The sequence below is a fragment of the Cyanistes caeruleus genome, chromosome 3 (genome assembly GCF_971803275.1).
Source record: "Cyanistes caeruleus chromosome 3, bCyaCae1.hap1.1, whole genome shotgun sequence".
NCBI classification, from domain to species: domain Eukaryota; kingdom Metazoa; phylum Chordata; class Aves; order Passeriformes; family Paridae; genus Cyanistes; species Cyanistes caeruleus.
In genome coordinates this window covers 20,279,136-20,567,493 of record NC_141703.1, presented here as the reverse complement: position 1 = coordinate 20,567,493, position 288,358 = coordinate 20,279,136, and the positions used below count along the sequence as shown (strand labels likewise).

Sequence of the window (288,358 nt, the reverse complement as noted above, 5' to 3'; positions counted from 1 at the left end):
TCAGAGGGCAACAAGCTACAGTCCTTGCCATGACCTGGTGAGGAAAGTATGGAAACTCAACTTGTCCAAATTCTTTTACACTCCCACTGCCTAAAATCCCCAAAATTATCCAGGAAAAACTGTCCTGTGAGGGATCTTCCCTAGTAGTGCAAAACTGCAGTCCCTATGCACTGGTTGCTGTCTGGTCTAGAGCAGTGTTTGTGACTTAAGACCTTCCACACCCTAAACCAAGACTTCTAGAGCACCTGCCCCTTCCTGCAACCCCTTATTCTGCACGAAGGTAATGTGACCCATTGAATGCATAGCTTTCTTTGCTCCAGAACATACAATGTGGATGATTAGTTCCTGGGGAGGAGAAAATGCTGCAAGATACAGAAACACACAGTTCTCTGGCTTGCGTTTGAACCAAAGTAGATTTCCAACAGGACAAGAGGACAGAGTCTTAAACTGCACCGGGGAGGTTTAGGTTAGACATTAAGAATTTCTTCACAAGAAGGGTGACTGGGCATTTGAATGGACTGTCTAGGGAGGTAGATGTCACCACCTCTAGAGGTGTTTGAAGAAAAACTGGATGTGGCACTCAGTGCCATGATCTGGTTGACAGGGTGGTGTTCTGTCCCAAGATCTCAGAGGTCTTTTCCAATCTAATGGATTGTGATTTACAAGGATACAGTAGGGACCCTTTACAGCCTGGAGAAGCATCTGGGCTGTGAGGAAGCCCCTGAGCGAACAGCCCTTTTGTTCCCGACAGGTCTAAAGCCCACAGGGGACACGTTTCCTCCTTTACTGCTGTAAATCCAGCCCGGCCGCCCACCAGCCCGGCGGTGCGGGGCTCGCCGGGGCACGGGGCTCTGGCCAGCAGTTCCTGGGGTGCTGGAGGTGCGGGAGGTGCCCCGGCCCAGGAGCGGGGGCGGACAGGGCCGGATCGGGCCCTGGCCCGGGCCATGGCGGCGGCCGCCCCTGCACCCCCGCGGTCACGTGGCCCGGCCGGGGAACCCGCGCTTTGCGGCGGGGTCAGCTCCGGCCCCGCGCCGCTACCGCCAAGCCTGGAAGAGAGGGGCACTCCGGCCCGGCGCCGCTCCCTCACCTCCGCCAAGGTGCGGGCCGGGCCCCGCGGCCGCCCGTGGGCAGCCTCAGGGGCTCGGCCTCACCCCTGCGAGGGCTTGGGGCGAGGAGTGTCACGGCTGCTCAGCAAAACGCCTTGGCGCAGGCAGGGACAGCCGCCCCCCGCCCCTGAGGGCATTGCCCCCTTCGCCTTCTTTCTCCTCCTCCTCCCCCTCCTTCTCTGCAGCCCCTCGAGAGCTAAAACTGAGGGAGCTTCGAAGTGTAAGCGGAGCGCAGGATAATTTTGTGGCTCCTGTAGGGGAAGGCGGATACGATGAATTCCCCTGTCAGGGGCTTCTCCCTCCCCATCTCCCCGGAGAGCAGCGCCAGTCAAATGGAATCTCTCAAGGCACTGCCAAGACTTAACCCACTGGAACCAGCGGACAAAAAATGCTGTTATATCGATACACAAAGTGCCCTAATCCCGACTGCTTTCTTTGCCTGCAGGAAAACTTTCTTCGATTTTTCTCTCCTTCCCAGGCTTAATGATCAATTAAATAAATACCAGCTGCAAGTCACCTTTCCTACACCTCCTTTCCCCTGCCCTGGCGCTGCAGACATCTGCTCGTGGCTGCCCGGGCTAAACCCTTCCCTTCCCTCGCTGTGCTCAGGGGCCGGGCAGGGAGGGGCGGGGGGAGAGCAGGGTTCTTGTCCTTTGACCTCTGCTGGGATAAGAAAAGCAGGTTAAAAGGTCAAGGAAAACAATTGCAAGGCTCCTATTGCTTGAATAGCATGCCAAATAAACTTATCCTGGGGATTTGGAATGATCCTTTTATGGGAATTTCTACCTCCCTCGGGATTGTACAGGCTGATTTTATGGGGCATGCTCAATTATTTTGGGGGAGGGGGCGGCAGTGCTGGAGCTCTTCTCAGCACCCTTGTTTAAGGACGAAGAAGTAGAAGGGAGGAGGAGGAGGGCACGGCTGCTTGGTTTAACTCTTCTTGAGCTGCCCCGGAATTTGTCAGCCGATACATTGACTTCTTCCCGTCCGAATTACTTCTGATCTATAAGGTCAGCATATAAAATCAAGGAGAAAATACAGGCCTGCTGTGCTTTTTACACAAAGTGTGTTACTGTGACTCCATTTACTAATGAAGTTGCTGCTGTATATGGGAGCAGACTTTTCCCTAACTCTGAATAAAAGAATACTTTGTTATCAATAGCTGCCTGCTAGCTGTGTGGGGGCTAGAACCTTGTTTGAATGGCTTTCTATAGGGACATTTGATTGGTTCTACACTGTAAAAATTTTAGCTGAGTAAACTGGCAAGCCAGCACCTTCCTTTGAGAAATCAGTTTCTTGGAATAAACTCTTTCGCATGCCCAGAAATTCTTCAGAACTTTTAAAATGAAAAATAAAGAAAAAATGTATTTAAGAAAAGTTAAACTAAATATTTCCCATGTTTAATTTTGTAGAATTTTCTGACAAAGGACATTTTTCAAAAACTTACCGTTTCTGAGGGTAGAAAGACATCATTTTTTTTTTTCCCCAATCAGTTTTTCAGTTGTTCACCTGAATCTTTATTCTTTTTTCCGTGTTGGTAAGAAATTGTGGACAAATCCCCAAAACCCTAAGGAAACCACTCATCACGGTGAGGCGCTTCCAAGAGACACCAGCAGCCTTTGGTGTCCAACAACAGGGGGAGTGCTGGTGAAAGGGAAGCCCCAGAGCACCGGCTCTCTCCCTGCTGTGCCATCCCCTTTGCACTTGGATCAGGGCTTGATCTACCAGTTGTACCGGTTAGTGGTGGAAAAATCCCAGCCCATGTGGGCAAGGCTTTGTGCAGGCACAGTTATAGCCCCAAGTCAAAGTAGGCAAGTATACACCAGTCTGGCACATGGAATGTGCCGCTCACATCCCAGCGCCAGGGATTTCCTGCATTTGCATGCCTAAGGAGTCATCCTGGGGTTGTGGGCAATTCTGAGGAGCTGGTAACCCCAACAAAGAAAGTCCTTTTGATGTAGGGAATTGCTAGGAAGTCTTGGATGAGAAAAGAACTTGAAAAATTGATACATTAAGAAGAAACTGTGCTTAGTTAAGCAAAAGCAATGATCTTTTTGGGTAACAGGGAGAATGAAACAGAAGTATTTCACTGTGTTAGAATGCTGAAGACATCTCTATAGGTGCAGTATAGAAGCAGAGCATAGAGGTTATGTAAATTGTAATGGGTACATAGGTATTTTTTAGTAAATTTTCCTCTTAAGAAGTTAATAGTTTGTTTGCAAGTACTAGGAGCTTCTGAAATATGAATGAACAGTGTTCTGAAACACTTTATTGAAGAATGGATCCATGAATTGCTGGTTCTCTGGTTTCTGTTCTTAAAACATTTCTGTTTTATAAAATGTTGCTGCACTCATCCATCAAAGCCTGTTTTAAGTAAAACTTTCATGCTAGCCAGAGATGTGCTCACCTCAGGGCTGTGCTGATGACTTTTGAAGGTCTGTGATTAGCCATCACATTCCTGAAGGCAAATAGGAAAGATTGGATAGACCAGGTATGTCCAAGTGGGCCTCTTCACCTCTAGCCTGGCCCATTATCTCTGTTTCTGTATAAAAGAGTTATATTTCCCTGGCAAGTCCCCAGGGAAGCTGCACACTGCTGGCCACAGCAGCAACAGCAGGGCTGTGGGGTACCCCTGCAGAGACGTGAAACTCCCTGGGAATATTCCAGTGTCTGGGGCTCGTGGGCACGGATTTGGGGGAGTTTCTATGGGGAGGTGGTCATCATGCCTCATTGCTGGCCTTGTTTGCAATCTAGGATGTACATGCATTCAGGCTGTTGTTTCATCATTCTTGTCCCTGAGGGTAAATAGATGCTCTGTGTCCTCCTAGGAGTGAAAATCATCTAACAATTGTAACAGAAAAGTCAGTTATCTCTTTTGGTGGGGGGGGAAGGGGGGGGGGCACAATAAAAATATTTCACTTCTGTGAGAAGTTAAAAAAGAGAGTAGGTTTGCTCAGCACAGGAACAGCCCAGCTACCACAATTGTGTTTCATTGCTGTTCACCTAGGCTGGGAAAAAAATAGTCCCATCTCCTTGCTGTTGCTATGGGAACTTTGTCGGAGTTCTCACAACTCTTCTTTCAAAGCTGTTGGAACAATGAGGAATATTGAGCAAAGAAGTATCAGCCATCATCTAAAGCACTTTAAGAAATACCAAGTTTTGTTTGAAACTGCACCATCATCAGCTCTTGCCAGCTCTTACCTAACTACTGTTGCAGCAGATACAGTGGCCTTCCAAGAACTCTGCTGCAGCTCCCCACAGCTCTGTTGCTCATCCATTTGGGACACCTACCAAGTCACACTTTGCCTTGCAGTGAAACAAATTCTGTGTGCGTTTCCTTGTGATGGTGCGATTAATTTATTTATTCAAGCAGTGCTCTGAAACATTAGAATAGAAAGGCATATGGCATGGCCTACTTGCACAAGTCAGAGTCACAATTACAATAAATAACAAATACAATTTGTTGTTTTCAGCACTGGTAACTTACTACGTTTGATACATCTCGCTTGATTCACTTTTGTGCCCAACTCTGATCTTTAATGCATTAACTTTAGGACACCTGGATTTTAAGCATGTGCAGATATTTTGAAACACCACAATTGGTTTCTTGATACAGCTATTCCTTTACCTTAGTTCTTTATACTGTGTGGGCCACATTCTGAACAGCCTACGTCCAGGAAACTGTTGCAGTGCAAAAGTCATGATGTCCCTGTGGACAAAAGATCTTAACTTCCAAATATGAACCAGTCACATGTTTAAGTCAGGGCATTTCTTGATTTTCACTCAAGAGGAAATGGAAACATTTTAAAATTGTTTTTCCAGGATCTACCCTGTATGATAGGTGTGTAACTTTTTTTTTTTTCAATAACTGTTTCTTCTTAAGATTAGAATTAGAAATTACCTCTAATTTTATGCAACATCATGAACATGCCTAGTGACGTCAGCACAGTAGTGACCTATTGCACTGAAATAGAATAAATTTTCTCTATTAGAATTTGAGAGTAGAAAAAAAGAAGTGTTTTTTTTAAAATTAATTTTAATCTCTCCTTAAGAATGCTTTCTTCACTTTAAAAATGGTGGGAAAAGAACTAATTAATGATACAAATCATAAAAGGAAACAATAAGAGAGAAGTATTGAAATCACGGTGTTGCTAACCACAGTTTCAGGTGTGCAGGTGAGAAAAAGTTATCAGAATAAAAATGTGTGTGATTCTCCTTTCAAAAATTAGTAAAAATGGAAAACTGTATTAGAACCATTTCTGTAAGTTTGATCTTAAATATTGTATGTGTGGATTTAAGTCATTGAGTAGCTGAGAAAACTGGCAACCGAGCTGCTGGGCTATGCTGTCTAGGCTCATGTGAAGGGCTGCTGTGAAGATTAGAAAATTACATCCCTTGGCTGTATCTTGCATAGGTGCACACACCGTTGACTATTCCTTGGCTTTCTGCCATTCTTATTTCCAGGCAGGGAGTGAAAAACATGAGACTCTTCCCTGCCATTGGTTAAGAAGAATAAAGCCCTTAACCCTCATGACATCTGTCTGCTCTGGAGCTGGGAGCTGAATGCCTGCCTGCAGCATGGTGACATAATCCTGTTTGGAGGCAAATTAAAGTTGAAGTTCATGAGGAGATCTTCTAGAGCGGAATGAACCAAGGGCTGCTGTAAAGTGGAGATGTGTAGTAAGACTGGATGGTGTTTGGCTTCAGAGAGTTCGCACAGTGAGGGAAATAGTCTGTTTATGGCCACAATGAGTTAAGGTATTCAGGTTGCTCTCCTGCCACCCCGTGCAGCTGATGCATGTTTCAATCAAACCTTTCTACAGCGTGCAGTGACATAATCAAGGATTTCACTCAGTGCTTCTGCTTCTCATGAGTCCTTGTCTCTGGCACCCCTAGTTCTTTTTCCACTCTGAGGGGTGTGCTGGGTGATAACAACACACACTCCTAATTGCACTTGTGGATGGAGTGAGGCAAACAGCCTGGTTGCTTTTGGTTTGGGACGGGAAGGCTTTGTGGGAAGGTCAAATTCCCGACAGTTCCCATTCCTGCCAAAAAGAAAAAATTATATGGTTGTAACCATGACCACAGCTCTGCAAACATGGCTCCCTCGACAGCCCACCTCTCCTCCCTTCTAGTGGGATACCAGATGTCTCAAGTGGGAAGCAGCTGGCTTTGCCAATGGAACCACCTCATGGCCAAGGAGAGGAGAGAAAGCAGGGACTGCCTGGCACCTTGAGGGGATTGGGTCAGGTAAGAATTAGCTTAGGGGTGCCAAGCAAAGAGAAAATGAGACTTGATTCACAGTTTCAGCTCAGCTGCATGCATTTTGTGTTGTCAAAGGTGAACAAGTGTTCGGTCCGGAGTCTCAACCTGATGGGCTCTGCTCACAGGGTTTAGCTGAAACCAAGTTAAATGTGTCTGCTGAGGGACAGAGGGGGAATGACCTGTGAAGCTGAGTTCTAAAAAAACCCCAGTCTTGTATCAGCACAATTGCTGCTGCAAGGTCACACAGCAAAGAAACATTTTCCATCCTGAAGTTTTTATTGTAGAGATGATGTGGATATTTTCCAGGATCGAGGAGCAGGAGAGGTAAGGGTGATTTCAGGGCGCTGTTTTCAGAAGTATGGCTTCAGCTAACCTCACCAGCAGAAGTCCCATCCACTGCAGCAGAAATAAATTAAACCAGTGCCAAGTACCCTTGTAAATCCCACTTAGGATGGCATTAATTACTATCAGTATTGATAGTAGCTGCCTGCATATTGATTTTTTATTACAAAATCATCCTTTGGTCTCTGCCTACTGCTTTTTATACCAGTAGTCAGGTGCTGCCCACCTCATCTAATCCTGTTCCTCATCATTTATGATTTTTGTAGCAATGAATTGTACTTATACAAGCTCAGGGTATTTTTCAGAGTTCATCTATATTTATTGTCACTAGAATTTTTCATCTCTGTTAAAAAGAATGCTTTGAAATATATTCAAAATTCAATTGGAAAACATATTGGGAAGTGTAGGCACACTCTCAGAGTGACATTTTAAAATGCAGTAACCTATAAAAATATTCCTGTAAATTCCATAAAAATGAAAAATACTATTTTTTCCATTAATTGTTCACTAACCTCATTGTGACATCCAGTTCTTGAGTATGTTACATCCCCGCAGGGCATTATTTTTTATAATGTAGCTCTGTTTCTAGCAGTAGTGGACAACAATTTCAAAGTTCACATTTTTTCCAAGGTGAAGAAATTTCTTGCTTTGAGGCTCTGGAGCTCCAGAATAGCTCGAATTACTTGTATTTCTTTTTCCACTCTCTGTTAGTACTTTGAGTCAGCAAAACAGGAAATGTCAAGGGATTGCTGAGGTATGCTCCAGGTATAATAAATGGGTAGAAACATATTGTCATCTGTTCTGTGTATTAGGAAATCTCTGCTGGAGTCAGGATACTGCTAAAACTGAAGGACATTTCAGGTGTGCTGCAGATAAAAGGGGGGTTATGTTGGTCAGAGAGAAAACAAACTCAAGGGCAGACACATGTGTTCTAAAAGTAAAATACACAGAGGAACATCTTACCTCGACTGCCAGACTATGCTTTAGCTGGGCTTGAGTTTGCAAAGAGCAGTTTTTTAGGATGATCTTAGTGCACAAGAAATCACCAGGCAAAGCAGCTTTTCCAGATCTGTGCTTTGCAGTTGCAGGCCATGGTAGATCTCACAGAAAAGAGTTAAGTTTCTGGTTTTGGCTCAGATTCCCTCATGCAGTTATCTCAAAATTAACATGATGTCTGTCTACCAGAGGCAAACAAAGCAGACTTACATTGGACTGAGATCATAATTTGGCTTGTAGTCTCCTATTTAGACTAGTCTGAGGTTTGCTTTAAATAACAAGAACTGAGGAATTATTCAAGAGAACAAAAACATGATCAACAATAACCACAATAAAAAATACGGTTTTCAGGAAACAGAAAAGTTTGCAGCATTCACAGTCCTGGAGTTTAATTAAAGAAGTTATATATCTACATGTGATTAAGATTTTACCAAAATAAAAACTAGTATCCAATCTGCACTATCAGTCATCTGGGCTATAGGTCAGCCATCCACTGTCTGTATCTGATACCATTTCTTAAACAGCTTCATATTTGAGGGAAAAGCCATATCTCAGCTGGGCAGGTCTCTAAAGATTTGAAATTTTAGTGGTTATTAAGAATTCATATAAACTAAAGTTAGATTTAATTTTCTTATTTTCAAGTAAATGTTTACTTAAAATTTGCTGGTCGCTTCAAGTGCAGATGAAAATCCAGTTTCACTAAAGTCCCTCAACTTTTGTTACACAAATTTGCTAGTATAATGGTGTTTGTTCTGGACAGCAAGCACTGCAAAAGATTTCTTCTCTTTTTCAGATTTTCTCTTGGTGCCATAATATTGGATATTGACCATTTTGAAGTTGCTACAGGAAAAATGTTCTACTGCCTTTTTCCCCTTTTCTGTTTAGGAGCCTTCAGGAACAGAAGGCAACACATGGCAGCCAGTCCTACACTACAGAATAGTTGCTCTCTATTCCTCTAATTCATCCTCAATTAGTGAAGGCAAAGTGTCTACATATTAGTTAAGATGCTTCCCTGTATTCACAGGAACTTCCTCTGCCACTTATTCCCTATGAGACTCGTGAAGGATTTAACCTCAGCTTCCAGACCTCGTTAGGCATCTACATTTCATTTCTTTCAGGGCATGTGTTAAAACAGAAGTACAGAATAGAAATTCCTTTCCAAAGGGACATTTAGACACCAAAGCACAGGCTGTGAATGCTAATGCTAACCTAACACCTAAATCAGGCCTATACAGAGAGGTTTAAATTCAGGGAGAGGCAGAAAAGACTTCTCTATGTCCTACTGGACACATACCATGTTGTCTGAGTGACTCTTACTCCCAGGCCCAAAGCCATTCAGAAAGACTGTGAAATTCTCACTTTTTATTTACATTCTGAGTCACCTAAGAATGGTCATCACTAGGTTCTTTTGAGAGCTGAGTTGAAGCATCTCTAGGTTGCATCTAAACTCTTGAGCAGATTCATGCCATGTGACATGACCCGAAGTCATGCCTTGCAAAGCTTCCAGACCCATGGATTTGTTGGATTGATTATCCATGATTATCTCTCCAGCTAAGCATTCAGGGTTCTTTCCAGTAGGTTATTGGATTAGGGGAAGGGAGAATAATGTGCATTCAGGTCTCACAGCAATGTTTTGGGAAGCATCTGAATGTGGAACTGAGAAACTATTCTCGGTTCTTAGTTATACATCCTACCTCTATCCTCAGTTGCTGAAATGAAGAAAATACCAATTTGAGTGTATTCAAACAGAAATTTATCTTATTTATTACATGAACATAATTCCAATGAATACTTCAAAGAAGTCACATGCTGTGAAGTTGGCATCTATGACTTAGCCTTGAGTGCCATATCAAACTTCGTCAGCTTAAATGTGAAACATAAGGTCTCTTGTCCTGCTTTTCTTCCACCTGTCTGATCTAAGCTGAAGCTATCACAGGACCGTGGAGATAACTGTATGGAAAGGCAAAGGAAAGACCTATAAATCCAGTTATTTCTTTCAGTCCTTTTATCTGATTATCTGGGAATTACTTTATCTAATAAGTGGAATTTGTTTATACTTTCCAAGTGTAACATTCAGCACAGGAGTAGGATAGATATCCTCACATTGGTGGGATTATGTCTTTGTTCAAAATTATAGCTTTTGATTCAGATTTACTGTCAAGATATTTGTCAGCTCAGGAGTCTGCATACCAGTTTAGGTCCATGGGATCCCAAGAACCAAGTCAGTCTGCAAATATACACCTAAACTGAACCAAGGGTACTTTCTGTTTTGTACCTGCAGTCCCATATCATGCCATCTGCAGCAGTTGTTGGAGCATGCCCAGAAGGAGAGAACATGGAAGCAGATCGGGGTGCTGAGCGTGCTGGTCCCCTCCAGTGTGCACACGGGATGCAGCCGCAGCATGCTCACATACCTGAGCAGTTGGGATGTTCTTAAGAGTTCCATAGTTCAGTTGTAGCCTAAGTGTCTCAACACAGGAGGGTTTCTTGTTGAGGTCTTCAGTCTGATGTTCACAGTCCTCTCCCTTACGGATGCTAACTATGAAGCAGGGAGCACAGTGCCTGTGGAATAGCAAGCTGCATAACTTTCTCAGTCTTGCCTGAGAAAGTGGCCTGGGAAATCATAAGGAGGAATCAAAACAATCCTGAGATAGAAAACAGCCTTGCAGATGCTGTTTATCAGTTTCTTGTTTTCTTGCAAGAGAAGGTGGAGGGGTGGTGAACCCCACTGACCAATGATGGTGATGTGTTAGTTCACTGACCAATAAGAGTTTTACTTTTCTGTACTTTCCCATATCGGTCTATAAAAAAGATCTGAGGTAATAAACCAGGGAGAAACTCTCTGTTCAACTCCCAGGAGAGTCTGTGTGGTTCTTCTCTCTGTTCCCAATAGAGCGACACTCCCGTATGTAAATGTATCCTATCAAAGGCCAGGAAAACCTCAGAAGAGATGTAAATGAGGCAAACAAGAACAACACATCACTACAAGTGCTCGCTGCCCCTTCGTACCTCTTGTCTTCTCCTTCCATTCTTGTAAGAGAGGGTTGCTCGCTGCCATTGTCACTGTCCTGCTGTGTGAGCATCTAACACAGATGTGTCTGCCCCTGCATGATAATACTGTTCTGAATCTTCCTGGAGATCTCCAGCCCAAGTGTGGGGTTAAGATTTCCTAGCACATGCAATAGAGAAATACAGCTGAAGTGATGAAATTCACTCACCTGTGGCAATTTAGCTCAAATTGAAAATTTCAAAGGCGCTTATAGAAAAGACTGTCACTTGAAGACCTAGTAAGTTAAAAGCTCACTTGCTTTTTCTAAAAGATCTGTATTTGCAGTGGTTTTCTGCGAACAGCTCAGATCAGGCTGATTTTCTTTACTTCATCTCAACAAAATGCCACAGGTCGATTACAACATTTCTTTAGGAAAGGAAGGGCAGTTGTTCCACAGAGTATCTACCTTAATTACACGGTTTCTGAGCTGCAACACTATGGCTTATAGTTCAGTGGTTGCATAAACTCCTCAGTGGGGAATCTGAACAATATTTAATTAGCCAGGTCCTGATGTGGGGTACTCCAAACAGCCTGTTTACCCAATTAAGACAAAGGTTGTGTGATCTTACAGCTAGTAAGAGTCTCTATATAATTGCAGCTGGAAACTGAAAATGTAGAACATCTCTCTTTGTAACCTTAATTGTGCCGTGTCTAAATAACACAAAGCAGACAGAGAATAAGAGAGTAGGGAATCCTTTCCAAAACATCTGGTTTAAACATCTGCATGATGCAAAGGAGGCTCAGCTAGCAATAGGATTCTGGTTCATGGCATGTTCTGTTGTAATAAAATAAGACAGAGGACATTTGAGATGACAGTCTCTAGGAATAGGCCTAAGAAAGGAATCTTCAAAATCAATACACTCTGTACAAAAATGCACATGAGAACTACTGTATATTAAATGTACTGAGAAGCACATGGTGCTAGGTGCAGAAAGGAAGGAACACACTTAGTGTTCATGTGACTCTTCTCAGCTTGTTCCAATAAAAGGTTTCTTCCAGAATTGAATGAGAACATAGAGAATAATCAAATAATAGGATGCAGCTTTGGCGAGAACTTTGATTTTATTAATGGTGAAATAATTGCCTTATCCACAAAATAATCTTGAAAAAGTCTCTCACCCTGGGGATCTTCCTATCCAGAAGGGAGACTGCAGAATGTTGCATTGGCAGACTGCAGACCTGCTCTTCTGGCTCTGGTAGACTCTACTACTGTCTAGTTCCCTTTTGCCAAGGGAGAGTTTTGACTTCAGCCTCCATCTTGATATTAATTTTCCAACTGTGGGCTCCTGATAGCCTCACAAAAATCCAACAGTAGTCTTCTCTAGCAGTTGATTTAAAGTATGATATTTTTAAGGCCTATTTCAGTGTTTAACGCTATAATAAAGTACAGTCTTCATTTTCTTACGTTGCTCCTAAAACAATCTGAAAGTGGAAAACCTGGGTCCATTTGGTTTTCCAATGAAAAATCAAATTTGAAAAACCATCAAAGTGTAAAATTGCACTTTCCATCAAAAACATATTTCAAATCAACTCTGGTTCTAATACACATATTAGAAATCAAAAATGTGGGCTTTTCTTTAGATCACAGTGAATCGTGCTGCATCAACATTTACATGGAAAAAAATCTTAAAGGAAAATCCTTTTCCTTTCAGTTAAATCCAAGAGATTTTATGCCTTCAAATATAATGGGGAAATAGGTAGAAAGTTTTCAAAATAAAGTTACAAGTAAAGAATATTTCAAAAACTGTATCCTTTACCTTTTATTTATTAATGCCAGAAGATATCTCTGATATTAGTCTTTACTTGCCAAGAGGTTTCTCAGTGTAGATATCTGTTGTTAGTTGTGTTTCATCCCAGAAGTCACTCTTTTCCAGTGATGGAGAACAGATAACATCGTGTGTGTATGTGCATGTGTACATGAGTGGGAATTGTAGTCATCGTTGTCTGGTCACACTAGTTGAAGTCATTTGTAGGAGGTGGCAAGACAGCTAAAACCTGGGAGTTGCCATGGCCACAAGCAACACACATATATTGCTCCAGTCCTTCCTGTGTTGTAATTTCCTTTGATCATACTGATGTTTGTCTCTAGAATTAATTTTACATGAAGCCAGAAGCACTCTAGAAGCATTGTTGAGGTTGGGAGTAACAGCTGAGGCAAGGAGGGGGCTCATTGTCACCAGCACTTGTAGTCTTCAAAAACTGTTTGGCTGGTATTTACAGTTTTTATAAGAGAAACTTAAAACTGTCCCTGCTAAGTGGGTGTAACACTAGTGATGTGTGTAAGGATTGATGACTAAACTAGGAGGATGCAGTAATCCCTAATTTTCATCAAGTAGCCTGAAGTGAAGAAGAGCTAATCAGATTATAAAATCTTGATCCTTTTATGAATCCAAATGTAAGTACTTTTTAAAGATTTCATTATGCTTTGCATTCTGTAATTGGATATCTAGCACTTACCTGTAAAATTGATAAGGAAAACTATACTTAAAAGATGATTGAAAATTGGTCATTAATCTGTAGTGGTGAAGTGATCAGTAAACTCAAATAGTAGGAGTCAAACCAAAATCATGCTGGCAATAACTTTTACAACCTCACAGAAAATCTATCCAAAGAACTTGTAGGAAATCTATTTATTACTCAGCCTTTTGGAGTTGAATTTGAGATGTGCTGTTTAAGACACCTAAGGCTGATATTTAGGCAAAGCCAGCAGTGACAAACTTCAGGCTCAGCTGCTGTCTAAAGCATACAGCCACATCCGTACCAATAACTTTAATTGTCCCAGGGAAAGATTCCAGGCACTGGAACTCAAATCTTTTATTCCTTATATAATCAGCAGTCTTTGGCTTCTTCCAGGTTTGGCACCACCATCACCATCCTGAACATTTCTGGCCATCTCAAAGAACTGACTGTTGATTGAAGGGATGTCAGGCCTCAGACTAGCTGGCTTTGTGCTTATTATCACAGCACAAAGGCTGGAAGTGAAAAGTAAGATTGGAATATGTTTTCAATTAGATTTCACTTTCCTGACTCAAAATTTATATTAATTGATACTTGAAAATTATTTTTTCTCTGTTAATATCTTGGTATGTATAGTCAAGACAAAGGAAATATGTCCTACAGAGCTCAGAGCATACAAAGCATTTACATTCTTTTTAAAAAACGGTCTTTTGTCTGCTCTTTGGCTTCTGAGGGCACATTTAGTTGCAAAAATAAATTGTCTCCCTTCCAAAAATGTTGACTGCTCTTGAATCCTACGCAATCATGTTCCCATCTATTAAAAAATGCTAGGCTGGAAGAATTTCTAAGCACTGTTTAGTAGACAAAAGCCTAAAGGTTTTGTTTACAGACTCTTTCACAAAAGAATAATCAAACTCTGTAGAGAGCTGCTACTCCACTTACTTGCTAGCCTTATTTTGACAGCTTTTGCTATTCTGCACTACTTTGTAAAGGGTGGGTTCATGTGGAAACCAAAAAGTCAAATCATATTTACTGTCAAAAAAAATGCATGTGTTTTAATCTTTCATCTGCCACTAGAAAGCAATCAGAGATGGCAGTGGTAGCGGCCCTTGTAGTTAACCCAGTGCATGTTCATTAAACAGCAGGGGGTACCCAGAGTGTTTATTTCAGTAAAAACAATTAAGCATATATACATTTATTTTTCAGTGTTAATGATTCCCTGTTGGCAGAGCTGAAAGGCAAGTGCTTCTTGAGTCTCCAAAAGTGATTATTAAAGAGAAATGACTGTCAGTCTTCTAATTTGGGTGAATGCCAAGTAGACCAAAGGTGACAAAAAGGGGGAAAAGAAAAGAAAGAATATTCAAGGCTCATTATCAACATGCTCTGTCTTTTTTATTTTTTCACATTGTCACAAATGAGCTTCACAGCTTTCCCTTCATTATCAAATTACTGACCATAATACAGTCACATTTTCAATTGCGTCATGATGTATTTCCATATACACCTGAGCTGATCTCTGCTTCCTAATTTCTTTCATTCATAATTTTCTTTAGAAAATATTACCTCTCCTACTGCTGTTTGTCAAGCTTGTGCCCCATCTGTGGAGGATTTTGCTTACACTCAAGTGAGCCATTTCAAGGAAAAAAAAAAGAAAAAAGGGAATTTTCAGGCTTTCCAAAGCTGTAGAGAAAAAAAAAAAACAAAACCCTGTCATGTTGCCAGCAAAATATATTCTCTGGAAAACATGGTTGTTAGGACCCAGGCTAGGAACTGGGTACACAAAAGCCAAGAAGAAAGAGGTCATGCTCTTAGTGTTGTTTTATAAAGCAAAATTATGGAATGAATAAGTTCAGGGCCCTATAAAAAGGTGTGGTGTTCCTAACAGGTTGGCTCATCCTGTTATTGAGAGTGAGCAAATGTTCATACTCCATGTCTTTCATATTGCTGCAGACCAAGTTCTGCTGGCTCATCACGATTGTTATCTCTACTGGAAAGCAAGCAAACCTCTCATCTGTGTGAGATCTGATGTGACATTCTGCGTTTTAGTCAATTCCAGCTGGCTGCTCCAAAAAAGCAGGCAATGTTTCATAGGTACCACAGCTATTTCTTTCTTCAATCCCCTGAAGCAGTAGCTGTGGGGCTGTACTTACAGTGAGGTAAGGAACTGTAAATTCATATTCTATTATATATAGATTTTTTATCACCTCTTTCACCATCTTTGTAGTAATCCAGCTGCATTAGGTGATGTGACTAAATGACTCCTTCTTTTATCTGTTTTGACAGTCTCCCATTTTTGATACATCTCTGACTGCATTGTATGTATATCTCTGGACTTCATAATCTGTTTTGGAGCCTAAATTACACACTCCAGCCATACAAACAACATTCCTCACTGTCTTATTGATTTTTAACTGAATGACAAGTTAAGAAAAGTTTTCATGTGATAATTTTAGACAGAAATGGGAAGGCAATGCAGAGTAAAAATCCTCTGCTAGCATAAATTCCAACTGCAGTCTATTTCAGTAGAATTATGGCTGAGAATTGTATCTTCCTGGTAGATTATGTTCATTTAGCCTTTCAAGCAGAGCTGTAAGACATATATCTTCCATGATCACCCTGCCATGGAGTGACTATATAACCTTTATAAGAAGCCAAAATAGGCTCAGGAATATACCCTCCATTGACTCCTGTCCAAGGGAAAAGGGTGTAAATTTGAGGACAAATGGACATAAGCAGATATCCTGAGAAGGAACAGATCAAAAGTGAACATTCATTTAGTTTGGTTACATGCAGTCACTGAGTAAAAGCTACAAGATTTAGGGTTAAAATGAGTAACTAAGCTCTTCAATGGTGAATGAAAACTTTGGACTGACGTGTAACATGGATTGTTTGTAAATTAAAAAGGTGGTTTATTTAATTTGTACAGTATAAAGAGTATTTTATGATGTAAAAATTTATAACTTCTGCATTAAATTACTTCTTTGCTCATAGAATTTATTCCAGTTACCATTGCCACACGCTCACTCTGTTGGCAAATTAGTTCAAAGGATGTATTTTGGTCGTAGCAGAAAATGTGAGATCCCATGGAAACAGACTGCCCTCTCCTTCAAAACACACAGTTTCATAAAATGCTTAGCAGCTGGGCATCTGTCTGTTACCTGAGTCACCAAGAGCTTAAAAGGCTCAGTTTGACATTGTTTGGACCAGAACAGACACACAGCTGTTACACAGCAATTCTTCACCAAGGATCATCACAGCAATAAATAATTCTGCCTCTGCAGCCTCCTGAAGAGCAAGGAGGCCCCTGCAAGGTTGCTGCAGCAATCTGTTGGAGCAGTGCAAACAGGTAAGCCAGGTGTCTGGGGATGTTTCTTCATTTCCTGGCATTCCCCTCCTTACCTGGCATGCCTCCTCCTAAGCAAAAGCTGTGTTACCATATGGCTTTGTTTTGCTGAAAGGAAATCCGTCAAACCTACCCACCTTAAGATAACGATTTCCTCACTGCCAGTCATCACCTCGAGGCTGGCACCACTGAGATGTGGAAAGCCATCACCCTGCTGGTGAAAACAGCCTCATTGTGTGCAAATCCCCAGCCCAGCTGCAATTGAGCCATAAAAAAGGTGAAGGTTGTTCTGTGACTTGGCTGAGAAAAGAACCTGCTACTGCCTGGAACATGTTAATAAGGGGTTTAGTGTCCTAATATGGTTATAATTCTTTCCAGTCTTTTCAGTCTGGAAAGTGGAATCTGAGCTTTTACTATGTATCAATTCCTTGAATGCTTGCATTATAGAATGAAGCTGCACACACCTACACATTGGGCCAAATCTCAATGCCACAATGACATTATTTCATAGTGAATCCATTTATGTCAGTAGTGACTTCAGAGTTTATCAGCTTTGTAATAGCTCTGAATTTTCTAATATTTTCTTTTATTTATTATTTTTTTTATTTAAAAAAAAAATCTTTCTGATGTTTTGGCATGGGCAGATAGTGATAAGACAAGGGGGAAGAATTTTAAACTGAAAGGGGAAAGGTTCCAATTATATACCAGGAAGGAATTTTTTACTCAGAGGGTGGTGAGTATTGGAACAGTTTGCCAGTGGATGCCCCATCCCTGGAAGTGTTCAAAGCCAGGCTGGATGGGGGGTTGAGAAACGTGGTGTAGTGGAAAGTGCCCCTGCCCATGTCAGGGAGGCTGGAAGTAGATCTTAAAGGTCTCTTCCAAACCAAACAATTCTATGGTTCTACAAAAAGGTCAGAAATGTATAGTTACAGTAAAAATAGAATAGAACTGATCTAAATAAAATGTAATACCTATTTTATTAAACTCTAAAATATTCTGGCTACAATAGAAACAATGATACTTATATTCAAAAAGCAAAACCAAACAGAACTGACCCTCGCTTTTCCTTTTCATTTTTGGTTTAACATTCTACAGGCTCTGAAAAACCTCAGAAGTACTTACTTCAAAGTGTTACCTTGAAAAGCATTAGTTACAGATTAACAGATTCCATCCCTTTGTATTTTATCAACTGTGCTGCTTTTTACTATAGTTTAGAATTGAATGAACTAAATTTAGTGAGTAATGCACTAATAAAAAAAATAATTACTGATGAAGAATGACCTTTAGCTGAAGCTGGAATTCTTTGTATTAGTGAAACAAGATATGCTGTAGATGAGGTAGGCTTACTTTTTATTATTATTGTTATTTGCTTAGGGCTTGGAAAAAATTTGATATGCTCTGAAGACAGTGCCAAGTTTCCTCTTTTTGATAATGTTGCTATTGGTTGTTTGATTTCCAATTTAGTGTATGAGACATTACTCATACATCATGATTCAGCCTGTTGCTTAATGAATAAAATTTTGTCTTCCATACTTTACATTTTCCTGAGCTGTCCTGCTCTGCTATCCAAAGCAGGTTTCAGATGATACATCTTTGGACCAGTCTGCACCATGGCAAAGTAGTACCTATTTTGGTTATTCATATATTCTTCCCTAGGCACCTGCTGTAGGCTGCTGTCACTGGACACAGTGAAGTTTCTGTCTGATCTTGTCTGCTTATTCCTACCTTCTCTTGTATCCTCTGTTTTTAAACAAGAGACTTCCTGAAAATCCACCTATGAGCGAGCACTGCAATGCCTCTGCAGGGAGACAGTGCTCTTCTAGGATCCTTATTCCTTCTGCTCACAAGGGGTAGATTGCTTTTGTAAGGAAATACTCTTTACTTAGTCCAGGTTTGCCTAAGAATTTGTTCACAAGTTGTCAGAACTACGTGCAGCTCAAAATGCTAATAAAAGGAGTCCCTGATACCAAAAAATGAAGATGATTTTGAATTTTAGCAGCTTTTCACAGCCCCCTCAAAGAGTCACAATAGAGAGAGAGGCATTTGCAGTGATACATCTACATAAATTAAATTTTCAGAACAATAGTTTATACTGAGTGCACAATTTTTACTTCTAGCTCTATTCTTCATCTTTTATGGAAAGTAATGTTTTCTCACATTGCACAGACCCTGCAACTAGGATTGATTTTAGTCATAGAATCATAGAATGGACTGGGTTGGAAGGGAGTTAAAGATCCTCCAGTTTCAATTCCATGGGCAGGGACACCTTCCACCAGACCAAGTTTCTCAAAGCCCCATCCAACCTGGCCTTCAGATCGTTAATGAGATCATTTCTTAGCTCTCACCTGAGCCAGGACATTTGTTTTATTAGAACTATCTCCAGATGGTGCTTTTCTTGTCTAAGAGAAAATTTTGCCCCAGTCCTTAGAACACCTTGGTTGCTCTACTTCTTTGACAGTTTAATTTACAAAGTCTCATACTTTCCTACTTTTTTTTCTTTTCTCTTGCCTTGTTTGATCCTTTATTCTTTTATATTGTGTTTGTGAAAGCACAGAGCCAAAACCTGACCTGAAGATTAAACAGAGAAACTTCCAAACATGTTGAGTCTGACTGTGGAAAGTCTCCTAAATAGGACTATACTGTAGCAAGGAAATTCTTCAAAGCGTATTCTGTTTTCACTCTCCTCCAGTGCTGAGTGTTAAACACTTATTTTTTCTCTTTTATTTTTTTTCCTTTCACTGTGCTGTGTCATTTGTGTCGTCTCTGTTTGATCCATGACGAGAGCAAATTTCCAGCTTCTGCCTACAATGCACTTGAGAACCTTTTCACTAGAGCCAGTAAGAATGCTCTTGCAGTAAGCAGGACAAAGAGAAGCCAGAATAAGAATGTGATTTGTTTCTTCTCAGCACTTTGACATATAAAATGCAGCAAGCCAAAGCTGTACACATACCAAGAGGTGTCACAGCAAACTCCTCTCACTGTGTTTCCCCAGCGGTCACAGCTCGGAGTTGAGAGCTGTGCAGAACTAAGTGCTAAAATTCTGCTGCTGCCCTGTGTGAGTTGGTCTCGCAAGTTGGTCCCTCTGAAGCTGGTCCATCTGTTGTGGTGATGTAAAGGAGTTTGTATTTTCTCTCTGCTGAGACCTATTGTTGATTTCCTGCAAAAAAGAAGGGACATTGGAATTGCAGATGTGCTCTTTAATTTCAGGGTGTAAGTCTTTGTTGTTCTGCAGCATTTTGGGGGCTCCTATGAAGTGTGCCTATGATATCTGAATGCTCAAATAGTGCAGCTGACTTCTACTGCATGGTGTTCCCTGAGCACAGTTTCATGATTCCTGTGTGTTTGCAGAGAATGTAAGTCATCTTCTAGTTTGAACTACTACATTGTGGATGGAAGGTGTGGGTCTACCTCTTTTCACTTTAGGTGTCTACACTTGAGCTAGTCACTGTGACCTTCCTTTAAAGTCAATTTCAAAATATAAGCAGGTCTAGACTGATGCTGATATCTACAGTTGGGTGAGTCACACTGTAGAAATGATAATAGAAAGGAAATCATAAAGGAAATCCGTACAGCAGCTCAGTCATAAATACATGCACTTGGTCACATAAAGCTCACCTGCAGTGTCCTGCTGCTATACTGCATAATGTTCACACAGGAACAATTTATAGTTGAACAAAAGCTTTTTGGTTTAGAGGACCCATAACAAAGCAAGGAGTTTAAGTCCAGGCAGTTCTGCTTCTGCCACCAAAACCTAGCCTGACCTGTCTAAGCTGACCTCTGTAGCGCTGCACTGGGCAGCACCAGCATCTCTTTTATTGCAGGACATGCGCAGAAGTAATGCAACATTTCATGTCTTAAGATTTTATTTTCTTCTGCTAACATTTTTTCAAAAGCACTTAGTTGAACTTTATTTCAGTGAAATTTTCTTGGAAAGTTTCACCTAGCCCTATTTCTTCATTCCCAAGAACAAAATATGAAGCAAACTCATTGTTGGTTTTTTTTTAATATTAAATACATTTTGATCTCTGCTTCATTGAAAACTCTTGCACTTCTATGCTGTGAAGTGACTTAAAAATGTTTCATGGAAATAGATGCCTGTGGCATCTCTGATCATTCCAATAAAAATGCTGATCTAGCTTGGCTCCATGAAAATTCCCAAACCTTCACTGTAGAATATGTGTGTTACAGAAGAGTGTACTGTAAGTACCTTCCCAGAAACTGTTTTTTTTTTTTAGCTGTCAACAGCTAATACCACTACTGTGATGCCTAAAGTTGAAACTAAGAGTAAGAGCTGTCTGTTGTGCTTATCAGACCTCTCTGCTTCCGGCAAGTGACTCAGTGGAGAGAGGTGGTGACTTGATTAAATGCAGAGGGTGAGAAACACAGCGAGTTAAGAACAAAGAAAAAGAATTATGTGGGGTAATAAGAAAAAAAAATCTGAAGTTGCATCAGGAACAGAAATAGGCAGATAACAAGAGGAGAATTAATAGAAGGGTTGGTTGTTGGATGCACAAACCAGATCAAAATAGGGGGAAAAAAGTGAAAAATGAAGGGCAGGTCTATGGTAGGCTAAGGCAGGAGGCAGAAAAGAAAGCAGGAGTGGCAGGTCCTAAGGAGAAGAGAGAGGGAAGCATCTCAGATTTCTAGAGCCACAGAACCTCAGCACGTGCTGACCACCAAGCGTTTAGGCACGACCCTACTATTTTTCTAAGGGTTGATTCAGGTTCTTAATAAGATGTCATCAATTACTATTCACTTAAACCTGGTTATCTAGGCTAACATTGCAATCTCAAGTTATTTATGAATAAGTACTTCACATACAAATCTCTCAGATTTCATTTTCCTGGAGTGTTATTTGATACAGGAGAAGGTAGCCAACAAAAACCTCATCAGCACACAGAATAAGAGCAAACAGGTTTTGTGTGCATGTAAAAGCAGAGAAGTGAGACAAAATCACATATATTAGATGGGAAAGAGGTATAGAAACCTGTGAATGGAAACAGAGATTACACTGAAAGTGTGAAACCATGGGTTATTTTATATCTTACGAAGAAATAGAGGAGCTACGAAAGTTTTATCTTTCATTCTCTTTGTAAAGTTCTAGTGCTGCCCTTCACAAGTCTCACTTGAATATTTCATTCAAGTGAAAGTAAATTCAGCTTTACTTCTCCAGACTATGATGTCTTTGAAAACTGTCTCAATCTTTCCACACCAAGAGTACATCACCAACAGAGCCAACTTCTAAATAATATATTGCGTGACTCCAGACAAAGCACCTATCTTTGATCCAAAAAAAAAAGTATAATGGCACTCACTAGCTGAGCTCTACGCAAAAAATAGAAAATAGCATTTTCTTCTTGTGCAGTTTCATACGATCCTGAATGTTTTCTTGTTCCAATACAGTTTCTGTCTTCTGTTTACTGGAATAAAATCTGGGGGGAAAAAAATAGCAACCTGCCCTTCTACCTTTATCCAGCATTCAAACAAAAACACTGCAAAGCTCTCCCCTCTCTCAGATGAAAACTTAGCCTGTATTTCCATTTCCTTCTCCCACCACAAAAGATACCCCTCTTGCCTTCTTCCTTTACACACCTTGCAGCTGAGCTGTAAACAAGCTCCAGATGCTTGAGTTCAGTAACCTGTTTTTCCTAACCTAAAGGCTTGCTAGGAGAAATGGATTATGTTTCCTAACTGAGCATCACTGTAGTATTGTCTGGAGAGATCTCTAGCACTAGAATAACTGCTACAGAACTGCCCTGAATTTACAGAAAGCTCCTCATAGGAAAACAGTGCATCCATGGCTTGCATGCCATGGTCAGGAGTACAGACTCTCCTAAGGGGCTTGAGCTGTTCAGGGTATATTTTGCAGAAGGCCAGAATACATGACATATCTGGAATCTTGGCAAGGTCCAAAGAAACTGTTTGGAGTCTGAATACAGATTGGCCTTTCCTAATTTAAGAGCAGCCACATGACTGCATGCCCTAGTTAGTGGGGTTGATGTTGAGCAGTCCACAGTAGTATCTCAATAGTATTTTGAAATGTGTTGCTAGAGAGATGCCAGGAGTATAATTTAGTAGGTCATTTTTCCACTTAAGTTACTATCCATCTTCAGTTCAGTTCTTGTGTGGGTTGGCATGCAGGGACTGTTAAGTGTGTCCAAATTTTGGAGTTAAGGATATCAGGCCTTAAAATTAGTGCCTTTCCTCTTGAAAGTGCCCAGTGTGGAAATGCCCCCAGCAGCAGTAAGGTCATGGCAGAACTAGAGCTCAGGCTGGGGTGGGACATGGCCTTTGGTGCCCCGTGGGGGGGTGGGATGCCTTGGGGTGCTCACCAGTGAAGCTGAGACACGGCTTCTTTAAGTGGAGATGGAGCTTGGGGGTGTCACCTCTTGGACACTCAGCCTCCTGCCTGCCAGGGCCACCAGCTGACACATCTGTGATGGCTCTGGGGTGTCCAGGCTGCCTGGGAGTCCCAGAGCCTGCAGTGCTGGTCCATGGAAAGTGTCCAGGAAGCTGAACACAGGAAGAGATTTATACCCTGGCATCTGCAAGGGAAACACCCATAAAGAGGGCATTGGGAAAGAGGGTTGGAGAGGCGGGGAATATTTTTATTTTGAAAAAGTTTAGTATTTGTTTTCCTTTGTTTTGTTCCTCCTCAATTGTTTGAGCTTTCTACTTTTTAAAGGGAATTTCTTGCACGAGCGTGTGTTTTAGTCACGATAATTTTCAGGTTGCCAGGACAGAGGAGACAAACATTACAAGTTCTCCTTGTTAGTCATGGGATAACTCTTAACTAAAACTTCACATCTGTCATGGATATTTGTAGATGGGATCAATGCATGTTCAGCAGGAAAAATGAAAGCATGCCCACTTTGGTCTAAGTGAGTCCATTTTCAGGAATAAAAGAGGACTATGTCAGATAAAAGAGTAGTATGCAAATCAACTGGTATAATAATCCGCTAATAAATTAAGTTTAAAGGGCTGAGGAGGTGGATGTAGGGGAAGCCTCTGTCCGTCAGCAGGACTTAGAGGTGACCTCTCAGCCGATGAGCTGAGGAAAACCAATGTATAACCACACAGACATATATTTGTGCTTTTTTCCTTGCAAGTTTTCTCTATATCTTAATGTCACCCTGAAAACTCAGCTTCTGAGCTTGCTAACATAGTTTTCTAAGGACTTTCCCAGGACGGTAACTGTAAACATAGATATGTGTACATTCTTTCTGTTACATGTCTTGTGACGGGCATCTCTCATGGCCAGTGCAGGGGGAAAGTGTTACCCTGACCATCCAATCCCTGGCCGTGGTCAGAAACCTATAAATCCTGGGGGGAAAAATAAACTCTCTCTTCCTTTCCCCACACCTCGAGCTGTGTCCGTGTCATCTATTCAGCACCAGCGGCAACATCTTAATAATCACAGAAGTGACAAAAGCTCTGCTTAATACCACCTTTGACTGATATATATTAAAGGAAATATATTCAGTCACAGTTCACCTCTGGTCTACTGCGTGTCTTTATTTATTACTGTGCTGTTTCAAAGCTAATAAGTCTTATAAACTAAATCTCAGTTTTAAAAATAACCTATGAATCTTAAGATTCAATCAGAAGCTTTTGAAACTTTGCAGCATATAACTGTAATTGATCTCTTATTCTTTATTCTTCAACCTTGCAGGTCAAGCAATTATTACTCTCTGTCTCTTACTCTAATTTTGTGCCAGTCTATTTTAACTTGCCAGCTGCCATGTTGGTGTATTCAGCATTTCCATAGTTCTACATAATACATTTCCAGCTCAAAGATTAAAGAATTTTTAAATTAAAATGCGTGATTTTCTAAGAAAACTGTTAATATAAATATCAGTATTTCCAACTAAATTTAATAAAGCTGTAGTCCTGTGCAATGTTTGTTTCTACTAGTCCAGCTAGACCTAAAATTAAAGAAAATTTTCTGTTGGCTTTAAATCAAAGATCCAGAAATTAAATTCATTTTCTCTGTAAACATGTTCCTAACATTTTTTTCAAGACCAGAATGAATAATTATCTTTTCGTGATTAAATTACATGATGGCTGTAAATGTGGTCACTTGCATGAAGATGGGTGATTTAATATGTCTTGCATAGAAATAGGTTTCCACACTTAAGCTGTATGGTCTTTAAGTACTTTAAGTACTTTCAGTAGAGGAAGGACTGGTAAGAGGTAAATTATGTTTATTGGTTTGTAATCTGCTTTTGTTGCCTGATTTTTTGGACAACATCTAGGTAATAAGGTGTTAAGAAGTAACTGGTGAAGGTTGTCTAACCTGCTCTTTTTATGTTATGGCTCCCACCTTTTACACAGCAAGTGCTTTGTTGTGCTGAGTAGATGCCATGGACTGAAACAGAGGTGAGGGTTATGTCTCTTTGTCAAGTGCCTGACAGGCACCAACCCTTCTGTTTTGCACCTTCCATTCTTCTTTTGTGCATGGTTGTGTGAGCACACACATCTGTCCTCACCCACATATACACATAAAACATGCTTATGTACTGACTAGTGATGTGTGTAGGGCTCTGAAAGCAGCATTTCAAATTTCCAGAACAGAACACAGATATTTTGTGACCAGTATTAGTTAAAAAAGTAGCCTCACAGCACAAGAGCCTCTGCTATGCAAAGGAGAGAGGAAAGATTAGCAAAAATTAATGGGCTACTGGTGACAAAAAAAGGAAGATGATCTTATCACTAGGTGGGAATAGAAGGCAACATGGCATTACTTTTCAGCTTGCTCTCATTTAAACTGATCTGTAAATTACACAGTGCCTGAAGCTATGTCAGGACTCTGTAAACACTTTCTGCAAAGAGTATCCAAAACATAAAGACATTGCATAACCAATAGGATTTGCACTGAAGAAATGGTGAAGTAAAAATAATAACAGCAAGAGACTCAAGCATGGCTCAAGATTTTTGCTTGAAGCAAAATCTCTTCAATGTAGTGCATGTAATAAAACACTGAAGAGCCAAACGCCTGTAAAAGAGGAAGCAGGGTAGGAGTAAGGATAAACACAAGTGTCCACAGCATAGAAATGGAGATAATGGGTAGACAGACAACAGGAATTACATGAAAACACATTCAACAAATTGTGGTGAAATCCAAACTGACAATGGTTTGCAACCAGCCTAGTGGCAAAGACAGAATGGTGCTGGGGTGGACCATGGGGCAGAGGACCTTTTTCACAGTGTGGCTCTGTTGTTTCCCACATGAGTTGCTACACTGAATTAAAGCACTCCCTGGCTTTAGCTAGTCAGTTTGGCTAAGCCAATTCATGAAGCTTCACTTATTTTTAAGGTCAAGGAGACCTGGAGGTGGCTGTTGAGTACAAGGTATGTCAGAGAACTGAACAAAAGGCAGGAATGAAGTTGCTAAAATTAGGAGAGAAGTGGGAAATAATTTTAAGTGGTGAAATAGGCAGCGTATGGTCTAAATGGAAATATAGGGAGAAGGTTTAAAAATAAATTAATGACTTCACTGATGAGGTTTTTATGTGTACTGTAATGCATGCAGTGGGGCAAAGAAAATAGGAGAAATAAAAATACATGAACCCAGTAAGAAACTGAATATCACATCACAACTGATCGGATCTGACCAAATCGTACTTAGCTGCTAAATGTAAAGGCTGACACTTTCAAACACACATAGGTAGATGGAAAGGGGGAGGGAGAAATACACTTGCCCTATAAAGGGGATTCTGTGAATCTCTATGGTACAAGCTGTATATTCCTCAGACTTTTAAAATATATTAGCCAGATGCACATGTAATTTCACACTCTTACCATCATCCCTGCTAAATAAAAGGATGAGAAGGCAGACAGATCTCCCTAACAAAAGATTTCCCATCCTAATGAGGCTACTCCATTTGCCCAGAGCTAGTTATCCCATCTTCACTAGCCTGTTGGACACAAAGATGCTCATTAATAAGTACAGCCAAAGCACATGGTACTTGATCTACCCTCAGCCACCAGATTTTCTCCCATGGACAATTTCAGCCCAGGTGCAAATTAGAGCTTCCAGAAGAGCAGGTGGGCTTTATGTGTCTAGAAGGGTAAAAAAAGCTGTTATAATAACACATCTGTGTTTCTGTCAAGGAGAAGACAATGAGGAAAGCCTTAATCTGTCTTTCAAAGGCAATCAGGATCAAGCCTTGGAAAAAGATCTAAGAAACTCCAGATATTCATGTGCAGAAAATAAACAGAGAAAGATAATATTTATCTGATAATTTGGAGGAAATGAAACTCAAGATACTGATGAGGTGTTTTTAGTTTTCAGCAAATTTTACTTCCACTTGAATTACTGGGAAGGTTTTATTGCTTTAAAGGGGATTTAGAATATTGAAAACCGAAAGTTAGATCATGAAGACATAAAAGTCAGAAATAAAACTTTTCAAACATAACATAAAATATTAATCCTGGGAATACAGGAGAACTTTCTCTGACTTGGGCTTCAAAAAGCTACTGGAGAGCCCATTCCAAAGTTGTATTTATCCAAATATCTTATTTTCTAATTTTTCTGTAGTTATCAGTCTCCTCTGAACTGAGGTAAAAGTCTTTTGCTAGAGCTTCCAGGACTGTTCTTATCTCTTTGCATCTGTCAGATCTGAACTGTGCTTTCTAAAACCACATAGCAAGTTTTTCTGGCCTTTTTTTGGCATGCAAGCTCTTGTCAGTACCAGTTCAACAGAAACATGATCTAAATGCTGTTTCCAATACCATAGTGCAAAAATCATCAGCTCAAGTAAGAGCAAGTTTTCTGTAAGAGAAGATAAAATTTGAATAAATTTAAAGCACATTTGAAAATATTGCAGCCTTGGATTTTGCCATTGCACCACTTCTTGAGTTTAAGCAAGGACAACCAGACTCATTTTTTTACCTAATCTTCTCTGAGTACTGCATAACTTATAGCTACATATTATTATAAAGTCCTTGAAAAAAGGTGAACGCTAAGTATTGTTAGAGGAAACAAATAGCTGTTGTATTTAGTTTTGGCAGAAACACAAATGTATTTTTAATATCTTTTTGTTTCATCTAAATCCATTAAGGGAGCTTTTCCTTTTCTGCCTACATAAAGTGCAGTCTGCATTTTGTGTTATGATAGCACAAATTCTAAAGAAACTTTACAATTAGTGTACTTTTGCATTGCTCTAAAATCCTACAGGAGCTGATGATTCCCTTGCTTTGTGGTGATGGGTGGCTAAGCAACTCAAAACAGAATGGCTCTTAAATCTAAAACTTAAACCTTCAATCAACATAAAACGAAGTTAGTGCCTTAAGATAAAATGTACCCAAACCTTTAACATTTTCCCAATATTTTTTCTTGGTTCTGTGATGTAGCAAGGGGCTGCCACCTGGCAAAAGCAGGCTGCAGCAGAGTTGCCATTCTCACTTCACATTCCAGGTGCACTGACTGCAGAAAGCTCCCTTTGTTCCTTCCTCAAATGTGAATAAACAGTAGCAGCTATTATAGACCTGACACAGAGTGTGAGCCATAACAAGAGAAAACATGAAATGCCAGTGTACTATGAGGCAAAATGTTGCCTTGCAAGGAGATATACATTTTAAAAATATACATGTAATTTTAAAATTAAGCACAAGGTTTTAAATTTAAAAAAAAAATCAAAGTTCCGCTGTAAAGCTCAAACTTGCTAGATAAAAGAAAAGAAGTTTACAGATTGGAAAAGAAGTAGCACAAGATGAGATTAAAAAATAAATCAATCCTCTTGTTTAAAAAAATTGTACAGATACACTTCCTGCATTCCTTCACCCTTTAGGATGTTTAGCTTCTCAATTCATGTAGTCAGCAGCTCCTACCTTGTAGTCTAAACCAATTATCCACATTAAAAATGCAAGGCCAAATCCCATGCTCCATGTGCTGGCACCGCTCTCCTGGCTCTGGTGGCACGGGGCCAGTGACAACATTTGAAGATCCAGCTGAGAGGCAGAGTCCAAGTGCATCAGCTCGAGGTTGGCAGCTGCACAGCTTCTCTTCCTTGCAGAGCCAGTGCCCAGGAACAGCACCTTGTTCTGCGAAGGAGGGTGTAAATCACAGGAGGGGAAGCAGTAGCCTCAGATTTCTTGTACTCTTTGTCCATTACCATGTGTTTTTGGGTGGGTACTGTTGTTGTGCACACTGGATAATGTTAAGTATGTATGTGTGGCGTGCCGAGGTCTATTCATCTCTTACCAAATCATTTCCCCACATCTGCCAACCTGCTCTAAAGGAGAGGACCAAATTATACATCTGCTTTCCCCAATCATTACAAAGTTTTTAAAAATTGTATCATAATGCTGAATACTCTAGAAAGGCAAATATAAAAAAAAAAAGCATCACGAGCCAAAGACTTCACAACTGAGCTTTCCTTTCAGACTGCTGAGTGCTGCAGGTGTGCATATCAATTGGGAAAGGCAACAGAACTTCTGAGGCAAAGTAAAATGAGTGTCACAGGCCTCTTTAAAAATTACTGAGGTCAGTAGGAATGCCAAGTAGACCGAAGGTATCCATGTGGCTGACAGAGCTAAGGACCAGCCAGGACTGTTGGTTCTCCTCCCTCACCAGGAGCCACAACCACTGCAGGCTTTGCAGTCACAATCAGAGCTCAGGAATCTCAAGAGTTCCAGAAATGTTTCACCACAAACTTCATCATGAACCCATCTAAAACTAGAAGCTAGAGACATCATCCATGGCATGTTTTTTCAGAATGGTTCCAATGATTAGGGTTTTTTGCACCAAATGACACCCACTGAGTCCTTCCTGAGGAGTTGAGAATCATGTACAGGAGTGGCACATCTCTGCTGGCTTTCCATAGCAGTGAGCCCTGATGTGAGTCTAACACAGTACTAGTCATGTACTTGTCCAGAGACTAAGGCAATCACACCAAGAATTCCTTTCTTATACATTTCAGCTTTTTAAAGAGGCACGTGTATGCTTCTGATTTCTCTTTCTGAACCTCAAAGTTTTTGCATTCTTCCCTTCCCATCCTTTTTCTTCCCTTCCCATCCCTTGCCTCACCTTGGCTTGCTTTGCCTTCCCTTCTGATTCCATATACTGCCCTGAAAATCACTTTGCAGTTACAGAATCAACTCGAGCAGATTGTATTTCATTATTGAGATTTTTAAAGAAATATTTACTGATTTTTCATTTATAGATTCTACTTTTCATTTGAAGTGTAAGTGCTAGTAGATTTCTTCAATCTTGTTTTTATCAAAAGCCAAAAAACAAGGGGCAATGAGGAGCTCCTACAATGAGAGAAGGGAGGGTTAGTGAGAGGGAGAAATGATGAAGAAAGGAAAATTAGGAAAAAAAAATATTCTCCAGAGCTTGAAACTGACAAATAGTTTGTTGCAATTTTAATTTCAGCCCAATCTGATTCAAATTATATGCTTCTTCATTACATGACTGCTTTGCAATCAAGTGTTTGTCTCTGTACCCCTATGTTTTGTATACGTGCAGAAGATGAAACTTCGTTCCAATCTTAGCCATCATTGGATTAAGAGATGTGGGGAGGGTGAAGATGCTTAGTCCGTGTGTTTTGATGACTCATTTTACACTGAAAAGCTGCCAGATAGGCATCATTTCCACTCACTGAGAAATGCTGTTTCAGTCAACTGAAATAGTTTTTGATCTAGGCTGGGGGGGTCTTCAACCTACAAGCAAATGGAGACCACAGGGTAATTATCCTCATGATGATGCCAATGCCAAAAACACCACTGTTTTTAAAAAGCAGTACCAAAAGAAGAGAGGCTGTGCAGTTAGAATCTACTTACATCTGAAGTATAATGAAAGAGACAGGAAAGACCACAAAGTAGATGGGATTAAACAAGAAAAATTGACATGAAGCTTCTTTAAGTGATCAAAACCAAAGTCAAATGTGCTTCAGCACCTGAATATCAGTACTACTGTCTTAAGTACAGTAATACTAAGTAGAGCTTTGCAAAGGTAACATGGGTAGCTGGGAAAGTGCAGAGCTTTCTGTTTTGGAAGGAACACATGGGTTTTACATAACCTCATTCTTCCTACTGTATTAGAGAGGAAGATTAGATAGCTGTCAGAGATCTGATTACAAAGAATTTCTGAGGTATTTTTATCACACTACTATTTAAAGAGGTAGAATTCCTAGTGGTTTTATAATGGAAACATTTGCTATTTACAGGCTTTAATTCAGTTGCTTAATTGCTGATTCAGAATGCAAAGGACTGGAACTTGAGCCAAGAGTAATTTTTCGCAAAGAAAATATTTATTAAAAATAAAAGCAAACTTCACCCATATCATGCAAGCTCTAAATTGAAGCAGAGGTGGTAGGAAGAAATCTCAACCATTTTCTACCTCTTCAGGAATGTCCATTAAAACAGACTTTAAGTTCCTTAGGGAAAACATACTTTCTCCTCATGATTAAGAACAGATCAGGGTAAAGACTTACAGTGTTGCCCAAGGTACATACATCATTAGAGAAATTCAGAAAGAAAGCTAAATGGCTGCTGTGCCTAACTTCTTTTGACGTGGTGCCTTGACTATAAAAAATACATACCCAAATACACATGTAATTTCAGCATGTGATTGCAGTATTCTGACGGTCATCAGCTAACAAAAATCCTCATACAATTCAGGTTCTCAATGCCAGATAATAAATTCTAAGGCACAAATATCATTGCCTAAAAAAATCTCCTCTGTTCAGATTCCTAGTTTGACAGCTTACATCTGCCCCTACATATTAGAGATAACAGGAGGAAAAAATAGATGTATGGAAATCAGACACGTTGTAGAGTTAAAGCTATAATATTTCACAGGGCTACCTTGCTAGATGATCCTTTCTTGGCTCACATCTTGTGTGCCATGCATCCAGCCATAAAGGACTTGATTTTGAATTCCTGGCATCCTCAGCTGGCAATGAGCTGAAGAATACAGGTGATTCCAAATAGGTCATTCACTGCTTCTCTTCTTTGGAGAGCCTGATTTTCAAAGACTTACGGAAGGTTAATCTTCAATCATGGGGAGCAGAGGCAGCGTGTTCACTTAATATTGAAGAAGTATTTAACACACAAAGTGTTCTGATAATGTATTAAGGACTACCCTGGACATCTTTGCTATAATAGATTCTAGGAAAGAACAAATTGATATCTGAAGAGCCTAGTGGGTCATCTAACCCTTCCATGGAATATGCAGAATTAATAACTATGAGCCCTTGGATATCATCCTGAAAATAAGCTCAGGAACAATAAATAATTTATAGTCCATTTGTAGTTGCAAGTCTTTCATTCTTACAGATACATTTGGAACTGGAGCAGAATTTAATAGTACAAGAAGCACAATAAGAACAGTGGCAAAAAGCTCCTCCTCAGTGTTATCTTTGGACACAATTGTCTGTTCCTAGCTCTGCACAACTCAGCCAATTCTCCCTCTTGCACATTCAGGCATGAAGTTTAAATTCTCAGTAGACCATTATAAACTCTCACTCAAGCTGGTGTAAATCCAGACTAGCTCCTATGATGTCAGTGAATAAAGTTACTCTGAATTTACTGCTGTGTAACTGGGAGTGGATACTGATCTCATCCACTTTATTTTTCTGTAAATTACGATGCCAGATCCTAATGGCCTCACATAGGCAAGAACTCCTGTTTGTCATCTGCACAAATTCTAAATGAGTAAACAGCGCTAGGCTGCCCTTTAATCTCTTCTTGGTTTCAGAACTTAGCCATGCACTCCTGACAACTCCCTGTATTGGCTGGTCACTCTTTTTGGAGACTGTGGCAACAACAGCTGAGGATGTAGACATTATTAAAGTAATTTTCTAGCTGTGTTTCCACCAAAACAACAGGGGTGCTTGATAGATCAGTGTCTGCTATGTCACTATTCCGCACCTCCCCTAAAGAGCTGGGAAATTTTCTGTTTGATATCAGATCTGTCTCCACCTCAAGAGAAAAATCACCCTTCTTTAGCAACCTAAAACTCAATTTTTCCAACAGAGCTTATCTGTGGCAAGCTGACAGACTGCTGAGCTCCAGCAAGCAGCCTGGCCCCTGGCATCAGTAACATGTCCCCTAGCTGCATCCCTCTAAAGCCTTTTTCTTTGGGAAGCAAGCTCTAAATTGCAGTACATCTAAATGAAATAATAGAGTCTTTGGGCTTATACTCCAAAGTGCTATTACAAGTGTAGGTAATGCAAAATACTTGATTGATATATTGAAATAGTTCTTTTCATGAGAGGTTATGTTGATTTCTTCCACTTCATCACAATATACAGAAGGATCTCTTTCCATTAGTTTTATAACAATAGCTTTATTACTCCACATTTTTATTAGCTGTAAAATTGGCATAAAATGAAAGATGTTTACAACACATAGAAAATGGAAAGAAAATCTTGAAATTAACACAAAGAAATATTATTAAATATAGCTAGCTACTCTCTGTAAAACATGTAGGTTTGCAACAAGAAAGTAGCACAGGAAAACAGTGATCTTGAAGGTGAAGCACAGCTAGATATAATGCATGCAGCATTATAATTATCTGAAAAACAGTCAGACCAAAGACACTAACAATTAGACACAATAATTTGTCTTTCAGAAGCACTGAAACCACAATTTAACTTAAAGAACAAAAAATAAAGCTTCCTAAAGACAGGCCTGGAACTCTTGGTCAGATTTTCACAGCATGCTTAAATTAATCAGCTGGCCATAACCCAAACCACTGTGACTGGAGATTTACGGAAATATGGCATAGTTGCTCTTTTTCCTTGCTTAAGTTGTGATAATTTGGTGTTGAAAAACTGCCTCTCACTGTGTCTTGAAGTCCATTGCTGTAATGATTGATGATTGCAAAATTGTTGATTGCAACATCTTGAATGTTTTATGTTTAAACGTCTCTGAACTAAAGGGCAAAAGAAAGTTTTCTATGATCTCATGCACTCATGCCTTAGATCTGTGACAAGATGGTCCCAGACTCTTACACAAACAAGCTTGCTCAATGCTGGACAGGGGAGCCTGGAGAGGCAATCCCACGTGTCAGGGTGCAGCCAGGCTATCAGCAGCAGCACAAGGCCTTTGTCCATGGCACCATCACCAGAACCTGTGGGGCTATGGCATTTCTGTACACACATCTGTGATTGCATGAGGATCAAGTGGTGCTCACAGTGCTGCACACAGGGGTTGGTTGATTACAGCCTGGCTCTGGCCACCCCTGTGCTTTTCCAGCTGTGCCTGGGGGTGTAGATCCCAATGCTGGCTGAATTCTGAGGGAGCAAAGCGGCCGCAGTCAGAGCTGCCTGCAAGGACCCCAAGGCACCGTGGTCTGTCACAAGGACAAATGCACCCTCTGGAATCCCTCTGGTGCTGATTGGGCATTGCTTAATCAAAAAGAAACTATTGCTAATTTTAAAGAAACTTTTGCCGTTTTTTCTTTGCTCTTGAAGCTTCAGATGGAGATGATTTTGTTCAGCTATCTTCACCAATTATGCAGTGAGACAGAGGGAAAATAAGTCTAGAAGGGACTTGCTGAATTATTTCTTTGTCTTCCTAGCAAGGAAAAACACTTTCCCACGCACTACACAGAGGATTGCTCTCCTAGTTGAAATTCTTTTGCAATGTCAGGCCTAGGCTGGTGTCAAGAGCAGATGACAACAGCTATCCCAAAAACCCCTCGTGTTTCCTTTACAAACTCCTCACTTCTGGAAGAAGATTTAAGATTTGCGATTTAACTAGTATGTTACTTAACCTATCTAAGTGACTAATGTGAAGTCAGTGGTGCTCCGTTTACAATTGCAGCTTCAAAACAATTGAATTTTGCAAAGCAGAGATAAAGAAATTGTTGCTTGTCTGAAAGTTCTGGGTGTTTTTTATTATTTTACTTATGAATCTAATAAGTTTTTATAAAGTCTGGATGACAGAAAAGACATAGCTGGCTTTTTAATACCAACACTGAAAGAATACACTGCAGGATTATGGTCTAAATTTATTTCTTGACATCCATTTTATTTAGGGAATGATATATATCTAGCCCACTCAGCACCTGCTGTCTTCAGGCGCACTGGCCATTTATGTCACATATTTAGGGTTCCCCCTTAGGCTCTGGAGAGTAGTTCTTCCTCTTCAGAATCCCTTCTGCCATCATTCAGTTTTTATCAGATTCTCACCTCAAAGTCCAGCACAGCCAGTTGTGCTGGAGAGGTCAGGAAATAAGGAACAGGCTGCTTTCTGTGCTGGTGAGATACCCCAGGGAGCTCTAGCTCTGCAATTCAGGCTCTGGAAATGCATCATTCCTTTCATTTCATCGCCTTGCTGTTTGTTTGGTGAAGCATTCAAAATTCAGCGGCACCAGCACACCAACAGGCTTTACTATATTATAATCTTTGTGAAGGTCTTAATGAATTTGCACACAAAGCCTTTGGGAGTCAAGTTCAAAACAAAGCAAGGACCATATCCTTTTTCTTTATGGAATGTTAGGGGGAAAGTCTTCCAATTTTAAACAGAAAAGCATTTCACAGAAAATGTTTTAATTAACAAAGCAGTAGCCATTCCTATCTACTACAGCAATTTAATAAGAATACTTTTTGCAAAGGACTTGGGTGATGCTGGTCCATTCATTAAGAGCCACAGGAACTGAGAATGTTTCCTGCTCCTCTGCCATGATGCTGCCAGCTCCCAGCTCCCAACTTTACAAACTATCTACAGGCACAGCCACAGGTGTGGGTCATAAACCCTTCCAGTGGGCTTGTGCTGCAGACCTGCAGCTTCGGGGATGAGAGCACCTGGCAGCCTCAGTTCCTGGTTCTGCTCTAGAGGGGCATTTGTACCTGGAAAATGCCTGAGGCCAGGGGACAGCAGCAGCACACACAAACACCTCAGGGCAAAGATTGCTATCCTGAAATGTGGTCATGACAAAAAGCAGCGCTGCTGTGACTACAGGTAACTTAAGAATGTAATTTCTGATTTTTTACCAAGTTGCAAATTGCGTTAATTGCTTTAAAAATTTTTCCTAAAAGAGATATTTTTCTGAAAATGGTATCTTATTGACTGTGACTCTACTTGTAGAAAAAATGGCTGTGATCTGCCTCAGCTTCCTGTGACTCTTGTGCTCAGCAGGCATGTACAGCTGCTGGTCCTCAACCGGCTCAGGGTTTCTCTAGCATATTTTTAGATAAGCAGGATGCATAACTTTAAAAATAAAACATTTGCCAGACCACACATCATTTAATTTTTGCAGCCCTTATTTTTAATAAACTATTACTTCTTCCACAACACTGTAATATTTTCCACAACACCACTTTTCCAAAGCATTGTCCAAGCCTTCTCTGGGCTCCGCAGCAGCCAGTACTGAAATTCTTGCATGATTTATTTTCCCAGGCACCTTTAGTTCTCTTGTGGATATTAAAAGAGCAAGAATTTTAAATATAGCTATACATAAAAGAAAGTATTTTTTGACAATTACAGGAAAGTCCTATTTGTATTTCTTACATGTGATAAATCATCTCTATGATGATATGAATTATGAAGACAGCGTAATATATTCTGTGTTTCCTCACACAAGAGTATGTCTGGTTTGCCTTTGATTTCCTACCGAATCCATTGAACAGTGGGTTTTCAAACACTGATGATGCAAAAATCCGAATTTGATTTGGTTTCTGGGAAGATCTTCCCATCAAAGAATGACCACGTTATGTGGTTCTTTTTCTTGTACTCCGTGGGTAGGACACACAAAGCAAAAATAGAAATACAGATTCTGAAAGTGTTATCCTGGTCAGCTATTTGAACTGCAAACTTTAATTTTATATATTTTTAAATCTGTATTTGGAGGCCAGAAAACCTAGCTCTTGTTTTTAATAAAGCATTAAAAATAACTTTAATATTAAAAACTTGAAAAGAGTGTCAAGTATGACACTTTAAAATAGTTTTTTATATGCTTAATGTCCAGAATTAGACTTTTTTGTTATTTTGTTTTGTTTTTTTTTCTTTAAATCTTAATTTGCAGAGTTTATAAAAACCTATATGCATCATTCATTCCAGGTATGTACAAAAGTTTTGAGCACTGTGCAAGGAAGCACCACATAAATTTGGAGGAAGCTGCCAACCTTTTTTGTCACCGAAGTTCAGATTATTTTACTTGGGAATGTCATGTAAAGTTCTGATTATTTAAGACTAACTTCTATTTGTGGAGGTTATGGGTAACAAAAAGCAGTTCAGTGACTGTACTTGGGTTTGGTGACTGAGGAGGTAAACATTGTAATACTTTTAAGTATTACTTAAGTACATTTTAAGTAACAGAGATGCATAAAAATGTTGATCAGAAGGAACCTCTGGGTGTTGAGTGCTCCCTGCCACTCAGAGCCAGCAAGTTGATTCCTTACCCATGACTGTGTTTGATGAAGACAATCCAGCACCTCCTCTTAGAAAAGACAAGAACGTCTGAAGTTTTGGCCGGGGTGCTTCTCCCTGTCATGGGCTGAGATCAGCTTCCCGGTGTGAATCCAGCCGGGCACCACAAACCAGGACAGGAGATGGTTCCACCAGACTGGACTGGGGGGATGGACTGACTGCAGTGCTCAGAGTCCATACGTGTGTCAGTTTTATTTCAAATATTTGCACATTTTTAAGGCCAAGAGATCAACCTGAAGAAAGATCAGACTCTTGGCATAGATTCTTACTGTAAGCTCATAGTCTGGGGCAAGATGGATATTTTAGAGAACACTCCAAATTCTGAAGACTCAACTGCACTTTATTAAGTAGTTTCAGTGGTTAATTCACCTCATTACACAAACTGTGCCTCCAATTTTTATCCTAAATTCTTCTGGCTTTTGCTCTTCGACATTGCATTTTGCTAAAAATGTGTTTTCTGGAGCAATTCACCTGAAGAATTTCATGTTTATGCCCTGATTGTACCAGATAGCAGGGTAGCATTTTGTGTGCCTTATCTTATGTCAGAGTCATATCATAGTCATATGTCATAGTCCTATTTAGAGATCTGCCTGACTGTGGTTTGTTAGATAAATGTCCCTTTATCAGAAATGTTGCCACATAGAACCCCTGCAATCACATGAGCACACATGTGCATGTGCATACAGTCACAAACACATAAGTATTTGTTTTCTTGGAATAATTTATAACTTTCAAAGACAGGTTTTTATCATTTTGCAAGGTCAAATTTCATATTTTATTGTTCACAAAAATACAGGCCCAAACCACAATAATGGAACAACCAGCATTTAGACAGGAGCACTTTTTTTAAAAATAAATTGTTACCTTTTCTGGCCCAATGCACAATTGTAGATCAGTTTTCATGGTGTTGACTCAAGTAATTTTCATCTTAGAAGTCAGGTTAATAGCCAAATAATTTAAACTAGTATTTTGCTGAAGGATCAACCAACTTGTCTAAAGGAGCTCAATGGAGATGTTGATTTCAAACCCATGAATTTTGGGTCTACCTGTATCTTACACTTCCCATCAGGAGTAGTGATAGTGTGGACACAGGAGAGCTGGGTAACAAATGGGAATGTAATCCACATGCTGCATCACCAGCAAAGCCTATTCTCTATGTCATTACTGCTAAATCTACTTCCTTCAACAGTTCCTTGCTTGTATCAAGAGTTGTACAGCCAGCAGGGCAGTGATTGTCCCCTGTACTCAGGGTGCTGTACAGGGTACCCTGTACTCAGCACTGCTGATGCCACACCTCGAGTCTTGTGTCTGTGCCTGGGCCCCTCAGGACAAGGAGGACATTGAGGCACTGGAGAACATCCAGGAAAGAACAATGGAGCTGGTGAAGGGTCTGAAACACAGGTGCTGTGAGGGCAGCTGAGGGAGCTGGGGGTGTTTAGCCTGCAGAAGAGGAGTCTCATGGGAGACCTTATCATTCTAAAACCACCCAAAAGGAGGTTAGAGCAAGATGGGGGTCAGCCTCTACTCCTAGACAGCCAATGACAGGATGAGAGGAAATGGACACAATACTGCTCCAGGGGAGATTCAGGCTGGACATCAGGAGTAATTTCTTCACTGAAAGGGTGGTTAAACATTGGAACAAGCTGTCCAGGGTGTTGTGGAGCCACCACCTCTGGAGGTGTTTGAGAAATGACTGAATGTGGCACTGAGAGCAGTGACCTGGTGATTGGTCAAAGGTTGGATTCCATGACCTTGGAGGTCTTTTCCAGCCTTAACAATACTATGACTTGATGATTCTGTTCAATGTTGTTTCCCAGACACAAATGAAATATCACATTGGCTTCATACCTTTTATTTAGATGCATACAAATGCTAAGGAATAAGCTGGATGGTGTAACATGAATCTTAACAACATAATAACGGGTATCTCCCTTATTGGCTCAACATTTTGTAATGATTTCTCTGCTAAAAGGGTAGGTGACATTCTACCTGGATCGTACTTAATAAAAAATTCTTGCACACTTCTATGAAAGTTATATTACAAAGGTTGATCCATCCTCAGTATATTCCTAAGGAGGATTTTTTTTAGGAATCTTAACTAAGTTAAAGGTGTGACTCCAAGCTTTATTTTAACAGAAGGAAACAAAGACTCTTAACAGTGTGGAAAATTTCATCTTCAGTAGTGAATATAGTGTTTTTGAAACTCTCTGTATTTCCTCAAAATGTAAATGACCAACAGATCTTATAGAATGGTAAAAAATTAGAGGATATTATAAGGCTGGTGTTCTGAAGCAGTTGATGGATTGAGCTGAGGTGTGAAATATGTTCTAACACAAAGAAAGCCAAAAGGTTTCCAAACAGTTCTCGTGGTTAGGTATTCCTGTAAATGAATGTTTTCGTTTGGGTGAGTAATGGATTTGTAGTAAGGTATTATTTAGTCTTCATTTACGTTTAGTTTTAGGCTTTTTTATGGCATAAAGAATAATGCTTTGATCCTTGCAATTGTGTGAACCTTTGAATTAGCTGTTTGGCATGATCATTAGCATAAAATCAACAAGTGGATAAGGACCAAGACAGTTTAAATAATGCAGAGGTGGTTCTTAGCTTATTCTTAGCTTAGTCTTATTTGCTTCTTTGTCTTTTTTTAATCAGCACATGCAGATTTTCTTACATAAATTAAAATCAAATCTGAAATTATGGCTGGACATAAATTTCTCATCATTTTTTGAGATGCAAAACCATGATGGCAGAATAGGGCACCCAGTAGAAAGATGATACCAGGAGTTAATCATCTTAATTACATTTTATTCTGATGTTCCATTTCTCAAACTCCACTTCCCAGTGATTAGATTTTATTATGCCTTTATGGAAAGGTCAAAAACTCACAGCCGCAAATAGCTGTTCAGTGTTTAAATTTCTATCCATGGTAATCTTCTCTTCTAAATTTGTAACTAATTCCTTACATGTAATGGAACTTGCCTTGTAGTTTTTGCTCCATTTTATTGTATTTTTATCTTTTTCTCAAAATTCCAATTTCCTTCTGAAAAGTAACTTTCTCACTTGGACATGATGTTTTACACTCAGCATGATACATATAGGTGCAGCCACTTCTCTGCCACGGCTCTTATCTCCAAGATGTTTGCAAATGCCTGTGGGAGATTTGCTTTCTTGTCTTTGGAGCTCCTCTGAGCATTCACCTCGAGGCAGTTACCGCAGATTACTAAATATGCCTCTGTGTGACTGCCTGCCAAGACAGTCTCCCACCCTCAAAGGAGAAGTTGCAATTTTGTTCCATGTGCATTCTTTTCTATTTACTTCTACTAAACTAGATTGTGCTTGTCATGACAACCTAATTAAGCCATTCAGCTTGCATAGCACAGGCAACTTTTCTACCTTATTCACTACCCTGGCCAATTTCTCTATCATCTGCACACATGATTAGCACAGATGCAATGTCAGTGTCTAGAATGATCTTTCATCGGATGGAACCACTCCATAATGAGCAGACTAAAATAGGCCAACTTTTTTTTTGCATGTTCCTAATTATAACTACATTTTGTATCTATGAGTGACCCAGGCTTCAATCCTTTCCTTACTAATTCCCTGTAGTGCAAGCTTTTTAAATAAATCATGATGTGGTTCTAAGTTAATATTGCAATTTCAGATAAAACCCAGCCTTCTGGGAAATGAACTTTCCTTAACGGTTGCATAGATGGGAACAAAAGGGGATTGATATTGCCTTATCCAGCTTCCTCCTTCACTTCCTACTATAAAGGTCCAAGAGGAGTATCCAGGCTCAACAGTGGGGCAAGTGTTTGCCATATTAATTTCTTCATGCCGAAGCATGTGTCCTCTCCGCAGTGACCAACCTCAGAATTAATGAGTTCGGAGGGTTGTCTGTACCTCCTTCCTCAATTGTTCTGCTCTGGCAGTGTTCAAAAACACGTATAGTTCCAGTCATTTACTAGAATTTAGTTTTACATCCTAGTTAGATATTGCTTTAAAATGTGGCAAGAAGTATTAGATGTGCATGTGTTGCCGCTGAGGATCAATAGATCACGCGGACACAGGTTGAGGTGTGGTGAAGAAAAGAGCAGAGTTTATTTTTCCTCCCAGGATTTATAGGCTTGTGACTATGGCCAGGGATTGGATAGTTAGGATAACACTTTCCCACTGCACTGGCCATGAGAGATGCCCATCACAAGACATGTAACAGAAAGAATGTACACATATCTATGTTTACAGTTACTGTCCTGGGAAAGTCTTTAGAAAACTATGTTAGCAAGCTCAGAAGCTGAGTTTTCAGGGCGACATGCATATGTGTTGTATTATATTATCTGAGTAGTGAAAACTGATAAATATTGCAGCTGCAGAGCCAGGCCTGAGCACGCTAGGTGTTAAAAAAATGAAAATAGAAGTAGTAATCTTTGTCCAAAGGGATTTATATAGCCCCAAAACATAGGTATCTGCCCTTTTGTTCCACATATGCTTTGTAGTACTCTCAGCTATTCATAATATTTCTCATTAGTAATCTCACACTTTAATGCATCTGGGTCATTATATGTGAAACTATCCAACAAAATGCAAGACATTGACTTCACTGAAGACAAAGGATCTGGTCTTCTGTAGTGCAAAACATGCTCTGGCCAGTTCTGAAAGCCTCTGAGGTACATTGTTTCCAGTATCTACTCAGGACTTTTCAGCATCTCTGAAGAAGTCCTTGAACCCTGCCAGGTGGGGTTCAATAAATAGCTAGCAGTATATAAATTAAAGCACCCTGAGAGTGAGAAGGTCTTGGCACAACATGAACAAAAAAGAGCCAGGTACTCACCTACGGTAAATGGCTGTGTTCCCATTAAATACAATTATATCAATTTATACCATTTCAAGATTTGTCTATAACTGTTCCTATACCCATACAGATGTAGAGATGTACCCACCCTGAGTGGTGCAGTCAGACACAGACATCCAGGCAGTTTGACTGCAGCAGTCGCCGCAGGGAGCGTCCCCCCTGCAGCAGCTGCTGTCTCCAGCTCTGTGACGGAATCTGCAGGACACGTGGACAAGCTCACACCTCTACTGCTTTCAGGTACATCACTGTGATTTCCAGGTTTTCAGGTAGGCTTGGGAAACAGAGAAATAGAATTTAAATGGCCACTTATAATATTTTTTTCTATACAATGTAACTGATATATATATACACTGATATATATATATACTAATGGAGCAGAGTTATGCTGCCAATTAAAACAGTCAGAAGGTTTGCCAACCTTACAAAAACCATTCAGCTGAAATATCTCAGTGCTGCCTTCTTTTTGGCCCAGTACAGCTATAAATACTTAATATTCATGGCGTGAGAAAGATCTTAATAAAAATATTTGGCTTGAAGTCTTCAGCGTCGGTAGCTTCTCCTGAGGTCCTTACTTCCTTAAATGCAGTCAAACCTCATAGATTAATTGGGAAAAAATGCAGTGGAACAGGTAGGGTTATCTTAAAGCAACATCAGAGCAGGGAAATTAGAGATTTATGCTAGCTATTACCTTCGACTTGGAGAACAAATTAGGTGACCTGAGCTACTAGAACATTTTTCAAAGGTAACTGTCAAGTGATCTTTTAAACTACACAGCTGTCCTGTTAAATACAGAAATCTTTCATGTTGTGGGTAATATGGCTCAGCAATGTAGCTAACAAAGGGACACTGACATGCTTAAAATTGTGCTGCTCTCTGGCTCTTTTAATGTATTTTTACACTGACTGCTCTGGCAGTAGAGGAGGTGTGGGTATGGACCTCAACGTCAGCAGAGTCTGCTCCAAGGGCTAATGAGGCTGGTGGGGAATCCAGGCTTTGGGCTGATGATCTAGAAATAAATGTAGCACAATGGCACATATTAGGTAATGTAAGGGCTTCAGTGGGTTGGGAAACTATGATCCATGTGTAGTCTGCCCTTCATTCCCCTTGCTGAATCGAGCTTCTCCTTCAGCATGGGCTATAAGCAGCCCTTTTGCCTGTGGCTCTTTGCTAACCCCACCTTGTTTGTGTTGAGTTAGCTGTGAAAAGGGACTGAGAGAATCGTTTCTCCAGTGCAAAGTGTTAATGTCAGTCTCCCACACACATCCACTTTGAGGCAGAACCAAATTTCCTTTTAAAGGCTCTTCAGCTTAAAGGTGAACAATGTGAATCACTGTTTCACCCAGAGTAGGTGTAATTTCTTTTCACTTGACTTACGTGACAGCAACCAAACTCAGGTATACAAATATCTTCTTGATCTTCTTTTTATTCAAGTTTAAAAGTTTTATGAAGGCTTTGCCATAAGTTTGAAGCAAGAAGATGATCTATGAAAGCATTTTGTTATCTTCTCTTCAGCTGCTACAGCTAACAAAACCCGAATATAGATGGAGTTGCTCAAGTAAAACATGTCTTTCATCAACATGTCTTGGTATGGGGAGATTAAGTCCACTGGAAAGAGAACCCTTGCTGTGGCACAAGGAAAAAACTCCAGCAGCAAGGTTTGTGATTTTAATTTCAAAGGCATGTCCCTTCAGGTACAGACTAAGTTCTACAAGCCATTAAGGTTTAATGATAAAATTAATACACCCTAAAAGTTTAATAAATCCTATATATGAATACATCTGTGCTCAAGGTTTATTAGAGGCTGTCAGTGTAAGCAGTAATTTAAGTGCTGTTAAAAAATTAATGTTATTATGTTTCAATAGACAGTTAAAAAGGGAAAAACACTCATGTAGACAGACAAAGGTAAGAGTTGAAAAGGTCAAGATTTCAACTGCTATAAGTACCACTGTTCCATGTACTACAGGGGAGTGATAGCAATACACACTTGTTGAAATTCTGGCCTTATAACAAAATTACAGAATCCATTCAATGGATACACCATTAGGTTGGACATCAGGAAGAATTCCTCTACTGAAAGGGCTGTTAAACATTTAAACAGACTGTCCAGAGAGGTGGCCCAGCCACCATCCCTTGAAGTGTTCCAGAAACAACTGGATGTGGCAGTTGGAGCTGTGCTTGAGTTGACAAGGTGGAGATGAGTCAAAGGTTGGACTCGATGATCTTGGAGGTCCTCTCCAGCCTAAGTGATTCTGTGATTCTGTGATCATAAGACTCAAGAAGCAGTGGTGTACAGGGTGAGGCAAGTGACAGATCTTTCTTCTTCCCTCTACTTCTAATCTACCTTAGATCTCACCTCTATCAACAATAATTCTTTAGTTTTTCCTACAGTAAAAGAAGGGTTTTTTTCTTCTCTTCCCTTCACGCTGGTAAAACTCTCAATAAACAAATCTTTATTGGTTTTATCCTAAAATGCTTGGGTGAAGTCACCTCTTTCTGTAAAGTTCAGTGCTAGCCTTGAGGTACAGGATAGTAAAAATTTCATTTGACATTATATTTTAGAGCAGGACAATAATGCATCCTGGTTCCCTTGCTTTTAAGCAGACATCTTTTGGGTAGTAGAGACATACCACAGTCTGTGTCTCTGCTGAAAGCAAATCCTACAGCAAATGGACCTTTTGTTATGGCTTGTAAGAATGTATAGCACTTCCTAATTTGGGGAAGAAAATAATAAAAAAATGGATGAATGCCCATCCAGTTCTCTGTTTGTTTGAAAAATCTAGATAAGAATGTTTTAAGAGATAAACTCTTAACTGGCATGTTTCTCAGTAATTTAAGAGGAAGATTAAATGCATGATAAAATGTATAAGTGGATGGGATTTTCTTCTGGTTGTTTTTTGTTTTTTTTTACCTTTAAGCTACCAGGAAAGCTAATTTTCTTATAACTTTGCTCGAGGAGCCATTGGAGACCTCACATGTTCACTTTGAACCTTTTCTGCCCTGAAGAAAGACAGATAAATTTTCTCCTGAGTATTTTTCAGTAATCAAGTTAAAAGTCAAAATCAAACACTGTGAAACTCACCTTCCCTCTCATTACTGAGGATTTATTTGCATAGATTTTTCTGCTGTCATAATTTCCTCCTCTTCTTTGCCCAGAAGTTTAGAGACTCTGAGGAGTCACTAGAAAAGGCTGATAAGAGTTGAATTGTCACTATGACACAAATGTACAGATCCAGAGGTAAATATGCCATCTGATATTCATTTACACTTAAAGACAAGGAAAAAGAACATAAACCAAACTTTCACCTCTTCCTTTCATAATGCATTATTAATAATGGCACCTTTTTTTTCTGTAGGGTTCTCACATGTGCCTCTCATTATTCTGAAAGAATAGCACAAGATTAGCTTGATTTATCATTGGTTTTGTTCCCTGGCCTTAAAAAAATGTTGCCTTTTAATCCACCCCCCTGAAAAAAAATGCTGAATGAATTTCTAAAAGATGGGTGAAATAGTTGCCATAGCCTGAAGGCAGCAACAATGTAAATGCTAACAAGTTATTCTGGTTTTACGTGTCTGTTCACCTTTATACAGATTCTACCACCTCTGCGTCTCATACTGCATGTGTTAATGCTTGGGAAGTTCTTTTGGGCCCTATAAACAATCCCATAATACTCTTGAATGTAAACTGAAATACTTTCCTCTAATCCTCTGATGCCTATTTAATAAGCATATTCTAGCTCTGCTCATTTATGTAGCACCCAGTTTTGCCACCCATACACAGTCTCCCATTTTATGGCCTTTTTTCTCTCTTAATTCAGCACAATAGCTTGGATTGTGACAATTGCTTATTCAGTTTTAGAGAAAGTAAAAACACAATATCCTTCTGTAAGACCAGCCCACATCTTGAATCCATATGTTTGAGTGTGTTAGAAAATTGGATCTGATGCCCCCACCATGAAGAAATTAAGCAAGAAAGGGTGACAGTGGTGATAAGAATAACAAGGAGCAATCCAGTGTATAACTGTGCCCTTTAGAGTGGCTTAACACAAAATTCAAAGAAAAGATGCTCTGTTTCATTATGACTGGATGTACAGCACATTTCCCTCTTGTCCAGTTCAAGTCAGAATATTCTTACTTGGGGCTGACAAATAAATTTACAATCCAGGCCATTTAGTTCAAAACCTGTTGGAATAAAAAACCTTCCAGGAGAAAGAAAAGCTTTCTGTGAGCTGAAGTACATTTTCATCATCTTCTCTGGATCCTGACTGTTCTTACTGAAGTAAAAGCCACAACATCTGCTGCTGTCAGCACCCAGAGGTTTCTCCCAGAAGTGAGAAGCCCAGTACCAGCTGCTTGCCACAGCCAAACCCCTTGGTGCTCAACACCAGGGCACCCTGAGGGCTTCCCCCAGAGCCACCCAGCTCCAGACAGCTTCCTGCTGTCCAGAGCAGCCGTGGCAGTGCTACCAAAATATTTTCAATTTTTTCAGAGGCTAATCAAGTAAGAAGCAGACTACAAATTATTCTGGTGTGAAGGGTTGCAGAGAACAGCAACATCAGGGTCTTCCTGTTAGTCATGGTAGCTGCCTGCAAGCTACCAGGGGATCTGAGCTGTTGCAGTTTGCACACAGGTGAGGACAGGCTGGAAAAAGGACACTTAAAAGTTTAATCAAATGGCATATTCATCCAGGCAGTTGTGGTCATGCTGGACCCAAAAGTTTCCACAGGAACCACTTGTTAATGATCTTGCACTAGATTTTAGCATGGGAAGGGACAGACAGCAATTAGAAACATTGAACCTGTTCTTATCTCTCTCCTGCAAACCAAGAGAGCAGCTCTAGTGCTGCAATGGCTGGAGAGGGGGGAGCTGGCACTGGGAGAGGTGGCTGGTCCCATCCAAGGTTTCATAGGCTCAGGAATGAAAAATAACAAGGGAAAGAACAGGTTTCATATTAACAGAGCAACTGGAATTTGAGCCTGAACAATTTCAGGGGTTATTTTTCTTTCTATTTATACAAAATTTATAATGCAAACACAACTGTGTTTTTGTATGCTGTGCCTTTCAGCTCTATTTATAATTTGGCCGTAATTTTCAATCCTGGCTGATTAATATTAGGCCATTAAAATCATGCTTAGATTTCTAAAGAAACATTCTCCTTTTTTATTGTTGTTGGAAGTGGTGAACTCTTACCTTCCCCTATGGCATGTGTAGGATGGTTTTGCCTTTTGGCAGACTCTTAAGGCAAAGTAAAACACTTTCCCATCACATAAGAGTCACAGAAATTAGGCTCTTGAGGATATCCTGTTGGAATCGAGCTGCTGTTCTTGCCCTGTCTCAGTGCTCCAGCAGAGTCAGCCTGTGAACTTGGAATCACAGACTCCCACCAGTTTGGGTGGAAAGGGGATCATCTGTCCCAACCCTTGCACAGAACGGGGCCAAGTGCAAAGCTGGGACAATGTTTTCTCCTCTCTCCCACCAGGCATTGCAGGGAGCCAGCTGGACCAATACTGTGCCCCCATCCTCTCCTCCAACAGGATGGGCTCCTGGGATGTGCCTGTAGACCTGCTCCATCCCATCCAACTCTCTCCTGTCCATCTGGCTTCTGCTGCAAGGGCTTCCTCCAGCCCTGGGACGACAGCTGCCTACTGGCACATGGGCCATCACTCTGTTCCTATCCACTATCCCATAGCAACTCAATGTTCCTTATGCAAGGAGATCATAAGTGCCACTAAAATCCAAATCATCTTTGCTGAGGACTAAAAGATCCCATCCACATGAGTGAGCTGAGTCTGTGCTTCTATAAATTGTTCCCAAATGTTTGCTCATGCCATCCACTTCCACAGTGACTGCCTAGGGACTCACACCCTGCTTTCATCTGAGTGATTCACCATCAGAATGTCCTGACCAAGACCATGTTCTAACCACGGTCAGAAAAACATTGTTTTATGCATTTGTCACTTTCTCTGTAAGATAATACCCTCACCTTAGTTCAGCTGGATCAGAAGGATGAATGAATTATTAATCAGATATAATAATTCAGATCTGGGGGAGGGGAGAAGCACCAACATTTATGAATTATCTTATGAATACAATATAAATTATTCAGCAGCTATACATCCTTCTCACAAAGGAAATCAAATATTTTTTGGCTGTAGTAGGCTTGCAGACTCCTAAACAGAGAAAGAAAGAAAGATAAATCCTAAAACATAAATGCAAACAAAAAATGTAAGTAACCGTGGTTTTGAAAGACCTCAGTGGGGAAGTTTTCCCATGTCACATTCACCTGTGACTTTGCCCAGCATTTTAGGGGAAAAAAACCTGTTTTTTTTCTTAAGACAAACATTTGTGAAGCTCTTGTTTTACTTGGGTAAGTTCATTTCATTGTATTTGTTTATTGCCTATTTGTGTGCGTGTGTAATGAAATCTCATCCATTCTATAATATGCTAACTTTCATAAATTAGAACAAAACACCTTTAAGATTAAAATTGTATTCCTGCATGTAGTGATTTTACCATTAATTTAACAAAGCCAGAACTCAACCCTAAAATTTCAGAAATTGGGGGAATGACTATACGCAGAATTTTGAACCCAATGGACTTATTATTTTCCTTTTTAAGCTCACACTCTTTCACAGCTGTAAAGGCTTGTGGTTTAAAACAGAATGGCAGCTTGTGTGAGTTAGGCAAGTGAGGTCTTTCTGACCAAATTGAAGATTTTTTTTTCTTTCTTTACAAACCCTAGGGGAAAACAAACATTCCTTTCTACTTTACTTTGTTAGCTGCAGTATCTCCCACTCATTGGTGTACTTCAGCAAAGAAATCGTTCTGCCAAATGCAAGTAAAGTGTACTGAAAGAACTTAACTGATCTGTTGATGGATCGTGTAAATACTCTGTTTAAAGGGGTACTGATTGTAGAGAAAATTATAAGCATTTTAAGAGACTCTTTTTTCATTGACAGCAATATTCAATATTAGCAACCCATTTTATGAGCAATACAATCATGCAAAAGAAATGCTTACATTCACTGCAAAATAAAAAAGTGCAAAATTTAGTTTAGAGGGTGGAAAAATCAAATTAGGTGTCACCTACAAGATGCCCTTTTCTCTCCCAGTCATTTTTTCATACTCTGGGAAAATATAATACATCTCCAGGCAGAACATCAAGCCTGAAACCTGTCCACTGCTTCATAATAAAGATCTGAAATTTGCTTTGCATATTCTTCTGCAGAAAGAAAACAAGGACAAGCCCCTTGGCTGCTGTAAATGGAAATAGCTCCATTGGCTGTAACAGTGCTCTGCTGCACTGCACTTCTGGACATGTTTCCTACAATTTGAAGCATTTATGATGCAGAGGAAAAGGGAGGGGAGAGCCTGGCTTACCATTTCTCTTTGCTGTCTCTCAGAAGCCACTTCAGATTGCTACACCTTAGAAAAAACACATTGCTTTAATTACATTCATTAGAAACATGATATTTTAACCTATTTTATACTGTCATAAATTCTTGTACCTTACCCAAACTCAGTTTATTTTATCCCTTGTTTAAGGGAAGGCATACTGCTGCAACTACCTCTACACCACGAAAATTTTATTTAAAATTATACTTAATAAGAAAAGTAAACCTGTAACCATTTTACTTCCCCATTTTAGTTAGTTGTAGGCAAGCCCCTTGTTCACCTTTGCTTGGACATACCTTTGAGGGATGAGTAGCACAGCACTGTATCTGAGAGGGGTTGTGTTGTTGCATGAGCCCAGGCCCTTGATGGCTGGTCACAAACACCATGGTTGACCTCGTGGTAACCTGCAGAGCAGGGTTTTAGTTTCAGAACCATAGAACCATTAGAATTCAGAGGTGGGAAAAGACCTTCAAAGTCATGGAATCCAACCTTTGACTGATCACCACTTTGTCAACCAGACCATGGCACTGACTACCATGTCCAGTCATTTCTTTGAATACCTCCACAGATGGTGACTCCACCACTTCCCTGGGTAGCCCATTCCAATGATTAACAACCCTTTCTGTGAAGAAATTCTTCCTGATGTCCAGCCTGAAAGTCCCCTGGCATGCCTTAAGGCTATTTCCTTTTGTCCTGTTGCTAGTTGCCTTTATTTTAGAAATAAGTAGGGGAAATTGCTTCTCTCAGTTCTGTCACTACAATGTCTTCCAAGAAAAATACAGAAACCTCAAGATAAAACTCATTTGCTACTCTCAAAAAGAAGGAAAAGCATTGAGAAAACATTGTTGCTCTGCTCCTAGGTTTGGGTAGATCAGGGACTGAACACAGATTAATCCCAAGCTTTGAGTTCTGATTACTGCTGAGAAGAGCACATGGCCAAAACTGGATAGGTGTTAATAAGGATCCTATTACAGCACCAAACAAAGACATCTTGCAATGCATCTGGAACAACACAGCCATTCTCTTTGAACTGACAGGATGCAGCAAAGGACTGCTGGCACCTTGGTCCTGATGAACACAGTGGGGTCTTTGTGAGGGTAAAGGCTGACGTGTGAGGTCCAAGGCATGTGGCTTTAAATGAAGCATGTTTGTGTCTTGTGTCTGTGTGTTTCTTGTGCAAATACATACAGATAAAAATGCACTGATGGCTGTGAGCCCTCACACACTACTGAAAAAAAAATGTAATTTCATGGGTTTGTTTTGGCTGATAAATCTGATGATTGCTTTGTTGGTTTACAGCAATTTGTAGACTTAGTAAGAGAAGATAACACCAAAGTTAACAATCACCCCTCCAAAAAGACTCAGGCAATTGGTGCCTTTGCAAGCCATCAGGAAGCCCATCCTTATGGAACACAAGCTGGTTAGCTTCTCCTGGCACTGGGCAAATGGAAGAAGTAAAAATAATTGTATTCTTTTCAGTGAGCACACTCCAGTTGCAAATGCTCACATGACTCTGGCTTGCAGATAAACCTTTCTATCTGGACTACTCATTACTCTTAAAAAAGTAAACATAAACACTGATGAGTGCAAACATAGACTGTTACAGAAATTCTGTGATATCTGAAAATCTTGCAGCTGATCTTACTCCCAAACAAATCCAAGTTCATCTGGAGGGACTAGAATTTGTAGAAGTCAGAGTCCAAAAGACTGAAAAAACCCCCAAGCCAGTGTATTCTCTATCTGGAAATTTACAGAGCAATAAGCTTGAAAAATTGCAGGCTCTCTCACCTAATCTTGAAGCTGATTCTGTAAACAGTGCTGAAATTAGACACCATTTTAGGTGGTATGGTTTTAACCCGAAGGGATCCCTGTGTTGCAAAAATTTTTTGCATATTGGTTTGAATATTTTTGCCTCAGGATAATTTCAGTATTTTGCCCCTTTGGGTTCCAGCAGGGAAGCAAGTGAACAATATGTGAAATGTACAAATATGCTATGGTAAATATGTAAAGGTAGTGCTTCTACTCTTACCACAGCGGAATTAATCTAAATTCATTAACATACAGACATGGAAAACTTGACTGAAAAACTAATTGAAAAAGAAATTGCAAATAGCATTATATAAGATAAGCATATTAGAAGTCTTGTAAAAATGTTGGTTTTCCACATCACCTTTCTTTCAAAAACATTTATTTTTTTTGTAATGTATTAATGTTTATATTCAATTCAAAGTTTTTCTTAAAAAAAGAAGAAACATAGTAAATTTAATAACTATAAATTAACTAAAATTATATAACTATACCCAAGTGTACTTTCAGACCCACTTTTTTTATATTTATGAAAATTTTGGGCTCACCTTACATATCTCAGTTGTTTTGTCCAGCCATTCATGGTTGACAGAGTTAGAGATTTATTTTAGATAAGTTTGATAGCACTAGATGGTTAGCAGCCTTAATTAAAAAACAAATTAAAAAACCCACCTGAAAACAAGTAAAAGCTTAGGCCACACATGCTAATTCTGTTCTAAGGGCGAGTAAAGAAATATTTTAGAACGAGGAATGTTATGTAAATGATTCAAAATATTTGAAGTTGGCTCACAGTTTTTCATCCTTCATTGCAAAGTTTTAATTTAATGAAAATGAAATATTTAGAGTCTTGAAAATAAAAGAACAAAAAGATCCTAGTACAGAAAATATTAAACAATGTAATCAGTTATGTTCTTTTAATATTTCCCCTCTTAATCAAGAAAAAAAAAAAGAAAAGAAAAAAAGACAGCAGCCTACACAAAGCCAATTACACAGAAAAATCACAAGCAACTGCAGCTTGTGAAATATTGTCAGTCACAAATTTACCATGACATAATGCAGAGGAAGCTATACTTTGAAGCCCAAGCTGTCAAATCTGAATTTGGAAGTCTCAAAATGCGTAGTTAAACTTAGTGACATAGGAAAATATCCAAGGGAGATGGGCAAGAGGCACCCAGAAACTGCCTCATTCCTATTATCTCCCCTAACTTATGTTTCTAATACAAACATTAAAGGAAATGCTGAAATCAGTGAGGAAAAAAAAGGCAGGCAGGAAGGAAGGAAGGCAGGAAGGAAGGCAGGAAGGAAGGCAGGAAGGCAGGAAGGCAGGAAGGCAGGAAGGCAGGAAGGCAGGAAGGCAGGAAGGCAGGAAGGAAGGCAGGAAGGAAGGAAGGAAGGAAGGAAGGAAGGAAGGAAGGAAGGAAGGAAGGAAGGAAGGAAGGAAGGAAGGAAGGAAGGAAGGAAGGAAGGAAGGAAGGAAGGAAGGAAGGAAGGAAGTGGCGGAAGGAAGGAAGGAAGGAAGGAAGGAAGTTGAATGAAAGAATAGTAGTTTGGTTGTAAAGAAGGTTTGTACTGATTTATTGAACCTGTTTCTCCCTCACTACTTAGCCCTTCAAATCACTTTGTGTTACTTAGGAACTGCAACAGTTCAAACAAACAAACAAACCAACCAACCAAAAAACAAAAAACAAATCACCACACACACACACATGCACATAAAAGAACATTAGTCATTAGGGGTGCATTCATCCCTACTGCATACAGTGTTTTTCCAGTAGTTACAAGGTATTGAAAATTAAGGGTCTTACTGTATTCCCAAGGAAGTAGTGGCAAACCTACTTTTGGTTTCCAGAGGAACTAGACAGAAACTAAAAATTGATTTCACACCTGAATGTCTTAGATTAAAAACACAGTTTTTAAACATAGCTGGACAGAGGATGGAATTAAGAAGTATATTTTCAATAATTAAATATTATTTTTTATTTCATTTTGCGTATCATATGTCTTTTAAACATTTCCTAGTACTATATTTTTTATTTAATAATCAAAAATGAACCAAGTCTCTTCTCCCCGAGTGCATTTTCATTTATGCCCATGCAGAGCACTGGACCCCATGAAGAGAGGCTCTAAACTGTACTAGGTCAACTACAGCCATATAGAAATTAAGACTGGAAGGTAGGCTTGTTTGGTTTCTTGCTAGAGCAAAGAGTTTGGGGATTATCCTTGGTTTCCTCTCTTCTTGAATAAGGCTGTAAGAAAAACTTTTGGAATATAAAAAAAAAAACCCTAAGCCAAAAACTTCAGAGAAAGTGTTTTGTTTTATACAAAGCTATTTCTGTTAAAAATAGAAACACAGTCTACTTCTCACACACCTGCAGAAGTAACACAGGTGCAAATTGCGAATCAAAGTAAAACTTCTTTGTTGTCAGGGTATTGACAACATGAAAATTTGTATCAAATAACCAATACGTAAATATTTAGCCAATGACACTTTGGTTTCTCAGGGGTCTGCGCTTGAAGGTTTGCTAGAAAGCACCATTGTGATAGTTTGCTCTAAGTATATCATGTCATGATGTGGGCCTTAGGACTTCTTGCTGCCTTTTGAGGCTCAGTAGTCATGCCTGGTTTAAGACTCCAGTCAAAGGACATCCCCACCAGCTGCTTCACTTGTTAATTTCCTTAAAAACCTGTTACTTGCCCTGTAACTTTAAGCTGTAGGTCTCCCTGTGTTTGTGGGATAGACTGAGAAGTCCTCTGATAGCTTTTTTCCCTCATGGTCATTCTTCTAGAGGGTTACTTCATTGATAAGTTAAATAAACTTTTTCCCAATCCTTTTGTCATTATCAGGACTCTTCTCTGTACCTCCTCCATCATCCTTCTTGAAGTGCACATAATTGAATGGGACTACTTTAGCAGACATCACACCACCAATGCCAGGCAGAGATTGTTCAGCCTCTGTTCTCCTCCCTGACACATCCATTTCTGTGTACCCAGTATTACAGCAGCTTTTTGGGCCACGACACCACACAAGGCTAATTTTCTTCCAGTATTAGCATCACATATATGAGTTTCTTCAGAATACTTCTCCCCTCTATTTACTGTTCCCCAAAAATGGCAGCTTGCATCTAGAAATGATACAGCATACCTTGTGTGCTTCAGTAGCCATAGAGATTGTGTAAAGAATAACTATTTTAGAATCCTTGAACCAAAAATTCTGCATTTGGCAAGGGAAGCAATCCATATGTCTTACATTTTACAACAGTGAATCATGCTTTAAATCCTGAGTAATCCCAATGAATTGAGACCTTTTAAAGTGTAAAACATTATACAATGCAATGTCACTATAAACAGGGAACTGTTGCAGACTGCATCTACACCACTCTCAGTCTATAACAGGAGTGCACTTCTGAAACTAATCTCCCAACTCTCTTCCCACACTGAGCTTTGGGACACAGATCAGAGCGGTTTCTGAACATGAGAACTGGTTTCTCTTTGGGTGAAATTAACCCAACCAGTGCACCTCGACAGCATGTCCAAGGTGCTCCTGTCAGGCACCCTGCAGGACCAGCCTCTGGCTGGACACCCCCAGCCCCAGGAGGCACTTGGATGCTGCTGTTGGTGCAATGCAGACACTTGGTCCTTCCATCCCTGTTTCATCCTGCCCACCTGCCCACAGTCATGTCTGTGTCTTGTTTGTTTGCTCCTTTGCATGCACACTCCTCATGAGAGGGATTTGGCTCTCCCTCTCCCCTGGGGCTTGTCCTGACAAAGTCCCCACTGGAGACCACAGGCCAGTATTAACAAGGATTCTTCAGGAAGATTAGGCCTTCCCAAGGGTAGACTCCTGGTTCCCAACTGACTTTAGCCACTTTGAGAAATGCGTGAGCAGGGCTGCTCCTGCTGCTGTGGCCTCAGAGGGTAAAATAATTCTCACAGGACTAGGGGAGACATCTGACGGCACTCTCACAACACTCAGGATTCATACACTTCCAGAAAACCTGAGCAACTGGGGTGATGATGCATAGTTAGCATCTCTCATGTCCATAGCACAACCTCCTGCTAAGTCTGGCTTCTCTGCAGGAGAACTGATCCTGTTCACTCTCTTTCACAGGTGTTTCACTCTCCTGCAGCCAGCTCCTAGGTAGAACTACTTTCTCTTCTAAAATCTTTCATGGGAGGAAAAAAAAGGTTTGAAATGATAAACTGGCCCAGACATTAATTCAGCACAGCTGGGGCCATGCAACACTGCATGGATGAGGAAAGACAAGAAAAGAGATGATCACCCCTCTCTTTTTTCTATTCCAGACTGGCAGGAGGCCAAACTGTCTCTAAGAGTAAATTAGAGCAACATAAAAAAATCTCTGTTCCATCTTAGGATCCTAAGGGACCCATACTGCTAGCTCAGCCCTTCGTGTTAGCCCACTAAATAGATCAGAAGAGTGGAGATTACATACATCAAAGTTTCTGATTTATTTTACCTTAAGTAATAACAGTACGTGTTCAACATACTAAAGAATATCTTCCATACAGTAGATAGGAGTGTTGCCCTGACTTATGTAGATTTTTGGAAGAATCACCAATCCATGATCTTATAGAAAAAAGCAAAAACACATTTGGTGTGATGTCTACCTAATACACAGTGTCCCTGAGCAGCAGATGTGCATTGGTTGTATAATGGCATGGGGAAAGAAGTATGAATAGTGCATCTCTCTTTGCAACCTCTGCAACAGAGTAATAGGATCAAAATTCTTATCAGAGGTTATTAGACTAGATTGAATTCCTGTTAAAGCCCAAGGAAGCTAAATCTTCACATCTCAAAATGGTGGAAAATGATCGCTAGAAAGTGCAGGTATTACAGGCCACGAGTCAAACTATAGAGAGAAAAAAGGACCAGATCATGTTTCCCTTGCAAAATCAAAAAAAAATTTGGCACTTTTGTCTTCCAGAAACTTTGAAACAAGGTCTTCCACTTTACCTGTTTATTTCTGCTAATATAATTTTACTCAAGAGGTCTACTTGCACAGGTGGTCATGAATTAAGCAAAATCTTTCAGTCTAATCCAAAGATATCAATAAAGTAATATGTGAAGAAAAAAAAAAACATTGATGGTCTCAATTCCTGCAAACATCTTAGTCAATCAGAATTTCCTTCTAAAACTGAAACTCTTGGTATTAACAAGCAGTTAAATGAGAAAATGGTTTTGATTCTGCAAAGCAGTTGCTCATGAGTGACTCCATCAGAACATTTACCTGAAGAATATCAAATATTGTAAAGATGATCACAAAATAGAAGTCAAAGCTTGCTGTTACAGAAGTGCTAAATAGTAATAATAACACACTAAAAGTCTGTACTTTCCCACCATGAATAGTTTGGCAGGACACCTCATAAAAGGAAAGCTAGGGATTTAACTTACTTGTAAGTGTGACAGCAAGGGCCTACTATGTCACATTTCCATGTATAGAATATCTACATACAGCAATGTGAGAATGGCATAGTGCCCTCCCAGCAGTGTGAGGATATCTATTCAAGCTCAGTTTTCACAATTGTATCAAAAGTTTGCATATGAATTTGTCTTAAAAACTTAATTAGCAGATACTCCTTTCAGTCCACAAAACAAATAAATAATCTGCATTACAGGCACTTTTTTTTTGTGGGAAGAATTATTTAACCAAAGTAATGTAAAAGAAGAAGCAATTATTTATTTTTTAATTATTCACTTTTTCAAGGGAACTTATTTTTTTTTAGAGAATGGAAAACATGGGGTGAGGGGAAAACATAGAAACAGTTACCAACACAAGATGATGAAGCACTAGAAAAATAACAAGGAGTTTAATCTCGTAAAACACAAAATATTTTGCCTTATGATCACATTATCTCCCTAGTAAGCCAACCCTGCTGGCCCTTGAGTTTGATTGCTTCAGTTAGGGTTTCCATTTTAATGAGGGTAAGAAACCTCAGCTCTGGCTCCGTCATTTGGAGCTGCAGGGCTGTGGCACTGCTGCTGATCACCATCGCAGTGTCACACGATGAAACTGAAAAAATAAGGCTCCTAAAAAAATGGTGATTTCTTTTATATATGGTCACTTTGGGGTCTTCTCTTACACAAAGGCCAAAATTATTGCAATGGCTATAGTAGTGATTCACTCTTCTACTTTTCACTCTACTGCCACTATATAGTTGGGGATCTTTTAATTATTTTTTTTTATTTATTTATTTTAACTGGAAAAAAACCAAGTCTTTATCTCGGGTCTCTGCAGCTCCTCTTAGCCAAGCACAGCCTAAAAAAAGTGCCTTCTTTGATAACCTTCATTTGAAGTTGTGGGCAAGGATTACGTCAATATTTAACCCCATCTCCCCGGGGGTGGCTGCCGGCTGCCCGGCGTGGCCAGGACACAGCTGTACAAAACCAGGGATCCGGACTGGCCACAGCACCAGCTCCCGAAGTGAGGGGCAGGCGGATGCAGCCCTCCGGCCCTGCCCTCCCTCTCCTGCTTGTCCCGCTCCCTGCAGGACTGCCTTCAACTCCAACAGAAATAGGCGGCGGCGGCCGTGCCCAGTTAGGAAAGAGGAAAAGTCACTTCCTTGTATCCGCATGCCGTTGCAATTTAATTTCCTTGCCATCACAATGCCTTCGGTTGTCCACCAAGCTTTCCTTGCCCCCTGTGTCTCCCTGCGCGCTCAGCAGAGCCTGTGGCCAGGCCTGCCGGGCCCAGCTGTCCGAGTGCCCGGCGGGGACGCGGCGGCTCTGTGGGCTGGAGGCCGCAGCACTGCGGTAGGTCCAGGGCCCGGCAGCGCAGGATGAGCGTGTGCAGCTCCTCGGCAGTGAAAAGCCCAACACACGGCTGGGAAGGCTGCCAGGCCGGACCTGCAGTGCTGCCGCTCACCGAAGCCTGCGGCTCCGGGCATCCCGGTGTGCTCTGCCCCCTCACCAGGCAGCCTCCCGGCCGTGCTGAGCCACCACCTCAGCGTGAGGGACGAGGGTGGCCCAGACACAGCGGTGACAGCTCCGTCCCTCTCCCCACAGCGCACCAGGAGTGAGTCTCAGCTCCCTTGCTGGCTGTCCGCGCCTTGGAAGCTCTGCTAGTCTTGACTTAGGACCATTTTCTCATGAGTTTACCTCATTTGTAAGCCCATAGCACTTTAAAAGCAAGCAAGCGAACAAAAAAGCACAGGAGCTAAAAATTCTGGCCCATCTCTCTAAGAATCTGGAGGGTGTTTTTAGTTTGTTTACATCGCCGAGTAATAAAAACGTAATGTAGGTTTTGCATTTGGAGAAAAATAAGGCGAAGGGGAGCTTACTTAGAAAGGGAGACACGTGTCTGCCTGTCTGTCTGAGCGCAGATGGCCTTGCACTGCAGTCTCGAGGCTCTGAATATGAAAATGAATCACATCAGCCCGCAACATTTCCCAGTGTTTCGAGAGTTCTGCTTTCAACACATATATGAATGTATGTTGCAATGATCTTTGTTGTCCTGACTTGGGTGATGTCATAGTTTTCCATCAGGATACTGGGTGACAACACATTTGTAGACTTTGGGCTAAATGTATAACGAGCATGAAATTCCCTTTAATGTCAAAGTAAGACCAAAGGAGAATAAAAGAGTGGAAAGGTCATATGGAAAAAAACCCCCTCCAATAATAAATATGACTTTCGGGGCCCCGCGAGTCTGGCTGTCACAGGGATGTGCCCACCGAGGCAGACACCCCGGCAACATCCCGATAATCTTATTATTTGCATGACATTAGCCATGAGGCCGGGGGGTGGGGAGGGGTGGGGGAGGGGAAGGGTAAAAAAGGCTTCCGAAAGCATCCTGGCGGCCCCGGGCGAGCGGCCGGGCCCCTCCCGGTGTTGCGGTGGCAGGCGGGCGGGGCCGGGTGGGCAGCGGCCCCGGCGGGCCGGGGGCTGGGCGCGGCGCGGATTGGCGTGCGCAGCTACTCGCGGCGGTGCGGTAGCGGCGCGCGGGGCCCTGCGGAGCGCGGTAATGATGTCAACTTGTTATTTACTTTGCAGCGCCGGGTGACGGCGCAGCGCGAAGGGAGAATCAATCAGCCGCCGGGTGACCCGCCAAGCGCAAAAAAACGGGAGCCGGGCGGGGGAGGGGAAGCACATGGAGCCGCGTTGCATCATCCGCCCGGGGGTGGGGGGGACACGGACGCGACACGGGGACACGCGTGGGACGGGCGCGCTGCGGGCTAGAGAGTCGCAGCGTTGCTGCCCGCGGGTGTGGCGCCCCAGCGAGATGCAATAAAGCCCGTTCGTGTCGATTCCCAGCCCGCCCGGTCCCGCGCCCCGGGGTGCGAACTGGGCACCGCCGCCCGCCCCGGAACGGGGCAGCGGTGGCGGCGCGGGGAGCGCTCCCCGCAGCGCCGCCCGGGCCGCTCGTCCGCGCCGCTGCGCGGGACGAGCGGCCGCGTCCCGGGCGCCGGAGCGCGCCCCGCGGTTCCCTGCGCGGGCAGCACCGGCCACAGCCGCCCGAGCGGGCCCGGGCCGGCCGCGGGCCCGAGCGTGCGGGGCACGGAGGGCGGCCCCGGGCACCGCGCGCCGGCCGGCAGCAGGGAACGCGGCGCTGCCCGGCGGGCGGGGGAGGGGACGGCCGGGCTGCCCTCCGTGTGTGTGCCCGGTTTGTCACACCGGGTTTCAGTTGTGGGGGGGTGCCAAAGCACAACATAACCACAGGCGGGGCGAGGGCCGGCGGCACCCCGGGGCATCCCCGGGGGCGTTGGCGGCGGCGCCTCCTCGAGTTGCGCGTCCCGGCGTGTGGGACCGACGCAGGTGGGGGAGGGCGCGGCCGGTTCGCCCCTCACCCGCCCCGGCCCTCCCGGTGCGCCCCCTCCCCCGCCGTCCCCTCCCTCGCTCCCGCCCGGTGGCGGCGGCCCCGGGCGCGGCTGTGGCTCCCCCTCGGCGCTGCTCCCGCCGCCGCCGCTCGTCCGCACCGGCCCCGCCAGCCCCCCCTCACCGCCATTCCGCCCCAAAACTTTCCGTTTCCCCCATCCCACTCTCCGGGACTTCCTTGTGCCGCCCGTGCGCGCGGAGGGGGGGGAGGAGGCGTGTGCGGCGGCGGCGAGGGGGGATTCGCAGCCTCCTGGCAGGCTGGCCGGGACCCCGGGGGAAGAGGAGTTGCACCATGCGCGGCAAGTGAGGGAAAGTCTCCGCCAGCAGCAGCGCCGCCGCCCCCCGCAGAAGTTGGGGCTCTCCCCGCCCGCGGGAGCGGGAGCTGTGCCTTTAACGCCCGCTGCGCCGCGAGGTGAGTTCCCGAGGCGGATTATTCATCCCGGGGACCCTGTTGTGGTTTCTTTCCCCCCCCGTCTTTTTTGGTTTTTGTGTGTGTTTTTTTTTTATTTTTTGTTGGTTTTTTTTTTAATTCCCCCTTTTCTTACGCTTGTCCTTCCCGGCGCAGCCCCCCGAGCCCAGCCCAGCTCGGGGCCCGCTGCCCCCGGCGTCCCCTCTGCAGCCTGACCCGCCCGGGGGGGAGGGGGTCGCTTAACCGCCGCTTGCTATGACGAAGTTTTTTGAACCCGGGCGTTTTGGGGTCTGTTTGGGGATTCTGGGGGTGCTTTCTTTGGGCCGAGGTGATGTGTGTGTATGTGGGGCTGGCGTGCCCGTGGCGGGTGTTTTGCAGCTGCCCCCGGGCAGAGCGACCCCGAGGCGTGGGGGAGGGGAGGGGGGGCAGTTTCTCTCTAGTTCTGAGACGGTATTTTAATGTATGGGAGGGTTTATTAAGAAATATATAAATGCTCGGGGAGGTGGGGGAGAGAAATGCGAGGTATTCACGCTCCAGTGTGGAGTTTGCAGAGCCTGGGTGGGGGAGGGGATCCCATTCATCGCCAGGGCTTGAATCAGCAGCGGGCGGAGGGGCCGGTCGCTCCCCTACATCGAAGTTTACTTCCAAGTAGGTAAACAAGTTCGCTCCTCGCCCCCCGCCCCGTGCCCAGCCCCCCGGAGCCGCGCTGCCCCCGGCCCCGCTCGCAGCGCCGCGGCCGCCGGCGGGGCGGGGTGCGGGGAGCCCGGCGGGGCCGGAGCTGCGGGGCCGCCGACCTGTTGCGCGTCCCGGGCCGGCGAGCCCAGCCCCGGGGCGGGCGGGCGCCCTGGCCCCGGTACTGTCACCGCGCCGGGCAGGGTCCCCATTTTGTGGTGCGCGTTCAGTCTCGGCGGCGGGGGCTGATAGGTGGGTTCGGTGCGCGGCTGAATATTGGTGTGGTGTGATGTAAGGCGAATGACCCTTGACCTATTTAATGATATGTTGTCGGGTTCTCGGGCAGGCATCCTGCACAGCGCAACAAGGGGCAAAAACACCAAGCCACACCCTAAAAGTTCGGCTCGCATATTAATTCCTCAAAGTCGGCGTTCAGGCGGAATAAAGGCTCCCCTTTATGTGTTGCCTTAACATGCCTCTTTGCTGCTCTCCACGAGGGTTCGTACGGCGTTTCTCCCTTCCTGACGCACGAGCCTTGGAGTGTGGATGTGGATGTGTGCCGTGGGGGAGGGGAGGCGGGCTGTTCGGCGGGGCTCGCCCACCGCCTCCTTCAAAAAAATGAAAATATTGCAGCATAATGTTGCAGAAACCTAAAATATTCCATTGCAAAGACTGATGATTTGAAATAAAATGGAGTGTAAAATTAAAATTTCGGGACTAGTGTTCTAGGCTAATAGTATGAAAATAAACATATTATGCCAGAGGGAGATCTGATTGTAGGTAATAAATACAAGGTCTTTACTCTTGACAAATATAATGTCATATCTTACTTCCTTGTCCCGTTTATTAGTGGTCTTTTAACCAAGACTACTTGTGTGGATGTATAAGGTTTAACATCATATACCCTGTGTACCGTGTGGCTGCACATGCTGGGTTTAGGCCTCTCCCTGTCCTGCAGTCAGTGTTCTGTCATCTACAGAGACATTGGGCATTGTTAAATTAAACATATCCATTTTGTGATAGCAGATGTTGTTGGCATAGAGAGCCAGATTTGTCCTAGTGTGTGTTTTGGCGTTGTTGGTTTTTTTGTTTGGCTTTTTTTTTCACAATTACAGATAATAATTGCAACATCTCAACAACAGCAATAGTAAAACAGGGAAGCTTTCCCACAGAAGATTTGTAGAGGGGGTGGGAGGAAAAAGGAAAGCAAGAGGGGGAGTATGCTATCACATTAAAAATGTGTTGAACCTCTCTTGTGCTATATGTAATAATGGTAAAAACAGTGGAGATTTGAGCAGAGCTGCTGTGGTTGTCTCAGTGTTTAACACCTTCAGTGAGCTATGCAATAACCAGGGGCAGGGCAACCCTGGATGTACACTCTGGGGAAGGAGAGGCTGGAAAGCAGTGCCAGGAAAGAGACCTGGGGATCCTGGTCGATGGCAAGTTGAACATGAGGCAGCAGGAGGCTGCCCTGACAGCCAGGAGGGCCAACCCTGTCCTGGGAGGCATCAGGCACCGCATGGCCAGTGGGCAAGGGAAGGGATTGTCCTGCTCTGAGCTGGAATGGCCTCACCCTGAGTGCTGTGGGCAGGTTTGGGTGCCACAGTATACAAAAGACATTCAGCTGTTAAGAGTCTCCAAAGGAGGACCATGAAGGACCTTGAGAGCAAGCTGTATGAGGAGTGGCTGAAGTCCCTTGGCTTGTTCAGATTAAAGAAGACTAGGGGGAGACTTTATTGCAGTCTATATAGCTTCCTGACAAGGAGAAGCAGAGGGGCTGGCACTGGTCTGGTCTCTGTGGTGACCAGTGACAGGACCTGAGGAAGTGGCCTGGAGCTGTGCTTGGGCAGCTTTAGGTTGGATGTTAAGAAAAGACTCTCCACTTGTAGGATGATTGGGCACTGGAACAGGCTCCCCAGAGAAGAGATCACAGCACCAAGCCTGATCGGGTTTAAGAAGAATCTAGACAATGCGCTCAGGCACATGGTGCAATTCTTGGGATGTCCTGTGCAGGGACAGGAGTTGGACTTGATGATCCTTGTGGATCCCTTCCAACTTGGTATATTCTATGATTTTAAAGTTGTTTTTTTTTTTTTTTCCCCTAAGATGAAAAAGTCTGTCTCAGAAGCAAAGAGGATTAAAAATTACACATACATGTAAACACTGGCAACTGCAGAACTGTCCAGGTCTCTTAGGACATAAAAAAGCCCTCTGCAGATAAGCTGTGATCTGAATACATCCTCTGCCCTTCCCCCACCCAACTGAGTAAGATGACTCCACTGTTCTCTGCTATGTCACTGCTGTGAGTTATGCTACTGTTTATTTTTTTTTAATGATTGCAGATTTCTCCACAATAAGTATCGAAAGAGCAAAAGTAAGTTAAATCATTGCTAGGGAAGGGGCACCTGGAATTGTCAGATTTCTGCTCCACCAGTTTGCCCAGGTTTCACCAAATCAGCAAATATGCTGAGTTAGAAGGGACCTACCCGGACTGAGTCCAGCTCCTGGCCCTGTGCAGGACAGCCCCGAGAATCCCATCACATTTTGAACTCTCTCAGGCTTGGTGCTGTCATCTCTTTACTGGGGAGCCTGTTCCAGCGCCCAGTCACTCTTGGGGTGGAAAACCTTTGCCTGGGTCCTAACTTGAACCTCCCCTGATTCAGTTTCATGCTGTTTTGGTCCTGTCATTGATTGTTGGATGGGCTTTTCTCATTTTTGTTAGGACAGGGACCAGAAGTAGACGTGCTGTCCACTTGATACATCTAATATGCCATGGCTTCCTGAATGGAGAGTCCCCTTCTGTCAGCAGCAGCTGTTAAAGGCCTGTCATCCTTTTGCTTGAAAGGAGTAGAGAAGAATGTCTCTGTGTGGATGGGATCTTATTTCTCAGTAGCTGAAAGAAGTAAGCAGTGTGATACGCTTAAGATTTAGCGATGTGCTTGGTTTGGTTCATTGTGGAGATGAGGCTGGAAAAGCCATCCCAGGTTTTAGGTTTAGGCTGCTGGGTGATTGCCACAGGTAGTGGGGTCGGTGCATACATCAGTGCTACTCACCCTTGCTCTTTGCTGCTGCTAGTCCAGAGTTGGATTTTGTGTTGTATTAAAATGATGCTGTTTGTATTTAATAGTGCCAGGGGGCCCCCATGCAAATCAGGGCCATTTGGGGAATGTTGTAGACTGTGGTTCTCACCCTAAACAGGTTTTAATGTAGGTGAGGGGGACAAAAATCCAGGAGGGTAAATGCTGGAAAAAACTGACTCGGTAACAGCAGCTGATTGTAGTGCCTTATCTGCAGGACCACGGTGTGATCTCAGCTGGTAGGAGAGAGGGGAGTTGTTAACACCTGGTGGCACTGCTGCTGGTAAATCTGTCTGCCCGAAGAGGGGTGGGCATCATAACGTGATCCATATCCTGGATTCGATTTACTATTGCTCTTTCAATTCCTAGTATTTTAGATTATGTATACCAGCCTGCCTATAAAGTTATCCAGGTTTTGGAACTCTTGGGACAGCTTCTTTTTTCCATACTCTTCATTATGAGGCAAGATGGAAGTAATTTTGTAAACTCTTTTTTCAGCTCCTAAATTAAAACTCCACTCCCTCTTCCCCTCCCTCATCTTGCCTATTTTTAGTTAGGAGGAAATAGCTGACCTCTTTACAACAAGAACCCAGACCCCCTGGGTGCCATTTATAGGTTTCTACCAAATGGCCTACTTGGACAAGTTGGTTGAAATTAAACAAAAACATTGGAACTATGGCTGTACACAGGAATAGCAGCCTTCCTGTCAGTACAAAATCTGTCATTTTAATGATACTGAAACAAGCATACAAAGGTGAAAAACAGGGTTTAGGTTATTTTTCTTCACTATACAAAGGAATATTTTAAAGGTTTGTTTTGTTGGGTTTTTTTTTGTTGTTCGAGTGTTGTTGTTGTTGCACTCTGATCATTAATATAATGGAATTTAGTTTGAGGATGACCAATAGTGTTTTGTTTCACAGTCACAGGAAGTCCCCCGAAGTTAGGGCTGTGTAAAAGTTAGTAGCAGTCAAAGAAGGGTGTTCATTAAGAAAACATCAGTTTCTTACCAGCTGTCCTCATGTGTAGAGATTTTGTCCTAGACAGAGATTTATAAACTATAGTTACTCATGTTCAGGTTCTGTAGAAATGTAAGTTTGCTTCTGCTAGCTTGACTGAAAGCAAGTTTAACTCCGCAATGGGTATGTGACAGTTTTTGAAGGTAAAGGTGCACAAGCCTTTTACGCTGATTTTCTTGATCCGCTTTTCCTATGCATATTTGTATTTATTATAACTGCTACTAAAAATACTGGCCTGTAGTAATAGTTATTGCATTTCTTCATTTGTTGTCTGAAAAGAGAAGAATATATTGCTCCTGTAATCTTCTGTTGGGGTCTCAGCCACCAGTTCCTTGCTGTACTTCAGGTTATGATCATGACTGCATCTTGACGTTGGGTGAATCTGATGATGAGGCTTCCATCTTTATAATCCTATCCACTTTATGCAGTTAAACGGGCATTGTGATGTTTAACCCATTTCTTGATGGCCTCTGTTGTTAGTGTGAACAATTAATATGTGTCCTGTTTAAACTGGAGGAGTGCTTATAAAAAGTCATAATTTTGTGTGAAGCAACAATGGAAATTTCTGCCAAGAACCATGTTGTGGTCATGCGGTACAAAATCATGATGATAGTTCTGTAGTATGAAGAAACAATTATTTTAATATTTTAGCTTAGTGCATTGCATAACTACATTTTGGCTTGGGTGTTGAACCATAGTCATTTGCTAGGCGAAGTTACACAGCACACTGAATGTGTGGATGAACAGTGCCTTGATGCTTAGATGACATGACTTATGGCCTGTTTCTGAGCAGATGAGTAGTACTAATAATTCTCTATTTATGCTCATGAAAATACTCTCATCTAATTAAGTAGTGAGTTTTATTGACCCTTTGCTTTTGGAAGGTGAAACTAAGCTTTTTAAAGACCAATGTTCTCCATTAGTATGTAACAGTTGCTCTGTTTATCACTCCAGTGCCATTCGAAGTGTGATTGCATTTAGTGACCTACGTTTCATTTAAGCTGCTAATTCTTAGTTACAGTTTAACCTCTTACCACTGTGTAGAGGCGTTAGCATGCATTCTGATATATGAAATCACAATTTTTTTAAATGAAAAAATGTAGTAACGTTAATTATGGTTTTATGGCGTTTTTTCCTATTGAAACACAACTTTCCCATACCTCCAAAAAATTACCAATAGAGCAAAAAGCAACGTTTTTCCCTTAGACATTTAAATTACTTGGAAAATATGCTTTGACATTGTCTTCAAGAAAACAAAGAGGATTTTACTTTGGTGGATAGATTCCTTTTGTCATTCTGCAGCATAATGCATTTGCTGTACTCCTTTTTGAAAGCAACAAACTGCACTAGATGTACAGTGAGAAACTTTGGCTTCTGCTATATTTTGCTGTGTAGCACCATCAACTCTTCATTAATCCTCTGCCATTGAATGGAGACTCTGCAGAATATTCTCTTGTTCAAGAGTGAAGCTAACTATTTATGATTTATATTTCCAAATCAAATAGTCATATTACAGAGGCCCTGCTGAAAGGGAGCAGTTCCATTGTTGTTATTAACATGTATACAGTGTTGTTGTGTTTCATGCTTAGAAGTATCCACTGCTGAGTTTGTGCTAATTTGAACACAACCCATAGCCTACAGCAAAATAATTAGAAAGATGTTCTTCCAAAAGAATTGACCTTCACAGTGTGCAGCTAATAAATACATGAGAATTTTATGAAGTAAAAATATGGATTTTTTTTTTTTTGTAAACTCATGTGTGTCGGTAACAGAATGAGGAATTGTTATAACAACACGATAGTTTCAGTGTCATTTAGCAGCTACAAGTTGCTTGTTCACTGTCCCAATGAGTTTAGTCTGGCTGCTGCTGGCAGAGGATATGCGTATGTCCAGAGACCCATTAGTATTAAGACTTGTATTAGCCCGCAGTCTCAGCTGGGATTGTAGAACAGGAATCAGTTTCACAAATACTAATTGTTTAAAATAACCTACACTAAATGTTGTGTGTGAGTGCATGCATATGCATGTATATATGCGTACATGGATAGCCTTAGGGTAGTCCAAAAAGTAGTTTAGCAGAAAAAAACAGTGTAACCCTGACGCTGGAGAGCAGTGCCAGTGGCTTGACTCTCACACCCTGAACTAGGATGTGCTCAGGTCAGCAGCACCTGAGGTGTTGCAGAGCCAGTGAAATTACTATGGGCTGGGCAGGGCTGGATGTCAGGTTTTGGGGAGAAGACCGAGGTGCAGCACCCTTTAATTACGTGCCTGAGATGTGGCAAGGTCAGGAATGCATACTGTGCTTGTACATCTGACTGACCCTGGTGAGACCAGGAGGCAACAGCTGGGCTGGGACATGCATTCAAACATCAGAATTATGTTATCTTCATTTTTTTTAAAATTTTTTTTTCTCTTCTTTTTTGTTTTTGGTTGCTCTTAGAAGTAAAATTTAAATCCTGATCTTGACGGAGAGATTGAGGTAAAATTCCCCTCCACCATAGTGTTCTCCACAGATAGGGTCGAGCTTTACAGATGAGTTAGGACTGGGAATCCAAGCACAGACAGTGTGGGTTCATATCGGGGGGGGATTAGTTTCCAAGGATATTTATCTGTTGCTTTTTACAGTTACAAAACAAACTTAACTCTTTTCATGCCTATTTTACATGCACACATGAGTTTCACCTCTAAGAATTTGGATATAGAATTGGTTGAAACATATGAAATATTTTCTATATATTACAGAAGGTACTGGTAATGCTGCTAAATATGTGGACTCAAGTATCTCTCCTTGCATCTGAACTTTCTGCTTTGGTTTTGTTTCTACTTTTTGGTTTGTTTTGGTTTTTTTCTTTTACTTTTTGGCTTTAGTTTTGCCTTTTTTTTAATGTAAGAGCATCTGTACTTTTTATAGTTTCCTTTTTCAGTTGTTGATTTTTAAACTAAAATACTGTAAACTGGGAGGCACAGATAAAAGGCATGCCTAAGGATTATTCTAATGAGGAAAACATCTTCCTTCCTATGCCAGTTCTCAAAAAATGAATATAAGGAGCAGAAGCAAGTACATTTTTAGTAACATTACATGGTGTTCACAAGACAGATTTTGTGTCATTCTGTGAAAACAATTCAAGGTTCCTTTATTTTCATTTTGACTGCTACTGGGTTTGTTTGGGTTGCCGGTGTTGCAACTCCATAACAATGCTAATTTGTATTTGGAGGAATCTGGTTTTGTACTAAAAAAACCCAAACACTCAGCTCTGATACTCCTGCTAGTATCAGTAAAGGTCTTACATAATAAGTTAATTTAAATGAGCCAATTAGTTTAAAATTAGTGCGTGACAGTATATCATAAAATTTGTCCAGCTTCGTTCTCACAGGATTTGATGTGCTTGGAAGAAAAAAAACTCTGAAGCTGAAAGGGTGGCCCAAGATGCAATATTTGAGTGGAAGGAAAGAACCTATTTATTACATACAGCTTAAATTTACTAAAGTATTAACATAATGGTTTTCCTCACTGCTGATGAATGAGAATTACTTTCCTGGGAGCCTACCATCCTGTCTTTGCTACCTAGTCTGATAGTGCTGGATAGAGGTTAGGTAAAAAGTGAATGTAGCTTAAGCCCTTATGGGAACTTTACAAGGAAGAGGAAGACAAGTGGGAGTAGGCTACCTTGAAAGCTAGGATTCACTGGTTTTAACCTGCTGACCATCAAGTGGACAACTGTTTTTCTGTTTGGGTTTTTTTGTTTTTTTGTTTTTTGTTTTTATTTTGATTTTTGTGTTTTTGTTTTTTTTTTTTTTGTTTGGATAAGATTACACGTCTTCAAAACACTTATTCCTACGCATTTCTTCAGTGTTATGATGGTAGTATGTATTGTATGTGGGTACTTTCTAATATGTTATTTTGTGGTTACAGAATAGCTTTTTGTGTGTGTCTAATTTTTCTAATGTTACAAATTTGTATGCTCACTGTGGCTTAAATCTTCTATTTTAAATTTTGCTTAGGCTAAGCAATAAATTCTTCATGGTATCTATTATGTTACCAGCAGCATATATTTTCAGTTTAAAAACCATTTGAAACACGGAAGGGTTCTGTGTTCTCTAATGACATGTTAAATGCAGTTATACACTGTCAGTTTGATCATGTGCACTGAATGGTGGCTTCGTAGATAAGATTTGTTGTGCACAGCAAATGTTTGTGTACGTGGAGTCCAGTGTGAAAGAAATTTAATTTCCTCTTACTAAAAATAATACAGTGACCTGCATCTTCTAGCTGTTTAAAAAGTGCTCAGATAATTGCAGTGAATGATTTTGCAGTTCTTTGCTCCTGTATTCATTTTGCCATGAGCTTTTAAGTACAACATTTTTCCTTTTTTTTTAATGTAAATTTGAATATATATATCTAAGGAAAGAAAAAATCTGTTCCTTTGACAGTCTCACAAGGTAATTGATAAGGGCACACCTTTTCACAGCTGGGTAAATCATTTACATTCAAGTTATAGTGGAATGTTATCTGCCTACCATACTACAGAACTACTGTGAAGAATTTATGAATTACTGCTTTTGAAGAATTTTAAACAGCAAAACATATTGTCAGTTTATTTTGTTGCTAGTTTATTAAAACATGTGAATGTAAAACTCTACTTACTAGAGTATAATCCCATTTTTCCATCAGCTTATCCATTAGGATAGCTAAGTATCAAAAGAAAATTATGGAACAAAACGTTTTTTCTCCCTTTCAGTGTTCAGAGTTAGAAGTAATGATTGCTTTAATTTTTTAATCTTCTATTAATCTGTAAGTTAGTTTCCTGGCTAACAGAGTTTGGTTTAGGGTATTAGTTTGCCTCAGAACAAGCCTTTGTTGTTTTTTTTCAAACTTTTTGTAATTGCCTTTAAACCTTTCTTTTAATTACGTCCTTCCACAGCAAAAAATCTGTTGGGGTTTGCAGTGGCGTTTAAGAGGTCTTATTTTAATGCCTATTTTCTATTCTCCACAGTCTTTCTCTTCTGACAGTTCTACGATACCTAGGAACTCCAGCAAGGACAGTTGATGATACGTTTGAGTTCTGAACATTCAACAAATCCTGTTAAAGCTATGATAGCCTGATGTTGCAAAAATGTGTTTGGCTTGTGCAGGAGACTTCTAGGATCAGGCCTTATATGATGGCAGCACAGATTCTTGACTGATTAAGTAAACATTTCTGAGCCTTTTTTTATAGCAACAGATGATGTACATGATTTTAGTGTTAGTCACAGCAGGCAGTGTTCCTGTAATGAACTGGAGATTGTGGTGTCCCTCTCCTTTCCCCTAGCCCACATAAGCTGTTTTTTTTTGTGTGGCATAACTTTCAGGGTCTGTTTGGAATATAATTCTTATCTGAATCTTTTCCATGTATTTGGAAGTTTCTGTGGCTGACAGACGTGAAGTTGAGATTTAGAGCCTGGTTTCTTCAAAATGTGCAGGAGCTGTGTTGGCTCTGTCAAAATTTACTGGGCTTAATATTTTGCAGTATAAAGTGTAAGAATTGGTTGCAGACACATACATTGAAAAGTGACATATATTTGAAAGTAGATGGTTGGAACCTATGACCTTTTACAGTGAAGTGCCCTTAGTTTTTCAGGCAAGGTCACATCAAGAGGTTTAAAAAACTAGCAGTGCCTGGCAGGCAGTGGCAGGATGGTTTCATTGTCTGGATCATGGGTGGTAGCCTCAAAACTTCTACCAAATGTGACCTGTTACATACAAAGCCCAGCACCTTGGGACTGGCATTGGATGCTTGTCTTGTGCAAGGGTTGCACCGTAGCCTCTGTGGAGAGTCTATAACACCTTTTTTTTTATTCTAATTTACTGTTTTTCTCTGAGGTGGCTGCTCTGTGTTTGACTGTAGTAGATAAGGAAAAAGACACAGTAGGATCATGACATGTATTTACTTCACCTTAACCATAAATTTTCTAACTTCTTCTTGTTTGATGACTCAAACATCCTACAAATAGTTGTCTTAAAGAAATGTTTAGTTACTTATGCTATTAGCATTTTCTTGTTATTTTTGTCCTTGGAAGTACATATGGTACATTCTGGTATTTTAAGTGGTGCCGGTGTCTTGCCAGCCTATTTGAAGTGCTAACGTATGTGAGAAAGTGTGCCCTGTGGCCTGAAACATCATTCCTGTATTTGCCACTTGCCTCAGTCTTTTAATTTCTGTTTGTATGTGTTGCATTTGGTTAGGTTGAATTTATTATTGATTTCAGCTGTTTGCAAATAGTCTACTGACAGAGCATTTGCTCGTGTCTCCATTGAGCCAGCATTTTACTCTCATTAGTCTATGGATGTGTTCTTTTGAATGTTCGCCAAATGTGTTCATAAAGCCAGTGAAATTAATAGGAAAAGTGGGAGAGCTGTGTCACCTGTTATTTGCAAACAACATTATGAGACTGCCTTTCAGTGTTTGATCATAGTATACTACATTTATTTTTTTCCCCCCATGTTTTCCCTTTTTATTCATTCAGGTTTTACGAACTTGCCATCATATACAGCCATTTCCTCAGCAATGTCAATTAACTTTTTGTTTGGTATATTTTGGTTTGATTTGGTTTTGAATACTAAAGCTACTAGGTAAATAACAACAGTAACATCTATCAGTTCTGTAATTCTGTAGTTTCAAATCGTGGCTTGCAAGCTACTAGGGTAGACAGGATTGTTTTTTGTAGAGAGCTATGGGGTTAAAAAAAAGAAGAAAGTCTGTTGTCATTGTTCAGTTTTACTGTGCAAGGTATCTTTATAGCTCTACAAATTTAAAGAGTTTTAAAAAATTGTCTAATTATATTGTAAACTTCTTTAGGATGTGATGATACCTATTTTTATGACTTACTGCTTTGGGGTTGCATGTATCATTATGCAAGTAATAATCCTTGTTTTCACAGAAGGTAATTTATACCAACATTACATTTTGGCATCAGTGTGGTTACATTGTGTAGATATTTATGAAAATATCCCTTCTCTTATGGAGGAGCTGTGAACTGTATTTTCTCTGATAGAATACAGATCTGGCTGATCCTTAATTGCACAAAGAATAATCTGTAGAGAAGCATTTGGATTCCCTTAGTTTGTGTTTACAGGTCTATCATATAGGAAGCCTGCTCAACTGATCCTTCTTTTCTTTTTTTTTTCAGGGTCTTACACAGTACTGGTTTTGTTTTTAGACTACAGCTATTTATATGGCAACATCTTATTTCAGTAAATCCAGATTCTTGTATCTTAAAACGTCAAGAATTTTGTTGCTTGATGTTACTACATTTGTGTTCTCTCCTTTGCTTGAAAGCAGTGTTCCTTGCTAATGTTAGGAGGGGTGAGGTAGAGGAGGTGTATATGATGAGAGTGGGGGTGGGAAGTAAAACAGGCTCTGGCTGTTTTCACATTCCAGACAACCATAGATCTGCTCTCTTTGAGGCCTGAAATATTTTCCTTTTCACTATCAGTCTTGCAGATCTGGGGTATTTGGGCACACTGCCAATAAAAGTAAGTAGCAATGTGTTAATTTCATAGATTGAAGTGTAATAAATTCTTTTACCTTTTTTTGTGTGTGCATAAGAAGAAAATATTAACTGCACTTTATAATTAATATATGACATTTCTAGAAATACTGGAAGTTAGGACTATTACTCTAACTTCTTCAAGAGTTGCCTATAAAAGGACAAAGTAAATTTGACTCCTTTCTTCTTGCTAGTTTATTCCAAAGGGAAAGTTGCCTAATCAAAATACTTTTGCTAACTAGATTTTCTATTTTCAGCATGATAACCATTGGGTCAAGGAGCTGAGGATGACTCCTTCTTTCTCATTTCCATGTAATGCGTGCATGTACATGCCTATTTTTCATTTATTTTGTGGTAGGCTTAATCTGTTTTGCAGTCTTTCGTTTGATCATTCTGGTTTCCAGCACTTACATTTCAGAGTTCTGGTGAAATCAAATACAGAAAGCTATCCACCTGCATGTCTTTTTTTTTTTTTTTCCAGTATTGGAAATTATTTCCTGCAGCCTGCACTAAAATAGACAGAGCAGGCAAGCAGATGAATAATGATTTCTTCCAGGTTCTGCATAATGTAATGAACAGACCTTCTGTTTATTATTATTTATTATCAATATTTGTATACATGCCATTTCCTTCCCTGAAGCTTGCTTTCTTGGGTTTCTTAAAGCTGTATGCTACGTGTGAAATTATTGCTTTATTCCAAATGATGCTGTAATGCCACTTTGTCGCTCCAGCAACTTGCTTTGTCACTAGGACTTGACATGGCTCCACTTGTTGTTGTAAACATCTTCTGAGCAAAATATGTTGCCCTCCAGAAATATTACCATATCATTATGACAAACTCAAGAAAGACGGTCCCACTGAGGTAACAGCTGTTACCTTCGGTCTTAAGACCATTCTAGCACATACAGGGCAAAAGGTAATTGAGACTATATTGGGTTTTTTCCAGAGGCAGCCAATTGCTTAAAACTCTCTTGCATAGCTGTGACTGCCATCTAATCTGCATTTAGGGGCATTAAACTGCTTTTGGAAAAGCTATGGGCTTCTTCAGCTAGACCACAAGCAATTTGGATAAACTGGTAATATTTCTCTTGACTATGTTTTTAGGAAAAAAATGCTGTTCTCATCCTGTAGTGACCTGGATCTAAAGCCAGAGGTTTTATGGAGTTGCTGTCAGGCGAGATCAGACTGTTGAGTTTAACCTAAATGGAAGTAAACATGAACATTACCTGCACCTCATTATTTCTGTGCTTTTATGACAGACACTCGAGACTGTTTGTATAGTGACTATGGCTTGTGCTGATTATGTTGTTAGTAACTGGTGTCTGTAGCATGTGTACTGGCTGGGTGATTTAGAAGCCAACATTTTTGAATATAGATAGCTGAGTAAGTGGCTTGTTTATCAGAAGTCTTGAGTAGGTAGATACAGCTCCAGTTGAAGTCAGAGGAATTGGTGCTACTTAGTATCTGGATAAATAATTTGTCTTAGTACAGGGATGCATCATAACATTCTGACAACAAAAGATCACCTCCATCTTTTTACCCTAAGTTAAATAAAGCTTATGTTAAATATTTTGAAGAAAAAGATCCTACAAGTGACTACTGTCAGTCTGTATGCAGATGGGTGGATTTTTTCCCATGTACATAAATATCTTGAAAGGGGAAAATTTGACACTGATTCTCAGCAGCAGATTCTCACATTTAATATATGGGTGACTGTGCCTGTGGTATATGGTTTGTGTAGAGGTTAGAGGGTCTGTGTTGTAAATTGATACCAAGTTTGTTTACCATATGTGTTTAGTTTCATTTAACATTTGATGCAGTGAGAAGATGTACTATTACTGTAGTAGTGATTCTGTTTACTATTTGTTGCAAGTATTTCTGAACTAAAAAAACATGAGAACTTGTTTTTTGGTTGAAATAGTAGGACCTGGGAATCTTGTTCTTCTTTAAACAAACAAATGCTAAAGAAACAACATGAGGTATAGTGAACTCATGAAAAAAAACAACCCAAATGCTTCTTAAAATTAGACAGATTTACTTATTATGTATATAAATATATAGAAATTAGCAGTATCAAATGATGAACTGTACTATTTAAGAATTGCATGCAAGTTACACTGGCTTGGAGGTTTCTTCTTTTTTCTCTGTAGCTTAGAAGTGTTGTCAAGCTGGTTGACAACTTAGTGTAAGGTATTTATTGGAAGTAATTTGATGTGAAGAACAAAATGTGTTGTACTGTTCCAGTCCACAGAGGAGTTTAGGACCTGTAAGATGGTAGTTTAGACTTACGTTTTTTTTGTTTAGGTTGAGAATATTGGCCTGTATGAAGCATACTGTAGGCTGTTTAAATATTGACCAATAATTTCAAGCCACAGAAACTATGAAATAAAAATTTAGACATGCATTTAAAGTTATGATTTTCATCCTTTTTTGCTAGTAGCAAGTCTTTGACAGCCAAAATCAATATAACAAATTTACATTGTTGACCTAGCAAAACAGTTGGGTTAATTGTTCAAATTGTACAACCTGATAGCTTTCTCTACAATTACTATTTAGTACTTTTTTTTTTTTTTTTTTAAATTCACAATATTTCTTAGAAATCTTAGTTATGAATCTGGCTGATGCAGTAAAAAAGTCTGTCGCAGGGGCAATTAGCTTGTAATGGAAAGAGGCTGTTATAGTACTTAATTTGTTTCTTCAGCTCTAGTGATGGAAACATAAGAACACTTCTAGTACATCAGCAAGCTACTGTTTCAAGAGACCTTTCATAGGGAAATGATAAGAAGTAAAGCATAATAATTTAGAGAAAAGGAACACAATCTGGGCCTTGCAGGAGGAACCCTTACCGATCTGGCAGATTTTTGTTGATCTTATGCAATTGTTGTTTCCAGAAGGCTTCTCTCACCCTTGGTTTCACAGTTTTTGAACCTGATAGTTTCAAAGCCTATTCTCGGCTAGGCTGCTTCCTGTGAAAAGTGATGTTTGGTGAGGTGTAGAAGTGTGCCACATCACGCTGCTAAGAAATAAATTGTTTTGATCCTGCAATTCTTGCTTCGCTTATTACATTTAATGTTCCTTTTGGGGGAGAGGAAGCGAGAGAGAGAGTGAAGCAAACAACAGTGCTGACATGGTGTGGTTTTATTGGAAAGAGAGGCATGCATGCCAGCTTTCCCCAGGTTTGATCTTCTCCCTGATTCTATTATGGTAGGTCTGGTTGAAGCTGGTAGCAAAACAGTAGCTTAAAGAGACTGATCCCCTGAAGGCAAGAATTTACACAGCACCAGTTTCAACCTTTAATTGAGAATTGGCCTTTCTGAAGGAGAAAATTGGTTCTGTAAGTGTTAATACATTGCTACAAATTGTTCTGTTGATGAGTCTTTAAAATGACTCCACAAAAATACACTGGAACAAACAAAATTAAAAGAAAAAAAGCCCCACAACAACAACAAAAACCCTATCCACAGAAGCAACCAACCCACCTGAAAGAAAACCCTCCAAAAACCCCAGACAAAAAACCCAAGCCCCAACATCCCCTGCTAAAACCAAGTTAAGCATATGACATACTTGTTAATTGAGCACTGGTAGGTTGCCTTAGGACACAGGTGCTTACATTTTGAATTGATTCGTAATTGTCAACTTGATGTGTGTGGGAAGTGAACTTTTCAAGAAAAACATTCTCATAAGAACTATTGCTATTCATGGTTCTTCTGGTACACTTAGGTGTATGTTCAGGGAGAAGGGAAATGACATTTTAGTGTTTTCACACCTTTTAAATCAATGAGTTGCCTCACTTATCTTAAGCAATGTAGTCTTTAGATTCATATCAAGTTGTTTGTCTGCTGGACAGATAACTTTTTTCCCCCCTGGAAAATTAAGTATTTCTTATTTTAAAAAAAAATTAATTTTGTCATTATAGTTGTAGTCATGTTAATTACAATGCTGATGATAAGAAGAGTATTTATGTAGAGGAGCTGATGGTACAAGATCAGAATTAGGTAAAAATTCTGACACTGTCCATCATGCTTCCTTGCATAGACATACATGCCTTTATTCCAGTTCTTTCTGCGATGGTTTGCAGACTATTTTGGCTGCTGTATGATTGCCAGTACTGTGCAAGTTGACAGTGATCTAAAAAGGAGCTGTGTTTATAGCTGAGAACTGATCTTTTTGCCAGTTACAAATATGTCTTTTTCCTCTTTGAGCTTAGTTCAGTGTAGAAGTTAACTTAATAAAGCCATTTCCCCCTTAATATCTAGACTTGCAGTTCTTAAATATTAAAATTCAAGTGCTGTTAGCTGTATTTTGATAAATAGAAGTGTTCAGGCCTGGGTTGAATAAGTCTCTGAGAAACCAGGTCTAGAGGGAGGTATGTCTCTGGCCATGGCAGGGGTGTTGGAATGAGGTGATCTTTAAGATCCCTTGCAACCCAAACCATTCTATGATTCTGTGAATATGTTGAAGTTGAATTTTAAATAGTTCAACCTAAAAAAACCAAAACAAAACAGGAAGGGAGACCTCTTAAAATGTATTTATGTACTTAGTATTTCTATGAAATACATGTCTTTATTGTAGACCAGACATTTCCTTCATATAGGATGTGGCTGTAGGTGTTCAATATTTATGTCTGTGCTTAACTGCATACATAATGTCTTCACAGGAATAAACAGCAGCAGTTGTGTGCAGAAAGCTTTGTGTGTGTGTATGTGTAGGACCTGACCTTCTTTGCTAGTTTATAATTCCTAAGAATTTCCTGTCTGGTGTTGAAATGTTTAAAATTCATCTTACTTCTGCTTTGTAGATTTTAAAAACAGCAGCAGGTAACTGAAAGCTTTCAACAGGCAGTGAACACCTACTTGTTGGGCCTTCTGGTTTGTCTTTGTGGTTGATGTTTAGTCTTTGGGTACCCCCAGCCCCTTCTCAGTGAAGGCTGGGAGGAGGAATGTTTGACTGCTGCCCACAATGCTCCTATGGATGAAAAAGCCCGTAAGGCTTCTCTGTAAATAACATAGCATTTAGTAATAGGAAAGTTAGAAACTCTCTTAGTTGCTCATGAGACATGCCTGTGTAGAATAGTGCTTTGAAATTTTCTTTCAAGTTATGTCTGTATCTCTGGTCTGAATTTTATATCCATCAGCAATGCAGACTTATTCTGCAACTAAACGAAAAAAGCGTACATTTCAAACATTGTCTAGTCACGGTTAGTTCCTCATGTTACAATCCTTAGAGAACTTAATGCTCTCTTCTGAGGTGAAGGAGGCCTGTCTCCAAAGGAACTGAATAAATTATAGTGGTATTCAAAGGGCAGAATGAAAAGACAGGTGTTGGGATCGCAGATGAAGATTTAGTCAGATGAAGGAAACCACTGTAAATATGCAGTCTGGTTCATAATGTAGGAAAAAGGGAACTCATGGAGTTCCCAGACAGTGTATATGCAGAGTTTGGGTAATTTATAAATGTTAGAGGTGCTTTTTAGCTCTTGCATGAAACAGGATTTTTCAAAGGCTTTCTGCCTAAGGCAGGCACTAGGCTTCATTTACCCAGCCATTTTGAGAAACAATGTGAAGGTCTTTCGTGTTGTTAAAGGACGTGGTTTGCAGTATTTTCCAGAGCTGCTGTGAGGTCAGCCTGTGGGGCTGTGTCTGCTGTGTCCCCAGTGCCGGGGAGCAGCATCCTGCCCTGGCAGCGCCCGCGCTCAGGCTGTCAGGCATTGCAGGCACTGCTCTGTGCCCTGCCTGGCTCCTCGGGCACAGTGCTGCTCACAGCTCTCCCCTGGCCTGGGTAAGGCATCTTCTGGGACAGTGTAACGTGTCTGATGGAGCCTCTGTGCCTCTCCCCCGGGAATATGAGAAAGACAACTCTGCCACGTGTGTTTATTGTGGCAGAACGCACCAGCCAGCAGCCGTTCTGGAAAGCCAGGGAGGAGATTAACAGCAGCAGTGTGAGCAGCAAGGCCGAGCTTGCCTGGCATTGCCATATGGCTGTTGAAATATTACTGTCAAATCGCTTCTTACTGGTGGGCAAGAGGGCTGGGCTTGGAGGAGATGTGAGCTGGGGAAGAGGGATGGATGACAGCCTTTCCTCGGTGCTAGGGGCTGTAGGCTGTGCTCTCCTCCTCTCCTGCCCACTGGCAAGAGCTGTCCATCATCTGTGGCTATTGTTTGATGCAATTGCTTTTTATTGACCAAGACGACCTTAATAGGTTTAATTTATGTATCTTGGTTTTATTGCAGTTTAGCCCTCTAAATACCCATGAGGCTTCTAAAATAGCAAGGATACTATTAATTAGAAGCTAAGGATTGTAAGCTTAAAACCATACATACGTTCTTAATTTTTAACCACCTGTATGTATTTAAAACTAGACTTTAACTAAAAAATGTTTTGATAAGTGATAGCTGATTTATTATAAGAAAGAAATCTATGTAATTTCCCTTTTTTTTCTTCCCTTTTTGTCTCTTGCCTTTTTGAGACACTGTTGTCACATTCAATGTCCTTGTAGTCCTCCAAGGTCACTGTTTTTCCCATCTAGTCTGTTGAATGTTTTACCCCATGGTGAAGGTATTTTTAAAATATTAAAAATAACATGAAATCCTTTTCAAATCCATAAATGCAAACATAAGAATTACAACTGATTTGACCTGTGAAACTGCTCTATCCCGCTTGTTTGAAATTGAGCAGATTTCACACAGACGGTGTCTCTTAAAATGGAGGGAAAGGGAGAGAAAAGAACTAGCAATAGCTAAATGAAAGGCCTTAGAGCTAAAAGCCTAATGTGTAATAGAGTATTTTATGCCATTTTGCAGTCAGCATCAAAATAAAGTAAGTGCATTGGACTAGAAGCTGAAGTCTTCTACTGTGAAATGGAAATTTATCTGGTATATTGTACTTTTAAAAATATATTGTTTGTTTTTCTGCTGATGAGTGCATGCTGGATTATTGTTTACTAGTTACCATTCTAGTCCAAATCAGAACTGAAGTTGGCAGAACATAAAGGAAATTTCAAGACAGCTAAATATCATCATCCGGAGCTTCATTTACTGTATGTTTTTGTAACTTCAAAAATACAATACATTGAGGAATAGGCATATTAGTCACCAGCACAGTTCAGTTCAAATAACTCTTGCTTTTTATTTTTTATGCATTTGTCCTATTTTAAAATTGATTAAAATACCAGTATTACTGCCTTTAAAATTAAAAAGCCAGTTGTCTGTTAAGAATAGAGCTGCTTAGACTGGAATACCAGACTGGAATACAGTACTTCTCTGTAACTGGGAAGTGCATGTAAAGCACCATGCTTCTCCCTTGTGAAGTGGCTTGCTTGGCTCTGGTGCTGTGCTGTGTTGGGTGTTTTGCTGTGCTGACAAGCAGAGCCATTTCACCGGATCTTAACTCACATTGCCTGAATGTAAGAGTATGAAAAGGTTGAGAGGAAAAAGAAACTGAAATAATCAGTTTGTGTACCGTAGGCACATTAACAGCTACAGCTAGAGTGACTTCTGTCTGATTTCAGCACTTGCCAGCTGAAGCCAGAGTTTACATGGGAAAACCTAAAAGGTGAGTCAGCCCACAAACTTTGCTTGGGTAGCATGCCCAACATGGGAGCTCAGGCATCTTGAGTAGCTGTATGTCAACTGCCTAAACATTATCAAGGTTTTCCTAAGAAACAAAATCTGTAATTTGGATTCATAAAATCATAGGATATGTCAAGTGTAAAGGGGCCCAGAAGGGTCATCAAGTCAAACTCCCTGCTCCTCACAGGAGTGCCTAAAGCTAAAGCATGGGATTAAGAGCCTCATCCAAGATGCCTTCTCCAGCAGGCTTGGTGCTGTGACTATTTCCCTGGGGAGTCTGTTCCAGTGCCCAGCTACCCTCCAGGCAAAGAACCTTTTTCTAGTGTGCAATTTGGCATTGTCTGTTGCTCCATTCCTCCCAGAATAGAGCACTTGGTTCTGTTAAACATCAGCCACATTCCACAGTGTTAATGTGCTCAAAGATAAGGAATTCCTCCAGGTGTTGCAAGGATTAGTGGCTCAGGGGATAAAGGAGACCAAAGTCATGCCTTCCCTGACTAAATGGGAAGAGCTCTTGGCTAGTTTGTGGGTCATTCCGTGGGGCAGCACTGACTGGCTAGGCAGCACATGGCATAATCGTCCGGATAATGGCAGGAGTTTGTGAGGCTCTTCAGCAGGCCTGGTGTATGAAAGTGTAAAACCCCAGATTCTTTTATTTCTGCTGCTTATAGAACAACATATTTATAAGTTATGTGAGCTGCAGTCTGGTATGAAATTAATTCAAAGCCTGTTGCAAATGCCTATTTGCGGAAGGGGCATGAACTTACTCTTTTTAAAATACATTTTTGAGTGTAATTTTGAAATGCAGATAAAGTTATAAATCTATCAGCAAACTGACTATTTTAAGGCCATCTAGTCATGTTTCCAGAGATTAGATTTTTACAAATGTGATATTTTTAGATGGATGAAAATGAGCATATACCACATGCTGGAGGTATGAAGCAGCTTTGTAAGCTGTAAGTTTAAAACCTTCTGTTTACAATATGATGTTTTTAAGTCTAGTGGTGTACAGTATTTGTCAAATGGGATATCATTATAGTGTAGCACAATTCTAAATGTCTGCAGAATTGTATAAATTTATTATTTATCATGCAACTAGAGAATTTATGCTGATAATTAAGACCTACGTAGTTAATTTCTGTAACATTTGCGCAAGGACTTTTTGTTACTATGCTGTGTTTTGTTACTAAGCATGTATAAATTTCTTTTGCGATATTGGGCTATGATGTGCAATATATAAAAGCTAATTTATTTTTAGACCACGTTTTCACCCTAACATACAATAGCATTGTGGATTTTCATTACATTTTAATTGGTTATTTTTTATTATGGCCCAGCTGACATTTCAAAATACAGCTTATATGTAACAAAATGCCTACCTCTGTCAGTATGTACATTTCTTGAAATTAGTTGTGGTGTGGTTCTTATGCAGACTGATCCTAGGAGGGCAAGCTGCACCTAGGAATGCATCAAACAGCATCGCCAGCCACTCAGAAGAGGTGATTTGCCCTCTGTATTCAGCATTGGTTCAGCTTTACCTTGAGCACTGTGTGCTCTTCTGGGCCCAAAGTTTAACAAGCCTGTGAAGGTCCTTGAATGTGTCTAGAAGAAGTCAACAGATGTGGTGAAAAGGGCATGTCCTGAGAGGAGAGCTGAGGACTTGGGGCTTGTGACCTTGGAGAGGAGCCTGGGAAGCAACCTCATTGCTCTCGAGGGCTTCCTAAGGAGGGAAAGCAGAGAGGGAGGTGCTGATCTCTTCTCCCTGGAAGGCAGTAAAAGGATGTGTGGGAATGTCTCAGAGCTGCACCAGGCTAAGTTTAGACTCGACATTAGGATGCATTATGTTACCAAGAGGGTGGTCAAAGCTTGAGCAAAACTCTTCCTAGAGTGCTAGTCTCAGTGCCCCAAGGCTGACAGTGCTTGGACAGTACTCTTAAAATATGTTTTAACTTTCGGCCAGTCCTGAACTGGTCAAGTTGGTACTAGTGAGAGTTGTAGGTCCCTTCCAGCTGAAATCTGTTCTGTTCTGTCCTCTAGCTGTGAAGCTCCTTTATTTTTGTTACATGTAGAGTTTAGTGTCTTACAGATCAGGCTGAACATACATCCTGTAAACATGCAAAATGTGCAGGGAAAAATAGTACCCAGGCATTACTTTACATTGGGACTTCATGAAAAGCCTGCTCTGAGTGTGGGGTCAGCTATTTTGGGATGTCCACTCTGGAGAGTCTAAAGCATTTGTTACAGTGTGTTCTGGATACTGTTTTCCAGGCATAGGAAGCTCTTTTGCCAGTAATGATGTCAGTGTAAAAACCAGTGCAATAGTCCAGTACCACCCGTGAAGGTGGAGCTATTCTGCTAAAAGTGCTGCCATGTTTATTTATTTTTTTTTTTATAATTCTGTTGTAACCTGTCTAAACCTTAGTCCATTTATCTATCCCCTTGCTGTAACCCAGAAAGTATCAAGTGGTTTGAACCACATTGTATTAGATTATAAAACCCTTCTCTAAGAATGAGGTTTTTATTCTCAGCAGTGGTTACAGAAAATGTAATAGATTCAAATATGACTATGGAAAACAGGGAGAAAGGACTTGTGAAATGGCAGTAGAGAGGATGACTGAGTCGCTATGTATGTTCCATTTTGGTGTAATAAGTAGAGCATTCTGAAAGCATGCAGATTTTCCATGAGAAAATTTGCCAATTCTTTATCCTGGAGGAAACAGATTATATTGATAATGACAAGACAGCTCAAGAGAAATCTTGGTTGTTCACAGTTAAGCTCACAGTGTCTGATGATGATTGTTCCTGGATTGACACATCCAGGGTGTGATCAGTGCTTGCTTTTGTTTTCTCATTATGCTGAGATTTAATTGCCTGTATTTAGAATGAAATCTCCTGAAACTGGAAACCATTTACTTTGCACCGTTCTTGAAATGTTACACCCACAAAAATGAATCTCCCTCTTTCTAGTTATAGCTTGAAAGAAGTGGTGCTTTAAGAGAGAGACCTCACCATCTGCTTGGATGGGATGAGGTACATGGATGGAATGGTTAAAACTTGAAAGCCTCCCTTCACTTGCTTTTGCTCTATACATTCTACTGAGAAATTATTAACAGGTGCTGAAGGCATGAGTGCTGCCTGCCCTGAATTCTCAATGCACAAAGAAAAGATCAAACATTGTCTTCTTTTTTTTCTTTTTTTTTTTTTAAATAAAAGGAAACCACTAGAGTTGGAATTTGTTGTGAGTGACGACTAACTTGACAATACTTATTGAATTTTCAGTGACAGTGAAATATAACTATTAATAACCACATCAACTGTTGTTTTGAAATCTGTTTTTCATGTCCTGCCATAGGGAGGACACTAGCAGAATCAGGAGGGATAAAGAAACTGTTTTAATCAAACGTTAAAATACTATTGAGAGAGGTATGGCTAGGGGTGCTACACTCAGAAAGAGATAAAGACACCCTTCTAAAATAAGTAAGATTATTTTCCCCTCCTTTGCTTTGTATCAGTGCTCACCCCATCCTCCACATCGTGTTTGTTAGCCTGTAGATTTTGAAAAGATAACATTTGCTTTCTCTCCATATCAAGATCTCAATCCCATTTGCGTTGACATTTTAGCTTTATGAGGGAGAATGCATTATGTAAAGTTTCCATTAGCCTGCAAAATATTAAATTAAGTGTTGAAAACATGAGTTGTTTGTGGTGAGTGAAGCAGAGCAAGCCATGGAGATGATTTGTACTTGTCAAAATTAGATAGAGCTATTGGTTTGGTTTTTTTTAGGTTAGACAGAGAATATAGCCTACCACTCACTTTCCTTCCCGTTTTTTTACCTTTGTTTAGAAAATTAAATAGATGGAACAAAGGCCAAGTTCTTAATAACACAAGTGAAAGCATAACTATAATTTGTAGTTGGAAATACTGTGAGTAGCATTTGTGGCTATACGTTCCTTTGGCAAGATGTTACATTCTCCTTGAACATATAATTATGTATCATTGCTTAATAAGGAGAGAACTTCTTTGTCAAACATCCTCTGTACTGTTAAGCTTACAAACTGCATGTTGTAGTAGAATGTTTTGGAAAGTATCAGAAGATTCAACTGCTGCATTTTTTTTTTTCCTGGTGGGAGATAACACTGCCATAGCATTAACTGTAGTCTAAAATGGGTAAAAGTGCATAAAAATACAGTGGTGCATTTGTGCATAAGTAGCACAGGAATATAAATGAAATCTGTCTCAACATGCACTCATGATAACATTCTTCCAGTTTGTTTACAAAATGAAAGAATATGTCTCTGGTAGAAAATTCTGAGTTTAAAGCAGTGTCTCCCTAGCCTTTGAAGTGTTAAATCCTCCTTGGTTTCATTTTTTTTGGCACAAGAGTAGTGGATGTTTAAGAAGCCAACAACATTAGCTTGCACAGGAGCATTCCTGTCTTATTTTTGTTTCTAGGTCTGTTTCCTGTGTTGGGGGAAGGGCAGTGAGAGCACAGCTGCTCCCGAAGTTCAAGATGAAGCTGCTTCTTGAGTATGTTTTAAGCCTTGGTCACAGTTTCTTACTGGAAGTCTTTAAATGAGCTTTAGTCTGATCTTCAATTGCGCTTTTATAGGCATGAAATCTCCCTCCTTCCCTCCCTCTCTTCCCTGACCCTCCATCCCAGTCCCCAGCCACAAAACACACTCACTAATGAAACAAAACTGATTATCTGCAACATAAATATCAAAGAGTACCCTCAAAAACAGGGCATTTTGATGTTTCTGAGTTCAGCATCAGCTTTACAGAACAACTGATTAATATTTGTTCTGAGATTTCTTTTTCCTTCATTTTTAAAATGTCGATGCAAGCTAGCACAAAAGATTGGCTACTTTGGATACTAAAGCTGCTCCATTTGAACCTTTATTTCTCAGATAAGCTGAAACATCACAGAGAATAGGAGGTGAATTTCCTGCCTGTTTTTTTATGGTCCCCCCAGTAATTCAAATGGAAAAGTAACAACCTATTCTTCTCTTACATTGCCTTATACATATTTTAAACAAAGTCTTCTATCTGAATTTTGACATATATTCCTTGAGCAGAAACATTTGTAGCTTTTCGTAGTTCTACAAACATTAAAGCACCTCTTTCTTCCATTTGTCCAAGTTAACATTTTTATTGTGTTATGTTGCAATCATATGTATATAGAAGGAATAAACTAAGCCTGCAGTGGGAAGAATGTCATTGTTGCAGTTATTTTCTTTTCATGCAGTGGTAGGGCTTTCTTTTGAGGTGCCTTTGCTTATATGGACTGCTTAGGTGAGAAAGAAAATCACTAATTGTTGATTGTATTTGAGTTCCCTGCTTGAGAGCAGATTGATCGTTGTATAGGAAGGGTGCATTTTATTTAAAATGCAGAATAACATGGAAAAAAATATGTTGCCTCCCAAATGCACACAGTCTGGGACAGCAAGTATTTAGATGGAAGTCCAGTTTTCAGCGTGGCTGTTTCAAAGTCATCAGATAGTTTAATCCAAACAGAGCTGAGAAAGAAATTAATATTGGACTCTCACTGTTGATTTTTCCAAAGTGTTGGCAGATCAGGAGGACAGAAGAAACTTGGCTGAACACCAGCATAGGAGACCAGATAGCTGAGGTAGTTATAAATCCAGATTATGATCCAGGTAAAATGATGAAGTAACTGATGTAGGGCTTGGTAAATAAAGGACAGAGGATAATCACAGGATATTGCTAATGTTTGTCAGCACAAGTTTGTTAAAAATAGGCCCTGTAACACTAGTACTCTTGTAGTAATGGTTTTTTTGAGCTGCTTGTATACATTGGGCTGTTGACAAGGAAGAAGTGTAAAAATACATATTGTCCATAAGTTTACTCCCTTGGTGCTCTTTGGCATTTTCATGAAGAGTCAAAAATGATGCACAGTGAGAAGGACACATTGTAGGTGAATTAGACCTAAGGGAAGATTTTGGTGCTCCTTGAGTATCTGTGTGTACCAGTGGGTTGCCAGTCGTCCACACTTGAACATTTTTATTGGCCTGCGTAAAAGTAATCATTTAAGAAGTTTATAGAATACTCAAAGATCGAGAAAATAATAATGAATAGAGCAAATGGGTGAGTGATTGTGCTTGTCAGACTGGGCAAAACAAGATCTTTGCTTTAGCATAGTGAATGTACATAAAGGAGCAAGGACATAGAGCTTGTTTTAGTGCAATAGACTCCATGCTGTGTAAAACATCTGTGGCTGAAGGGCTGACAGGAGCTCTGGGTGTGTAAGCTAAAATACACGGGAATAGGATGGGAGATGGTACCCTGGCTCTGGGAGGTCTAAGGCTCAGTTGTTTTCTCTAGTTCTAGTGACTACAAATAAAGGAGAGACTAGATGAAAGTTGAAAGAAGAGTTGCAAGATTAAAGAGTAGAAAGAAGACTTAAGTAAAAAGGTTCTTTGAGTTTAAGGTATTGAGCTTAACAAAAAGCTAAAATGTATTATCTTCTAGCCTTCTTAATGTGTTAATCTCTGAACTTCTGTGTTTATTTCTTACTGGGAGAGTAATGGACCCCCTCCATTCTGATTCCAGTTCTGTCATGTCTTGACAGTTTTGAAAGCTTCACTAATTTTATATATAATAAGGGCTTAAGAGTATTCAGTGAAGTAGTTAAATATAATTACCTGATTTTATAGATGGAGAAACTGGAATAAAGTCACGTTTTAGTTCTGCCTCTAGATTTTTTATAGTGTACATTTAAAGAAATCTTAAGGCAGGGCTATTTTGTAATTGTATTGTCCATTGCAGTGGGGCTGTGAACGTTCCAAATTCAGGATAATGAAATCTTTTAAAAGAATTTATATATCTTACCTGAACTCTGATCTTGGGGTAATTAGGTTAGTACCTGCAATCCTAAAACTGAAATTCAGTGGAAACTAAGATGGAAAGTTAGGGGATTTGGTAATTATCTTATAACTGCAAAAAGGGAACAGTAGCATAATGAAAAAATGTATTAAATACTTTATTTAATAATCTAATGAAACACAAGCATATTCATTTATGGGCTACTCAGAAAAATCAAATAGGTGAGACTGGTATGAACTGTAGCATATTCTGGAGAAAGACTGAAGTCAAGAAATGTGTGATAGAGTGAAACATACTGGAGGTAGACTTTAGGAAGAGCAAGTAGTCTTGCTCTTCACTTTTAAAAATGCCTTACTTGTGGAATCAGTATAATACCCTATGTATGTATATAGAAATACATATGTGTGTATATATATATATATAAATGTTATTTCTGTGGAAATTAAATTTTTTTTTGTATTAAGGAGTGCCATATGCCGATGCTGGAGGAAAGTTTTGGTGCCATTTCTTACCATTAAAATATATATTAAAGAAGTAATACAACCTCTAAATTATTACTGTATATTTTGCATAAATGTTCATCATGCACTGTGTTTTCCTATATTAGTAGCAGGAGGCAAATAGTGAGCTAAATAATGAATACACTATGCAATAGAGTGTTTTCAAGCAAAGTACTTATAGTTACACAAAGCAGGAAAAACATAAAAGCAATACAAAAACGTGGAGGAGATTAAAAAAACCCAATGAAACAGGGCATGGAAATAGGATCAGAAAGTTCACATATAAGCAGTTTTCATATTAATATATAAATAAATATACATATGCATCTAAACAGAGTTTGACTAATACTTCTCAATTTGAATTTTCTCAAGGATAGCTGCATGCTTGCTGTCCTATATCAAATGAATTATTTTTCAGGTATAAACTTGTCAGCAGATGTTCCAAGGTTCTAGTCTGCTTCCACCCTCATGATATGATGGGGTGTGGTGCTTTAAAACTTGGCTGCTCTATAGCTGGGAAGAGTGATTCAACTTTAATTAGGTCGGTCTTTTAATGTCAAAACCCTCAAGCCTTCCACTGTCCCAACAGATGCATGACAAAATATTGAACCCACAAATCTCAGTGCTGTGTGTGTATACATGAACTCTTGGAACTTCAGTGCTGAGGGCTGTGAAACCAAAATTGTTTATGCTACCAGCAAACAAATAACACCAGGTCCTGCCTTCAGCCTGTTCTCAACTCTTAATAACCAAGCAGAAAAGTTCCAAGTGGATTATAAAAGGTGGTAGTCTGGCAAATTATAAGAATATTGAGATGGTGTGTTTATAGAAATTGTTCGGCAGATGTTGGGAGTCAGTGCTGAAGGGCTCAGCCGCATAGGCGGACGCAGAAATTGTGATTAAACCTGAACTGACTCAGCTACCATGTCAAAATCGTGTCATTGCTCAGAGTCCTTTTAGCTTGTCCCAGGTGAAACAAGGCTCCACTTTTCTTCTCTAGCTGTTGTTACTTTAGAGAGCAAACCCAAACTATGAACTGCACATTCATGTTGTCTGATGTGATCAACAGGGAAGATCTTCCTCACATGTGTACTCATGTGTACATGGTGGATGATCGTGTGTGTGTGCTTTTAGGACTACATGGCTGAATTTTTCTCTAAATATTGTGTATATTGTACATTTGTCACAACAGTCAGTGTTCATTAGTGTTAGTTAATAGAGGTGGAGCATGTAAATACATCTGTGCTTGCACAAGTCTGTTCTAAAATGCCATATTCTTTTGTATAGTACTTCTGACATAATATGATTTCTTTTTTTCCACTCAGAAGTACTTTTTTTTTTTTACACCTGAACAATATAAGAAAAAACTATAAGAAAAAACCCACAAATTTTTAAATTGAATGTTACCAGAAAGGTTCCTTAAAGTCTGTATCAATATTTGAAGGGGAGGGAAAGAAAAAATAAAAAAAAAAAAAATCAGCTTTTTCTTCATCGTCTTTTTGTATTCTCAGACCACAGCAGAGTTTTTTGTGTTAGTAATACATTTGGTGCTGTGTTTATTTTGAAACAAAATTTCTCACATGCAGGTATATTTTAATGTTGGCAGCTGTGCTTCTTTCCCACCTTAGTTCAGCACTAACCTGTCTCTTTCAGTCTGCATCCTTCTGGGAAAAATGTGTGCCTGGGTGAAGGGAGGGTGATGTTCTCAACTGTCCTGTGATTTATAGCAGAATGTGAAGAAAATGGCAAGGTCCAATGATACTGCATCATATGTAATTATTGTTGTCCTTCCTCTTGGCATACTTTTCCTTTCATTTTTCGTCTTGATGTTTTCTGGTTCACAATTCAAGTGTTAGTCTAATTCTGCCTCTGTAATCTGGCTGTTCTCACAGATAAAATGAATCCCATCTTTAACCATGCTGTTTTCTTGAAGACTCTATCCTAAATTTAAATGTGATTGAATTAAATTATTTTTACAAGAGTATGTAGTGACAGAACAAGGGGAAACAGGTTCAAATAAGAAGAGAGTAGGTTTAAATTAGATACTAGGTTAAAATTCCTTGCTGTGAGGGTGATGAGAGGCATGGGAACAAGTAGCCCAGGGGCGTGGTGGATTTCCCATCCCTGGAGGTGTTCAAGGCCAGGCTGGATTGGGCTCTGAGCAACCTGCTCTATTGGAAGGTGTCTGAGCCCATGGCTGGGGTTTGGAACAAGATGAACTTCAGGGTACCTTTCCAACCCACACCATCCTATGAGCTGGGATGGGGCCAAGGATTGTAATGCCCTGTCCCCAGCCTGTATTTTGAAATGCAAGTGTTTCAATTGGACACCAGCAATGTGGAATGCTAACCTTATAGGCTGTGGGTTTTTTCTTTTATTAATATGAACTGAAATTTAAAGATGATATTTTAAAATTCAATTCTAAAAAGGAGACAACAAAAATGCTTCATTTTTAATCAAGTTAGCAGTCTCAGTTGTTGTTTTGATTACCTTGTTTGGACCGTTTCTGCGAAATTAAGCATGCATCGCACTAATTCAAAGGAAATTATTAAAAATACGTTTTTAACATAAATTTCAACTTGACTTCCATTGTACATCTTTGTAATTGTTTCTGTATTTCTTCCATCACACTTCTGCAGGATATGTTCCAAAATCTATTTAGCCTGTGTATTTATGGAAAATGTTCTTCCATCAAATTTTCTGATCAGATATACTTACATTTCTTTAAAAAGCAAAATGATTTATCATTTTATGGGCATTTGCATAACTACTTTGCATTGATACAAGGAATAATAATAATAATAATAATAAAAATATTCCTTACAGCAAAAGTTACCACACACTATCCATCTTTATACCTTTTATTAAAACCTATCTGTTTCCATTATGGAGATGCCATGGAACCTCTTGGTATGTTTATGAGTGGTATAGATAAGTGTTCACAAAAAATATAAAGCTGCTCTGCAATTTCCATGTGTTCTGCATGTTCGAGTGCATTACAGAGAAAAAGTTGGTTTTGTGTTATATAATTGAGTTTCACAGAGCTGTCGATCTTACTGCTGTGGGCAGCTCTTTATGAAGTCTGACTTCTGACTTTGTCTCATCTTATGCCCTCTGTTCTCCGTGCCCAGTGGATTGAGCAGTGAACCGTATGAATTTTGGAAGTGGTTTTGGGCTATTCATCCTTGCTGGTTTTATAGGTGTTTTTCAGTTATCAGGAATCACTTGGAAAGTTATTCCTGCTTTTCTACAAATTTGTCAGCTCCTTCCGGCAGGTGCTTCTGTTAAAGAATAGAGAGCTAATGTAACAGAACTTGCTAAAAAATAGTACAGTGTGGCAATGGTAAAGCATTTTAAGCTTCTGATTGCTAATTTTGTGTTTCTTAAGTCCAAGATAAAACCTCTCTTGGATACACCAGTAATTTACAACTGAATATGAAGTCATATCCTGTAATGTACTGTCTGATTCCTCAAAAAGTCATTTGACTTAATAGCATAAAAATCTATATGATCATACCAATATGGAAAAATTTCATAATTACGACATGCAAAGCTCATTTTTGAATTTGGAGGTATTAGAAAGTGTTGCATAACACAGGCCCACCAGAGCCTGGCTATTACAGAAACCTAAAGCTTCTTGTACTCAAGATCTATTCATCACATAATGTGGAATAGCATGCCTTACTTCCAAGTTCACTCCTTGTGAGAGTGAAGAGCATCTCTGAGTGCTGAAGAAAACTGTCGCTGGCAGAACAGGTTTAAGTGCTCATGAAGAACTTGCTCTTACCAGTCTTTGGATTTGCCTGTAAAAAGACTACTTACTGTATGTGGTCATGTGCTCATATGTGGGAGATCCTTTTGCCATTTTTTTGCAGTCCTTTCACAAATGGAATTTTGAATGAAGTTGTACTGCCACACAAAAAAAGACATGTGCTTATATCAAATTGTTTCCCATCTATGAATACAGAAATGAGTTGAGTAGAATGTTTAACTCACTAAAACATGCATGGACATTAGTATTACCGTCTTGGTGAACTATTAGGTGATGCTTCTTTGCAAAAGCTGCTGGCAGTATTGCTATAATTCCAGATTCTTCAGGTTTCCTGTTAATTTTGGCCATTCCTAGAGATGGAGGAAGAACAGTGAAGGTGCCTCTCTGATTTAGCTATGTCCACGTGTGTTTGCTATCCAAAAGGAGAACTGCTGATCTAAGCTATTTCAGAAGATCATGCTTGAAGTAATCTTCACTTTGCCCCCCGAAGTAATTCAGGCTACCTCTGTCGAGGCGGGGGTCAGGGAGATTCTTCACGACCAAGAAAAAGACCAAAAAGGGCTGCTTCTCCCTCCGGGGTAACGGAGGATGTTTATTCTGGTTTCCAGGGGGGAGAAGAGACCGAGGATCTCTTTCCTGGACTCTTTCAAACCTCGGGAGAGGGGCGGGGAGACATTTCAGGGACAGGGAGGGGAGGGGAAAAACACGTCACAGCTGCAGGGAGGGTTTACACAGAACTAAGTAACTCCCAGAAATATGCACTACCACACATGCTCTTAGTCTTTCCATCACAGAAAAATTAAGTATCTTCATTTCTGCTCCATTCTTCTCTCCCCGTGTGATCCTTGGTTCTTCAGGCCTGATTGCAGGTGTAGGAGGGTAAATAAAGCTTTGGACCCGCGTTATGAAACCTCACCTCCGTCTTCCAGGTCTGGAAAGGAGAAGTTGACCTTACTTGGTCTGTCCTTGGTTGGAAGAACGAGAGCTTGGGTAGACTTCGCATGAGGACCAGAAATGGTCTGAGGGGCAGGAGGTGTATGTGGGTGCAGTTAGCCAACAGTCTGAGCTACAAGCTGGCAAAAGAGATACCTAGTGAGCAATTGGAGGGGTACAGGGAGCTCTGCTGCACTTGTGGGTAGCCAGAGCACAGCTGCAGCAGGAAGCAGGGTTACTGCACTCTGTAGAATGGCAGCCCTGCAGCTGCTCTGTGTGTTACAGATGTGGAGGAAGAGTTCAGAAGTCAAAGAGGGCTAGAAGAAAACTGAATGCATTCCTACCAAAAAAAAGACTAATTTTTAAGTAAGTTATTTCTGGTCTTTGAATGGAGTTAGCACTACAAGGGAAAGATTGTGTACATGCTTAATGGTGAGTAAATGGTTCAGTGTTTTAACAAACATGATTTTTTAAGTATGGTTGGTTTTCTCACTGCTGATGAGAATTGTGTTTATCTTTGATTAAGGTAGAAAAGATACTAGGCTTGCTTAGGTGACATTGTGGTGGTGTGATCTGCTCTTTCTGCCTTTGGCATGGTCACTCACATTTTTTGGTTAAAATGGGAACACATCACAGAGTGGGGTTTTCAGTTCTGGGCAAACCTAGATAAAAACAGGTGATTATGCAGGAAAGCCTGGGAAAAGTATTACCAGTGCTATTTGTGTCATGGTCTTTGAATGTCTTTGAAAGTTTTTTTGGTTTTTTTTGAAGAAAAGCCTTTTAGCAGCAGGATACTCAGAATGTCTATTGTAAATTTTATGCATGCTTTCCAAAATAAATACTCTATAACAGTGCTACCTAAATTTTTAGGCATTGGTTTGACTATTTTAGCCAAATACATTTAAATTCATACAAGCTGTTGAAATTTAGAAAATTTGTCAGTTTAACAGAAGTCCCTCATTGATGAAAAATAAGAACATATGATAAAACAAATCTTGTCTGTAGTCCACCCTGATCTTACAAAATTTGAGGGCCCTTCCAGCTTCTCTGAATTAGTTTTTCATTGCCAAGGGTATAGTTTCATGAGAGACCATATATGCAAAAGTCTGTGTAAAAGTGAATATTTAGGGCCTGAGTGATAACAATGAAAACCTTTGTAGTGAGGGAAACGATTTTTTGCAGCAGCAAAATTGCAGCAGTGCTAATATCCTAGTACATGGATAATGTTCACGAACCACTTAGAAATATTTTCATGAGAATATGTTTTACAACCGCCAGTGCTATTCTGTAATCTTAACAGTTATGCAAATACTAGTGTGAAAAATAAAGCCAGAAGTTACCCTGGTTTTATTTCCCTGTGTGGAACGAGCAGGACTGGTGTGCTCAGTGGCCCAAGCCCCACAGCCGTGCAGCACCTTATTCGTTAGAATATTCTGCAGCATTTTGTAAATTGTGCTCAAATGTCTGCTGAAGTGAGTCTACAAACTGGTATGGCACAATATGACCACAACTGAGTGATAAATAACTACCTTAAAAAACAAAACTAACTTAGGCTCTCTCAGCTGAATATGGAATTGTGTTTTGCTGGGGAGCCAATATTGAACTTCCTAGTCCCAGTTAAATTGGAGGCTGTAAACCTTCCTCTTGTCTCTAGAAAAGATATAAATCACATTTTAATAAAAAAATAAAAAAACCCAGCAGGATGATTCACAGAAACTATTTTCCTCCTCTTTTAGAGGGCATTTACAATTGCTAAGTTCTATCTATATGCTAGTTATATCAGCTATTTAACTCCATTTTCCCCTTTTCTGGTGAATAATTTAGCAACAAGATACCCTAGTGAAAATAGGACCAAAAATATAATTGAAAATAACAATGGAGACATTTCACAGTTATTACTGTGATCTTGATTATTGCTAAGACCACAAAGGGTTTGATTTTTCTAACACTCGACTTCAATAGGAAGGGCTCTATGAGGTCAGGCAGTTTTGGTAATGCAGTTTGTTTCAGAGCTCTGCTCATTCTATAGTTCTTCTCATGCTGTTGTTGATAGAACACGTTTGCAGGTATGGACAAACATATGAACAAATACAATTTTATTCCCTTGCTACTCCAGAACATAATGCCTCCCACTTCCATAGCTAGAAACTTTTTATTCAGAAAACATGCTCTGTCAACTTCCCAGAAGATAAAAACGCGTATAGGCCCAGTTGCAGTTCTCTGCTTTGAATAGAATCCAAGAGGGTTTCTCATACAAATCACTAGTATTCAACATCTTAGATGAATTTAGGAATAATACTTTTGTTGACCAGTTTGGGTTTGGGCTGCGATCTGGAAACACTCCCCAGTGTATTTCCCCATGTTTTGACTTGGGTGAGTCATTTTACATTGGACAGTCTTCCTCTGCTGCTCCTCAGCTTTTATCTCCATCCTACCCTGTGGATTTCCCCTGGGAATTGTAGAGTGGTGCTGTAGGTGTCTGCCCACAGCTCTCTGGGTGACCTCACCTGCAGCTCCTTGGCTCCGATGGTAGATGGTGTTCCTCTGCAAAAAGCCACAAGAGGAAATGGTGAAAAGGGCCAGGCAGCCTTCCCCCAAGATCCCAAGGCAAAAGGCTGGGCTGTGTGTCTTCATACCTCTCACTAACAATGCTTCAGATCTATTACTTATTTTTCTAGAATTTTTTAAGTCCAATGTGAATATTTGTTGTACTGTGTTAGTCTGAATTTTGTTGAATATGGAAGTTCTGTATTTTTCCAAAATGTGTTGTGAATACTTAAAATTCATTTTTCCTTTCTGCCTTTTTAGTGTGTTGGGGAGAGCAGGAAGACACAAGTTCATACTTTTCTATAGTGTTTTTGAGTCTCTTTCTTGTTGTTTGAAGTGTGTTTTGGAGAGAATGCAATGTACTTTATTTTTGCTGCAAGCTGTTTTAACTGATCGGTCAGAGATGTTTTCTGTACACGCACAAACACGTGTGTGCACATGTACATGCAGACACATGTATGTGCATGTGCACTCATAAACATATAAAAGCACCCTAGACCAAACTCTTTAAGAAACTGATTTTTTTCTGTATTCTCTTCCTTCTTTGCTTTCTAAATTGTAGTAGCTTCAAATATTTTAACTGATTTTCTGCATTCTCATCAAATAGAGTATTTGGGTAAGTGTTAAGGTGTCAGCTTGCCCGATTTCTTCTTCACAGAAGCATTCTTCACACCTGCAGCTTTCTTCTGTTTTTCATACCAGAAATACTTGCATCAGTCTTAAACCTTTGCCAAGTCACTGCTGACACATATTTCTGTAGCCCTTTATTTACACTGTGGTTCTCTTTCTTGATATGAAATGTCAACATCTGTACTGGACAGGTTAATTTATTTGGAGAAGGTCATAACATCACTTAAAGAAAAGCTAGGCCTTTAGCTGAGAAAAAGGTTTAACATAATCCTTACCTGTTATTATGCTGAAAGTAAGCTTATTGTAATGAAAACAGTATGTCAAATTGAATTAAATATTATCTCTGGTATAGGGAGGAATCTCGCCACATAAAAAATTTGGCAGATGATGTTTTTTTTTCCTCTCTTCTGAGACAAAAATAAATATTGCAATAAACAGAAGACTGTTGGTTCAAATAATAAATTAAGATAGTTGAGTAGGAGTGCATTAACTCTTTATGTGGCATGTTTACATTTTAGTAGATCTGTTAATGCTGTTGTAGTTTTTGGCTTTCTAAATATATGATAAATAATAATTATATTTAGTGCTGCTTTACATCACCTGATCATGCTGAAATCATTTTTGTGCAAAGAAACTCATAAATGGGTCTTCCACTTGAAGAGTAGTTGAAGAAACTGCCCAATACAGGGGTACTTGTTTTGATCTGGCAAAGATGGACCTCACAGTGCAGTTCTAATTAGTCCCTCTGGTGCGCTGGAATGCTGAGCTTGTAATACCTCATTGCTTGTAACAAAACCATGGTGTTTAGGAGGAGGTAGAAAATGCTGAATGTATAAACTTCATTTGTAATTACACCAGGCATATCAACATAAACATTCAGGTTTTTACTCTTTTTTTCATGCCTTGATGGTTTTCCCCTTCTGTCAAATAGTTGTTAATGAGCCTTTCTTAAATTCCCTTCATCTCCTTTGATCATCAGGCTGCATTGACAGGAACTGGTTTAGATGTTTAATCTCTTAGGCATTACAGGGTGACAAACTGAGGTAGTAAATACTGTAGCCACTGCAGTCTATTCCTTGTGATGGTTAAGCAAATGGCAAACAAAACCTCCTTAAATTTCTGTAACTTGTTGGTAACTAACTTTGTTTTTCAGTTTTTGCACTCTTGCTCTCAGAGTCATGGAGGAATAGTTATTTACATTTTATGTGTGAGAGGCAGTGAGGACTGAGGTAAACTACTGCCTGTGTAGGGTTAGTGGGAAAATGGGTGCATGGAGGATGTTTGTTGCCACGGCTTTCAGACAATGGAAAACCATCTTTTTGGCAACCCCTAGCAGCAGTAGCTGTCCAAGATTCTCTGACCTTGTTCTCCCAAAAAGTAAAAAAAAAAAAAAAAAAAAAGTGCAACAGGCTCACAAATACTTCCATTAACAATTAATTTCTGTTCCTTCTTCTGTTACTTCTAATTTGCATAGTAGTTCTGACACATAAAATATTACCCTTATTTCATAAGGCAGGGGTGTCTTATTTTGAAGTGCAAGGGAACTGTAGAATCATCCCTTGCTAGAAATTAAGTTTGTTTCCAGTGCAAGTTACACATTTGCTTATTGAATGTTATGTAAGGTCTCTTTTGAACTTGCTACTTGTGATATTTCTCAGGAGCACTGCAATAGTGTTACTTTTCAAAATGTACCGTCACAAAACGCAAATACTGTCAGTTCTCAAGATCCCAGTTTATGGGAACATAATATTTTCTGAAGTATGTTATTGTAAAAAATTATGATCAAGTGATGACAAAAGTCAGTAAAGCTAGGGGATTTTCGAAGCAGAGACAAGTCTGAAACATTTTGGCTTCATTCTTCCTGTTGTGCACTGGTACTAGGTTCTGCTCAAACCTTAGGTTTAGTGTCAGTTCTAATTCTTCTGAATTTATCTGACAGATTTATCTCTGTCAACCACAGGATTTGTATGCCATCTCATACTGTAGTTTCTGATACCTCTACTTAACTGATTTGTTTCCTATCTGCCTCGTTCATCTCTTCATTTTTGGCAAACTGGATTTATCTTGTTTTTATGATTAAATGGAAGGAGTTGCTAAGGATTGAGATCTAGATCCTTTATTACGTTTTAGCATTGTTCCTTGGAAACCTGATTATATCTTGCAAATTAGAGTAACATTTCAAAGGTAATAAATCCTGTGTAGCTTATTAAATACCTCATGTTTTTACTTACAGATTCTTACTGAAGTGGAGTAATATTATTTCAAACTTTGCCAAGTGAAGTGTTCTGCTGTTGCTCTGTGTGTTCACTAGTAACTAAGCATTTGCCATGCTAGAACAGAATTACTTTGTCTCAAAGACTTTACATTCAGAGTATTATTTTATAACTGTCAGTTAAACAATGGCTTTTTGCTAATAATATATAAATATTTATCGTTTCTCAAACAGTTTTGATAAAGGAAAGGAAGTACTTTTCTTGACAAATTCAAATTCATGTGTGTTAAGCCTCTGTTTATCTTCAGTTTCAATTACATGGCTGATACCTGGCTTTTGTTATTTGATGGGCTATAAAATTCAGTTTTGTGTCTGTTGCATTGAAAATGTGCAGCATATACATATATTTTGTTACTGCTGATAATTGGATTAGAGTTTTGCCAGTCATGTTTGCTTTTAAGAGCTTATGGTATAGCTCCATTTGCATTCATGAAATGATTCTAATTGGTGTTTCTAACTGGAAGTGTTCACACTCTGTGTGTGTGTGATTTCTCCTCCTGTCCTGGCATCTGAACACCTTACAATTCAACTCATGTGAGCAGCTTTCATTCATAAAGAATTCTTTGACAGTCTGTTCTGTTTCTCGACATTTTTCAGTATTTTTCTCTGATGAAAATCTTGTTGCTGATGACAATGAGACACTGAAATGGAGACAGTGCAGAGAACTAATTGACCTAGTATCAGATGCCCTCGGGCACAATGCATTTTCAGTCATCTCTGGATGAAAACCTTAAAAACAAGTGTGTTGAGTTTTCTCTTCTAAAAAAATTCTCCCTCCACCCCACCCCATCCCATTGCAGATTTTGACTTCTTGTCATCGTTAATGATTCAGCAGATCACTTTTGGAAGGTAAATATGTGATTGCCTCAGACAGGACTTTCAGCGACTGAAAAGGACTGTTTCTTCAGCAAATCAAATTTTCAGTGATGCTTGCTTGAAATATGTTCTTTTGATGGAAGCTAAAAGCAATGATTAGGAATAATTGCACCTGTAGGCAAGGAACAGGAAACCAAAGTGATGGATTAAAGGGTGTGATTAGGAAGCTAGACCGAAAAAAAAAAAAATAAAAAAGATTAGTGTATTTGAGGAGAAAACAGGAGTGAAACTATGAGTAAATAGAGCACTTAAGCATTTCCTATAAAGGAAATTCCTGCCATGATGTAGTGGACCCAGGAGTACTTCCAAGCCGTGAGGTAGAAGCTGGGTTCATATACCTCCTGACCTGCATTAGATGGGAACTTCGCAGGCATCAGCTCTTTCACCTTAATTTCCACAGAAGGGACACCCTGGTGAAAGTGCTGCAGCTTTTGTGAGTGCAGTTGGCCTCCAGCATTATGACATATGGACAGTCTCATTCTGCTGCTTGCTCACAGAAATACGGGAATACTTAATGAAACCTCTCCCTCTGGAGCTGTAGGGAAATCATGGTTTTTGGCATGCCAGGGCACAGCAGTTGCTGCTGAGCTGCTGCAGTCCCTCCTCTGGGTTATTGGTCCAAAGGGAAGCTACTTGTGATGTAGGAAACAGAATGTCACCCCAGAATAAAACATCCCCATGCTGGGCCAGCACTAGCAAATGGAAAATTGGCGAAGTACAAAGAAGCAAGTAAACGAAGAATTATTTTTGGTCCACTGAGGGCTCTAAGATAGGTTGCTCTCTGTACACAAACAAGCTTCCATCAGTTACCAAACCTACATATGACAGCAGCATTTTTACAACTAAATCAGGGCTTCCCAGTGTCATGTAATGAAACTGAAAATTAAAATTGGGAGACATGCTACTTCTTCACTTGTATGTTTTCTAAAAAGAAATGTGGGTTTTATTACCTTTATTTTGTAACGTAAGCTTTACTCATTTGAATACGTGATTTTCAAATTAGTTGTAGTTCATGATAAGGATAATTTTTTCAAGTATTTTAAAATGATTGTGATTGATATAAGGCATTGTCCTGCTATTGAGGTATTGGCTGGAGCAGCAGATGTACCATGTGGATAGTCAGGACTCCAGGCAGCAAACTCCTCTTGTTCAGTGTCTTTAGTAATTGTAAGTCATAGTGGCCTAAAGTTTGCTTTTATTTATAGACATAGGATTTGTTTCTGAGACAGGGCCATATAGGGAAAGATTGTTGCCACGGGGGGCTCTCTGCTCTGGCTTCCACATATTTCCCTCTCCAGTCCTGGAGAATGCTGGAGTAGAAGGCAATGTCAGTTTGTTGAAGGTGAGTGTTCCTGGGCTTTAGCCAGGATCATCTTGTAGATAGAATAGTTTCCAGCTTCCTACTTCCCTGAAAAATCTGTCCATTATATGTTATTTGAACTCAGGATGAGGTCATATTTCGTTTCAGCCCTGGAGGACTGGCCATTTCGGTATCCCTTCTTCACTTCAGTATATTTGTATATATTTGTGTATATTCTGTAGGCTCTCACTGTTCTCAAATTGTGTGCTGTTGGTCCATAGATAGTTGCTAATTAGAGAAGATAGGTGGAAAAACAACATGTGTGTGTTTCAGTTTCCAAGATTCCCTGAACCCTTGGCATATACTTCATTACCAAAACAATTGAGAGCCTGCACTCAGAGTGATGGCATAGTATTATACCAGCTTTGTTAAGGCTTGTACCAGGAAAAGAAATAAAAAGGATTAAATGATTGAAAGAGGAAAACTAATTTCCTCTCCTTCTCCGCTATGGCTTCTTTTGGTTTATTTTTACGCCAAGGTCAAGAAAATTACTTGTATGGACAAAATTTACCTGCTTTTTTTAACCTCTGTTGCATAAGATGGCTAAATACAGGAATGCACATGTAACATTTATGTTGCTGTGAAACAAAGCTCTTTACTTGGCCTGATATGAAAACAAAAGCTCTTTTGGTCAGAATCACTGCTGCTTTTATGAAGTCTGTAATGATTATGCTGCAGCCGTGGTGTTAGTGATGTTTACAAGTACCTCACATTTCCCTTTCCATTGGGGATTAAACTGGTTCCATATAAATGCATACCCTGTCTTGATCAACAATGTCACTGAAACATGTAAGGCAGTGCTCATTTCATATATAATGTAAAAAAAAATAGCACTTCTTTTTCTGTGAGGTAGCTGTTCTTGGTAAACTTTTGGTTCTTAATTCATGACCATTGTGACTGAATCTGCATTTTCTCTCCGAATACTTTCCTGGGCTGTACTCCCATTCTGAAGAGCTGCTAGGTAGTGAATGGCAGTTCATTCAGTGTTTTGCAGGGCTCAACCACCTGCTGTCAGAGAAGGTCAGAGGATAAACTGTGACTCATTGCAAGAGAGTTTGCCTTCACTGCTGGTCACAGTGAGACCTGAAATCAGTGGAGTTATGTAGCAGCTCTGGAGAGGGATGTAGCAGACAAAGACTTTATGCAATACTGGCAAAAATGTGTGGAAGGCTGAGCATAAGAAATCATGGGAAATTCTCCACTTCAATTTGCCCAGTAAGATCTTAACCACAATGCAAAGCACCTTCTTTGAGGTGAAGGAAGATCACTTTGTTATTTCAAAACTGGTTATACTTTTCTATCTTCTGTTTGACTTCTGCAGGCATAGTTAGAGTCTAGACTTCTATGATGCACACAAGTCAACTCGCCCCTTCTTTCTTTCAAGCTGCACAGGGTCAACATGACTGTTAGATTGCAAATATTTTGATAAGGGCTGCTTTGACAACATGCAAAAATACTTGCTGCAAAGAATAAAATGACTGAAGATAGAAAAAAAAAATTCCTTGAGCTTACCAGGATAGACTACTTAGACATTTGATTTTAATTTCTGTATTACTCTTTTTCCAAGCGCTTTCCTTACTTCCGTTGTCTTTGAAAGGAGGGAGCTTAAAAAATGCTTATCCAAAGCTAGAAAAAAAGTATTAAAAATAGTGCTCTAAAATATTTAAAAGTTTTGAAAGAAGTAATTTAAATGGAAAAGCCATATTATTGGTGATTGCTTTTTCCTCAGTAAGTTCCCTTGGAAAATTCCAGTGTTCTGGGTATATTGAAATGTGTGGGTATCCTGCTGTAATTCAGAGTGGAATCTTTCTGCTCTCTCATATCTGCATTTCTCAATCTCAACAGGGTGTACCCCAAATCAATACATTGACTCATTTTCTTACTCTATTTTGCCACTGCAGAGGACTAACCTTAGTATTGGATTGGGTGGAATTGACTCAGAGCAGTCTCTGACTGCTGGTCACTGATACAGGTAATGTTTCAGGGAAATTGGAAAGCTCTCCTTTTAGCTCTCCCTGGGGGTATCTGGAGTTATTTAGCAACATTTTCAGCGAACTTAATACCTGTAAGAAATGTTTTACTGTTACTGCATGGAGTCATAGTTATTTCAGATAGCATGGGTTGTTTTATTGTTATATTGATATTTAAGATAATTGGGATGTAAACTTTATTTAACATGCTTGATCATCAGGAAGACATAGAGGTTTTTAGATAAATATTAGTATCTTGCATCCTTTTCCGGTTGCTCTAAGTAAGATAACATAGTCTTTTCTGGCCTTTTTTTTTTCATAAATAGATATTTGAATCATATGTCAGGTAGCTACAAACTGGAAATCTAATCCTGCAAACACCAAAGCACATAAGAAATTTTCTCAGATAAGGATTTTTACTGACATGAAGATTGCTGAGGTGAACAGTGGTTCACTGCATGTAGTAAGAAATCTTTGAGTGGAATCATTGGCTCTTAGAAGTGTGAAGGTGTCTGACAATTAGCTTTAAAATATTTTTATCTTTATATAAAGAATTACTTTAGTGAAAGCACTCCCATGTGTCTTACCAAAGAAAATAATATTTCTCCAAAGTGTTTCTTTTAAAAGCCTTTCTCAGAGGTCTTACTATGTAGAATATGCTTCTTCTTGTATGTACACCAATTTTCAGAGGCTTTGATGAGGCAGTTTAGTCTGATATGCACCACAGGAGTCTATTAAATAAAATAAATATGAATTAAAATTCCTATTATATTGCTTTTTTTGTAAAAAAAAAAAATCTTCATCAGTACGTCCTGCAGGAATAATATAAAATTATATTACAGTAATGTTTTCTCTTCCATGCTGATGCTTTTTGCTTTTAATGACATTAGCCTAGTTTAATACTTGACACCATTTGGCTCAGTAATGGTATCAGGTATTTAGGTCCAGCCAATACATATTAGGAGTTACTCAGTTTCTAAGTAATGCAAATATTTCTACAGATCTTTCAACAAAGCTGTAACTTTGTATCTCAGCAACTAGCTTTGTGTGCTAAATACGGGGTGCTCTGTTCTGTGGAGAATCCTCTGTACTTTGAGTGTATTTCCTTGTACTCAGCTGTAAGAGTCTGTGTCTGCTTGGTGTAGAGGTTCAGCATGGCTTGGTTTCAAACTCTGGATGTGGGCAACCTTGCCAAGTGTTGTCTGTGACAACCTGGAACCTGTGGTGCCTCGCTGTATTCAGCAGTGTCCCACAAGGTCCAGTGTTGTTTAACTTGCTCATCAGTGGTGTGGATGAAGGGCAGGTGCCTTCTCAGCAGGTTCTCTGAGGGCACAAAGCTGGGAGGGGTGGCCAATACCCCCGAGCGCTGTGCAGCCCTCCAGAAGGACCTCGGCAGGGTGCAGAGATGGGCAGGGAAGGACTGCCTGAAGTTCAGCAAAGAAAAGGTCCTGCACCTGGGAAGAACAATCCCCTGCACCACTACAGGGTAGGGACTGACCTGGAGAGCAACTCTGTGAGAATGACCTGGGGGTGCTGGTGGACAACCATCTGTCCATGAGCCAGCCGTGTGCCCTGGTGGCCAAGAAGGCCAATGGGATCCTTGGGGGCATTAGGAAGAGCATTGCCAGCAGGGAGGTGATCCTGCCCCTCTGCTCAGCCCTGCTGAGGCACATCTGGAGTGCTGTGGCCAGTTCTGGGCTCCTCAGGACAAGAGAGACGCAGAGCTCCTGGAGCTGGTCCACTGGAGAGCAACAAAGATGATTAAGGGGATGGAGCCTCTCATGAGGAAAGGCTGAGTTAGCTGGGTCTGTTCAGCCTTGAGGAGAGACAATTGAGAGGGGCCTTGAACAATGTTTATCAGTATCTGCAGGGGGGTGTCAAAAGGATGGAGCCGGGCTCTGTTTGGTAATGTCAAGCAAGGACAAGAGGCAATGGGCAGAAACTGATGCACAGGAAGTTCCACCTGAACATGAGAAAGAACTTCTTTACTGTGCAAGTGACCACACACTGAAACAGGTTGCCTGGAGGCGTTGTGGAATCTCCCTCATGGGAGATATTCAAGAACCATTTGGACACAATCCTGTTGGATCAGATGTCCCTACCAGTGGTCTTTTCCAACCTTACCCATTCTGTGATTAATTTACTTGATAACATTGAATAATCCCACTAGGATGTCATGAATGTCCTGAAAATGATGGGAGATCTAATTGATAGTCCCACAGCTCAGTGTCTGAGTGGCCAGGTGGTTACTTTGTGTGGAGAACTTAAGTGAGTCCTTGTGGAATGAGTAATATTTGGAAATTTTAGTTGCTATGCTGCTGCTTTGATGCAAAATTCAAGAGAGTAAACTGAAGGAAGTAATTTCGGTCTCGTGTGTTTTGCTCTTGCTTCTGAATAAATCTAAGTTTACTGTAAATTTATAAAAAGTAAGGAAACTCAAGCCAAAAGCATTACTGAAGTCATACTCTTAGCAAACCTGGTGAAATACCACTCATAAAATTCTTTGAGTTCTTCTGTAGTTTCTTTCTTCCTTTTTCTGCCTGTTAACTACACTGTATTGTTTCTAGTTTGCAGGTTATTATCCCACCTGACATCTGCATATGCTGAGACCTTATCCTGTTTCAGCTCTATACTTCCACATCATACATGTATATGCACACTGTGTTTACAAAATACATTAATAGCAAGATACTCTGCAGTGTTAGAAAGGAGTGATAAGCATATGCTTTAGATTCCCTGGATTTGAAGGGCATTAGGCTTGCTAATGTAGGCATGGGCGCTGTGTTGGGCTTATGCTTTATTTTTTTTTATAATTTCAACATGAAGATTAAAAAATGAAGTTGCAAGGTTAGTCAGAAGGAGTGAGTGGGACCTAGTGAATACAAATGGAAATATTGATGAGAAAATATCCGAATATGTTGTGGTCTAAAAAAACTCTTATTTTCATGCCTGCATCAAAAACACTGCTCAGATATAGATAATTCAGTATTCTTGAGACATGAATTGAAAGATCAAGTGTCATAAGGTAGCAATGCAAACTTCCTTAATTTTGTCTCATAACTGTGTATTATCCCTGGCCAGTAAGGGTAATTTACTGTAAATCACTGTAATTCTTGTCTTTCCTGATAACACCATATCACATTGTCAGTTTGGAACACTGCCTGCTCATTTTTGCTAGCAAACTGCAATGCTTCTTTTTTGTACATATACATACAAAGATTTCAGAATCTGTTTGTATACATGCAAACTGTGTGCCTTATTTGCAAATGTATCTTGACAAACGTATTTTCCAGCTAGGAATATGAGCAGATTTTACTGGTGGGACTTTATAAGAGGTACATACATTTGTGTTCAAACAGAATTAATTTTGATTTTTTTCTGGATTTGCTGCTAGTTTTCTGCATGGAGATTCCATATTAGAAGTAAAAAGTACACTTCTGTTGTATGGATACTGAAATTTTGATATATAAATACAATGTACATACATCCCAACTGTAAACACTAGAATGGTATCCTGGTTTTCAGATTACTTACTTTTTGTCAATATAAGTCAAGCATGCAAAAGTATGTGTATTTTATATTCCAGGTGTCGTAGACCAGGAACCTCACCAGAACTGTGCCTGATATTTATCTGCAATTTCAGGGAAGCATAACCTTTTCCATTATCAAAAACCAAAGGGCCAAACTGATACACTGAGATCCTGCTAATGAGCACAGAGAACAGAAAACCATCTTTGCAAGCTGGGACAAATTACACTAATGCAGTTTAATAAAATACTGAGTGGTGCTGCAGTTTTTTATGAGATGGGCCATGATCAGCCTTAGGAGAGCTGAGTGTAGTATGGATTTTCATCCCTTCTGTTGTAAAACAAAATATAAGCCAGCATGGACAGGTTTTCCTCTCACCACTGGGCAGTGAGGTAGCTGTGAAGAGTATCTGCCTCTTCCTGTAGCTGACTAAGCTCAGCTGGCCAGCAGTAACATGCTGAGTCATGCCAATTTGGTTGTTTCTGGTCCATACCTTCCTTCAGCAATGCATGAAAGTGCTCTGAAAACATAAATATCTAGAAGGTATATATTTCATCTGTGGAAGCAATGTAGTGAGTTGTCTACAATTTCTCTGAGGTTGCACAGCTGCAGTATTTCATTTTATAAACATTGAATTCTACACCATGAGCTATTAGCAGAACTTATCCTGTCTGCCTTATTTATTTGTGAGCTTTTTCCAGTACAAGTAGTGGGTTAATCTGTGAAGTTGGATCTAAACAGGAAATTGTTAAGGTATATATGTGATAATGAGTGGAAAAGAGAAACGGAGTTTGAGTGTAGCTAGGATATTTATTTTCTGAGAAGGTAGTGCCCTGCTTGACTAGAATGCTTGCTTTATTTATAGAAAAAAACTCCCATGTCCTCAGCTTACAGGACAGTTCTGGCTCTGCTAGTTGCTTGGTAGAAAAAGTACTTTTTGGAATGCAGCTGCAAAACATTCATGGCATTTCTTGGCAATTAAGAGACGCTGAGCATTAAGGGAAAGTAGTTCTTGTTTTGTCTAGTTTGAGTAATGTTCATGTTTTGGGCAAACTTTCCACAGTTTAATTAGGAGTTTTTAGGAGTGTTTAATTATAATAGTGAAACTAACACGATGTAGCTATAATGTACTATAATGTACTGACCTGTGTAGGAACCACCAAGCTGTTTGGTACCAGTCAGCCTCTTCATCATGATTCTTTGAATTTGTGCTCCTGTATTTTTAAATTTTTTGTGCCTTTTTCTTGTGAAACCAGGAGACTGTCACTTCCAGTATGATGTAAATTTTTGAACAAAAAGAACATTTGAATTATAAACTCAGAATCCTGAAAACGTTTTTCAGTAGAATATATCAGTGTTGGTGTGAGCTTCTGTAGAAGTGGTTATCACTGAGCAGCTTTTGCTCTGGCAGCTAAGAGCAAGAATGTGTGAGAGGAGGTGGCCTAGCACTAGTGACTTGTCTGGATGGAATTGCCACAAAAAGGCACTTTTGGTGCTGGCTGAGGACGTAGAGACAAAGTGGGTGGAGGTTTGGCCTTTCTGGGTATCTTCTGTGTGGCTCCTCAGCAGGCTGATGTGGTTACATGGTAGACAAGTGGCCATGTAGAACCATCCATTTAGAAGTGACTTCTGTGTGCGGGCACAGGCATTTGGTGTGGAGTAACAGGAGTGCTTGATACTGTGCACTGTCTAGTTCATCTGCTTGCTGCTGCAGTTCAGAGGTTTATATTTATGATTAAGAATCTGAATGTCTCAGCTGCTAATTCAGCTCTGCAAGCCCTCAGTGCCTTGTCGCAGACAGGTCACACTTATCTCAATATGCAAATGTCTAAAATGAGAACATCTGTTAAGATCATAGGAAGTTGTGTAGATGCTTTAATGGTTGTAGTAGTCTGGATTAGGTAAAGTACTGTGATAATGCCACTAAGATGGCTCTAAGCCACCAGTATGATGTTGCTGTGAAAGGGTCTAATGTGCTTCTGCAATGCATTAGACATGATCTTTTTGGAGAGAGAGGAATGCTAATAGCATTTTGTAAAGCTTTCCTGAGACCTCATTGTGTCCGATGATCCTCCCTTGCAGTGAGCAAAAAGATGGACTTAGATTGGAGCAGGTGCAAGGAGAGTTTAATAAGCTGCACAGGAGATTTATTCTGGAATGACAGTAGAAAGTTATGAGATGAGTATTTGGATTTGAAGTATTGAGGTCTCCAAGGGGTCTGAAGGGAGACTGAAATTGCTTGTTTTGATTATATTTATTTGGCACTAACAACATACTTCAGAATTTCCAGTGATTGCTAGTGGATAAGAGGAGCATGCTTTTTCTGCTGTTCTTCCAAACCGTTTAATAACAACATATTTTACTTGCCCCTTGCTCAAGCCCATGGAACCAAATACTAGATCTGGGGTCAGAAATGAATGGGTCCCTCAGGAAAGAGAACCTACAATAGATATTTTTGTTCCTATTTTGTTGTGTTAAACATAGTCTACTTATCCTGATCATTAAGGAGAAGTTGCTACTTAACAGTTACTAAAAACATGCAGCCACCCTCGCAAAGACATAGAAAATAGCAAGTTGTAAATCTGTAGTATAATTGTAGCCTTTCCTTATAGCTGTTTTGCCCTTTGTAGAGTATTGAGAAGAATTTTGTGGGGTTTAGGACAGGTGGAGCAGATACACAATGGAAACTGCAGAACTGAACATTCATCGTGTGGTTGCCTGCAGTTGCACGTTCATCCCGAAAGGATCATCCCGTGTCCCTGAACTGTGCTGAGGCACAGTGAAATGCTGGGTTGGTGATCCAGAGCAGGTGTAGCATTCTTTCTGCTACTCATGCTGTACTGTTTGGTGCAGAGAAGTTTCTCAGTCATTTGTTACCTCCTGTAGCCCAGAAGAACTGTTCTCAGTAAGTGGTGTCTTGCAGTTCGGTTATCACTCTGCCTTTGCATTTTTGGCATTTCTGTGAGAAAGTAGACTTGCAGGGAATTCAGCATATCATCAATGACCTCAGCTTCAGGGGGGAAACTACAGAAGCAAAATGAGATATGTAATTGTTTCAAAAGCTCTAAATTTGATATTGAATTAAGTAATCAGAATGTGGGCAGAAAGCAAAGAATGATAAAAAGAAGTGCTTCCATTAGGTTGTCTTGGTTTTTTTTCAGAAAGTTGTGCAGCCTGAGAGGGGCATAGTGTTTATAACATATTTATGGCATAGCTGCTTCCTGGTAAGTGTGCAATGGGAGGAAGTGCTTTTCTTAAATTAGTAAGTGAAAAAGTGGCTGGTAAAGGATGGGCTGCAGCATTCTAGATTTTATTCCAGACGGGATTTAAAGTTACTTTTCAATGTCTAATTGGAGGGCCGGATAAAAAAGTAGGACATAACTTCCTGGTGTTGATAGGCTCAGGCCACAACCAAACATTCAATTGGCTGTGAAAAGGCTCTATGCTTTATATGGCTATTGTCATGAAAAAAAAAAAATCTTAGGGAATTGCTATAGTGAAAGCCTGGATATTTGTAACATACCTTATTAGACAGTGGTGCATGCTCAAGGAAGAGAACTAGTAAAGTAGGGTATTGTTCCTGCTTCTATTAGTAACTTGCCATGAGGTTTTACACATATTTCAAAAGGAGACAAGTAACTTTGAGTGGATCATTAATGTTATAATTAATGCCAGTTGAATGTCACTAATATTTTTTACCATAAAAAAATAGTAGCTCCCATTCAGGATGAATTCTCTTTCAAAAATGAACTGAGTTCAGAAGACTGTACTTCTCCTTAGCTGACTAAATGTAATAGCAGATCTTTCAAAAATTCTGACCATAACATTTACGTTAAACTATTAAAATGGATCTGACTTATAACTTACTTTGAGATCAAACACAAAAAATATTCTAGGGATTATGTTTTAATTGAAGGGACTTAAAATGTGGTAAATTTCTTTCCTGCTCAACACCTTGCAGATCATCAATCTGGGTGGAAGAATGCACTGAAACCTTTCATGGGCAATTGTGTGACAGCAACTGCACTGTTCCTATTTAAACATCTCTGTTACTTTCTAGCAATATCCTTCACAAGGAATTCCTGTAATTAATGGTTCCTGAAAGTATCAACACCTCCTCTCTCCCTCAGCTCTCTAAAGTGTGAAACTCAAGAATCAAAGAAATGTTAACTATATTGGCTTTAGGCTGTATAAAGTATAATCCCAGATCATTTGTTTGCTGGAGTGTTTTAGGACTTACCTGTGTGACCAAGTTAACTAGCACCACCCAGACTCTAACAGCTATAGTGATGATGCTAAATTCCACTTGTTTTAAAAAGAGAGATGTTCTGAGGTGAGCTGGGATTCTTCAGGATGAAGATTGTTAAGCAAAAAACCTTTTTATTGCCAAACCCTCCCCACCAGACCCTTTAATGGAAGATTTAAACTAGTTCATTGTGTGATTCCATCACCATTACACTGATAAATTTTCCATGTCAGGAAGCCATTAGATGGTAAGAATCATTATTTTCCTTCTTCTTGCAGGCTTTGGGGAGGCACAAGCATTTTTGATTGTGACAAGGTGGGGAAAGGAGTGATTCTTGTCTTCATATTTGTGTTTTTGTGGGGAAAAATGATGGATCTTCATTTGTAAATGATTCTCTTGACTATTCTGGCAAGGACATATGTGTGGGTGAACTAAGTGTATTTTTCATGTCACTGGTGATGGAAACTAGAATATAAACTTTGTGGTACAAGGGATGCCAGGAACTTGTGAGGAAGGGAAAAATAAAAATCAGAGTAGAAATATTTCCTAAAGTAATAGGTGGCAAATACTTACAGTTGTTCTATGGCTTTTTGATAAGTTTACCAGTGATAGAATTTTTGTATTTTGAGGGGTTTCATGTGTGTATGTGTTGGTTTTTTTGTTCTTTATTTAATTTTGTATCAATCTGCTACTAATAGCTGTGTTATTAATTTCCTGTTATCCTAGCTAGCAAACCCATTTGGATATATTATTTGAATAATGGGATACTCAGCGTGCCATCTTTGGAGTAATGCCTGAGATCACAAGTGATAATTGGCTTCTGTATGAGTTGTAGTCGTTGCATTAGTTAGGTTTTGAAGCCCAGTTCCCAGAGCATGATTCATATTGACTGTCCTCCTTTCTCCATGGGAAGTGAGAGTGGGGAATTTCCTGGGTCAGGGCAATACTGGGGATGGGAGTCAGGATAGCTAAATTGCTTCCTGCCCTCAACACCTGCAGGAAATACAAGAAGTTGAAGAACAAGCAGTTGTATGAATTAAATATATTCATGTGTCTGTTTGAGACCTCTTCAGAAGAAATAAGAATAAATACCATCTTACATTATCGTAACACATACCTTTCAATGTTGAGTGCTTATCAGCAAGATCCAAGTATTCTGAATGTTTTTGATTTCCCTGTTGCATTTGGGATCAAATAAAGATAATTAGATACCACTTTCAGCATTAAAGTGTACTTAACTCAGTGTGGCTCAATAGAGGAAAGAGTTTTATTTGTAAATACTGTGTTCATTAATGATATTGCATTTATACTTAATTTTTATATGTTGGACACACAAAAAGGTTGTTGGAAGGTTATGTTGTTGTAGTGTACCTAAATATTTTTGATAATTCACTATTTAAGTATAAAAAATAGTATAAAAATAATAGTATATAAAAAAGTAACTATTCTAAAGGATTTTTTTCAGTTAAAACGAGGAGATATTTTTTCTTTTTAGATTGAATATTGAAAGAATCAAGATGTAATAGAAATTTCAGCAGAAAACTTCTAGCACTGAATCATTTATCTCTCCTCATTAATTAAAGTACACTCTTATTAAATAGCCACAGTAGCAGTAATGCAATAGTAGCATAGGAGGGATCTGTCCATAATCCAGGAGTGCAGCCCAGGCTGGCATCTACCCACATGGGCAGCAGCTCCATGGAAAGGGACATGGGTGTTCTGGTGGAGAGCGAGTTCCATGTAAGAGAGCAGTGTGCTGCTGTGGCAGGGAAAGGCAGCGGGATGCTGGGCTGCATCAACGCGGGAATCCCCCACAGAGATGAGTTAAAAGTCCTTGTCCCACTCTACTCAGTGCTTGCCGGGCCACACCGGCACTGCTGTGCTCACTTTTGGTCCCTGCTGTGCAGAAATGTGTGGATAGCCTGGAGAGGGTCCAGGGAAGAGCCACAAAGATGATCGAAGGACTGGGAACCTGCCATGTGAGGAAAGGCTGAGAGAATGGAGTTTGTCCCCTCTTGTGCAAAGAAGGCTTAGTGGCTACAAAGACAGTGGAGACTCCCTTTTTACAAGGAGTCCTATGGAAAAGGTGAAGGGTAATGGTTAAAAGTTGCTCTTGTTGGGATGCTGACTGAACACAAAAGGAAAAATTTTCACAATGGAAACAATTGTGAAATTGTTGTTGCTGTTGGAATAATACCCCCAGGGAAGCTGTGGATTACTCAGCATTGGACACTCCTGATTTTCCTGGACAGGGTGCTGGGCCTCCTTACCTAGCCTGTGCTTTTGCCATGGAAAGTTGGATCAGGTGATTCAAGAGGTCACTTCCAACCTGGTATTCTATGATTTTATAGAATCAACTTAAATTCAGCCTAAGCACTCTTAACCCACCCAATCATCAAAGGCAGGGAAGTTTGAAACAGAATAGGAAGATGTCTTTGGTTAGCTCTTACTTTCTGGCAAAAGTAGATGAAGGTATGCCACAAGGTATGCTATAATCTACTTTCTTTTGTAGAATAAAGGTAAGAACACTTATCCCTGGTAAATAGTGCTAAGAAAACCCTGTTTTTAATTAAAAACCCTTTTTCCCTCCCCCACTGCACTTAATATATTTGACTGAATGAAGGGCTGTTTTATCTTTGGAAAAAATGATTTTAGAAAGTGTAAGTAACTTGCTGTTTAACTGAGATGTAGATCAAGTTTAGGTTGAGACTTAGACTCTGAGTGACTTCATTTTGCTTGATTGTAGAAGGATTTTGTTTTTAAATTTAAAAGAGTGGATGGTGTTAATAGAACAGCAAGACAGAAGTAGCAACAGTCCACAAAGCCTTCACACAGCTGCCTTGACATCTAAATATATAGATGTCTGTAGTGAGGTATTTAAATGCCTAAAATTCTATTTCTGCACTGCTGGTTTGGCTTTTCTTCTGCCCCAGTTCTTCTGGGATCCTGAAATTATGTGTCCCTGCTCATTAGCCCTTGTACAGATCTCTTTAACACCCATCATTAGATGTGAGTTCTGCACAAAGCGTAGCAGCCATGGCTGTGGCATGCTAATCACAAAGATTGCGTAGGAACCAGGAAAACACATGCAGTTAGTTGTTGAGATGAAATTTGGAACCTGCGAGGGCAAGAGGGAACCACAGGAAATGAGTGGGGGAGTAAAGAAATAGGAAAAACACTGGAAGGTGCAAAGCGATATGGAAAAACTAACAGATCTGTGAAGGGTGCAGAAAGCTGAGAGATGAAACGGAATGCTGCTAGTATGGGAGAGCTGGAGGCCGATGGGACTCTGGTTGTGGGGTGGCAGCAGTCATGCAATACTGTGTAATGAAGTTGTTGAGAATGAAGTGGTCACTGAAAAGGGGCAGGGATATGCAGTCCAGGGATCCCAAATAGGAAACTGAGCCTAAAGACAAGAGTGGATGGGGACAGTAGCATGCATCCCCAGGTAATAATAAGGCTTGGATGAGAAGTGCTGCAGTTTTGAGGGAGACGAGTATCTGTATTGAGCAAGGTGGACCTTCCCCTTTTCAATGGCTACTGTTTCAAAAAAACCAAGCTCAGAAAGCTGCCTTGAATAAAGAGCTACAAAGAGAAAGTCCTGCAAAGCTGGGAAGGTGCAGAATTAAGATTATCTAAAATATATTAACTGAGCTCCCATGGACATTTACATTATGATACAGTTTTAAATTCTATGATCTCAGAATTGTATGGTCTTTCCAGGTGGAACAGATGTGTATGAAGACTACAGCAAAGAGGGATAGGCCTCTGGAAATGAGCTTTTATTTGTTGTAGAAACCCTAAGACAGATAGTGAATGGGGCAGCTCACAAGTGAGGGGAGGCGTGTGTCTAGGAAACTAGGTGGGTACAGCTTCTCCAGGAAATAAGTTATTACAGAATGATAAATACTCTGAAAAATGAGGAACTTGGTTGAACACTAAAGTTTGTAATGCTCCTGATTCTGAAGTTTTCTTGTCTCTGGGATGATACGATGCCCCTGGCAGGGGTCTGTTGTGACCTGACAGCGCCAAACAGGAGCTCTGTCCAAGAATGGGCGTTTCTGTCCTCAGAGTGCTGTGACCAAATGGAATGCAGCCACTGGGTAGAGTTTCACTACTCTCTTCTAGCTACTGTATTCACTGAGGGAGGTTGGGGTCCTGTGGAAAGAAAAAAGTGCATTATCACCTAATACAAAGTCAGTCAAACTAGATTTCAACAAGGGTGCTGCCCAATTAACTGCAAATCCTTGGGGGAAAAACAAAAAGGAAAAAAAAAACCAACTTCTGAAGAATTTAGTTTCCATGTCATTGGATACCTATCTTATATTAGGATTTTTTTAGGATGTTGATGTTTGTATATAGCTTGCTGACATCTGTTTCTTTAAATGGCATGCTTGCCGTACATTTAGTCTGGGAAAATGCATGTTAAAAAACTAGTTAAATCTAGGAAGTATGGTTACAGTCAGTTTTTTAATTTCTGTTGACTTCTGGTAAAATCTTCTTCGAAAAATTGTACCTTGCTTAATTTCCCAATTATATATTTACTTGCGTGATGGGGAAGACGAAAAATTATTTTCTTTTGATCTGATGTAATAGGAGCTGGGTTTTAGGGGAACAAATTCAATCTTATCTGATTATATCCTGACCACGGTCAAAAGTAAGGCTGTAATTGCTGTTTAAGGAGAGTTGTTACAGAGGTTGTGTCATATCAAATACATTGCTTTTCTACTCTGTTACTGTTAAATGGATTGCTCTAAATTAGATGGTCTAATTCTGGAAAATTTGAATACGTGCAGGTGGACTTTTGTGTCAGCAAAGCCACACTTATTTAATTGGAGCTCCATATGTCTGCAAAAATTGCTTCCATATGGTTGAATGGCACATTTTGAAAATGTTTCTTTAATTCATACTAGTGCCAGGAGAAAGAACAACTCTATTTTTTATGCTCCTTAACTAAGTGACAGTGCACCTGTACATGAACCTTCTTTCAATTTTTAAAGCAGTAATTGAATATGTAGGATTTGCTTGTCACATGTTAACAGCTTTAAGGTAGCTTAAATATGTAGCTAACAAAGGCTTAACTGTGTGCTCTCTGTTTGTACTCCTTAAAACAAATGATGAAAGATACCTAAATCATGCAGTCCCACCATGTATTAGGTTGAATTTACATGAGTTTTCTTACAGAAAACTCTTTCACTTAGGGTCATGGTAAATCTAAACATATATATATATATATGTATATATACTGGTCAAATAAAACCCAGGTTTTTTACAAGGGGAAAACAGCTTTGAGTTTGCTTCTGGTTAACTGTATTGATGGGAAATAATCCTGTGAGAAAAGCTGGAGAGATTAATTTTTTCAATTGGGGCCATAGAAGTTGATAAAATTATTAAGAGATGAATTTATAAGGAGTAATGTAAATTTATTTATTTATTTATTTTATTTTTTATTCTGCTCAGGTACCTAAGGATAAAACTGGCCTGAAGGGAAAATCTGTGGGAAACTGGGGACCTTGACTGATCTTGCACCTGAGTAAGTAAATACTTAGTGAAAATCAGCTTTACAAAATGTTAAAACTGTGAAATATTTTTCAGCATCTCCATGCCTAATTGAAGTTGTAACTTCAGACAGTACCTTGGCTTTTGGATTGACAGAGACCAGAAGTAGTAGGCCTACCTGCAAGGGAGGGAATGTGGTGTAGAGCCTTCAGTGCCTTGCAGTACATTTCTTTTTATTGCTACCCTTGAAGTCTCCATGGAATGAAACATAGCTTATAGGCAGGATTTCTTGGTATTTTGATATATTGCCTTTTCAGTTATTTATCTTCAGACTAATGTCTGAGTTTCTTAAAGCTTAACTTGATCTTGCTGGTTTGTAATCACAGTAAGGCGCTGAGACTCAGCAGAACTGTAGGTCAGGCCAGGTTAAATATGAGGTTATCAGAGGGTGAAGGCTGAGAAGATGACCTCGTGGAAAGTTGTATGGGAAAGGATGAATGCTCATTTCATGAGGAGGTTTTTGGGGTTTTTTTTAAGACAAAAACTATTGTCTTGGTTGGGGTTTGCTTTCACTAAAACAGGACAGGGACAACATTTCTTCACCAGCTTGGATGGGGCATTCTTTGTCATCTGGAGGCCCCCAGTCCCAAACCCAGGTACACAGTTTTCTGAAAGGCAGGAAGAGTATTTTCCATTTATGCACATAGCTTTCTTCCCTGGCAACCAAAGCATTATTCTGGTTTCAAAAAATTATTTTACATATTGAAAAATCATGTTGATGCATAACTTATTATTTTATGCATTTATTTAGTCACACATATTAATATATGAAATGTCTGTAATATTAATGAGCAGATAAATTTTTTATAGCATGAAACTTCTTTCTACTGGTAAGATATTTTTAAAAGTGGGAAAGTTAATTGAGTTTTCTGAAACAATTGCTAGAGTTGGAGCCTTTCTTCCTGCTGGCATTTCTCATGCTCAGAGATTTATCTTTGGTTTTAGAAAGCTTCACTGAGCTGAATATCCTTACTGGTATCTACATTAAAGTTTGAAAACAAGACTTACCAGCTGAAAGTCTCTGAATTTAATCTGATCTAAACTTGTTCATTCCAAAATTCATAAACGAGTGCTGTTCATTCCAAATCTGTACTGTGGTTTATTCATATTCTTGTACTTAACACATGAACTTATAAATTGATATCAATCACATCACTGCATAAAAAAGTGTATTTCATTTTGCTAGAGTATTTACTGTGTTTATCCCTGCAGTAGAGTAGTAGACAAAAATATCTCTCATTGCTTTCAATATTAAAGAGAATTAAACATGTAACCTAAAAATCTGCCAGGCTTTGTGAGCTATACACAAGTAAGACTTTCAGTTCATTAAGAAATGAACTTAGCATTTAGCATTATCATTCTTTGCTTTGTGAGTTAGGTACTGAATTACAAATAATGCCTCAGACTGTATTATAAGGAACTGGTTGCTTTCCTGTGCATTGCTGGTTCTTACTGAAGTTCTGGTTCCTTGTCTTGCACTTGATGTGTATGGTTTTAGAAATGAGGTCTCTGTACTAGCAAACAGGTATAAGGTTTGTTAAAGAAGAGAAGTTTTAGTGTTCTCTAAATGATAGTGGCATGTTTTGAAATCACAGTTGGCTCAACAGCTCTGTTTTAAATCCAGCAGAGACCTTTGAGAGAGGTTTTTGCCTTGTTTCTTTTAACTCCTATACTAACATGAAGCAAATGTTTTCATTTATTTCCTATGTTATCAGTCCTACTCTGTGTATTTTAGTCTATTGCTTTTGACAGTGATGAAAGGCAGCTATTTCCCAACCTTTTGTGTTTTGGGTGCTACATAAGCTCAGCTGTTCGTTTTGAGAATATTTTCTTCTCCTGATTTGTTCCTGTTTTCTCATTTGAAAGGCAGCACTAGGAATTCCAGATACAATTGTAGTCTTCTTGGAATTGTAATTTAGATTTTGTGCCTGTGTACATGAGACAGGAGCTTGCCTGTACAAAAGAAAGGCAATCATTCTGCTGGACTGGAGAACCTGTAGGTACAGTGACAAAGATACCGTGTCAGTGTTATGTTACTTTGTATTTGAAAATTGTCCTTAATTGTTATCTAATAAGGTAGAATTCAAGTGAACTAAGAAATGGGTATAATCCAATTGAATTGTGTAGTGTGTTCCTTCATGAATATAGGATTGATCTCTAGGTGTTTTACCCAGTTTATTTGCCAGTTACTGTAGTTACCGCATCACCTACAGATTTTCTCATTCAGACTTGAAATTGAGTGCCTTGGGGCAACATTTTCTCTGTTAAGCATGAAGATGAACTGGCCTTGGTTTGGAGAGGATCCTGTGTGTAGCAGTTTTTGTGCCTGCTGTTATGGAAAGATCAGCGGGTTTTGTGCAAATCTACATCTGGGTGTGAAGCGAGATAAATCTGTGATGTAACCCTCGTTGTGCTGCGTTTTGTTCTTTCCCAGGGATTGGTAGGTATTAGTCCGTGCTGTATTTAGAGGCTGAAGTGAAGCCAGCTGGTACTGTTGCTGTAGCCTGTTGATACTGTAGGATGAAGCTTTTCAACTTCTTTTAGCAGTTGATTCTGCAGAGATTGCTATTATTTTTGTAAATCACAGTGTATGGTTTCTGTCAGCTTTTAAAGATGTCATATGCTCTAATGTTTATAGTGTAGAAGTCTCTGGGGATTTAAAACTCTTTCTCTACAGTATCTCTTTCACAGAGATCAATTAAGTTTCTAATTAAAGTTTTATCAACCTAGCATCTGTTGAAATCCTAAAAATGTTGATATTTGTTGAGACAAATATAGGAGGTTTTCTAATCTCCTGAGAAAATTTTTTTGAGGATTGTTGGGGTTTCTTTATATTTTTGAGAGTGTTTCTTTGTTGTTCACAAAGTGGTGTTTGAATAATGGAAAGCTTCAGAAGCTGAGAATTTTAATGAAAAAGAGCCAAACAAATTTATTTAAACAATTTTATTTATTAAAATAGCTTGTTCTCAACTCACAAAACTGTAGTTGTAATCCTTCCCCATTCTTTTTGTCTTTGAAAGACCACTTACTTTGATCAGACCTAAAATGTTGATGACAATTACATCTCTTTGTTTCACCTGAAGCCTTTCTTGGTGTTTGGAAAGTTGTATATCACATATATTACATTTGAAAGGTACCAAAGTCCTGTGGTTGGCCTCAGCATTAAAATATATAGACACTTTTGCTTTATGAGGCTGTAAACCGGATAATTCATCACTACTGATGACCTGGAAGTAGATGTGGGCTTTTAAAGTACAATATATTATATTACAAATTCCTTGGGAGGGGGAGTGTTTGTTTTTAGGAATTCCTGGAGAGTGGAAGCCTGTTAGGATGGTATTGAACGTGTAATAAATCATGTACTTGGCCTAGGTTGAGGGTTTTTTTCCTTTTTCTTTTATGGTCTAAGACCATTTAAACATTCTGTCATAATCATAATAATAAGTAGTATCCTCTCTGCAAACACAGAAGAGAGGGGGAAGCTTTTTTTTTTTATTTTTGCAGTGTAATATTCTCAGTATCTATATAAATAAATGATAGTGTGTGGCACGATTTCCATGAATAGCAGTGCAGCTGTATTGCTGCTGTCTGCCCAAATAACAAGAAATGAGAGGGAAGAGGAGGTGACGAGGGGATATGGTTCAGAGAGGAGCATTGTGGTATGAATAAATTGACACTGTGGTTTTACTGGGGGGGGGACACTCGTTACAGGAGGCTTCATCTGTTTGCTGCTTTCCCATATTTAGAAGGCATCTTAAGTGATCCTTTTTGCAAACAGCTCATGCAGTAACTGGCAAAACAGAAGCAATTAGTGGTGTAATCTCAAAGGGAATCTCAAGCTTCACTTTAAGTGCAATGATTAAATCCACTAGAATGATAACCATTGCTGCCAAGAGCTCCTGTAATTGGTCACTAATGTATTTTGTTGTAGCAGTCGATATCTACTGCATTTCATGCACATAATTAGTAATGCATACACGTTTGGTCAGTAAAATTGAAAATCCTGATAACTGAGGGTAGAGGGGGTGGAAGGAGCACAGAGCTGGAGAACTGAAATACTGCTCTGTTGATAGTACCTAACTAGAGCTGTGTGCTTCAACAAAACAAGTGTCCTACTGTGCTGGAATACAAATGGGCTGTCTGTGGCAGGATACAGCAAAGACATTTGGCAGAGAGGGATTTGAAAGCTTCTGGCATAATGTAATTGAATTGGCCATTTCTTTAAAGATACAGCAAATTGTTTGCTGCAGCATTCATCATTGTAAGGAAGATCAGACAGCTTGCCAAACATATGATATTCATAATAAAAAGTAAAACGGTGACACTTATATTTAAACACAAGTCTTGTTATCATGTTTGTAAAAGCTGGAGAAATGAATGGGAATATTTTTGGTGGTGCTGAGCATTAGTAATCTAAGTAAGACTGTAATTCAAGAGGGGTACATCTTATAAGCAGAGGAAAGATCCACAGGGAAATGCAGCTACTGAGCAACATATGATCCCCCTGATTTGAGAAGGTAGTAGGTGTTTTGGCAGGATTATTGCTGACTCTCTCTTCTGATCACTTAAGGGAAGATAAGCTTGTATGATCCTATTTTTTGCCCTTTAAGAAATCAAAGGGGAAATAACAAAGAAGAAAGACTCGAGACTTTAAAAAGAGGCAAAATTTGAACAAAGCGTTGCTGGGGTTTTTTTTTGATAGTTATGCTGTGACAAAATAAGATGATGCAACAACCTGTAGCATATCTGAAATGTTATATGAAATGCTCTGTATTGGTACGCTGGAAAACCCCTCTCGAGTCACATCCAGAACGCTGAGCGTAAATTGCATGGTGACAGGGGCTTTGGGCCATGCAGTGATGCCTCTGCAAATGAGTAGCTGTTAGCTTTTAGGTTCTAACACATTCAGGAGACTGGCATTTTGATTTCTTGCACCACTGCACCACTGATAGGGTTGGAAATGGGAATCAAAATAATTAGATTGGATATATAGATCCCAGCAAACCAGCCAAGAAAGCGTCTGGGCTGGGGAGGGCTGCTCTGAATTCTAAAATGTGCCAGTGCTGTTTTTATGAGAGCATGAGGACAGAAGGAGTAAACTACAGTGCAGATGCTCACCATTTATATTCAAAGCACATAAGAAAATAATTGAATGTATGCTTCCTCCTATTAAAGCCTGTTAAAATCAGTAATAAAGTACATTACTGCTGTATTAAAAAGGGAGCTCAAATTTTCAGGTAATATATCTTAGCTGTTTGCATAGTGTACAGATAAGCAGGCTGGGAAGAGGGTTTTTTTACATTATCCAAGGCATTCCTCTTTCTGATACAGGACTGTTCCCATCAGTTCATTTTCTGTTACGTAGTCCAGCAGTATCTTTCCAGTATTCCCTCTGGCAGTTTTTTACAGGCCAACAGTTGTTCCCCTCCAAAAAGCCTTTCCTTCTAGTCCTTCAATATTTTTATATAAAAAAACTGCAACAAAAATGAAACACCAAAAAACCTCCCATTTCCCATGTACTCCTTCTTGAGTTTCCATAGCTGTTATAAAATGTCATCCTTTTTCTGTGCACATTCTTTCTTTAGATATTTGTAAACAATTACCCCACTCTCTCTTTTTCCACTTTACCATTTTTCATCTGTAAAATAATTAATTTTTCTTTAGTCACATGTCAGTTCTTTGCCTTTTTGCTTTTGAGAGACCCTCCTTCATTAAATCAGGAGATTCAAGAGTCCAGGTTGTCCTAAATCTGTAGAGAATATGTTTGTTTTTTTTTCTGTTAGCATGATTCCTGATGCTTTTCTTTTTTTAAATTCTACTCTCTAGATTGACTGCCCATGTTACCTCCTACCTTTATGTCTCAGTGCACTCTCTCACTTCCTTCCCTGCCTTATTGCTGATTTGAATTTTTTTCATACCAAACATGTTATATCTTGCATTGTCCCAAGCCATACTTTGCTTTCCATTTGTATTTCTATTTTTGCTTTTCATTGCATTAGATCTCAAGAGCTTGTGTCTGCATCTTCATATCTACCAAGTCAATGTGAAGCATCGGTCCAAAATAGCCTGTTGGTTTGTGTGCACACCTGCCATGGGGACAGCAGTGGCTGCAGTATCTCCTCTGCTTTGAAGCCAGATGCACAGGGCTGTGTCTCTGGTAATACTGTATGATAATAACACATGGGAAGTACTTGCCTGCTTTTGCAGAAGCGTGTCCTGCATGCTGTCCTTAAAATACCCACTGAATCTGTAAGAAAATACAGCGGTTATTGGCTCCAGTTGTAGTCACTGGAAAAAGCTGTGTTGAGCTGTTCCTGAACTAAATATCACCTTTTTTTTTTTCCTGATTCCCTGCTTTGGATCTCCAGGTAGTCTTAGGTGTTAGTTTTTTTATTTTCTTATTGTGCTCTTATTTGGTTCATTATTTCATGTTACCCTACTCAGTTGTAAAGACAGTGATGAGGAACAGCAAAGTGATTTCTTCTTGTTTTAATCTGTGCAAGCCCATAATATCTGAAGCTCCTTCAGAAGCTGTCATTTGTGTATCCTGAAGGTGCACTGTGGCCATCCTGTACATCTTGCACATAAGCCTCCCATTCAGTGATTTGATGTTTTGACATCAGATTACAAGACTAACATAAAGTGTATTTGCTATCCATATGGAATGGGGGATATTTAGCTGGTATGGGAGTGCAGCATGGATGAGTGGAACTCATACCAAGAGCTCTAAGAATTTGGGTTTACTGCAGAGATAGTTTGGTGATTCTGCGGGAGCTAATTTTTCTAGTAAAAAACATAAAATCCAATCTTTTTTGTTAAAAGAAGACTGAAATTATGAGTTGGCCATCATCTGCTAATAACCATGTGAAGATTTATGATATGAGAAGGCCCTTCTGTTTGGATGTTATGGAAATAAAAAGATGCACTGGAAATCAGAAAAATTCAAACAAGAGACAGATTTTATTTCCCCGATATTTGTAAAGCTGATAAAACTGTTGAAGTTTTGACAAGGAATTAGCTGAATTTTTTACATCCATATCCAAAGTCATCGAGATGACTTTATAAAATACTGTTTTTTGAACACTGTATTTAATGCAAGAATTGCATGCTTGAGTTTCAAAACTTGTATTTTTGAGGAAGCCCAGTAGAGGTAGTAGATAACTTGTGTCTCTTGTTGGATTCATGCTTATTAAAGCCTTCAGTTAGGATTTGGGCTTTCATACATACTGGTTATTTAGTTCAGATGATGGTCACGGATTTCTGGAGGGCAGTTGCAACACGTAGTTGCTGTACAAGAAATGGTTTAGTAATGCTCCAAAGGTTAGCTCTTAAAACACTCAGCTCACTTACAAGCCCATTAAGACTTGACCTATGTTGAGAGTTTATTTAAATGCTTGGCACTGTTCTTTTCTATAGGGAGTTTGGAAAAAAAATGTTATTTCGTTTTTTAATAATTTTTTCCCTGACCTTTATCTGCAGTAAAATTGGCTGGCAGTATCACAGCAGGTCCAAATGCAACATTTTATTTATGGCAATAATTTTATAGGAAGAACAAATGGAGTTTGGAGACAGGAAGAAATGAAAGACTTCTTAGGTTTCTTAGATTAATAGCTTGCTGAATGTGAATGAATGCAAATGCCAGTGACTCGAACAAAGAGATCAAATTTAGTACCTTGGGCAGGTTACACAATGTCTGTCTAAGGGGACTGCAACACTTGATCCCTGTGTTCTGTCTACTGCCACTGAGACAACAGTATAGCAGTGTATTGAACAGGTAGCATTTTCTGCACCTTTTAGGGTGTTAACTGCTATTAAATTTTTCCTGTTCCAATGTATAAATAACCTTCTATGATATGAATTGTAGGTAATGGAAACACCTTGCATATTTCAGAGCCACAGTACAGCATTTGTTTAATATAGGAGATCTGCAGATATAGTTAATCTTCTATTGTAGATTTATTAAAATATGATATGAACATCAGGATGTGTAATACGACTAACTTGAATGTGCTGTAACTCAGGACAAACTGGGCTGTTTCTTCCTTGCCTGGAAGACTTTTCTGTGCTTCTTGTTGTCTTATCCTTGGTTATTGGAACTGAGTTTATGCCCTTCTTCTACAATAATCTTCAGAACTAAGTATATTCAGTGAATATCTTACCCTTAAAACTTTTCACTGATAATGCACATTTTGTGGGATGATTTCTTTTGCTGTACAACTAAGAACTCAGCGTGTTATGTGTTGACTTGGCTTTTGAAGGCCATCTTAAAAATATGCAAAATATTCAAAATAATATTCAAATTACTTTCCTTTTTCCAGTCTCTTAGACCAACACTTAGAAACATGGTGAATGGTCACATCTTGTGAGACAGTATATAATCAAGGAAATTTTTAGATTCTCTCTGAACTGGTAGAGCACAACAAACAATGTGTTTTATTTACACACAAACATAGCTGTGAAGAGATTCATATATTCAGTTATTTAAAAAGATAAGTATTGTGGCTGTGTAGGACTGAATTAACACCAAAGTATGTAGAAAATATTTTTCTGTTTTTGAAAAAATTAAAAACCGAGTTTTTTTTTTTAATGTGTTCTTAGAGGACTATGGTTTGAATCTTGTTTTGTTACAGTAGCAAGTTTTTTCGATTTTCAAAGCAGTAGTCCTTTAAATCAAGAATACCCTTCTGCCACCCATATATTGTTTGGGAAAATTAAATTTGTTTAGGATATGATAAGTGAGAACACTGATATCTTAGCTCCTTATCTTGGGAAGTGCTCCCCTTATTTTCCTTTTCTGTGCCCCTCTCCAGGAACAAAAGCAATACAAGAATGCAGATGTTGAAAGGCACGAAAATGTGCTTAAAGTATTTTCCTTCTGTCTTGGAACAATGGCTGCTGACAGCAGAAGGCTTGCTTGCTTGTTAAAATTAGATTTGAATCATCAGTGTAATAGCAGTAGGAAATTGTAGGATGGAAAGGTGCCAGGACGCCTATCTATATCTGCCCTTTCGGAGCAAGGGGGGCTGCAGTGACTTGAGCTGTCTCCTCAGCTGAGTGAGCGTGCCCTATATGACAAGTACTGCCTTAAGCATCCTTAAAACAAAATTGGCCCTGGGCAGAAGCTATTGAGGTTGGATCCTGAGAACAGACAAAAGTACAGCAGTGCAAGAGCTGTTACACTTAGGCTTCTGAAGAGTTTGTTTCTCACTGGTTCCTTACATCATGTTTAATTGGGCCCACTTCCATTACCTCCCACCATTTTCCTGCACTAGGATAAAAAAATAAAAAAAAATAAAAAAAAAAAATAAAAAAAATAAAAATCTGTGTTTTGGGGTTCATTTTTTGGATTTTATGATTGTAAAATCACTGGGAAGTTTCCATAATCTAGTTGTAAGTAAATTAGAGGATGATGTTTACTCTGAAGCTGTATCAGAATCAGCATCGTTCTGGCTTATTCTGTTTCTCTTCAGTTGTTTTAAGGCAGTCCAGTGCCCAGTTACTTCTTTTATGTAGTTATTATCTGTTGGCTTTGCAGTAACCCAATCTATGGAACACAGTGACCTCTCTATGCACCTTAAAGCCATTCACAGAAATGGTTGCAATTCTGCTGATGCAGAATGCAGCTGCCCATTTAAATCTCTTTTTCCTACAGAGGAGATGGTTATATCTCTGCTGTGTACTGGCTTCTGTTTAATTTCAAGTGCAGTTTTTACACTGCTTCCATAAGCAGCTTAGTTCTTGATTACTTCAGGGAGTGCTTTGCGTGATACAGCAGTAATTGATATCAGCTGAAGTGCTAAATCTACCAGTCCCCTCATTTAAATTAGTGCCAGTTGGAGATGGGAGAGCTGAAAGCAGGACTGTGCCTGGGAGAGGACTCTGCTTTTTATTTAGTTTGCCCTCCTAACAGAGTAAGAATTTTCTGACCTTCTGATTATGAGGTTATTCTTGTCCTGCGGAGGCAAAATAAAATCAAAGTGATTGTGTAGGGACGATCAAGGAGGAATTTTAGTTAAAGTGTTTAACGATATTTAGTGCATTGTGATTGTCTTCATCAGTGCTATGAGTGCAATCAGACATATTTTAAAACCTACATAAGTAACTGGATTATAATACAGCATTGGTTTATATATTTTTTATCATTTGTTTACATTAACTCCATTTTAACACTGTTTTGTGTATGTATGTATCCATCTATCTGTACATATCTGGCGTTTTCATATATAATGTTCATTTATTTTCTGGAGAAGTAGGTGATTCTGCAGCTGGGCTGTATTGCTTATAGGTATTATTTAATTATTGGCAAATATTTAGAAGACACAGGACCACCACAGTTTCATGGGACTGCTGTAGCAAATTTGATGATGGACAAGAAAAAATTGAAAGCAGTGCCTGAGCATCAGTGGCCATCTTGGCTTGACCTGCTGTGTGTCCAGCTTTTAGACTGCAGTCCCTACTCCTGCACGTGTACCAGCTGTGAGAACAGTGTGTTATGTGGAAAGTTTTATTGGAAGTTGCTGGTATATTTGTGATTGAAAAAGTGGGTAGGATTTGATCTATCTTTTTCCCCCCATACTCCTTACAGGACAGTAGAGTGCTGTAGCGTGAAGTAGGCTTCAGGCTGATCAGATGATGGTGGTTTGTACTTGTTCTTTTCTGTAGTGAGTAAATTATTCATTGTAGTCCTGTATCATATTTATAGATAGTTATTTGCCAGCTTCTCAAGATGGCCACACAAGCCATTCCCTTAAATAGCCCAGATACTTGTGTCATCTAGAACCTTTTTGTAAGCATTCTTCTTATTTGTCTTGTAGGTGTCTATAGAAGTATGTAAATCTAATCTTTAATATTAAGGGTTTATGGCCTTAGTATTTACGTTTCAGTTTCATGCAGTGCATTGTGAGATTGCATGTACTCCTAATCATATTGTTAGCCATTATCATCTTTAAGCATGTTCCATGTCCCTTGGGTGTCCACCTACCATCTGTTACTTTATCCCATTAGATTTCCACCAGATTTCTTATTTTTTCTCTAGCATACTCTGCTGGAAAAAACCCTCCATTTAGTTTCCCTCATTTATCTCCCAGTTTAGTCTTAATTACACAGCTAATCAGATTATGATGATTTTCTTTATTTCTTACCTCCCTGTGCTTTCAAGTATGACCAAAAGCATGTACTTCATTTCTGCACATGTGTATGTGTGTATGTGCATGCAGGATGACTATACAAGATTGTTCTAATCAGTGCTTTCTGTTCCACTCACTTTGCATGGAGGGTATAAAGGTGCCTGACTTCACAGCTTCATTGACCGCTTGGCTTCTGCTTCCTTCTGTGGACCAAGGGAATCCAGCTCTTAGCATTTGACCTGAGCCAATCAAAAGGAGCCTCCTGCCCTCCTTCCCCTTCTCCTTGAGCTGTGCTCTCCCATTCCAGGGTACTGTCAGCCCTGTTGTGCTGCTGCCCGGGGCTGAAAGATGTGCAGCGAGCTCCCAGCCAGCTCGACAGTCTGTCCCCAGCACACGGCAAGCCATAGGCTCTAAATGAGCTTAGGCTGGCAATTAATTCACACTGCTGAGTCACTGCTGAAATGCTTTACTTTGCTGTGCACCTTTTTAAAGCAAACCATGGCCAGATCAGGGCTGCCTAGGACAGGCTGTACTTCACTGTCCCAGGCCATTGAACGATGAGTGACTCAGCCATTTGTGTAGAGAGGCGAGGAAGGCATCTGTGGAGGATCATCTCTGCAGGTGTCTGCAACCACCCTCCTCTGCTTGAGCATCACCGCTTAAACTAAAACCTGAAAAATACTCTCCACACACAGAAAGCGTCTGTTTCCTTTAAAACCTGTGAGATACGTGGTGTTCTGAGAAGGAAGATGCATGAGAATTATTTACAAACCTCTTAACAACTCCAAACAACTGAGAGAGCATGTTTACTTTTAACTGGAATTAACCAACATTACTTCATGGGGAGCCATTGTCTTATAGAGCAGGAAGGGTTCATCCATTCACTGCTCATTTTTTTGTATTGCTGGACAAAAGCTTGCCTGATAAAGCAGCATATTTTCATGGCTAATGAGCTCAATCAGTCCTTGGTTTCTATCCGTGTACTACAGGAAATAAACCGTATGGAATATTACTGTGGAATATTTAGGTTCATTTATAAATACAAAGATTCATGTGTACAAATTGGCTTCACTCTTAATTGATTTAGAATACTTGATTAGACAACACAGCTGAGCCAATGTAACTCTTGCTGCCACTGAGAGGTGGTTCAGCCCTCACTTTTGTCTTCCTGTCCCTTCTAGCCATATGGTGCTTGTCTGACTCCTCAATCCAGTGCTGAACTCCTTCCTTCCTGGAAGAGATCAAGCCATTTTATCTGGTTGGATGGTGTGAAACAGGTGTAGGGAACTGTCTGCTTCATTTCTGGAAATGATGTTTCAGCATAAGGCTTGCAGCTCTAGTGAGAAGCCTCCAGTGCCAAGATGTATATGAGCTAGATCATCAAGGGTTCATTTCTACTTAATGTTTAGTTCAAGAAAACAAATCGTCTGGTTTTACGTATATCTTCTGTGATATATTTTTAGATGTTACCACCTGCACATAATATAATAGTCTTGTAGCAAAAAAAAGAGGCATTTTTAGCACAGATGGCATGATTGATAGAGCTGTGGTTTTGCATACTTTGAATTTTAGTGGAGTGAGGAGACTTTCTACTCTAAAACTTAAGCTATCCTGCATTTCAAAATAGAATAGGTCAAAAAATTGCCTTGGTTCATGACTAGTTGGCAAAAAAACAAGACTTACTACTTTACCCAGTAAAAATCAATGGCCACAGAACAAATATGTTCTTCACCAGCTAATCCGGTAGAACAGGGCTATGTTTCAGTAATTTTGATGACTGAAGAGGGCATCACATGTTTTAAGTACTGGTGCTCAACTTGTGTTTATTCTGACTTTTTGTCTTTAAAAAACTATCCAGAATCATCTCTGGTGTACAGCTCTCCTTTACATTAGGCTTGTTGCAAAGCCATGTAGTAACTTTGGGAAAAAGTTACAGAGTTTGCAGCATTAGGAATTAGGTTTTGGGAACCATTTTTATTTAACAGCCTTAAGTGAGCATGTGTGAAATTCCAAATGCAGTTTTCAGGGGCAAACTTAATGCTTGTTCTCAAGAGTTGGAGCAAGTACTGGGGCACAGAGTATCTTGTTAGTGTTGCTGAGCTCAGCTGCTGCTGTTTGCCCAGCCTGTGAGCAGTAAGCAGGTGGTGAGGGAGCTGCTGATGGCCCAGCCAGGCAGTCAGTAGGAAGGGAGAGGTCAGAGCACGAGTGCTTTCGTCTGGAAAAGGCAAAGCAGGGGCAGTGTCTTAGGTTTTGGCAGCTCAGGTGTGTTTTTCTCACATTTAGGTTTTCTACAGTCTTAATAGCATTTTCGTTTGTTTGTCATCTCCTTGGCTGTTCTGCTTTCTGTAGAGAAAGGAAACTTCCTTGGTGTAGTGCTAAAAACACATTGTTTTGACAGCAGTCCTAGTTTCGGTATTCCTGGCCACTGATAGCCTGGGACAAAATTGCTTGAAGCTGACCAAAATGATTACCTTAGATAACAGGATTGTACTGCTCTCTCTTGTGGACCAGTCGCTGGAAAGAGATGTCCGAGTTGGATGTAATGACATAAATGTGCCTTTGCACCTGCAGAGCCAAGCTAGGCACGTACACCAGAGCCTGTGTGGGTTGAACTGAGCCTAAGGCTTGGGGGTTTTGATGGCCTCGGGCAATCACCTTCTGTTTGTGATCCAGACGGAGGGAGCCCAGTGCAGCACAGCCAAGCCAGCCAAGCAGAAGCCATTGGAAGTGGCCAAATGGGGACACGTACCCCACTTCTGGACTTTCTCTGGGGCTGGCTGCTGGGCTCTGGCTACAGCCTGGCTTTGTCTGGAAAAGAAGAGCCAGGGCTGGGCAAGCAGCATGCAGAGGGTAGTTGGGGGGACTTCAGCAAATGTATTCTAGTAGTCTCTGTTGATGTAACTTAAGTGGGAACTTTTTTTTCCATCATATTTGAGCATTGCTGCGGCTGAACACATTTTGCTGAGTCTGAAATGGCACCTCCCAGGACTTCTTGTTGCCCAGTTTCAAAACACTCTTGTTAAATAGGGATATTTACAAAAATTACAGGAAACTGGGTTATAATAGAAGACAAAAGTAAACCTAAGTATAGGTGCCATGACTTCTTGCTTTACATCTAGAGACAGACCTTTCTATTCTCAAGCTATTACATTGAATATCCTGATCTGCACACTTTTCAGAGTTGGGTTGCCCACTGTTCTTGACAGTCTGGTTCCCAAAAAAGTTATTTGAGTGAGGTTACTTACATGTGAGAGAAGTTACTTACAGACAGGTTGCCTATGAAAATTGCATCACGTATGTGTGTGCATACGGGTGTATGTATACCTGTGCTGAATGCGATTAAAATATTTATTCCATAAGGACCACAAGGTTTGGAAGCTTTTTCTACACGGGGCAGTATCTCATACACACAGGTTCTGTAAAAGCCAAGTATTTTCTCACAGTGGCAGTTTATTTTTGGAAACACAAAACCGTGAGCAAGCAGCACTGTGTCACGCATCCATAAGGTTTTGCACAGACGCAGGGCAGCGCAGCCCAGGAATATGGATGTGTTCACATCCAGGCCTCCCCATCCTTCCCTCCGTGCCTGCTCAGGCTCACAGCAGGAGCGCAGAGATGGCTGTGGTTGTACCTGTTTGTGGGTGATGGGTTGTTTTTGCCCTCGGTCGCTGCTGGAAGAGAACAGCAGCGTATCGAGCACTTCAGTCTGGTTTGCTGAGTGTAACAGCTTATGAGAAAATGGCTGCCTTGTTTTCCAGCCGTGTCCCAGGGATGGCCACGCAGGAGAAAATGAGGATCCGAGCTTGAGGAATCTCTCAGCGGTTTCCCCTGCCATTTAACATTTATAAATACGCTATGAAGGATCCCTTTTCTTTCCAGGTAGCTGCCTCGCATTAGTCCTTGCAGCACAGTGGGAGGAGGGGTGGGAAGGAGCGTTTCCAGACCCTCATCAGTGCTCCTAGGGAACCCTTTCCAGACAGAGGTGCATGCACACATATCTCTCCTTATATATGCATATAAATGCATGTATATACAAGATGAGACTTTAAGCTTAAAATTTGTCTTCTGAGGTAATCTAATCAGTTGCTTTTTAGTGATTATATTAATGAAGTGTTGTTTCCTTAAGTATTTAGTGCTTCTAAAAATTACTTTCTTCATTTTCTCACGGTTTGAGTGACACAGCATTGCATTATGAGCAGGCATTATGTGCTGTGAAATAGAAATGCACACAGCCCTTACATTGAAGTAACTCGAGGTCAGAAAGGTTTTAATACTAATACAGAAATTATCCGCACAAAACAATTATTCTGCCTGAATAGCCCACTAGAAAATTCTCTGCTGTTCAAGTGTATTATCCCATTTATTAAGTGGGATAATGAAAACAATTTTTAGCAAATTGTTCTAGCTTTCTGCAGCAGTTTGTTTCCTTCAATTCTTCAAATGATCTTGATGTTTAAATAAATAAATTCCTTCAGTATCCTGTTGGAAAAGGCAGAAGTGGCATAAGGAATTATAAACTCTTAAGAGAGTAAGAAAGCCACTTATTGGGAATATAATGGAAAGTCTTTTAAAAGGAGTGATTAGCTTCTTTGGTGTTTGGACCTTTAATATAAACTACTGTCTCATAAAATCTAGTAGATTTAGCTGTGCTGGTTTAAGATGTGACAATTGCCCGCTGTACTCATCTGCTGGGCTTCATCCTTTATCAGCTGCTGAAGAAATTGCAGTACAGCCAGTGAGCCCTGTGGAAGCAGGGTCTTGAGATCCTGAGAACCCCTTCTGCCTAGCTCTGCTTGGGGACTCTCTGGGCTGAAACTACCAGAGCTCTTCACAGCTAGGCTTTTCATCATCTGCATCTGTTTATGGTAATAAGGGAGAGGAAAAAGAGTAGGGAAACAACCCTACAAAGCAACCAAACAAAAATTCCAGTCAGAGCCAGGCACATTGCCGTTAGCTGTGGGCTTTCCTACCAGCTTCCAAGCAGTGTTTCCAAAGTGTTGTTAGCACAAAGTGTTGTAGCTATTAGCAATACTAGTTTTGTGGCATTGATGTATATAGGTTTCTTTTATTTCCTTGAGTAGGCTTTTCTTCTTCCCTGCCATCCCTTAAAAACAACAAGCAATAAGCTTTTTCTGCAGGATCAATGTTGCTTTTGAGCATAATCACAACTTAATGCAGTTCACATTAGTGCTGAAGGTAAAAGGTAGTGTACTCTGTTCATTTTGTCATAGAATCATAGATTGTTAAAGGGCTGGAATTGACCTTAAAGGTCAGTTAGTCCCAGCCTCTGCTGCCGCGGGTAGGGACACTTGTCACCAGACTAAGATGCTGAAGGCCTTGTCCAGCCTGGCCTTGAGCACTGCCCTGGCCTTGACGACTGGGTTGGGGCTCCCTGTTTCTGAGTTACGCAGTGTCAGACCTATTCTGGAGCAGCTCTCTTTCTGTGATCTGCACATCAGCTGGAAACACAAGAGTGCCCATGTCTCTGTTTCCCTCTTCCAGAGGTCAGCTGTGCTGCTGCAGTGTCACTGCAAGCCCAGGGAAAACACTTCACACTGCAGCTGTACCAGTATCAAACAAAGGATGTGTTCTTGTGAATCAGACTCTCACTGTCTTCTCTGTATTTTCTAGAGCTGTCCAGATAGCCTTCTTTTTTTGTACTGGGGAAAAAAAGGCTTTTTCAAAGAACTGCACATTCAAAATGTGACTGTACCAAAGGAACAGGAGGAATGCTATTTGTAGGAGACACTACTGTTTGCTTCACATTTATTCTTTTGCCACTTTTGTCATTTCTTTTTTAGCAACTGGAGCAGAAGAGTCTGAAAAGGGAACTGGAAAGATAACTGCAGGTTTTGTTTTAGAAAGCCCTTTGGAAAGCATACCTGTTTCATACCGCTGTGCCAGTATGGAAGCTCTCTGAGTAAGGCTCCACTGCAGTGCTTTTTGGAGCAGGCTTGTTACCTGACTGGTTGCTTTCATAATGTCCCTTATTCTGGATGATTCCACAAGGTGTGTGATGACATGAATGTGGGCAGAGTGTGACACAGCTGATCAGGTGACTCTAGGTGGTATCTGCTTTAAAAAAAAAAAAAAGAGCAAATTATTGCATTGAAAATGCTGAGCAGTGTTTGTTTATTGGCTGTAACAGCACTGCACACTGGGGGGTTTTGTGCAGCAGTCCAAGTTAGCATGGTTAACAAAACAGTGCAGTTTCTTTAGGGCAGTTCTTTACCTGGGCCAGTCATACTTTACTAAAGGAAAAATTCTGGAGTGTAGCATGTCCTGCAATACTCAGGCCACTGTGGATATGTCTTCTGCAAATTGTCCTGGAAATGCATTCATTGTTTTGTTCTACTTTTCATCTAACAGAATCCATCTTGTATCTCTGATTTTATTCTTAAATTATAACTTCTGGGGACCAGAACTATCTTGGGTCTCTTTTCATCTGGATTTTTCTAGATTTTAATATAATCTTCCATACAATATTCATGATTAGCAGTTCTAAGCAGCAATTTAATACAATTAATGATACTTTATTATTGATCAAGGTTTCCTGTCTCCTGTTATATCGTGAAGACTGCTGGCTCTATTCAATGCTTCTGAGCTTCTCTATACTGATATTTGCTGGCTTGTAATTCTAAAGAGAAGAATAAATAATTCATATGAAGCTAGGAATTTTTGTTTATCTTTTTAAAAATGTTGCAACAAAGTGGTCTGAGTGTTAGGCCTTATGCAATTCCAAATATTTTTAAAATAGAAAACTTATGAGATAATGTTATTGATGTTCTATCTTGCCAAATAAATATTTCAGTGGACTGATAATGTGGAGCTGCTTTGGAGGGATTTCTGCTGACATTATTGTTGATGTTAGGCACTAAACCTGACCCACTGTAAAATGTTTACAGTTTTGCATTCTCTGTGCTCTAAAAATGGAGCAGCTTTCACAGTCTTTTACTCTCATATAATTTCTCCCTTTCCATGCAATCATACCTAGAAATCAGCAGCTTGCTTTGCAGGGCTGACATGCACGCTGCTTTATTTTTCAATTTCATCAGTAATAGGCTTTTCCTAGCTTGTAATGCTGCTCCACTGACACAATGATGGTTATTCCTTATTCGCACAAAAAAATCTAGTGAAGTCTCTCTAAAGATTTCAGTCTTTATGATGGGGTTATTAAAATGTATAAAATAATTCAGATTAATAGTTTTTCAGCACTTTATTCTATTTTTCTTGAAATAGAGTATGCATTTGTAATAATTCTCCAGGATGGATGGAGTCTAATACGTGTGTCCTCTGGCTTCTATGTTAGCTGGGCTTTGAAGTGATAGTATACTGTGTGTGTGTTCAGACTTCCATAGATGAGGGAACAGGAAAACAAAACTCTCTTCAGCACTTGTAAACCCTCTTCAAAGGTACCAGGGCCAGAAAAAAATGTCAGCAATAGGCCATGTCTGCCAAACTGTGGCTGCTTCTGCTTTTGTACATAGTGGTGTGTCCTGGGGTGACTTTATGATACTGGTATCCCCAATCGTCTGGTTTATGTTATATATTAAGTTCTGCACTTTTAAGACTGGCTTTGAGAGCAAGAGAGGAGGAAGAAGAAGCACGCAGTGTGTTAAAGAAAAACATCACTTGGGACGACAATGGGCCGGTGATGGCAAAGCAGCACTAACTACTTGTGTGCACAGCATCTCTGCTGGGCCAGAAGCGGCTTTCTAATGGACTCAGGTCCTCAGTTCTGAAGGCCAAACCCACTTAAACTCTGGCCACCCAACTTTTAAGCTGAAGTGGGTATGTTATTTATCCTGGCCTGACTGTTTTACCAGTGAAGTACCATCTATCTCCATGATTTACTTTGGTGGCAACTACTTTGCACAGCTGATAACCTCTCTGAGGCTAAAGGCTCTTAAAACCTTTTGGCCCTAGTGGCATAATCTACATGTGCCTCATGCTGTTTAGCAGCAGGTAGCTGAAGGCTTTTTGGTTTGTACGGTTATAGTTTCAGGTAGGACTAGGCTTTATGATATTATTTGTGTACCAGTTCAAAAAGCTCTATTTCAAAAGGCTATGTAAATATAAGTAAAACTAGGCCTCTTTTCTTATAATGTGGCTACTCAGGGTGCTTTATTAACGCATGTGCTTGGGAGAGGTTTTGTTGGTTGGTACTTCCGTTAGTTCTGAATCCATGAGGAAATAAAATTGAACTGTGGTTTTTTTTTCCTGAGTCATAGAGTTTTAAACTAAGGACTGTGGTGTCCCACAGGACACCCACAGGTGTCCACCCTTAGGAAGGAGCACCTAAGAAGGGAGCACCGAGTAGATGCTTGGTGGTCAAAAGGCGTGACGAAGTCAGAGGCTCCGCAAAAGCTGTCAAAGTAACGTTAATAAATTACACACCTGGCGTGGAAATTGGTGATCGTTAGTCCCTTATCTCCAGGTATAAATGTGTGGCAGTGAGTATGGATTAAAGGTTTGGGCACATGGGAAGAGAGAGTGACAGAGATGAATTAAAGAAGGGGAGAGAGAAATGTGGGATGTAAAGAAGGAATAGAGATCACCAGTCCTGATTCCAGCATTGATCCAGCTGATGGTGTGACCAGGATCCTGGGCTGCATGTCCCTAGGCTTTGTTTGGTGCCTTTTTAATGGTAGGATTCCCCACTCTGGAGATAAGTTTCTCATTTTCTATGTAAATCAGCTATCATGTGCAATTTGTTCTTCTAGACCTTTCTGGAAATGTGTGTCAGAGGGCTTCAGAGGTCTTTGGCTGTCATGTTCCCCACTGCTGTCCATGCCTCCTTCTCAGTCTCATCCCTGCGTTTGTGCTGTACTATGTTGTGTTCATGTTCCAAGCCAGAACAAGGACGTTTCTCCAGCCACATCCTGTTCTTCTTGAGGTGTTATTGCCAACAGTCCTTGGTGGTTATCACACCAATCCTTGGCTGGCTCCACAGCTGTCAGTGCCTCAGACATACAATGAACATCAGCCCCTTATCTTCTAAAGGAACACATGAGTATGTTACTTGGGGCTAAAAAAGTTATTCCATGTTCAGGAAAGAGTGCTGAACTTCTCATGTGCTATGAGCTTAGAATATCTACATAAATACACCTCTCTTTTTTTACAGAGGTAGTAAATTACAGAACCTCAGTTATTAAGCCTTAAAATGCAGTTCTGGCTTGAGATTCAGCATAGGGAGCCATACTATTATCAGTGATAAACACAGTCGTACCCATGCACTGAAGGTAAAACCCTTATGATTTCCCAGCTGTGACAGAGAGCAGGATGAAATACATTGTCATGGATGTTCTGAGGAAAGGTATTGTCCTGGCTTTCTGATAAAGTTGGCAGTTAAAAAATTGCTTTTATTGTTAAATTGGACAAACTTGATCTGGAAGTAGCAGAACACAGAAAGCAACAGACACAATAATGTCACTAGAATTCAGTTTTTACATTAAGACTCACAGACCTTGATTTGGACCTCAGGTTCACCAGTGGAAATCTGGAATGGCTTAATCTGTAATTTATTTGAGTCTCTCCAGGCATACGTTGCTGGAATTGAGTGCAGCTTCAGCCAAGCCACTCCAGGCTGAATTGTTCACCTGTTTATTCACCTATGAACGTGAGCATCTACTCACCCACTGACACAGTTTCCTATGAAGCCAAAAGACAGGCACATTTTATAAAAGCAAGGAAATCTTGAAGTTCATAACTTTTGACAGCCATGACAAATAAGCAGCTGTATCCATTACCAGTCCCCAGAGTTATCTAGTATCCTTTCTTTATGTAATTTCTTACACTTTTTTTTAATACGTCTTTTCACTTGTTATTTATTATTCATAGCATTAATAAGAGTTCACTACTCCCCTTTTATTTTCATTGCTATCTTGAATATTTTAGCACAGGAACTGTGCTTGCTTTGTTTCCTTGCTGTGGATTTTTTTCATGCTTTTTTCCCATCTTGTGTTTCCTAGTTTTATCATCTGGAAATATTATTAAAGACGTTATATACCTTTTCTTCATCCAGAGATGTGGTGCATCTGTTGACCTTCAGGGCATATTGCTGGGGCCATCTGGTTTTCAAGGGAAGTGGAGTTTGGCAAGAAATGGGGAAGGATTTAAGGGAGAAGGAGATATTAGGTTACTTATTTATTTTTTGATTAAGGTTTTGCTTTGTTGAAGAGTAAGACTGATTGATACTTTGTTATAGTATTTGTCTTTTTATAGTCTTTGGTTCTTCTTGTGGTTTTTTTTGTCATTGTGGTTGTTGTTTTGAAGTAGTGCTGGGCTGGGGAAGCTCTTGCAGGTATGTGCTTTTCCTTATCAAAATAAACAAAACAATATGGCCCCAAATTGGTATGAGGTGTTAACCAATGCTCTTGGAGTCTGTTAGTACCAGGATTAAATGACACCATTTCAGATGTTGCTCATCTCTCTGTCACAGTAAGTGTTGGTGACTAGTGAGGAAGTGAGGTGACCAGGACAAAGTACCAACCCCATTTCAACCTGAGAAAAATTGTATTTAGAAAAAGTGTGAGTTCTGGAACATTTCCCCCAGTTTTTCGGAGGAAGCCTGATAGTCTTTTTCTAGTGAATTCACAGAACGTAGCTAAGAGACACTGTTTGATTTCTTCTCTTACCCTTCTAGAATAAGGGAGTCTGACATGTATGTGCAGGAGTATGACATGTATGCGCAGGTTTTACTGGAGCTGAAGACAGAGCGGGAAAATAGAGAAGTTTATCAACTCTGGATGCTCCCTGTTTCAATATGGCCACAACAATTGCTGTTCAGTGGTTTTGATACACCTTTGCTTTATCTTTTTCTCTTAGTACCATTAAGAAACCACTGGTTGGCCATATAGGATATAAATTGGTAATTTTTCTTACATTTTGTAAATGTTTGTCATTTATTATGCAATTCATTGCGGTGCATAGAGAGCTTTGATTTTCATGTGCTAAAAGCTGTTTCAGTTCAGTTACCCAAAGTCTGATATATGAACAAAAAATATGGTACACACTTTCTTAGGAGAGGAAAGAAAAATTATTTTAAGTAAAGTTACAGAATAACAAATAAAATATAATTTTTTTATAAATTATAATTTAAACATTTTATTAAAAAAATAAGTAAAAACAGTCTGGTTCTAAGAGAAAAGTTTAAGCTCACGTGTTAAAAATAATCTTCTCTCAATTAAGAAGGGGCTCATTTCAATTAAAGCAGAATTTCCTGCATTTAATTATTGCATCTTCATACGTGTAAGTTCTGAGTGATCTGTTTAAAACCCCGAACATCCCAGGAGGAGAGGGAGTGTGTGTGTGTCCCAATGCTGCTCCTCATTGTGTCATCTCCATAACTGACCCCCAGTAAAACTAAAACTCCCCCTGATCCAACAGCTCCTGCCCATGCACAAGCTTTCTCATGACCTGTAGCAGACCAAGTGTCTGGGTTACAGTTATGACAATGTAATGATCTTGTCATAGGCTTTTGTATTTAATAGTGTTCAGAACAATTCTTAATTATTCAGTTTATTGTCAGTCTTCTCAATGGAATTATTTCTCCATCTTGACCGCTGTATTTTAGGAAGACAGAAGGCAGTTGAGTTATACACTTCTTACCTTACAAATAAACCAATATGCATGGTGAGGAAAGAGTAGAAGAAACAGCGCATCTTTGTAGTGTTTAATCCTTTCTGTCTCAATTTGGAGAAAGGGATGGATAGGGGGGAAAAAACTCCTAACTTCTGTGAGGAAAGAGAAGACTAAGTAGCTTCATTAGGAAAGTCCTCCTAATCCATTGTGATTTTGGGGATATTTCATTTTTAAGTGTATTATCTGAGGTGTCATTCTAGTCTTGATCTTAGCTTTCTCTCCAGGTTCTTTTAAATAAGCAGTAAAGTTGAGAGTAAGTCAAAAGAGCTTACAGAAGCAAAGTTAAAAGCTTGCTTTGATGTTTGCCTTGTGACCTAAAAGCACTGCAAAAGCTGACCTAAATAAAACCGATAGGAACCTCGGTCCCTGTCCTTTGTTTGTTTGTTTGGAGTTTTTTATTTTGTTTTTTGGAAGAGGATTGGTTAGCTGATCTTAATTTTGAGGAACAGCAGAGGACAGAAAGGCTATTATCTTTTCCAATGGCCATGATCAAAAGCTTTCTCACAAAGTCACACATGGGTTTGTAGAAATTCTACCCAAGGCTTGTAGCTGCCTGTGTTAGTTTTCAAGACTGTAGCTTTTCTTAGGAAAGCACATAAAAACATAAAACGTCTGTCAGAAAAACTTACTGTTTGAAGAGCAGCCACACCTTGGAATTCCTTCCTTGGTGGTAGTGAGTTTGTGTAAGTGTGAAATAACCAAGAGTACTGTAATTTGATTTCAGCAGCTCAGGGGGTTGTGAAGGTGTTTGAGAGACCAAGCTTTCAAAGAGATTCATGGTGCCATAAAACATAAAACTTTGATATAGTTGCAGGTTTTGCTTTTTAAACAACATACAGTAAAATCAGGCACAGTAGGAACATGAACAAGCAAGGAATCATGTTGTTTTCAGGTGAGCATGGAGTACAGAAAGTTAAAGACTGAAAATTTTATTTTACGAAACTGAAAGCCTGTACTCTAAATGAATTTGTTCAAATCTTATTCTGTGGATCATATCCCCACTTCCTTTATATTTTAATGCAGAGTTCCTGTCTGCTGCTTTTTTATTCATGCAGAAGTGCTTATGGAATTGTAAATGAAATTGTTTTCTGAATCAGACACCAATAAGATCATTAATTAAATTCCAAGATAGAGCCAAACCATATCCTGGCTGCCTCTGTAAAGTTGATGGAATTAAAACAGGCCTGGTGACAAAAAATTTTACGTGGAAAATTGCAATTACTTTGGTTAGACATAACAGGGTAAGTCTGTTTGACTTTCAAATCCTGAATGAATTTGCAGGATGTGAATCTGGAATAACACTGGTAGGCTGAACAGATCCAGTGACAAGTGACTGGAGTCCCTTACCATGGCTATTCTTTCCATGCATTTTTGAAGGCATACCTGAAGGAATAAAGCATCTCTAAGGTCTGTTTGAATTTACAAAGTGATTTTTTCTCATGAGAATATCACGTTTCGGTTCTCTTACCAAAGCAATATTTTTCATAGAAAACATCTTTAGAAGTTCTGAAGAACGGGAAGTAGCTTGATGGATTTTTATAGGAAACATTTTCCCAATAGAAGAGAGAAAGCATGAAAAGAATGTGCAGATTACCATTTGGAAATGTAGTAAGTAAACAAGGGCACTGAAATGGAAATCAGATGAAGAAGGTTGAGAAGGTCTATAAAGGACTTTAAAAATGAATAATAAATGAATAAATAAAATAGGCACTGGAACAGGTGGTCCAGAAAAGCTGTGGATGCCCCGTGCCTGAAAGTGTGGAAGGCCAGATTGGATAAGGCCTTGGGCAGCCTGGTCTAGTGGGAAGTGTCCCTGCCCGTGGCAGGGGGTTTGGAACAAGATGATCTTGAAGGTCCCCTTCAAACCAAGCTATTCTATAATTCTATGGGGAAAAAAAAGTTCCCTACATAAATTTGGATATTTTTCCAGATGTATAGGTTAAGTTACATGTTTTCAAAGGTTTCAGGTCTTTGTGACAAAGAAGGTGACTGTGATGCTGACAGTACTTAAGAATGTAAGTGTAGCAAGAAGGGCTGCAAAGGGAGAAAGTGTTCAGAATAATTCTGGAGAATAATCACATTAGAAATGGATAAGGATTCTGGTCTTCAGTATAGAAGAGGCAAGTCTGGAGCACAGAGTATCTTTTCAGATAATTAAAATCACTTTTGAATGAGATTCCCTTTTGCAAGGAGAATAAGAAAGTCAAGGACAGAGCTCCATGGATTTCCCAAATGAGGTGTAAAATGCAATTATCAGTGAATAGAAACATCCAAAACAAAAAGTAATTCCATATACTGTAAGAAGAAGTGTAAAAATGAGCAGCTTCTTTTTCAGTTGAAGCCATGGCTATATGCACCATTCACATTTCAGTCAGTCGTTTCTTTTGGTTTCATTATTGCAGAATTGAATTCAAAAGTAGAAAAAACAGTATACTAGAGGACTTGAGGATATGCTACGTGTTGAGTGAAAAACCCTTCTATCTTCTGATAGACATTTTACATCTGCAGTTTCTGTAGATTGTAAAAGAAAAGCCTGTCATTTTGCCATTTATTAAGTGGTACACTGGGTGGAATTAAATCTGTTGAACAGGAAGAAATTTTGAACAAATAAGTGCATTTATATTAAAAGTCTGATTAAACCCCATAGGTAAACTGTATAAACATGGAAGATGAATTTGGATTTTCAGGGCAATGTTGCCTAACTCCTTTTCTTTGGGAAAAAAACCCCAACAACATACATACACGAGAAAAAAACAGAAGCATGTATTTGCAGTCTAGAACATCTGTTCTTTTGGTTGGGATCATCTCACCTAACTTTTTACATAGATGTCAGGTAACAGAGGTGTCTGTCTACTTTGGAGCCACCCCTGATGCAGACTTAGGTGCTCCCAGCACATGAGCACGCTCCTTGTGGGGCAGTCCTACCCATCAGGTGTATCATGCCCCAGAAGTGTCTGCCTCCTGAGATGGAGAGGAGCTGCCCTTGGATACATGTCTATGTCGTACCTGTCAAAAAGACATCAACCCAACTATGTACCTTCTGCTGCATTTCACTAATATAAATAATTACTCCTTACTGTCCCTCAAATACTTGGTTTAAAATATAGCTGAGCTTGCATTCATTTTATATGTATTTTTAATCAGCTACACCTTCTGTCCAAGGCTTTTGTTTGTCATAATTGATATCTGATGTTGTCATCTTTCTGAAATTAAAATAACTTGCTGTAAGGTACTTGCTAAGAGAAGAAAACTAAGGTTAATTTTTTAAAGCAGAGAGAAAACACATAAATAAGAACGTGGGTTCACTGTTGAAGACGTGCCAAAGGAAACAATGCTTGAAGGGTATTAAGAGAGGTCAGTAGGGAGGAGCTGAATAGCTCCAGGCATGTGTATAACTAATTTTTGAAATACTACAAGTGTAACTCACATTATAAATAACCATATGTTCATTAAGTAAGTGAAGAAGGAAAATCTGGGAAAAGTTTGTCCAGACATTTATAACTTTTTTAATGGCAGTTGATTTTTTCCATATGATTTTCAGATTAAGAAGTGATTTTCATCTCTTGAGACTGCTCATTGTTGAGCCTGTAGTTAAGGAAAAGAGCAAAGTTACCATCCAAGCTTAAATGCAAAGCATGAAAAACCTTTGGGATTTAAGCTAGTTGTTGGTTTCTTGATGCAGCTTTTACTTTATAGCAGAGGTGTATAGCAGTTATTCACCGAAAACTTAGTTTAGACTTTTTTCCTAAAGTCCAAAGTGGAGATGGAACAACTGAACAGCAAGGGAAGAATATGGCTTCTGCCTATCAAAATGAAAATGTTCAGTACATATTATGCAATTCATCCTCATCATAAAGAATGTACTGTTTCTCTATTTCTGATTTCATATTCAGCCATAATATAGTTTTATACAAAAAAGGATGACCTTTATAGGATGAGTATACAAAGAAAGTGAACTTATAAACTAAGATCAAGGACAGTTCATAGTGGAAAAAAGTGGAATAAAGACAGGTTCCTCTGCAGACACTATTGTAAATGTCAAGTAGATTTTGACAGCTGGTAAGTTGGGGACATAATTTTTAAAAAATTCCATAGACGCAGACTGCCTTTTAGTGTGAAGAATTTACACACAGGGAAATGAGAGGGTAGGTAGCATATGGGGGATTAAGGCAGCTGAGTTCTAGTGGAATCTGGAGGCAAACAAATAGACCTTAAAGAAAAAGACAACTGTAGTGGTCACACTGGTGTTATGTTTGTTGATTTGTGGCGTAGCATTCTACCCTAATTAAAGGAAGGTTCATCTCATGCAGTTTTCTATCCCAGAGAGAGCCTCTGTAATACAGGAAAGAGGAACACATCAGAGGAGAACTTGTTTAGAGCACTGAAGATTTCTCTTTAACAGACTGGTTTCTGTGGCAGTCTGTTTTGATGGAAGCTCATTGTACACTCAGGTAAATTGTTATACATTATGGTCAGTTGTGTTAAATAAAGTGTATTCTTAGGCTTTAAAAATTTAAATTAAATTTAAGCAAGCACTGGTATTTCTGTTAAACATAGTTTCCAAAAAATTACTTTGGATTTGGACATCTCTGAAAGTATTCATAGAAAATCAATTACATATATACTTCTGCACTTTAAATATTACTTCAGTATATATTTGTTTTTGGCTTCGGTTTACGAATAGAAGGACACTTGGCTCTGACCCTACAGAGGGATAGATTAGTTTGGTAATACAAACTATTTCAGGAACTGAGCTATACATTTATTTCTGTATCTTTGTCTTTTGGTTGAATTCCTCTGGGTGCTTTCTTTATGGTTGTGCTTACCACTCAGTTTTTTAGGACATGCTTTTTAATCAACGTTCTGCAAGTCCAGCAGTACTGCTTGACACAGGGCTCCCACTCCGTGCAGTTGCTGCATCAGGAGGAGATTCTGCTGAATCACAACTTAGTGTGAACATCTTAGAAAGAAAATATTTGAATGTTTGATAGAAACCAAACAGATTTTTCTTTAAAATTTAATATGAAATACAAAATCATGACCTATAAATTCTGACCTACTAACTAATGAATTATTATTTGCATTGATCTCGTGAAAGTAGTACTTGGTATTTGCTGCTGGAGTTTTAGAGAAAATCATCAGCTCACTTTTGAGAAGATGGTGTACCTGGATGTAGCCAAGGTAGTAAGACCCCATCTGGCAAATATAACCCTTCCAGCAGGTTTTCTTCATTTCTGCTTATCAATTTAGTGAATAGCTTAAAGATGAGAGATTAGTAGTTACTTGGGAGATTACTAGTCAGGAAAACCCCTACTTTCTCCCAATTAGTAATTTCATTAGAAAACCAAGAAAGAGGGGCTGAGATCTTTTGAAAGGTTTCTTTTCTGAGGTTTTGAAATCTTGGAGGGCATAGGGACCAGAAATACTCAGTTTTCTCTAATTACAGATAATTTCTTTTGTATGTATTGAATTGGAATAAAATGTAGAACTGTTTACAGGGTCATGCATGTTTTACATAAACCTTTATTAACTGGTAAAACACTGTTTGAAAAGATCCTATTGTGTTTAAAATACGGATTTTTCTTTTTTTTTTTCTCCATTTTAATTGAAGTTTAATTTCCATTTTAAAAAAATTATGGCCCTGTATGTAAGAAGGGGTCACTAATTATTTTCCAACTAAATGATGTAAGAATAGTAAATATAGGTTAGTACACGTTCTTCCTTAGGTATGTACATGACACAGCTTCATGGTAAGCAAGTTGCAGTACTGACTTGGTGTAAAAATTCTATTTCATTACAGAGTAATCAGTGTGTACTAAGAAACACTGAAAAGAATAACAAAAATATCAGTGTTGTAAATGGCTGTGCAGCTCCAGGATAGTTTGGCCAAGATCCACAAAACATGCAGGGTGTTGGCTGAATTGCAGTGGGCGAGCTCTGGGTGGGGAAGATAAGAGCAGCAAGGCACCATTTGCACCCTTGGGAAGGGGTGGGTGACGCTGGGCATTCAGCTGAAGCTGTGGCCATCCCTCCTGCCCAGGGGTGCCCTGTCCCTCCTGCTGCTGCCTTCCACAGCTGGCTCAGCCGTGGGGCTCTGGTGCTCCAGCACTGCTTCCCCTGCCAACCAGAGGCTGCCGGCCTGCCTTGAGGCTAAGCACTGCCAGGAAAGGCACTGGAGAAGCTGAAAAAGCCCAGGTGGGTTGGAAGTTGATTCTTTCCGTGATTCATGAATAAGGACTATGTGGAATATGTTTCTGGATGGTTTTGAGGGAGATGGTAACTGAACCACACTTCTCTAAAGCTTGAAGCAAAGCTTGGTGAGACAGAAAAAAATTGAAATAAGTAATAAATTAGACCTAAAACATGCATGTTCTTTTCATGTGACCAGTAGGATTGGAGGGAAAATACTGTTCTTGCTTTTTGTAAAATTGAATCTCTTCAGAAAGTATGCTATTAAGAATAATCAGTTACTTTGTAAGCTTTTTCCATTTGAATTGCAGACTATTCCTCATTTACTCAGTTTCTTACAATGTGTATGGGTTAAAGTTGAATTAGTATGTTTTTTAGATACCAGGTCTTTTAAACACGAAATATAAGAGGTCACCCATAGCAGAGGAATGTAAAAAGTACATGAAGTCTTCCACCTCTATGTCAGTGGCTTGATAGTGTCATCATCACTATTAATTAATTAACCATCTGAAATTGACCTGCTTGACTTCTGAGTTCATTTCCTGGCCTGGTAGGAAGTTTGAGGTATTTCTAAATTCAATACTGGCATATTTCATCAGAAAGGAAGCGTTGTTGAAGAGATTTGGGAACTGTGTCACCCTTTCTCTGGGAACAGGTGAGCATCAAGCAGCAGCATGGGGAAAATTTGCACCCCTTCATGTGAATCTTTTGTTGGTTACTCTCAGCCTAAGGTTGATCTTAACAACCTATTGGTTCATTGCATAATGAAAAAATAAAAAACTTTAGGACAGTTTTTAGAGATTAGAGAAAAATTCCTCAAATTTACATTGGAAACATAAGTCTTCCTAAGTATTTTGGACTGAGCAGAATTGAAATAATGTTTATTAAATGCCTTTTGTTTATTTTTTCCATCTACAGTCATATGGTGGAACTTTCAGAACTGGTTGCATGCAGTCAAATTCTCCCTATTAACTGAGTACTTTAAATATGCTGGTGCTGAGAGGTTTTTTTCAATCCAAAAAACATGTGAAGAAGGGAATTGAGGAAAGAATGGAAGAAGTGAGTGTTGATTGCCATTATGGTATAACTAATCTCTGAGATGAATTTGCATTCCCCCCTATCTGTATGTGTATTGTATATTCTCAAGACTTGAAAATACAGAAAATTAGTCTTCTGTGTGAAAGAGAATCTCTCTCTCCATCTTGTCTTATTCATCCTGCCTTGTGCAACAGTTGCCTTAGCCTAAGTCCCTTTTATGTGATATTGATTAACAGCCATGCTGAGTCTGGGACTGTCACAAGGACTAAAGGGTGTTTAATTATTCAGCTCCAATAAAGTGGAAGACAGTGCAGCAGTAGCTGTAACATAAGTCATTGGTAATTCATCTCCAAAATATAAGAATTGTTCAGTAATAACACAGCAATTCTCTCCTCCTGGCTTGAAGGAAAAACATAGAAATCTAAAGACTGAATATTTGGAGAATGTGTGAGTGATAGGCTTGTTCTCAAGAAAGCTCTGTTCTTTGGGTATGTTCTTAGGTACAATGCCAAGTGATTGTACTCACATGAAAAAACCACTATTTTACCAGAGGCACAATATTCCTAAAGTCAGGTATTCAAAAAGGAAGAGCATTTTTCTAGTTTTTTGTTTATAGGTCTATCACCTCTGCATGTACATGAATATTTTACATTTGTTGTGAAAATTCACAGTTCTCATTAATAATTTCAATGTGCAAATTTATTGTGGAAATATATACATGTTTGTATGGTTTTGGATTTGGTCTGGGTTCAAAAGAAGTTGATGGAATCTTTTTCAAGCTTAGAACAAGACATAGAAAAATTAAGGACACAGTTGTATTCAATAAATAGGGCTGAGACCCCTAAAATCACAGGTATTTTGTGCCATAACGTGCCAGTGAAGCCTGACACAAATTTGCAACATTGTTCTGCTTTAGTGTTCCTCTAAAAGATGTGTTGGTATATTTCAGTTCTGGAACCATGAGGAGGTCCCAGAGCTGTGGGATGTTGAGGCTGGGGGAATACCACTGTGTCTATGCTTTATTCATGCATTCTTCATTAATAGCTACTTTTGTCATGGTTAAAAAGAGATACTGGCCAAAGTGGATGTTTGACTTCATGTAGTAAGTCTGTTTAACTATCAATGTGTATTTAAAATAATTTTAAATATTGTGTATATTATGCAGAATTGTGTTTTGTGAGAAATACATAATCTTTAAATGCTTCATAAGATGCATAAATTAGAATATAAATAACACATCTTCTAATATGAGATTGTGAGTTGTATTTTGTCTGGACTGAACTGTAGGAAACATCGTAATAGAGTGTGATTTCTTAACTCAGAAAGTAACAATAGCCTTGTTTGGATTTTTAATAACATTTTGTAGTTCAGAATTGGGACAAATGGCAGCCTGGCCCAGAGCAGTGTGCTTCTGTCTTTACCATACAAGAGCTTGGATGTGATACTATTTGCTGCTAATGAACACAAAAAACACCAGTGTGCTGATGTTTAAAAGGTTTGGGGTTTATTTATGTTCATACTCAGTTTTCAGTTATGGATAGATTTTTTTCCCCTTTAGGGGGAAGTAGGGTAAAGACAGAAAAAGAGGAGCTTGTTCTCGGGTTTTGAAATTACTGGTATTATTATTATTATTGCCTTAACCTTTAAAAATAGTTCCTCCTTACAGATTAAGATTCATTGTAGTAGAATGAAGATGTCAGAATGAAACAAGTGCGGTGCTTTCTTGTAAAACAGTTTATTACCCAGTCTCTCCACCTCATTAGTAGATCTTCACATCTTTTTTTCTCAGTTGTGTTAATTCTTTGGTGGTTTTAGGAATGTAGATGGAAGGCAGCTCTCTGCACCAGGGTTAAATCAGATCAGACTGTAGTCACAAGGCAGAGGGAAAAGAGGGTGAGTTTATGGGAAAAATCAATTGTTGGTATGCGAGTACAAATTAAAGCCAGCTTGCCTCAGTGTTTATTTAAGAGATGAACTTTACTGTGACTGGCAAATGGATCAGGAACCTAAATAATGTCATTGTTTTACTCGTTAAAGCTGGAGCAGCAAAATAAATTAGCACAGCCTATGTCTGTGCACAGTCTCTTCAGAATGAGATGATGTTAGAAAAAATAAATTATTTTAAATTAATTCTTTGTTGCTTCCACAGCTAGACCTTAATTAATTGGTACATGATCAGGATAGTGCAGAATGCTAAATCTCTAGAGTGGCTGATTTTCTGCCCTGCCCTGTGCTGTCGAGTCCTTTAATATTTATACATGGAAAAATGGATAAATACGGTCTGCCTGGATATTTTTGAACTGATACTGGACCCACAGTCCAGGGTGTAATTTCATCATTTCACAAGCACTGTCTGGTTGTAGAACAAGATATATAAACCTCTACATTTCATTTCTATTGAATAGTATTTTCAGAACAACAGTTAGAATAAGTTTCTCAGTGGTATAATTTCTTTAATAACAGTCACTAAGTGCAGAGACACACTTGGTCCTATGTATAAATTCCATACTGTACTGGAAATAAGTCCCCCAGTGCTGTGCATTCAGTTTGATTATTATGGCACTTACTGAATGGCTGGGGTTGCTCAGCCTTTGGCCTTGAGCTGTTGGCATGCCTCAGGTGGTAAGCAAATTGCATACAAATGCACTGCTTGTCATGTCTTGCTGCTTAATTTGTTCTTTGGAATAACTTAGTCTCATAATAGGCAGACACATCACAGAGCAAAAAAGCACTGGAGAGAGTTGAAATATTGGCCTTGTAAAGCCCGTCCCAATATTGAGTCACTTATCTTTCATGAAAAGTAATAAATATTGAAATTAATGGCATGCTTCTTCTTTACAGAATTTGTTAGAATGTTTGCATCTGTCAGCAGACTCATAATAAAGTGCCCTTTCACTAGCCCTGTGGTGGGTCTACATTGTCATCTGGTGATAATATTTAAACACCCTTTTCATAGGAAGGTAGGGAAATGCGTTGATGGAGGAATTCCTGTACCAAAAAGCTGATCACCCATTAATTAGAACAGATTCATTGCCTTTAATGGTAGTGACAGTCTAGAGTACATTTTTGGGGTCACAGAGTCAATACAGTGCTATTTTTATGATGGTTTATTTTTAATGTGGTGTTTCTGAAAAGTCACACCAGTGTCTCCTTTGGAACAAAGAGTTACATAGTTCTGAACAGCTCAGCAGCTCACAGAAATAACAAAGGACAACAATACCAACAGATCATTTAACTTTTGGGTATTTAAGAACTTTTGTTCTTCCAGAGTATTCGTTGCAATGCAGAGTATACGTTGCAGTGCACAAAACAGAAAATTACTCAGATATCGACCATGGTGTATATTGCTAGAACCTCATAATAGTCTTATTTAATGATAGATACTGGGATATATTGCTCTGCTTGTATCAACAGTGTATCTCACAGTTATTTGGTGCATGATGTCAGGTTTAAGAAAGAATTGTCATTTTGGATGGTTCAGTGTTTATCTCTCAGCTTTTAATCAGACTGTGCTATTATATTTTGCTACATTCAATAAACGCAAAATGTATTTATAGGTCTGTGTGTCTGGCAATTTCTATGGATAATGGATTCAATCTTGTTAGACAATCACTTTGATTTCCTTGATAAATTTTTAATACTTTATGCCCAAATGCCAAAGTGTAGTTCTCACTACTTTTTGATGACCAAGCCTGGACTACTAGAACACGTGGTCTAAATAAATAAGGCAGTATCAAGATTCTTCAAGCCTAGTATATAATCTTTTCAATTTAGTGATGAACTGCAACATTTTTCCAAGTTCATCATGCTTTTGGGTATTCTTTATATCATCACATCAAAGCTTGGATGAGTTCTTACCTTTTAAAGTGTGAGTCAGTAGGATCTGAACTCAGCTGAGTTTATGGACTAATTTCCAGCCTCAAAATGTGACAGATATAATGGAGTTTATTTGTTCTATTTGCAGTATTACATCACAAGTCCAACCTGTCTGTCTTTTGCACAAACAGTGTGTAGCCTGTGAGAATTAAGAGAAAGGATTTGTCATTTGCAGCCCTCTTTATTTGGGATTCACAGCATGTTTTAAGGACACCCTTTGTGTGTGTGTGGAATGGTGACTTTTGTATTTCATATTGTGACCATTAGCAACCACAGATAAATTTAATCATACCACTCAAAGAATATGGAAAGCTGTACAGAATACTAATAATGTGAATCATGAATTTTTAAGCTCTCAGAGGATGCTCTAAGAAGAAATTGATTAATCACTGTGCTAAAATAATATAGCACCTAAAAATAGACTTTTACTTGGGCGGACATCATAAGATAGTGGTGTAGCATCAATACTGGATGGCAGTAGACTCCATAAAGCAGTTCTGGCTCAGTAATGAGTTTGCAGATATGTTAATTACTTTAGAATCACTTAGGATTTCTCTAATATTCATCTTCTGCTTAATTTGGTGCACCTACACCTGTGTACGCACTCAGCACATGAAACCCTTCCCGGAATTTGATGGAGTTTTTGTTAGTTCACTCATCTGTGTTAGGAAAACAAAACCAACCTGCTCACTAAGCAAGGTTGGTGCTGAGACATTTCTCCAGATTGTACCACAGTTTTATTGCTACCTAGGGGGCAAAGAGTAGTATTTCACATGTCAGTGCAAAGGGGTTGTGTGGAGTTTTAGTATGTTACAGCTCTAAGAACCATGGTATATCCCTGGCGCTGCAGCCAGCCGGCCCAGAAACACAAGCATGGTTTTGCAGCGCAGCTCCTGTCATGAGAGCTACTCCATCACTCAAATAAATCCTGAGCCATCTTGCTGTCAGTTTATTGATTTTTCTATTTCTCCCCCTTTTTTTTTTTTTTAACACTTTAACCCTGCAAAAAATATGCTGTAGGGAAAATGGTAGGAAGGCGATTGGTATATCTTTATGACAAATCACATAGAAGCAGCAGAATGCACTAGATGCTTACTAGAAGAACTACAGTTTAAAAATAAACATCATATATGAGCACAATATTTAAGGCTCCAGAACAGGTTAGCATAATAAGTGGCAGTAAACATATTTAAAGAAGTAAAGGATAAAAGTAAAATAAATATTGTAGCATCTTAATCTAAATTAGATTTCACAGAGTACTGGGGGGTAGTAGAACTGTGAAGTCTGAGAGATTGGTTCCATTTGCTGTTAATGTTCAGCTTGCATGCACTGGTATTTCTGCCCTGAAAGAAAAATATGAGTTCTCTAGAATAATCCAGCTTTTCATTCTATTTTGCAGCCTTGTCTAAGCAGATGAATCTGATAATTCCTTAAATGGGAAATTTGCCAGCTGAGAGAAACCTAGAGGGCAACAAATGGGCAGTGATGACAGAATGTCTTGAATGCTGAGAATGTTGTTTTGATTCCACACTGTTTAAAAATATATTTGTCTAGTGAAAGGTAAAATGTTACACAGACAGATAACACAGGAGATTTCTGAGGCATGACACACATACATACACACATGCACACACAGTATTTGCATGGATTATATTTTTTTTTCTGTAGGCTTAACCCAGATAAATTAAATTACAAAAGCTCTCACAAAAAAAAAAAAAAAAAAAAAGAGGGGGTGGGGAAGGGGCAGGGCACAAAGCAGTGAAATCAAAGCAACTCTGCCTTAAGGCTGCAGAGATTTCCTTATCTTATCCTGCTGTTTCTAGGTATTGCAAAACATATGGCTCACCGTTAGGGGCAGTCCCCAAACAGTGGGAGATGTTGCATCCCATCTGTGGTGCAGCAACTGGAGGTGCAATAAGAAGGTGAACTGAGGACGCCAAGATGACTGTGTTTAAACTCATTGCTGGTTTACTGAGGTGGTGTCGGCGGGAGGGTAGTGGGGCACGTTTAGTTTGGGTGGGTTTTTTTAGCTACCATGTGGATGTGCCTTACAAGCCTGAACACAGAAAAATTGTTTTGAAGAAACTTGGTAGCCTGAATCCAGGAGTAAAAATTTCAGGATCCTAGATGCTGGGAAAAGCAAAGAAAGGAAGAAAAGCTAAGAGTGAAAGCATTTCTTTGTCTCCCACATTTTATTCAGCTGAACTGGCTGAATAGGCTCCTGTCCCCCACTGTTAAGAACCGTTCAGTGTTGCTCCCATGAGATTTGGTTGATCGTGTAGTCACTCTAACCTGATTCATGCACTATAGTCTAGCTTAGCTTGAACACTTTTTAACACCAACTCTCTGAACTCTTTAATAAGAGTCATTTGGACATGAGCAGATATTCCACAGACACTGAGGGATGGCCATGTTCAGCAGGAATGTAAGGGAAAAGTGATTACGAGGAACAAGGGAATAATGCTACTCTAGTGAAGAAGCATAATGATGGACTGAAATTGCACACTGTAGTGAACAGAATGCAGAATAATATAGCTAGATGTACCCTGATGAAAATTAACTTCTTAATACCTGTCTCCCAGAATTTCTAAGCCAAGCTTCTAAGCCTCTAAGCTTATGCTGCAGAATTTTCCTAAATAATTTCAAAGGCCAGGGCAAGAAATGACTTAACACCTTTGCATCTCACTAAAGCACTTTAATGTAAACAAAATCTGTAAACTGAGATGCAAAAGGTCTCTTAATGATCTTTTTCTTGTTGCTTCTATCATTGGTATAATTACTATTTTACTTCTATGAGTCTTTTGCTATCAGGTCCTTCTTTTCCTGCTAGTGTAACACAAGGAAACCACTTATTATAATGAAGACTGAATATTCATACCCAGCTTTAGGCATCAGCATTCATGTACATAAATTTGAATCAAAGTTAAGTGGCATGAACACCCTGGCATGTTCTGTCATGATATAAAAAGGATATTTTTCATTTAATACAGCAAATAAAACTAGCTATCATCCTGTGCAAATACTTGTTCTCATTCTTCATAGTTTTCTCAATTTGCAGAAGGAGAGTTTGGCTTGCAAGATGAACAGGCTGATGAGTTTCCAGAACTGCAGGCCACTTCCCTTTTGTTTTGAAGTCAATGGCAATTGTACTTCTGAGACCCTGGGAAAAATCACCTTTTAATGCTGACTAAAAGTAATATCACATGCTGTCTGCATAAAATGTATTGATATAAAATGTACATGGAGGGGTAGTGCTGTATTAGGGCATGCATGTATATGTACAAATATGAACAGTTTGCATTGCAATTTGAATTATTGTCCTGATCTGTATGACTTTCAGGTGTTCTTAATTTATTAGTTATCATTTCAAAAAACAGACCACCTATTAATTGAACAGACCTAAATGTACTTACTTAATAAAAGTAATGCACAGGTAAGCATTAAATGCTGTGGGTTACTTCACATCGATGGAAGTAATAAAAGCTTTTGCCCCTTTCCACTTTCAAGCTCCTTGTAAGGTCCTGAAAGTTTTCAAGAAATGATGTTTGCAGCAGCAGGATCGGTGCCTTTGGAGCCTAGTGCTGGAGTAGCAAGGCTGAGGAAGCTCCAGGGAGAAGGAAAGCAACTTAGCTTTGCAGTTTTCTGCATTTCAGAAGTCCTTCTACCTCCTCAACTAACTAATTGGTTGAGCTCTCAGAATTTGGTATGGTTTTGCATTTGTATTGTTTTTGGTGTGTGATCTGAGTATTAGAGTTTTGAAATTTGATGCTGATTTTTTTCATCATGGCTTTGGAAAATACTTTAGGAACTTTACTATATGCGAACATACCATGAAGTAGAACGAAGTATTGACTGAATATTGGATATTCAAAAACTTGGATAACCATTTGCTAATGCTAAGATACTGAGTATGCTTTCTGTGTGTCCCTTCAATGAACTAGTCTAAAGAATCCTTATAAATTTGTAACCTTATAAATTTCTTGAAGCCAACAGAATTTTCTTTCTTGAAATAAATCAAAGATTGATAGATGATACCATTTATGTTGACAGAATTGCATTAAAACACACAACATAGGTATGTTAAGAAATAATCCTTTATTTAATTAATTAAAGGAATTTATCCTAATCTTTGTACATAAACAAGCTTTTCTAACATACATACTGGTCAAAATTGTCATTTATGCTATCAAAAGAGGTGAATTTTGTCTCAGTGTAGAGGTGTGGATACTCATTTACTCCTAAACGGTGTATAATGATGAGACAGCTACTGTCCACCACCAGGTTAATTAGAGTAACAAATCAACAGAACCAAAATATATCGAAGGGATTTCCTATAAGATGCAGATGGTAATTTTGAAGGGTTTTTTCACTGAAATTTCACTTCTGCTGCTGACTATTAAAATGTTTTATTAAAAAGCTTGAATATGTTGAAATGACCTGTGTTACTGACCAAGTCCAAGGACTGGGTTCCTCAGACCAGTGCTCTTTACACCAAGTCTGTGTGATGTTCTCTGACAGGTTATTTCATCCATGTCTTTTGAAATGCTCAGGTTTTTCACAGCGATGTGTACTACAGATGCTTTCATGCTCCTGCTCTTTTTTTTATATTTAGTGTTTTTCTATAGAATGTAGCCAGTATTCTCAGCTGCATTTTTCATATCACATTCAAAGACAGTATAACCTACTAATGTGTCCTGCATTTTAATTGTGGGTAGATTAAAATTCACATACATACCATTAAACAGTAACTCAATTTAATATAAATAGTTTTTACTCCTATATCTTTACAATGATTTAGGTAAAAGGAGAAGGTAATGTTGAAAGAGAATCTAAAGTGTAACAAAAGCATTCTCTACCTTTAATCATCAGTTTTAGCTTTGTTATAGTTGCTTAACTAGCATAAGCTTTATAAGATCAGAAGGAATGCCTCACATTTGGTATCTTTAAGACCTTGGATCTGTCTGGATTCAATATGCAAGTTTATGCCCTGGTGTTTTTTATTAAACTCCCTATTTTCTATGTAAATAGCACAACATGCATATGTAATTTTAGTATGGAGAGATTCTTATAATGGGATCCTATGACAGTTCAGGACTTTGGGAGGTCCAACACCCAGGTCAAAGCAGGGCCAGCTTTAGGGTTAGTTATGGCTATTTAGTTTTGGTCTAGTCAGGAGTCCAAAAATGGAGATTGCACAGAAGTCGTCTTTCAGTAAAATTCATTATCTTTCTAATGCTGAAGACAGTAATTGCTGAATATAAAAATCATTTTTGAAATGCATATTTAAAAGGGTGCTCTTTTTGTAGATCAATGTGTTAGGTCATTTCTGTCATGCCTTTTAGAACAGGCATTTATTTGCACTCCTAAAACTCTTCCATTTTTGCATTTGACTGCTTAATGTGCCATGTCCTTCCAAGTGTACACTTCTTACCATACAAAGTAAGGATATTAGTGGACTGTGGCTCCAGCTGCTTCATTCTTAGATGATTCCTCTCTTGTCCTCAAGCTCTTCTTTGCTGCTTCTATTAAAAGACCTCGAGAATTCAGTGAAGCTATTTAAAGTTGCTGTACATTAGCCCCTGATTTACAGGGAAGAATCTGTATATACTGTTTAGTTCAAGAGTTTAAACATTGTCTCAGAGCTAGTACCCAAGAAATTCATCTTCACTAACAATATAGCAAGTTTCTTCATAAAGCACACAAATGAAGGCAATATTTCCTTCTTTGCCTGGCAAAGATTATTTCCTAGTTAGGAAATTCAGGACCATGATCTGTTTTATTGAAGATAACTAAAAGCAGGAGAAGATTTTTTGACATTTTTTACTGCAGAATGTTCTTTTGATTAGATCTGATGTTTGCTCTGCTCAATACCACTGCATTTCAAAGGAGTATGTGTTAACAGGAGTGTGAAATTCTGCATTTCATGTGAAAGTGTGACTGACAAGTGTTGAGGTTCATATGGTTTGGGGCAACCCTTGCTCAGGATACTGTCTGCCCTTTGTGGGAGTAGAAAATACACTAAACAAAGATGAGACTGGAAAGGAAGAGGCTGTCTTTGAGTGACAGGCAAGTTGACTGGCTGATGTGTGAGTGTCAGTGTTTCTGGGATGAGTTTTCCAGTTTCAGGCTGCAGGGAATGAGTGGGTGGAGAGTGCATGTGAAACTGAGATTTCTGCTCTGGAATTCACATGAAGAAATCTCAAACAGCTCAGTGTTTAATAATCTGCTCAGTACTTTACCGGGTGGTGTAAAGACCTGTGGTTGCAGTTTTGAAAATCAAGTAATGTCCAAGTAGCTGCTGTTCTTTTTGGCCTTTTTCTGAGGTGGTTAGTGCTGCTCCCAAGAACTGCTGGCTGTTATCTCATCCTGCTGCTGCTGCTGCTTGATTCACCAGCTAAGTCAGTTTGCATCACTGAATTTATTTTACTTATCTATTTCACTGTTACAAGTCCAAGTATAGGTCTTCTATTCACTCTTTGAATTCATGTTGATGTCCACGTGGTACAGGTTTTGAGTGAATTTCTGAATGTTGGCTGTTGGCTTTATACAAGCATATTTTTTAAGCTCATGTAGAGTACAAGAAGTACAAGTTTCTTGTTTTATTGTTTTTGAACATCAGTATTTTCTGTGTCCATGATGAGAACATCCAGAGGAAATAAACAGATGAAACAATGCTACTACTCTAGCTGGATCCTGTGATTTCAAGCCAGAATGTGGATTACTGACATTATAATGGATCTAGAAGAAGGACCCCTTTTAAAACCCTCTTTCTTACTGGTGATCAGTAGTTTTGTCACTTTCTGTTTCCTGTCTCCTTTCTTAGAAAGGAAGGATAAGCATATAGCATCCTAGAGTGATTTTTTTTTTTCATAATTTAAAATCATTTGATTAGAATTCAGCATTTTTACAGTTACTTAATTTCCACCATGTGGCACGTTTTGAAAGACCTTGGCTTCCCATAATTTCAGCCTCTGCAGAGGTCCATTTATTGAAATCTGTCTGGAAATAAAAGTCATGGGGATAAAATGTGTTTCATTACGACATTAGAAAATTCTGCCTAAGAAATTAAATAAATTGTTTTTGTACTTTCATGAGAAGTCTTTAGCATCTTGGTGAGGCTGAGAATGCACAAAGTGCATAGATTTGTGGCAGCATGATGTTCAGTTCATGTCTATTCAGTATAACTCAGATTTAAAACTTCTTTTCTCACCTATTCAGAAAGTTGTATAAGAAGTAAGCAGAATGAAGAAATTTTAACTTGACAGCTGTAGTCAGGCCATCCTCAGGAGAATACGCTGAAAATTGTCCTCTTATGCAAATTTCTCTTGAAACTTCAGAATGGATGGAAAACTTCCAAAAAGCATTACAGTGTTTTTGTGTTTCCTTATTATTTTTGGCATTGAATATTGCATACATTTAATTTTCATTCATCATAATTTTAGTTTTCATCAATCTGCCTGATAGCTCCAGCATTTTATACTTAGTGATCTAATCCAACAAATAACATTGGTCAGTACTGGGAAGAGAGAAATGAGTTATATGTCTGATTTTCTCCCCACTCTTAACACTGGTTTTTCCTTTGCAAAAATGTACCCAATAAAGCACAATCCAGAATCTGGGCTTGAGAAATATTGTTAGTAGAATGGGTCCATAGCGCCAGTGATTCAGTCATCTGTCAGCCTGATAAATGGATTAGTGTAAGAGGTGTTCCAGTGGGGAAATGAAGCCCATAGGGCTTCCAGCTAATTATATTTAAGTTGTTTAGTACTGCTGGGAAGCGGCATCCAGGCAATTACTGAAAGCTTTGATGCAGTGTGCACTATTAGTGTGTGGGTTCAGAAACTCATTACCCTTTCGTGCTTGTGTTGGATGGATTCTAGGAAACTGACATGAAACAGAGAGCAGGAATCAATAACTAGAAAGGCATTTTAGTTAGCTTCTGATCCATTTCCTGATTCAGCAGCTTCTAGCCTAGAGCATTTCATACAATTGCTGTAATGTAAGGGGGAGAATGTGACTTAAATGTATCAATTATCACATATATGTACATCTTGTTACAGTGATGTGTAGCTGAGGTTTCACCCAAGACAAAGTTTGAAAAGGTCTTTTAGGGACAAGCTGCTCCTCTAATGCCTTGCCACATGTCCAAAGCGCCTGCCCTCTCTGATCCTCCAAAGTTGATTGCAGTAATTTCTCCTGAGGCCTGACCTTGCAGTGTTTATTGATGCCTCCCCAACATGGAGATCGTATTACCATGGTAATCCCACCTTCAAAATCTCTTGGAAACTACAGCTAACCCCAAACAAAACTGGTGGTATTGGCTACACGTGTTAAACCTTGTTTAATTGTGCTGGCTGTGTCTTTGCTGTGGGCTGCAATTCACATTACTGATACACCTTGAGAAAACTACAGACTTTGGGTCATTCAGATGTGAGAAACAGCACATCCTTTCACTGTAGCTTTCTGCAACTGGGAACCTCCAAGGTGTGCATGCTGATAGCAATGCAGTATTTCTACAACTGGGGGCCAAAGACTTGAAAGTTCATTTCTTAGGTTAGACTGTCAGATTTAGTCAGGGAAAAAGTTACATGAATTAATCAAAATTGTGTGGTTTTCTTTTTAAGCTTGCACTTTCTTTTAAATCCGGTAATGGTGACTGCTAGGGCAGTGCAGAGGAGGCTGCATTTCTTCTTCCCTGTTTCTTCCTCTGTGCTTTTGCCTGAGGTAGAGCTAAATAGGAAAATGAGAGTATTACAATTTAATGCTTCTGAAAGGGATAACTCTTTCCCACCTACCTGCACTATCACAAAATTAATAATTAAGCTCCTTGCATTATGTTTCATCACAACAGTCCTAGATGTGCTGTGAGTTTTGTTTCATGTTTAAAAAGTTGAGCAGGAATCTTGAATAAATGAGTTACTGTCAAGAGAGAAGTTTTGAGGTTTGGTTTTTTTTTTTTTAAATCTGGACTTGTTAATTAGAAAAATGGCATTTGGTTTTCTTTAGAGTTTGTAAAATAAATGTTGTGCCACTTGATACTAACATATTTCTCTGATAAAAGAAGTATCAGAATTTCTGTGATGTAGACCACAGCACTCATGAATCCATCCACATACTGCAAAAAATCCTCTTACAGTAGTAAGCACTTCCAGCCTGGTGCCAGGTTTGGTTGTTGACAGCTAAGTTTTTCATAAATCCATTATTATCACTGAAATTTCTTGCCTGTTAAATAATGGTTGATAACTCGTGCATTTCCTGTGAAACTATTACACATGGTAGAGAGAGTATCTTCTACGCTCAAGTACACAGCTGAAGCAGAAAGAAAGCTAAAGCTGTCAAAGTGTCTGTGCAGGCAAAGTGCTGACAGTGGTAAATGATTTTGAGAATTGATGCTGTCAATTCCAGTCTGGCTCTAAGACTGGTTGGATTGAGTCACTGCTTGGGCTGCTAAGAGTTAATCTATCCTGGGAGGGACCTGTGTAAAATGAGTGGCATAATATAGCCAAGTTAACGAGACAGTGCTCCTGAAATTCTTAATTTCATGATGTCCACTAGCTTTGACAGTTACTTAAGATGAAACATAAGAAGAGTTTCCACCTGCAGTTTTGTTTTCCCTTGAGAGACTTGCTTCAAAGGGGCAGCTCAGGCTTTGTGAGTTGCACCTGAGGACAGCTTTCAAGGCTTAAGTATTTTAAGTTTCTGTGGGAAGATGTAGGTTATTTCTGAGGGTATTTTTGTTGCTTTGGCTTAGATATTACCATGGGGGAGCTTTTTGCACTAGTACTATAATGAAGATTTATTTCATTGTTGATTTTCAGATTTTTAACTGTCTTGTGACTTTGTTTTCTTCATCAAATCTGGGCATTCATCTATGGTATATTTAAAATAAAAATCTCTCACAGCTTCCTTTAGAGGAGGCAGCTGTGGGGCAATATTAGATGCACAAGTGTCTACAGCAGAAATTTTTTATCATAGCAAGACATTAACTTGTGTTTGTTTACTCTATAAGACCTTAGGGCAAATTCATTAATATTCAGAGATTGTGTGGGTTTTTCTGAAGAGAGATTGCAGTTCCAGCACATAGGTACTCGTTGGAAACATGATAGAGAAACCGAGCATGTTGTTTGTGTTGTGTTGTGCTGAAAATGATGGTCCTGCTTTCTGCTCTGTGTGTCTGCAGTGTTATCCAGGATCCTTGTACAGACTAATTGCTGGTCACACCCCAGGGGAGCCACAGCTGTGGTTATTCTGCTGTGATTATACATTCTGTTAATCCATAAAGAAACTAAAACCCCAGCACATCAGCAGGAGTTTGGCAAATGTTGGAATGTTCTCTTTACTGACTGGTACACTTTTTAGGAATTGCTTTAGAAAATGCATTTTAGGTTAGTTTTTGAAGAAGGGTGGCATAATTAATGATGTCCTGTTAGAATATTCTGTATAGTCATAGTATACTTCTATATAGTATAGTATAGTATACTACACTAGGGGTAGTTTGAAAATATTGAAGCTGTTTATCAATTTGAAAGAAAGCAAAGTATTGTGCACTTGGTATCCTGCATTTCTTTCCCAGAGATAAAATGCAATCTCTGCTTTTGTAATTCTATGTCTTTTGAAGATGGCCTATTTAGCATTTAAACTTTCCTGTGCCTTTAAAAACCAGAAGGGAGTGGGATAATAAATTAGTTACCCTATTAATTTTTTTTTCATTTTGAAAGAATTAAGAGAAGTATGCTGAAATAGGATACTAGTGGTACTGGTTTGGTTTCTCCTCATCTGTATTGCTTAGTAAAAAGAAATAAAATTGTTTATATGAAACTATGCAGAAATAGTACTTAAACAGAGATCAGATTGGAAAAAATATTTAAGCAGCTAAATGTATTTACAGGAATTGAGTAGAATTCGCTAAAACATCTTCCAAAATGATGTGACTGATTATTCCAAGTTTAAAGCAAGAGGAAAACTGCTGTACTCTTTAGGTGCCCTTATCCCAGCTGCCTGCCCAGCTGGTAATTTCAAGTGCCTCCTATAAATCTGGCCCCCAGTTTCAATTCCCTAAAGTCGCTCAGGTGCCTGCAAAAGGAAATCTACATATGAAGCAGAGGATAAATGGCACTGTTTGGTCTGTGGCCCACTAAGGGCAGCCCCAAATTCAGCCCTCCTTTGAGGAGAACCCCTTCACTGACTTCCCAGTGCAGATGGTGCTGTGCAGTTTGTCCCTGACACGTGGCTTGTCCTCTGTCCTGGCCAGGGCAGGAAAGGCCTCACTGCTTTTCTTAAAGTTAAGCTGGCACTTGGGACAGTCACAGGGGGGTTGGTAACTTACTTTGTTCATCAACTGCCCATATGGGAGCTGGTGACAGGGTTTTCCATGTTTTTGCTTCATGCAGATTGTGTCCAATGGAGGAGCTGAGAGACAAGAGACAAGTTCACATCAGTGAACTTGTTTGCATAGGTTTACTTCTGTGTTTTCAAAACTGGTGCAAATCCAAGGCTAAACCTTGTGTACCAGATTTACAATTAGTAACAAGAATTTTTTTAACTTTTATTTTTTGGTTGATATTTAAGCATAGTTACATTTCTTGACACTCAGCCACGCAAGGCATAGATTAGCAACAGCACCAATGCTAGCTAAATTAACACATCCAGTAACTTTCTTATCCTTTGCTAAAGGGGTGAAATTTTTAAGCTTGCACACTGTGACACCAATGTAACCTTTAGGCTATAACTTGTTTTTATTTCCTTTTCTTCTTCCCTTGTCCCTTTGCAAGAAGCCCATGCTACTTCTGTGCCCAGAGTGAGGCTGCTGTTGCAGGGAGAGACCTGTGAGCTACAGCAGCTCCTGGATTTTAGCTGAGGTGGGGAACTGCTTGGTTAACCCACTGAAATACCTCAATATGAAGGGTTTTCTGCCTAGAAAGCTTACTGTCCACAGGGATGAGACTGGCAAGTAGTTAATAACACAAAGCACTGTATTTATTGCTCCACGCACAGATTCAGAGAGCATCATTTGTATTGCCTGCCTTCAGTCATCTGACTGATGCCCCAGGTGACCCTTGTGAAGAGAGCTCCTGCTACCAGTCTCCTGTGACTAAGTCCTTTCAGCTCATGGAGGACAGAATAAGCTTCCTAAATTAGAAGTCAGAGAGTTATTCCAGCAGAGTTCAGTCCACCTGTCTCTGGTAGGATGGCAGTAGTTGTGTGGCTCCTCATGGCCTGAAGGCACACTCCCTCTCTCACTCTGTGTGTGTATATATGCACATGTATGTCACTGAGTATTTGCTGACACCAGTAGCTCAGCATGCACAGTGCTCATCACCACCCAGTGCTTTAGTTACAAAACCAGACAATTGGCTTTGACCATAATGTATTTCATTTACGAGCAGGAAAGGATGACTATAGCACCTAATCTCCCTTTCTCTATATTGCAGACTTGGTCTGTCTGTATGAAACAGAGTAACTTTTGTATCACTGCATGATATCTTGTGTTTTCACAAAAATTCATCTTCTGGGGAAGTTCCACTAAATCTTGGCATCAACAAATGGAGAATCTCCGCATTCCCCTTTGGATAGTTGCACAAATGGCTAGTCATGGGTGATGGAAAGCATGTGCTTTATTTCTCATTTGAATTTCTTGTCAGCTTCCAGATGCTGATTTGTTTTATGCAAACTCTTTGCTAGATTAACAGGCCAGTTGGTACTTTGTATATTCTCCCAATGAAAATACTTAGGTGCTGTAATTAGGTCCCCTGTCTTTCTTTTTTTTATTATTATTTTTTTGTAATAAACTGTACCAGTGGAACTCCCCAGATATTTAATATTAAAGTACTTTCTACACTGTTCTCATCACTTTTTCAGCTGTATTTTGTGATCTCTGATGATGGATTATTTTTCAATTCCTTTGTAAATTATAAAGACCTTATCCTACTATGAATATTTATGGGATGTAATGCTAATAGTACAAATGGAAGTTTAAAAGAAGATTTTTGTCTTGCCTACTGTTTATTTCAAAGTTCATATTAGTATTTACTTCTGTATGAAGTCAGATTTGAAGAAATTCTTGCTGAGTAAAACATTATGGGTAGGGCCATATGATACCATATGATTTTTGCAGTCATCAATACGTGGATGCTCTCACTGCTTCATAAGGGAAATATATGGAACTTTTAAGCTTCACTGACACTTATAGGTGATAAAATTATAATAATCATATCTTTTTGCCACTAAAATGTCTCTTTCACTTTACTTTTCTCTTTTTCAGTAGAGAGCTAGTATTTTCCAAAAAGTTGTCTTGCAAGGTAACCAAAGCTGGTCTTACCAGGGGATGTGATTAGCTCTTCCAGCCTGTGTTAGCAGTGCTGCCTCCTGCCTCTGTAGCATTGTGGCAAGATGAATAGCCTTTAAATGATCCTGTCACTGATGGAAACCACCAGTGATCCAGTTTAAAAGATTGGTAAACAGAACAAATGAAAACATGACCCAACCAGTCTATGAGGATAATTATGACAGAGAGCATTAATAGAATTTCTTCAATAACCCTGATTCATCCACAGTGTTACAGTAGGAGTATCTGGTATTCTACAGTGATCTTTAAACTCCATGAATCTTGCAGAAGCCTTCATTCCAGATGAGCTAGTCATTTCCCTGGTATTTGACATGAGAGCAGCCTCACTATGTATTAGTTACTGTTGTATAGCATAATGTAAGGGTATTAAATAGAGATAATTTTAGTATAATAATACTCTTAACAGCTTTCCCATGAGACATGAGAAATCCTCTAATTGTTGCTTGGATTTTCAGTTTTTATATTTACACACAGTTATGCTTCTTGAGTACATTGTATTTTGCATAAACATAACATTCTCCACAGGAAAAGAGATGGGAGACAAGTTGTTGATGCTGCAGCCCTGGCAGTGTTCAAGACCAGGTTGGATGGGGCTTTGGGCAACCTGGTCTAGTGGGAGATGTCCCTGCCCATGGCAGGAGGGTTGGAACAAGATAACCTTTAAATATCTTTAAACCTCAACCAGTCAATGATTCTATAATTTAAAAAAAAAAAAAAAAGAGATTAGATGGAGAGACAAGAATAGTCAACTCAGAATTCCATCTGAGAATTAGACAGGTAATTAGATATGTAGCCACATAGATGAAGATTTATATGCATTCAGTAGACTCAGAAAAGCTGTGGATGTCCAGCTGATGTATTGCTAATAGTTTGTGATGCTTCAGTAGGCAAGTGTTGTCCCTTGTGTAGTCATTCACCTCTGATTAGGATAGATGTAACTCTTTCTGAAGTGAGTAGTTGTATTTGGTTAGATGGTGTATTTATGTCACAATGAAGTAAATGAGAACATGTTGTAGTACTGCAGACTGAGAATTAGAACTGGACTTCTGAAAGCTTTTCCTGATGATGTGTTTAAATATGTTACCTGTTAAATTGATTCTATAATAAAATGATACTTAATGTATAGCTGTTGTGGTTTAACTTTAGCTGGTCACTAAGTACCACACAGCCACTCCCTCCAACCTCCTACTCACCCCAGTGGGATGGGAGAAGAATAAGAAAAAAGTAAAACCATGTGCTGAGATGAGTTTAATAATGGAAATAAGTAATTTGTTAGCAAAATATAATGCTAATTATAATTATTAATAAAGATAATAATGATTAGAAGGAAGATAACAAACCGAGAGAGAAATAAAGCCCCCAGAGGACAAGTGGTGCGCAGTACAATTGCTCACCGCCTGCTGAAGGATGCTCGGCCCAGCCCCGAGCAGTAAACAGCCCCTCCCAGCTACCTCCCCCCAGTTCATACACTGGGTGTGACATTGTATGGCATGGATGGGCCAGACCATGACAGCTGTCCCAGCCATGCTCCCACTGCCTTCTTGTGCATCTGCTCACTGGCAGAGCAGAAAACTGAAAAGCCCTGACTCACCGACAGCTAAAACATCACACTCTGTTACTAACATTATTCTCATACTGAATCTAAAACACGGCACTGTGTCAGCTGCAAGGAAGAAAATGAACAGACAAATCCAGGACAATAGTTCTAAAAGCTGTCAGACATTCATGTGGAAGAGGATAATTAATTTTAAAAGTCTCCAATGACTATCTCATTTCACTTTACAGCATTTAATTATTAAATTATGTAGACAAAAATTGAGCATAAGACATAAGGCTTGAAACTGAAGAATTAAGAAACTAGCCAATACACATGGTGGTCGAATGGCAAAAGCAGTAAGAAATAAGGCTTTACTCATCATGCTTGTTCGCAGGCTTGGAAAAGTCTCCAAATAGGTTTATTATTGCAGAATGCCAGCCTGTCTTGTGTGTTTGATTTTCATAAATGCTTGCCTTCAGCATTGCCCCAAAAACATTCAAGAAGGTGACTTCTTTTGCCTAGTTATTTCTGGCACAGGGGTGGTGCTCAATCAGTTTCCCACTGGAGGCTTTCTGAGGGAGCACTTCTGTGTGTCCCACTGTTCTGAGGCAGCGCACTGCCGGTACAGTCCTGTGCTCAGCAGTGGTTCTGGGTGAATTGCTTGCTGTTGTTATACTTGACCAGAGAGGCTGGAAATTGTTGAGTCAAACTCATAGTATATTAGAATCCTTCCAAGCTCCTGAAAAAGTGCATGGCTTTGCAAAGTTATCAAATGCTGTGTGTCACTGGGGATTGCCCTCACCTCTCTGATTTTTTTGGTGATGTGTGTTGGGTTTTTTCCCCTTACAGTTTAACTAAAGCTCCTAATCTGGGAGCTCAGACCTTGATGAATGCCAAAATCAAAAGGAGTGGAGTGCTTGTGTTTTGTTGAGGTGCTGGATGCTGGTTTGACAGGTGCCTGTGTCTCTCTTTGCAGCCCCCTCAGCTGTCAGATGCGGTGATCTCCATGGTAACTCAAACCCCCAGACTCTTGACAGCAGCCTGCGAGGAGCAGCATTCAGCAGCTCAGGGGTCTCACGACCAGGTAAGCTGAAAGGAATCACCACATAAGAGCTCACCTCCGGTGTGCCACTTCCTGTCCTGTCAGGTTTTTCCTTGGTGAAGTCACCCAGTCAGGTCCTGTGCACATACGTGATGATGGGTTCCTACCAGTGCTGGCACTTAAGGCTGTGGCAGTCCAGCTCACTTGAACAGAGGCATTTGACAAAAAGTCTGTGTTCGTTTGTTCAGGGTTGATTTTTAAGATACAGATTGAAGAAGCAAAACAAAGAAGTACTGTACAATTCTTTAAGTTCTTAAGGCTTTGGTCTTAAGTAATCGCTATGGTAGGAAATAACCCCAAAACATGTCAGCAGTACCTACACCACCATCAGTACTGCCCGAGCTCTAACTTCAGGCCTGAGCAATCTTATTCTCCTGCAGTGGATCAGAGACAGCTTCTGTGTTCATGTAACATTCATTGGTTCTCTGCTGCACTTTCAAATTGCTGCTGTGCTCTTTCCACATGAGTTTCTGTGCTAATAGCAGCATGTGGAGTGTTCTGGTTAACATCTTAAGAAGGTACAGAATTCCTCCTCTTTTTTTGTGAATAATGGAGAAAGAACGAGATCTTTGCTGTTTTGGGAACTGTTTTGCAGGGACTATACAGCTATATTCACTCTTCCAGTACAACTACTGCTGTGGACTAAGGTATTATCTCTGGTCTTACACACTTACATGTGTGGGAAGCTTATTACTCCCTTTTGTTGTCAGGCTTCACTGTCATTTATATTGAATTGTTTCTATGCCATTAAGATTGTATGTACTTTTTAAGTCCATGGCTTCTTTGCACTGCTTTTTGGGTATTACCTGCATTGTTTCTTGTTTGCTACACAAGTCCACTTGGCTGTAACACTGTTCCGATCGTACAAAGAAATCCATATTATTCTGGATAACAATTCCACTATCTTTACTGACCAGTTTGACAGTTTTTGTGCCATTACTACTGTCAACAGTATTTACTTTTGTGTTATTGATGATAGTCTTAAATAGTGTCGAGTGACTACTGGATGATTTTATTGGAGAAATGTAGAGCACTTTTTCAATTATTATTTCCTGTTAACAGCTACTTTTTCATATGTTTATCTTAATCACATTTGATGATACTGATAATAATTTCTTACTGTGAGTTTTGTGTGGCTGTAAGGTGAATGCCATCCAAAAGTCTGTTTCATTTATGGAATAATGTCTGCTGATCAGAGTTTGTAACTTTATCAGATGATTGAATAAATTCTCTATTTTATTTAGCAAGCTTCTGTAAAATGGTGTTGACTGGCATTAGTTTTGTTCATGTAATTTCCCAGTGAATTTCTCCTTTATAAATTTGGTGGTTATTTTGCCTTAGATTAGTAATGGCATAGAGCTGTGTAATTACTGAGATCATTCTGCTTACCATCCTCAACTATTAGCAGAAAATGCTAGCAGTCTTACTGAATTTCTCTGGTGCTCCAAAATGTATTGAAAATTAGCATCATTGAAATGATCCTCTCACAAACACTTTTAAGACTCTTAAGGCACAAATTACTGCAGCGTACTAATTTAAAGTTATCTTTTAACATTTGTTTTGGTTACTAACAGCCTCCTTATCTCTAAAAATGCTTTTCTTCTACTTAGAAGAAAGTATATGTTGCTTGTTTGGGGTTTTTTGTGTAGCGTGTTTGTATTAGTTTAAACCATGAATCCCAAGTTGGAGGTCTTGTGCTGTTTCAGTTTGCCAGCTTTTCCTATAAGAATTAATTTCAATGGGTTTTCAAGTGTAATCTATACTTCAAGCTGACTACACCCTTAACCCAGAACAGGAGTATAATTTTTTTGCCAAAGGTTGCCTTTTTTGGGCTGTTTAATCAATACCTTTGGTCACTGGTGGCAGTGGAGTAGGGAGAGCTCTCCACATTTTCACCTTTGTATTTTCTCCCAACTGCAGACTTTTTCCCCTGTTTACCAGGCTAATGAACTTTTTTAAACTTGCTTGCTATTAACTAAATTGTTTCAAATACCAAAATGATAATTACATTCTGGGCCTGTGCACTCAATATGTATTGTAGCAATAAAATTTGGGAGTCCCTGATGAGTTACTACTGACTGCATGGCATTTCTAGCTTACTTCTCTCAGATGAATGTCCTTCACAGTTCTTGTCATGTTTCACAAATACATATTTAAGCAGATAATACAGTTCTCTGATACAGATTGGTGGTTTGCTTTATCTCAAATTGTCAACAGTATATCCTTCTGGGATCTGCTAGCATGTTACCTGTATGAATTCAAGACCTTGACATCCTGAATTATCAGTAATTTTGAGGAATAATAGTACTAATAATGTAGAGTACCATCTTCTATACCCTTTGGCTCTTAGTGGAGGTGTCCCCAGCATTTAGAATGATAACTGTTGTTGGCATGATAGGTGTGACAAGGTGCTGACCTGTAAAAGGTCAGCTTTATCAGAATCACGTGGGATATGTTGTATGAATGCACAGGGAATAACAGTAGTTTCACTAAAAAACCTTGTAAAAAGCAAGATAAATCAAAGAGATGAGATGAAATTAGATGTCAAAAAATGAAAGGTTGGGGAAGTTCAGTTTGAAAAAGTAGGAAAAGTAAGGTATGCACATGATACCTAGGAAGAAACAGGTCGCCTTTTCCTAGTTTTATGTTTTTTGTGTGAATTAGTTACTTTGAATTTAAGAGCAAGATGGATAGGATGTAGTGGAAGGTACTTCAAATGTATCAGTATATCAACAGATTGCTGTTGTTCAAAGAGCTTGGAAAAAGTGCAGTTTAGGAATGTCACAAATGAAATGTGGTAGTGCAAATTGTGACTGTTGGTAGAAGTGCAGAGGCATAGATTAATATAAGAAAATGTTCATTATTTTTTTTAAAGTTTCCAGAACATTATTTTTTTCAGAAACATTCATTTGGTGATTGAGAAGAATGTTCTATTATCCATAAGTCAGCACTGACATACTTTATTTTGAGGAAATACATATCTTCTTTTTGCATAAGAACACTGCATTTTATAGAAAGAAATTAAGAGAAACTTAATAAACAAAAAGTTTGCTTGCAAATACATGATACAGAAAAGTACCATAATACCCCCATGCATATTGTACTGTAGCAATTTTTATTATTTTTTTTTACAGTTACTAATTTTTAAATTTTTAAAAAATTTATTTAGAACTTTGTAAGTGACATTTCACAGGCATAGGGTACAGAGACTTTTTCTGTATGTTAACTGAAGTTTCTGTTTGCTCCCACCTAATAATTTTACTGGTCAGTTAGATTTATGGACTAGAAAATCAAATTGCTTTTAAACAATATCCTTTATAATTCTGAGGTTTAATTAATAAGCTACTGATTTTGTTTTCTAACATTGTTTTCCAAGTCTTGCCATCAAATAATGTTGCACCTGTGGGTGTGTGCATGAAATATTCATAGAGTCATTCTTAAAAGTCTAATGGCATCATAACTGTTCACTGAAAAATAGTTAACTGTTGTAATAATATTTTTTAAATAAGCATATTCTAAAATAACATTAATATTATTTAAATTTGCAGCTGTTCCAAGGCTAAAGTAGAGCTTTATTTGTGTATTCCCTGGTATTTCTCTTGCTATTTGGTGAATCATGGTTAACTGAACTCTGATTTTATTAATGAAATATTAATTAGTACTTTCTGGACTATCAACCAAGCCAGAAAAAAAAATGTATATAGCTAGAACATGGACCTATGTATTTTACATTGTGGTAGAGAGATGAAACTACTATTCCAGTCATGGCTAACTTCTGAAATACTTGCTTTGAGCCTTTCTCTTACACAGTACAGTTTTAAACTACTGCTAGTGGAATAAAAATTATTGTGTTGCCTTTTTTTAAAATCCCTTGTTTGTAACATAGCTAAGATTTCAAGGAAGGTTTTGGTGATGGTAAAGGGGATGCTACCATTCCAAAATGAGGTGGCAAAATGCCTATTCCTTTGATTTTTAAACTAAGCTGGTGATTATTTAAGGCATAGCTCAGACCTTGTAGGACTGAGCAGTGATAATCCCATACTTCACTGTTTTATTTGTAGAGCACATTATGATACCACATTTGCTGTGCCAGTCACTTGAAAGTGCATAAGAGATATGCAAAGTGGGAAAAGGCAAATTTTGTTGTAGTCATTAATAAGTATGTATTTAGTTCAGCAGGAGTGCCAGCTGCAGTGAAAGGTTCATACCTTCATGAGCAAACACTGTGCCACAAGGAGGGGTAGGTGGAACTCTGCCTTGCCCAAAACTGCTCTTCTGAGTTTGCCCAGCAAAGGCTTCACACAGGTGAATAGTGCTTTTTCATCCACCCAAAGTCTGCTTAACTTGTCTGGGCAGAACTGCAGAAATCTGCCCGGGTCAGTGAATTCAGCTTAGGCTGCAGCACTCTTGGGAAGCTCAGGTATTTATTTCTTTGGACAGGTACTGTGCACACACTGTGTGTGTAGCACATCCCAGAGCCACAGTGCCTTCTGCATACTGCCTGGAATGAGGGACTCTGTATGTGCAGTAAATCAGCTGCTTCCTAAACAGAGACAGGACAGTTTTCCTCTGAAGACAAATAGGATTTTCTGCTTTTTAAAGGTTGATTCAAGAAAAGCTTTTATTTTAAACTGAATTCTTTCACCACATCATGGTGTAGAAATGGAATTACTACAGGCAGTCTAGTTAAACATGCTCCTGAATAATTTGAATGTCTCATGCAGCCATCCCACACAAAAGCAGGATGGGTAATATAATTGTTTTTTCAGTAAGTTGTTAATTAAGCCTTGGAGATGTACAGGATCTGTATTTCCATTTATATTTTTGTATGACCTCGTCATCTGGACTGCTTTGATTTAATGGAAGATGAATATAATTGATGGGTAAATATACTGCTATATAGAAAGTACATGCTAAAAAATTAGACCAAATACACAGATTAGCATCAGTTAATTTCAGAAGAAATTCCATCTTCAAGCAACCGGTAAAAATTTTCACCTGGTTGAAACTAGACTACTGTCTAGTCTTCACTCTAAATGCTGAAAATGAAGAGATAAAACTACTACTTTTTTCTCCAAAGTTTACTTAATGTAGTGGTGAAAGTTAAGGTGTAATTCTTTGGTGTAAAGATATTTCAGGTATAATTAATCAAAATGGATTTGCAAACATGGTTGTCACTGATACTGTGTTTTTACTTACACACTGAGGTCACAGACTTGGCCCTGTAATCAAGGACCTTGGTCCAAGCTCGGTTTTTTCCACAAATGTGAATACAGTGATTAGTAAAGTTGTTGTAATGGCATATTTTGAGAGTGAGTGACCACCACAGAAAAAGCTGAGGTGATTTAAGTTGCCTCAGGGCCCACACCTGAGCTGCAAAAGCAGAGCACTCAAGTCCCCCTCCTGTTTTAGTGCAAACTCCATTCCCAGCCAGCTCTTGCTGAAGTCTCTTAAAATGACCAGGATGTTCTAACTTTAAGGAATGCAGTGAGAGATCAGTCAGTCTTAAGTTCTGCTCCAGCTGTCGGAGACAATAAACTCCAGGTAAGGAGCAGAGGCAAACAGCTGCAGCAAGCCTGGTTTTTACACCAGTGCCACCATTTGTGCAGTAGGTCTCAAAATATTATTTTATTGATTTACTCATAGCCTTTGGATAAGCTCTGCTGTGTTCAGACCTTCATATGTGACATAGCTACCAAGGGTTGTATAGTGCTGTGTGTTCTAATAAACGGTTCTGGAGATTAGGTTCATATGGATGGCACCTACACAGAAAATATGGGGGGAACAGGGAAGGCACTCTCCCAAACATCTCCATTGTGACAGAACAAAGTGGGCTTGTAATTTTTGTTATATCTGAAATGGTTAACATTTTTTTATTGGTTGCTCTGTGAGCTACAGTGTGATTTAGCAAGCATCCCAAATGTCTATAACATGAATTGTGTTTATCGTCAGCCTAAATCAGTTTAAATAAGCTTAGTTCAACTGATGCATGCACAAATTAATTTTCCCTTTTATCTAACCAGCTTGCAGTCCTAATAAACAGAATAATCAATCATAGCTGCCTTCATCTATAGCATGATTGTATATCTCTGATCAAGGAAATGCAGAATAATTTCTCTCTAGTCCCTACTTAGTTCCCCCTGTAATCAGGGTTTCTGGATATAATGATTCACCTTAATCATTTTTACATTCCTTGATAGAAAAAAATACTTCTTTTTTTTTTTTAGTTTGTATGTTTAAAGGATGATTATATTTAACATTGTAAAATTAATTTTAAAAGTATAAGATATTTTTATTTCTCCACTACACAGAAAAGAATGCCAGTCTGACTCAGAGAACTCTGTAAACACAATGGCAATAATAGCATGCTTTGAACAGTTTGTACTGTGTACTCATCTTTTTTAGTAGTAGCTGGTTTGAGGCCACTGGCATCTTTCTTACTGATTGAAGTGAGTCCAGGGCTCTGGCTAGTCATTTTCTCTCTTCATTGAATTATCAAGTGCCAAGCAAAACCTGAGGTTAGCTTCCTGTGAGGTGCTGGAAAAAGCTGAAACAATTAAAACTTCTCTTTAGGTCACTGGCCTTCAAATAATGCTTTAACTTTTATGCTGAACTATTTACACTATATATCAGGTGTTTTTAATAGTTTAGTTTTATACATATATAGTATATCACACATTTAGTAATACCTTTGTCTAGATAGGCAATTATGAAAAATATATAATATGTAAAACATGACATGCATTTACTATCGCATTTTACAGCTTCATAGTACAATTTTGCCCTTGGTAACCAATTCTGCCTCTTGAAACTACAAAATGCATCAAAGAAACTTTGTTTTCAGTGGTTTGTCTTAAAATGTGTGCTTAGAATATGTCCTATATAAGTGCAGTTGATAGTATTAGGAAAACATCAGTCTGTAAGAAGAAATATTCCTACCATAGTAGTTACTGGCAATTTCTGGACTGCTAGTTTACAAGTATTGTTCCAGGTCAAGGTATAGCAAGGAATTGACATTGAGATTAATATTTTCCTCTATATTAAAAATAGAGCATTATTATGCAAAAATATTAATTCTTTTACTAGCACAAAAGAAGGTTGCAGTGCACCTTTTTGAATAAACATTGTAATATGGCCTTAAACAATAGTGTGTCTTCTTGTTCCTTTTGTGATTCCATTCCATGAATACAGATATTAAATATCTTTGGTCATTTAAGGCTCAATAATTTGCTTCAAAATTTGACCTCAAATGCAAATTGATCTCATGTTAAAAATAAATTACATCAGGTTTTAGAACAATAATCTCATTTTACACTTGTGTTAAAATATTACTAAGTCTAAACTTGGTATCTGTAATGAAATGAGGTCTTCCCAGCCATATTTTCACAAAACATTACCTCAAACGTTTCCAGATAAATTATTTCATTCCAATATTTTGGAACATTTTGGAACATTTCCTACTTTTAAAGAACTCCAGGTTTATGTCAAGCTGTTAATCATAGCTGGATGACTCTGTTTTAAACAATTTGAGTTGATAAATCATTGTTTAGTAGTAAACTGGAGAAGCTGTTTTTCCTTGTAATGTATGCATGCATTTGATTTCTCCCTAGAAACTGATAGGTCTTTGTAAATTATCTGCTTAAGAGTAGGCCCAAATCTTTTGAATTTAACCTAGTTAGATAATGTTTTAGAAGTCTGTTGGTACATACAGCCTTTGCAAGCTCAGAAAGTGAAAATTCTTTCCATTAAGCACATGTTTAAAATTATTTGAAGATCATTTAAAAAAGTAACAAATACAATATAAGTTCTTAAAATAATAACCCTAGGCCTGTGCAGCAAAAGTTAAGGAAGCAAAGCTGTTTATGGTGCCATCCGTGTGAAAATTGTACTCCGAGGAATGGCATCAGTAGATACGCTTGGGTCTGGGAAGTGAAAGAGGAGGAGGGAATGGTCTGACAACCCTGGCTGGGGGTACTGAGACTGGGGATCCCCTGAATTTCTCTTCTTCATAGAGGTTTGATTAGCTAGTGTGCCCAAAATCAAAAAAGATGGGGAAAAAAGCCTTGGTATTAAGCCTACTGTTACTACCTATTACCAGTTTTGTATAAATACAGATTTACCAATTCTTCTTTCTATTTTTTTCCTATAAATTAACCATCTTTCTTTATATTAACTTCTTCCATCAAAATAGTGTTGTGAGAATTTGCAAAATCTCCTTACACAGTTTCCATTTATCTTGTGGATATTATTTCAGTGCTTCCCCTAAGTTTTTGTGGTGCAATGGCTCTCAGAGCTCTCTTTTTGCTCATCTGTCCTGTAATCGGTGCACATTCTTGCCTTGCATACAGCAGCTCACATAAAGAGTATGTCAGCTTTGTTGGATTCCAGGCTCTTGGCACATGTTTTCTCTTGACTCTTAAGTCAGGTGTGGGTTAGGATTTCACAGGAGAGTGAGCATTAAGAACTCACTGATAGGTAATGGTCTGCATCATTATATTACATTTTGTGTTCCTAATATTTTGACAAAAGAATATTGGAGACAAATGAGTTTGCTTTTGTATTGATTTAAACCGTTGTTGCTATGCAGCAGAAGAATTGTATGTCCCTTTGAAAGAGAGAGCAAAATAGGAGTGGCCCTGTTTTTACAGGGATGGAGGAAATCAAATTTATGGTACTCTGGCAAGTCTGTTACTCCTGGAGTGGATTTGTTGATGAAATCTTCCAGGTGTATGGTTTTTGCTGTGGCTTTGTCCCATTTGCTGGAGTTAACTACTAAAGTCAGCCCCAGGGCTTGTTTACATAATTGTAATAATGCTTTTCAGTCACTCTGGAGAGAGTTTACACAGCAGATTTTATTCATTGTGTGATTTCTTAGTGTTCTGGAACTTGCTTCATTCTCTGCACTGAACTTTTTTTTTCGTCTTGAGAAGATACCAGAAGCTTAAAATGTGTGATTTTCCTAAAACCCTTGTAAGTACAGCAGCTCTGTCTCCTCTGAAGGTGTCACCTCAGAAGGCAGGTGCAGAGCTGTTTACCACAGTCGGACGTGATCACGCCGTTCTAAATTAAATCTACCCAAGATGGTTAGCAGGGAGCTAATCAAATCACTTGCACCATTTGATCTGCTCCCATCGCCTTTCATTACCAAAGCTCATTTAAACTGCTTTAGACTAGAACTGAACTGATAAAACAGATAAATTCATACATCTGTGATCATGTTTTCCTGCTCTTGTCTTTGGTATTATCTGAGCCTAAAAACTAGGCATAAAACAGCCTAAAACAAACACCAATTTATCATATACTGTACCTTTCATCTGAATGGTTCTACTAATTTAGCCACTCTCAGTTTTGTTTTGAACAATGCAGAATAGCTTTTCATTACCATGCAGTATGTTTAACTAATATAGCAGGTAAAAAATTAACATTCTGCCCTTAGAATTACCTCATTTCCTTATGGGTAATAGACAATATGTAAGAAGTTGTTGGGGCATTGCTTTTAAAGCACTGTTGCTTTTTTCCCATAGTAATTTAACACTTGAAAACAACAGTCATTTCCTGTGGATGGTGTGTAATCTCTACATAATTAATTGGCTTTTCAGCCTAGTAATGGAATAAAAGCCGCTGATACTGTGTTCCCCCATCCCCAGTTGTATTACACCAGATCAGGAACGGTGAATGTTAACTAAACAGACCTGGAAGCAGAAAAGAACTGGACTGTTAGGAGAATTCTTGTGAACCTCTTTCTTCCCCTGCACATTTGAAAAGCTGTCATTTTTAGTTTTGGTTTACTCATCAGTGATATGCAATTGTCAGTAATTCATCCTCAGGTCCGAGTTGTGCTGTTGTGTCTGTGCCATCTGCAATACCTTTGATCTGGCAGCTATGGAAATTGGGTGATTGAAGGTAAAGCAGTCACTGGAACTTGATTCCTGATTAGTTTTGCAGGCATTTTTAATGCTTTTTCATCTAATTAGTAAATCACTACTTAAATTAGGCCCACCAAGCTGAAACAGAGGTAAAAATATGAGGTCAAGACTTAAAGCAAGATGTAGTTGCATACTGTATGTAGTACAGATAGGACTGGATTTTGCAGAAGCTTGGGGCTTGGGAAAGGGTTGACAGGGTGCCTCTTTTTTCCGATTGAAATTACTTACCTCTCGGAGCTGGCAGGACAATTGAAGTATTTCTGAATACATAAAAGAATTGGGAGGAAGGGGAGCAATTGCAAAATGGTTTTTTGTGTGCTGTGCTTAATGGTGAGTTATCTTTTGAAAGATTTGATCGAATGTTGAGCATAAGAAAATGAACTTAGTCCCCTCATATTTAAAGGGTATTTGATTACATTGAAGGCTAAATTATGGCTTTGAATTTGCATACAGATTTTGAAAAGTAATAACATAGCTTCCAGCTGAGATATCTTTCATATATGAGTGTTTCCCCCAAATACTGGTGCACATGGTAACAAGGGAGTGTGTGCTGCATTTTTGACTATGAGTGACAGTCCATGCTGATAAAAGACAGTCCAATCTGAGTCACCTTCCCTGTGAAATAGACAAATGGTTGAGTAAGCTGTCAGATACAGCTATTCATATCTATGGCAACAACACTGCAAAAAGCGGTATTGAAGCTTTATCCCTGCAAATTAGAATTAATTTCACCTTGACACAACTTATTAGCAGTAATGTGCAAGAAAAAAAGCTGCAGCATGTTGACCTTTGGTTTACTGAAGTCAATTTTATTCCCACTGACTATGGCGGTAATATAATGAAGAGCAACATAAAATCCCAAGTCTGTAGTACTTTGTTCAAAAGGCTTTGCAGGCCATACAGCAAGAAGTGCAAAACCTGGCCAGAAAGGCCACAGTGCTGTATTAAATCTGCCCATCCCTGTGAATTAAATCTTGCTGAGCTCCCCACAGTGGAGTTCTACCATTCCGTAAGTGTCCTGCAGCCTCCTGGGGTCACCTGCACTGTGGTGACAGCTGGGACTCTCCAGGCCTCCAGCTTCTGGCTGTCAGGCTCTACAGGGGTTTCAGCAGGGAACAGCTTAGAATGCATATGAATACCATTATTGTACACTTAGACTTCACGATCCTAAAGGTCTTTTCCAAATTAAATGATTATTTTATTTCACCTACTGCTTTCAACTCCAGATCTTCTAGTGCCTACTGTAAAAACTGAGTATGAATTTTTTGTGTATTTTTTATGCTACTAATATTTCCAAATTTAACCGCTCACTCTTTCAGTGGTAGATGTAAAAAGTGACTGCTATCAAAAATAGGAAGATGACAGTGATCATCATATCTTTTTTCCTCTTTTATTCTTTTATTTTACTGTCACCTATGTAATTAATGCTACTTGGGATAGAGGAAGTCAGGTATTGATTTCAGCAGATATTGTAAATGTTGCCAAGTTTAGTCAGCTGTGTCTTGTAAATAGAAAGCTGCAAATTTTCAGCCACCTCAGCTAAAGATAACCTTCATTCTGAATACCCCAAAAACTAAGGAGAAATAATCAAGTTTTAAAAGCATGACAAAGAAATGAGAAAAGGCAAAAATAGTTGTGGGATGTGACATAAGAAAGTGAGCTTAGAAAGTGGATAAACCCATTTTTTTGTGCACTTACATGCAGGCCCCTGCATCCCTCCTCTTCGTCCTTGTAAACTGTGCCTTCCTTACAGCTGTAAGCAGTGAGGTTCTCTGAGTACCTCGGGATCATTGTCATGCCCCTGCTTCACTTGAGAGCCATAAAGTCTCATCCTTTACTTTAATGGGTTTAGCTAAGAGCTTTAATCAGTGTTCTTTGGGAAAGAGGTTTTGGCTTCACATCTCCTGTCAGAGGGACTTGCCATATTGTGCAGCAGTTAAAAAATGACTACTAACACCAGCAATGAAAACAAGGAGAGCAAAAAAGGCAAGAATGTGTGTTTCTGCAGTTGTTGGAAAATGGATTGTACTTTCAGCACTTCATTCTCATGTATTAAGGCAGTGCTTCTGTTCTTATTTTGTTGCTTTTCTGGAAGATGAGCAGAGGGACTATGGAGATAAGCAATTGTAAAGGGAATTTTTGGTTGTCTAAGCACAAGAACAAATTAGATTTCTCCTCCCCTGCTTCTTCTGGCTATCTGCCAATTAATAATTTGAATTAACAGGATCTGGAAGGTTGGGAGTGTGATGAAATTCAATCAACCTTGAATTCAAAGTCAAGGCTGGTTTTTTTTTATTGTGAAGATGATGTGTCTTGAAGAGAATTTTGAAAGTGAAGATATGTGTAGTTTATATCCTTTGATAAGGTTTGCTTTATCATTTTGGGATTTTGTTTCATTTTTTCTGTGTATTTTGTCCAGCTAATTACCACAAAACACTGGTGAGATGAATGAATCCTAAGTGAACTATGATAAAACAGTTTACAGTGAGATCTAAGTAAAAAGATTGTTGTATTTCCCAAGGTTGCAGAGTTGGAATTGAGAATCAGATGTAATCATTGGGAATCACTCTAAAGCCTAAACTGTGTAGTTTTTCTCATTATTTTGAATTACAAAACACACTTCATTAGGACAATATGAAAGAAGCTTGAAATATTTTCTCTTCATTTTGGTGCTCAAATGACAGTCTTATTTACAATTTTCAGTACTGCAGGTGTTTTTCTTTCTCTATCACTAGAATGGCTTAGAGATTGTACAAGACCAAACATATGACTTGGTAGCAAAGGACAGTATCTCTGGATAAGACTGTTTTTCTCTGTGAGTGCTGGTGGCTTGTTATGGAGTTTTGTTATATTCCAAGCTTTTAAAGCAAGATGAATTGTGTAAGACATGAAAACAAATATATTTCTTCTCAATACATTTTTAAGCTTACATAAATAGACTTTAACAAGTAATTGCTCTCTGGATTTACTGTGAATTTCCTTTACTGCCCAACTCACTTGTGTGGTCAAACTACATTATTCAAGATGATAGCTTAATAGTGAGTGTAAAACCCTAGTGATTTTTTTTTTCTTAAAAAGGATTTCTCTTTACTTAAGTACAGAAAAATAATTTAGTGCATCTAGATCTCTTTATATATCATTCCATTTTTTTCTTTAGTTAATAGATACAACTTGGGCCTGTGTTGCTGCCTGTGCACCAAAGTTCAAAGTATGAACTTTGCAGTGGCAGGAGCTGTGCTGCAGTGGACAGAGCCATGGCAGGAGTTCCCAGGGCTGCCAGTGATACCTGCCTGTCATCTTTCACCCACCAGAGCCAGCTTACCTGGGGCTCACTGAAGCTGGTAAAACACTTTCCAGATGTTAATCAAGGTTACAAAACAAATCTGCAGAATCAGACATCCTGATTTTTATCTATTTGGTTCTGTCCATTGGTGCTGTTTACAGTAAGGTGGCATCTTATGTAGACTATACTGTTTACTCAGACAGCAGCTGAGCAGTGACACCAGGAGCTCCTGGGGATGCCAGTCCCCAGCCAGGATGGACTGAAGGCTTGTCACAGCTCCTCATCCTGGCACAGCCTGCTTCCACACACCAATGTCCGTCCCTGCCCAAAGCAGGCCAGAGCTGAGGAGAAGGAGCAAAGTTGAGCAGTGATACCACATCTCCTACCAGGTTGCGAGTCAGAGCGAGCACATATCTGGGAACTTCATTCTGCCTTCAGCCCTGGTCTCTGTAGCTAAGCCAACCAAACCAAAAATGTGTCTGTGGTTCCAGTAAATGGTTTACAGGCACAGTTCAGCTATCCAGGAGTGGCATTTTCTCTTTTTGTATGTTAAGGGGCATTTATTTTCCTTGGTTGTGAGGTCAGAGAGATTAATGTGTGACTGTATCAAGTACCAGATAGGTTTTTAAAATTGTGGAGAGTTTTAAACACAGTGAAAGAAAATGTCAATTCTCTGTCAAAGTATAGACCAAGGAGTTTAATACTGGAAGATGTAATTTGGACTTCAGACAGAGCAGCTTTCCCATGAGTCCCTAACAGAGAGAGAAAACAAAGTTCTTTAGTGAATTTTGCTACAGCACTGTAATGAAGTTATAAAGTTGTTCCAAGTGAGAGAAAAGGCATGTTGCATCTTTTTTGTGTGTGTCCCATGGCTTTTTGTGTACTGCCACTTTTTTGTTATATTTGCAGCTTCATAAAATGTTTCTCCATTCTCCATCAACTTCCATATATAAAAGTGTTTGAAACCAGCATGCCATTCGTAATCAACACCAGCCTCTCTCTAAGCTGTAAGTTGATGTAATGCCCAGAACAGGAGCAGAATACGAAAACCAGTCTAGCAGGTTCCTGGAATGGCTGTTGTACAGAAGTTGTTATTTGCTGCCTTAGTTACAAGTCCAGGTCCTCAGGCATTTTCTGTCATGTGTCAGTGCCCCTCGTTGATGTGTAGTTTGGTTTCAGTTACAGCCTGGAGCTACACAGTAATGAGCCAAACAGGGCAGTTGAAGCACCAAGGTCACCTCAGGTTCTTTCCCAATCTGATATTCTTGAGTAGATAAACTCTTTACTTCTGTACCATGGGCTTCACCTTCTCTGTGGTCTCCCAAACTACAGCTGTGCTTTGCTGTAATTTACTGTGGAAGGAGCCTTCAGAGGCTACGAGCATATTGGCAGTGTCAAAATTGGTTTTATTGCATTTACTAACACCATGTATGTCCACTTCTGTGAATTGTTGTACAGGTGGTAAGTAACCCATTTTGCTAAGCAGCAATCTATATGAATAGCTGGTTATCCTCAAAAAGGAATATAATTTGTGGTTTCTGTTGGCTTCCCTAGAGGTATTTGATTGTTATGTTTCAGTCAGGTAGTTTTAATAACACTGAGGTCAAATATTTTGAGTGTGGACTTTTTTCTTACTACTTCCAGGACTATGTGAAGGCAGCCTCAAGAGAATTTTTTTGAAGAGTTTATTCAGATGCTGACTGTCACTTGTATCTCAAATACAATTTCAGAAATGGGTGATAATGGCTGAGTATTTGCTGTCAAAATAGAGCTGGGGTCAAAAGTACTATTCAACTCCTGAATGCAAATGCCTCGTCACATTTTCCTTTGGAAGCATCAGATAACTAGACTGAACTGAAACTGAAGACAGTGTTTTTTATGACACAAATTGAACTCCTGCCAATGACAAATTTCAAGGTACATTGTGAAAATTAAACGATGCAGTGCTAGCTGAAGTGCATGACATAACTATGAATAGATGTACCCATGTGTACAACACAGCTCCTACCTTTCTGTGCTTGGAGAAAACAGTTCCACATGCACCAAGGTCGACAGAGGGGTTGTATCCTGCAAAGCTCATATCATGCATGAAAGTACATAAAGACCATCTGGGAACTATAAAAATAGCCTGTCCTGGCTGGATGATTTGTGTGGTGGCCAAGGACTGATACGCTCATTCAGGAAACGGCAAAACAATGTCAAACTTGTTGGGAAATAACCAGGCTTATTTTCATCCTTGGGAATGGCCTGGTATCTTACGGAACAAAATACACAAGCAGACTTTAACCGCACTGTTTCTGAATACCCTAAAGGAGTCTGTGTGAACTGAAGTGGTTCACTGCAGGCAGTGGGAAATGTTAAGATTATTCTTAGTATTTTAGGATTTCAGGTTTGGTGTATCTGAGAAAGACTGAGAGCAATAGTAGAGTTTAACTCATATCTGTTTTGGGTTTTTTTAAGTTTTTACACTTTTGAAAGGGATTTTTTTAAAATTTTTAGATGAGATTATATCAATTTGTCACACAAAAAAAGCTGATCATGTGCTGGTCAGCCTTATTCAGCCATCTCCAAATGGTTTCTGTAATGATCTTGTGTGAAGATGGTTTATAAAGCAGGAGTGAAATTTTTTAATTGACCTACAGGAATGCAAGCAATACAACTTAAATCTGGGTAACATTGGCCAGAATTTTTTTTTTTCTTTAAGCTCAGTCTAGGAAGGATGATTCTAAACCAACAGACATATCTATAAACAGTGAAACTCAATTTCAGCCTTTCCATGAAGGAGAAGAAATAGAGATATTAATGATGACTGGTTTTCTGACGAGCATTTAATGTGTCACAGGTGTCACAATAGCAACTTCTGAGCACAGTTTTAATGAGGTTATCACACCTAACTGACTTCTGTAGAAGCCCTTAACCTGAACACTGTAACCTGTGACAAGTCTGTCTCCTGATTTTTATTGTTAATGGATATGTTAGATAAAGCTGTGTTCTCCAGCCACATCAGGCTGTCCAGGCACTATTTTAAATGCTGTTAGGCAGTCTAGGAGATGCTATTAAGAGAATAGCTGTAAACCACCTCCCTGGTCTGGTTTGGTATGGAACATCTAATTTTTGCCACACATTTCTGACCTCAGAACTGCCATTTTATATTGAAGACAATGTATTAGTTTGAAAGACCTGGATGCTATTCTGTTAACTAGATTGTGAGTCCTCCAAAAGTTTTTTTCTGCCACTTTCCAGTATTACCTACCACCAGAGTGGTGTGTACAGACAGGGAATTCTGCTGCCCCCCATTAATTAAGCAAAAGCTGACTGACTACATTTATGTTTTCTTTCACACTTCTGGCTAACCTTGGATTGTGATCGGAAATTTGAAAGGGCCATGCCATTGTGTCCCCAGTGCCTGCACCTAGCAGATTTTGTTTGTTAACTTACACCAGACTCAGCCAAAATTTAATCTGATCTGTGGGAAATAGGAACAGCTGCAGACTTCAGAGGGAGTTTGATTTCAGAATTAACACAAAATTTGAGATGTACTCACAGCTCTTTGGGCTCCTGTTTGTTTTTTTTTTCATTTTTATAATTTTATGAAGAGGAATGATGCACTGCTTTTGAATGTGGAAGAATATACAGGAATATACTCGGTACCATGAGAAATTTGGGTTTTTTCTATTTTTCCAGAGGTATAAGAGGATTTAGTGTGGAAGAATCTGTTCTTCCTTCATACAGGGAAAGTTTGATCTTCTATCTGAATGAAGGTAAAATCTTCAGAACAGTGTTTTCACATTTAATATTAGTTATATTTCAGATCTTGTCTTGGGAATACTTACTTACACAATAGTTTTTCATTTTTCTCTGAGTAATCTCTTACTTCTGAAAGTGACATGAGTGAGTATGCTGCTTATACTTAAAGAAAATGGATGATTTCTTGAATGAAGGCAAAAAGGTCATTTTACATAAGAGGTATAGTTACAGGCACCCATTCCCCTGGTGAAAAAATGTAATACATTTATTCCACTTGCTGAATACAAGTCTTCATTCATGTGTGATCTTGCAGGGAAGGAGAAATTGAAACTGGGTTTTTTCCCAGTTTTCTTGAGTGGTTTCAAGTGAGGGAATGTAGTGTGGATGTTCCAGGAGTTTTGAAATCTTTGGAATACCTACTTGAAGCAGAAGGAATTGTGCAACTTTCCTGTTTTATAGCCTCACCTGTGATCAAAGTAAATGATGTTTCCTAAATACTGTTAGAGGGTGCAATTAAACAGCAGGAATTAAATAGAAAAGCATTTATTTACTCTTGGAATGGAGCCTCTCTTTAGCTGGCATTCTCATCCACCACAGCTTTCACTGGGCCACATCCCACACCTGGCAGCCTCTTCTTTCCTGTCTGTCCCTGTGTCCTTGCCTTGTCATTGAAGCTTTTCTTCCGTGTCCCCAGGGTGCACATCCATGTGCTCAGTCCTGCCCATCAGCCCTCTCACTGTGCAATTTGCCAACAGCCTCCTACAGTTGAAGCTTGGCTCAGACCTTGCCCCATGTGTAATACGTGATGTCTCTCCCCAGGCTCAGCTGCTTGGTTCCAGGGAGAAGCTCAAGGAATGGATTTTGCCTTTGCAGGAGAAAAAGTGGCTCCAGCAACAGGTGGCAGGAGAGGCCATACTGATTGGTGGCCTTTGGAACTTAAATTTTAACATTCCCGTTGCAAGATACTTGATGATGTGTTATCTGTGGTTATCCATGTGTTATATGGGTCTCTGTCATATGGATTACTGAATGTAGGCATCCAGTGTAAATGGCTTACCCCTCCAGCTTCACTTCATAGGCATTTTATCAGCTGGCTTTTAAATTACTTCCTATAAGCACAAAAATGAAATAAAGGGGTCTTTATAAGCAAAAAGGATCCTCATAAAAATAAAATAAAAGTTGTAATTTCACTTTATATAAGCTAATTGTTCCAGTTTAAAAATACACCTGCTGCAACAGAATATTTGCTTACAAAAGTGATTATAAGAGTTGAGACATGATATTATTCTCTCACTGGTTAGCTCCCATGAATTAAAATAATTCTAAGGGTATAATTTGATATTAATAGGTATCCATTGCATCTCAGAATTGTTTGCAAATTCAGTGATGAAGTAACAGCAACACTGTGCATGCATTTATGATGCTATTGGATTCATTATAATTCATTTTAAGTCAGTGATTTGTTTGGTATTTACTTCTACCTCAAAGAAATATATTTAACTTCTTGGCCTCAGGCGTTTCTTTTCTCCACTTCTGCTTTATTTTTATAGTAAAACTTATGCAACACAGCCAAGAGGTCAGTCATCAGGAGATGACTGAGCACTTGAACCATCACAGTGAGATGTCAGCCACCCTCTGCACGAATTAAGGGCTTTGTGGAAGCTCAGTAGAGAGGATGAATGTAGCTCTGCTGGTTGCTGCTGCTGTAACCAAGACAGAACCAAGAGGAGATGAAAGTTCAGTTAAAGCAGGATTTGGAGGGGACAGGTGAATATGGGTGAATGTTTCTGATCTTTTTATAATATGTCAGAAGCATTAAGAGCCGTTACACACTGGCTTTATTAGACAAATTAGGCCTAATTGGAGGTGGAACTAGAAAGACTGTTACTAGTTTTGCTTTTTGGGAAACAGTAAAAATTATTTTGTTCTTGTTACTAACAGTTGAAATCATCAGAGAGGCTAGAGATATGAATTTGTGAAACACACTTCACATTTATGCTCACATTGTGCCACAAATGCAATGTGGTCCTTCACTTTGGAAGAAAATGGATGTGGTGCCTTACAACATAATGGTTGAACTGTTGATGGCACATCCTCTGTGTAACATCAAAACCTACAAAGAAACATTTCAGATGTATTTGTTAGTGTTTTAAGAGTTCTTCTAAAACACAGAAGAGTAAAAAGTCATTGATGGTGACACTATGAGCTCCTGAGGTGGGAGAGTCCTCTCTTAATGTGAAAATTGGGATTTGCATGTGCATGAAACTTTTCTTAGACTATTGTCATCAATATTGATTTTATACAAAAAACCCATATTGCTTTATTTTGCTACATTTTATATTTTATTCCTTCCAGAAGGAATGCAAAATTCATTAAAAATTAGAAGCAGTTTTCTTTGTCAGTGAAATATGCCTTAACTCCTGCCCTCCCCCAAAAAAGTCTTAATTGCTTGATCTGGTTGTATGATAAATGCTGTATTGGAGTGTCCATGTCAGGTCTTAGAATGAGACAGCTGAGAATTTAAAAAGAGTCATGCTATAATCCTATTACTAGGTAGATCACATAAAGTAAAACCATTTAAAGTTGTTTATTTAACAGGTCTCCATTGCATTTTAGTGACTACATGTCTTAGGGAGTACTTTGCAGTTTTAAAAATCATGGAAGACTTGTGCATAGGGTAGGGCTTAAAGTGTCAATAGCTAAAAAGGAAAATTTCTTAAGGAAATATCTGCAGTAGTGTTTTCCTTTTTTCCTTTCCTCCAGTTTTATTTTCCATTTCCTAAAGAGAACAAAAAGCTATTACCCAGTCAGGTAACAGCGATGTATTAGTATGAAATGTAGAAAGGGTAAAACTTTTCTGTTTTTAAGATTTCTTCCACAAGGCTTATGATTGGAAGGAGGATCATCTCCATAAGTGTATTTGTTGTGGCAAACCTGTCTTTTGGACCTAGGGGATTGTAAGCATTCATAAGCATCAGGTTAAATCTTGAGGCTTTTATTAAAAAAGAAGAGAAAGGAATCAATTCTTGCATCATTGTGAATCTTACAGTTTCCTGTGCAGGCATTAGGGTTTATATCCCTTTTCTCAAGAGCTCCAGGCCAGCCCTGTACAAGGTGGTAGTCAGTAAAAACTTAAGTGATGGCGCTTTGATGGTGGATTTCGTTTGATGGCCTTTTTTTCTGGTCAAAGGAGTTGACTAAATATTTGCAGTTTATTGAGAGTTAAAAATTTCAGCAATTTTCAAATTAAAATTAAATTTTATCCAAGTAAACAGCTATGCTATTAAAGTTTGTGCTTAACTGAGAAAGAAACAAATGGGGGGGGGGGGAATCTTACTGTATGTTTTTTAAATTATACTTTTTTTTTTTTAATAACTCCCTGAACTAGTTAAGTCTTATAATCAAGTGCTTAGGAGAAAAATCCTTGACTCATTAAAATAATAAAAGCAAGATGTAAATAAATAGAGCTCCAGGGCATTAAAGATCATCCATTCTAGATCTGCAGGAATAAATAAGTGACTGATAAAAATAAGTATGGAGGACAGCAGAGAAATTTAAAAATCACATTTTGATTATAGTATTTTTTTCCTCTAAAATTCTTGCTGGGAAGAAAGTATTCTCTGCTATCTGGTGAGATGAGACACCTGAGACTACCTTCTCAGCTGTCCATAAGCCTGTAGCCGTGGTGCCCTTTGCCCTTCCGAGTGCTTGTCCCATCCCTCACCCTTTCCCATGCATCAGCCTGTGGCTGCTTTCCCCTGGGTAAAAAGACTTTGATCTCCTGTCAGACACAGAGATAGCACTGCCTTCCCGAGCAGGAAGCAAAGTTAATACAAGGAAAATATTTTGATAATTGAATTACAAGCTCTAACAAACCTGTGCAACATGTATGCAAGTAGTATTTTCAGAAGGCTTTATTTGAGTCAAACCTGCATGGATTTTCAGTGTGACAGCAAAGGCTCTCTGCCAGTCATCAAATCCCTGCTCTAAAATATAGAGGCACCGGAAATTCTCATTGAAACACTGAACCTGTATAAATATTGGCAAAATTGGGTTTTCCCCACCTTCACTCTGAAATGACTGAACTATTTTTGCTTATGCCTTCCAGAAAAAAACAACTTTGCCTGAGGCAAAGAGTCACTGCGGAGCTTTGCAGTCCAAATAGTTAAAATGGAGTCAAATTATAAATGATAATACAAGCTTATAATATGTCATGCTTAAATATAGATGTTGATGTCTGCTCCTTTCATAATACTACAAAGGCTTTTGAGTTTCTGTAGAAATGAGACCAATTTTATCTTCTCTTAATGAGGAAATGTGAAACATATGTAAAAAAAGTGCTGAAAGTGGAAAAATGAAAGAAAATTTTTCTTTGGACAAATGCTCATATTTAAATAATTTTTTCATTGATGCTGAAAAATACTGAAATGTATATGATTCATGATTCAGCAGCCAGATACTTGCAATAAACAAGTGATTTATTAATTAAGAGTGGATACAAATCCTTGCTGCTTTTCCTGGTCCTTGCAAGTCTCAATTCTTTGCTCCGTTGTGGTTTTGTTTCAGCAACCTCTAACCAGGTGTAAAGCATGCTCCCCTGGGAGCTGGAAAACGCAAGTTTGAACCTGCTAATTCTTAAGTGAATACTTTAATCTTCAGTCTCTTAAATCTGTTATACCACTTCCACTGCCACCTTTCTCCTTTTTTTTTTTTTTTTTTCCCTTTTCAAATAAAAGTTCTGAGTCAGTTCTCCACAGCCAAAAATACAAATTGGAGCCTGGATTTGGAGCGGAAATTTGAAGCAATGAATCCCAGTCTCAGACAAGCGTCTAATCCACGTCTACAGGAAAACACATAAATCTTTGAAACAGGCACATAACTCTCCCTATTCCTTGTAGAGGGAATTTCATAGCTAACTAGCCTTTGAGAACTATGTTCCAGGACCTGGATGACTGAAATACCCTTAGAAGATCTGATAGGCATGACAATATGGAGTGGTACCCTGTCTACCTTCCTGCATGTCTTTTCCAAATAAAATTTCTTTTTCCCAATAAAATTGGTAAAGAGGACAATGAGTAAGATTTTTCCAGTACTGCAGGCTGGCAGGGTGAGAGACAAGAGGTACAGGTTGCAGTGGGTTTAGACTGGGTTTAAGGAGAAGCTTTTCCAGAGGTGTTCCCATGGGGAGTGAGGCAGAGGAGCAGGCCACCCCAAGAGTCTGTGCCATCCCTGGCTGAGGAGGGTTTCAAGCTCTGAAGGCTGCAAGCTGTGAGCATCCTGACCTCAGAGCTGGCCCTTCTTTGGGCAGGGGACAGGGCTAGAGACCTCCTGAGATCCCCTCCATACAACCCTAAAGCCTGTAGGTACCCAAAGTCCTACTGGTGTTCAGCAGTTTTTATAATATTTCTGTAATAACAAGCGTATGATTGACATCTGCTTCAACATTTCTGATCACCTCTAGCTTCCCTGAAGTCCTTCTTACAGGGAAGGCCAAAAACATAGAATTGTTTTATTCTCTGAGAAAGTGATTCTTGTCTAGGGATTAAAACCCTCAAAAGCTTCTCAAACTCTGTATGTATGAATTTAAGGCTTCAGTTCTCTGTATCTTGATTTTTTAAGGCAGGGGTGTGCTTTTTTTATTTAATCTGAGCTAACTAATAGCTGTGTCATAATATATTAAAATCCTTCCTGAGAAGTATTTAGCTGAAATTTTTTATGAAAACCTTAGATTATGTCATGTCTGTGTCTGACTCCCAAAGGATTTTTTAGCTCATCTTAGTTTCTAGGCTATTCAGCTTTTTCCAAAAGGAGGTTAAAAAGCTTTCCTCTTAGCATTGCCTTTTAATCTATAGATTTTGCTATTTATATTAGCTATGTAGGACTTCATGATGCTGCCACCAGATATGTGAATCTCTATCATTTGTGTTGTCCACTCTTCACCCGCAAAAAGCCAGGAAAGTCTGAAATGACAGAGACTGCCTCATCCCTCTTGGGCTATTAAGCATGTAAAGGGGGACAGATGGATGAAAAGGCAGATAATATGGATTATATATTATATAATCCATATTATATATCCAATAATATTGGATTGTATTACTGGATACACTGTCTGAATTTTTCTTAGCTATTTAAATGCTGGCTAGAGAACATCAAGAGGAAAAGTTGAAAGATAAATCAGTATCTGAAGTTAGAGGTTGAGGTAGTTTTTATTAAACAGAAATTTCTCATCCTTAATTCTTTGTATTGATTTTTAATGAGATGTTTCTCTATAAAATATTTAGTAATGTGAGTGCAGAAGAATAGCGTAGAGACAAGCTTTGTGATTGCTCAGAAGTTTCTGCAGGCATTCTTTAAAAGCAGATTATTTCCCTCCATCCATCTTCCTTCCCTCTCCACCTTTCAACAAGGAGAGTAGTTCTATACCTTCCATAAAATGGAGACATTTAATAACCCTTCTCCAGAGCTCAACCAATATAAGCTGGATGGTTATGTTAAAAATATATATATAAAAAAATGAACACACACACACAAAAAAAAAAAATGCTGCAACAGATTTCCACTAAGAACTAAATGCACCGCAGTGAAATATGCTGAATTTATGTATATATTTTTCTGTTCCACTGTTCTACCCTATGTAATCTTTGTCCTTACAGCTTTTAACATTGACATTCTCTTAGGATTATTCAAGGGAAAACATGAAATATTTATAGCCATAGTTAAAATCTTTATAAATAGTTTATAATAGGAACTGCCATAATAAAAGTTTGAAATAGTTTCCATTATAGTTCTTTGTTTTTATACATTCTAAAATTTACAGAATACTTGTTTTGGGGGTGAAATTTTCCATGCTGTGAGTCTGAGAAGTATTTTTCCTCATTAATTTGGAGTATAATACTTTTAGCTATTTTAGAATTATAGACAAATGGGGATAAAGCTTTTTCCTTTTGTAGAGTAATAATAAAAATAAAGAAAATCTTAAGATATATTTTTAACAATACTACAGGGGGAACAAGTGAAGGTTGAAATATGTGGCAAGATCTTCTCCCTTTGCTTTCTGAGGGGGAAAAAAACCGTTGAAAATGATGGAAAAATAACATCAAACTGTTTCCAGTAACATCTGCTGAGCTTATTAGCAGAAAGTCATAAAAACACACCCCCTTAATGACACTGCTGCACATTCCCTTTGCCTGAGGCCATCCAGACATGAGCGAGCTGAGCTGCTGCAGCTCGCTGCTGCTCTCTAGACCTTGGTGGCTCTCACTGGGCAGATCCCAGACTGTGAGGTGTCAGACACGTGCCCATCTCCACATCCATGCGATGAACAACTCTGGTCCTTCTGTCCTTTACTTCCAGGAACCTGCAGCTGTGTGGGGCCAACCTGCATGGCTGGAGAACTGTAGGCTGGTTAGCCTAGCACGGATTTGTGATGGTTTATTTAAAGTAGAGCCTTGCTATCCAAGGCAAGACTTTGTCACACAAGTTACCAGTGTTGTCATGAGTAGTACTAGAGTGATTTTCAATCCTAGTTTTTCTCCAGGTGTACTTGTGTCAAGCTGTCCTAAAAGATACTAAGCCAGGATGCAATTTGTATATGCATGGAATTGAAATGGGTTTTACTGGGTATCTAGGTCCTGTGTAGGGATGTAGCACACAAACCTGCAAGTATGTGCACAAACAGGCCCTCCTGCATGGTGCTGTGTCTGTGCTGCCACTTGCCTGGAGTGCTTTGGGGGTGCCTCACAGCTCTGGGACAAAGGGACAAGGTGCAAGATGAAGTCTCAAAGCCCTTTGGGCTCACTCTTCTGCATGGCACTTCAGTGGTCTCAGGTGACCTGTCTGTAGCATGGTGGGTACTGAAGTACCTGTTCTGGGCACTGACACCTCTGCAGTGGTAGTGGTCTGGTTTTTATAATGAGGATTTACCCTCAGGGTGGCTTAGGAAACAGTTCGTGTAAGGAACAAGGGAAAAAAACACACACGGATGTTTTATCCTTACGTTGCTCTTCAAAAATAAGGTGCACTATCAAGACATAACCCAGTTCTGCAGTTAAGCACTCAGATGTGTTTGGAAAAATCAGGATTTTTACCCCAGCTACCAATTTTACCATTTTTAGCAGCAAAGATAAAAAGCGGAAATAATCAAAAAAGCCTTATTCAGATATTCTCTCTTTTGGGCAAATCCTTCAGACTGTATCTCGCTGGTCCTTTCAGGCCCATCACGCTTGTGTTCCTTTCCCTGCAATTGCCTCATTCAAAATGAGTGCCATGGCTGTCAGTCTCCACTGGCCATATAGCAGATGGCTCTGAGCCTTTTGGAGGTTTCTGGAAGCTTCCTTTTTGTCCCAGAAACACAGTATCACCTCAAAGCCAGTGTTTTGTCTACTAGACCATGGCCTGTCTCATCACAGTAGGTGCCTACCAGTGCCCATTCTTACAGACCAGCTCAGGACTCAAGATACTTCACATTTATTTTAATGTATATTTACTATTAAGTGTCAGCTGAAAAAAACTGCACTTCATTTTCTACTTTTTGGGGGGAATGTTCATTCTAAAAGTTCAGCTGTGTTATTTTACTCATATCTGGATCAGGTATGGCCAGTTCTGGTAGGAACTCATTCCATCACACTCATTTCACCTCAAAACTCTGAATGTGAGGCACGGATGAAAAATTTAAATGCTAATGTCTTGTTTTGTCAAGATTTTACCCAAAATCCAGGTATATTAAGTGAAAAGTTAAATTTGAGATAATACATTTGCCCTCTCACCAAAATTATAGAAAATGGGATATCTCCAGAGCAGTTGTGCCATCTTTTTAAAGTTGCAATCTTCCTTAACGTTTTTGAGCACATAGCACTATTTGTATGATTTAAAGCACATTTTTGTTGTATTACGTGCCTGGAAACGCACGCGGACACAGACAATCGGTTACTACACCATCAGACAATCATGTATTTTGTCCTAATTGGTTTGAAATGAGTGGACACATACCATTGTCCCTGGGTTTGTCCTAATTGCAATTTTGTGCTCATGTAAGGAAGAAAATCCTTGGTTCTGTTTAGTGGCAGCATTCCTAATTGACTTAAGTTGTTCCAAGACTGATGAGGAATCTTGGTTCTCAAACTAAATCCAATCATGTGTTTTGATTTCTCAAGCCTCTGTAATTCCTTCTTTTTTTATTTTAAAACAATTATTTTAATTTCATTTGCAAGCTATAGATCTACTGTCAACCATTACTTTCCCAGTAGTCTTTTTGGCTTCCCAGAGCTTTCCATATAATATATTAGTGTAAATAATATTTCTGTTTATTAAAAAAAATTGAAGGTGCCTCTTAGAAGAAAGCTATGAAAGAGGTATAGCACAAATGCACTAATTAGGAAGAGCACTTGCGGGGTTTTTTCCTTTTTTTTCCCCTTAGCAAAGAGACAAAAAGGAAAAATCAATACTGGAAAACCCATTTCATTCTTCAGCAGAGGCAGTTGGAAAAGGTCCACTTGAACTCTTAGAACTGAAATGCTGCAAGTATAATTAAGTAAACCAGCTGAGTACTGAAAAACAACCTGATCAAACTAAGGGATTATAAGTATGAAAGATCTGATGCATGGTTCAGAATCTTTTGATAGAGGAAGTAAAGTTTGCTGGAAATTTGGTGATTAAAGGCTTGTCTTCTGTTGATGATCAGTTATTTTGCTCTGGGAATTGTTGATTAATTGAAAAATGTTTGAATAGCACTTAGAAATTGTTGGACTATCTAGTGTTGCCCTTTCTTTAAATAAATAGATGTGTGTTTGGTTCCAAATGGCTCTTCAGTGTGAAATGTAATTTATAATTTAATGAAAAGTAGTATTCATGCAGAAATAAAGCTTTCTGTAGTTATGTCCACCAAAGTGTTTAACTGGCCAAATTATTTTTATAAATACCTTTGTAATACTTTTTTTTTTCCCTTTATTTTTTGATGGTTTAAATAGTTTGATAGTGGATGATGTATTATTTTGTTAACAGTTTTTTCAGAATAACCATTTTGATAATTTATTGCAGATTTTTAAAATACTAAATACAGTAGGAGCAGTTGGGATTTAAAAAAAGATGCAGCTGTTCAAAGGCAGCTCATCTTTATAGATATTGCATAGCAAATCAACCTTCTCCCTGAACAACATTTTGATTTTATCTAAATGGAAACCTCATTTTTGCCAGGTTTGTCCATACAGCATTTGATTTACTGAGAGTGACCTCTTGAAGACAGAATTGCAGGTTAATTGATCACTACCACATGTCTGTAGGTGGTATTCCTCCTTTTTCTCTGTTTGGCACCAGATTTGGAACACTGATATGGTTGAGCTCACTGGCTAATAGTATGAGAAACCCTAATGTTTCAGGATCCAAGGAAGGCTTTTATTTTATCCATTCCTTTTTTTTCTGAAGCTCTCAGGTACAGATTCAGTTGTATTGTCAGTCAGCTTTTCATCCGAATGTGTCTTACAGGTAACGGTGAGAACGGGAATGAGCTGTGGCTCCCCGGGTTTGTGTTGGTTTAGTGTGGTCTTCTAAAAATCAGAAGGTCACTGTAAATAAATAGATTTAAAACCAACATAAGAGCCAGGCTTAACATTTGGCATTGTAGGATTTCTGACAAGCCTATTGCCTTCTGTTACTGAAGTCCCTGTCCTTGCTGATGTGCTATCAACATGGGTGACAGACATCAAAGTGAGACAGTACATACTGTACAACTCAATAACCATTCCCAAAGGAAATCACTCTGTTCTGGGGAATCTCAGCTTTTGTTTTCCCCAAAACAATAAATTTGCTACTGCTCTTACAAAGAAAGCTTCATAATATCAATAGTATAAGTGATGCAAAGATACCTGTGAGCATCTGTAATAAGTGTAGAACAATAGATCTGAGATATTTGAATTGCCTCATTTTTGTCACTGAATAGTTTGGGTGGCATGGTGATCATTTACAGAGTGAAGATAGTTAACATACTTGTATCCTCATTAAGATAGGCCAAGGAAATACAGTGCAACTCCTATTGAGAGCACATCTTGATTTGCTTTCATAAGTGCAAGGTCTCTAGAATGGACAGCTGTTTATGTTTTAGATTTAGGTGCTTTTGAAGCAAGGTGTCTTAATCTTCCTTACAAGGAGGAATCAGGAAGTCGTGCTTGCTTAAGCTGCCTTTTGAACAGGGTTCACTGTTAATTTGGTCACTGACATAAGTTAAGAAAGAGCCCTTCTTCCGTGCTTTATGCCTTGTAATCAGAATGAGTGTGATGGTCTCAATTCCCTTGTCAGGATACTTGTGAAGAAAGGATGATTTGGTCTTTAGGTTCATGAAATGGCAGGAGGGACTGTGAGGGAAGAAGAGGCAGAGTGTGCTCTTTTTCTCTCCCAGATGTTTGGTTTGGCATTTTGAGAAAGCAGCATGCTGAAGTTTCTCCACGAGAAGAGGCAGCTGTGATAAAAGCCAAGACTGAGGAATGCATTGGTGAGGGCCAAGCAGAGCTCGGTAGCCTTTGGGGAAGAGCTGCTGGCTACTGACTGTTCTGGCTCTATGGTGCGACACATCCGAGAAATACAGAAGCGTAGGACTCATTGAAAGTTTCTGATGAAAGTATTTTTCAACAGAAAATACAGAGATTGCTTAAATGACTCATTTTGTGAGAAGTGGCTTCTGGCTTTGGGAAGTGTTTCTCATTAAGCTACAGAGTATATACAAAACAGTTACACATTGATTTGGCTGTGCTGTCACGGTGCCTTCCTAGAGTCTGTTTTGGTAATTACATTCACATTCCCTTCTCTGAGATGGGGAGACTGTATTGGGTCCTGGGAGATACACTTTGGTGCACAGATCCATCTTGGGTGAGAAAATGGGATCATAAGTGTGAGCTCTGTTTCCCATACAGCAGGGCATCAAGTCAACAGCATTAAGCATGTGAACTTTCTGGAATGTTTTCATTTTTATGAAACCTCTGCTTTTTGCCTTTTTTTACCAAAAGCAAATACACAATTTCCCTTCACACCTTCTTATCATTTTAATGACAATGTTGTTGTCATGTTCCAGTTGTGAAAAGACATTTTGGCCCCTGCAGGAGATAAATGAAAATTTGAGTGTTTCAGCTAGGGTTTGGAGACAAGGGGGGCATAAGGGGAAGAAAGGGAAAGTGTTTATTATACCATAGTGACCCCAAAAAAAAATCCTGCCAAGAAGCTGACAACTGCTCAGCACTCAGTTAAAGCAGACTGGAGCTTGCAAAATTTTTCAAGGTGTAAGATGAGGGCATGACCAGCCATCTGATAAATTTCTGTCAGTGGGGTCGGATGCAGAAATGGGAAGTACCCAAGTTCCTATTTAGGTCTCAGGTTTAGGTTTTAGTTTAGGTGTTTTCCCTAAATGTCTGACCTGTTTCCTTTCCTGAGGGGAAGATTGAATGGTAATTCCCAGTCTCTATGGATGGCATGCTGGTTCAAGTAGCAAATGTAAACTTGTTTCCCAAAATAACCTTGTCTGTCCCCTTCCCTGGGGTTGGCCTGGAGGGCAGGACATGGCCCTGGAGGGCCCATCATTTAGAAAAGAGGCAGAGGAGCTGAGGCTTCAGATGTTATTTCAAAATTGAAAATACCATCTTCCCTTGATTCTTCAGCCAGATCTCCCTAATTTATGGCAGCAGTGCTAAAATGTGCCTGGCAAAGGAAGAGCAATCCTTTTGAGTAAAGGGATAATGGTATGTAAATAAACTATTCTCAGCTGACCTGGCTATCACTGTGCTGAACCGTGGTTATAAGTGAGGCTGCCTTCTCCAGAGCCACGTGCATGGCCCATTAGCAGGATTCCCAGTGCTCCAGGGAGGTTTAATTTGAGAACAGTGATATGTTGGTGCACACACAAATCAGGTCCTGTGGTTACTCTGGGAAGCAGGCTGTCCTGACTGCATGGAGCACAGGGAGGTGTGCTGCAGTTTTAGCTTCACTGGAGCCAGTGAACACCAGGTGAGCCATTTGGTTCAGCAAAAGACAAGCAGCCCTAGGAGCACAGTGGTGGTGTTGAAGTAACGTCCCAAATTCTTAACCCTATATGTTAAGCATTTCTGCAAACCTGTCCTGCTAGAACGAAGAGCTGAATGTTTATTTAAAATAAGTGTTACATTTAATTTTGAATGATCTTGACAAACCATCCCATCCACTCACGGGGTTTGTATGTTTTTCATCCATTTTACTTTGGGAAGTCGTAATTGGCTCAAGTCACATGTTTGGACATTCTTAAATATCTGCAGGGTCACAAGCCAGATTTTTAAAGTGAGGTTGAAGTAAATAGTACTTCCCATTACATGTAATTGGCTTCAGGAGAAAGTGTTTCAAGTAAAGAAAGTTCAAACACGTTTGAATGCTTTTTGTTAATCCTCTTGACATTTTGAAGAATTAAGATGTTATTGCTGGTTTAAATGTGAAATGTCTCCAAAGCCACATCAGTATTGTTTATAAACTGCACTTCATATATTTTAAAAAACTATTAATCTAGGTAATATCAGTTGTCAGTAACAAAAGGAGGCCATCAATTAGCAGGAATAAATCTATCACAGTGGTGACTGAAAGTTTCTGTGACTTCCTACAGGAGTTTACATTTCTATGTTTAAAAAAATATATTGAGGGGGAGGCTAGTTGTTTGTTCTTTATGAATCAGTCTTAGAGATACACAAAAGACAAGGATATTCCTCTCCTCCCCACCGCGTCTTTTTTAGCTACTTTTATTTGGACTGTTTATTTGCAGAGAAGAAGGGAATCAGAAAGAGCATTAATGAAATTGAGTGTGGTCATCCAAATTTCTAATGAATAGATTTCTCTGGGTAAAAGCCAAAATTCTGTGTCTTGATTTGGATGAGTAAAAGCTTTACAGTTGTGTATCTTGATTGCTACATTGGCATCTGTGGGAGAGAAGGAACCTTAAATACATGAGTGGAGATTGTGGCATTGGTAACAATGTATATATAAAGATATCATCTGACACATGTCATAGTAATTCCTGTTGACTGACTTCAGAGAAAATGCATTGTAAATCCAACTGTTACTGGGTGTACTTGGGATTCTGATATGAAGGTAGCTGCTATAGAGGGATTTTATTTCTGGAACTGGGAGACTATTTTGCAATCACACTGATTTTCTCTGATTTTAATTAATTTAAGAAAAGTCATCTTTAGAAAAACAAGGAAAACCTAGCATTCTTCCTTTCCCTTGTTTCCTCTTACCCAAAGCAGCCCCGTGTATGTGGGAAATACAGTGTTAATGTCTAAAATTGTCAGGATGCACCCAGAAACGGCATTTTATGTTTTTTGATTTTTTTTTTTAATAAAGTTCATCTTACCACAGAGTACGTCATTGCTGAAACTGAATTTTTGTAAGTGGTTTCATCTTTACCAACTTTCCTACCACCAAACACTGAAGCAGCTATTTTTAAAATGCTTTAAAAAGTGGTGGTTTTTTTTTTTCAACCCACAGCTATCAAATTCTCTTGATTTATTACTATCATGGCCATAGCAACGATACAGATGTATTTTAAGCACTCAGAGATGAAAATGACCTTAAACTGTTGCTGAGAGTGTCTGTCCTGTTCTTCATTGTATGGCAATGATTATGCAAAAAGGGCAGAGGAGGTTATTAATTATTCAGGTCCAAGCCTGTTTATCTGGAAGAAAGGTGTATAAAGTTATACTGGAAGTGATGCTTTCACAGCCTGTCATGATAACTTCAGTACTTACCACTTTCGGTGCTTCCGGTCTCCTAGTCACAGGGCAGTGAAGTTTGAGCCCATTTTACAGATGAGGGATTGAAGAGAAAAGAGCCTGAGTGGCTTCCCAGGGCAATACATGGCATGTGTGACAGGAATGGATGTTGGATACAGCCGATGCTGTCCTCATCCAGAAAGCATTCATTCTTTCCAGAGGAGATGAAATTTTCCTAAGGGAGACCAAATGGTTTTCAGTACTTTGTTTCTTCTTGTTCTCCATGAAATGCAAACTGTAACAATTAAGACATGACTGTAACAATTAAGACTCAAGTATATTGAGGAAGATGTCTGCCAAATTAGCAAGCTATGGTTTCAGATGGAAAACCAGCTTCCAAGCTATTGATGAAATATAGCCTGGGATAATAAAAGGCTCACCAGGGTTCCAAAGACCTCCATTTACATAAATATGCAAGACATCTGTTACAGTCATGAGTGACCTGCTGGTTTAAACCATCAGCAGGGGAAGTGTCGTTGATCACCATTGCCTGCAGTAGCAGGTGCTACTTTAGGCAGCAGGAATTACTGAAGAGGTTTCCCACGAACAAAGACGACCTTTCCACTTGCCAAGAACAGACACACGGGAAATCCAAACACCCGGCACACGCCCGGGCTCTTTCATTTGTAGCGCGTGGTGCGAGCCCAGTGTGCGCCTCTGCGGCCAAAGCTGTATGTGATCACTTACAGGTATGGTGTGGCTGACACAGCTGCAGAGTTTATGTCTGAGGAGTACGCAGGTCTTTTAAAACCAAACTACTTAAGTCAGATTTCCAAACAGGAATGAATCATCAAGATTTAATGGAAAGTGCTCAAAACAAATTTATCATCTAAACCCAGTGTTTTTATTACCAGAGTGTATGCCCAAAATAGTAATGTAAAACCATCATCCTAAAGGTTGCAATTACTTAAATGAAAAATTGGAGTTTAATTTTTGCTCAACATTAATCAACAGAGACATTATAATATTACTTTATATAATACAGCTTTATATAATGCAAGGATATTTGTCTTCCTTGGCTCAAGGTATATGGTGTTCTCTCTCTTTCTCTTCCCCTCCTGCCCCATTCATTGCATAACATGGTTTTGTAAGGAAAGAATCTGTCTTCAGTGGATGAACAACTGGACAAAAAACTGGATTACAAATTCAGAGCTGCAAAAATATTATCATTTAGTGTGTAATTATCATTACACATTACTGTAATTGCCAGCAATTCTGAAAACACATAGTAAAGAGAAGTCTCGAAGAACCTGTAGTAAAGCCATACAAGTAAAGGAGTTGACATTAGAAGAGTCATCCAGTATTTAAAATGTTCCCTCTGACTTTCTCATGTATTTTAAATACTGCTCCTGAATTGTTCTAAAAGGTGCAGTACAGCTTGAGTATTTGATTCGCAATATTTAACAGATGCCTCACATTGGGGCTTTACAGCTCTAATAACTTAATGACATCTTTAAATACCTCAACAATTCCCACTTTTGTTTTGATAACATATTTCATAGTAAATTAAGATAAAACAAAACCTGTTCTTTTCTCTCCCTTTGAACAGAGCGTGGATCACACTTCTCGTAAACCTCATAATATTGAGGTTGGGCTAAGATGAGCATAACCAGTGACGAAGTGAATTTCTTGGTGTATCGCTATCTCCAGGAATCGGGTAAATTCCTTGTCTTTCTTCATAACTTCTGGTCGTAAATGAAATGGGGAAATTGCCTTTTTGCTTGATATTGCTCTAGGAATGCTGCCTTGAGTGTTTCGGACTGATAGACTACATATTTCTTGCACAAACCCCTATTTCTTTGAAATTGTGGTCTAGAAAGTAATGAAAGTGCAAGTTTGCACAGGTACAAAATAAATATTGCAGTTCGGCAAAACAAGAAGTAAATAACATTATGTTAATAAATGCTTAGGTAATTATGTCAGCCAAAGTCATTTTTGGCAGCACAGGCAAAAAGTACATATATGTTGTATCTTTTTTCTTAGCTACTTGAAATTGTTTACATTTGGTTTATGTTGGCGCTAAAGAGAAAATTGGGTGCAAGTTTCTGATTTTTTAAATCATTCTTATGGTAATTATGTATGTAAACTGAGCTGCACAATTGTCATCATGGCTCTGTCTCAATACCGCTTCCACCTCTACCTGTTTTCATACTGGAAAATGCCATGGGGCTTTAAAATCTTCTAAAAAAATTAAACTGAAACTTATATTTTGGGGTTTATTTTATATTCATAGTCTTCTTTCCACTCTTTGACTGCAAGAAGTAGAAAGTTTCTTAGCTAATTCAAAACATTCTCTTTGTGTAGAGATGATAGGGGAGCTGATAAACATTGACAAAGGATTTGTAACCATCATCACAGTTTACTTGGTACTGACCCTATGTTTTGTATAAGTAAAAGTATGATTCACTAAAAAGATTTTATGTTTCACATGCTGAAATAAACAAACAAAAAAAAAATCAGTGGAAAATAGATGTCTTCCTGTCAGAAGACTTGAAGCCAGTTTTAGATTAAGCCCTCAAGACCCAAGGGATGTCTTGTACAGAGAACCAGAATCCCAGCAGGTAGAAGATACTGCCTTAGCCTGCTTGGGTGGTCACTGTAACTGGTATTCATTAGATACAGTATTTTGAGTTGTTTCTTCCGTTTGCAAGACTATTTCAATACCAGGAAACTGAATCCCTACGCAAAAAAATTCCACTTAAATTAAGAAGGTTTATCATACTTCTTTAGGGTTTGATTTTTTAAAACAGTTGAGAGTCCATAGCTGGCCTGTGTTACCTGTTGTCTCACACGCTCTAATAAGGGAGCTTACAAAAAGTTGTCTAGATTTGGTGTGCAAACAGATGAAAGAAAAAGAGGAACTAACAAAACTAAAATTTCACCCAGAAAAAGTTTATTTTTAAAAATAAGCCATTGTGTTCTGCACTGGAAAGAGCTTTCAGACATTAGAGCAGTGCACCAATGGATGTAATCAAAGCATAAAGAATCCTGAAGTTATTTTACACTGTTATGTTTTATTAATTGTTATGTTTTATTAATACACTTAACAGTGTATTAATACAGCAGCTTTTCCTGATATGAAGAAAAAACAACCTCTTTTATTCCTCTTGATACATCAGGAGGTGAGTTATGTTGTGCATTAATTGAGGAGGCTTTAAAAAGTCAATCAAGAATGGTGGGATCAACCAAATGTCAGGAAAAAGTTACTCTAGCTAACATCTCCCGCAAGCAAGCAATCACTTTGCCATTTTACAGGGAAGTTTGCATGCAGATTTATATATTTATGGTAATGCTCTTACATTCTTACCTAGAGGTTCAAAAATTTTTTTTATTTAATCCACACTGAAGGCGTTCACAAAGACATTGTATTTCCACTGTTCTGTTGTATTCTACACATATAAGAGAGTTGAAATTGAGGTGAAATATTTGAAGAAATATTCAAATATGTTTCAAACTGAGATTATTGAAATCAGGATGCTAGATATGGATGTAGTAGATACACCTGACAGTTTGTTAGGAATTCCGTTCAGCAGACTAGAGCTGTAACCAATGATGAATCCACTAATCTGCTAAAAAAGCTTCTTACATTTAGTTTGAAACTTTTTTTTTTTCAGTCACTGGTTTTTTTCCAGCATTTTGGCTTTCCACCTGCTACTCAAAATGCCATAAGATGCAACAGAAAATGAAATTAATCCATAGCTTCAGAAATAATGCAAGCCAGATTTAAAGGGCTAGTGTTTAAATACAGTCTTGAGTTCAAACCCCTACAGCTTAAGGAGTTTGCCAAAAATAGGCTTATTACTGATTATTTGTTAACATTAGCCTAATGCAAAGCTTCTAAAAATTTTATCAGACAAAACTGTGAATGTTGTTTACAAGACAATGCAAAAGTTCACTTCTTTTTTTTCATGTATCTGTCCTTTAATCTTACCGTGTCAAACTTTCAGGTTTTCCCATAAAATGTAGACAAATGGTGGGTGGAAGAGAGAAATAACAAAGGAGATACATATAGCAGAATAAGTATATAAAAAGCAAAATGTCCCTATAATATTTCATGTATTTTGCATCTTTGAGGTACAGAAACACTTGAGATTCTTTGAAGCATTGTAGCAAAGATGCTGAAGGGGGCTCTACACTTCATTATAAAAATGCTGGCAGGTGATTCTAGTAGGAGTTCAGCTCTTGTAAACTTGAAGTTAGAAATTAAATTCAGTAACTATATATTTCCTCCTTAATTTTCTGTCAGACCAGAAACCTTGCACAGGAGAGTGTTAGTAGAGTTGAACTGTCTAAACCATTATTGTTGCTTTTTAACAAAACTTGGCATCCTGAGAGGAGTTTCAGTGAACTGGAAAAAGCAAATGTTGTGCCAGAATTTTTAAAGGTTAAACAAGATCATCCAGGTAACTATAGGTCAAGGACAATCATTGGAAGGCTGAGACTAAATATCTCCAGCAAATCTGAAGGGATGACATCATGCTAAATGCCAGCCAGCAAGTTTCTGTGGATAGTAGACCTTGTCAAACATACTTGATACTGCTTTTTCCAAGATCAGAAATTAAGTTGACAGAGATAGCTGTGCTGACATTAATACACTTAGACTTTATACATTTATTATATACTTTATGACATTTATTTTGTCTTGTTGACACAGTGGTTAAAACCAAAATAACAGTGAGTAAAATCAGTGTAATCCAGAGTTACCAAATGGATTAAAAATGGGTCATTTTATGGGTCATAATAGAAACATCTTGAAAAGTGATTATAGCTGGGGAGTATTCATCTCAAGTTACTTGTAGTGGGAACTCACACGAATCTCTTCTTGGCATAATGCTGCTCAACAGCTTTGTCAGTTACCTGGAAGGAAATATGAAATGATTACCAAGTACATCTGCAGATGGAATGAAATAGTAAGTTGTGGCATTTGGTGAATTATACTGACTGATCATGGGGTTTAACAGAAAAAAGTACAGCCAGGGAGACTTCTTTGAGTTGCCTGCTGCTGGAGGAGCAGGCTGGAGAAGATGCCTGGTCCAGGGGCAGTGCAGTCAAATCCCTCTCAGAACTTGGACAAATTAAGGCTCTAAATGTTTAGCTGTATTAAAATAAGTAAGTAAATAGTTGCCTCTTCACTCAGGTGACTGTCTCAGTGCATGTCTATGCTCAGAAAATCAAAGCAGTCTGTCATCATTTCCATTTATGTTCCATGGCTTAATGCTGTAGGAATTTCACCACTAAGGTGACTCGGTGTTATCCACTTCCACAGTAAGACCATAAATGCCCTTTCTTGAGATACAAAGAGAACAAGTGTTTATTTTCAGTTCAAGGTTATCTCTTCCTATCCAAAGTCAAGTCCTGCAATGTCTAGTTTTCTCCTTTTTTATTACAAACCTTTTTGGTGCACAGTTTAAAAGGGTCATTCTTAAAAGTGCTGAGGCCTTTCAAACATTGTTTGTCTCAGGAGTCAACTTCTTAAATTCAGATTATTATTATTATTTGTATGTGTCTTGATACAAAGGCTACTTTTAAATGAAATGTTGGCCCCAGTTAGGGACATCTATGCTAAGATTGTACAACCAGTGTGGAGATAGAAGTACACAAAATTCTCCTGTGGTGGATGTAGTTACATCAACAAAGCTGATACCTTGATGAAAGTGAAGCAAGCTATACCAAAGTAGCCATGGTTCAGGCATCCAAATTATGTTAATTACAATTAAGAGCAGATAATATTAATAGTAATATAATACCAATAGAATAATACTAATTGTATTAACTTTGCACATCTTCAAACACCTGAGAAGCATACTTTTGCTAGCAGCCATCTTCATTGCTGAGATAGACCTTCCATTGGGTTTCTTCAGTTTCTGGGGAAAAAAACCCCCAGAATTCATACAGTAGAGTTTTCCTGCTATGTTTTTCCAAAAGGGAAAAAGGTAATTATTTGTCTTTTGGAATGAAAGAGCAGTACAATGCAATGAGGAGTAATAAGGATCCCAAGGAAATTTCTAAGAATTGAGGGAGGATAGCAAAACCAAGGGAAATCAAATCTCTCACATACTTTTTAATCTAAAATGTGTTGCCATCTGTTGTGAGTGTAAATCCTATCATCAGTCCAAATGCTACAATAAATTACCTTCCCTTACCCAGCCCAGCATGTCAATTCAGTTATTAAAGCTTTTTTCAAATTTGGTATTTGTGATGTATTGATCATTTAATAGTGTTCCTTTTCTAGCACTTACATGCATGCTGTAGTCTAGAATTCTTGTCTGAAAATCAGCTCCTCAGTTGCCTGTGGCTCACACTATTCTCTAGTAGAACATTTATTGTAATTAATGTCTTGCAATGACTAGTTAGAGTTAAGATTGTGCAAGTTTCCATTTTCACTGAAATTTTTACTTTTTTATTTTAATTTTTCCATGTTTTATGACACACCCTTGAAAACTGTTCCCCAGTGTATAATCTGCACCATGTACAATCTGTACCACATCTAAGATAAAAATAGTAGCTAGGTGCTTTTGCTAAAAAAGATATCAATGACATTTTAAGATGCTGACTTGGGACAATTTACCATTTTACTGTAGAATTTTCATTTGTTTTTTTCCCAACCATAAAAATGAAGACAGGTAATAAAAAAGGTTTTTTCCCCCTGTGTAAATTCAGGATTATAGCAGCACATTGGTCTGCCTGGTTTGTAGTTGACAGATTTTCCTTTTTTTCCTAAAAAAAGAGATTTTCTCTCAGGTTTTAAGCATCAGTTCAAGGACATACAGGAAAGGGTTTCTGTGAATCACAAAACCCTTCGTAGTTATGCATGTAAAAATGTGGGCCTTTAACCACATCCAAGGCATTTTGCTGTCACTTTGCCTTTGGAAATTATGAGAGAATCCAAAATGCGGATATCATGATGTTCCTGGGATTTCATCCTTGTGATGAAACTAAATACTAATAGTTGGAGTAGTACTAAATTACATTTTTTCCCAAGGACATTTGCAATTCTTTTGAAAAGGAAGCAACAAAAATTTGAAGGAAACTACCTTTTTTATTGAATAATTCTCTTTTTCAACATAGAAATTTTACAGAAAATGTAAATATCACAGTTTGCTTACGTAAGTTTTCAGGCGGTAGGGAATGACTGAAGATCAGCATTCTGTTCTTTTGAGTTGGTGCCTGATGCAACAGTCTTTACTTACATAAGCCTGTGTAATTTTTCTCTGAAGTCCACACTTTGCCTGCATGTGGTATGTTTAGAGTATTTTTTGAACAACTGTGTATGGCACAGAGTCCCTGAGTCACAGACGAGAGACGTGCATGTTGAAAATAATTCAGATTAAGCAAAGCATAAAAGATTGGCATATATAGGTCAGCTAAATTTGCTTCAAAGCTAACTGCTTCCTTTGTGTAGGAAGACTGCTGCGAGGTAGAAGAGGAATGTACAGTGCATGTTTTTTTCTTAAATTATTAAAATTTATACCTTGAAGAATAATTCATTAGAAGAATGAATCACTTGGTCAATAAAGGCAGTTGTCCAGTGTGGCAGTAAAAGCAATAGTGTGCACTGATGGCACAGTCACTGGATAATGATTTTTTCTTTTGCCTTTTTTTCTGTTTACTTCAATTTGGCTCATTAGGATCGTAGAAGGGCTCAGTCTGGATAGTAATTCTCGGGAGATGACAGAATCAGAGAATAGCTCAGGTTGGCAGGGGCTATTGGAGATCATCTAATCCATCTGCCCTGCTCACAGCAGGGTCAGCTGCAGCAGGTTGCCCACGGCTGGTGTCTGGTTGGGTTTTGAGTACCTCCTAAGGATCAAGACTCCACAGCCTCACTGGACTTTATCCAATACTTTTATCACCCCCACAGTAAAAAATGGTTTATTTTGTTTCAGTGGAATTCCATGTGTTTCATTTTGTGCCAATTGCCTCCTATCACAGGGCATGACTAGAATAAGTGTCCATCCTCTTTGCTCCTCCCTCGGGTATTTTTGCAAGTGGATAAGGTACTCTGTGAGCCATCTCTTCTCCAGGCTGAGCAGTCCCAGCTCTCTCAGCCTCTCCTTCTATGGCAGATGCACCAGTCCATTGATTCTTTATGGTTTCTCACTGGGCTCTCTCCAGTGCATCCCTGTCCCTCTCATACTGGGGAGCCCAGATTTGGATACAGCTTCCAGGCCTGTCTCACCAGTGCTGAGTAGCGGGCGAGGATCCCCTCCACTGACCTTCTGGCAGTGCTTTTTGTAGTACAGCTCAGGATGCTCTTGGCTTTCCGTGCTGCAAGGGTGTACTGCTGGCTTGTGTTCAAGCAGTCCAACCTCCTGCTCATCACCAGAGAGCCTCAAAGATCCTTTAAACAACCTATACAGAAATGTCTGCAGGGCAGTCCCTGCAATGTTCCCTGTATGCAGCTGTGCTCTAAAGGCAGGGATGATGGAGACCTTTTGTTTGCTGAGGGAAAAATGCATCCTTGAAATGACAGCCTGCCAGGCAAAGATAAAACACACATTTTAGTGTTGATTCAGTAACAATCTGTGGCTGCATTATTTGTGTGGACATGTGTGTTACCACAGCCTCCTGGGCCTCGTGTGTCCTGCCAGCAGCACAGAGTGACTGTAGCTCATAGACCAACCTCAGCTGCACTGGAGTAAGGGCACTTCTGACCTTCTCTTTGCACAGCTACTTCTGTGCTGGTGTAACTGGGTGCTGACCAGCTATTACTGAATAAATAAAGTGATACATTTTTCAAAGGCATACATAAAAACTGAATATTTATACCTCACCCTAAAGTTTCTGTCCCTCAATTTTCCTGTTTGAAAGCAAAGTTAATACTGTGAACAGTACCTCAAAGCAGATGTTGAATGTTTATAGTCCTAAAATATTTTGAAATCCTCTGAGTAAAAAGTATTACATGGGTTCTGGGACAATACTTAACATTCTTTTTCAATTATTTCAGAGTACTGTTTATGAATTTATGGGTGAATATATATCCCTAAAAGCAGGATGAATGAGATGCTAACTGTACTTTTCAGGAGCTGGTGTTAAGACTGAAGGCAGAGATTCTTTCAGCTTTTCAGCTGTACAATAGTGAGACTTAAGAGCAAGACAAACTCTACTTTTAATTCTCATGGTTTAGCACAGACCTGATTTGTGGGCATGCAGTCCTATTTATATGATGTATTATGCTTTCTAGGGCCAGCCTACTCAATTAAAATAAAATAACTTAAGGTTTTGATCCAGATCGCTGATTTATTGAAAGCTGGCTATAGAACCAGCCATGAACCATAGAACCAAAAGTCACAAGAATTTTCATGAATTATTGTAGATAAATAAGGCCGCAGTGTTGTTCTAGGAGTGCAATATGTATTAGAGTGACCACTGGATAAGAACACTTAAGAAATTGGAACCAAAAAATGGTTTGCTTTAAATCAAAGTACTTCATAAAAGTCACCTCAGAATGAATGTTCCTATATAACATGAAACCATCTGTAGCAACACATATTTCATATAATATATATGTATAATGCCTCCAGCATAATATTTCTGTTGTAAAATAGTGTATTATCAAAAGGGTATATAAGGGATTTTAATAAACCACAACTCCTTTTTTTTAATATTGCCTCTACTTTCCTGTATTTCTTTTAAACTGGGAAGGTAGTGACTATGATTCCAGAAACAGTGGGCCTGACTCTGGATTTGAAATTACACTTCATTGTTTGAGAATGGATTATGCTGAAAAGACAAATCCATTTCTAAAATGAGAACTGTATTATTATGCACAGTTTCTGTCTGTGCTAGTAAAGATTTATTCTCTTTGTAAACAATCAATATATTTTAAGAAAATCAGGGTCAAGATTAGAAGACAACAAGCTTTGTTGGGCTGCAGTTCCCAAAGCATTTTTGTTTAAACTTGACAAAGCTACAGATCTTGGAAAGGATGAAGCTGAGCACCCGTGCAAGTCAAAACCAAATTGGACACTTTTTTAATAGAGCAATGAATATGTACTAGTAATATTTGATGGTTGGCTTCACAAAATCCACACAATCTATGATGGTAAGGAAAAAATATTCTTACAGGTAAAGAGGTTAATGGGTTTGTCCTACATTGTTCTGGGGAGCTTTCAAAATAATTTAATAGGCTGTATGAGACCCATTTTTATGGTTTTATATGCACAGACTTGTGACTTTTGTGACCAGATATCTCTTTATATACAAATGTATAAACAATATTTTCAAATGTTTTGTGGTGCAGTTCAAGAGAGCTGTTTGAAAATTTCTTTCTAGTTACCCTGTTTCATAATTGGTGCAGAATTTTTAAGTTTATGTGAAGGAAAGAAATACACTGAGTATTTTGGGGTTTTGCCATTTTCAAAAGCCTTCTTACCACATATTTCCTTCTAGGTCTCTTCACAGTTTTCTAAACTTGGCAATTTCAATTTTTCTTTGGCCTGAAAGTTGCCGTACAGTGTTGGATCTTGGACACTGAGCAAACACAGTGATTTTTAAGTTACACAAACATAAACAATTACACCTTTACAAATTTATTCCATGGCACAAATTTTGGTTCTAGTTGCTTCATGTCCTGTTTTTTAAAGCTAGCAAAAACACAGTATTTTTAGGGTATTAAGAAAATAGCATGTTGGGTAGAAGACAGATGTCTAAAGGTCAGGATGACTTTGCTGGTAAAACCAGTGCAGTCCTACACATTTCTCACTTCACTGCTTTTCAGTTTGAGTCTCCAGGCCCAGTGGAGCTTTGCAAGTTTTGCTGATAATCTCTGTGCTGAGAATGTTCTGCCTGCACAGCCATGGCGCTTACAGACCACCCCTCCTCGCACCCATCCCGTGTTAGGGCTCTGTTTGTAGTCACCATCCACAGAAACCTTCCTGGTGCTTGGTTCCTGAATGTCCCCTGGGTGTCAGCTGTGGTGTCCTACTTGCCACCACGTAGTGGTGTGGTTAGAGCAGAGAGATGAACACAGCTTAAGGAAAGCATATACAACTGTGAAAGTCTGTTCTGTAAACATGATCCTTAAAATTATGCATGTCTCTTTCTTTGGATGTTTGGTTGCGCAGGCAGGGCTAAAAGATAACTGCATCCCATTATTCAGAAGGAAAAGATTATTTTTGTCCTTGTGGCCTTCATAAGCTGTTTCAAACTTTGCCCATAGTTGCAATAAATTGCTAGATCTCTACTGATATTTCTTTGCAATTGTCATTCTCATTTACACTGAGTGAATGAAAAAGGGGTTTATTTCAGACGTTGTTTCCAAGAGATTTTTATAAGTTCCTCTTTCCATTGCTTGTGCTGTGTTTTCTGTCTGTATCGTATTTCTCTCTTTGTTAATTTGCAGCCCTCAGAAAGGCTTAAACAGTGAGTGCCAAGTACCACTCATCAAAAGATCATTTCCAAGTTGTATTAATCTTTTCCAACATACTTTCCCACATGAAAAAGAAAAAAAATACCTGCCAGAAACATTCTTTGGCACATAATAAAATAATTTTGGGTAGCAGACATTTACTCTGAATTCTTGGCAGAAGGTGAACAGGTCCAATATCCAAGAAAAAAGGGCGTAACGTTTAATATTAGTGAATAATCACTTCTACAAAACTTTGGGTAACTAGACATACTGTAATTTTACCTACAGCTAGGAATCCTTTCTTTATATTTCCCAGTGTCTGTGAAAAGGCTTGTAATACTGAATGCATTTCCCAAGGTTCTGGAAATAATTTTAATCATTTAGCAATCCTAATCTTGAAACAAATGTGCAAGCCCTATTGTTCAGCTGATTTTTCTAAAAATATATTCCAACTGCAGTTCTCTATTTTAAATTGCTAATGTGTGTCCTTGTTAAGCCCTTTATGTAATTGCGAAGGTAAGTCTTCAAAATAAGCAGACACTGCCAAAACCAGAGAGGTACTCTAGGATGTATTACTGAGAAACAAAAATCTCAGCTAAGAGAAGGATCTCAGTCTGCTGTGAATAATAATCAAGATCTGGTGTAGGATTCTTGTTCACCATTATTTTTTGTAATTGTTAGCAGAATCTTAACCAGTGGCTTAAGGCACCAGACACTGTGACCAAATATATTTCAAAGAAAGCAGTTGTCCTTTTTGTGAAGCCTTTGCATATGTGTGCACTGGGAGTTTATGACCATATTTTTATGGATACATAATTCAGTTCAGACAAAAATCTAAGGATAACCAAGGATGGGGATCCATGTTGCATTCTCAGTTCTCACACAGTGCATCATATAGGAGAGGAAATACTAGGCTACGGTGGCAGCTGCAGTAAGTACAGTGAAGAACATCACTGTATTCTCAGGCAATGGCAAGAAATTACATCACTTGCCTTAGGAACTAGATTAGCATGTGCTTTGCCCTGAATTAAGAAAATACAGTTGCTCTAACTTGTTTCCTCCTGGTTTTGCATATAGAAATTGCATTCAAATCTGCCCTTAGTGATACATGTGCCTTGCTTTTCTACACTGATAAATCTAGACCTATAAAAGTCTTCATTTAACATTGACTGTATTGTTTGTACATCATTAGTTTTTGGAGGAAATTATTTTGTTCGTGGTCATATTTCACCAGGGGGTTTTTGTGGACTTTATTTTAACTGCTGTGATGGGGCTCTAATTTATTTCAGAACACCACACTGCACCACTCTGCCCTTCTTGCCTTCTTACATGCCTGCTTACATGGCAGTCCCAGGACCCAGACGTCAAACTTGGGATGAATGTTTTTCCACTACTTGCATCTGGTTTCTCTGGCAAGCAGTTGTAAGGGCAGCTTTGGAGTTACTTGGGTTTGGTAACACGGTAAAGCAGCTGATGGGATTGTGCGTGGACGTGTGCTCCTCCTGCACATGATTTTCTTTTGACTCATGATGCAGTGGAATGTTTCTACTTGATGTGTCTGAGTCTCCCAGGAATTTTGCCCATATACCCATTTATGGTCATAAAGATGACATTTCTTTGCCCCTTGCAACCATTTATTTTTTTTTTCCTTGCAGTCTGTATAGCTGTAATCAGCTCTTACAGGTCTTCCATTCTTGTATGTATGAATTTTACTTTGGTCAAAATCTCAGCAGTAGTGCCAGGTGCAAGACTTGCCTTAAAGAAAACAAGCATTTGTGCAGACAGAAAACTTGAGATTGCTGTGGATCCCGTTTAGCAGCTTCAGGCTGATTCTGCTGAGCCAGTAGTTTTAATAATTTCTAAAGTCTTGCTCATTTTTGTTTCCTCTACCTCCCAAATACTTTGAAGATGAGCACTATGTCACTTCAGAGGTGAGGATTGGATGAGCTTGTATTGGAAATTTCAAAAAAGAAAGACAACACAATGTTGGAGAAATCAATTAACCAAGAAGTGTTGGTTATTTCCATGTGGAGATGGTTAAATTGATGGAGAAAAAGAAGAGATTGTCAGATAGTTTATTCCTTTTATTTTGTTTTTCTTTTCTCTTTCTTTTAAAGTAATAACATCACTAATTTCCAGGAACTGAACTTAAGATCTCTGTATATGCAAACCTCAGTCTGGACTGCTTGAGTTAAAGAAATAGGAAAATTTATTAAAGGAAATGACACAGATCTCCATATGAAATCTCACTATTTTCCAGAAAAGAGGACCACGCTGGGCACTAATTATATAAAGATTTGTAGGAATGGCTTCTTACTTGTACTCAGGGTTGGGATAAAGGCTGTTCATCATCAAGATGTCCAAGGTGTGTGTAAAAGGCAATTTTTTATTCTCTGTTTCATTGTACAGTAGCAAATGTTTCAAGAAGGATCTTATATGTGAGTAATCGAACAAAGTAATTCATAAATACCTGTAAAACACCTGGGTTTTAAAAATTATTTGTACAGCAACCTACTTAGGTTAACCAGAGAAAACTAAGTCCACTCAGCTCACAAAGAGAAAACTTTGTTCAACAGATCACCTCTCTATTGCTCATCAGGGCATCCCCAAAGTAACTCCCGGGGAACCAGCAAGGACTGAAACAGTTCAAAAGTCGTTGCTTCCACAGACCCCTCTTTGTCCTTCCCCTCACCTGTACAAATACAGCAGTGGGTACTGTAGTTGCTACAGTTCAAGGTTGCAGTTTTACAAAGACATGCTTTTTGTGGTGCTAAAGAGATTAGGAAATGAAAGGAACACTTGGTAGATGTCAATTTTAGCTGGAGCTATGAGTGCAGATGAGCAGCATGGGGAATACTCAGCATCACCCCAGCTGCAAGTCTAAAAGGAGGAAAGCTTTGCTCCCAGAAGAGGTGAGACACATCTCTGGAGAAGAGAAGCCATTCCCCGGGCTGTGTGGCTCTTCAGTTGTCTTTTCTACACCTACGTTTGACAGGCATTTCTGATGTGAGCCAGGGATACTGTAAACAATTAAAACTAGGTAGCCTTCAGATGAAACAAGCATGCAACAAGCATTATGTTCATTAAGTAAAACTTTGTCATTTTATGATCAATGACAAATCTGTCTTCAAAGGGAAGCCATTTTTAACTGAAAAAGGAGCAGCCAAAGGAAAAACCCTCCATCATCTCTGTTTTTGCAGTTGTAGCAAAACCTATCAGTGAAATTTTGCAAAACACAGCCCTACATATGCATTTTTTGGCACTGCCTGGGGCAAGAATTCCCAAATGGCTGTGTATGTACCACTGAGAGTATATACAGACACCTCAGTGTGGGAAAAGATACAGCACAGAACCAGGACCTGTTACCACTGTCAGTACAAAAAAAGTGTGGGAATCTCTTGATTAGGAATTTCAGTCAGTTTTCAAGTCTGTTTTTTGACTTGTGTAACAATTTTTTGGATTGGGGCATCATTTAAGCAATTGTTTTCTGCATTCATTATTTCCTCTCTGCTTTCATGCGCTGTAAAATACTTCAAATCCAGTTATTCCACAGTTGATAATTCACCTCCATTCATACCAAGATCATCCCAAGATCTGCACTGTTCATTTGGGTATATCTTTTCATATATGATAATGTAGTTACAGATTATGCATAGCTTGATGGTTTCTGTTTTCCCTTCTTTCTTGAGGCAGAAAAAACCTGGAAGCTATTCTCTCAAGTCTGCTGAAAGATGTTATTTAGAGCATTGGTCATGTCACAGCAAAAGCAGCTGGTTCAGTGCTATGAAGCTGTTCAGTGTGTGGCAATGCTTTCTGCTCTTCAGCCCTTTGTGTTCATGCTTTTAACTTTAAAAGCTCATAGTCTCACTGCGTGTGTCTTTGAAGGGTTTATTGCACTAAGATTTTGTTTACTGGTGCTATTTGGACAGAAATTACTGTTTTATAGAGTGATTATTGCAGTCACCAGAGTGACAGAATTTATGAGAAAGGATCCATACGGACACAGATTTGCAACTTTCATTCATTTCACTGCTGCCACGGCATTTTGAGTTTGTGTCTACTGTAATTTCACGTCATCCCCACCACATCCTTCCTTCAGAGCACCTTCTGTCTCTGCTCACGCTCCCCAACTGCACTGACAGACTGGAGGTGGGGGTGGTTCTTGTGTCTTGGCTTTGCATCCTCAGTGTAGTTACATGATCTTAGAAGGAGGGCCAGGTTAACAGGCTGACATTTTTCTTAAATTTTGATAGAAAATGTTTGATAGAAATCACCTTTTCATAAGGCTGAGCTATGGAGCTGCAACTTTGCTATGTAATTTTGTGTACTTGAATGCAGAACCCTGAAAAGAACTGATGACATCTGGTAACTATTAAAGCTCAGGTGATTCTTCAGTGTTATCAGAAACCTGATGTAGGTACAGCTTCAGTGAAGATTTTGTTGACTGTGTGAAGTAGTTTTAAAACCAGTCTATTTTCACACGAACCTTATGTAACTGCCACAGGAAGAAAAGAAATCAGGAGGGAATTAGCTATCTGTTGGAGGACTGATTGGCATGTTTCTGTTGGGTTTGTTGTCTTTTTTTTTACAATTGTATAGGTGGATTTTTTCAAGAGGGGTGATGAGCACCATGTCCAGCAGCACCCACTTAAACGATTTTGCTCTGCTGATTTTTGTTAATCAGATCTTGTGTGATAAAATCTTTGGAAAGTTTCTCACAGCTGCTGGAGGTGTGTGAGTTAGATTGCTCTTCAGTGACAGTGTACCAGGAGTTTAGTGTTTCTTCATCTAACAGGTGCTTTGGTAATAGTTTCTCAGCATCCAGAGAAACAGTAAGATAACAAGTTTCATTACAAAAACACAACTGAGATTCGTACTGAGAAGTTTCTTCTCTCACATGCTATGAGATGTGTTGCTCTCTGGGGATCAGAACTGAACAAAGAGGTTGAGCTGTGTGCCCAGTCATCTGTCTCCAGCTAAAGAGACAAAATGCAATAATGAGATGTAAAATATCATATTTAAGATTATGTCTGCCATAGATCCACAGTCATGGTTTTCCACTTTTTTACTTTTCCTCGTGTTTGTTGTTTGCCATTTTTATGTCATCCACCTGTTTAATCAGAGACCATGTTCCCTTTTTCTGAGCTGTTGACTTGCAAACTAGCTGCTGGGTTTTTCAGCTTTAGTCACTTTCAGTGCTCTTGGACAGCAGTTCTATTTTCTCATTCTTACATAGTTTTACTGATTTATCTGTCATGTATTTTTAAGTACATTCTGTTTCAAGAAAGTTGCATTGCAATTGTTGATTAATTCAAATACACATAAATATAAATTAAGAGGGATCTGATTCTCTAATTCTGGTTAGTTTTATGCCATGTATTTATAGATACAGAGAGATTTCAGTGTTCAGTGATTAGGCCCTAGACCTCTCAAGTGCATGTATGCTCAGTGCTTGATTTCTTCCTCATTGTGGTTCCCAGTAATGTGCTTAGATGTCCTACAAAACTAATAAACCAGGGAAAAAACACTGCCCTGCAGATCTTACAGTCTATTTCACAGCAGGAGGTCCAACAGCTCATAAAATGGACCAGGACATAAAGAGCAATACAGAATAACAAATTGGACTAGGGGTTACATAAATGATACTGCAGCTTTTCAGTGGGTTTTTTTTGTCTGTCCTTTTTTTATGCCTTGTGAATTTATTTTTTTTATGCCTATGGAATTCTGTTCATAGGTGGACCTGCCGTTTCCTAAAAAGTGTCCAAAACATCCCCCAAAACTGGGAGAGTGATGGGAAGGGAAATTAGGGTTGGGAGGGGAGAGAGTGGGAGCTGTTAGCAGGAAAAAGAGAAAAGCAGCAGCAAAATAAAATGCGTAGGGGGAGGGGGAGAATCAGAGAAATACATACCTTGGTTTCAAATGTGGGAGGCACTCTGTTTCTCAGCTTGTTTTTGCTAGCTATCTATGTTAATAATTGAGCTATCTGGAAAAAGCATCTTGAAAAGGGAGAAAGAAAGCATTACTATCGAGTGAGCCCAAAATCACATCCCCAGCCTGCACACAATTGGACATTGCAGCGATATAGGGGAAATCCCTTAACGGATAAAACTATAAATGAAACTGGTGTTGACAAGGGGAAGAGGCACAGCTATATTTAACGGAAGTATTTTCATTTGAAAGCTGCTTTCTTTTTCTTTTTTTTTTGGGGGGCGGGTGGGGGGTGGGAGGGTTGTTGTTTGTTGGTTTTTTCTTGTCTACTTGGTGGAGACCATGAGGGCTCTTCCTGTTTGAAACAGTGCATGGGTGGTTTCCCCAAGGCTTTTAATGTTAGATTAATGCTCTGGAGACAGTGTGATGATAAATGGGTTCCTACAGTTATATCTACATCCTGTTCCCCCTTCCCCCTCCCGCAGCTGCCCCTCTGTACAGTCTCTCTGCAGCGCTCGCCTCCATACCCAGCAACAGTTCTGAGCAGCTTCAGCCAGGATTTAAGGCAGCACTCTTTAAAATGTGTGCCAAAATTCTTCAATTTTCAGTGCTGTCACCTTCATTGCCACTTACTCAGACAATGACAAAAACAAAACAGGGAAGAGAAAGACTTCTGGCTGAAGTGCAGGCCACCTCACTGGCTTGTCATCTGCTGTGTGGCAGATCCCAGTTAATTACTTTCAGTATTGCTGTTCACATAGGTTCAAATAGGTTTACAGAGGTGGCCTTTTTGTAGTTTCACATTTTAACGGCAGTGCTCTGCCCATCATACTGTACTAAACAATAAATGAACAGAGGATTTGAAATCTCTTCCCTTTCTGTATAAGGGAACAGCTCCCCTGTGTCATCTACATCTATGCCTTAATTTTATACAACATGCTGGTAGGGATTTAAGTGTGCAGCTTCAGCAAACACCCAACACTGAAATTCAGCAAGGGAAATGGAGATTTGAGGCACTTTTTTTAGCTGGACCTGCTCATGTGGCAATTGCTGGTGTTTATGTGTTTTGGGGGGTTTTGTTTCGGTTAGTACAGTTATTTTTCTCTGCATGCATTTCCATTTCTATATGACTTCCCCTGTATGTGCCGGGGGGGATGGGCAGTCAGGGTGGCTCAGGTTGAGCCCCTCAGCTCTGAGCTGCCAGCCCACACCCTTCTGCTTACACGGCAGCATCTCTTAGATCTCAGGACAGAATATTTTTAGAACACGAAGGTGTATCTGACTGGTGCATTGAGATTTCATATCATGGCTTCCTTTTCCTGCTCTCAGGTTTCTCCCACTCGGCCTTTACCTTCGGTATCGAGAGCCACATCAGCCAGTCCAACATCAACGGAACACTAGTGCCACCTGCCGCACTCATCTCCATCCTCCAGAAGGGGCTCCAGTATGTGGAGGCCGAGATCAGCATCAACGAAGTAAGTACCACTGCCACCTCCGCCACCGCCGCACAGCCCAGCAGCCCCAACACAAGCCACTCCCCAGCTCTTCTCCTCATCTGGTTTAATCTTATTCCTCATACTTTGCCCCATCCCAGCAGCGGGCCAGAAAGCTCTGAGATGGAGACGTGTTTCCGTTTTCTTAGCTGTGGCAGGGAGGCGTTCTGTGCGCTGCTTAGATGGATATTTGTGGTGTTTCTGCTACCCCAGCCAACAAATCTAAGGTGTACAGCTTCTGCAGCAAACAAGAAAAGGCACCTGTACTTACAGTCTGGCATTTTCAAGGTCATAGCAGAATTTGGCAGGAAAGACCTGCAGCATAGGTTAAAATGTCCCTCCCTGACACGTCCTAGCAGGCAACACGGATCCCAAGCCATGAGAAGCCTGCAAAAATCCACAGAGGTCACTGGAGAGTGATTTCAGTGACTTGGTTCTAGATCATATGAGATGAGGCATCATGTACATGGTGAAACAAGTGAGTGTAAATTCTGAATGTGGCTGGGATGCAGGTTTTCTGTCGAGACTGTATGGACAGCCACAAACTGTCTGTTCTCTTTGAACTGCCAGTGGAAACAAAGAAGGGATGTGGGAAAAGCCAGTGTATTTGCCCTGCCAACCTTAAAGACGTGGTGCTTTGAGAGGGAATGAAGCATGACAGATAAGCAAGTGCTGCATTACAAAATTTTTACGATAGATATTTCTGATTGACAAACATCTGTAATGAATATTAATGCAAAGGAACTACTGCTTTTTCCTCTACACCTGAATGTAGCATGTGAACAGCATGGGTGAGAACAAAGGAATATAAAATAGAGAAAAGGCTGTGTTGCTTGCAATGCGTAGTTTGGAAACTTCTGGTTTTATCCAAACATTCTGTGTGTTTTTTTCTTTTTATGACTCAATACCATGTATAAGATTTGTATATGTGTTATTTTGTTATTGGGGCAATGACATTTGACATTCATGCCAAGCTGCACTTTGATGCAAACAGTGTTTGAACAAACCAGTGTTAGGAAGCTGTCTAAATTTGCTGCTACTTAACATTTTTCCCCATGCCTGAAATTGGAGCTACACAGTTAGAAAGTTCCAGCTCTGAAGCACCCATATTAGATCAGGTTGGGTTGGTAGGGGCCTGCACTTACTGAGCTTCAAGGCTTTCCCTAAAAGCAGAGAATAATCTGAAAATATGCCTGTTGTCACCATTAAGATTTATGATGCTCTCACCATGGTTTGAGTCAGGTTGAACAGGGCCTGGTCTAATGGAAGGTGTCCTTGCCCATGGCGGTGATGTTGGAACTCTGTGACCTTTAAGGTGCTTTCCAACCCAAGCCGTTCTATGATTCCATTCAAATATATACTGTTAAGTATGTTACAGCAAAGCAAAGGCCATTCTTGTTACATCTGAATCCCAGTAAGGGCTGCCATGCATTCTTCACTGTGTGTTACTTTTCTATGTGTGTGTTACCTAAGAGTGACAAGTAACAACAAGCAATCAGTGAGTCCATGAACTAGTGTGTATAAAATTATTGTTTGTGATCTATTAAAGGGCAGTCATGTAAATAGTCCAGTGAGCATATTTACAGATGAAAATGTAAGATGTCAGGATCTGTTGGCAAACATTTTGTTTATTGTCTAGCAAATTTGTGAATTTGTGTCAATATTCAAATAAATTTTGGTGGATACATAAAAAATGTTGAGGATAAAAAGAGATTATGGTTTCTTCTCTAATGACTGTCTCCTACTTTTTCTTCCCCGTGAGAAAAAAAAAAATGTATTATCTTTATATTATAATTCTAAGGGGTAATTCAACAATTAGTTCAGCAGAAACATACCAATCAGGCAAGCAACTCTTTTTCTTTATTAATTGTTCTCACATATGGAAGATGATATTGCTCACCAGCTACATTATCTGTCTGTAACCTATTCTTACTTGCTCTTTCTCAAGAAAAATCTTTCACCACTGCATCATTATTATTTCAAAGAATTGAAGGGAGTTTGCAGAAAATTGGCAAAATGGCACTTTACAAAGACTACTAAAATATTTCCTCTATATTTAAGATAATAGGAAAATGAAAGTAAAGAAAAGCTAAGTCAATACAGTCTGTATTAAGTCTTCAACAGCCCTTAAAAGTTTACTCAATGGGTTTTTGAAGCTGAAGTTTAATTTACAGAAATCAAAATGAAAGCCATAACTATTTTGAATAATACAGTGGAATAAAAGAAAAATAATGGTAAGGTGTCTTGTATGATCAGCTACCAACTGGTGTTGCTGGGCTGAAGAACACTGCCTGAGTAACAACTGAATTTGCGCATACGTCATGCTTTGGTTGAGGTTCATTATGCATCATCTGCTTTCATTCCATTCCTATGCTCCTGCAAGTGTAGGAAGGCAAACAGTTTAACCAAAGTCTGTCTGCTTTTGTCATGGCTTTAGCCATGACTCCGCTTTTTCAAACAGAAAACAAAGAGAAGCTTTCTGTCATTGGTCAGACATACTTTTTAACTCAGCTTAATTTTTTTTACATCTATAAAGCATTTTTATGGTAGAACTTTCTATAAAATTCCTTTTTCACTGGTCAGATTTCTCAGTGGACCATGCATGAGTGCCACCATCTCGGATCTGAGGGAGAGGCAGTCCATAGTCCTGTGGCACTATTGGTTAAGTCAAAGTGTAGTATCTTCACATCTTCTTCTGTGATTCTTTGCCGACCTGAGTGGTGAAGATCCTAAACTTGGGGTTTCCCTTCTGCTCGTTTTCCCTGCAGGATGGTACAGTATTTGATGGCAGGCCGATAGAGTCCCTGTCTCTGATAGACGCGGTGATGCCTGATGTTGTTCAGACCCGACAGCAAGCGTTCAGAGAGAAGCTAGCGCAGCAACAAGCCAGCGCCGCGGCAGCAGCGGCAGCCACGGCGGCCACAGCGGGAGCCACGACGACTGCTGTTTCGCAGCAGAATACACCAAAGAACGGAGAAGCCACTGTGAATGGAGAGGAGAATGGGGCACATGCAATAAGTAAGTCAACAGCCAGCTGCCTGCCGCTGCTGGGCAGTTTGTGTTTCAGTAATATTCTGTGCTTTCTGCTAGGTGCTAGAACTAAGGGCAATCATTCCAGGAGGGTGGGGCATTTCTAAAAAGGCTGCTGAGTGAAAATGATGTTTCGCATCACAGTGCTGTGTTTTACCTGTCTCTGACAATCTGAAAACTTCAGATATGTTCAGAATTGCAAGTTGAAGACAGCATCAAGAAGTGGAGCTGTATGCTCTCTCTTTGGAGCAGGCTACCCAGACTTTATTATAGCTTTCTAGATGCTTTTAGATATTGGATAAAAACTGGGCTGTAGCCAAGGCTTGTCATTTTGGCCAGGCTAGGAGAGAGTTGAGTTGAAAGGCTGGGACTTTGTCTTGATTTGAAAGACATATGTCTGCCAAGGGAGACAGGGACCTCCCTTGGAATGGAGAATATAGCTCCCTTCCCTCCAAATTATTATAACTTGTAAATTAAGCAGTTTTCAGGCAAAGATATGGGAAAAGAAACAATAGTTCTTTGCTAGTATGTATATATGTAACAAGGCAAAACAAACAGCAATGGCAGCAACAACAGCCAGAACCACAAACCCAGGAACAGCCTCGAACAGCCTCTCCTGGCTGTGGCACCTTTCCTTTCGGTGGAGTTCCAGGCACAGCCGGCAGGGGCGCTGCTGGCTCCGGGCAGGGTGGGGCCGATGATTTCTCCGTGACTGCAGGGGGCGCTGTGGCGCGGGCTCAGCCGCCTCTCTCCACGGTAATGGCAGCTCAGCCTGTGGAAGGGATGGAAAAAGGGGCTTGCTTTGCAAACCCACAGGAGCAGGAAGTCCTGATGCTTCTCTAGAGAGCAAAATGAGCTGTAACAGCAACCTTGGAAGCAGCTAGGGTAGGAGAAGACAGCAGGAGATGGCGACTCACAGTGGTGATGAATTCTCCCCACCGTGACTGCCGCCTCTTTCCCCTCTGATGCAGACAAGTGAGAGAGCGCTAGGAGCTGCCCCTTCTCCCAGCCCAAATCTTCCAGCGTCTCTGCCCCTCCCAGAGAAGCCCCTCAGCTAAGAGAGTAGCCAGCCATACCCTTCCATTTGTCTCTCTTAAGTACCTGTTGTTATTGTCTCTTAGCAATATATGGGAGAAATTTCCCTGAGAGAAAGAAAAGGAGAGGAGTAATCCGAACCTCCAACAGACCTACAAGCCCTATCTGTGTGACTGTTGTGTGACCAGTGCATAGCCTTGTGCAGTAGCAGTCCTGTGATCATCCATAGCCCTGGCATGGCCCTTGGCCCAGTTTGGCACCATTCTTGTACGGTGTGACCAAGCACAGGAGCAGCCATAGCCTTACTGTCATGTTCATTAGCCCAGTTTGGGCTATACCAACTGTCCATTCCTGAACAGCATTGCCAAGCACATGTGCCCGAGGACCATTCCCAGCAAACAGCTTGGATGCAGCCAACCTGTCTTGAAGGCACAGAGGCAAATTATTCCTCGGCCTTTTATTTAATAGCGTGTGCTTATTCAATCAGTCATATTCATGCATATTCATACAGCAAATATCCAGCCGAAGGTCCTACCTTCCTGAGGTTTCCTTAGTCTTTGGGAACAGTCAGTTCTCAAGAGCGCTGAATTCACCTTTGTTCATGGGTGACTAAGGGAGACTGCATTTATAAATTAATCATCCAAAGTCAGACATACCCAACATGGAGTGGGACCTACCTCCCTGTGTAACTAGATCCTGATGATTGCGCTAACACTGGGGCACATGGGATTACTGGTTCTGGTTTCTGTGTGCAAGGCCCATTGCTGGCTGAGTTCTGAAGCCAGCTCTTACTCCCCAGTTGTCTTCCAAGAAAATTCTAGAGGCACATGCATGGTGGGTTTTGTAGGAAGCCCTAACAGCTCTTTGGCTTAGACAAGGTCAGGACTGTAGTCATGTAACAGATTTTATTAGTTCAGCAGTGCAGATACCTTTATCAGTCTCCATCTTCTCTTTCATCTGAATAGATTCCTCTGTGGGCCAGTGAAAAAAACACTTTCAAAACAGGTTTTCTTTCAGAGAATTCCAGTTAGATGGGTTCATTTCCCCCAGTAAAACTGCAGTTACTTAAATAATATTTTTATTTGAGAAAGCAAATGTAAAAAAGATCTGAACATTTAAAAAATATGAATCTGTTCTTAGACTGTGGATTGCATATGTTTTACTTTCAACTAACCTCTGTTTTGAAACTTAACTTATTTCATATGTAAAGGGGTGCAAATAGAAATTAAAGTACTGTGAAATGTATCAAACACTGACTTTTTTTTTGTTGACACGTCTTCAGCTGACATATGAAAATTTTAGGGGAATGTCTTGCTGTCTCAGGGCCAGACAAAACCGTACTCTTAAGGTAGAAAATTGATCATTGGTTCATCAGTAAAAGAGAACCACTCAGATGTGTTCCCTTCTGATCCAAAGAAGTATGTGTACTATTGCAGTAACGAAAGGAAAGTCTTAAAGATCAGTTCATGTTTATAGCCACACTGTAAGCCTTGATGTCTCAAATCTGACATTTTCTAATTAAAAAAATAATAATTCTCACAGCTATTTTTAATAGAAGAATTTTCACAAACAGTTGCAGACCTTTTCTTGGAATGTTGAGAAGGACTTTCCTTGGGAGAAAAGAGATGGGGCATATATTGGCACAGGTTTAAATAATGTGCTAGTCCTTAGTCATAACCTGGAAGTCACCCAAATATCAGCCTTTCAAAAAAGGCAGGATGGGTGGAGCGGGAGGAAGAGATGTCTTTGAGAAATTACCTAGTTTGCATTTATTCTGGCATGGAGTTCTCCCTGACACTCTTAAGTCTTTCCAAAACAGTTTTAAAACATTTACTATAATACGATACAGTGTTGTATGTGACATGACCAATATAATACAATAGAATTAATAAAGAGAGGAGACAGGAAACAATAACAATAGTTTGAGGTGCAGATTGAAATACTAAATAAAATAGTTGCTGCCTTGTCTTGTTGCTCCCCAAGTAATGTTCTCAGTTTTAAGTCTCTTTAAATGTTACAGGAAAAAATAAAAGTCAGCATGTAGAAATAGAACCAAACTTTGGATTGTTTTCCAACTCAAATATTTTTAGTGTAATTTGTTTCATTATATTTGCAAGGATTGGCTTAGATTTAAGAAAAATAAAGCTCTGGAAGGAGAACTAAGCCCTGTTCCTTTATTAAAACTATAGCCATAAAGAACAACTTCTGTGAAAAGCCTCTTAAAGATTTAAGTTTTTTTAAAAATAAATATATATATATATATATTTCCTGAGAAAAGGCAGGGTTAGCCCTCATAAGATGTCAAAAATATCTATTTTTTTTTCTTTGGAGTAAACAATTAATATTACTTACCAGTGTGTTAGAATTTTTATTTTCACACTAAAGTAAAAAACCCTCATTCTTAATACTTTGGGGTCATATGACTTCTAATTTCCAGTCATTTGGGATTTTTAATACATATGAGGAAAAGCATTATAATATAATGTTGACTATAACCAAAGATCCCCTGGCCTTTAGAAAATGTTTTGTGTTAACATTTGGACAGAGTCTTTAGTTATCTGACCTGCAGAGTTCTATTTTTCACCTGAGGCTCTGGTGCACTTAGTAGAAATGCCTTCTCTTTCAGATAACGCCCCCGAGGGCAATTTTGTGCAAATAAGATCTTAACCAAAAGCTTTATGCTTGGAAGATACTTTGAAACGAAAGAAGCCTGTTCTTCGTGGTTACTGCATCTCGCTTATCTATTTATTCTCATTCCCTGTGCACACATTGTAGCTGCATCCATAGGAAAGCCAAATTTTCAGGTGAAACCAGGGCTCCCAAGAGCTGGTGCTACATAAGGAACTCATCACTCTTAAGAGGGTGCCGGTTTGTGCTCAGGGGTTTCTGCAGTTTTTTGTTATCCTAATCGTATCAGTCATATATTGCAAGTGTCTGTCTGAATCTGATAGGAGCCTGAGGCACTATCACAGAGGCATGAGCTGCCCTGTGTGTTCAGTGGGGCGTTATAAGTTTTGTGCTGAACAGTAACACTCTAAATATGAGTGTTCCTGACTACTGATGCAAATAGGAAAGAAACACATAAAATGCGAGCACTTGCAAATTATTTATGAGAGACTTCTCATCCTTTCCTCTCTTTTCTCCTAAAACACCAAAGCTATATTGCAAAAATCATTACTGGAAGATACAATGCAAAATAATTCTGCAGGTATTTCATTTCTCCCCGAGGCCAGTTGGTCTTGCATGTACTAATGCAGGTATCAGCTAATCAAGGTTTCTTTTTCACAGTGTGATTATTTGTGGGGTTTTTTTCACAGCAGTTAATAACATTCAAAGTGTGTGTCTAGGTTTTTCCATCTGGCCACATACAAACAACAAATATTCCTGAGTATCAGATAGCTTTGCTCTGGTAGCACCTCTTAACTCTGGGACCTTGGAGTAATGCTGCTTCCCAGCTGTCACTTGCTTTTAATTGAGAGTGAAAAGCAGCCCTGCCTTTAGAGCCAGGCAGGTAACAGTAGGATCCTATGTCGTAAGCATAGCATCTCATTTAAATTTTTCAAATTAAAGTGCTTGAAATATCTTCTTGATTTAACCCCAGCTTCCAGCTCACACTGTGAGCAGGACACAGATGAATGTATAGCCATTGTCATGCTGCTGTTTTTCTCATGAAAATATGCTTTAAGCACGGTGAATTTGTGCTGTGCTGAGCAATAGAGGATTATGAGTTCTAGGCTTGTATCTTCTGGTGGGTTTTAACAGTGCTTCACTCTTCAGAGCCTGACTGCTCTGAATATCAAAGATCCCAGCTGCTGGTGTCAGACTAAATCTTGATTATGGGTATATCTCAACAGTATTCAATTTAGTAGTCATACACATAGGGAATTATCTAAGGGCGATGCTTAACATAGGGACTCAGCATAGGTATAGATTTTACAAATAGGCATTTCCAATGCTTATGCAGCAAGTCCGTAAGTAATTAGTGTAGTCAAAAATATAGATATTTTTAATTAGTAATATGCTGTGAAACTACTGTTAGTTGTTTCCTGATTTTAATACTTGATTCTGTGTAACTCGTGTAGATTCCATTCCATCTGTGGTGTAGATGTGGCACAGTTTTAGGGTGCTAACCACATAAGCAGTGAGAAATTTGTGTGACTCAGCATAAGTTAGACAGAGCCAAACCAGGTATGTGAAAGCCCAGGTAAGGGTAGAAATCTGGAGATCTTCCTCCCAATGGCACTTGTGCAATGTCACAGTCTGTTTCACCAGTTGATGGGCAATAGCTTAGCAGAGCTGGAGAATCAGGACAGATGGCTGATTTTAAATGCCATAAACATGCAGCAATAAGGGAGCATAATTATTCTGCTTGCAAACCTATGGATCTCCGTATGTGATTAAAGAATGACTAACTGAGAGACTTAACCCAGAAAGAGAACTTGCATTTTGATCAGTCAGATCAGATCAGCTGGCCAAGGCATTGGTTAGGTAACAGGAGGCTGCCAGCTACCCACTCTTGGACGTGCTTTCTGCAAAATGGGCCACACTTGTCTGCATAGCATCTGCTGTCTGCTGTTTCAGTGTGTCACCTGTCCTTGGATGGTGTCTTGTTTGTAGAGGATAATAATCTTGTAATGGTGCCAGGAAGTGTAGCTAGAGCTTAATGAGGAATATTGATACAGAAGCAGAGGAAATCTGGAGTAAAAACACGGTTCATCATGCAAGTTGAAATGAATTGTTGTTACTAAGAGGAAATCCATCATTTTAAATTCACTTTTTTTTTTGCTTAAGGCAATAAAAGAACTTTATAAAAACAAAGTTACTTAGACTGCAGTCTAAAGAACAAGAGAGTTACAGCATGCAGGTTAAGTATAGCTATGACTCATTTGATACCTTTGTATGTATTACAAGATCCTTACGATCACTCACCATTTCCCTGATGTGCTCCAGGAATGAAGCCCCTACTCATTATATTTTTTGTCTGTGAGTAGCAGAGGTGTTACTTACAGGAGACTGAGTAAGAAAATAAAAATGCTTTATGTTATTTTTAAAAATTATTTTAATAAATATGTAAGTCATTTTTAATGAGGCCAGCTTCAAAAGAAAAACTACACTGAACTAAATGCTGAGTATTTGGGAGATGAAAAGCTATGTAGAGTTACACAAAATGTTTTGGAAAGCTCTGCATTTTGAGGAAATGTCATAAATTTGAACGGCCAGAGAGAAGCAAACAGAGTGATATTGTCAATGACACAGCACAGAGAATTAATTGTGGTGTATATGCTGCTGTAAGCTTTAGGCCTTGGATAGCTGACATGTTTTTAAAACAGACCTAACTGCATCTTGTGAACTATTCTGATATATCTCTACAGATAATCATTCAAAGCCAATGGAAATTGACGGGGATGTTGAAATTCCTCCTAACAAAGCAACAGTCCTTCGGGGCCATGAATCAGAAGTGTTCATCTGTGCCTGGAACCCTGTCAGTGACCTGCTAGCATCTGGGTAAGACAGTGACTGAAACCAGCTGCTGCAATTAGAGAATATTTAGAGATGCAAGAACTTGGAAGTGTGTTTGGGATGTGAATGAGTATTCTCTGGGCTGTTTTATCAGCCTGCAGTAGTGGTTTTTTTCAGCAGTATCATACCTGCATAACAGCTAAGTAATTATGAGGTGGCACCAAATATATAGGAATTTATACATTTAAGATGTAAAGTCTGTGGCCCCAAACACACACATTTTTAAAAATATTTTTTTAATAATTTTGGATAATTCTCAGAATATTTGAGAATTTCTGTAATCTACTGCTCTTAGTTATTGATTCACACTGGGGTCTGAGAATGTTGTTGGCATCCACTGGATTTTTTCAAAAGTATGGAGATGGGGGTGCTAAGTTTGTTTAGTGAGCTGAACAGTAAGTAGTGGTTTAAGGGAATGTTGTGGTTTGGTGTCATTGGAGGGGAGTCCATTTTACCTTCTACAGGACTGCTCTGGAGTGTCCACCACAGCTTCATAAGTGGAACAATCAGGAGACTGACTTACAAAAGCACTTTTGATCCAAACAAAATCACAATTGCAAACATACCCCAAGAGCTGTGTGCAGGCACTGGTGGAATCCGTGTTCATGCATAAAGTTAAACCGTAACATGAAGATTAAATGTAAGAAGTCTAAGTGGGAACATGGAGTAAAGCTGATCAGAGTCTGAGGAGGTAACTCAGAGTTACTTAGCAGTATTAGAATACTTTCCTCACAAGGAAGAGGAGAGTCCTTACTTTATTTCTAGCTTTTTTTCAAGATAATCAGAATAGTCTTCTTACATTTGTTCACTAAGTACATGAAAACAAGGAATTACAGTATAAATAGGAAAGAAAAATAAAATAAAATAAATTCCATGTTGGATGAACAGCAGAGATCTCCAAGAGAGTGAAGATAAAAATTTTAAAAAAATAATTTCAGACAACAAACTTGGATTTTGGAAACCAGAATCCTGCTGAGTATGCTCTGTTTCTGGAATGTCCAGGTCTGCTACTACTTTTAGCATCTGTAGTACCAAGCATCTTCATTTATCAATTTTAAGCAAGTCAGTGCTTGCCATAGTGGACTGCTTCGCTAGGATCCGTGGTGCACAGTCCTAGTGTGCATAATTTAAATGGTGGAGCATTTCATAAACTAGAGTATGTGTTTCAGTGTGTGCTTAACTTAGCCTCAGGGTGCTAAGCATTGGTAGATGGATCCCTGGATCATGATATCTTACAGGTAAACCTGTAGCTTCATGTAAACCTGGAGGATGATAATCAGAACTGTTAGTCAGATATCTGAGCCAGAGGAATACCCTCTCACTAGCCATTCATTCAGTGTAATAGGTCTTTCATAATGAGCTTTGCTAGTGACCATAATGTACATAAGTACACATGTGGTTACCAAGTACAATCATGTGCTCTAGTCAGGCTAATAGCAGTGCAATGACAATGCAAATAATTTAGATCCTTGTGCATCTTGGTCAGATTTTAGCCTGTTTGTAAGAAACAAGGTAGGGTAATGCAGCCACCAGTGCCTGGCAAGGCTTAGAGACTGAAATGGCATAAAATGCACAGAAGGAAGGGAAACTGAAGGAAGAGAGCTGAGTGAGTGTTATGCCACTGCACAAAGAAGTCTTGGAGATGTCTGGTATAATAACTTCTATCTACAGGTAAACTTTGTGTTATAGCACCAGTTAAGCAAGGGACAGAAATTCCCTGAGATCCACACAATGTTGCAGTTCTGTTTCCCATTTACAAAGTAATGATTCAAAAAAGAAGATTGCAGTTAGTCTGATGTGTGAGCATCAAATTGTTAGATTCTATAACAGCCATATTGTGCTGCCCAGTCGGTACTTTTCTTTGGGTTTCCCATCTGCTTGATTTGTACCCATCTTAAAAAATACATTTCAAAACCTAGCTATTAGAGGAAATGATAACATATTTGTTTTGTTTATAAAGTGACTTAATTGAATCTCAATTGATGACAAAGTATTTTCCCAAAGCCTTGTTATACAGGCTTTGGATTTTTCTAACAGCTAGCAGCAGCAGCAGTTTAGACAGCAACCTGATGTAATCCTCAACTAAAATAATAATGCAGGTTCAGAACCTAATCTGAAGCAAGCTGTTTAAAAGAAATGTAGAATGAATTACCCAAAACTAGAGCATTGGTTTCCAGATTTAGTGACTATCCCACTGAGAGAAAGGGATTTTGATATTTAATGTTACATCTACTCAGCTGATGTTTTTCTAGTGTGTGAAGGCTAGCATGGTAATAAATACTCTCTGGGCTTTGCAAACAGCTATTTCAAAATATAACAGGAATTTCTCTGATCAAATACCTAGAAAAATATACTCTTCAGCTGCTCTTCCCTCTCCACCACACATGTAACCCTTAAAGCTGAGGATGGGGAGACTAGAAATACCAGTAAAGGCTATCAAAGGTGTGACTGTCACCAGATGCCTATGAGAAGAATCCTTAGATGTCACGAACAGAAGCATTATAATAATAGAGTGGAGTGTGTGCATACAGCCATGTATGATGATTGACTACACTTTATGAAGGAAGTCAACATTTCAAAGCAAATAATTGCATAGAGTGTTTTGGACAGGTGAAAAAATACCAAAAAAAGAGGTGTTTGGTTAAATCTCAAGATTTGGCCATTCCCAGCCATAAACCCAAAAACTGATATCTTTCACTAGTTATCTTTCATTATCTAAGTTTAATTTCATGACACATTTAAATTGTTGCAGATGGTTACATTCCCTGTGTAGTGCAGAATCCATTACAGCTGCATCCACATTAGTAAACTAACGGTGCCTGGGAATATTCCTGGGCACTGAGGCCAGCTGGCACAGAACGGCTGGTGTCCGTGCTAGCAAACTGCCCTGGCTGCCAAACAAACTGCACACTGGGAATCATCTCTGGACACTGTAACCACCAAGCCATGCCCAGGAGTTATTCAGAGAGAATGTCAGAGCCCCGAGCAAGAGTGCTATTTAAAACAAGCCAAAATCTGGCCAGGGAATAACCTGTCAGTTTGCTTGCACAGGTCATCATGGTCTGGTGACACAGAGTGCTCTGAACACGCTTGAATTTCCCAGTGTGGAAGTGGATGGACTGTGAATGTCAAGGCTGCTAGAGCCTTGAACTCCAGAACCTTTTCCAGTTGAACTCAGGATGTTTCTGTCATCGTGTTCCACTGCTGCTTCCAAGAGTGTGTTCTGTTCCGTGACATCCAGCCATGCCCTTCAAGTAATTCACATATCCGTGAAGCAGAGTGTTTTTGGGCCTCAGTCCCAAAACCAACAGTAGGTTTCTTTGCTTATCAGCTAATCTGTGCCAGCCTCTCTCACACAGAGGGGCTGTGACTTGTCTCTTCCAAACCACTCTGTGCACCTTTTGTCCTCCCTAGTCAGAAAAGTAATTATCCATAAAATATGGATCTTGCTGTCCAAGATCTTTCCGTTCTGGCTGTGTCTCTCAAAAACAAGGAAAGATGTTTCTAGGCCATCTGCTGTCATCGTGTCTGGGTGTTACATAGTACTTCAGGTTACTGTACTCCTCATATCAGTGGTTTAGCATCCACTGTAAATTACCTTTCAGAATAATCCTTTTGGCTTACCAGGTTGAGGGTGTTGATTTCAGACACCATCCCTCTATGTCAGTGCCAGATATTAATTCTGCTAACTCCTAAGTGCTTTTTCGTTAGCAGGGGACTATTTGGATTGGTTACCTGAGTGCATCAAGTCTATTAATGCAAAGTGGTGAGCTATTAGGGGAGGTCAACTTGAATAACCTGTAGCAGGAAATAATGTTGTAGAATCAGTGGGGCAGAGATCTTAATCAGGACATCTGTGAGGCACTTTCCTCTACTGACTGCCTGGGAAGAGCGAGCACTTAGTTTAAGAGACCTGCTTTATTAAGGAAATGTTAGATGTCCAAAAAAAAGAGGAATTTCTTTCCCATAATGCTTTTAATAATATCTCCTAAAATAAAATAATAAAAACTCTTAACCTGTTGGAGCCAGAAATAGTAAATACACATTAGCAATATTGCATCTCAAAATAATGGTGATTTTAAGACTTACAGCTGAAGGTTAGAAATGCCAAGGTTCAACAACCATCTTGCAAAATTCTTTACTCAGCTGCAGCACTTTCAACCTCTGTGTTCCCAGTTACAGAATGGTGATTTTATATGTCACAAATTAAATTCTACAAACATTTGTCCACCCTGATTCATGAACATACTGGGGCAGGAGAGCATGAAATAAAATCCTTTCAGAGCTAGCCTTCCTAAAATTTGGCAGTACTCTACCAGAGTGCAGAGGAGTATACCTATTACTCAAGTGTTCATGACTTGCATGTTGGAATGAGCTGCTTTATCATGTAGATAGAAATGCTTCTGTGGGCTAAGGAGATTAAATATCTTTCTGAATTGTGCTTGAACTGTGCTGCTCTAATAAGGCAGGGTTCACTGAATCATTCAACAGAAATCAGAATACTTTCCAGAGCATTCTCTGGACTCTTTTTTTTTTTTCCCCAGCAACAAAAGGGAAGACACACAAATACCCTTGCTGCACACTGGTAGGCTTATAGAGCCTCTCTGCAGGGACACATAATAGCTTATGTAGCCTTAGGAAGAAGAAAAGGGAAAAACAAAATTAAAATACTGGAAAATAAGATTGCCCAGGCCTTGCCAGAAAACCAACTAAATAAAACTGTTGAAAAACAAAACATAACCCCTTTAGAACTAGCAAACAGGATATTGTATTTGATAGCCAAGTGACTGAGTACTTTATTCACAGGGTCCAATAACAAACTGAATTATTACAATGAAGGCAGGACAGTCCTGGAGTCTTACATAGGAGAGAAGCCAGATCTGAAGGAATTTCCTACTTAGCATGTTAACCAATGAAGCAGTCCTTTAAAGACTTATGTTCCCAGTATTGTTCATTGTTAATTATCACAGTTAAAAATGTTCCTTAAATTCTGAGCCTCAATAATTAACTTTGTTAATTTTCCAGCCAACATATGCAAAATTGTCAGTTTTCCAGACCTTTGAAGAAATAAGGGTGCATGTTACAGTCACAGCTGTGTGGTGGCAAAAATTACCCTGATTTGGATTATTTCTTCATCATTAATGTGAAAGATATGTCTAGAAAATTAAAGAGTGGCTGTACAGGACTAACTGGGTTAAAAACCCTGGCCAGCCATCACATCTCAGCTTGGCACAAAAGGTTCACAGGAGAATTGGGCACATTCCCCAGGCATGCCATAATGCAGAAGAGCTCAGAGCTACTGATACAGGCAGAGAGAGGTTTGCTTTTACAGTTGAATTGTTTGTGTAAAATTAGACTGAATTATTGGTAAAATAATAGACAGAGATCAATGGAGTTTGATAATTGCTTGGTCTATATTTGCTTTTGAAGACATGTCAAGTGTTGAAAATTTGCCTGGTATTCTTTGTATCAGTAATTAAAATGCTTTACTAGTAGACCAAAAGAAAATATAGTATTCTCTTGTGATGGATTTTTTTTTCAGTAAAACATGGCTTATCAGAGCAAAAATGGATCTCAGGTTTTTAGGCTTTGAAGAAAGACTTTTTCTCCTTGATTGTGTATAGGAAAGAAAGTTTGTTGTCATTACTTTAAAAAAAGGAAAAGCTAATACATCAGATATCTCAGCAGTGAAATTTGATCTAGACTGTATCAATTCTTGAAAACGTAAGAGAGATGCTAACTTTGCTCCAAGTTTCTACTTACTGCATGTAAATGAAAATTGTTTTCTGGATGGAAAAAGCAATCCAGAGTACTTGGTTTTGATTGTTGTTGTTTTAAAAAATGGAGGAGGGGGAGTGTGAAAAAAATATCCTAATAAACTTTTAAAGTGTAATATCTTCCACTCCATGGCAAATTGATCACTGAACCTCAGAGACATTTTTCATGCAAAGTCAAAATAAATATATTACTTATAAGAAGATAATGATAAACTCTTCCTCCTCAAAACCTTTTCTAAGCAAAATCAGGGTTTCAGCCTGCATTAAAAGCACGTCTGTAGAAAATAATTGTCTATAAAATAGATCAAAATGCTGATGCTGTCTCTGTCTTGTTCTATTATGTCAGTACTTACTTTGTGACTTTTTCAGACAGCATGATATAAGCAGCCAAGCTACAGGCAGTTACTGTAAATTGTCCCAGACTATCTCAGTTATGGTGATACCACCTTTAGGTACATAGTGCAGAATATAGACAGTAGGTATATGTGTTTCAGGTAAAACTCCTCTGAATAAACCAAATTACTATGACAGGTAAAATTTAAATATGTGTTAGCATTTTTAGAAAAGTACACAGAGTACAGAAAGAGTTGGAAAGAAAAAAATGACTTCTTAAAGGTTTTTAATGCCTTGATTCATTTAGCAGATTTAGGGAAAGGTGGTTGGATCTAGTCTGGGCAGTAGAAACACTCTACTCTGGGCACAGGAGAAACAACAAAATTCTCAGAAGGTTCAAAACAACTTCTGCTTGCAACATTGGGAACATTTCAATAGAATAGGGCCCTCCCCTAGGTGAGCTCCTGCTAATTTCAGCACGGAGGTCTCACAGCTGTGTTTTACACAGAGCCAGCACCCCCGTGCAGTCAGACCCTCCCATTGCACTACAGGCCAGTGTCCTCCAGTGTCCTGCAAGGCTGTAATGCTGTCTCAATGAAAACAGAAATACAGGCTCTCACACTGTTTGCTGGGTCAATATGAGGAGATTTCAACTTATTTGCATAATTGCTTTATAGATCCGGAGATTCAACGGCCAGGATATGGAATCTCAATGAAAACAGCAACAGCGGTTCCACTCAACTAGTTTTGAGGCACTGCATAAGAGAAGGAGGACATGATGTCCCCAGCAATAAGGATGTGACTTCATTGGACTGGAATGTAAGCTAACTTCTAAGACTGTGCATGGTTTTTAACTGTCTAAATTTAATTCCAAGGCAATTACTGTTGCTGCTCCATATCTTTCATATCTGAGGTGACCAGAAGCTCTGTCCTAACCTACTGACCTCTTGTTTCAAATACTCATAACAGGCTGAACTTTCTCCTACATGCTGTAATTTTCCAGGACTGTTGCCATCTTCAAGCTTAACAATGATATATTTATATCTCTATTTTAGGAGCATGGGTAAAAATAAACTTATCTAGCTTTAAGAACAAAGATTAAACAAGCAGTTTATGTAATACTGAAGCCTCATTAATAATGTATTTGCATCTCATAGTTACTTTATTTTGGCATGTAAGGAGATAAAAGCACCAGTGAAGCTTTTTCTGAGGTTGGACTCTCCAGACTCTCATTTGAATTATGCTGTGCACAGCAAAATGTGTTCACATTATTTTCTTTGTCTTGTTAGGAGCATATGTAGTTGTTCTGTACTTACTTATCCACCTTCCAGATGAAACTGTCTTGCCTTTTTTACTTTCTTCCTGCAAAACCTCCTATCTTAGATAATGTGCTCCTGCACAGAGAATACCAAGGTGAGCAGAAAGGACAGATATTGTTGAGAAACCCCAGTGTCCAGGCAGTGTCTTTGGGCAGCTCTAAGGCTGCTTCATGTCTCATTTTTGCCAAAAGAACTTACAAGGCCCTGCAGGAACCTTAGTTACTTAGAGATAATTTTCATTCTGTATGTTTTGCTGATATTAGTACAGGCAGAGTGATCACATTAATCTTGTTTTCATAGGAAAACAGATTAATTAAGTACCAGAAATGATTTTCAGTAGTTCCATACAGTCTCAGTTGCTGACCAGAGACCAATTTTTGATTAATCTTTACTGCAGTGTTGTCCTTCAGGTGAGCTTGGTGCTTCACAAAGTAAAAGATAAGGCCACTGCACAAGTCACCTTTCCCCTGTGTATTTTATATTTGCATAATGGAAGAAGTCGGTGAATAGTACAGAAAGTAGAGGTAGGTCAAGGAAGCAAATCAGACTCAAGCTTATGTTCATTACTGGTTTCTGGTGGAAATTAGAGTGAAGAAAAACAGTTGTGAAAAAAAAATGAGGAGTAAGAAAAGAGAAATTTAAAGAGGATGGCATGAAATGAGGGGAGAACAATTAGGAGAGAATTTGTCCAAAACATAGGGCATCCTCTAGTATTTCCTGTAGTGGTTCCTTACCTTCGAGACTTCATTGGTACTTCACTTGCATTGTGCTACTACTTAAGGCAGGGAAATGTTCCTAATTCAAACATTTCAAGTGCTTCTGACTTACTTTGGGCTTCTGAAAGAATGTGAATTACCACCAACAAATTTGGATAAACTGTACATCTTAGTTCCTGAGCTTTTCTCTTTTTGCCATTTATCACCTTTTTTCTCATCACTGGTCCAGAGAAGTGTACATCACAATAATATATAACCTAACCTTCCCTTAGGTTATGATTCCCCCTACATTATTATATATTCAAGTTAAATCTACAACTGCTCTGAGTCAATGTTTTTGGAGGGTTGGAGTGGGCATATGTTTCAAAGGATTATTTCATGCCTTTTCCTGATTTTTTATTCATCAAGCTAGAAATGCCATCTGCCTTTATTGTTTATTTAGAACCACAATATTAATCATATTTCCCTGTGAAATACTCACGCTGGTGAGTATTGAATTAGTTTTTCTCTAGTTTATGTGATTTACATTACATAAAGGTTATAAGAAAGGTTATTTCTGGAGAGCATCTTCAGATCATGCCCTTTGATGCCATGGGTAGGATTTGTCTCCTGTAGGTTTAACCATCTAAGCTAGTCTTCTAGACTCACCTTAAGTCAGCAGAAAGAGAAACACTTGTTTTCATATTGGGTTGGGCACAATCCACAGCAAATGAGTTCATGAATTACACTTCAGAGTTGTACTTACATTATGATGTTAGTTATGGAGAGAGACTAAATGACACTCTTTAACTAACTCGTAACTTCTTTCTGCATGTTTGGAGATAAATGGGATGAATCTCACTCTTAATCCAGATGCTGAAATGTTGAAAGACTAAATACCCTGCTTCAACAGTGTCCATCACGCCAGATGGCAGAGTCAAGTTCTGTTCTAATTATTCTCATTCTGGCCCAATCACACCAGCATCACTGGCTGCGTAGGACATATTCTTCTGTGAGGGGTTCCTTCCACAATACATGCAACTTGCTGGTTACATTCATGGGCTTTTTTCTTCCTAAGTGGGACCTGTGAACCCAGCTTTTCTCAGGTTGTCCATCATCGTACTGTTCCCGTGAGCATATGTGGGAGTCTGTATTCAGACAAGTAGAAAGCAGTTCCTTGGTGGTAGATAACACTGGAGTGTATGTGGCTTAGGGCCTTCTTTCAAGTAGAGGTGCCTGAGTTTCACTGAATTGGGAATTCACTGGGTTTAGGTCATCTGTTAATGTTTTGTAGGTCCTTCATGTCTAATAAGTAGTATTTATTTGTTACCTGGAAGAAGCCCTTAGAACTTGTTATATCTTGTTTTCTTTTTCTAATCCTTTTGATTAAATTGCTTGTATCTGATGGTATAGCCCAGTATTTCACTGCATGCTAGAGGATTTTATTTCCTCTGTGCTGTCTGAAGTAACAACCTTTAGTTCAAATCATAGCATAAACTGTCTCAACAAGTGGACTCAGAATTCCCATAAATCACAATTAGCAAACCTTAAAAAAGAAAGAAAAAGGTTGGTTCAAACAGATTTTATCTTGTATCCACCTTTGCCATTTATATATATTCCAACAGAGTGATGGAACACTATTGGCTACAGGCTCATATGATGGTTTTGCAAGAATATGGACGGAAGATGGTAAGTCAAACATTTATTGTTCTTAAGCATCAAACAGCAGTGAGCTGTGATTTGACCAGTTTGTAAAGAAATTGTAATAATAACCTGTTCTTTATTCCAGGTAACCTTGCAAGCACCTTAGGTCAACATAAAGGTCCAATATTTGCCCTGAAATGGAACAAAAAGGGGAATTATATTTTAAGTGCTGGTGTTGATAAAGTGAGTTTTAAAAATACATTATTCTAATATATAAGTATGCTGATGAGTGAGCTTGTGCTGCTAGATTCCTTAAGATTATTTTCTTCTTCTCCAGGCATCCTGGAGAGTTTACATTTCTTTAATATATTTTCATACAATGTTGATTACATTTTTGAGGCTGCATAAATGTATACTATTTTCATGGAAAATACCTAACTTTAAAAAAAAAAATTGTGTAAAATTGCATCTTAAGTGTGTCTCTGTTAAGGAAAGAACAGCATGCAGTACTTACATTTGTAGTTTTATCCTCTATTTACGGGAAGAAAGTGATCTTAAAGATACCACACCTTTTAGCTCATCTGATTGTTGAAACAGCTTTATTTGAATAAAATATATATAGCTTCCTCTGAAAATATGCCCAAAAATATGGTTCTGAACTGAAAATTAAGCAAAACATAGTAGTTACAGCTGAGTGCACATTAGCGATTAAAATGAACAGATGACTGACTATCCATTAAAACTGAAACTGGAAAGTACACAGCATTCATCTTGCCTAACTTTCAGCGTCTAAAAATTAGATGCATGTGTCATCCTTCCTTTATAATATCCAAAAAGAAGGATGGCACTTCCAAGGGATAGGCTGCATGGCCTGTGTTCCAGTGAGATGCACTGACAGTGCTTCTCTTCAGCAACTGGCAGAGGAAGTCTAGCTGAGGTTTGTACATTTGTAAACTCAGTGAATCCCTGTATTTTCATATCCTTGTGAAGATAGAAACTTATTCCCTTTATTATGGGTTTATATTCAGCTACACTGGTCTCCCAATGGTAATTCCATACTGTGGCAAACTTACATTCTCAATAAAAGCAGCATTTCTTTAGGTGATCCATTATCAGCAAGATGATGTATCCTTAATTAATTTTCTGGAAGTATATACTCCCACCAAATTGACAATTCACTCAGAAGGTGGTATTGAGCTCTACAGGGGACACACTCACATGTGCTGTGAGTATGGATTAAACCTCTACTAAGTCAATCACACTTGAGTCTCTCCCACCTCAGTGGCAAGAAGTGTTGTGTACTCTGCTGATAGAAAAGCATTTCACTTGTTGGTTTGTTACAAATGGGGTTCAGCATTGTTTCAGAGTAGAATTCAACTTGCATCTTTTGAAAAGGGAAAAAGTATGCTTTAAAAATCGTAACTGAAACATTTTTTTCAATATGCTTATTAAAAATGTATAGTGTTGTGTTCTAGTGCTGTTCAGAGAGAGTATGCTCGTTCTTCATAGTTTTATTGCTGCTTTTGTAGGCGTGATACTTCTTTAACTACACTTAGATTATTATTCTGTAATACCTGGAAGTAATTTCTGGTTTTCCCACTGTTTAGCATGCAAGGCTGACTACTTACTGTAGTCAGTAATTTTATCTGTTCATCATTTAGAATTGCTACTTAGTGAGGGTGCTCTTTGGTGTTTTTTTTTTTCTCTGAGCTGAACAGTCACTAATTTTTTTTCCTACCTTTTTTTTGGATGCAGACAACAATAATTTGGGATGCCCACACGGGAGAAGCTAAACAGCAATTTCCTTTCCATTCAGGTACTTTTTGCATAACTCTTTTTAGGAAAATGAAATGCAGTTTTTAATTCTGTCAATGTACTTTACCCATATCTGCCAGAGAAAAGTTTCAAGGAAGTTTTCTTGTGCTTTAACTATCCTGAGTATCATGGCTTGTGGGTTTATTCTCATTTCAGAAAGACACAGTTCTGTGAGAATTAACTTTGAAAGTCAAACTGATTTTAGGAGAGGGTTCATACACCAGCCCCATCTACCAAACGGAGCAGTCCTGTTGTTACCTATGTGCTTGAATAGTACCAGGTGGTGACTCATGAAGAGAACTTTCAGTGGAGGTGTCTGGCATCTTTTCCATTCTCTCTGCTTCTGTTTCTGATTTGAGACAGGAGCAGGCAGATGTCTCATGCACCTTGCATTCACCACTGCACTCGCAAAAATCCTCAGAATTTCGTAGCTTTTATTTTAACTTGAAGTTCTTCAATCCTTGCTGCACCAAAACACAACTTGGATCTGTAGATCTGTTCCAAGAGACAGGAGATGTCACAGATACTAAATAATTTTGAATAACAGAGAGTCATTGACATAATCTCAAATTCACCTGAGACCAGACTTGTAAGATGATGGCTGAATTCATGATCTGAAGTGGCTGCATTGTCATAGTAAAGAATTTAAAGGGATATAGTAAAGTGTTTAAAACATGTTAAAAACATGTTGAAAAACATGTTTAAAACAATGAGAACATTCTGGATTCTGATGCTAGAAGTGTTCATCTTCCTAGTTCGCTGTAGCTAATCAGTTTTTAAATACAACAAGCTTTCACAAGGTTCTTAATGGTGTTGAAAAATGTATTTCAATACTAATTTTAAAACATTATTTTGCACATGCTTTTCATCTCAAATCATTCTTATTCTCATATTTACACTGATGTGAATAATATGCAGTAGCAGTCTAAATGGTTATGCAACAAAAGACAAAAAGTATGTCCATGGACACAGCAAATCCATACTCTGCATTTTTGTCACTCATCTCCTCATTTATTAATGCAGCTGTTGGTTTCGAGGAGTTGGTGTCTGCTGACAGATTTTCTCACTGTGGCATTTGTTTATCTACCATAACTGTTCCATAGCAGCAAACTGTGCACATAGAGTGATTTAGTTAGTAAGACTCTTAATCCTCTAATCCGTAGCTATTAATCTAAATAGTTGGGGATTCAGAACTTTGTTGCCTCTTCAGGATCATGTTCACTGCCATGTAAGCAGTGATGTGCATCAAGGACAAATCATTCAATCCCCTTTTTAGCAAGTTGAAAACTCAGCTATATCTACCAATGTAATATGTCCATGTGCATAAAAATATTTTTTTTTAAAGTTCTTACTGAACATGCTGTTTGTCTTTGGAACATGAGACACAACTAAAGTGTAGATGTGGAGAAGTTAATATTTTTAATTATTTTTTTCACTATTTCATATATGTTTTCTTAGGGAAGTAAAGCAGTTATTAAGGACATGCTGTTAAGGAAATTTTTGATAGGAGAAAGCATATATCATACAAAACCTTCAGACTCTGTACTCACTTTGTTCTCACAAGTCTGAAGCCACAAAGACCTCACCTTGTCCTCTTTGTGTCACCAGGACAAACTAACAGCAAATTCCTTTCCATATCTGGAATCCAAAAACTTTGTCTACACTAGGATTAAAGGTGATGTTTTAACAATTAGAAGTCAGGTCTAGGCAGGGTGCACTTCCTTTAACATGTACTTCTTTGAAGTCTGGAGGTAGCTGGCCTGGGAATAACATAAGGTTTTTATACTCTGTGCTTCTTTACAACTAGTTTAGTTTACACCACATGGACAAAACTGTCATCTTAAAATACACAAGGAAAAGCCCTTTGTCCAGGTGTTGAAGGCCTCCATGTCATTAGTGTTCCCATGTAATTTTTAAGGTTTTTTGGTCAAAATATGTAACTATGCAGGTAAGTAGCTTCTAGGGTTTTCATTTTTTCTGCAAAACTATGAATCATCATAGTACATTTGATCAAAATACATATTCACAAAACTTATCTCTTTAAAAAGGAGCTAAATAATCCAAGTTTTACATCTACTAATAGATACAGACTGATGTCTCTGCTTGCAGGAGCAAGCTGTTAAATTGACACCAAAAGAGATTTTTGTGCGAGCCAGTTTTAACCATCTAGTTGTGCAGTGACAGGAGAAGGGGTGAATGGATTCAAACTGAAAGACAGAAGGTTTAGATTTGATATCAGGAAGAAATTGTTTACTGTGAGGGTGGTGAGGCACTGGACCAGGCTGCCCAGAGAAGCCCAGGTTGGATGGAGCTCTGAGTAACCTAGTCTAGTAAAAGGTGTCCCCATGGTAGGTGGGCTGGAACTAGGTGTTCCTTAGGGTCCCTTCCAACCTAACCCATTCTATGATTCTGTGATCTAAGTGCTCTGAATCACACTTAAATTTGTTCTGAAAAAGCCTAAATTACCAGATAATTATAACACTTTTGGTTTTGGTTTTTAATTTAGCTGCATTTTTAAAGGATTTGTTGCTGCTTTTATTGTGATATTCTAATTGTTTTTATGCAGTTGGCTGGTATCCTGTGGTTTTGGAAATACTTTGGCAATTTGATTATTTGCATCAAGAACCATGTTTGGTTGATTTTTTCACACCTTTTTGTGTAGTTAATTATCCAATAAACATATGATTGAGTAGACCAATAAATTAATCAGTATTAATTATCAGTACTTCATGATTCACATTATGCTGCAGTGTAAACCCATAGCTTTAGGTGCCAGTAGCTCTCTGAAAATTAGTTTTTGACTCATACATATTATATTAGATATTAGCCCTGAAGACATATTGCTATTAATGACGATAATTTTTTTTTGTTTGCTTTGAAATAGTAATACAAAGCTTGTAGCATGAGAAGAAAGACAAACAGGCAGTTAAAGAAAGGTTTTTCATTGTTTCCTGATCCTCATTCACGTTCATTGGAAAATTCAAAGTAGTCTGTTTTCCTCACACGTATTTCCTTTATATTTCTGCAAAAATATTCCTTACCTGTCATACAGAATAATTACGCTTTTTTTTTTCATTATTACTGAAAAAAACCCTTGTCTACAAAACAATGTCAGCCCTCCATTCTCATTTAGAGAGCTACCTGATGATTCAGACGGTGATACAGATCCATTTTGCTTTGAAGTTTATAAAAATTATAATAGGAAAAACATATTTAAATGTAACAGGTTTGTCAGAACAGATATTTTTCACCTCTGTATTACCAAAGTTATCTTTCTAAACATGTTTGAGTAAGGAATTTCTTGGTTTCATTTTAATGATAAATTTGCATTGTATCTTTGCCAGGAAGAGATTCAACTTTGTTTCCTATATGCTGGTCTCATTCTAGCACACTTGCTTCTCACAAGAGTGTGCTGAGAATGAAGATTTCTATATTTTAGCAAGTCTTATGTCATCCTCTGGAGGGCAGCTAAACTCTATCCTGAGGGAAAATGCCCAAGCAACAGTCATAGAAACACAAGCAAGCTGTTTGTCAGGAGCTCCCTCCTGCTCCTGCTTGCACTATGCAGTGACATGCTGGAAGAGTTGTTAGGGGATTTTTTTCCCATTCTTTTTGCAAAGTGTGTGTGTGTGTTTGTGTTGCACACTCAGGCACTGCTTATATGCTCACATGCTCTCTGTGCGCAGAGTTTTGTTACATCAGTGCTAGTTAATGCCAAACCCTTTACAGAAACTCGTATTTCAGATCAGGCTGATCAATGTACCTGCCTAAAAATAGTCCCCAAGCAAATTAAACTGATTTTTAGTCTTATTTTTAGTCTCATTAATCCATGTGCCTGCACAGAATGATAGGTTTGTATCAAAGATTGCATAAAGCTCTAGTGCAAAGGGACACAGCCACCTGCTTCTCCACCTTCCCATGTGTTGTGCCTGGCATTCACAGGAACATGCTTGTCTAACCCAGATGAAATTATCCACGTTTCTTCTGGGTTAGTTTTCTTTCACTTTCTTCACTGAACTGGGTTACAGAGGGATAAATGCTAGATACAAATCCATGATATGCATAGCTAGGAGCAGAGAGGGTGGAGGTAGTATTTTTCCCCCTCTTATGTAACTTAAACCAAAAGTTTCTTATAAGTAGATGTCATGCAAAGTATCCAGATTATCCACTGGAATAGAATAAATATTTTGTGCTCTTCAGACAGTCCCTATCAGCCCTAATAACTGGCAGCAAGTGACAGACCAAGAACTAGCCTGTAGTCTGTTTCATCCAGGTCGGTGATGGGAGGAAAATTATTTGGGATAGCTGTTTCTTTGTCATGATCCCTGATATTCCTTCTGTTGTTTGTATTCACAGCTCCTGCTCTGGATGTAGACTGGCAAAACAACACTACTTTTGCCTCCTGCAGTACTGACATGTGCATCCATGTATGCAGACTTGGCTGTGATCGTCCTGTTAAAACATTTCAAGGACACACAGTAAGTTTAACAAGTCCAGAATGTTAGTGGTAACGTCACAGCAACATGTTACCATGATGGCAGATGATGTGTTTGCTGGGTATGTTCTAGCAGCAAAGGTGTTACACTCCATTATTTCCCTAAAAGCATATTCCTTGGGAGTGAGTGATTCACTGCTTATGAGAAGGGATAAAATGTTCTAAATTACCATAGGAGGCAACACCTCCAGCTTAAATAGTAAGAGTATTTCTGTGTAGCATGAGCTGCAGACTAAAGGCAGATTCATAAATATGATTCTGTTTTCCACTGGCCTAATTTCCCTTACTAAACGAGAGCTATGAATAAGGGGAGAACAGTTTACTTCCAGTCATTGTTCAATTTTAGAACCAATTTAATCTAATAAAATATATTAAATATGTATTTCCCCGCTCTTTTCTTGGTGGTATTTAATGACTGTCAAAGGTTACTTTTTCTAGGTTTCATTTGTGAGAAAAACTGCAATCATTTACTGACCCATAATTTAGATGTTAGCTTCCAGAACTATGCATTTAAGACCTTTGTCTTAGTCTGTGGTTAAACTAATATTTCATGACAGGTTGTACATTCCTAACAATAAACTGGTGATTTTTATAATTATATGAAATGCACCATTCTGTACATGATCCAGTTTTTCACATCAAATACATCTATACTTGCTTTTGATTATTACTGAAACGTGTAAAATATATAAAGCAAAATTTAAATATTTTCCAGCATTGTTTTCACTGAGACCCTGGGCCAATTTATGAAATTTAAGAAACCAGTCTTTCCCTTTTTATAAATTTTTTTTTTCTCTTTACCTATATCTGTGGAAGAGCATGGCAAACTTATCATTACCAAGGGGATACACTAGGCTTAGTTAATTACAAAGTGCTAGAAAGACTGATAAAGCATCCTAAACTGATTAATATTCCATCATGGAATTCATTTACATATAAACCTGTCTTTAGAGAGACCAGCACTGTTGTAGAGCTACAATATGAAGAATTATCAAATTACACCTCGCCAGTATCAGTATTTTCTGTTGAAAACTTGTATCACCAAGTCTACAGAACATTAATGAAAGAAATGCTCCAGTTTTAAAAAGAAGCTAATGCTGTATCATCAATCTGTCTGGGTTTATTTAAATCCTAGGATATGACAAAAGGATAGGAGCAACTTTGTGCCAGAACACACATCAGAAGATTGTTTGTGTGTATTGTTCACAAGCACAGAATGGTTCCACCCAAAATGCCACTTAAATAGCATGCTGGGGAGGCAGCACTGCTTTTGTTAACACCTAAAAGCACCCAGCAGTGTAATTTGTGGGTGAACTTGTTCCATGCATAAACCTTGAGTGCCCTCTGCTGAGTGCCCAGTACGATGCAGTAACTGGAATATTTGCTTAATAAAATGACTCTTGATTTCAGAACGAGGTGAATGCAATCAAATGGGACCCATCTGGCATGCTACTAGCGTCTTGCTCCGATGACATGACATTAAAGGTAAAACGATTTCTGTTCCTGTTCTTCAAAAATTAAAGACAAAAAATTATTTCTTTTTCAGTCTTCTTCAGAATGATGGTACTGTATCACCTCAAACTCTGCATGAACAGTAGTTTCCATTTTGTCCCATGTTTCTTGAAGCAAATCTGAAAGATTGAAGACCGTGAAGCAAATACTGGGGAAATTGAGGCATTCTATCCAAATAAGTGTTATGTGACTGATACACCATTGTCACAAAAATGTCATAGTTTAAGTATAGATAGTACAGAACTTCAGCAGCCCAAAACCCTTTCTCATATTTCTTTTCCAGCCACATCAAATGAAGGCTGTCTGTGTAGGTGTAGCTGTGTGTTGTTTAAGCAAAGCCCTACTGCTGGACTGTTGATTTATGCTGGTTCCTTGAAGAAGGCAAATATCCCAGGAAAGATTTGGTTTTGTGGATGGGACAGTACTGGAAAAAGTTTCTTTGCAGTATGGTTGTGTTAATTCACACTCAGATCTCTTTGCACTGCTGATTGACACAGCTTGGGACGTTTCTAGCATGAAACTGAGGCAGCAGCAGAATTTGCAGATGAGCTAAGTGAATGTCAGTGTTATGATTATTTCCTCTTCATAGGTAGACTGACTTCTGCTCTGTCTTTGCCACATACCCACAGAGGTTTTCATCAATCTGGATTCCAGATGTGAGGCTGGTGATGATTCAGGCTAGTGACAGAGCTGGAAATTTACAGAAAACAGGGACAAAAGGGAGCACCTTGCCTGTCACACTGCCACAAAGCAGTATTGCATAACTGTTCTTGCTGTGCTTAAACATCCTGACCCATGAGTAGCCCAATCTCTTTGGTGCCCAGTTGCATGCTGTGTTTTAAAAACCACCATGGTTCGGTGTTGTTACCAGTTCAAATTCCTGACTACTGAATTTGGCACAAGAGCTAGTAGTTTGCTATCCTTGGCCTCACCTGTTTATAAAAACCTGCAGTGATGGAGACAGCAAATACTCTAAATTAAGGCAATTATTCTTCTTCCTTTTCCTTTGTAAATCAGTCCTCTCCAACTTTTTTCTTCTTTATTTTTGGAATTAATGAGCTTTTCCTATAAATTCTTGGAACATGCTGCCTGTCAGCCGAAGAACATGGCTGAGCTTTGTGTAGCATTTCCAAGAGCAGTCTCAGGTACACCGATTCAGCATAAGAGCACATCATTCTCATGGTGCAGACTTACAACAACTGAGTTAAATCATTACTATGTTTTTGGTATCTCTCTGAAACTGACTGACTAAATTTGAGTTATTTTCCCTGCTGTGAATTTCTTCATTTTACACTGAAGTATTTGGCCGTGTAACACTGCAGAAATAGCTGACTGTCTTCCATCTTCTGTACTGTTAAAAACATGAGGGAGACAAATGGAGTTCCAGAGGAAAAGGAAAATTTTACTAGCATAAGAGAAAATTGCTGTATTCTAAGCAGTTGCTGCAATTTTCTTCTCTTTCTTTAAAATTACTGCTGTTGCAATGTGTAAATAAAATTCAGGTTAAACTTCTTCAAATAGATAAACTTCTGTATGAAAATAGTTACAGGCTCTTGGAAGTACAGCAAATCTTTAGTTCTTATCTAGTGAATAAATACTATTAAATGTGTAACTCCTTCCCCGGTTGGAGTTATTTTAATCTATGTGCCAAGTTGCTGCATTAATAAATTATATTCATTAATTGTATTCAGGTATCAAGATATCAAATAAACAAATGGCAAGAATAACATAGAACTGAAAAATTCAGCTGAGAAGAGATTAATAATGTTGCCATTTTCCCCCTTCATTATTTCTCTGACTCAGATATGGAGTATGAAGCAAGATACCTGTGTACATGATCTTCAGGCTCACAGCAAAGAGATTTACACTATCAAATGGAGCCCTACAGGACCAGGCACCAGCAACCCAAACTCCAACATCATGTTAGCAAGGTAAAAAATACACCTTTTTCTTGGCTGCCAGGAAGAAGGATCATCTTTCTGACATGTAACCCTATTGTCACTTTGCCATCAGTCTTCCTGCAGACGATTACACTAAAAAGTGTCTGTGTATGTAACTCAGGGGGATGGATACAAAGGGAAAGGATTGTATTTGAAGAAAGAATGGGAACAAAGAAAGAAAATTGAGTCGTGGTATTTAACTTTTCAGCTGCCTTGATAAAATGGTTGTAAATTGGCATTGCACTTTCACATCCAGCATGAAGTTGTTAGGAGTGAAAATCTTGAGGCAGGTGCTCTCAAGATTCAGGCAGCTGGAATGGTTTCTAACTGGGGTCATGCAACTCATCTGGGAAGTTAGAGAAAATTTTTGTAACCTTCTTAGCTAATAGAGAAAAGCTTTATCGTGGGTTTATCAGATCAGCTCATGGGGTGTGCAGTGTGGGGAGAAGTTGTATGGAAACTGGTTTCTTTTACTCCTTAGTTTGGGAGTGGACGTGGAATAACTTCACTTTCTTGGAGTTATTCTTTTATTATTATTTTTAGTGCAAATTATTTCCTTTGCCTTTCTCCAAGCCCACAGCTTGGGGTTTAAATGGAATGTAGCTAAAAGCATCACTAATACCAAGTGAAAAAAACCACAGAGAATTACAGAATGCTAATTCACTAAATAGGGTGAATCCATTATGAGTATGATCTCTCTGGACCCATTTACACTATTAATGACAATATATATTTGACCTTCCTGAGTAACAGGAAGTAGAATCTCAAAAATGGGGAGCTTGGCTTTCTTAGGGCTCCACAGAGCACACCTAGATAGACCCTAAGAGTCCTCATACAAGAATTCAGTCCTATAGCTGTAGTTCTTAAGATAAAAAACATACAGGCTGCATTTAGCTACATTTTAGCTTTTCTGTTTGCAGCATTACATCTTGCTTAGCCAAGGGGAAAAAAATCAAAACGGTGGTATTCTCTTATAACATTTACAGTATCACAGTGCAAATTGATTAACACTTAATTTGTTTGAATGCTTCTTGCAGTGCTTCGTTTGATTCCACGGTTCGGCTGTGGGACGTTGACCGAGGAGTCTGCATCCATACGTTAACAAAGCATCAAGAGCCCGTCTACAGTGTAGCTTTTAGTCCTGATGGAAAATATCTAGCCAGCGGGTCCTTTGACAAATGTGTCCATATATGGAATACTCAGGTACTGTTTTGCCTCATGTGAAGCACATCTGGTTTAGATGACACATTAATAGCAAAAGCTTAAATGGAAAATGTGTGTACCTAGGTCATGCATGACCTGCCTGTCAGGGTGAAACCAGATTGTATTGGCTGGCACAGATCCATGGCAGCTGAGTCACTCAGGTGCAGTGAGGTGACTGCCCAGAACAGTTCTGCTCAGTCTGCTTTGTATGCTAAAACAAGTAGCATGCATGAAAATAGGTACGTTGTTTTGGGTCATCAGCTTTGTGAAGCAAAGGTGTAGATGAGAAATAAGGGATACTTTTATTTAGTTACAAACTGAGTTAGGCTGTGAATCTGATGGCTTCGATTTTGTGAAGGGGAGATATAGATAAAATATGTACAAGTAGGGGACTGGTGATATTCTGGAGAAAAGTGGGACATCATAGTTCCACAGTAATTCTGGATACTGGTGCCTCACAACCTGAATTAGCAACAAACTCCAGGGAAGAGCACATCAACCTAACTCCCCAGGCCTTTACTGATACAGAGTTGACAAAAACGGTTGTCTTGAGAGTCCTACTGTTTCTGGAGGAGCCTGTTGCTCTTCATTACAAAGACAGGTTTCCTAACAGTTTCCTAAGCAGTTTCCATCATGATATGGAGGTGGCCATAGCTGGGTGATCTGAATAGCTCCCCCTTTTAACACAGTGCCATATGAGAGACAAAGAAGGGGAACTTTTATATCCAATGCTGTTTGCTTTATAGAGTGGAACTCTAGTACATAGCTACAGAGGCACCGGGGGCATCTTTGAAGTCTGCTGGAATGCTAGAGGCGACAAAGTGGGAGCAAGCGCATCAGACGGATCGGTAAGGATCATCAAACATTGCAGAGGTTGGGTGGAGATTTCTTTTCTGGGGAGCATCAACAAAAAACAGGATGCTATATTTGCCTCCTGGGGACAGAGCCAAAGGCTCAAGACACAAACAAGTAGCTCTGTGTAGTGTATTTAAAATACTCCTGCTTTGAAAGGTTTTGAATACTAGGAGGTGGTGTTCCTGTCGGAAATGAAGAATGCTTGTGCAATAGGTGAACATTGCTGAAGATGAGAATGACTTTTAAATACATATTTGACAAGAACAACAATAATGTTGTTTCTGTCATTATCTGTCAGTTTTAAGGAACAGCAGATTGCAGCAGTCAACTCTGTAACAAACAGTTACCCTGGGTCTTTCAGAGTTTGATTCCACAGAAGGATATTCCTGTTCCCTTGAATAGGAATAGCTAAAGAAGGAAATTTTGAGCATGATAACCAAAGATTTTGTCCTGTTGTAAAGGAGAAATATTGGTGTGGAGATCCTGGTTATTCCTTACTATTTTTTGCTGTTAATATTACTTCTAAAAAATTCCATTGTAGCATGATCAGCTTGTACAGAACACATATGTCTGGCTGACATAACTACTTTGGAGCAGTATTTTTCAAATGGTTTTAACAAAGGGAACACCTATGATGTGATTCCGTTGTTTGAGCTTAGTTGTGACATCTCAGCCTGGCTCCCAACATCTGCTCCAGATGGGCACATGCCCACTGTCATGCCCGCCACACCTACATCTGTTTTGGATGTATTTCAGAAGGGGACATGATATTTAGGCAACTGAATAGCTCCCATAATCTTACAGATGTGCTACCAAAATGTTTGTAAACCAATGAAAGCCCAGCTAAATGTTAAATGTGTGGGTTTCACTTGGGCTTTCTGCTGTGTCAGTTTGTTTCTTGACTTGTGTGCCTGTAAACCAGTGCTTGAGTGAGGCTGATTTGAAGCTGGGGAGTGTAACATCCAGCTGGCTGTGTACAGGATTTCCTCATGACCCTCACAAGGGGTTCTTAACACAGGGTCTTCTCTCTGCAGGTTTGTGTTCTAGATCTGCGGAAGTAAACGTGAAATGTTTTAGAAGAAATTTCAAATGGACCAGCAGTGAATGTGTGGGGAGAAGCACTCTTCAAAACTATTCTTAACAGCTCCAGAACTGTACAAACTTGAACAAAGTTAGAGTGTACCGTGAAACCGACTCTCCCTGGCCACAGGTGACTTGTATTTTGTCCGTAACCTTCATCAAGGAGTAAAAACAGTCACTTCAGAGGGGGAGGGAATGGTTTCCACCTGGAACATTGAGCCTTGGAAGCATGAAGCCACCAGCTAGGCATTGCACTGTTTGGTTTGCATCTGAGAACTTGCTCTGATGGCTGGGGAAAAAAAAAAAAAGCTGTGCCAAAAAAATTAATAAAAAGGAAAAAAAAAAAAAAAAGAGAAAAAAAAAAAAAAGAAAAATGCTGTGATAAACCAAAAGGGAAAAAAAATCCTCCTCCATGCGGTGTTGTATTTTTTCCTTCCAATTTGGACACTACAGTTGCTCTCCCAAAGGACGTTCAAAGACCAGTTTGTACTGATGAAATGCTCAACTTTGTAATCACAACACTTTCTATTTTCTAGACTACTTTTTTTGTTCAGTGGTTTTTCTATCAGCTGGAATAATACAGCCTGGAGGATCCCAGGCTTAGGATGAAACTTTTGTTTTCCTTTTATTTCTCCCTTCCACTCCCAACTTTTCCTTCCTTTTTTATTTTCTCCTCTTTCTTTTTGCCCCCCCCCCTTTTTTTTTCTTTTCTCTGTATGCCCATAGTAGATGCAGCCAGGTGGACATGACAATGAAAATTTTTGACAGACTGCTTCTCCTCTCTTCTATATCTTCCTTTTCCTTTCTTTCTCTCCATTTAAAAGAAAAAAAAATCCTCCATGCTTCAGATCTTAGCGTCTCAAGGGCACTTTCAGCAAATTGTGTAATAAGTGCTTTATATAAGAATGCAGTGCTGGGGAAGATTTTTACAGGAGAAAGATGAATTTTAACAGAAAGAACCCAGTGTATTTTTGAAAAAAAAATATTTTTTATGTTAAACAGTTTTAAAAGCCTAAAATGGCCACAAAATGTAGACCAGTTGTGTAATTCAAGCGAAAGGAATGACACACAGGGAACATGAAAGGCACAGTATCCTTTTTCTCTCCTCTCTCAGAAAGTGCTGTAAGAAAAAACAATGTTTGATACAAAAAATACCAGTCCTTTACTAAAGTCCTTTTCCAGCAGCCAGCCATTTACTCAGTCTCATTCCATTTTTGTGGCTGTTTGATGATGTAAACTTATTCAAAGCGATGCAGAAGCCTGGGACTATAAATATAGCATTCATTTTCTTTAGTCTGTATTTTTGTTTGTTTTCAGTAACCAGCAGAAAATGTTTGTGTATCTTCTTGTCTCTAGAGATAGTTCAGATTTTGACAGAATATGGGTTTGGCTGCCTGTGGCCTTGCTTGAGCAGTGCTGTCTTCCACTATTCATTATTCCAGTCAGTCAGTGGGGTTTCACCACTGACTTTATGAGGCCAGGTGAACTGAAATATATTGACTGCATCTGTCACTGCTGAAGGATAGACCCTTGCCAGGCTCCTGTCCATCCACAGACCACACACACCAAGAAGAAGGCTCTGCCATTGCAGTGGGTGGTGCTGCTGTCACCATCTGTGTGCTGCATCCTGCAGGAAAAGCTCTGGGTCTGCCCTTGGAGGATCTCTGTCTGCTCAGACAGCTTTAGCCTTGAGGGTGTCCTCAGTGTGGTGCTCAGAAGTCAATGAATTCAGTAGATGCTGACATCATATGTAAGTTCTATCTCATATTATACACCCCTGTGAAGGTGTGGGGTGTGAAATGATCAGAGTGACGATGAGAGTTCCACTATCCACTTTGGACAAGATTTCCTCGCTGCAGCCGTGACACCTGCACGGGTGCCAGCTGAAGGCTGCGTTCCTCTAATTGAGGAAATGACAAATGCCAAGAAGTACACACAGGCAGAGTTTACTGAAAGTGCTGTAAACTACAAGGCAGCCTTGGGGTGGTGTAAGACATGACTTGACAGATCCTCAGAACTGGCTGAGACTGTCCTCTCTACAGCCTAGGCTAGGATCTGTAGGAGAGGTATACAGGCCACAAACCTCTTCACAGATGTAGATAGAACCTTCCTGCCCAAAGTCACTGTAACATGGCATCTTCCCCTCGGTTTGACTACAGCTGCTGAAGGTGTGATTTAATCTGAGCAAACCCAAAGCCCTTGGGCTGAACTGGTGGTGTGAGAGCTGGTGCGCTCCAAGACATCATTGTGGAATCTGAACACCATCTTTTCTCTGGAGTTTTCTTCTCTGTATGCTTGGATCTGTAGAGTATCCTAGTCCTTCTAGTGGAAGTAGTCACTGCCAGCTTCAGCTGCATTTCTTAAAGATACACCTTTGGAAAGGAGAAAAGAATGGAAAGAAGTAACTACTTTAAAGTGTTAGTCCTGAGGTAAAAACAGTTCTGTGGGATTTTGGTTACTAGTGATAGTTAGGCTTGTTTGTAATTTATCTCAAATAATTGGATGCCAGGCAGTATCAAGGATTGTTTTTGGCGTTAAATGCTTTTATGTGTTGGTTTTAGTTTTTTGCACCAAGAGCATGACTGTAGATCACCATGTGGCAGTTTTGCACTTTTTTCTAATAACCATATGTACCTGCTAATTTTAAGTTGCCACTTTTTAAAAACAAGAGGACTTGCTCCAAGAGTCTTGAACTTGAATACAAGGGTGTGATGTAGTTTTATGAAGCACGGTTTGGACAGTGATTTGGTTGCAGTCATTGCATGTAAACGGTTAAATTCCTACCCTGCTTTTTGGTGGCATTTCTGAGAATAACAAGCAGAAGTTGCTGGTCTGTGGGAGGGCAGCACTTATGGGGCTCTGGCCTTGCCTCTGTCCCTTGAGTGACACCTGAATAGGCCAGACCTCAGGATTTGAAGAGATTAATTTGCTCAATGCTGCATGACTGGCTGGCTCCACAGCCTGTGATTCATAGTTGTTCCCAGGATAGCTACTGTAGATAACAGGGCAGTGTCCGTGACGCTTGCTCTTTTTTTCCCATTTTTTTAATTTGTCAGAACACCACTTTACTTTCCTACATGGAGGTAAGAAGCCAAGAGAAACAAAATTTGAATATCAATTGGTTTGCAAAGCTTGTGTGAGAGAAGCTGCTGCTCCAGAAAGTTTTTATATGGACTGTCAGAGTTAAAAGCAGTGTATGCAAGGAGCTAAGAAAATTCACTTTTCTTCCCTTCCACAAGGGATCCTAAAGACTGGAAACTCCTGGAAGATGCAGTAGCAGACAGTTTTCAGCTGAAATGAGAGCTGTTAAGAAGGCAGGAGGTGCAGTTGCAAAGGTTAACCTTAACCTAAGGATGTGGTTTCTTCAAGACACGGACAGTGGGGAGAGAGAGGCTTTTCCAGGCTGTAGTTCAGGGTGGATGTCTCAGCCTAGACCTGCAGCACTGAGCTCCTGGGAGCTCTCCCTCCCCTCCAGCAGCGATGCATTCCCAGGCTGGCAGAGCCTCTCTGTGACTCCCCTGCAACAGAACTGCACAAAGCAACAGCCCAGGGGACTTAACAAGATTTCTTCCTAGAATTTTGTTTTATAGTTCTTTGTAACAGAAGAGAAAATGGAAAAGCCTAAGTGACCAAACAGGATTGTGAAACATCCAGAGACTTGCTGGATTTTTATTATTGCTGGCTGTCTGGAACTGGCCTGGAAGTGAAAAAAAAACCCAGTTTCTGAAAAACCACTATACTCTGTGGGTTAGAAGGATACTGAATCTTTTATGTAGAAAACACTGGGTCCCTTATGGGGCAATAAAGGGCCTGACTTACAGGGTTATACACACATTAACCCCATGCTACATCTTAGAAATTTCCTTTTAATTTGTTTAAAAAAAAAAAAAAAAGAAAAAAATAGCTAATTTTAGAGCCAAGTGAAGTGCACTTTGTCAAATGTAAGGGTCTGCTTTGTTTTTGGGTTTCTTTTTCTTTTTCCCTTTTTAATTTTTCCTCCTTTTTTTTTTTTTCCTCTTACTGCCTTTTTAAAAGATGTGGTTCTTTGTCAATTGCAGAAATGTTCTTTCAGCCACTCAATGAAATTCTGAATTCTGGCTTCTGCAGTTTTTATTGTCTGTGTCAGACTTGCAGCCAGACTTGGTTCTCATTTAAGCATTTCCCAGGTTCTGTTGAAACAACATCAACCCTTATTTTGTTTCTCCCCCACCCACACTTTCTTCAAATTCACCTTGTGTATTGTAGCTCATTTGTTTTAAGGAGAGAATCAACAGATCATATTCAGTGTCTTGAATAAATTGCTATATTTTGATATTAGAGAATTCTGTGCGTGTTGTTCCTTATTCTTTTCTGGTTGTTTTGCATCCTGTGCAGAAGAAATGGGGTTGAGTGACTAAAACTGTGATGTGGTGTCTCTGGCCTATGTGTGTTTGAAGACCTTGAGAATGGGTTCGCAGGATTTTGTGAAATACAGGACACAGACACTTTTGCCTCTAATTTTCTTTACTTTATTACAGATTACCAGAAACACCACACAATTTACCATTAGCAAGTACACCTCTAATAAATCAAGCATATATATGTGTGTATATATATATATCTATATGTGTATATATATATATATGCATATGTATGTATATATAGCTATTACAGAGCAATATCTGCAGCATTGGTATAGCAACAATCAAATATAGCAGCACCCAATAACAGTAGTCATGAAGTGTGTATATATATATATATATATATAAATTACAGATTACTAAGTTGTTACGACTGAAGCAAACTTGGCAGTAATACAACAGCAGAACACTTGTGACAGGTTAGTTACCTGTATAGATGGGACACCAAGCTGTAGATCTCAGAAGGGGCCCAGCCATCCCAGAGATGGGAGGATAAAATGGGCCAGCCCATGGACCTTCCCTGTGTGAGGGAAGAGTAGAACAGGCAGGATCTCCCTTCAGATGCAATCCATGTTACAGAGTTTGGAGTCAGCAAGGCTTCCCCAACAATGGTCCAAGGTCTTGCAGACCTGTGTAGGGAAAGGGCCAAGGATGTGCAGTGCAGGAGGAGAGAGAGAAGCTGATTTGGATAGAGAACCTTTTATCATAGAGGCATAAGAGAGTACAGGACACCACCACTTCAAGCAGCCAGTGGATGCAGTTATTTTCTGTTTCTCACCTGGGACACCCAAAATATGATCATTTCAGTTCTATTTTGGGACTTAGCCTGCTCTTGCAGTTGAAACAGCTAATGGAAGTTACCAATACATTCTTCCTCAGGATATCATCTCCTTTTCCCAGACTATTTTTCAGCTTTTTGGATGATGTTACTATTACAGTTCCTTGGAGTTGCACTTTCTGAGGGTATCTCAGGATGTCTCTGGTATCCAGCTGCATTTCAGAGATGATGGCTGTGCTTCTCAAGAATGCTTCTGGTCCCCAGGCTTATAGCTCCCAGACTGGTCAGCAATTTCCCAGAATTTTGGCAGACTTCTGTTGAGTACTTTTTCCCTTTGAATCAGGTCACCTTTATGGCTGCTCACATCACATGTTTACTGTTTGATTTTCCTGCCTCCCATGCTGTATTTATTGGAAGTTTATACAGCTGGTAAGGAACCAATTTGAGTAAGATTGGGTTGAAATACTTTTTAAAGTTTCCTGAAAAGGAAGTTTCTCCATATGAAATAACTTGGACTCTAGTTCTAATCAAGGTAAATTGTTAATTTTTCTTTAAGCTAGCCAGGCTAAAATTCAACCTTATTTGAGCAGTTGGAAGTTTTTAAAGAACTTCAGAATATTCCACTCATGCGAAGTTGTCACAGCCATCCCCTCTATCAGGAGCTCCCGTGGGCTCCTTTCTCTGCTTAGGTCTCAAGACACTGACCTCAAAGGATGCAAGGGGAGGGGATTGCTTAGCATTAACAGGCTGAATGTTGTGTGGATTTTGGTTGGGTTTTATTCCATGAAATGGTTTCCATGGTACTTGGGGGGCATTCATCATGAAATGGGGTTCTTGCTTTGTGACCATGTAAGAGGCTGAACCACTGACCTGAGCTAAGGCTGATCGTCCAAAGCCTTCAAAAGGAATTAGTGCTCAGAACAAACACAGTCCTGTGTGTCAGTCTCATCATCTAGTTCTGAGATGTTTAAGGACCCAGAGCATTAAGTTAGGATTAATATATAACATTTGGAAAGACATAGGGGCTAGAAAAGCTGGTTTGCTGATGATGAGCGCCTCGACACATCATACGTTCAAAAAAAGAGAATGCAATGCACTTTTCATGACACTTGTGTCAGTTCATGTTCTGACATTTGCACAGCACTAATGTCTTTGTAACAGCTTCTCAAAAAATATGAGAGCTAAGGAGACAGCTGTAGTGGGGCTGGAGCTCAGGGGTAGTGCTTATATGAAAGTTCTCACTTTACCTGCTTCTTAAATAAACACTATGTGATGGTCCTATTTTTAGTCATGTTATTTTCAGGCATGTTTTCAGACAGGGCATGACTGTCAAATTAAGATTCTAGTTTAGTTTTCCTGCATTTATCCTATATATATATTTACTTAGCCTGAAAATTATGTGACAACTAACACTGGGAGCATCAAGCAGTCCTAAACACTTGCTTCTCACTTCTGTCAGTGTGCAGTACAATTAAGGGTACTTTTTGAGCTATTTTGGGAAGATGTAATATTGCAGCATCTCACTCAAAACAACTCCCTTCCCTGCCATCATTCTGTGTATCATTTCCGGCCAAGGGTGAGATCAGCACTGACCATTAAGAGCACATGTAATTTCATACTGAAACTCTGTGGCATAAAAAGTAATTTTGGAGCCTTTTAAGTGAAGAAATTACTCACTTGGCAGGGATTTTATCATCATTGCTGACTCCCAAGAGGAAGGAAGATCTTTGTTTCCTTAGAGATAGTTTTTTTTCCCATTTCCTTTTGAATATATTCAAAAAACCAAAAGAATACAAAACCCAATAGCTGCAGGAAAGCAGCTATATCCTCTTTTATGGCTGCAAGGTCTAACATCTTTTACTTTCAAAGAAGCCTTGACTTCACCATGTAATTCATTAGTCATCATTTCAATATAAGAGATCAAAAAAAGATTCTGCTTATCACTTTCCCATCCTTCCCATTAAATACTGGGACAAAGTTGACATCCTCATCCTTCACTAGAGTAATTCATCACAGTCAAATGCACAACAGACAGAAATGGATTTGATTGCAAAGCCCTGACATTCTGCAGTTCCAAAACTGAGAATTACCTCTCTAGGCTTCTGAAAATCCTTGGTGTCAAATGAGCATGACATCCCTACATGTGTTGCAGTTCCTGAAAAATTCTGAATATTTTCTTGAAGGGAAACACAGAAATGTCAGACTCTTAGGAGGGCATCTGAAACATCCTGCAGGCCTTCCAGCCATGGTACTGCCAGCTGGACTGAAAAAGCTGTCTGCAGACACTACTGTCAGTGAGGGCACTGTGGGAAGATGACTGAGGGTAAAAAGTGCAGAAGTTACAGGGTAAATCCAGCTGCTACTCCCTGGATGGAGCAGGGTGAGCGTATCTGACCTCCCACACACAACGCAGTCTGAGGGGCACTAAATGGAGGATGGAGCAGAGGAGTGACCACAGCCAGGATTTGTCCAAACCTTTGCAGAGGGGAGAACTCAGTGGTACTTTCTAGCTGAAAAAACGCATAGCACATGACAAGGGAGATAAAGGAAGCCCTTGAATTAGCAGCCATGGAAAAATCCCTCTCCTTGGATTGACACATCCCCATCCCAGGGTTATCTCAGGTACTCTGCTGAAATACCCACCCCCAAGGTGAGTAAGGTGTGTGGCTGAAGTCACTCCATTACCACCCAAATATAAAGGAAAAGTTAAGAATGGGAAGAAGTCGGTGAATTATCCAGAGTAACTTCTGGGGTCAGTTGATGGGGTGAACCTGTCTTCTCCCTCACAGGGAACTCCTGTTGGGCAAGATCTGTATTCCATGTGCGTGGAATGATTTTCTCAAGTTGTTTTGTTAGGATTGGAGCTTGTCACTGTGTTGCTTTGAATATGTTTTTCCAGTCAGACACTATCCCCAGCAATCCTTGAGCCCTGATTTGTCAGAGCTTTATTAATAAAGAGTTATTCTGTAACCTGTTAATGTGAGTCCTTCGAGAGCATTCACAGACTAATCAAACGTTAAGAGTTTGAGAAAATCTCCCCTTTTCGAATGTCAGGCAACCTAGACTGCCAAGATAGAGAGAGATCTGATGGGAAAAACCCTCAGCATGGTGTTTCCTTCCTCGAGGCCCTGGGCAGTGGCTGCTTGTCAGCTTCTTTCCCAGAGGCTGGTTTGGGGAGAATCATGAGAAATTCGTGCGCAATGAAATGACCATGTCTAATCATTCACACACTCACCTTCCTCCACAGAGGATGGCAAAGGCAGAGAGCCTGAGCTTCAGTCAGTTCTCACAGACATCCTTCTTTTTTTTAATATCCCCATTAAAGGTCCAGGTCTCATGACTCGATCAAAGAATACATATCAAAGTGATTTAAAAACATGTAACCTTTCTAATCCACCACCATCTACAGTGGCATCCTGACTTAGGTCTGCTTCAGTACAGAGACATTGATGAAGACTGTAGTAAGAGCTATAAAAATATTTTCACATACAAGCAACCTAAGTTTTTAAGATAAAAACCTAGATCTCCTATATAGAGTGGTAAAAATGTGTTGGTACAAAATATTTTTTTTAAAAGTGCTCTGGACTCTGTACCAGAGTCTGCAAAAGATTAATAAATTGAGATGTATTTCTCCAGAAGCAAATTTGGAAACTGAAGGCGTTGTTATGGGGAAAACCAGCACTTCTCATCACTGTACAAGAACTGTACACCAGCTCCCTGGAGATGGAGGGAGCAATAGATTAACTGTATACATCACTCAAGACTCTTTACCTACAAAAAAACCCAACATTCCTGTCTGTACAAATCACATTTCTGCCTGCTTTTTGGTTTCTGCAGAGAACCAAGCAGGTGGGGAGAGAGGGAATAGTCTGTGCACAGCTCTACCTGAGACCTTGTCCCACAGCTTTTATCACCAAATCTCACAAAAAATTTATTTTAAAAACTACCACCAACAGCCTGATCTGTTTCTTGAGCCAAGTCTAACCTAGTAGGAACCAAACAGCAGCACCTCTAGCAGAAAAGAAGAAATTTAATTTTATTACATATTGCCACTTGAACCACTCCTTCCTATGTCTGAACCACAAAAGGGTTGGTGCTCATTCCTCCTTTGGTGGAATGATAAGCTGATAGGCTCCCAAAAAGAAATTAATTTGAGAGAATGAAAACCATTTTGCTTTCTCCTGCCCTATGTGGGCCTAATTCATTAATATTTTCTTTCCCAGTGCTTTACCCTGCATGCTTTGGGCTGAGGAAGATACTATTGCCCAGCAAGTGCTGTGTTTCTGGATTTTTTTCTGAAATGGAAAGTGTCATGTTTGGATTTGCCTTCTGAAACAAATATTATACAGCAGCCTCTTGGAGGTGCATGTAGTAAATCATTGCTTTAGTTGGTTGAAATAAAACAAAACCAACCAAACACCCCAACTTCATTGAAAAATAGCCCTGAAAAAAAATTAGAGAAGGCAAAGCATCAGCAATTTTATGAGAAAATGTTGCTGAAATTTTTGATAGTGTTTTTGAAGGATATTTGTGAGCAGTGAACCATGTTAAGATTCTATTTTTATGAAAATTTAAGTTTTCTTAAACTGAATATTTGTTCATCACTTCGGGTAGTATCTTCTGGGGTGCTTATTTTTTAATAAAATGCAATAACATTTGAAGAAGAACAACAAAAATTTCTAGAAGAAAACAAATTAATTTTTTGCTTATCCATCAGCAGAATCTATGTTCCTATGAATCTAAAAGCTAGGGAGTACTTATATGTGTGTGTTGTGATGTGTGTGTGTGCACTGACAGATATCTGAGTTTTTGTGTAGCTGTTCCTGAGTATTTACCAGTTCCTTTCACAAGTGTCTGCAGAAGGAAGGCAAGAGGCCATCCCACAGTTTCATAGGTGTGATTAGAATCTCATCTGGAATAAAGTGAATCCATTGACTATCTACAGTATGAAAACTTCAGAAAATATACGAAGACAGCACATATCATTTTTGTCTCCCGGTAATGTACCAATAAAACTAATATTTGAGGATGTTGCCATGAAACAAACAAACAAACAAACGCCTTTTTTTTAAGGTTTTACAGACCCAAAGCTAACAGGCTGGTACTCGGGCAGCTCTGCTGACAGGAGCTGATGCCAGGGGCAGGCAGCACCCAGACCATCTTCCACAGCCCCAGTGGGAGCCCTGAGCACAGGGCTGCAGCTGCCTGGGCTTCCCCTGTAAAAATACTGCCAAACTCGAGCAGGGGATATCCTAGCACCAAGGCCACTCTCACTTGCGTTTCTCCCTTCTTTTGGCCCAGTGAGGAGTGAATTCTGTGAGCACAGTGGAAGGGCAGCAGCTCAGGCACAAGCAGCAGCTCCCACTACCCCATTCCCTGTGAGATGATAAAGACCTCTGGAAGAGAGGAATAATTCTCCTTGTGGAGCCTTGTGGCTGCCTCTGTGTCTTCAGCTCACCCATTCATGCCTTTCACAGGTTTCCAGTTACTCAACATTGGCCTCATTTCCAGTGTAGTTGTGGAAGTCCTCAGTGACAGAGCCCAGCAAACAAGGGTAAAAGGCCTCTATTACACTTGAAGATACTTCATAAAAAAGTCTCTTGTCTCTGGTAAAAAGTATTTTGTTTAGGTAGACATTATTTTTTTCATTTTAAGTTCAGATATTAAGTTGAAGGTATCTGCATATACCAGCTTTGAGACTATAAACCCCCTGGGAGCTAAGGAAAATGCCTTACCTAGCCTCCCCTGTATTGTTCTGAGCGTGATTGCATTCCTAGGGGATGGCTGTCTGCCTGACATGGGGCATTAGCAGAGCAGGGCTGTTACCCAGAGCACTCAGTGTGGCTGGGGGAATGATCAAGTCTTGAGGAAAGGGCTGGTGAGAAGAACTCTGTGCTCCCTGTCACATGCTGCCACAAGACCAGAGGCGGGGTGGACGGATGTTTCATTGCCACTTCAAATGTGGTGCTCAGTTGAGTGCTTTTGCCTGAGGAGGGACTTGTGTTGTCTTTTTTTTTTCTCCTCCAGAAACTTCACTTGAGATCTGCTGTAGCAGCAAACCAGGCCAGATGCTATCACGTGGCCACAGCTGCAATGAATGGCTGCCAGTGTTTTCATGCTGTCCTGAGTCTTGGTGCCCTCTGAGGGGGGAGGATGCTGCAAGGACACCCCACCCAACACAGCTGGCTCCTCACAAGGCACGAAACCAACCCCACTGTGCTGTTTTACACCCATGTCTTTAAAATGTGCCTTTTTCAGTAAGCACAGTAACACCCACCATGTGTCTGGTTCTGCACGCTCTCAGGACTTTCCAGGAGGCACAAATGGGTGGGTACCTCTGTGGAGCCTGCTGGAGGACAAGGATCCAAGGCCTCCAATTACCGTCTAAGTCCCTTTCAGCTATGGAAAAGCTGGTGAAAAACTAGGATAGGACAAGGCTTCATCAACAAAGGTTGTCTTTTGTCATTCTCCCACTCTCCAGAGGGAGGAACACACCTCAATCCCTCATGGTTCTTCTCCAGCCCTTAAGACCCATTTTCCTACCCACAGAATTGAGGGCCTGAGTTTCATCCCAGTGGGACACCAAGGCACAAAGAGACCCACGGTGCCCTTGGTTCTGCCACATGCCACAGGATAGAGCCCAGGGCTATCACGAGCCACCACCTTGCCAGCCTTCTCATCTCCAGGCACTAGCTTTGCAAGGACACAAATGTTCCCTGTGGAGAAGCCTGAAAGCCTCAAAAGCTTCTTGCTGCCCCAAAATGTGATGAAACCCATCAACTAAGAGATGCTGGAGCAGCAAGAAATCTTCCCCATCACTTTCATCACTGAATACTTTCCCTATAGCTGTATGGTTGAATTTTGTCAGCCCATTGAAAACTTTGCCTACACAACCCCATGTGACTCTAGTGCTCTGAATGATTAAGAGTTTGATTAGAAAGGTGCAGCAAGAGAACCAACTTTCCATACAGCTCACAGCATATCCTAGGGAATATTAACCAGGAAAACGGATTCATGCCTGCAATCCTGGACTTGGCTCTGTGCCTTACTTCCCTTTCAGCTGCATTGCATGTTCTTCAGCTGGCAGTTTCAATGTCCACACATGTGCATGTCAGTTCCTTAAGAAATTAATAACCAGACATCATGTGACCTGTCTTATGTCAACCACCATGTGGTTTAGTGATCTTCCTCTGGGATTTCTGCAAACTTCAGATTCCATAAAAATTAAAAAATTTTTGGAGATTACATAACTTGTTATCATGGATACACAGAGGCAAACACTGAAGTCAAGTATGGTTATTGAGGGGATGGGGAATCACATTTAACATTTCACTTTCTAGCTCCATGTATTTGGTCTACCAGAAGAAGGGCTTAATGAAAGACGTAGTTAGGATTTTGTTATTCAGACATGTGGTGCACCTCATAAATGCAGAGCTGTGGTATGCAAGAAATCTGCCTATTCATGTTGTTTATTATTTTATTAGTGCTCATATTTCAGCTTTGCAATTAGCCTAAACATCTGGCCAAATAAAATAGTAATTAAATGTATGAGGCTGGCAGGTCAAATACAGTTCCATATGTCCTCTTCCTCCAACAGAAAACAACCAGTAGTGTTTAAGAAAGTACTGCAGGATGTGAGAAAGCACTTCTCCCAGAAGTTTGAATTTTATCTTTGTGCTTAAAAATAAGTTCTGTTGAATACAGAGAGAACTTACTGTGTGTGGTTGGATTTGATAAGTTGTCTGGGAGGCCAAGGAAGTGTTTAACAGAGGCAATACTCCCTGTATGTACAGATATCCTCTTTATGTGATTCTACTACACTAATTATATTTCAGTGCATGGATTCAACTACCTTTTGATTTTAATTAACATTTTCTCCCTTTGATAAATTTAGGGAGGCTTTGTTGTACTCTAATACACCCAAAATACAAGAAGCTATATAGTTGACAACTGTATTATTATAGTTGACAGCTGTACTCATGAAACAACATTTTAGCTACATCTATTTTATCAGACAGTATCTGCTCCAGTTTTACTTCTGTTTACTTCTCCTCTGAGTCACACCTTGCTGTCCCAGAGGAACAGCTGTCCTCCTGCTCAAGGAGGGAAGAGCTGTGTGACTGTGAGTCCCTCCCTCGGTGTCAGATGAAGACCACAGACTCTGACTGTACTGATGGACTTCAGTATTCACAAGAGCTCTCCCTTGTTAACCCAAGCCATGCTTGAAACACATCTTAGGAAACAAATATGCAGGCCAGACACAAGCACTTCCTGCATTCACCAGGGCAGCCCTCATGACAACTAGTCAGATACAAATCATCATCAGAATGAAAGCTAGGATGTTTTTCTGTGTGCTAATAAGCACAAGGGTCCCCCAGCGGTGGGCAGCACACTCAAGAAGGCAGTGCTTGTGTTGGTGTCAGAGCTGTGCTCTCCAGGATGTGGTGTCTGTAGTTTGCCCTTGCTGACCCTTGGAGGACACAATTTCCCTCAAGATGAAGCTGGCTGTGGTGGCCTTTGGCTGCTCCCTCACATACGTGCAGCAAGCACATGGAGTGGGGACAGCCAGGAGATGGACCTCAGAAATACATTCCCGGTGGGAAGGGAGGGGCATCTGCTGCAATCCTTGAAGAAGACAATGCTTTGCCTGAATTGTTGAATAGTGAGGCAAGAAAAAGGTTTGTGTAAGGTGAAATCAAATGTGGTCATGGTTACACATGAGTAGGATCAATTATCATCCAATTTTATGCTGTGAAGGAATGCCCCCGAACCTCCACTGGAGGCTAGGAACAGCAGGTAAGGAGCTGCTTCATACATACTTCTTTTATATGTCAAAACCCACTGTCAGTGTGCTCTGCACTGCTCCATATCAATTTCTAGATACATCAAAATTAGGTCAGTTTTGTTTCATAGGCTCTCAGATGAGTCCTGATTTTTCCTGATGACATCCCACTAGATTAGTAATACACAGACACACCATACTCACCCCAACCACAGCCTTGAAAGAACAAGAAAAGGAGAGGAGCAAAGCCCAGCCCTTGCAGAAGGCTGTCCCAGAACAGGAGTGCTCCAGTGCCAGCAGCCACCTGGCACTGCTCAGGGGTTGCTCACAGCTTTGGGGGGCCAGGACTGGGGCATCCCTTCTGTCCCTGTGCCACACAAAGGCCTGGGGCAGTGAAGGGAGGGAGGGATTAGTCATTCAGTCATCTCACATCTTGCTACATCCTGTCACCTCCCAGGTGCTTTCCTGCCACATAATTATTCCAGTGAAGCCAGAGATTGTTTATTTTGGTTTAAGGTTTTGCAGCTTGGTCCACACCACAAAGTATGAGAAGGTTTACTAACAATTCCACCTCCACCTTTTTCCTGCTCTTTTGACCCCAGTTGTGATGAATATTGCACTGAAAAATGGTCTCTGTTTCAAAAGGCTCAGTTAATCTGCTCATAAGTCCGTGTGCTGTCTCTTCGTTCTTTGGTAGGTAACAAATGACTGTGATGAAAGGAAAGGGTCTGGTGATCTGCCAGTAGTTCTGACAAGGAGAGCAGCAATAAAGAGCCATAAAGCCACAAAGGTTTCCAAAGGGCACGGTGTAAAATCCTTACTACAAACCAACCACAACTCTGTAATGATCTGCCTAAATAGCTGTCCAATCATTGTTTAACACTTTTGTATCAAACAATTAGCTCAAGAAGCTGGTTTATTTTAATTAGCCAATCAATATTTTTCAGTATTGTTTCTGTTGATCCTGAATTTCTAACCTTCCTGAGACTTCCCTGAGTAACCCAGGAAGTAAAGCTTCATGTTATTTTTGCATTAATCTTTCAGCTGTCTTAATCTTTTTAATCTTTTTTTTTTTTTTTTACAATAGCTGAAACTGGACTATGTTGGAAAAGAAAGGTGGAAACAGCCAAGAAAGTTCAGCCAAAGTGGATGTGAGCAGGATTTAAAGCCCAGCCCTGGTGACATGCTGAAGAAGAGGAGGGCAGTTACTCGGCTCAAGGGGCTCCCACCATGCCACCATTCCGACTGCTCTGTAAACTGCTTCCAGCACAACCAGACAAATCATATCACTTCTACTTTTGATACTAAGTCAAAAGCTTATTGTAGACATGGCCATCATTGTTTCTTATCTTTCGACCAATCTGGGGAATTGTTTGGATGTAGGTACCTAGGGCACTGCACAAAGAGATGTATCTGAGAAGATAAGGAAAATGGATTTAATGTCTGTTCATTCAGCACATGAAGGTATAAAACAGAGTACTCCTCAGAGAAGGGATTATTGGTTCTACTTGTTCTGTTTTATGATGACCACTCAGAGTGTGGAAGTGTTTAATGAAAATGTTATTTCTAAATGCACCTGCCCCAACAGCCACATCCCTGTTATGTAAGTACACATAAAGATCAGACTGAATCTGTACTAAAAAAGAGTTTTAAGGTTTATTTTTTATTGAACCTGGTTTGAAATTTGTTCTGAAGTGTTTGTGGAGCCCGTGCTGGGCACAATTTTTTTTTTAAATAAAGCCTTTCATCTCCCTAGATAAAACCACACCAAAAATTCACATACACAGGTTTAAAGAAGACTATGTCAGTGAGTGTCTACACAGACAGGAAATATTTGTGCTTAAGTCAGAGTCTGCTGTCACTAATCCTTTACCAGACTGCAAAGGCTGGAAATGATGGTGCCCCAGAAATTCTAGAGCTGTAATTCTGGGTGAGGAATTTTATGCTGAGCAACACAAGTAAGACAACACATTTAAAAACCCAACATGTGAATAGTCCATTTATTTAAACAAAAGACTCTTCTACCATAGGGAAGTTACAAGCGAGATTAAAACAAAATGAATGAAAATTAATAATAACTAACAATTATCTTTGCAGAGATATACTCTTGCTGAAAAAAGGTTTATGCCTTCTCACATGTCTCCTAGAAGGCAAATGAAGACATAAACCATATCTCTCTGTCTCACACGCTCTCACACAGTCTCACAAGTTACAGGAAATGACATCAAGCCATTGAGCACAAACCTAATTCCAGAGTACACAATGATTCACACATTGACGTGGTTTTGTGAGTACTGACAATGTGAAAAGTTAGATCCAGGAAAAGTTAGATCCAGCTCTGCACATAAAAACTACCAGCCCTGGTAGATGGGAGAGCTTCTGGTTAATCTCTCATCACTGCTGGTGTTGCCTTCAGACAACATGCTTATGGCCTCATCAGTCTGCTGGCTGTCAGTTGTCGAGATCTTCTTGGAATCATGGATGTTGCTTTGGTAGTTCACTGGTGAGGGATAGGCATTTTCCCCCACAGTTGATGAGGACAAAGATTCCCAGGGTATTTCTCTTTTTCGCCATTTCAGGTCCACTCTGCATCCTGTCCAGCCATAGAAAGCTAATGTGAAGAGAAAGCCCTGCATGGGATTAAGAACCCCCTAGGAAAGAGAAGTGCGACAGGAGTTACACCAGCAAGGAAGGCTTCATCCTCAACTCCAGCAAAATGCTTTGCATGTATTAAAAACTTCCCTCTCACTGAATGATTGCTGACTTTAAAATATGCTATTTGCATGCAAATAAAAATTTAGCCTTCACAGACACAAATCAGAGATAAGTACCATGACATGTTTTCCAAAATGTGGAGGCCATAACAGTGAGCAGTAAGCACAAAATTATTTTCTAGCATGAAGTTTCACCAGTCAATCCCTTGGTGTGTTTTTAACTTTCCCCAGAAGCTCTAGACTTTTTTATTCACAAAATCACATATATTTTTCATTACAAGCCAAGTCAAATATGAGAGGAGACACCAGCATAGACAGTCAAGCTTTTAAAAATAGCAAGAATTGATCTGTCTGGAATTGCTTTGGATTCTTGAGCCAGTGAAAATGTCCATCAAAGTGGGATGGAAAAAATGGGGAGAGGCACTGAAAAAGAAAATCCCAAGTGATTGCCAAAAAATTTGTCTCTGTTCCCAGTGCCCTGAGAGGCTTAACAAACTAATGGCTTTTGATGCTTCTATTTTTCTCATAGGAAAAGAAGGAAATTATTTTGACAGACAATTTAAAACATAGGTCAGTCCTCAGACATGACCTCTTGCTCTTCAGGTGAGCAGGAGCAAGTCCCTGTCACGTGAATGTGTTCAATCCTTGTCAGAGGAGAAGGTTGTATCACATCAGTTGCGTTGCTTAATCCTTCAATACCAAACTGCTCAAACTCTTAATTATACAAATCATGATCAGGTCTTACACCTATTTAACCACTGCAGAATAAATGCTCTAGAAAAATGAATCTGCACTGTCACCTCTGAAAAATCCCCTGTCAAATATTCTAATTGGAGAAAAGAGGCTACAGTAAGAGACCAGCATCTCACAACTATTTTTGGCACCTTGTGTGGAAGATTTTTCACCTATTTGTTCCCAAATAATGATCAAAATTTCATGACAAAAGATGCAATCATTCTTTATAATAATTTTTTTAAAAAACACCCTAGCTGCAGAGAGAATTTCCATGAAATGCCCATTTAATTGAGAAACCTTCAGGAACTGTGAGCTATAACTTTGCAGCTTGCATTATGGCAGAGTTTAGCAAGGTTAGGCTAGAAATCATTGTAGTTATCTTAAAATGGATCTTAAAATGGGTACTGATCTCTCACAGAGAGAATGCATACTCCAGTAAATGGGAGAAAAAGCTGGCCTCTAGGACATTTTTGGCAAAGTTTACATGTGAAAAGCACTCCCATGGACTGCTCATTCTTTTACTTTCTGCTTTTCTTCCTTGATTTATAGTATAGTGTTTATATCCCTCAAAATCAAAACCCCAGCACTATACATGGTGTTGTTCACCAGTCTTACAACAGTGATTTCTAAGACTAAGCAATGTCACAGCTGACCCACCATTATAATCCAGGTGATCAGTGCAGCACTTCTGATGTTTTTCAGGGGCATTTCATTGATATCTGGCTGCATTTCAAGATAAAACAAAAGGGTCTCGTTGATGATATTGGATGACCAGCTATGGGAGGAGCAAAGAACAAAAGAGCAGTTACATAAGGATGTACATGTAAAATATGCTTTACCTTCAAATTATAGAAATTGAAATCACTTTAGGGACAGTACATTTTTTTTTAATAATAAAATCATTAACGGTAGAAAAAATCTCTAGGATCAAGTCCAAGATGTTTGGATTTCTTGTTAAATCTCAATCTGAAGGGACCAGTAGGTCTGTGAGATCATGATCAAGGTCCGCACACCTACCTACTCACCCAGGCCTAGACAATATATATCAATATAAGAAAAAAATCTGATGATTTTAACTTGCTGCAGAACAGTAAATTGCAAAATAAAATTGAGATGAGAAGGACCTGTGATCCATAATGGGAATATCATACATGCTGACTTTTTTCACTTGTGCCTTAGAAGAGTTGTGCTCACAGACAAGGAACCAAATATATGCACGTGCTGTTGTAAAGGGCTGCAGGATTTCCATCAGGAGTTGGAATTTCAGGGTTAGATTAAAGGCTTCCAAAATGTCCATTAAAAAACACCAAAAAGCAACACAAAAGTTGACTTTTAAGTCCTTGAAAATGCAAACAATTATTTTAAATAAAGGTAATATCTGTTTCCAAATAAGGATGAGCATAATCAAGCCTCATTCATTGAAAGAAACTGGGTATGTTCTACACTAAATAGAGATTATAGCAAATGGCTGTAAGATGTCATGTTCCTATGACATCTAAACAGTGAGAGAAGCATTTCTTGATAGCTGTCCTGCAGCTTCAGAAAAGAAACCATCAGCATTCATGTCATACTTTCTAAGGGGTTTTATGTATGTCCTTTGCACAATTATATTTTTATTATAATTTAAAGCCTCCTGAACTCCCCTCCCAAATCTGTAGGCATGTCTTCTATCTTGTGTTGCCCCAACCTGCTGCCTTTGACTGAAGCATTCCATATTTGACTTCTAGGATGGAGGGAAATCTTCCCTATGCTTCTGAGATGAGACTGCCTCAGTCTTTCCCCCCTGTAACCTTTGAGAAAGTTCTTACACTCCAGAGCTTATGTTTTATTAGAGCAAAATCCTAAACCAGAGCTGTGATTTTATTTTTTATTAGGAAAGTCCAGAAGGAGACATAATGGAAATAAACAAATGTCCCCACGATGGCCATGGGAAATTGGCCTTTTCTTTCATGCTTGTTCCCAGATAATCAAGCTGGCCACCATCCCTTAGGTTGCAACTCACTTCTGTGATGCCTCTGGGCTCTTTCTTTCCACAGCCCTGTGAGCTTGGCTGAATCTCTGCTCCTTATTATTTCAGCAATTTCCAGGAAGCCATGCTGCAGGATCCTTCGCTGCTGTCTCTCACTCCCTCCTCTGCTGGCTACCCCACCCTTCACACTGGAAACTTCACTTCCAAGCCAAGCGGACTGTTGTTCCCCCAAAAAAGACAATCATTTCCTTTCAGAGCACTCCAGCAGACAGCAGCTAAGAGAAGATAAAAGAGGCAGCCTTTCTCCCCACTCAGCCTTTTAAAGCAATGTAACATGCATTAATGCACCCGGGCATAAAAAAGTTAACTAATGTTAGAGACTGCTAAATTTGACCCACCCATTTCACTGCTCCAGAACCATTTCTTGTTGTCCCACTCTTCTCCTCCCTATCTCTTTTCTGTCCTATGCCAAAGTACTATTTTCATGTGGGAAGATAGAATGTTAAAAAATAATAAAATTTAAATAATAAGAAATTTCACACACAATCATTCTTTTCTGGCATTTCCTTATTTTCCAGACACTATCCATGCCTTTTTTAGGCACTTGAAAACTGCAAAGCACAGAGGTGGCTGCACTGTATGATCATAGTCAGAGCCATGAAGCCAGATTTAGAAGCATATTTACTGTAGGTCCACAGTGACGTGTTTTGTGCCAAGAAGCTCTGAGAAATGTTCATTACAGAAAGCCATTTATCAGCCCACAGAGCTGGGAGCCTGCTGTACCAGACAGCTTCAGTCGATGCCCAGCCTACTGGGAATTTTTTGCTATTGTTTCTTGTTGCTTTTGCTTTTCTGCTGGTTAAACGTTTTATCGTTTCCTCACAGCCTTGTGATGTTACAGGGGTGATTCAGCTCCTTTGTGAACCAGTTTAGAACTGCTTCTTCCTTAGATACCTTCCCTTCCAAGCATAAAGAAAAACAAATGAAACAAACTATCTTTACTCCTGTCCCTGACTCTCTCCCTCTGGGAAAAATGCACTTTGAAACAAAATAATGCACCTCTTACCAAATAACAAATACCAGCATAATTTTGAAGAAGCGCATCTGGATCTCTGTCCCCAGACGTCTTTCATTCTCTGTGTAAATGCCTTGTCTCCCTTTCAGTAAGGAGGCAACTGAAAAGTATACAATTGTGTTCATTAATATACGCACATCTTGTTAGTTTAGGCACAAAATCCACAAGATAGAGGTCTGAAAGAGGAAACAAAGGAATGGACGGATTTGTTTCCAGCAGCTGTTCAGAAGCTGGAAGGACCATTTTCAAGGAATCTCACATATAGCCTAGTACTAAAGGAAAACAATTACACACAGCTGGATTCCTAAAATGAAAGATATCCCACTTTTTTTTTTTTCTCTCAATCCCACGGAAAATATGAAATAGTATGATCAACATAATTCTATTTTATAACAAAAGGTAGCATGAACCTTCTATAGAATGTGTGATATAATTATACATTTATTACGTGATGTTTAAATAAAATCTTCTATCCTATTATGCACATTGTTTTTCATTGTGTCATTGATACAACACTAGCTACACCTCTAAAATTCAGCAAAATTAATTTATGCCATATGCTGTTTAGATGTCACAAGGAATATACAAATGCAAAACCAAATATGCAAAGAACAACTTTTTATGGGAACAATTTTTTAAAAGAACTGCTGCTTCTTTGAAAATCAGTATGACAGAGGGACAGAGGATGGATAGGATAAACACTAAACTAATAATCCTTGATTTTCTCCAGCTTTTTTATGCAATCCATGTGTAGAAAAATTCAGGTGCTGCAAACAGCTAGCAATGATCATATTACATGCAAAGAATGCATTGAATCTGTAGCTTTTTTTCAGTCTCACTTGCTTCCAAGCACTGGATAATAAATTGAACGTCAATAATAAATTAATGGAATGTCAAGATCCCATCTGAGTTGTGTACAATTCCCATTTGTTTCATAATCTCAGAATCAGAAGTGACAAAATTCTGATCACGTTTTATTATATTTTTTGCTCTAGGGCTGCCAAGAAGTTAAATCAACTCTCAGATCTCATAAACTAGAATAAATTACATTCCAAAGTTGAGGTTGGTACCAAAACTACAGTAAAGCATCCAGTGTACATTGCCTCAAAAGCTTTAAATCAAGTTACATGGAAACATCCTTTTTTTTTCCCCATCTGCAGTTAAGGTTAATAACAGAATAGCTTGTGTGTCACCAGAGTGTGTCTCTAGGGCAAATTCCCCATCAAAATGTTGTCTTCATTTCAACAGGCAGCTGCTTCCCACCTGATTTGCTGTATCTCTGTGATTTAACAAGGAGCTGTCACACATCACTGAGTACAAAGCCACTACTTTCTACAGTATTATGTTGCTAAATAGCACAGACTGATGCTGTCCATTAGGAACATACCTGCTGATACTGTCCTCCTAAACAGGATTGGGTTGGCCACAAGCACTAGCAGGAGTGGGACATAGGTTGTGATGTAATGTGGGATTGCATGTTCCAAGCCATTTTCACAGCTGAGAAGAAATCATTTAAAGATTATGCTTTTTTTTCCCCACAGCTCACTTTTCTGGCTATTCTATCTATGCCACCTTTAACTTTAAAGAAAAAAAAAAAAAAAAAAAAAGGAATGAAGCAATTGATGCAAAAATTTTAATTCATAGACCTTTAGCACCAGTTCACATAGGACGTAGAGGTGATTTTAAACACACACTATCAGTGGATTTTTCTCAAACTAAAAAGAATGCTAAAACCAGGACTGGGAGAAGGGTGTCTCATAGCAGAAGCTGTATCACAGCATAGCCAAGCTTGTATTGCCTGGCATATTTCTTCAGGGCCCCCTGAAGCCCAGGCAGATATTTCAAACATAATCGCTGACTCAGTGGGACATCCCTGGCAAAGATCAAAATGCTCAACTTTTGAATGTCTGCCTCTAAAGCTGACCAAAAGACATTCAAATGACCAGAGAGTGCCATGATTTCACATTCTGTTTCCAGAGCCTGCTTACCTGGAGAGAGAAGGGTAGTAAAGCAGAGCAATCCCCTCCACACAGAGCATCACTGCAAGGCCCCATGTCATCATGTGGTACAGAACAATTGTACTGCAAGCACCAAACACCACAGGCACAATTAAAGATCATTTATATTAATTTTATTAATCAAATAAAAATTGTATATCAATTTAATATGAAACATTACACTTCCCACATTGCAAGGTAAAAATAAGACCCTCACTGAAAAAGAGCTTTACAGACAGGCAATGGTGCAGAACAACATTGGCAGTGCATTAAACTAAGGAAAGCAGGTGGGTGGGGGCAGTCCTTCAGAAAAAGAATGAGCCAAAGCAGTTATTCCAGCTTGCACATGGAAGTCCTGTCCCCTCAAACCTGTAGGGTGGAGGGGACAAGACTTCTTCCCTAACCTTATTATTGAGAAGGAACCCCTGCATCTTTTATTTCTCCTGCAGAGAGCAAATTAGCAGATTAAAATTTAAGAATGGAGCTGAACACTCAAATAAACCATCCTTTCATGATTTGAAGAAAATAATGTTTAACTTTCAGAGCTGGATACTGCTCCTGTCTTAGTGATATTCAGATCTGTTTGTAGAAAGTCTTTCAGTGTTTACTCTGATCTCAGATTCAAGCCCAGTTTTTTGGTTAACAGGGATGGGGAAGGAGGCAGGTCCCAGCTGTTTGACTAGAACTATGGGACTTTACAAAATCAGGTTTATCCTCAACAGTCTAAAGTTAATTCAAAAAGCTTCATTTTGGTTACATCTGCAGAAGAACCACATCCTTAGTACCTGACTGCTCTGTATCGTCTGGGAACAGAGTCACATAATTCCACTTTTATCAGTAGCAACTGAAGGCTATTTTGCTCTTCTAACAACCAACTTAGAAGCATCTTTTATTTTCTGTCTGGCATTAAAGCATGGTACTTTCCAGAGGGTTTAGGTTTTTCTGTCACGAGCATTGCAGAAAAATATATGATAAAGGCACCTTTTTATTATGAGGGATTTTAAAAGTGTGATCAGAAGGGCAATAATGACCACACTCACTGAGAAATAGATAAAATGAAAAAAATCAGAGAAAAAGAAAAAAAGGGAATTAACTATATGAAATTAACTGTATGAACTTCATCACTTTCCCCCTCCAAATTTTTCATTTTCAGGATAACACGATATTTTTCCTGCAAGAATCAATTTCAGACACAGGGTAGGGACAAAAATAGTCATCACATTGCCATAAAGTTTATATACCACAATTTGCTCCATATTTTTCTGAAGGTTAAATGAATTCAGTTACATTTAAATTCAAGATGGACATAAATCAGTATCTGAGCATAGCCCTGGAAATTTAAGCACGTAGAACACCACTCTTCCCTATCATTACCCAGTAACTATATGAGCACCAGATGGTTGTACAAGACTCACTTATACTCTTAGGCAGCTGCAAACAGAGACACACAGTGTTGGAGGGGAAAAAACAAATTCAGAGCTTTAGCTCTGGTACCTCAGTCCAGCTGATCTTCTCACCACCAAGTAAGAATCAACAGCATAGCAAAACAACCACCAGAAGCCAGCGCTATATAACAGCTGGATCCACATCTAGAGGGGAAAGAAGTGCCAAATGTCACAGCTGCTTCTCCAGTACCACTGGGGCAGGGAAGGGACTCAAACCTTTGGCCTGGTGATTTGTTCTTTAAATGTGTGTATTTTCCAGATGAGATTATGAAGCGAGAAATCTTACTCAAAATCACAGGAACAGCATTGTTGTAGCCTATGGGCCAAGTTGTAGGTAAATTGAACTGTATTTGTTTTCACAGCTTATTTTCTGATTTAGAAAACCTGTTATTTACCTCTCTGTTCCTAACCTGAAAGTGGTAAGTGAAGCCCAAAGAAATTTATAGCGAGGACATTTTAATTTTAGGTAAAAATTTCAGTTGTTTCTCAGTAGCTGAGGCACAAAAATATAACTGAGGTCAGTCATAACCACAGTGTGCCTATGCATTTGTGGGTTCTGCACATGATGGGTGTTTTCTCCATGCACAAGGTGGTCATCAAAAGAAAACCTCATTAATGAGAAAATAATTTACCCTTTGGAGGAATACTCCTACTGAACTCCCTGAGTGATTTCTTCAATAAAAATACAAAGGAAACAGGTTCAAGTCAAGCTAAATTCCACAGCATTCTTGAGCTGACCCTATGCATTTTTCCCATGAGCTTGTATAAGAAAAGTGACCTTTCTTTGCCACTGTATATAAATTCCACATTTCTTCCCCACAGGAGCTGATTCTTTGTAATAGTCTGGGAGTGTTTTAATATTCATGTTGTCTTCCCTCCAAGCCATTTTTCAGTTCTTATCTGAATATCCTTCATCACAGCTCTATAGTAGCATCATTTTACATCTGGAAATCAGCATACTTGTTACTAAGCCAAACATTGGTGAATAGAGATCTAGCACTCCTTCCTCCAAAAGGCAAATCAAGCTGGGAAATATTTCCTTTCACCATGGGTGCAGACCCTGCTTCTAGTAATTTGTGGCATGAATTATTCAGTACTTAATTCAAACACCATGATATTTTCCTAGTACACAGGAGGCAGAAAACAAAATCCCAGTCTTCCTTCTAACACACTTTACCCACAGCACTCAACATGCAACTTCATAATCACATTTACATATTTGCTGCAGTTGAAAAATGCACAATTTACTACACATACACATACATATACAAAAATAAACTGCAGCATCTTTCCAGAAAATCCAACACAGAAAAAAATATCTCCAAAAATAATATAAATCAAATGCACTTAAACCCTGAAGCTTCATATGACATCTTACTTTTTAGCAAAATGACACACCTTGCTGCAGTGCCTGAAAGGGTACCCCTCTGCAAACTATTCAAGGGAGATGTCTAAAAGCTTCACTATTTGGAGTTTGTATAGGTCTGTGATTAACAGAAATAAAACAATAATACTAAAAGAAAAATAAAATAGAATCGGAAACATTTTGTTAACTCACTTGAGAATATGTGAGGGGAAATGAGTGGAAGAAGGGCTATTTTTCATTCCAATATAGTTGAATCTAAATTTAAAATTACTCAAATTACAGCATTTTCCTGGAGCACAAGTAAGGGAAAATAAAATTGTGGTAGACTGCTATGCTGCTTACCATCTAACCTGAAACTCAAATAAAAAACAGTCTGCATATAGTACCCTGTCATGTTTAAAAATACATTTTTATGTGTTATGGGCCAGAAAGTGAAACATGAAGAAGATCAGGTTATGAGTAGGACATTCTTGCTGCAAGATATTGAAATCATTGGTTCTTTCTCAAAGAAAAAAAACAACAGCATTTGCATCTAATAAGCAAAATTTGAAGGTGTGTGATAGAGTTGAGAATTGATAGATGTATACAACTTATATCTGTGCTCATGGCACAAAACTATCCTGTTTGAAACTGCTTTTATATAGGCATATAAAGCACAGTGAACTCAATTTGGCACATATTGCTTTATTTTAAAACTATTGGAGCTGAATAATTTTCTTTACATGCAACCTATACCCTTCTACGTTGCAAAATTTAAATTGCAAAGTTAATACTGCTAATGCTCATGCATTAATTCATTGGAGACCCCACATTTCTGTTGCATCTGGGTAAAGTGATGATCTGTCTTACTTGTCATTCTCAATGTTTGGGTAAAAATTGTGACCTTTATTCTTGTACAGTAAAGCTCAAATTATATTTCCCTGTATTTTGATTGTAAAATTTGGAACGGAGTTTCAATCCGTACTTCTGGAATGCATTTACATTTTCTTATTTTTACATTTTAATCCAGAAGATACTTAATTAAACTTGGCCAGATGCAGTCATTGAGATGCAGCCCAGCAATCTGAGCTGAAATCCCAAATGGCAGGGACAGACCTGCTGCCGGCAGATTTGTGGCTTTGAGTATATTTATCTTGTTGTCCCTCTGTGTCTAAAACACACACTCTCATGGCACAAAAGCTAATTTGAGCTACCCAAGTTGCTGTTTTAGGAGGTCCCTGCTGCCAGCACACAGGCTGTAGTTTCTGGCAGAGAAGAAGGACAGATCAATTCTCACTGCCGGTGCAGCGGAGCACTGTGGCATTCGTGGTGCTGTGCCAGCACAAACCCAGACTGTGGTTCACAGCCCTTTTGGGCTTGCTTGTATGCTTTTGGTTGCATGTTCCTGACACTGGTGTACTGCTGGCAGCCCTGTGAGGAGTGAACATCTCCGGGCTCAGTCGGACCCGCGCTGCCCCACATCCTTACACCCTGCAGCAGCACCTGCCTCCCCGGCCCAGAGGGCAGAGGGAGGCATGACTGCACTTGCAGGGGTGTGGCAGAGGCTGAAACCATCATATCCAGGCTCTGACTCACAGCCACATTTCCTTTTGGACACAGCAGTTTTCCTTTCAGATTCCCCCCCGGAGGGACTGTTCACTGGGAGCAGAAGAAAGGGGGGGTGATCTCTGTACCTACCGCGCTCCCCACACAGAAAGTGGAAGGCCACACGTCAGTCCCGTTGGCCACAGAAATGTTCGCTATGAAGGCCGGGAAGCCCAGCCATACGCTTGACCTGAAGATCATACCTAAAGAAAAAAATATGTATTAATTCTTTGAATGTGCTGGTGTGATTTGAGTCACATGCTTTTCCATGGCCACATATTTCACATCGCAGCCCAGATTTTGTGCAGGAAGGCGACGGCTGCAGAGGAGCGCAGCAGGGACAACTGTGCTATTTAAATGTCAGCGTAATCATTCAGGAAAAGTAGCCCCAAGAGCTGGGAACTGATGTGACTTAAAATGTTACATTGATTAGAATCTCACTTACTTAGAGATGCTGTCACATGTTTCCCTAACATAAACTGGGAAGCATTTAACACAGTGACATAAAACACTGGATTTTATTTACTGCCATATATTCATCCACTGATATTCGCTCCTCTATAAAATCTGCCATTGAAGAAGAAAAGTTATTTTTCACTTTTCTCTGCCTTCATTTTACAAGCAGCCCCTTTCCTCTGTCACAGGACTGAGCAAAGCAGAACTTCTGAATTACGTAACAACAATGCCCTTTTTAAAAATGAGCTTAGAGGTTGTTAGTGAGGTCTTCTGAGTTTGCTTGAAATAAAGCATCAACAGGAAACAGAACAAAATTACCAGGTTTCCCACCAAGAACAAACTGTTTTCTACCCACCAAAGTAAGTCTAATAAAAAATAAAAAACAATGGATAACTAGTTTGAGTTTGCTAGTGAAAGAGGAAGGCAGAAATAAAAAAACTTAATCTATTGTTGGCTTCATCTGATTGAAAGGACCTTTTCCAGGTGCATGCACATATGTATTTTCCGTATCTCTTTACTTCCTTTATAATCTTTGGTTTAGTATTGGTATTTATTAGGTGGGAGAGAACCTGGCTGGGTGTGAAAGGAGAAAAGACCTGAAACATAAAGACACACAGATACACAGACACAAAAACAGCCCCCAGCAGTGAGACAAAACAGCACTACTATTACCTAATGTGAGGGGGGGAAAATGCTACTGTAGAAACAAATTTGTCCTGTATTTTCATGATAATTTATACCAAATTTGACAGTAAATGACCAATGAGAAAAATTACCAAATGACTGACAGGACAGCTCAAGACACACTAGTTTCATTTTGACTCATTTATTCTGTTTTAGTCTCCACTGGTTTATTCCTCTAGACTATCAGCCAGGGTCTAGGCAGGGTCTACCTTAATAAGGTAGCTTTACTCACATTTCAAAAGCCTGTGTCCATCTCTCTGCAGCTGCAAGTCAAACTCATTTTCTGTCAATGTGTTGTGCCCAGAGAAACAGCTGGCACATGAGCAAGAGACACACTTGGTCCAAAAGGATTTGGAGGCATAGAGGAGTGTGGTTTTAAAATACAGTCCTATGGATTAGCTAAATGTTTGATGTAATGTGCTGCCTCAACTCCACTTTTATGCCTTACTCTGAGAACTAGTTGCCATTCTAGATTTCAATTTGTTTTAAAGCAGGGATTTTGGTGTAGATTTGTCACGGTCTTCCATGGTATAACTATTAAACAAGAACTTTACGCCCCATAATTTCCTGATCTCACTTAGTGAGAAATCTTCCTGTGAACACAAACATCATGCTTCTCTCAGAAGTCTCTGCTGTCCACTCACCAGCTCCTTTTGTCTGTGGTACCGCAGAGAAAAAAAGAACCTGTTACAGCAATGGCAAGAACATCAAGAACATCAAGGACATCAAGGTGGCACTTACCTAAGCTTCCAAGGATGTCACAAATAGAGATAAGGAGAAGGATGGTGGAGGAGGAGGAGGCTTTGGGCATCTTGCGTGGACTCTGTCCCTTCTTTGGCAGGAGCTGCAGGATGGTCAGTAGCAGGCTGATGGAGGCACTGCCAATGCAGACTCCGCAGAAGACTTCAGGCTGGAAGTTCATCACCAGCTGTGTAGCTGCATCCCGGTTTGGGCAGCAGTAGGTTTCTAACCTTGGAGAAGCCATGAAATGTCCGACTGCTGGAGGTGCCTCACGAGCAGAAGAAAATGCTGTTGCTTCACCAAGGCAGCATACACTTTTTCTTCACCCTCCCCATTAGTCCTCGGTGGTGAGAATCACGCGATTGATGGATCATGTGCTGCTGCTGCTGCTGCTGCTGCTGGAAGTAAATCCCCTAGAGCTGCCTTTCTTAGCCTCTCCTAGCAAGGAGATCAGATCTGAACAAGAAAACACAGTGTAATCTGAAACATGCCCCATGCTTGCTCAGAGCCATTGGCAACAGTTCACTCACATATTTCTGCTTGCACGGTATGTGATACAGGAAGACTTAAACTCATCAGAGCATTGAAGATGGTTTAAAATAAATAAAGATGCAGATACCATAGCAGAAGCATTGCAATTTAATTGTGTTTCTCTTTAGCCCCATCCCACACAGCATCCTTTAATTACTGCAAATTAATTGAAAAGATGAGTCCAGACACAAGCAGTCCCAGTCCTAACAGGGAGGAGCAGGGATATAAATCCACTCCCTAACCTAAATCTCAGTTTTAGTGATCTAACCCACCCATCTCTTTAAATAAAATCAGAAACACGATACCCTGTCACTGTAGAAAGAGATTACATTTGGGGGAAAAAAAATATTAACCTCATCCTATTTAAAATGCAAGTACAAAAAATCCTCTTTTTAGTCAGTACTGTCTGCATTGGATCAGCTTGACAGGGAAAATTCCAGGAGTCAGGATTTCTCAATAGCATATTTCTCTATCTCTCTCTCTTTTTTGAATTTGGTAAGGATTTAATATGAAAACAAGAACTAGACCAGTAATACTTCTTTTTGCTTCATAAGCTAGACAACATCTTTTAAGACAGGGGTCCTGCTACATATAGCATCAAATAAACACTATCATAAACACAAAAAGTAACTCTTCCCTTTAAACTATAGTCTCAAGCTCCCTGTACCAGCTCTCATCCTTCAAGAAAATTTGTTTATAGGGACATATTCAGCAAATACAGGAGGGAACATTGCCAAAAGACTCAAAGTCACCAGAATGTTAAATAACACAGCCATGGATTTTATAATTAGTCCCTATAAGAACAAATTACCTAGCCTTTTTTTTTCCCCCAACAGTCTAGCTTATTTTTTTAGCAGAAATTATGAGGGGCAACTGAATGAGATGGAATGTTTTGTGTGCAGTGTTTATGAACCCAGTGTGTTTGCCTTCAGTAGGGAAAACAGCTGAAGCCCTGGGTGAAACGGTGCCTGCTGCCCTCATTAGCCAAGATACCTCATACACTTGATCCCAGCAAAAAAACAAACTCCACCAAGCTTGTCAGCCTGCTGGTGGGGGCTGTGCAGCCTTCCAGTGCTGGACAGTGGTGCCAGGGCTGTGGTGGCAGGGCTGAGGGGGCAGCTGGAGCCCAAGCTGGCTGGCCTGATGTGTGTCCACCCACCCTGCTGCCACGGGACTCCCCAGGCTCTGCTTGGGCTATGGCACTTGAAGAACAGGATGTCAGCCTGCAAAGCCAGACTCCTACACTCCTAAAATGGATGGCCATACATCAACAAAGGGTTTGAACTCTTGCTACAGTCAACTGAGGTCTTATGCAGCCAAGCTTACAGTCTAGACTGTGTCTAGAGAGCTATTCAGATCTTCAGAAAATAAATGCACAGAGTGAGCTGAGGAGGCTCCTGTGACCATAATATGAATTTAGGCATACGCGTCATCAAAGACTCTGAAACACAAGCGGCTGAGCTGAATGTTTTGCCAAGTGTTTTTGATGCTTTCCAGCATAGATTTCCCTGCTCCTTGGATGAGGACAGGTGAGTGACCTGAATGTTGCAATCCTACAGTTTGTTGCCACCATGTATATAAAAACATACTGGGGACAGCAAGGCTGCAAAATCAGATTGCTCTGCTCCAGAAATAGAAACTCATGCTGAGATTGTCAATACAAGCCTCTATCATCAGTACAAGTCTGGGACTCCTCAGACCTTATTCCACCTCTGCTAGAGCAAGGGTGCATGGAGTTGCCACATTTCTGTCAAGATACTGCGTTGAAACTTACCTGGCTACTAAAGAACTAAGGAATTACAATTCACAGAGACGGATTATTAGTTAAAATTAAGACATTGTATGCCACATATACAACTCAAAGACATATAAATGAAAAAAGTTTGCTCTGATTTGAAGAAAAATTTATATTGCTTGGCTTATACTTAGAAGAGCAAAACTTTAAAATATTAGACAGAAACTGTTTAATAGAAGCCTTTCATTCTCACTGTCAGTTTTTAAAATTGTTCACTATTTCTGTTGCCATTTTCTTTCTTTCAAAAATTTGAAAAGCATGTCAAGTCATTATCCTGACTGTTTGTTCTGGCTGACAGATAAGAATGGTTTGTGTATTTTGCTTTTTCTGCTTATTGTTTGTTTTCATTGATCTTGACTGTGATCTTCTAGTTTGCCCATGTGGATTTACCATTTTATTATTATAACTTCTCTCTCCCTTTTTTTTTCAGCCACTTTGAAACTACTTTCATTCCTCAATTGTACTCCTATACTCTGGAGATTATTTTTTTTATATGTTCATTCTTTTCTCACCACAGTTTTGCCAGCTGTGCCCCCTTCTTTTATTGCTTTACTTCTCTGAGTGGACCACTGGTTTTTAATCTCTTCTTCTGAATTCCTTCCCTCCTGTAAAATTTCTCCAGATATGATTCCATAGTTACTTCAGAGGGAGTATGTGGTTTTTATTGGAAGCAAAGCACATGACCTGTAGCATACCTAATGCATAAAAGAAAATTAAGTGACCCATGAATGAACTGATATTTACTATGACAGAAGTAGAGGTATCTAAAATGTGCCAACATTAGAGGCTGAGTAGGAGATGCATCTAAACTAATGAGGCACGCAACACCTCAGCTGGTAAGAGCCAGCTAGTCTCTGGTTCTCATTGCTGGGCTCAAAGTATCCAGAGTTAGAACAGTCAAAGAAATTCAAAGCTGGTTTGGCAGTCTTACACTCAAGATTAATTTGGCTTCTTGTGATTATGAAAATAAGAGGATAAAAGCTGGGGACAAAGGCAAAAATAGTGAAAGAAATACAAGAATCATTATTTTGCCTTGTTAAGGACCTTTATTTAGTATTCTATAAAATTTACATTGTTCTAGAGCTCATAATTCCCTTCTGTCTGACTTTATTGACACAATTCTTACTTCTGCCAGTGTATAAAAAAGACAGACATTTCTGCACCAAGACAAGATCTCAGCTAAGCAAATGGTGTAGCTTGGAGACAACCATTAGCATACATAGAAGAAATGCTGAAAAAAACCCTCCTGGCATTGCAAACGGCAATCAATCACACTCACAGCATAAGTACAACATTGCACAACACTGAAAATTCCAGTCACGAATTTGGACATTGGCAAGAGTGTGCTCAAGGATGAGAACAATACTGTGTCCCTTTGGAAACAGCTATGTGCTCCATACTTTTAGAAATACCTACTCACTCTCTTCTTGGACCCAGAACACAGTGTTTCATCCCAGTTTGTGATCATCTTTAAGATGAAACACTAGCTTGCCTGCTTCTAAGGGAAAGCAATAGGTTTACAAAAATATGACAGGCATGCACTTCTGTTGTTAAGGAGTGTGGGTATGGCTCATGTTTGAGTGTGCAGCTGCACATACTTTAATCACTGTTTTAATTAAGTCTGGTACTACAGCACTGGTTTACAAAGGACAAGGAAATTTGTGGATATAGGGACAAAGGATACTTTGGTTTTGTTTATGTGTACAGTTCAACTCATCACTGCCTGACAGATCCCAGTGAAGATCTTAGCTACCTCACAAAGGTAAAAGCTATACTTTGTCAAAGTTCAGGGTCTCATAGTCTTTTACACATTACCTGACGTAACATTTCCCAAACTGAAGAAAGCTAGGTCTGTCTTGAAGCTCAATGCATGCAGTTATTATCCCTCCAACAGATCCTGCAGTATGTTCCTTAAGGCCTTGGCAAACAAATCTTCTATATGATTTAACGCCCTTCTTTATTTTATCTATCCAGACCTTTTGCAATTAGATTTAATTTGGAAGAAACTGTGAGACATGTCCTTCCCATAGTTAGCAGTACTAGTTTTTTAAAAGCTAATTTTAAACCTTTAACTTAATGCATTACTGAAATGAATGGAGAAATTCACACTCCATTCTTCATATTTCTAGTTTTCTGTAAAATTAGGTATCTTAGAACAATAGTGATATTCAAGGTGTAACATCTATCATGATTATAACAGCTACTGACTCAATTAAAAACTACTGGAAGAAAAACAGAGGTATCACTTCCCTTCCCTCAGTGTTTTAAATATAATTATAGAATTTTAAAATAATAATTTACTTTTAAGGATGGTGAATATTAATTTCAGGCTCAGGATAAATGCATCTCATTTGTATAAAAGCAATAATCTTTGAGTTCTTTTTGTTTTCTCAAAGAATAAAAACATAAATACATGACATTAGTGTACATTTGAACAGCTCAATAACTGAGTATATTTGACTGATGCAATCAAACTACTTGTTTTGTATTTTATTGACTTTACTATATACTTTCTCCAGGGAAATGTTATCTTACCTGGCTTTTGTGAAGAAACATACACAAATTAGTTTTTGAAACTGTGCCTTTAATGCATTTAAAGTAGTAAACAAGATTCATACAGATGAAGTACAAAATAACTGAGTAGAAAAATGTATCCATAAAACTGAAGAAAATTATTTTGGCTTAGAGATTAGAAGTAAAAAATCCCCGATTCTCTACGCCAATGCTGAGAATATTACAGTCTTTGAACTTGCATTAAGACGGATTTTTGTGGCCAGTCTCATTTCTGGACGAATTCCACCCTTAGTCATTGTCATCGTTATTTTATTTCACAGAAAAAAAAGATATCTCAGTTTCAGTACATGTATAATAAAGAGACCTTGTCCCACACCTACACACACTACAAGGCACAGTTTGAATGATGAAAAGGACTGTGAAAAGAAAGAACGTTATCTCTCATACACTCTCTACTATCTAAATTTGATAATAATGTTTGTAGGCATGTACCCCAATCTACAAAAGTTGAGTGTCTATCCTGTCCTCAGTGTTTTCCAAAGGAATCCTAGGGCACACTACTTTTGCATTCTAAAGGTTATGTTAGTTAGCTCCCTAGGGAGAACTTAGGTAGGACTCTCTTATAGTCTTGTTACAATTGCTAGATGGTGGGATCTTGTTAGATTACATCTCCCACCACCCAGTAGTTATATTTTCAAAGCCCTTTAGCACAAAAAACTTATAAAACCTGTGTCCTCAGACCAGTCTACGGTCCTCAGACCAATCTGTTTAACCTAATCAAAATATACTTCAGCATTAACTTCACTGCTCTTACAGTGCAAAAACTCTCCAGGGCTCTATTAAATTGATAAAAATGTCAGCGTGCCATAGCCAATTAGATGGTCTTGTTGGACACTGTAAGCAAGTGTAACTGCAGGGAATTCAGACAAAATGTACAGTCCAGGTCCAGACCACAGACAGCAGCCAATGTTCCTCTTGGAAATCCTATGAGCATCAACTGGGTTTTTTAACTCAGCAGTGGTTGCATGGCCAGCAGTCAGCTGAATCACCTTGGGAATGGGTGAAGGAAAGTTGCAACCTTCTATTCCACAAATTGTTGTCTTGAAATCTCTGAAATGTGCTGATAGCTAAAAAAACCAGCTCAGCTTGCTCAGAGAATCCAGGGGAAATGCAGTAATAGCAGCAGAAACATTGTAGTGCAGAAAGTATTTGTGATGTACTCTTTCTACTTTTCTGTTCTTCAGGATTAAAGACCACAACTTCATTGTCAGAGGTGGACTTCACAGTTCAGGGTGGAAAAAGTAATGAGCATCAAATGTAGTTTACTGGATGTACCTTTCAGTTGAGTAATATGGCTACACAATACTTTTACATTACAGGTTGGCTACATCAGCTACTCCTGTTAGTCAACTTCCTGCAAGCACAACTCCAAGAAATTGGTTGCTAAAACTGCTTCAGAAAATCAGTGTTCTGAGAGTAATCCTCTGTGTACCTTTAATACTCCACAAATTCAGACCTTCAAAAGAAATTAAATTTTGGGTTTCTTACAGGATCTATGTTAACACAGAAGATGAGCAATAGACCCCCCATCCCGAAGCTGTTTCCTCAGGACTTTATTAACAATGCTCCACTGGCATGAGTCTGCCTTACACAAAATTCAAGCTAAGGAAACACTGCCTTCCACAGCCTCATCCTTTCTAAGCAAAACATCAGGGAAAGCTAATCTGAATGTTGCACTTTTTCTCATGTGTGTGACTCAGAAAGATTCCCTCAAATATCCTATCAACTGCTTGTCAATAACAGAACTGTTCTGTTAGCAGAACTGAGAGGAGACCATACTTATACCTCTAGCAAAAAGGGGCATAGCAGTCTGTGGGGAGGTGGCATGCACAGGAAGAACTTCTGCCCCCTGGACTCCTGGGCATGCCCAAACCAGCCTTACATCATCCTTAATATCACCACATTCATGCAATATTCTACATCTGCCACTGTTGGACCACAGCCTCTTGAGCACACCTGATACTTTAGGGCAAGCTCCTATGGCACTGCAACAAAAAAAACACATACTTCATGTCTCATGCATGCTTAGATGGACTCTCACAAGGTTCTACATCCTATGACCTTCACCTGGACATGGTTCATGTTCTGTGTAACCAAGCTGAGAGTAGAAAGGTCAGCTGTAATGCAGAAACTGTGTCTGTTTATAGAAAGCAATGAGAGATTTATTTATACATGGCTGATAGGCAGAAAAAGGTCTGTTTGGCACTAGCTAGCAAATGAAGACAAAGTCCAAGTGAAAAATAACAGATTTCAAGGCTTTTGTCTGCTCTCATGCATACTCTGGCCTCTTGCTATTTATCTTCCCTTTTAAAAGCCTTCACAGCATTCTCTGCACAAAGAGCATTTGAAACCTTTCCTTTGCATTTTCCATGACCATCTTGGCTCCAGTGACCATCTTCATGAAGCACTGAATTCAGATATAGCATACTGTGATATCAGAGTTTAAATGCATTAAAGATTCTTGTTAGCTTCTGAGACTATCCCTCATGTATTTAAAATGGGTCAGTGTTTTATGGCACATAAGAGCAAGTGGCACAGCAGAGCTTGTACAGAGAATGTTATCATGTAACATGTGTTATCAAAGAAGATGGACAATGAAATGTACTCCCTTAATGTAGCATGATCAGAAACTCGGCAGCAAGAATAAATATTACAATTGATGCTTCACTGAAATGATGAAACTTCATGAAGCAAAAAAAACCAACTCCCCAGTTAATGAAACTGCAATGCAAATATATACAATCAAATACAGCTATATAGTGTATGCATACATACACTGCTGGACTCTCTTCCACAACTAGAAAAGCATGGCTTCGTCCTTAGGGCCTCACAGTAATGGTCCCTGGACTATATTATCCTATATTATCCCCCAAACTGTAGTGCTGCCTAGTCAGCCTGCTGACAATGAAACAGTATGGACTGCCATGTACCGGTATTTCAACCTCTGTGCTCTCACTTTGCTATTTGGTTTCTCTGTAAAGTGGTAGTCAGAGATGTTGTAATACAATTTGATTAAGGGCCCTAATGTAGGAACTGGAAAAGAAACAGATATACTGATACCAGAGGGACTATGGCCCAAGGCAAGATTTAACATGTGCCTGAACTTGACTACAAGATGAAAATTACATCTCCAGGGAAAATTGGTTACTTATTCATCTCCTCTTGCTAGGTGTATGCTGTCTTCTGACTCTGCAACCAAAAGAGAAGTTGCCCTTTTCTTTGATTTTCAATCTTTTTATCATGCAGTGTTGTGAAAATTATAAATCCTTAAGCAGGCTACAGAACATAGGAGTCTGTATTGGACTAATCTCCCTTTTCTTGTCTACAGGTCAAATAAGTCTCAAGACATGAGGCAAGAATATTATTTTTAAGAAATCATCATATTTTTTTCTCTTGGCCACTCACAGCCTCAGTTTGTTCCACAGTTCATGTTGTCACCCTCAGAAAATTGCTCTGAGGTACAAAGCATATGTGCTGTGAGAATAAGGGAGAATTGAACAAAGTTTGAATCAATATCATCATGGGAGACAAATATCTGAGTATCATCTGAACTGCTATTCTTGCATGAATTTCAGCTTTATAAAAAAACTTCAGATAAATAACACAGATTTTAATTGTGAAGAAATGAAGAGTGCAACAAGTATTTGAATTATATATAACTGAAAGGTTGAGAACTTCTAAGGTTTTCTCCAGCACTAATTATGTGCTGATGAAACCTTACTTGCAATACAGGAGAAACAAGACACACTTGGGAAAGGTTTTTAAGGTACCTAAATCAGAGACATCCTGGTGGAGTTTTACAACATGGTATTTTTCATTCTGGGAAAATGGGTAATTTGTTGGAATCAAAGTGTTTTGCAGAAGAGCATGATTATGCTGAATCCATCAGAAGCAGCATGGCAGGTTTCCAAAGGAAAGACTCTTGGTTCCCAGTTATGCCAGGATGTCTGTCTGTTGGGCTGCTACCCAACCTGTTTCTCCAGGTTCTCAGGACTTTCAGACTCCACAATAGACTGCCAGCAGCTTGACAAACCTTGAACTACTTGATCAAAAAATCCATCCACTTCTGTTGCAGGAACTTCTTATCACTATTTCAGTTGTTTTGGTCTTTGTGATGGTAATTTTCAAAGACATTAGAGCTGGAAACAGGAGAGAGCTTCAAGCCACTGTGCAACTAGAAAGCTTGTGTATAATCACAATTACTGAAACGTGGTGGTGTGAATTGCATGACTGGAGAGCTGCCATCAGTGGCTATAAACTGTTCAGAAGGGAGAGGCAAGGAAGAGGTAGTAGACATTACAAAGAAGCTACAGTGAGGATAGTAAGGCACTAAAACAGATTACCCAGAGAAGCTCTGGATGCCCCATCATTGGAAGTGTTCTAGGCTGACTTAGATGTAGCTTTAAGCAACCTGATCTAGTGAAAAATGTCCCCACACACAGGACATTGGATTAAATAACCTTTTAAAGTCCCCAACCCTTCCAATCATTCTATGATCCTGTATTTCTCTCAGAATACATACCATGGATCACCTTTTCTCTTTTGGCATCTGAACGTAAATTGTCAACAAACTATGCATGCTCCAGGGCATGAACCTTTGATTTTGTATGGCTGAGGCAGAAGCACTTTGTCTCTTCACCAGCCTGTGGATGTTTGGTGGTTAGCTCCTGGAAGAGCTGGTAACAAAGTGGGAGGTTGTAAAGCCTTACCTCACCTCAGCTCTTTACTCTGTAACTATGAGTCAGGAGCCTCTACATCTCAAATTTCTTGGCTTCTGGGGGGAAAAGAAAGTCCTCCTGACATTGCAATGTCCAGCACAATGAATGGCCTCAGGACTGAGAGTAAACCAGCCTATTCTAGAGCCATCCTGCAGGTATCCTGTGCAATTCACTGTAAGATGCCATGCCTTAAGGAAAATATATGTTTTGTACAGCCACAAAGGTGAAACAGGCTGTGCCTTAACATTAAACTGTTCAAATAAAATCCTACCATAAAGCATCACAGTTTTTGTAATCTCGGTGACTGAACAGGGAACAGATATGCAATATGTGCAACAGAAAGAATGGGGGTTGAATAATTTCTGTAAAACAACATTTCACTTGAAATTGTTAATTAAGTACCAAAGTAGGATAACAGATAAGGTACTATGGGAGGAAACTGGTTTACTGCAGAAGGCTTTTGTTTCACAGGGCAGGGATGCACAATCTAGGCATGTAGGAACCATCCGTTAATGTAAGTCTGACAGCTCCTTTTGCACAGCAGGAGAAGGCTTTTGGGTACTTTTGTGTATCACTGTGAAGTATCTTTGATACATGTATCTTTGGCACACATCTTTACACAAAGGGATCCCTTTCATACCTAGCTGGTAATAGCAGCATCATTCTCTGCCCTCAGTGTGAAAAAGTGGTCTGTTACTTCCTTTGATATATTTATGGCACCATCTTGCACTTCTACCTTCTATTGGTAACTTCTGTGTGCTCAGAAAACATTTGACAAAGGAGAAAGCTGAGGATTTGGTCACCAAGGCTTTTGTTAGACAAATACAGTTATCATTGGTTCTCTTATCACACAAATGAAAAGTAATATTTTAGAATCCATTCAATGAATTCTTTGTTCTTTATGACTATTTGAAACCTTATGAAGGCTGGCAGAAGCTGCAGAAATTCAAGTAATAAAATTATCAAAATGTTTTAAGAAGAACAAAAGTACAAGTCTCCAGCTGAGTTCTGAACAAGCTTCAGATTTCACCGAGAGGGAAGATATAAAAGAAATGGAGAAAAATTTCCAATATGACAAAAAATAATTCCTTTTCTGCTTTGGCTGGTCAAACTTACATGTATAAAGAACTTTACTTTGTGGTCTCTTAGTAATATTGACAACATCAAAGGATAAAAGAAAAAAAGATGTCATTCAAGATATGGAAGTCTGATTTCTGAACTGTCAGCCACAAACTGAGGATCTGCTTGACAACTGTATCAGACTAACAGGTTCTAAGCAAGCATTAGCTAGAAACTTCTTTATTGAGGTCTCTCTTAATCAGGAGTGTGAAAGCTTTCAGATACTCCTTCTTTAGACAACTGCTTTCCCAAGAGCTACATGTCCACATCTTCCAGTGATGTAATTACAGTAGCATAGTTTGACAGTTTTCAATGGCTGCCAGTTCCTAGCTCTAGAATTTCCAGTTTTAAAATCCATGCACAGATTTCATCATCATGGTTGAATACTGAATTTTTAAGACCAATTCTAGAAGCCAGAAAATAATGTAAATCTTGAATTTCTGTGGGCAACAAAATGTTCAAGATGAAGAATGAATGTTTGGCAGTTGAAAAAGGGGGGGATATAAACCGAGAAGGCATTTTTGGAAGCAATATTTAGTCTTCTCATTAGTGATATGAGCTATTTTATTTTATTTTCATTTCAATGTGCATACTTGGGGAGTATAAAGTTTAAACTAAAGTTTAAATCATTATTCTACATCTTCCTTTCATTATCACACTTACAAATTGCATACTGTAGCTCCTTAAAACTTCCAGCTATACATTACTGAGTATACTTCATTGCTGTGAAGACAACCTGATACACAAACATAACTGAAGACTGTCTCAGATTCCAAGAGCTGGAAACAAGACATGAAGAAAACTACATTTATTTCTGCTTGTCCATACAACAGAAAATAATTGCAGAAGAAATCTGACTGAGGATCTGTGAGTCATTAGAGGCCTTAAATATCTTGATGCAATATCTAGGTTTAGTATAAAGTTTGTATTTTGCACCATTCTCTCTTATACACCAAGGATGTATAAGTTTGAGTACCCCTTCCGCTGTTCCTTCTGTCCCTTAATCACAAGGGAACAACAATCATCCCAGCCATATATTTTTCTTGTTTCTAAATGTCCTCCAATCTGCTACTGGGATTGACGACTCAGATGTTCTCAATCCTGAGCCCAAAGTTTTCCTTAGGTATTGAAGAAACATCCTGTAGCTAATCCTGTAAGTATT

General features: G+C 39.3%; 2 protein-coding genes across 12 annotated transcripts; one reads left to right on the top strand and one right to left on the bottom strand.

The window, feature by feature from the left end:
• Positions 1-59,521: 59,521 nt before the first annotated feature.
• TBL1X (transducin beta like 1 X-linked) lies at positions 59,522-252,055 on the top strand. Of its 11 annotated transcripts, none has more exons than XM_086880135.1 (18): positions 59,784-60,232; positions 84,543-84,617; positions 115,028-115,100; positions 164,857-164,964; positions 198,259-198,366; positions 215,317-215,462; positions 218,249-218,498; positions 224,918-225,050; positions 231,853-231,994; positions 234,815-234,878; positions 234,979-235,076; positions 236,589-236,649; positions 241,005-241,126; positions 242,554-242,628; positions 244,459-244,586; positions 245,633-245,798; positions 246,545-246,646; positions 247,688-252,055. In XM_086880135.1, the coding sequence occupies exons 5-18, from the start codon at positions 198,309-198,311 to the stop codon at positions 247,712-247,714; spliced, it is 1,572 nt and encodes a 523-aa protein (XP_086736261.1). In that variant the 5' UTR covers positions 59,784-60,232; positions 84,543-84,617; positions 115,028-115,100; positions 164,857-164,964; positions 198,259-198,308; the 3' UTR covers positions 247,715-252,055. The 11 variants fall into 11 exon arrangements, with proteins under 11 accessions (XP_086736260.1, XP_086736262.1, XP_086736261.1 ...); XM_086880138.1 differs by lacking the exon at positions 84,543-84,617 and adding an exon at positions 63,624-63,803 and having other exon boundaries at positions 59,795-60,232; XM_086880134.1 differs by lacking the exon at positions 84,543-84,617 and having other exon boundaries at positions 59,522-60,232.
• An 11,609-nt stretch (positions 252,056-263,664) lies between these two features.
• On the bottom strand, positions 263,665-283,132 carry GPR143 (G protein-coupled receptor 143). The gene is made up of 8 exons (XM_023918350.2): positions 276,460-283,132; positions 274,672-274,781; positions 271,678-271,772; positions 270,175-270,267; positions 269,574-269,683; positions 268,178-268,286; positions 265,800-265,917; positions 263,665-264,344 (listed from the first exon to the last, which is right to left on the bottom strand). The coding sequence occupies exons 1-8, from the start codon at positions 276,701-276,703 to the stop codon at positions 264,045-264,047; spliced, it is 1,179 nt and encodes a 392-aa protein (XP_023774118.2). The 5' UTR covers positions 276,704-283,132; the 3' UTR covers positions 263,665-264,044.
• Positions 283,133-288,358: the final 5,226 nt, after the last annotated feature.

What these genes read in the sequence shown, in the direction of transcription:
- TBL1X (XM_086880134.1), top strand. Translation starts at nt 198,309, where the DNA reads ATGAGCATAACCAGTGACGAAGTGAATTTCTTGGTGTATCGCTATCTC. An exon ending in GCAATTTCCTTTCCATTCAG is followed by an intron (nt 236,650 to 241,004) that starts GTACTTTTTGCA and finishes TTGTATTCACAG; the next exon opens with CTCCTGCTCTGGATGTAGAC. An exon ending in CAAGCGCATCAGACGGATCG is followed by an intron (nt 246,647 to 247,687) that starts GTAAGGATCATC and finishes TTCTCTCTGCAG; the next exon opens with GTTTGTGTTCTAGATCTGCG.
- GPR143 (XM_023918350.2), bottom strand. Translation starts at nt 276,703, where the DNA reads ATGGCTTCTCCAAGGTTAGAAACCTACTGCTGCCCAAACCGGGATGCA. An exon ending in CTTTCTGTGTGGGGAGCGCG is followed by an intron (nt 271,773 to 274,671) that starts GTAGGTACAGAG and finishes TTTCCCCTCTAG; the next exon opens with ATGTGGATCCAGCTGTTATA. An exon ending in TAGGAGGACAGTATCAGCAG is followed by an intron (nt 268,287 to 269,573) that starts GTATGTTCCTAA and finishes TATACTTTTCAG; the next exon opens with TTGCCTCCTTACTGAAAGGG.